Source organism: Phyllopteryx taeniolatus, chromosome 4 (assembly GCF_024500385.1).
Source record: "Phyllopteryx taeniolatus isolate TA_2022b chromosome 4, UOR_Ptae_1.2, whole genome shotgun sequence".
NCBI classification, from domain to species: Eukaryota; Metazoa; Chordata; class Actinopteri; order Syngnathiformes; family Syngnathidae; genus Phyllopteryx; species Phyllopteryx taeniolatus.
Window position 1 is genome coordinate 13,793,770 of NC_084505.1, and position 213,758 is coordinate 14,007,527.

The following is a 213,758-nucleotide window of genomic DNA, read 5'->3' on the forward strand; positions in this document are numbered from 1 at the left end:
AAGTATTGCAACGGCAAGGTTAATTCCTTTGTTTTTGTTGTATACTGAAGCCATTTGAGTTTCAGATGAATAGATGAATATGAGACAAAAGTTCAGAATTCCAGCTTTCATTTCATGGTGTTTACATCTAGATGTGTTAAACAACTCAGGACAGAGCACCTTTTGTTTGAAGTCACCCACTTTTCAAGTGAGCAAAAATACTGAGACAGACATTACTAAATTAAAGTGAATAACATTTAATATTTGGTGGCATAATCCTTACTTGCAATAACTGCATCAAGCCTGCAACCCATTGACTTCACCAGATTGTTGTATTCTTTATTTGAATTGCTTTTCCAGGCCTTAACTGCAGCCTTTTTCAGTTCTACCGTCATGAGTTACTACATCAATAGAGACTAGTGAGCCCGTTCCAGTAGCATCCATGCGAGCCCAAACCTTGACATTACTTCCACCATGCTTTACAGATGATCTTGTGTGTTTTGGATCACAAGCAGATCCTCTCGCTTTCTTCCATACTTTGGCCTTTCCATCATTTTGGTAGAGGTTAATCTTTGTCTCATCAGCCCAGGAAACTTTGTTCCAAATCTTTTGTGGCTCATCGCTGTACTTCTTTGCAAAATCCAATCTGGCCTTCCAATTCTTTTTGCTTATGAGTGGTTTGCATCTTTGGGTATGGCCTGTAACCTCTCTCGAAGTTTTCTTCAAACAGTGGATTGTAATACCTTCACCCCTGCTCTGTGGAGGTTGGCAAACCATTTTGTCTGGCAATTTAAAGAAAAATACATCCAAACTAATCGGGAGAAGCTTCATCCAGCAACAAGACAATGGCCCAAAACACAACAGAGGACTTTATCAGGGGGGAAAGGTGGAAGGTCTTAGACAGGCCAAGTCAATCATTGGACCCTAACCCAATAGAGCATGCATTTCACCTCCTGAAGAGGGGATTGGAGGGAGAAACCCCCATAAACAAACGAACTGCAAGAGGCTGCATTTAAGGCCTGGAAAAGCATTTCAAATGAAGAATGTAACAGTCTGGTGAAGTCAATGGGTCGCAGGCTTGATGCAGTTATTGCAAGTAAGGATTAAGCCACCAAATATTATTCACTAAGTTAATTCAATTAATTGTTCCAATTTTGCTCACTTGAAAAGTGGGTGGCGTTAAACAAAATGTGCTCTGTCCTGAGTTGTTTAACATCTAGATGTAAATACCATGAAAAGAAAGCTGGAATTTTTAACTTTTGTCTCTTATTCATCTTTTGATCTGAAACCCAAATGATGACTACTAAACATATTAGGATGACTGTTGTGTTGGTTCTTTTTCTCAGGTGATGAATACACTTAACTTCCCCACTCACTACAAAATAGCATTATTTGTAACAATTACTGGAGCTCCATGTATGTTTTTCCAGCCCTATCCTCTAAAAGTGTCTATTATACTTGTGGTAAATGACTGCCAGCCACCTGAAGGTTTACAACAGGTGTTATTGGCAACAAGAACAAGTTTAAAAAAAAAAAATCCCTTGACAACACTAACTCACCCATGACTAACAATGGTAGCAGTGTTTCCATTTGTGATCTAGTTACCTAAAACTGGTAGTCAGATTTATTTATGCTTGAAAAGAATTCTGATTATTGTATGTGCAAACAAATCTAACACTTTTGGGTGGAGAAGCGGGGTCAATTTTTGCTTTGTTTGCTCACTCCTAACTGGCCACACTGACATCACACCAACAATTATTGATTGCGATAATAATTGGATTCACAGTTATCCTGGTAATTGCTGATATGAAGCAACTCAGTCCTCTGAATTGTGTACTGTGTTTTAAGGATGAACATTACAACTATAATGCAATCTTTTTGTAAATAACATTTACGTGTTTGAGTGTATTATGAACATTTGCGTAACAGTTTGTTCCCTTCATCTTTATTCTGATAACCATCTGTAGTGCTAGTGAATTCATGTAGTTCCGAATGTTGAAAATGTAACAGATATACAGAACATGACCTTAACTACCTGTACAAATATCTTTAAATAAATTAGATCTTTCAGGAACCTACCAGTAGATTGCATCTTACTGTCAAGTGTCAACATGAACCAACCAAGAAACTAAAGCCATGAAGTGATGCTTAGTGCAGTTTATTAACAGATCTCTATTGGTCCCTTAAATAATGTTTGACAGCAACAAGTTGTGGTGAGGCTTTAGGACTGCAATAGATGGGGAGGATGGAAGCAGTTTTAAATGGCAGTTTTGAATTAAAACTTTTTTTTCTTTTCAGTCTTTGAACACAACTGTTGTACAAATGAAAAATTTAACAGACAAGACAAAGTGAGTTAGTACAAGCAGGCTAAGAATGCATTCATTTCTTCAAAGATATAGTCTGACTCCAAATAATTGCACATTTATATCATGAACCTAAACTATGCAGATGTGCATATTTCAAGAGCTCTTTATAGATGAGACCTGCACAAAGGAAAAGCTAAATAGGCTACTGTGCCCATTTTGAGTTAGACGTCACTGCACAGAGGAAGCTCGGATTTACTCAAAATGTTTAAAATAGATGTTTCTCAGGGGAATTAAAGCTATTGTTGAATTGAAATCCTTAAATAATCGAGCTGCACATTCCTTGATCAAATAGTTTTCAATGGTGTCTGAAAAGGGCAGAGAGACCTACGCAGCAGCAACCATAGTTAAAATAATTTAGGGGAGTGTGCAAGTTGGAGCGTTGGCTTTCAAGGCAAAACTCAAAATCTAGTCATGTCATGACACTGACTGAACAAGTTAACGTAGTGAACGGTCACTGGCCTCTTATCTATTCTCAAAATGTTTTTCCTCAACAAAAACTGCCACTCTTGTGTCATGATAAACTAACCGTAAACCCACAGCGACTGGTAGCAACCAAGCAGCCAGCAGACCCAGAAAACACTTGACTGCAAAAAGGGAGGAAATCAACACATCCGGACGTAAAAACGTTATGGCCGGGGAGGTAGTATGACCATTCCCCTTTGTTACCATGGCAAATACAAGCCATTGTAAAAGCCAGGCAAAATCCAGAGAGCCACAGAGGATTCTCTATGTGGACGTGGCACTCTTGTGGAGGCTTCACAGAGTCCCTGTGCTGCTCCACTAACAAGACCACCGCCTACCACCGTTAATAACATCTTGTCCCAAAAATTCACAACCGTGCAGCTTCTCATTAAATATCAAAAACTATAGAGTGCTCCACTTGAATCATCAACTCAGACAGGAGTCCACCACAAACACTACTAGCAACAAGGTTGAGAGGAAAATAAAAAACAAAAAACCTTGAGTACTACAGTAGCGGCTACAAAGGTGGCCCCGCCTCCAAGAAGCCTAAAACAAGGTGGAAACAAAAAACCTATAGCAAAGAATGTTTTTTTTTACCCTTCTATCATCCATTCCTGTCTGCTGCTGCTGGGCTTACACCATGCATCAACTCATGTATGCACACCGTGCATATGTCAGATGTCACACTGCCTACTGTGGAGAACCATACACAAAATGAGCTAGAACAACACAAAGATGCTGACTCAAAAGCTTGTCCAAATACGCACACCCTGCCTTAGGGCGCGGACCTTCATTTCCAAGCGGATAAACAAATTCCCACAGACTTAATCAGGAACAATGGCCATTAACTTCTTGATGATCTCAAAGAAGTGACCTGTTATGAGGCCTATGAGGCAAAAGCAGCAAACAAAGGACTTTAGCATCTCTGGCACTACCTACAACATTCTAAAAAGACTATCAATTGAAATCCGTTGTCTTAAGATACTGGAGATTTTTTTTGTATGTATGTGAACAACATCCTCTGTCATTTGGTCTGGCTTAGACCTGAGAATAAGTTTGTTTTAACATCCTAAAACACAAGCGTGCTATTCATCTTGAGCATCTCTCCAAATGGTTTGTGTCCTGTCTTGCAGTGGCATCTAACTCGTATCTGGATTTCTGTGTGCACTCGTAACCATAAGTGGGTTTTACATTTGTACATTGCAGAAAATCTGCAAAAGGTAAAAATATCAAAGCTCTATGAGAACCGCTGAATGAAACATTGATTGTGAAAGAAAAGATTAAAAAGATTGTGACAAAGAGAGAAAAGCAGAATATGATAAAGCAATGACAGAAGTAGCAAACCAAAATGCCCTTCAAGAGTGGCTATTCTGCACTGTGATTAATATCGGTAATCAACTCTTCTACTCAGAGTTACACTATGGCTCAACTAGTATGGCTTGCTGCGCATGTTTGTGTTGCTTCAGAGACCTGATTTAAATGAAAAGTTGGCAGCTAGCTTGATTCTACTGCGGGGGCCTCTTCTGCTGGGACTGTCCATGGACAAAAGGGTCTGTGCGTCCATGGGTGGAGTGGGCTCGTCATCTTTGGCAACAGCTACCGCATTCAATTCTTCGCTCTCTGAAAAACATTAGCACAGAGTGAGAAGGCACCTGATGAAAGTAGCAATAAAAAATGTGATGAGCTAATAATTACAATGTGTTTTTGTCCTCTGACAACTAGTGTACTATAAGGCAGCACTTCCCAACCTTTATGGCCCATATGCACGGCAACATATTAAGCATGCCTGCCTGTGCACTTTTCAAATCCAGGCACTAGCGTACTCAAAGCTAAGTTTTTTGTCAGTGAGCCGGTAGCTGCACAGTTACAGAAAGTTGAGCGACAAACTGAATTAGTTCCAATGCCTAATGCCATCGCAACGATGTGGGAACATTTTGGATTCAAGCCAGATGAAGAGCGGCCTTTCCCGTGAACACCAATGAGCTGGGATGTCAAATTTGCATGAAGTCGTAACAAAGACAACAACTTAAAACCTCAAAGTGACAAAATCCATTTTAAACAAACATCCCACCCAATTTCTTTAGCTGGGATTCTGGGAACAAAAAACATTGTGGGACATTTCGTGTTTCCCGTCACCTTGCAATTATGGAACCGTTTGACCAACAATGCAAATACAAATGTGAAAGAGTATATTGTGCAGGTATGCTCACATTATATTCAGTATAGCATTACTCACTATTGTAAGAAATGTAGCCATTGAACATTGACAAATCAGCATTTAAAGGCTGCAGGCTTTTGAGAAAAGTAGTACAAATCTTGAATCAAAACAGGTTGCTTTTTCCTTAACCAACTGGAAACTTGACTGGCAGTATACTGCCTGTTAAGGCATTAATATGTGTAATCTGTTAATCTGTGCCAAATGTTTGTTTGCTCACGTGCAATTTTTGTGGACCGCCGTTTTTTGTTTTTTTTTAACAGTGCCATGAAAAACTATTGGTCCCCTTCTCCAATTCTTATATTTTTCCAGTTTCCTCACTTTAATGTTTAAGATAAACAAATGTAAATTTCAAACAAATATAACCAAAGTGAACTCAAAAAGCTGTTTTTAAAATTTTATTTTGGTGACAAATGACTTGCTGTCCAAAACCGAAGATGCACTTTTGGGCCATATAATCACAAATTATAAAGGTAGTACATCATTCACGATAACTGAGATCCTAGAAGACAGGGAGTATACTTTGAGGAGTTTGATGCTGTCATTGTTATCGCTATGTGTTGGACTGGTGACCGAGAGCGTAAGTGGTGCACGCATGGAGTCCATTGAGCAAAGGCACATACTTGACATTAGAAAAATATCACAGCAGATCAAACAAAAATGTCACAAAAAGTTAATACTGAAAAATGTATCTTGTCATCTCAATGTACTCACAAATATGGTGTGAAATCTGTTCCTGTTTAATAGAATACAAAGCTATTATTGTGTTGTATGAATGGCAACAGGACATCTAGTGGATAAGTATTTCATTGTTCCGTCTATCATTTTATGTCACTGGCACAGATGAACAAAGATATGTTTGTAGTGAATTATTTTTCCACCATTTAGGTGAAATTGGATAATTTCCTGTGGCATAATAAATAAACTCTCTCTCAGGGCACATAAGTGGTTTGGAATCACTGACGTGATTGCAATTGTTCACATGCATGCTGACCTGATGTGTGGGGCACTGGCGGCACTTTCTCCTCAAAATGAATCAGATCTGCCTGCTGCATTAGGACAGGGTCAGGATGGAGCTGAGGTGACGGGAGGCAAGATGGTACCGGGCCACAGAGAAGGTCGACTGGGGACGTCAGACACAGCAGCTCAGACTCTGGTGCCATAGTGGCACCTGGAAGGTAAGGAAGGTGTGGGCTTTATTGCTTATTGAAGGTAAACAAGAAGGAATATGTTTAGTCAAATGCCTTTTGGAGAGTGGAATACAATATTACAGACATGGCAACAGGGTACGCTAACAGTGGCGTGTTTCTATAATCATTTCTGGCCGAGTATTTTAAAATGTTAAATACAGTGGTGTGAAAAAGTGTTTTTCCCCTTCCTGATTTCTTTTTTTTTTGCATGTTTGTGACACTTGAATGTTTCCCACCAACAAAGAAATTTAAATATTAGTCAAAGAAAACACAAAGCACAAAATGGAGTTTTTGACTGTTTTCTATTGTTAAGGGAGATTGATGTCCCCCCCGGTAAAACTTAACTGCGGTTTATCATACCAGAGTTCGATTTCTTTAGCCACACCCAGGCCTGATACTGCCACACCTGTTCTAAAGCAAGTAAATAGGATCTGCCTGACAAAGTCAAGTAGACCAAAAGATCCTCAAAAATGAGAAAGTAATTGAGATCTATCAGTGTGGAAAAGGTTACAAACCCATTTCTAAAGCTTTGGGACTCCAGCGAACCGCAGTGTGAGCCATTATACAGAAATGGCGAAAACAGAACAGTGGAGAACCTTCCCAGGAGTGGCTGGCCGACCAAAATTACCCCAAGAGCGCAGCGATGACTCATCCAAGAGGTTACAAAAGACCCAACAACAACATCCAAAGAACTGCAGGCCTCACAAAAGTTGGAGTTTTTGGAAGGTGTGTGTCCCATTACATTTGGCATAAAAGTAACAGCATTTCAGAAAAAGAACATAATACCAACATTAAAATATGGTGGCGGGGTAGTGTGATGGGCTGGGGCTGTTTTTCTAATTCAGGACCTGGACGACTGTGATAAATGGAACCATGAATTCTGCTGTCTACCAAAAAAATTGTGAAGGAGAATGTGAGGCCATCTGTTCATAACCTCAATCCTATTGAGATGCTGTGGCATGACCTTAAAAAGGTGGTTCATGCTCAAAAACCCTCCAATCTGGCTGAATTAGAACAATTCTGAAAAGATGAGTTGGATAAATTTCCTCTACAGCGCTGTAAAAGACTAATTTGCAAGTTATGGCAAAGGCTTGATTGCAGTTGTTGCTGTTAAAGGTGGCCCAACCAGTTGTTGGGTTTAGGCCTAATCAATTTTTCAAAAAGGGCCATGTAGGTTTTTTTTTTCCCCTCCCTTAATAAACACCATTTAAAAACTGCATTTTGTGTTTACTTCTGTTGTCTTTGACTAATATTTAAATTTGCTTGATGATGGGAAACATTTAAGTGTGACAAACATGCAAAAGAATAAATCATGAAGGGGGCAAACATTTCTTCACACCATTGTATGCTTGACTAAGAAGAGGTGAGTAGTGGTTTAAGTGATCAATATGGTATCGACCCAGCTTAGTTGGAACACTAGCTGACCAGCTACCATTTCCAATACCTGCTTTTGCTATTAACACCTGTCAATAAGAAGTAGAAGATGGCAAAACAAGGCTCAGCAGACATTTTCTTTCTTGAGCAAAGGTATAAAGAGCACTCTTTTACTTGGACTCTGGGCTTCAGAATGTGTTGGGCTGTCTCTGGGGGTCTCCATGTTACCTCCTGACTGAGGGCTGCTGGGGACTGAAGTGCTCCCCCTCTCTGCACAACACCAACACACAAGCCTGTTATCATTTATAGCACACGGAGATCACATTACCACAATGAATGGATGCACTGAAGCTTTTGCCTTTCATATCGTTCTTCAAAACGATAATCCTCTTGTGACTGTGCCCTTTGATCCAGACCACCTGATGACGCCACAAACAACAAAAAATAGATCAGAAAAAAATGGTGCAATTTATAATAAACTAAGAATATAAAACAGAAAAAAATATCCCAAAGTGGTGCACATATAGCAACATAATTTAATTGGTACCTGTGGAATGGCACTAAGCAGCTCATCTGTGCTGGTGTATCCATAGGCGCGCGACTCCAGGCTACAGCCAGTAAACTTCTTATAAGCTCCTTGGAACTCAGACAGGAAGATCTGGTTGTAATGGTAGGTGTGGAGCAGTGCACGTACATTACGGGCAAACTGGTAAAGCCTCGTCAGCCTCACCCACTCGTCACCTGGACTGCTTGTGATGCTGCCGGCTTGAATATCTCTGTCACCCCCTTCACAGTAAAGCTGTGAAAGAGGACAATTAAACGCTGCCTGGCTTAGAGGAATGGATGTGATGTCATCTAATAAAAGGCTTCTTTCACCTCCACAAGATAGGGCAGACTCTTGAGGAGCTCGTTGAGGGAGAGGAATCCATATTCACAAGGTTTGAGCAGGGTTTTGTGGACAGTCTGGTAATGCTGGCTCAGCACATCCACCCTGAGACCCTTGTCAACATGCTTCTCTTGAGACATAAGCAGTGCCAGAAGTTGTGATGTCAGCAAACGCAGAGACTTCCTGTTGATGAGCTGAACTTCATGTCCTTCTGTACCAGCCACCACCTTGAAAAGGAGAGAAAGTGGCTTAATATGTAGATATGAAGGAATAGCTTTAATTGACAAGTGTTTCCCAAACATTATTGCGCCAAGTTCTCAAGGCAGATACAGAGCCGTGAAAAAGTATTGGCCCCCTTCTCAAATTCTTACATTTTTGCATAGCTTCCCCACTTTAAGATAATCAAACAAATGTAAATACCAGACAAACATAACCAAAGTGCTGTTTGTTTCTCTTATAGGTGGTATCATTTATTAAGGAAAAAAAAATGTCAGTTACCTTGCCCTGTGTGAAATAGTAATTACCCACCTTGTTAAATGATGAATTGTGGCTAATCACAATTTTTGGGTAATTTGTACTGATCACACCCAAGCCTGATTTAACTCCAGAACTGCTCAATCAAGAAATCAAACAGAATCTGTCCCGACAAAATCAAGTCGGACAAAAGACCTAAAAAAGCTGCAACAAAATGACAGGAGCCGAAGAAATTCCAGAATAGTCGAGAAATAAAGTCATTAATATCTCTCATCTGGAAAGGTAACTTTGAATAGTTTGTTTTCCTCAATAAATAAAATAACTATTTAAAAACACCATTTCAAGTTCACTTGGGTTATATTTGTCAGATTTACATCTGTTTGATGATCTTAAAGTTGGTAAAGTATGCAAAAATAAGAATTTCAGTAGGGGGCAAATACTTTTTTATGGCAGTGTATTTTACATAGAAAATATTAACAGTGCAACACCAAACAAAAATGGCACAAAGTGTATTTACTGAAAAAATTATGTTTAAATTTACTCACAAATTTACTTAGTGATATCTGGGCCTTTTAATTAAACCCAAAGCTGATATACTTGCAGAAAGCCATGACTTCTGTTCTATCACATTCTGTTGTATGACTGGCAACAGGTGGATACGCAGGTTCTTGAGATGTTGTCCTCCTGAGTTCCTTCGTGACCTCCTGGATGAGTCATCGCTGTGCTCTATGGGTAATCTTTTTAGTCCAGCCATTCCTGACAAAGTTTACCACTGTTCCATGTATTCTCGATTTGTGTATAATGACTCACTCTGGTTCAGTGGAGTCCTACAGCTTTAGAAATTTGTTTGTTACCCTTTCCAGACTGATAGATGTCAATTACTTTTTTTCATCCGTTCTTGAATTTTTTTGGAACGTGGCATTCTGTTGCAGCTTTTTGAGATGTTTTGACAGACTTCATTTTGTCAAACAGGTTGTATTTGAGTGATGTATTGATTAAACAGGCATGGAGGTAATCAAGCTTGAATGTGGTCAGTGAAAATGAACTCTGCTTTCCAAAAATTGGATCAGACACAGTTAATTCATGATTTAACAAAGGGGGCAATTACCTTTGCACACAGAGCCAGGTAGATTGAAATATTTTTTTTCTTAATAAAGAAAATAATTTAAAAACTGCATTCTATGTTTATGTCTTGGGTTATCTTTGTCTGATATATTTACATTTGTTTTACATGTAAACAAAGTGGGGAAACGCAAAAATGCAAAAGAGGAATTTGAGAAAGGGACAAATAATTGTCCATGGCACTGTAGATAAAGATACCTTTATTTGAGGTAAATCACTTTTGGACCAATTAAGTGAAATTGGATAATTTCCAACAGCACGCATAATGATCTCTCACGGCAGACTAAAGTACCGGGGCACATTGTATTTTTGAGTTGTACTTGACAGGAAAGCCCATGAAATTAACAACTCTTTACCTTAACAACATGGCAGAGCTTGCTTAGCAACGCAGGCAGGGAACTGGTGTCGTAGTCCTGCAGTCGTAGACCATAACCAAAAGTCTTGCTGTACTCTGTGAGCAGCTGGTTCACAGGAAGGCTGGAGGTTTTTTGAGCTCGAAGAAGCTTGACCAATTGAGCTGCCAGAGCCTTGATGCGCTCCACCTCTGTTAGGGTTAGCACCTTCTCCTCCCCACACTCTAACACCTGGCAAGGCCGTGGGGTGGGTTATAGTAGAAAAGTTGACGAAGTGCACATAATCACATAGTTACTAGTGTCAATCAGTAGTCTACTCACCATTAGTACTTCAGGGATGGCCTCAAAGAGCTCCATGAGCTTGGTGAAGCCGTAGTAGCTGAGTTTACACTGACGTCCGAAGTGGTGGTGGTAGGTTGGGATGAACTTGCTAAAAGGCATTCGGCAGTGAGGTTGGTGACGGAGGAGGTCGACCACCTCCTTTCCAAACTGCTTAGTGCGCTCCATTTCATCCCCAGTACGTTCTGTGGTTAAACAGGCAATTTAGTTGCTAATCTACTCAGGGTTTTCTGACAGGTCATCATCTGCTTACTACCGAGTGATCATCAATTTATTCTGATGGCTGCAGCGCTGGGGGTTCCAAAAATGTATTGCCACCCACCTGAGAGCTTCCCACAATAAATACATTCCTTGAAGTCTCGGCGCCCTTTGCACAATGGTCATTGCACCGGACTATTGCTATATTAGTTATTCAAACTCTAAGTGCTAGAGGACTCTGCATCTTTTTGCACAATTGTCCAAAAAATATAAAGAAAAATTATACCGGCATTACCAGATAACTAGCAACCCTTTATTGCTCAGTGACTGCTTTGGTCAATGTCTTTATGTCTCAAAAGTGTTCTCTGTCAATTGACTGTCCGTTATCGTACTAGAGCGGCTCCAACTACCAGAGACAAATTCCTTGTGTGTTTTTTGGACATCCTTGGCAAATAAAGATGATTCTGATGTATTTCCCCCCCCCTACTGGTTAGCTGAAGGATCGAGGGAAATGGCGTTTTTGCAAAACTATAGTGCCAAGTGAACAGATGTCTGAGGCTAATCATACAATGAACTAAGAATCAATACAAATTGTTCCTTTAACAATTTGTCACGGTGTACGTGCAGTCTTACTTAGGTGAGCTCAGAGTGCAGCACTGGTCTAACCTGCAAATTCACACCAGTGAGTAAGAAACTGCGTGTTAAAAAAATAGGCTGTGAAGGTAGCAGTACCTCTCTTGGGAACAGAGATGACCGTGTCAGTGTCGTGATGTGTGGTGGTAATGGTGGTATCAGGGATCTCGGACAGCAAGTCAATGAGGTTGCATGTGCCATAGTCTGCTACATTCCAGTCTCTGGAAAAGCACCTGATGAATGAGGCATAGAATACATTAAAATCCTGAAGTGCTCTGCAGCCCTAAACACAAAATTATGAACAATTGATATGCTAGTATGTTGACAGACCAGTGGTATGCTTGCATGAAGTCCTTGATAGAAACCTGCTTGCTGGCTTGAAATTTGAGCAGTTTTAACAAGTCTTGAGTGAAACGCTTCACTTGGGCTCGATGAGTAAGGGTCAGCAGTCGTTTTGAACCCATGCCCAAGATCTGTAAAGTAAAACTCATTTATATACTTGAGCTACCTCGAATGATCAACAACAAGGATAAAAATGTAAATTATTAATGACAAAATAGTCACAGAGAAATAAATCATTTGCTGTAAAATGAGCATAATCTTTGGAGCTGATCTCCCAGTTTAGAAAGATGAGGAAGGTGAAGGTACAGAACTGACACATCTACTTACACTAGACTATATACCGATCTGATCAGCCTGATCGGTATCGGCCGATAATTAGCATAAAATGCTAATTATCGGCCGATACCGATTATTTTTTATTTTATTTTTCGGCTTTAAGGTCATAAATCGCCGATCCGATCAATGGCTCGCCAAAAGACATTTACGCCACGTCGCCATCGTGTATAGTATATTTGAATCCAAAATCTAGTTTATTTTTAGCCACCATTCAACCTGACAGAACTGGAGAGGATCTGCAAGGAGGAACGGCAGAGGGTCCCCAAATCCAGGTGTGAAAAACTTGTTGCATCATTCCCAAAAAGACTCATGGCTGTATTAGCTCAAAAGGGTGCTTCTACTAAATACTGAGCAAAGCGTCTGAATACTTATGGCTGTGTGATATTTCAGTTTCTCTTTTTGAATAAATCTGCAAAAATTTAAACAATTAAATGTTTTTCTGTTAATATGGGGTGCTGTGTATACATTAATGAGGAAAAAAAAAATTATTTTAGCAAATGGCTGCAATATAACAAAGTGAAAAATTTAAAGGGGGCCTTAATACTTTCTGTACCCACTGTATTTGTTCTGTCTGTCACTCTGCCATAAATAGAAGAACAAAGATACATTAGTTCTTGTAAATGAATCATTATTTTGAGCAGTTAAGTAAAATTTGATCATTTCCCACAGCACACCTGAAGATGTTGGCCGCACCTTAACAACAGCTTTTTAAAGTCTGTAGAAGCCAGATGTAAGCCATTGTTGCACCAAATTAGGTCCGTTTTTAAAATAGTACCCTCGGTACTTGGACACAGTCGTGCTCATAAACCATTTTGGTCCTTATTGCCTGTAATTAGGATCAGAGGATCTGATCCACAGCACTGAGGTTTTAGAATGATCCTATAGGTTTCACAGTTGTTTGAGAAATGTCAAAACCAGCGCTTTACTTACAGTTAGATGAAAACAATGAATGACTTTACCAAACTGCATAATAATCAGATAACACGCATCAATTCGTCAAAAATGTTCAAGTACTCATGTACAGTACCTGCAGGACATGTGGCACTGCTTCCAGCAGCTCCATCAGCTTTGAGTAGCCATAATCAGAGACGCGGCACTGCTTAGCAAAATGATGATGGTAAGAGGGTATAAATTTGCTGATAGGCATGATGCAAGATGGTTGACTCTTTAAGAGGTCAATAACCTCTCTGCTGAACTGAATGAGTTGAGGGTTGCCAACTGGACTCTTGCATCGGTGGAGCCACGGCTCTGAAGGCAAACGAGGGTAATAATCACAAGAGGGGATAGTCACTTTTTTCCCAAATAATTAGGAGCATGGAAAATATTATTATTATTATTTTTTTAAATTGTTTTATTTAATGAAGGTTCTCACCAAAGTTGGGTGCAGGTGGTTTGTTGTGAATCCACTTGATGACTTTGAAACCGTTATGAGCTGTGACGATAGTTATACTGGGAACACACGTGATGAGGTGCTCCAAAGGAACACCACACTCCAGAGTCTCATTGCCCAGCTGCAGCGGACTAAACTTGGCTTCATAGCAGTCTGGAAAACTACAAGATAAAAAAAAATAAAAATAAAAAACAGTAATGTACTGAATTTAAACTGCGCGAGAAACATGGATTAACCAACCTAAATATTTTACATGAAATAGAAAGGATCAGCATATGTTGTCACCTGAGGAGAGGAAGGGTTCCTTTGTGTGATTGAAGCAGTGCGTGAACCTCAGAAGCCAAAGTGCTTAGAGACATGACCACAAAGGGAATTGTGTACGAGTCTGGGTCAAAGTCTGCCTCACTATGAAATAGAATGGAAAAGCACCATAATAAATCATCAGACATATCTCAAGCTAAGGATTGTCATAACATGGTTTATTTTAATTACGAGTAGATATACGAATCTAGGGGGAGAAAAACTTTATTGTATGATTATAGATCATACTATTGACAAGGCACAGATTCTATTGTAAATAAGATACAGAACACCCAAACCTTTCAATTACCATGCCATAAAAAAGTATTGGCCCCCTTCTCAAATTCTTATATTTTTGCATTGTTACCCCACTTTAATGTTTAAGAACATCAAACAAATGCAAATAGACAAATACACCCCAAGTGAACTTAAAATGCTGTTTTTAAATGATTTCATTTATTTACGAAAACAAACTATTCAAAGTTACCTGGCCCTGTGTGAAAACGTAATTACCTTCTTTGTTAAATCATGAATTCATTGTGGTTAATCACAACTTTTGGTTAATTTTCACTGATCACACCTAAGCACGATTAACTCCAGACCTGCTCAATCAAGAAATCACTTAAACAGAACCTGTCTGACAAAATCAAGTCAGACAAAAGATTAAAAAAAAAAGCTGAAATCAAATGACACGATCCAAACAAATTTGAGAACGGTCAAAAAATAAAGTTCCGTATTTTCACAGCCATAAGGCGCACCGCATTAAAAGGCGCAGTCTCAGGTACGGGCCTATTTCTGTATTTAACACATACATAAGGCGCACCGTATTATTGGGCGCAGGCATGGTAAAACATACGCTAGCATGCATTCTAGCGTATGTTTTTAAAAAGCAAAACTGAGTTCGGTTGTACTTTATTGAAGAATTTAACAATGTAAAGAAGAGACTGGGCAAAAATGGTGTGGTTTCCAAGGTGAAAACCACTGCTGACCAAAAAGAACATAAAGGGTAGTCTTACTTTTGCAAAAAAACATCAGAATGATTCCCAAGAATTTTGGGGGAATATTATATGGACTGACAAGACGAAAGTTGAGCTTTTTGGAAGGTGTGTGTCTTGTTACATCTGGCATAAATGTAGCACACCATTTTAGAAAAAGAATATCCTACCAACAGTCAAACATGGTGGTGGTAGTGGGATGGTCTTGCGGTACTTTGCTGCTTCTGGACCTGGACACCTTGCTGTGATGGATGGAACCATGAATTATGCTCTTTAACAGAAAATCCTGAAGGAGAATGTTCAGCCATCAGTTTGTGACCTCAAGCTGAAGCGCAGATGGGTTCTGTAGCAGGATAACGATCCAAAACACACCACTAAGTCGGCTTCCGAATGGCTTTAAAAAAAACTAAATGAAGGTTTTGGAGTGGCCGAGTCAAAGTCCGGACTTGAATCAGATTGAAATGCAGTGGCATGACCTTAAAAAGGCCCTTCATGCTCGAAAACGCTCCATTTTTGCTGAATTTAAACAATTCTGCAAGAATCGTGGGCCAAAATATCTCCATAAAGATGAAGTTCTAGATGATGTTTGATTTCAGTTGCTGCTGCTGAGAATGGCCCAACCAGTTTTTAGGTTTAAGCGGCCATTACTTTTTCACACTGGGCCAGGTAGGTTTGGATTCGTTTCCTCCCCCTTAATAATAAAAAAACATTTAAAAAATGCATTTTGTGTTTACTTGTGCTGTCTTTGATCGTTCTTGAACTTGTCTGGATCGTGTCATTTCGTTGCAGCTTTTTTAGATCTTTTGTCCTACTTCATTTAGTCAGACAGGTTCTGTTTAAGTGATTTCTTGATTGAACAGGTCTGGAGGTAATCAGTGAAAATTAACCAAAAGTAGCGATTAGCCACAATTCATGATTTAACAAGTGGGGTAATGACCTTTTCACACAGGACCAGGTAACTTCAAATATTTTTTTTTCCCCCTTAATAAATGGGAAATGGACTGCACTTATATAGCGCTTTATCTACACTATCACAGTGCCCAAAGCGCTTTACAAAGCCTCACATTCACACACACATTCATACACCAATGGGCGACTGCTGCCATGCAAGGCGCTGCCAGGCCCACTGGGAGCAAATTAGGGTTCAGCGTCTTGCCTAAGCACACTTTGACATGTGGACAATCGGAGCCTTTCGGCCACTGGACAACCCGCTCTACCTACTGAGCCGCCCAATAAATGATACTAAATATATAATAAAGGAAATCACCATTTAAAAACAGCATTTCAAGTACACTTGGGTTATATTTGTCTGATATTTACATTTGTTTGATGATCTTAAACATTACAGTGGGGAAACTATGAAAAAAATCTAAGAATTTGAGAAGGGGGCCAATAGTTTTTCACAGCGCTGTGCATACTTAAAACAGGCGTGTGTGTACATGCAATGTGTAATGCATGCCAGATTCTTGCCTGAAGTTCTGCTGTGTATAGTGTTGTTTACAGACAGGTTCATGATACTCCAGTTCTTCAAACACCACAGGGCTGCCGCTGGCTGTGGAGGAGCTGTCCTGTGACAGAGAAGATCCCAATGGACTCTGACGGCTTTGGTTGCTGGACAGAAGGCACACCAGCCTCGAGCCCCCTTGTTCCCGAACAGCTACTACATCTGGCAGCCTGTAGAGGTCGCTCATCAAAAGCTTACGGTGGTATCTGTAGGTGAGGGTGGAAAAGCAGTACACGCAGTTAGGAGCAAAATAAAAAGCAGGGGTCCTACCCATTTGAGATTTCAAAATTCCATACTTTTTCCAGACCCTAATTTCCATACATCCATAGTTCTCTAATAATTTGTGACATTTGAGTATGTAGATGTGTATCAATATCACTGATTATATATATCTATATAGATAGATATCTATCTCTCTATCTATATAGATCTATATCTATATCTATACACACACATCTATAAAAAAAGACATTCATTCACGCACACGCACGCACGCACACGCACACACACACACACACACGTGTTTTTTTTGGGCATGGTTGATTATATTTACATGCTAGAAGATCAAGATACTTACTTCTTTTCATAGATTTCAGTGAACTTGAAGAGAGGAAGGCAATTGGCAGGAGCATCCTGAAGAATGCTGCTGATCTCTGAGCTTTAAGACGATGAAAAGGTCAACTTCAACTCCACACAGATCCTAAGCAATAGCCTATTGTCCTAACATTTGTACCTGAGCATGGCCATGGATTTGTTGTGACCACCTGTGATCAGAGACACCTGGATGCGCTTGCCTCCAATTTTGTAACGGTGCAGTCCGCTCACAGCACTGATAGCCTGCTGTAAGGACAGCATCTGGATTGTAGCTTTAAGCCGATAGTCTGTGTGGGGACTAAGCTCCACTGCTTTCACCTAAAAAAAAAAAAAGTAAAATGAGCCTAATCTTTTGGACACAAGTCAACATAAGAAGCAGTAACACACCCATTAACATGTTTATCATACCAATCCTGCCACTGATGAAGGACATACCCGTCCATATCGGAAGAAGGTGTCACTTAGAGTCTGTTGTAATTCTTTCCGGGACATTCTGTAGTCAAGGTTAGCCACCTGGATTTCAGCTCCATCTGAAAATGGTCCAGGTGGACACTCAGGGCAAGGGCTTTGAGGAGCAGCAAGTATGGGAGAAGAGCGGCTAGAAAGGCAGGGCGATGCAGTCCTTTGGTGAGAAGGGAAAACATTAGGAAACAACATTGTATCAAGTATCATAAAGGTCTGGATACTTTGTATGTTAAATTACAAGCATTACATCTCATGAACATACAGGCTCTCTTCATTATCTGAGTGCACATATGAAATCCAATTACCTGGAAGACCAAGAACCCTGGGATAAGACAAGAGGGCTGAAGTTTCTATGCAAGTTCAGTTTGCTGAAAGCAGAGGGTGTGCTGATCTGAAACTCTACTGAGCGGCTCTCTCCTTCAACAGGAGACTCTGTCCCACTGCGAGGATTGGAACCGTCCCTTCTACATGGATGAGACGAAAACATTGGTAAATGCAAGTCTGAAACAATCGAAGTCCTGGTTGCCTGTATTTCTCAGGCTCCAGAGCTCATTTGTATCTCTTTTGTACAGTCACCAAATAAAACCTTATATTTCACATCAAAATCCTCTTTTGTATTACTTTCCCCCTTGGATGTGCGTACCTTCTTTTGTATAAGGATTCTCCAGGGAAACTAGGTTTGGACAGCTGCTGCAGGGATCCAATTTCACCATTACTATGGGGAGAAGAGGAAGCTGGACGCCCTTTATCATCTAGGTGGTGGAAACCCATCTTAGGTTTGCTCTCTGAATTATCCAACTCCTGCATCAAATAGGAGTGTTTGATGTTAGTGGATACTGAATGGATGTATACATTATACATTGTTGGTGGAGTGTTTAAAAAATAAAAAAAACACTATGAAAGAGTATGGAGTGATTGTTTCAGTCACCAGGTTATGAGGTTTGCTCATTGAGAAGAACTGCAGGCATCTGGTTCAGCCAGAAAGCTAAATACAGTACATGAAGCAGACTGGACGAAACACAAACAGGCCTCACACACAAAGCAGTACCAGTACAAGCTCAAGCTTAGCTGAAGCTGTTAATTGCTCAGTTAGTTGAGATTAACTATTGCATTAGTACAACAATTCGGATGTTGTTGTTTTTTTTAACATGCAGAAAAGGGTGAGACACACAGCTATGACTATTAATACATGCCAGCCATGACAGATGATTGATGTTAAGCAAGCAGCTATAAGCCGTTAGTCAAGCTAGCAATTAAGCGGACACTGGAGGGAAAGAGTGTACTGCACAGCAGCAAATACAGGGAAAGAGGGCAATGGATGTCAACAGGGAGCAGGCACAGACGAGTCTGCTGACCTGATGGGGTTTTGCAGGAGCGCCACCCGGAGGCCCAGAGCACCCTCTCTTGGGGCTGTAGGGCCTTTCAGGCACTGGGCCAGGTGTGTAGCATGGGCGGGTTGATCGCCGTGCCCTCCTGGGCGACCTTGGCTTTTCCAGGGGCAAAAAGGAGGAGGATGAGGCTAGAGGTGTGGTAAACATTGTGTCCTGGCTTTGATAAGGCAGGGGCAATGTCTGAGGAAGGGGAACGTGATGGGGTTGAGACTGAAGCTCACGCTCAAGACTTGCACTGTCTCTGGGCCTCGGGGAGACAGAGAGGCTGATTCGATGGCCAAACACATCCTCATTTTCCATTCGCTTGTGCGCACGTGATGCTGCCTCGGGGCTGCCAAAACGGAGGACAGCTGTGCCCTGGGACATGCCCAGCACCTTACCACCACAGTTGTCTGAGAGGCGGCGGAGCCTGAGCTTAACAGCATTCCACAGGCTCTTGTCACAGTTGACAGGAAGGTTGTGGACATAGAGCAGGTTGTAACTGGGCTGAAGGAGGGGACGAAAAGACAGCGGGCCTGTCTGGGTTTATATGGTTTACACTTAAATGTCCTTTTTTGTAGAAAAAGAAAAACAGACTGTTGAGTGGCGCATATTGGGTAAAAAAAAAAGTAAATACATAAGAGGTTCAGATTTATAAATGAAATGTCCTCCTGCAAGTCTATACCAAGATGAGTCTCCCCAGATTGAGGCCATCACTTACCTTTCTCAAAAGAAAATAGTTAACAGTAAAAAACGGTACATGTTTTTAATGCCTACCTGTGTTTTGACAAACATGCGTGGAGGCAGGTTAGCTGTGATCTCTTGAAAAGCCACATGATGGTGGGCATGCTGCAGCAGGGCTTGAGATGTATGGTTACCATGGACCAGAATTATCTGGAAACCATGGCGATGGCGCAGATCGCTCAACTCACTTGCAAAGTTTACATCAGCTGTTGAAATGAAGACAACAGTTTACACAATTATTTCGTGAAATAAGGCCTTACGAATGATTGCTGAGAATCTGAGCAGCACGCACAAGATACTAGGACAACAGTTGCGGGTGCAGCGTGGGTCTCAGCAAAGCGCCTTAAACTCTGGCGGAGCTTGTCATCAGCAGCATTCTTGGCTGTGGCATTGATGTGTGCCACAGTAACCTGGTGAATAAAGTGTGTTCACATGGCGCGTTTCCTAATCAAGCAGTGTTTTTCCATGAACGTTTAACAGCTTACCTGACAGTTGTTGAGCTCTTGGATAACTGCTTTACACTCCTTACTGATATCACAGACACAAATGAATTCTGCCTCACGGTGGCCCTGGAAAAACCGGCTGCGTATACGCTGCACCACGGCCCCAGCAGATCGTCCACTAGGCACACTGCAATTCTCAATGTCCCAAAACACTCCCACAGGGGGGATGTTCTCTGTACCACCAATTTCTGGTGAGCCTGACCAACAGACAACAAAGGTTTCTCAAAAAATGGTCAATTTTGCAGGAATGCCATGCATTGCTCTTCAGTCAAAATTACAGAGACTTTACAGTGTAAAGTGTTCCAACATTTTAAAATGTTTACGCAACACTGTTTACTAATCCCTGTGCACGGGTATTTTATGCCGTCTTGACACGTTCTGTTTAAACAATCCATGCGATTTGACTTTGACAATAATGTTGCATCATCTCTTTGGAGAGTATACAACTTCTCGAATCTGGATCAAGTGACGCTTCAGGCGTCACTCATTGTTTGACTGTGCTGTAATCCACCAATTTATGTACATGGACATAACATATTGATCATTCACAGCTGTAATTCTGTTGTTCCTTGAGTACGAAGTCATCAAGTCTAGAGGTATTGGTTTCAATGTTAGTGCAAACTCCCTAGTCCACACAATTTAGACTGACAGGAGCTCACGATTTTCTGAGCAGAACAAGTGGGTGGGAGAGAAAAGCCTCGCTAACTATCCATCACAATAATCTGTTTAAACATTGTTGACAGAGACTGCATCTTACAGTTGATGACCAACAACTGTGTGTTGGTTTGTGTCGCTAATGAGTTTTCCAAGCACGAGGAAGCAAGTGTGGTTTAGCAATTTGCCGTGTACTGCAATGTACTGTATGTCGTAAATCATAAACTGCTGACTTTTGTATTCTTAAAAGCAAATGACTGATAAGGATTACAGGAAAAGGACGAGTTAATTTACATAAAAACCTGACAATCAGTCTTCACTTATGATGCATGAACTCAAGTGCACTCACCATACTTTTGGCCAGCTTTGCCTTGGCTGAGCACCAGACTCTCAGACGAGGTGGCACATCCGTTACAAATGGGGATAGAGACTGGAGTTGTTTGGGGAACAGGAATATTGGGCCACACCTTTTCTGACTTGGACGCAAAACCGTTCAGGGGCTGCAAAAAATTTTTTTTTTTAATCATACAGGTGTCAGGAAATAAAGAAAGACTAAGCAATACAAACACACATCTAAGTCACCTTAAGTGATGTTCAAGAAATGAGTAACCAGTGAAGAACTTTACCAACCTTCAACAAGCAATCCTTGCAGCAGTGCGCCCCCTTCACACAAACCATTCTCTCAACATTTAGGTGCATAGGATTAGAGCTGAGATGTGCTGACGTGGATAAGGTGTTGATGGTGGTAGTAGCAGGTTTATCACAGAGTGCTGCACTTGTCTGGGTTCTTCTGACAATGGGACTGCAGTCCATACCATAGATATAACAACCAGAAGAGGCCAGGCAAGAGCCATGCAAGGAAGCCGGAAGAGCAGAAATGGGTGAGAGTGAAGAAGCCAAAAGGGGCTGAGAAGGGAAAGAGACTGGGTTGATTGGAAGAGATTCACCTGGGTAGGTGTTAAGGAGCCCTGGGCAACAAGGGGTGTGGGGCTGTGCTGAGATGGGCTGGCAGGTGGTGACAGAAGAGCGCCTCTCAGGTTTGTAGCCACAACTGGGCAGCGGATCATAAGCATCATCTTTATGTTCACAGCTCAGTCCGTGTTTGTACTGAAGAACAGTTGAGGCTACAGAGAAAGGCCCAGACCTGCTAGTGTTACTGCTGCTGTAGATGGGCTTTGGCAACGAGTCAGGGGCGCCATAGTGTGGGACAACACCAGCTATGCTACTACCAACATCATCTCCACCATCTGATAATCCATAGCCCTTGGTGATGCAGTAATCACAGTGGGCGCATACGCTTACTTTGGGGCTGGGCCCCTCTTGTTGCGGCTGCTGCAGTGGAGGCTGCTGTCGATGGTGATGTTGTGCAGGCTGAGGAGGACGCAAACAAGAAGGAGGCAAAGGGAGAGGGGGCACAGGAAAGAGCTGGGGTGGTTGGAAGGCTGAAGCATTGTGCAGAGGGGGAGGGGGGACATCCTTCAATTCCAGCGCTGTTTTTTTACTGTCCATGTCATTGTCCTAGCAGAGAGAAGAACAGTACATTCATATGTACGCTGTACATTGGCAAAGTGCAGGATTTCTTACTTGAGGGACAACATTCCGTTTCATTATTATGAGATTTATATTTTAAAAAAATATATTAAAAAAAGATTGATAACTTTGCGCACCTCTGAACAGCACATAAGTAGGTTGTGACATACTGTACCTTTTTATCTGTCTTAGGAGCAACAGGTGTGTCATCGGTGGTGAAGCAGTCTTTTAGTTTCCATAGAAGAGTCGAGGATTCTGTTTTAGGATGCCCGATCCATGGGGAGGTTTTCGGGCTGCATACGGATCTCTCCTTTCCCAGTCCTTCCATTGTCCAACCTCGAGAGGTCTCTCACCATACTTTGATCTCCCTCCTCTCTCATTCTTTCCTGCTAGAAGAAACAAAAGAGGAAAGCGGGCGAATACTCGATGACCCAACTAAGTTTATTGAAGAACAGGTGGTGCTGTTGTTGCACAAGTGAATTGATTGCGCACTTGCGACAAAACTTTAGCTCAGTAAGATTATCCGTAGTGTCCGTGCACTGCGGAGTTTTAGTAGATGTAGTCGTAGCAGCCGCCAGTCGAGTTTATCAAGTGATACATTGTTTGCGAGCCCGTTAGCCATGTATACTACACTTGTCCCTGCGTGTTGACTGGCCATTTGACTATTACCTAAACGTAAACGACGAAGCACAGCTAGACGTCACATAGGTTTTAACCTTTACCTGGCGAAGCAATGGTTTCGTTTAAGCTAACAATGGCTAGCTTAGTTATCTGATATACACACTGCTTGGAGCACTTCCTGTTTTATGTTGCATTTATAATCATGACACTGTCATAAAGGCCATTCAGCAAAACGCCGTGTACATGTATATAAAATAATACCTTACAAGGTTTCGTGTGTCACATCTTTCTCAAGTATACTGCTCCACTCCAGCCAGCTCGCACGACGAAAACGCGCACCTTTTTGTAACCAACCTCTGCCGGAAAGTACTCACAACGGTCGCAAATTCATCCATCCATCCATCCATCCATTTTCTTTCGCGCTTATCCTCATCTACGCTCCAAACCATAGATAGAGTCCACTCCAAACTATGGTCCAAACGTCCTATTTTTAGGAAAAGAATTAGATAACAACCAGGACACAAATTTAATATATACAGTGTGATTTATAATTCACTATTTTAATATTCAATCAAATCAATCAGAAGTGTTTGATTAATTGATTGCGTTTCAGTTTAGTTCAGTTTTAGTTCATTAAATTATTAAATAAAGGCAAGCTTGGCTTAAAGCATGATTTGACACAACTACAATATTACACACTTTATGGATAATCATATTACATGTATATTGCAACACTTGACTTTTCACTCTTAAAATGAGTTGGATATTGTCCAGAGAACAATGGATTGTGCATTTATATGTTCACCCTGAAACTTCATTTTATTTTACAGTCACATAGTCTTGGGAGAAAATTATACTGTAAATACAGTATTGACGTATAAAAGAAATGTACAGTGGAGTAGAAAAAATGGTGGCCACTAGCGCTCCCTGGTGCCTGTGGTGTGGGTACAACAATAACGGGACAGCAGGTTCCACCGTCATCCCACCGGTGAATAGAGATGCATGAACAATAGCGGCTCAGAGTTGCATGCTTTCTTTTTCTACTTCGGCTCAATTCATACATTTCATTCAAAATATAACGACTTTCATTCATCTATTTATTATCCTCTCCGTGCGCCATGGCGATTGCCCACGTAGCAACAGAATACGTTTTTTCGGACTTTTTGTTGAAGGATCCCACGGAGGCAAAGTACAAAGGAATACGACTGGAGCTGGCCGTGGACAAGATAGTGACCTTCCTGGCCGTGGGCCTACCTTTGTTTCTCATCTCGCTCGCTTTTGCTCAGGAAGTGTCCGTTGGTAAGCGACGAAGCGCCCTCTGAAAGAAACACGTACGCTTATGTCTTTGGAACATAGATTTCCCGTTTAATTTTAATTACAATATGCGCTTGAATATGCAATGACTATATCGGTAGAAAAAAATTGCATTGCTTGAGGTTTGAAATGAAATGTGGAAATGTGACGTTGGGCTCCACCCTTTTACTTAGATCACGCCCAGACAGACCATTGCAGGACCACATGCACGTCTCGGCTGCAGCATGTGGACTTGTCCAAGTACATGTCGTATAAATCCACCTTCTACACACCCCCATAAACCGTTCAACCATATAATCGTCTTAGGTTAATGCCCACTGCCCATCATGCATTGCCAAAGTGAGCAGTTTAGGGCAACTAGCGTCAAACAATGCGTGGACAAACAATGTGCCACCCCTTCCTAATGCATTTGCCAGTCAAGGGGTATATTATGGCTCATATCATGAATTACCTGTGAATCTTAATTCTTCATTTTACCAAGACGTTTGTGTGGTTCCAAGACATTTTGTATGGTTACCAAGACATTGTATGGGTCCAATTTTGTGGTGCAAGACCTATTTTTGCTGCCATGCTTCACAAAACGAGGTCCATAAAGGCATAGTTGGATGAGTTTGGTATGGGGGGTGAGAACCTTGGCATCAGTTTCACCATACTTGGTTTGTTCTTCTCAATGTTTGGGCACAATTTCCCACAGACACACTCCAACATCATGTATAATTTCCGATAGAAGACTGGAAGATCCAAAGTGAAGACTAACTCCATAATTTTAATGGTCAAGTGACACATTACTTTTGTTTATATTGTATTTTAGAGACTCGGCACACAGGAAGTTATGGCAGTATGACCATGAACAGCAATTACCGTACCACGAGGTCTTCAAATCTACTGAGTCAACATATTTTTCTACCAGAGTCGATGTTCTGACATTTGTGTTCGTACAGATTTGAGAATAGAGTGCAGCTTCATTTTGTGTTGCATAAACCAAGGTCCCAGCAGATAGCTACTTTGATTTATCCATCCATCCATCTTGTATATTGGTTTCCTGTTCAGGGTCGTGGGCAAGCTTGAATCTATACCGGCTGATTGATGACCTGCCAGTCACAGGGCTGACACTGTTTATAAATAGGCAACCTTGCACATTCACATTTACACCAACTGACTATTGAAATGGTTTAATTGAACTAAGGTGCATGTTTTTGGACTGTTCGGCCAGTGTTAACCACTCAGTATCATAATATGACGTTTATACAGTACCATTCATTAGTCTGAAGTAATGTGATCATCTGTAACCAAAATATTAGGCTGCTAGTAGTTTGCTTTTTGGGTCATCTTCGCCCAAAATAATATTTTGTTCTCTGTCCATACTAGAGTTTGGAACCTCAATTACTAAAAAAAACCAAAATACAATACCATCCATCCATCCATCCATTTTCTGAGCCGCTTCTCCTCACTAGGGTCGCGGGCGTGCTGGAGCCTATCCCAGCTGTCATCGGGCAGGAGGCGGGGTACACCCTGAACTGGTTGCCAGCCAATCGCAGGGCACATAGGAACAAACAACCATTTGCACTCACAGTCATGCCTACGGGCAATTTAGAGTCTCCAATTCAGGCATGTTTTTTGGGATGTGGGAGGAAACCGGAGTGCCCGGAGAAAACCCACGCAGGCACGGGGAGAACATGCAAACTCCACACAGGCGGGGCCGGGGATTGAACCCGGGTCCTCAGAACTGTGAGGCTGACGCTCTAACCAGTCGGCCACCGTGCCGCCCAAAATACAATACCGTAACCACTAATGTGAACCAGTACAAGAGTTCTATCAATAACTTACCAAGATAACAATGTTCAGTTGATTGACACTATCAAAGAGGTATTCATTTGACACCATGTCTAATGGTGGGGTTGAAGTTTGTAGTGGTATTGAAGTGCACTGCATTATACTGTGAGCTGTTTCTTAGATTTTGATTATTTGATTATTTAGCTAGTCGAAAGGGGGGAAAAAATGCAGCTTTCAGCATGGTACAGCCCAGTTCAACACTATTGTAAATGTGCACAGTACAACCACAATAAAACTGTACATACAGTATATTTATAAACCTCCGAGTATCAATTGGATGTGTAAAGGGAAAATTGTTGATGTGTGTATCAAACTCCCTAATTAAATGCTCCTTCAGGAACACAAATCAGCTGCTTTGCCCCCACTAACTTCTCCTGGAGACAAGCAGCGTATGTGGATTCCTTTTGCTGGGCAGCAGTACAACAACAAGCTGATGGTTCACCACTCTGGCTTCACAAGGTACTGTAGGCCTCCATCCATCCATCCATCCATTTTCAACACCGCTTATCCTGGTTAGGGTCGCGGAGTGCTGGAGCCTATCCCAGCTGACTTCGGGCGAAAGGCGGACTACACCCTGAACTGGTCGCCAGTCAGTCGCAGGGCACATATGGACACGGACAACCATTCACACTCACATTCACACCGTCACTGAGTGGGAACTGATCCCACGCTGCCAGCACCAAAGTTAGGCGAGTGCACCACTACACCATCAGTGACTCTACTGTAGGCCTACTTTCCATTTACACATTCACTAGTAGGGGGAATCATCACTGCACCTTGATGATATGTAATTGAATGATACAGCCATAACAATCAATCATAGATGCAATAGCAAAAAACTGCTCATGACTACATCGGCGAGAGGACATGCCAAGTCCAGAATTTTTCCACCTTGGACCCTATGAATGAAAAGTGACAATGCATATATCTGTTCTCTCTCTTTTCATGTAGTTCTTTCCATATATCCTGCTCTCACTGGCCATCCTTGTGTATATCCCTGCGCTTTTCTGGCGCTTCACTGCAGCCCCACATCTCTCCTCGGATCTCAACTTCATAATGGAGGAGCTTGACCGCTTTTATAATCGTGCCATTAAACTGGCAAAGAATTTGGCATCCTTGGATACTAAAGATAAGGATGCTTCACAGGACACACAGAGGTAAACAACCGAATATTTCAATCTTCACACTGAAATCTTTGGACAAGAAAAACATGTTTTTGCATGAGAGATTATGCCACCAGTTCACGGTCACCGCTGTCATAATTTCTCTCAGCTGGAGTCAGTATTTTAGAGAGATAAGCACAATGATGTAAATTACCATCCTTGAGACATTTCTGGGAGAGCACTGCTCCTATACTGGCATCAAACGCATCAACTTCTACCACAAACTGCTGTTTGAGATCTGGCAAAGTGAGGATGGGAGCGGAGGTAAAGCTCGATTTTAGTTTCTGAAAAGCTGATTGACAAAGGTCTGTGTGGCGAGCTAAGATCATGCAAAGGCGAGGCTATAGAACTGAATTTTCTAATGAACTTTCAGTAGAAATTAGAGAACCCTAAGAACCTTTGTACATCCTTGCGTGACGTGGGAGTGGGCCAATTAGTCACGACATCAACTTTGCAACGGTGCATTTTGATTTCACCTGGAGCCAGCACCCAGAAAAGAAACGAACACCATGTGGAACTCACATTTCTCAGCCTTGACATAAAGTTCATCCTGCAGTAACCGCTGCAAGACAGAGCAGACATGAATAATGTGAGTCTCCTCATCCGGGGAGAATATCAAAATATCGTCCAAATATACAAAAAACATACACATTCAACATGTCATGCAGGACATCATTGACAAGGTTCTGGAAAACAGCTGGAGCGTTAGTTAGTCCAAAAGACATTACCAAATACTCGTAATGTCCAATTGGTGTGTGGAATGCTGTTTTCCATTCACCCCCTTCTCTTATCTTGACTAGATGATATGCATTTCTTAAGTCTAGTTTGGTGAAAACCTTGGCTCCCTCCAGGAACCCAAAGGCGGTGGAGATGAGAGGAAGAGGGTACCTGTTTTTCACAGTTATGTCGTTGAGACCCCGGTCATCGATACAGGGTCGCAGAGTCTTGTCCTCCTTGTCCACAAAGAAAAATCCGGCTCCCGCAGGGGATGAAGATGGGCAAATAATCCCGGCTGCCAGTGATTCATCCACATACTCCTTCATAGCCTTGTGTTCCGGCCCTGAAAGAGAGAACAACAAGAGGTGTGGTTCCAGGCAGCAAGTCAACTGCACTGTCATAAGGTCTGTGGAGTGGAAGGGATTTGGCCTTGGATTTGGAAAAAAAGTCTTTAATGTCCTGGTAACAGGTGGGAACTTGAGATAAGTCAGGATCCCCTGATGGGGTCTGTGGATTTTCATTTGAAACATATCCCTCATCACAGGGATATGTGAGTGATCTTGCCCATAAAACTGCCATCTGCAGCATAGGTGTTGCGGTGGCTTTTTATTTGAAAGGTTCTAAGGTGCATCCGTCTAACGAGGAGGGAGTTGAGTAAGTTTGCGTCAGAACCAGAGTCAATTAATACAGGTGTATGAATTTCTTGATCAGGAGAGCATAGTGTCACTTTAGGAAGAACCCGGGCAGGGTCTTCCTTAATGAAATTCAGACTCATCTCTCCCGTACCCTTGTTTCTGGCACCGGCAACCTTGACGTGACAGTTGCTCACGGAATGACCCAACTGCCTGCAGTAGAAGCACCGCCTTTCCCTCAGCCGGCGTTGACGTTCCTCAGGGGAGAGATGGAACCTGCCCAGTTGCACGGGTTCTTCCGTGGTGACGTTAGCCAGTGGATTGAGACCGGCAACAGGGGATCTGCCTTGGTTTGGCTGCTCACCGAAGCTCGTCCTCCAAGTGCGCAGTGACGCAGCCCTCCGCCGATTTCCGTCCGGCTCGTGATCCAAAAGCCTTTTGTCGATTTTTACAGTGAGAGTGTCCAAGTCGGTCGGCAGGTCTAGCGGGACCAAACGATCCTTGACGGCGGGGGATAGTCCTTGAAAAAATGCATCAAGTAGTGTTATTCCACTGACTCTCAGCTACTAGAATGCGAAATTCAATTGCGTAATCTGACACCCTGCGCCTCCCTTGTTGTAAGGTGACAAGGGAGCGAGCTGCCTCACGATCTGGTGTGGAATACTGGAAAATTTGCTCCATCGTCTTTATGAAAGAAGCCCAAGAATGACATGCGGGGGAATTGCGGGTCCATTCAGCAGTAGCCCACGCCTCCGCATGACCAGTCAGGTGGGAAATGACAAAAGCGATATTAACCTGCTCGGTGGGGAAGGCAGCTGCCTGCAGCTCAATGTGGAGTTGGCACTGAGTGATGAATGGCTTAATATTCCCAGAATCTCCAGAGAACCTCTCCGGTCGAGAGAGTTGTGGGCAGACATCAGCGGAGGTGGCAGGTGGCTGCATGGTAACTGCTTCACATGGAAACTTTGGTACCGTGGCGGTATCGGGTGTTGTGCCAACTGGTTCCTTCTTCTGAATCATTTTCATAAGAACTTCAAACTGTGAGGCCACCTGTCTCATCATATTGTGCTGGTGGAGGGGAGCAAGCTGCTCATCCTGCTTCGAGAGGCGTTGAGTCTGCTGGGTCCATGTTATGGCCAGTTCATTCTGTCACGAACGGAACAGAGGATAGGACCCAAAAATGCACGACTCCACTACAAATAGACAGTTTCAAAAAGAGAGGTTTAATATACGGGCAGAGGTCAGTACACAGGCAGGCAATCCGAAAAGGAAACAGTATCCAAAAACGTGAGGCAAAAAGGCAAGGTCGATAATCGGAACCGGGTCTAGTCTTACTGTGAGTCGGTGACGTGGAAACAAGGAATGCTGGAACGCGACGACAAGGTACAACGAACTCGCGACTTGAAAGATTGAGACACGAGGTTAAATGCAAGGAGTAATTAGGGTGAACGAGGCACAGGTGGTGAAGATGCTCTCAGGAGCAGGTGTGTACGAGACAGGGGGAAGACAACAACCAGAACACACACCCATGACATAAGTAGGATAGAAAACGGTTGGACAGTTGATAGATAGATAGATAGATAGATAGATAGATAGATAGATAGATAGATAGATAGATAGATAGATAGATAGATAGATAGATAGATAGATAGATAGATAGATAGATAGATAGATAGATAGATAGATAGATAGATAGATAGATAGATAGATAGATAGATAGATAGATAGATAGATAGATAGATAGATAGATAGATAGATAGATTGATAGACCTGACATGTTGGCATGATAATAGACTGTATAGTGCGATTGGCTGGGGACCAGTTCAGGGTGTACCCAGCCTCTCGCCCAGAGTCAGCTGAGACAGGCTCCAGCACGCCCGCGACACTAGTGAGGATAAGCGGTATGGAAAATGGATGGATAGATAGACTGTATATTGGCCAATGAAGGCCATAATAAAAATCCATCCATCCATCCATTTTCTGAGCCGCTTCTTCTCACTCGGGTCACGGGCATGCTGGAGCCTATCCCAGCTATCATCGGGCAGGAGGCAGGGTACACCCTGAACTGATTGCCAGCCTATCGCAGGGCACATACAAACATACAACCATTCGCACTCACATTCACACCTACGGGCAATTTAGAGTCTCCAATTCATGCATGTTTTTGGGATGTGGGAGGAAACCGGAGTGCCCGGAGAAAACCCACGCAGGCACGAGGAGAACATGCAAACTCCACACAGGCGGGGCCGGGGATTAAACCCCAGTCCTCAGAACTGTGAGGCTGACGCTCTAACCAGTCGTCCACCGTGCCCGCCCATAATAAAAATATTCAAGATAAATACTTTACTGAAAACTATTCACTATGCATTTTGATATGCACTAAATCCATCCATTTTCTGTACTGCTTCTCCTCACTAGCGTCGCAGGTGTGCTTGAGCCTATCCCAGCTGCCAAATTTATTTGTTTACGCTGGTATTGTATGGTTTAAAAACATATTTTATGTGTTCTTCTCTGCAGCAGTGCTCTGGAGCTGACTGAGGGTTGCTTCAAATATCCTTTAGTTGAGCAATATCTAAAGACCAAGCGCTTCTCTCACCGCCTCGTGATCATGTACTTGGCATGCCGAGGCTTGACTCTGCTCATCCTGCTGCTTGCCTGCCTCTACCTGGGATACTACATTCGACTGGCCTCCGTTACCGATGAGTTTCCTTGTGACTTGCGTACAGGGGTGCTGACCAATGACAGCAGGGTACCCTCAGCCGTCCAGTGTAAGCTTGTGGCAGTGGGCGTCTTCCGACTGCTCAGCTACATCAACCTTGGGGTGTATGTCCTACTCACTCCACTGGTGGCGTACGCCGCTGTCAGACCTGCACGTCAAAGTTCCAACTTCCTCCGGCCTTATGAGATGCTGCCGGGTTTTGGTGCTTTGGGGATCATCACACCCTTCTACAATGACCTCAGCATCTATCTGCTGTTTCTGCAGGAGAACCTAAGTGAATTAAAATCCTTCAAGTGCCTGCAGGTGAGTCCGTTAGGAACAACAATAACAACTTAGTAAAGAGTTGAACTCATTTCACATGTCTAATTAACAGGTGCTCGAGTTGTTGCAAGAAGCTGGTGAGGAAGGGTTTGACGCCATGTGCCTACTGCGAACTCTGGGCCAGGTGAAAACAGATGTGTTGGATTGTAAGAAGGCATGTCCACGAAACAAAGCTAAGGAAGTGACATCATAATTCCACTGAGGTATGGAGGATATTTAGTCTTGTCAAATAAAATTACAGTGAGTCCACATCCACAAGGTGGAATATATTAACGTATCGCTTAGTACTCCAAGGTAACTGTCTGTACACTCCAGTGACAGAGTTGTTGTACTCCTCAAGTAAAATAGTGTTCTTTGTGTACATGTTTGGTGGTTTGGCTGTTAATATATACATATATATTTTTTTGCATTTTCTTATAGCGCTTTCTACCTCATTAACCAAGTCCTGCTGTGACCAACGTTTGACCTGATTTCGACCGGTGGTTTGGAATGTATCCATCCATCCATTTTCTTCCGCTTATCTGAGGTCGGGTCGCGGGGGCAGTTGCTTTAGTAGGGACGCCCAGTGCCTACTTCGAACCCTGGGCCTTTGGAATGTCCATCCATCCATCCATTTTCTGTACTGCTTACCCTCACTAGGGTCGAGCCTATCCCAGCTATCTTCGGGCGAGAGGTGAGGTACACCCTGAACTGGTTGCCAGCCAATCGCAGGGCACGTAGAAACAAACAACCATTTGCACTCACATTCACACCTACGAGCAATTTAGAGTCTTCAATCAACCTACCATGCATGTTTTTGGGATGTGGGAGGAAACCGGAGTACCCGGAGAAAACCCACGCAGGCACAGGAAGAACATGCAAACTCCACACAGGCAGGGATTTAAAATGGTTACTCATTCAATATGTTTTTATCTCTTAGATGTTACTTGATATGAATCCTGCATTCTCGTGACATTTTTTTTCATTAGTTGCACCAATTCCATTAGAAGCAACCACCAATTACATTTGTAGTAGGATTATAACATTATATATCTCCTGCAGCACGGTAACCTAGTGGTTAGTCTCTGAGGTTCTAGATTCGAATCTTGGCTCTGGCCTTCCTGTCTGGAGTTTGCATGTTCTCCACCTGCTTGTGTTTTTTTTTCCAGGTATTCCGGCTTCCGCCAACATTCCAAAAGCATGTTAGGTTCATCGAATGTGAGTGTGAATGTGAATCATTTGTTTATACCATATGTGCCGTGCTATTGGCTGATGACCAGTCCAGGGTGTACCATGTACGCCTCTCGCCCAAAAACGGCTGGGATATGTTCCAGCTCATCTGTGACCCTAATGAGGACAAGCGGTACAGAAAATGGATGGATGGCTGTTTATCTCCTGTAAGGCACATATAGCAGCCTTGAAATGCTTATCATCATCTGAACATGCTGGATAAATTAGGTCAGTTTTCACAAGTTTCTTAGTCTTTTTTTAAGTCACTGCACACAAGTGTTGTTTACTACAATGACACAACTGTTGTACAACACAAAATCCGTCTTCAAGTGTCTTTTATGTGTTCAGTCTTACTTGTTTGTTCTACATTTGAATAGTGATAAAGTCAATATATAATTGTTTAAAATAAATATAAGGTTTTTAATTCTTTTAATGGCACTCTTTGCTTTTCTTAGGTGTATTGTAAATGCCTTCCTAACATTTGTGAATGTCGGCAATGCTTCTGTAACTATACTCTTTGTATTACTGTGCATATTGTATACGACTTGTGTATTTATTTTGTAGTTAAGAGCCTACTGCAATACAGCACTTGCCTTTTTATGAGTGATGTTTATTTATTTATTTTACAGCTGTAAAATACTGTAGTTTTTTTCACTTTTAGGAGACAAATGGAACATTAATAGTTAATGGGCACATATAGTTTTGATAGGATATTGAAGTGATACCTTTCTTAAAGCATGAAAAATTCCACTAGAAATATGTGCATGTTAAAAATAGCCTGATACAGTAATGGAATTATGGAAATGACATGAATGAAAGTGCCAGCTTGGAATGGACACTCAATTAAACAATTAATTTACTGTAATTAGATTTTCATTACCAAATAAATTAAACAAGGCATTATGATACTGCCTCTCATATTTTTTACTCCATAACCCTTCAAAGATGGTTGCAATCTGTTTATTATTGTTATATAGACTTTCCATTATTTTATTCATCCATTCGAATAATAGCCTCCTTACGATACAAACCCCGCCTACTTGTTGATCTTATTTTTTTTTTAAATCTTATTTTATTATTATTATTTTTGAACTTGTTAATCTCATCAAATATCCTTTTTTCCCCGTTTTGTGACGGTTACGTCAGAAATCCCCGCCCACTACATCGATAAAATGATTGTGTTGATTGGGTAAACGCTTAGCGTCGTCATTCGTTTAGCCCAATAGCGTTTCGGAATTCAAGCTTCGTTTGTAATTGATTGGTGGAAAACCGCAGTGTAGTTTGAGCTGGCGGCCAGAGCTAAACTAAGTTTGTTCGAGCAACGCACATTACTATAAAATGTGTACGAAAGCTCTTAACCCGGAATATAAATATTAACCTAATCTGTTTTACTATTTCCTTTGCATGCAGGTGAGTCTATTTTAAACATCCGTTTAACTTGGCGTGGTGTAACCTTGTTTGCTAAGATTGCTAAGCCATAAAAATGTTACATGTAAATTTAACAGTCGTTTTGTCCTCCAAAAACTAGTCAACATTTCCGCATTTTTTTAAAAGATTATTTTATGTGTAAACACTAGCCTACTGTGGCAAATGGTCTGCAGATTCCTCCATTTATATTAGCGTGTTAGCATCTGCTAACAGCAGTGACGGTGTTGTGAGACAAAAACATTGTTAAGCATGTTGCATGATGCCCCTTTTAAGTTTGGCCCCATAAAGCCGAGCACCCTGAGACATGGGCGAGCCGACAACACGCAACTTTGCGACTCTACAAGAGGAGTTGGGCTTCTGGAAGGAGCAGGCAAATGCACACCAGCAGAGGTAGTATCATTAAATATATAGTAATAATAATAAATATAATCCCAATAAAAACACTGACCTTTTCGATACTATGATTACGGATTCTTATAGCCACACACACACACACACACACACACACACTAAACCACCGTCATTTGTCGTCATCTTGAATGTAACACTCCTGAGGGATGCATGGAGGTTGAACTCATTTGGAATCGTTGTGCTGTCATTAGGGCAGATGAAGCTCAGGAGGAGCTGGAGGAATTTCAGCAGATGAGCCGAGACTATGAAGCAGAGTTGGAAGCCGAGCTGAAGCAGTGTGAAGTTCGGAACAAGGAATTGTTGCAGGACAACAGCAGGCTCTGTATGGAACTGGAAAACATTAAGGTTTGATTGATAAGTGAAACTGAATATGCATGTTTTTTGGGGGAGCCGGATCGAAGAAAAGCTAAGGTTCGTTTTCAGCATGCTATCAGTACAGAGGAACCTTTATAAAATGGATCCTGATATAACGGGATAAAACTGACCGTTAGGACTGAACAATGTGTCCAAAAATAGTTTCCATTTGTCACTTACATTAGCAACAGCACATGCAATCTGTTCAGAGTAGTAATTCCCAACAAATTTGCTGTGAGAGATCATTAGGGGTGCAGTGGAAAATTATCCACTTTCACTTAATTTGTCCAATAATTATTAATTACAAATCTTTGTTCATCTATTCTATGCCAGTGACGTATTGTGACATGCAGAACAATTAAATAATTTTCCACTAGATAGCAGAAGGTACAATAAACGTGTATTCACCTGGTGCCATTCACGCAGCACAGTAAATTATAATTTATGGCTTCCTGCAAATATGTCAGCTTTGATATAATTTAAACAGGCTCAGATACCCACCTGGAGAGTATCTGGTGCATATTAGGATTACAGCTTTTAATAGGGCGGAGGAGGCCTTTCATCGTCCATCCATCCATCCATCCATTTTCTGAGCCGCTTCTCCTCACTAGGGTCGCGGGCGTGCAGGAGCCTATCCCAGCTGTCATCGGGCAGGAGGCGGGGTACACCCTGAACTGGTTGGCCTTTCATCGTAATAGTGCATTTTCTTCATCAGAGTTGTGGGTGAGCTTCAGCCTATCCCAGCTGACTATGGGCAAGAGGCAGGGTACCACACTGGTTGCCAGTCAATTGCAGGGTATACAGTGGGTACGGAAAGTATTCAGACCCCCTTAAATTTTTCAGTCTGTTATATTCCAGCCATTTGCTAAAATCATTTGTTAATTTTCCCCCTCATTAATGTACACACAGCACCCCATATTGACAGAAAAACAATTAATTGTTGAAATTTTTGCAGTAATATAAATATTATTATTATTATTGCAAAATAATATACCGTAATGGCCCTATATGAATAAAATATCACTCAGTAGCTCTAAATTGCCCGTAGGTTTGAATGTGAGTGTGAATGGTTGTTTGTTTGTATGTGCCCTGCGATTGGCTGGTTTTTTAAGCATAGAGTACCGTGAATTCAATTCCACCAACTCCTCGTGGACTTTTTTCTCCTCCCCCCCCCCCCCCCCCCCCCCTTTAGTGAGATGGGCTAACTTGTCAGGAAATATCATATTGTTCTTTTGCTTTTTCTGTAAGGCAGCCTAAATCAGTGATTGCCACGGCCACTAGGAAAATTACTGTGCTTACAAGCACCTGACTGCTATTTTGTTTTTTTTTTCATGGGGAAGTGCATATTTTATGGAAATCATCAATGCAGTCTTGTGCTTAAAGGGCCCATATTTTGGCTATTTAGACCTCCATAGAATGACTCTCTAACATGGATTTAGTATAAAAGTGTAAATTGAATTAAAAAAAAACAACACATTGGTTTTGTCATACGAGTGTCGAGAAAAGGTCCCTCTGATAGCTGCTTCTGTTTGACCCAGTTTTGTATCAGTTTTATCCTTATTTGGCTAAGACCACCCCCTTTCCTCTGATTGGTTGCCTCCCTGTAGAAGACCCACTTGTGAAAGCACACAATTTTATGTTGACAGCGCTGGCTCGGGAGCGGAGAGGTAGGCGGAGATCTTCGCTAGTGACCTAGACGAGCTTGAGAAATTCGAATGACCGAATTTCAGGCCTCTCAGCAGAAACATGTCTGGAACTCAGGAATGCGTGGATGATTTTAATTCATATTTCACGTTTACTGATGCACCCTGCAGCCAGTATAACATCCAAAATAGTAGAAAAAGTTGGTTTGGTAACATACGGGACCTTTAAGCTGTGTTCACACTAGTACAGTTGTTTTGTAGGCATTTTTTTCCATCGGAACAGAGGCTGTTCAGTAAAAAAACATGAATAAAATCACAATCTTATTTATTACATGCCATTTTTAACAGCCGAAATATCATTCTTTTTTGTGTGTCATTTGCAAGCTACACCGTTGAATCTGGGATGTCAGCAATATTTGGCATCTGACTGATTTGTGTGCTGCTTGCAGGAGAAATTTGAGAGCCACCACACTGATACTTTTAAGCACATATCCACCCTGGAGGAAACTCTGGCAGAGACGACAGCAGTCAAAGATCACCTGCAGAAATATATAAGAGAGCTAGAACAGTCCAATGATGACCTTGAGAGGACCAAAAGGTCAGAATCTAAATCTCAATGCAATAGTTTTGCTGTAAAAATAGTTTAAATTTTTCAGGGACACAATCATCATCTCAGTTCCTGTCCAGGGCTACCATCATGTCTCTGGAGGACTTCGAGCAGAGGATGAACCATGTCATTGAGAGGAATGCTTTTCTTGAGAGTGAGCTGGATGAGAAGGAGAACCTGCTTGAATCTGTTCAGAGGCTCAAAGATGAAGCCAGAGGTAAACGCATCTATGCTCAGTGGAGTCGCTGCCGCCGTCGCTGACGTCATAGGCTGTTTTGTACTCCTTGAATGCTGGCAACTCGGTCCATTCCATACATCCACCATCCACACACAGATGTAATTTCTGAATATTACTCCGCGGCGGACTAATATGCCAGCGCGTCGTTCTGAGGTTCTGCCTGTGCGCTCGGGACCTGCTTTGGATAAGTCACAGGAGTTGACGAGACCAGGAAAAAAACCATTTCCGCCACTTCTGCTGTTGAGAACTGTACTTTTACTCTGTTACAATGATCTAAATGTCGCTCGCTACTTTTATTTCAATTTGTTAAAGTCCCCGATAGCTCCATGACACGGTCTGCTCGGTGTATTTGGAAGCTGGGGAGCATTATGGCGCCATCGGGGATGTGTTCACATAGCCATGTCTCCATGAAGCACAGGGCGGCGAAACGTCCAAAGTCTTTACTGGTCTTTGTGAGAAGATGAAGATTGTCCATTTAGTTGGCTAGGTAGCATAGATTTGCGAGGTGGATCGACGGGGTGTTCTCTTTCGGAACGTGAGCCGCACTTGGGCACGCTACCCTCTATGGCCATAGACCGCAGACGATCCGCTGGTGAGTAACTCCTAGAAAACCTGAGCAGATATGTGACAGTTGGTGAAAGAAAGTCCGGAGTAGACTCCCTAATGTTTTGCAAGTCTTCCCTTGTGTAAATAAGTCCAATAATGTCTCCAAAGACGAACGAAAATCACAAAAACATAGACAGTACTAGGGTTACCGAGGCAACCAAACGGTTAGGTGCCATCTAGATACCAAATTCATTAAATGTTACAATGTTGCAAAAAGGAGTACACACCAATGACTAAAGGTGATTCTTATCTAAAATTCGGAAAAATTGTTCTTGTGATCGCTGACAAATGGATAAAAAACATAATCTCGAAATGGGTGTTCTTATTGGTTGAGCAGTAGAACCTGGTTCTAATGTCACCTTGACATTTTTCCTCTTTGCCATCACTAGTCGTCTTCTGTGTTGGCATGACATTACAAGTTAAAGCCAAAGAAAATCCAAAACACAAGTATATATTCTTTCAGACACTCACTCAAATGAAGTCTCTTCATGTGAGATCTCCAAAGTACTGTGCGACTCCAAGAAACGTTTGACAATTTCCGAATTGTACATGTCAGTGAAATTTGACTTTAGCGGTTGCACTTTTTACTCCGTACAACAGTCCTTTGGTTGTCCTGTTTGACGCAGATCTTCGCCAGGAGCTGGCTGTGCGTCAGAAGGAAAGGCGACCATCCAGCAGCATGGGCAAAGACCTGGATCGACCGGACCTGACGTGCCCCTCCGCTAATAACCCCCCGACCCCTGTTACCCCCTCCAAGCCTCCCAGCGCGTTCGCCACACCACCTGCATCCAGCATCCGGCGAGGTGAATAGAGAGACTTGCTTTTCTGTTTTCTTAAATGTTTAATGATGCCAGTAAGTTTTATATTCCCCCTGTTCTTTTGTTCTGTGTCAGGTGATGGTCTAACAGGGACTCCTCTTACAACATCTGCAAGAATATCTGCACTGAACATTGTTGGGGAACTGCTGAGAAAAGTTGGGGTATGAGATGTATTTGTCTCCCTTGTTTTATGTCTCTATCATGATGAAGTTTGTGATCATGTGTAAACTGTCTGTGTTGTTTGTGGCATGGCAGAATCTGGAGTCCAAGCTGGCCTCGTGTCGTGACTTTGTATATGACACATCGAGTACCCGACCAGCGCTGGCAGCTGCCCCTGCTAGTCCTTGTGGGCTAGACGGTGGAGCTGACATCCAAGCTAGCAGCATGAGCCCTCCTCCACAGTATGACAGGTGAGAGGGATTCACATTTAATAAACAGCAACATTGAATACATGTACATTCAAAAGTCTACAGGTCCAATTAAGTTCACCTGTAAAGGTTGTTGTGCATTTTACGTTCATCCAGAATTTTCACCAGAGATGATTATGTAAGTGGCGTACAGTAGACCCCCGCATATTCACGGTTCGGCGTCCGTGAATTCATCTGATCGCAAACTTTTTTTATTTGCGGAACCCCCCCACTTATTCGCAATATTTCTTTCCCAAATCCCAGTGCTTATTCATGTTTTTATTTTACCCATTCCCCTGCTTATTCGTGCTTTTTTTGGGAGGTGGGGGGGTTTCGGGTAAAAAAAAAAAAATAATAATTTTCCCATGGCAATTATAATGAGCGTCAGTTATTAACTGATTTTAACTATTTGCAGTCGGGCCCAGTCGGCTGTATAAATACTTATTTTTTGCGAGGACTTTGGTGTATTCATTTTTAGTGTGAGCTCGTAGTATAGTAAAATGATTATTAGGGGGGGGGGGGGGGGTGATGAAATAAAATATAGTTTTAGTGTGACTGTGGGAGTTTTAATGAGGATGTCTTAAAAGTATTTGTGCTTGTCTTGCAGCTTAGTGAAGCGGCTAGAGTTTGGACCAGCACCTCCACGAGGTGTCTCTCTGGGTGCTCAGTCTCCAAAGGGAGGAGTCAAGATGCTGCTGTGAGAAACCTGCCCCTCCTAACTTCACCTCGCACCAACTCCCCTTCCACCTCCCAATACCATCAGAACTTTGAACATTGAGCTTATTGAACCTGAAACCCACTTTCTTTGCTCCCTTCTCCACATGTGTGGAATTCAGCTGCCTCAGATTCACCTGTATCACACCATATCATGGGATGTGGCACAACGTTTATGCGTAACATCCACCTTCACTCATGTCCATGAGTGAGGAGCTTGAAAACATCACTGTATTGACTTACTGCCTGGCTGTGATGATCACTCCCATGTAACAAATATTCCAGACATGTAAGTGACCCTAATTTCAGGACCATTAAATGATCTAAATTAACAACACTAGGTTGTTGTTTGAGTACAAACCAAAGCTGTGATGAGGGAAATACATTTATATTTTTTCAATAATGCATTTTTTTTTAAATTCTTTGATTAATTAAATGGATTAATCAATTTATTTAATTCAATTAATCAATTAATTTTCATGTATCTGATGTAGGGCTGGGTGATATGGCAGAAAAAAACCTTTTTTTTCATACCTTTCGATCATCACAATTTTATTTTTAAAACTTTTTTTAAAGAGTCCATTTTTAAAGCATCTGTACTCAAAACTAAAGCTAGAGATTAGTTCATTTTATAAACTCCTTTTAACACTCCTCAGTCAATATTTAGAACTGTAACCCCAACATGATATTGGCATACTAAGCAGATAAACAGTTTTCACACAACAGTGCAACGAATGTTGAACAATATAAACAGACTAACAAGCTTTACAAAGATTTACAAACCACCTGAATCATGATCACACGATTGATTGGTTGCTTTGGTCTGGCGACCTCACCGCTAGCAGTGGCTAACTGCTAATGCTACTTGTGCTGGCAGCAGTGATCGGAAGGTATGTATTGAATGCACTTGCGTTTTTAGGCTTTCCGCAGAATCACCTGGGTGGTTTTTGTCCAGTCTCTTCCTTATTGTTGTCATGAACACTGACCTTAACTGTGGTGGTACTTTTTCAAATTAATAAGCAAAGTGTTGCCCGTTTTTGAAGGCATCGACAAAGTGCCGTGAAAACGTATTTGCTTCCTTCTCAAATTCTCATGTTTGCAGTTCCCCCACTTTAAGATCATCAGACAAATATAACCCAAGTGAACTTAAAATACTGTTTTTTTTTTTATTATTTCGTTTATTAAATAACAATTCAGTTACCTGGCCCTGTGTGGAAAAAGTAATTTCCCTCCTTGTTAAATCATGACTTAATTGTGGTTAATTACAATTTCTGGTCAATTTTCACATCTCACACCTAAGCCTGATTCCTTGCAGACCTGTTCAATCAAGAAATCACGTAAACAGAATATCTCCTGACAAAATCAAGTCAGACAAAAGATCTAAAAAAGTTGCAACAAAATTACATGATCCAAACAATTGACATCTATCAATCTAGAAAGGGTTACAAAGCCATTTCTAAAGCTTTAGGGTTCCAGTGAACCATAGGGAGAGGCATTATCCTCACATGGAGAAAACATCGAACAATGGTGAACCTTCACAGCAGTGGCTGGCCTACAAAGATTACCCCAAGAGAACAGCAATGACTCATCCAGGAGGACACAAAGGAACTCAGGACAACTTCTAAAGAACTGCATGTCAGTGTTCATGACACAACAATAAGGAAGAGACTGGACAAAAATGGCATCCAGGGTAGAGTTCCAATGCAAAAACCACTGCGCATCTTTGCAAAAAAACATCTGAATGATTCCCAAGACTTTTGGGAAAATATTAAATGGACTGGCGAGATGAAAGTTGAGCTTTTAGGAAGGTTTTGTTACACCTGGTTTCAGAAAAAGAACATCATACCAACAGTCAAATGTGGTGGTAGTATGATGGTCTTGGGCTGCTTTGCTCCTTAAGGACCTGAACAAATTGCTGTGATTGATGGAGCCATGAATTCTGCTCTTTAACACAAAATCCTTTAGGGGAATGTTCAGCCAAGTTTTTTTCACCTCAAGCTAAAGGACACTTGGGTTCTGCAGCAGGATAATGATCCAAAACACCAGCAGATCAACTTCTGAATGGCTTAAAAAAAACATGGTTTTGGAGTGGCCTAGTCAAAGTACCGACTTGCAGCTGATTGAAATGCAGTGGCATGACCTTAAAAAGGCCATTCATGCTTGAAAACTCTCCATTTTTGCTGACTTCAAACAATTATGCAAGGAAGATTGAGCCAAAATATCTCCACTGAGATGTGAAAAACTCATTGCCAGTTATAGAAAATGCTTGATTTCAGTTGTTGCTGATGAGGATGGCCCAACCAGTTATTAGGTTCAGGGGTCCATTACTTTTTCACACAGGGCCAGGTAACTTTGAATAGTTTTTTTCTTAATAAATGAAATCACCATTTAAAAACAGCATTTTAAGTTCACTTGGGTTATATTTGTCTGATACTTACATTAGTTTTATTTTAAAGTGGAGAAACTATGCAAAACTATAAGAATTTGAGAAGGGGGCCAATACTTTTTCGTGGCACTCTACCTTGCACATCGGCTAGTTAATAACATTGCTCCACTTCGCTTTGGAGACACCGGCACACAACCGATGTTGCAAACTTGCGGAGTGGCCAGGGTGAAGAGTGGACGACGGTTGAGTCGGACCGGTAGTTTCGTTTTCCCGACTGACTGTTGTCACACACATTCCTGCCGTGTTAGATCGAGAAATACGTGCACAGCTGATAATCGAGATCGACAGGAAATTCATCATGATCTTTGATCTCCATCATGTAATTGCCCAGCCCTAATCTGTTGCGTTGGAGCTTCATTTGTGGGTTAATATAGAAAAATGTTGCTGCCAGGGGTTGGTTTTAAACCAATGCTGCCTTCCTCCACATTATTATCTCTTGATTTGGAGCGACTTTAATTTTTATAAGTGCACACACTCTACTGAATGTAACAATTGTTCTGTTAATAACTGTTGACTCATACGTCGGGACTGGGGAGGGAAAGCGAGCAATAATATAGTTGATCCGGTTAATGAGATTCACTGTTTGTAGTTTGACTAGTGTATATTTGATAACCTTTTTCCTGCCTTTATTTTTTTATTTTTTTTTGGGGGGGGGGGGGGGACAATTGTGAAATAGGAATTAGAAGAAATAACTATTTTTAATATGACTGTTTTCCCCCTTTGAAGCTGTTTCAGGTCAAAGATTGTGTATTTTGTTTTGCATTCAATTCCTTGTGGCCTTTTATTAATTTGATGTGTTACACCAAACTCTGACCCCTGTTGAACTGCTTCAGTTTGACTTGTGAAATTACTGATCTCCACTGAAACAAAAGGATATCATGGTCTTTTTTTGTGCATATAGAGCTTTATTTTTGTGTGCAGGTGGTTCAACAATTATTAGAAAGAAATTGTGCAATTGTAAACATCAGTTGATTACATAACTGTATTGAACAGTCGAGAGTGATTAGCAGTTACAAATTTTAGAATACAGACTGAACTGCTGACAGTTGTCAAGAATGCAGCAAATTGTACAAGAGGTGACCCTAAACCTTTGGTAACCTTTTATATGTAAAAGTATGGAACAGTGATCATACAAAATCTCATAGTTGAGTACTATTTAGGGTACAAAAAGCACACTGGGTGTAGACGACATCTACATTTCCAATCTCATACATCAACAGCAGTCACAGGCAAAAAGACAACCGTAGCTGCAGTAGTTCCACATTTACACAAGGGGACATACTATCCAAATGTGACATACAGTATTGGCTCTGCTGGCAGGTTAGCATGGTAATTAGTGGCACCTATTGTATACAGAATGTTGCATTACTAGTCATTCAGTGGAGCACTAAATGGAAACAGTAAATCACACGGGAGTGATGGCACAAAAGAACCCCCTTGGTTGATGTTTAGTTTATCTATTTGATTTGTGTCAAGAAAAAGTGCTCTGAAACAAGAGGATAAGTCAGTTAACTACTGGAAATGGCAGACAAATATATGCTACCTGGCCTCTTGAAATGAAACAAACTGGATTTAACTAAGCGTAAAGTTAAAATTGATTACTGAAATAGTTGATATTTGTCCCTAACTGATGCAATTAATAGCCTCTTTCTTACAACTAAGACATTGTGTGGTTGTGGCTCCAGCAATGCAAAAAATGCCATGTGGTCTATTGAATACAGATTTGACCCTGTTCTAGGGTGATGCGTAGGAATTGGGGATGAAAGTGATTACCACCCTTTATGCTACATGTAGCAGCTTGTGTAGGCAGTGTGACAATCTGGGTTGGTATCAGTTGGTCAGGGTTCCCATTCTGTGCCCATGAATATGCTGAATGAACAGGTTTTAACAATGATGGATTGTTGTTTCTTCTTTGATGGCATGGGTATATTCCAAGATGACAACGTCTCAAAGCCAATGCCATTTGGCTCAAATAGTAAAAGCATTTTCACAAATGATTGATACCTTCACCCCATTGAGGATCTTATGAATGTGCATTACACAGAGGTCTAGCTCTCATTGTCAATACAAGATCTTGGCCAAAAAATACATCTCTTAGTAGTAGAAAATGTGACATTGCATGGGCTTACTTAAATGATGTCAAATGAGTGTGAACTCAAAGATAAGGCAGCCGAATGAAACAGTATGCTACTTTTCTCTGGCCAGGCAGTGCATATTTGGATGTGAGGTTGAACTAGGGAGAAGGAAATAAAGCAAAAGATTGACCTCCATTATCAAGAACAAGTATTGTCAGGAGAAGCTAGTATTTGCTTAGTTGATGTCGTCTCATCTCTCAGTCTGCTGACTTTCCATTGAAGTCACTTTGGGAGTCCGCCTCCTCCTCAGACGCATCCTCAACCACCCTCCGACCTCCGCCCGTACGCCGAGGTGTGCTGCCAAAGGAGGGCTCATTTCCACGCCTAAAAGGTCACAGGTACAAGATGACACAGCGGCCACAGGAGAGGAGTCAGGACCGTTTGCCGAGCTCTTTTCCTCGGCTGTGTCACAAAAAAAATAAGAGAATTGCCATTCTGTTTATGGCAATTCAGCAAAGCTTTCAGTTTGAAAGTGGCTGACGTAATTCTCTGGGTGGGCTCAGTAAGTTGTTAGAAGGAAGAGTGTGAATTGGAAATTAATTGAAGTTGGGGATTTCGTAAGAGATAATGAGGATAGAGTAATTTAGATGTAGCGGTACCTGCTGTATTACTTCTTGAATTAGGGGTTGCTTCTGGAATACAAAAATAAACACATTTGTATTGCCTTAAGAGTTTATTTGATGTACTATATACATTACAAGAAAACATTTTAATCCAATGACAGAGCTATTTGAAAAACATTTGCACTACAAATTGTACAAAATTATATACTGCATGATAGTTCTAAAACTTCTATGTGGCTAAATAACGTAACCATGTTAGAAATCACTCTCAGCAGGATGAAGTGCAGTTCTACAAGAAATAAATTTCTGTCTGTCAAAACAACAATATTAACTTTGTAAGCGTTTTTGTAGATTGTGCAGCTGTACCTAATGAAGAGGTTAGTATGAGTATATTAGGACGACTGAATTAAAATTTTGCTGGTGTTGTGCAAGCTGTGTTGGATGTGATTGTCAGATATAACAAATGTAGTGGCTGATGTTAGGGACAGTGAGTGTATTTGTATGCGCACCTAATTAGCTTAAATTGTATTATTGCGTGCGAAAACAATTTCCCAATGCAGATATTTTAGTCTCCTCATGACATCTATTGCTACGCATCCTTGTCCCACTGCACTGGCAGTTCAAAGAAAAGCAACTATAAATGATTTGTTCAGGTCAGGAAGAAGGTTGACATGGAAAATATTCTTACCGGAGTTTGCTCTTGAGAGAATTGACCTCGCGACTCATGGCATCGTTGGCCTCGGTGGCTTCATCCAGCTCCCTCTGCAGCTTCCTACGGGCAGCTGTGGCTCGCTGAGACTCCTCCTCCGACTCCTCCAGTTGCCGCTTCAGTTGCTTCATGCGTGCGTTTGCCTTCTCCGCCTAGTGTGGAATTGATCAAGGGAGCATTCACGTCTAGGATGCACCACTTCTGCTACCGCCAGCAGCCCTGAAATTGATGGAAAACAAGTGATCCTACCTGGTCTTTGTACTGTTCTGCCTGTTTCCTTTCATCCTCCACCTGCATTATCACATCCTTGAGCTTCTTATCCTTCTGGCGCACACTCTTGGCAGTAGCTTGCTTCTCCCTGAAAAACAAGGGACAATCTCGGTGCGATTCATTTCAAACTGGACAGTAGCTCTGCAAGGACTGCGGGAGTTGCAGGTTTGAGACCTGCTTCTGGTGAAAATAGGGACTTGGGATGGTTACGGAAGAAAGATTCCTTTGCTTTCTCAGTAGGCCTACTGCAGCAACAACATTACATAGCACTGGAAAAAACATCATTGTAGTATACTGTAATGGACATGCTCTCGCCAGATGGCACCATAACCCCCAAATTGGGACTGCAACTCCGTCTCCGCTCCCCTGCCGAGACAGACGGTCACGGGGATGCCTGGTTTATCTCACACGGACGCTAAATGAATTACCAGGCAGTCTGCAAGAGCTCATCAAAAGCAGAGACCGGGAATCCTGACTTCTCACCCGGACTTTAAATCAATTAGCAGCTACCCCAGAAACCTGGACTCCCAGTCATCAGAAGACCCCCTGTGTGCAGGGGTCAAGATACCGACTGAAAAAAGCTTGAAAAATCCACAGGTCCCGCATGCCAAGATAAAAGTTCAGAAAGGACCATTTGTTGTTTGAAATGCAACTGAAGACCTCTGGGACAATAGATGGGACACCAGCGACACCCACAGGCGGTGGAGAGTTACTGCAGACATAGCTTCACTGAATTTGAATGTTGTGTGACATTTTTTATAGAATTTTGCATGAATGCCCCCGAGTGCCTATCACCCCACCAATGTCACTAGTGATTGTATTTCTCCGAATTTGAATGTCTGCTGGTGAAATTTGTTTGCCAACCGAATATGCTTGTGTTTATCTCAAAACGAAAGCAGAAATGTTATACAAACAAACTGCTGAGTGTTATTAGCCACGACATAAGGTTGAAACACTCCCTGCATGGATTAAACAGTGTGTGCGTGACAATGTAAAGCTGGAAACTAGTTTCGTTATCTTAGATCCAATTATTCATATTTTATCCCACTGGTTTTAAACCACAAAATAATCCTAGGATGGAAAAGTAACGGTGGTGGCGGTGTATCTCCCTTTTGGCCCCTGGGGCGGGGGGAGGGGCCACCACACCCCTTACGGCTGGGCATAAAAGCCGGAGCCCCCCCTTTGGCGCTGGCTCAGCCAGGAAGCCCCACCTCTCACCATGAGGTGGCGAGGACACATTAGACCTTTCCCCGCCGCAGGGCATCCTGCCAGCGCCCCGAGCTACCCTTTCGTGTGCCGGGACAGTTTCTTATTTATTCTTATTTATTATTAGTTTATTTATTATTAGTTTATTTATTTAGGTATTGCATTGATTATTGGGTGTTTCCATGTCTCTGACCTGTTCTCCTGATCCAGCTGCTCCTCCAGTTGGGCCACCTTCGCCTCCAAAGCGGTGATGGTGGATTTGAACTTAGACTTGACCTGGTTCTCCATCTCACTGAGCTTGGCCTTCATCTCCTTGTTCTGGCGCTCCATCTGCTGCCGGGCGCTCTCGTTCTTCTGAGAGGCCGAGCGCTCCGTTTGCAGCTCGTTGTTTATCTGATCCACCTGTGGCGATAATACATCCTAGTAGCAGGTACACAGACAATTTAGTGGGCCCGAGATGTGATCTTGTTTCTACGGCAACCTGCTGTGTGCTCTTCCTCAGCCTGTCGTTGAGGATCTCCATGTTGCTCTGCTCTTCCTCGAGGTCCTCTTCCAGCTGGGAGATCTTCGCTTCCAGCCGACGCTTCTCATCTGACAAAGCTGACCTTTACGCAAGAAGCCCAAGTGTGGTCAGATTGGATCAAATGATAACATCAGTCCTTCTACAAATAAAGACAATACATGACTGACTTTCCAGAGGAGTTGCTTGCCAGCTCATCTGACAGCTCGTCCCTTTCAGCTTCTGCTTGCTTCCGGGCCCTCTCAGCAGAGGCCAGTTCCTAAAGAACCATGACATGAAACATGGGTTTGAGCCTTTATTTTGCACCTCTCCTCACAAGCAGGTTGGGGGTTCTTGCCTGGTGGCCACAATGCAGGTTGATGTCTTGGATAGCCAGCTGTTTGAGCAATTATTCAATACCCTATTGCGCTGAGTTGTCCATATACCAGTAGACTTTGTCCTCAATTCAGCGCATTGGTAGAACGACTAGGGCACACTAGTAGTATGTTACTAGAGAGGCAAAATTGTGCACTGCTTCAGCGATTCACAACCAGGGTGATCTGACACCCTGGTGTGACGTGAGATATCATCAGTGGTGCTGTGGAAAAATTATCCAATTTCACTTAATTTGTCAGAAAAATATTATTTATTATTTACAAATATATATTTGTTCATCTATTTATGCCAGTGACATGTACTGACGGGCAGAACTTCAAAATATTTTTCCATGAGAGGACGGACAGAGCAATAAACCACAGTATGTAGCCACCTGTTGACATTCATACAACAGAATAAGTTATGGCTTCCTGTGAGTACGTATATCAGCTTTGTGTTCAATTGGCCCACATTTCACCCGAGGTCAATTTGTGAGTAAATTGAGATGAGAACATTATTATAAATTATTCATACTTTTTGTGATGTATGTGTGTGTGTGTGTGTGTGTGTGTGTATATATATATATATATAATTATATATATAATTTTTTTTTGGTGGGGGTATTGTGCCGTGAAATCTTTTTGATGTAAAAAGGGTGCCTTGGCTCAATGAAGGTTAGGAAACACTTCACTAGTTGACAACTGCATGCTACTAGTACTACTAGTGGCATTATAATATATATTACTAGTTAACATCTAATATATATTAATAGTTAACTGCAAATGTTTACATCACTAGTAACATTTAGTTTTTTTTTTAAATAGTGCACTCTCGTTACTCTTCCAGTATTTAGAAATGTCATACAGTAGTGGAAGGCAGTAGTGGGAAAAAACATCACTAATAAGACATATTTGCTCTACTAGTGCGCTCTAGGCATTCTAGTCATGTGCAATATGTCAAACAGTAATGGATGACAGAAGTGGAAAAAACATCACAAGTGAGACAGTTGTTCTACTAGTGTGCTGAATTGTCTTACTAGTAAGGACAAGATGATTCAGCACATTAGCAGGATACTGAATCAGTGTTCAAACAGCTTTCCTTAGTCTCGTTGTGAAGCAACACTGTTACCTCTTGCAGCTGCATCAACTCAGCCTCCAGGCTCTTGGCTTTCTTCTCACTCTCCTTGGCCGTAGTCAGCACTTCCTCACGGGCAGCACGGGCATCTTCCAGCTCCCTCTGGAAGTCCTTCATTTGGGCCTGGTGGAGGAGGGGAATCAGGATAGCATTTTTTTATTTACATGCATCTACATATGGAAGGAACGGGATAGGACAGCCTTAATTCTTTAGACTGGGATATTATGTTAATTTGGACAATTAAAATATATTTTTTTAAGGTGGACCTGTAGGGCAAAGAAAAAGGAAGACTGTGTACAAAAAGAAAACCTTGCTCGATAGGGAGATCAGGGAGAACATTCAAACTTCACACAGGAAGGCACAAGCCAACACCGATTTGAATCCAGGAGCTTCAGCAAATGTATAAAACCATATAATTGAATGAAACCAGAACTGAATTTTCTTATCTCTCACCTGGATCTTTCGGAGCTGCTTAATGGCCTCATCTCGTCCCTTATTGGCTGTATCAATCTGGCCTTCCAGATCTTTCATATCGGTCTCCAACTTCTTCTTGGCTGCTGCTGCTGAGGCCCTCTGCTTGCGTTCATCCTCCAGCTCTGTTTCCAACTCACGGACCTGCAGTGAGTGTGCTCAAATTGTTAGATCACTGATGAAATTGGAGTAACTTTCTGTAATCGATGCTTCAAGGGAGACAAATGTTTTTCTTCACCTGCTTGACAAGCTGTCTCTTCTTTTCCTCTCCCATCTCGTCGCGTCCTTGGAGATCCCTCTCAAATTGGGCCTTCAGAGCCTGCATGTTGACCTCTAGACGCAGTTTGGCATCCTCAGCAGCCTGTAGCTCGTCCTCCAGCTCCTCCAGCTGAGTCTTCATCTCCTCCACCTGGGCCTCCAGGCCTCGCTTGGACTTCTCCAGCTCATGGACCTGACATCAGCGTAGCATCAAATTAGCAACCTTGTGATGACCCATTAATTGATTCTGTTCAGGATCAAGGGTGAGCTGGAGCCTATCCCAGCTGACTATGGACCAGAAATGCACAGTCAACTGCAGGGCAGTGATGATGCATTCAGTGACGTTTAAAATTAAACATGATTGTAGCTCGTACATTTTTCCCAACGTCATCCTTTGAGCTGATCAGATCCTCCATCTCTGCCCTCAGGGCCTTGTTGGCTCTCTCCAGCTCCTCTCTGGCATCCTGGGCCTCATCCAGAGCCCTCGTCAGGGACAGAGCCTTTGTCTCCTTCTCTCTGGCCTCAGCCTCGGCGTGATCCCTCTCGTCTGCGTATTTACTAGAAATAGACTTCTCCTCTGCCAGCATCTGGAGGCCAAACAACGTCAATTAAATGACGCATGTTGTCAAAGCTTCAAAATCTTGTCATTTAAGCAGTATAATGGCAACAATAAAACTTGGCAAAACCTGGTCAAACTTCTTTTGTTTCTTCTCAAGGTTCGAAACATTCTGCCTCTGGTTGTCAAGATCCATTAGTGTGTCCTCCAGCTCCTGTTGCAGACGATTTTTAGTCTTCTCCAATTTGTCGTGGGCAGAGGCCTTCTCCTCAAACTGGGTGTTGGCTGCCTCCAAATCTCTTTGGAGACGTTTCTTGCCTTCTTCCAGCAGCTCAGTGTTCCCGCACATTTCCTCCAGCTTTTTCTTTGTATCTGACAGCTGTAGAAGGTCCAAGGAAATTAGGAAACTGACCTTAAAATGTTGTTTGTTTATTTTTTTTCCCGATCAAACATCAGGCTAGATATAAACCCATCCTTGACCTGGATGTTGAGGGTGGACACATGTCTCTCAATGTTTCTCTTAGACTCCATCTCCTCCTCGAGCTGCTCCTGTAAGTTGTTCTTGTCATCCTCTGCCTGTCGAAGCTTTGTAGAGAACTGCAACTTCTGACGTGTCTCCTCAGCCAGCAACTCCTGTAAGTGCCGAGCAGGTCAAAGGTCAGATCAAAACCCTGCTGCTTTCAATCAGAATATTGCTTTTCTACTGCAGTAACCTGTGTATCCTGGAGTTGGACGCTAAAGCTGGCAACATCTTTGTTCAGTTTAATGTTCTTGCCCTCAGCTTCATTCAGTAGGTTTGTCACACTCTCCAGTTCAACCTGTGGGAGGATGAACATGTATTTTTATGGATTTTGCGTGTCCTCCTTGCTGAGTGGAGTATACTTTAGAAAGCCAATTACAGTGATCTTAGAGCAGCGTTCTCCCATTTCAGCCTTCTGCTTCTCACTGTCATTTAAGCGGGATTGTAAATCTGTCACTTGACCCTCCAACTTCTTTCTCTTGTGCTCCCCGTCTTGCTTTGCTTGAGTGAGAGAGCGCACCTCCATGGTTAATTCAGATGTATCCTTATCCAAAGCTTGCTTGGCCTTCTCCAAGTTTGCCTTTACCTGGAAGTGGAGAGAAGCTTTATTGTAAACAAGTCATAAATTATACAACTAAAGAAAATCAAATAAGTACTAGTGTGTGAAATAATGGCGTCATTACTCGTTTAGACTGTTCCAGTTGCTCTGTTAGCTCTTCCACAGCCTGCGTGTGTTTCTGTCTCATTTCATGTATCTGGGCTTCATGGGTCCGGTTCTCCTCCTCTATTGCTCTCTTTAGTATGGTCACCTCCTGCTCACGTTTGGCTCTGCAGAACAGATGAATAGTTTACATTAAATCTACTAGAAAAAAGTGACACTTCTGCTTGTTAGCATTTAGAGTTTTTTTTCTTTTTGCTTTCAAATTATTTGTTTTCATTGTGTACAGTATATATTTCTGAAAAAAATGTGTGTGACCTGAGTTCCTGCTGGGTGGCGGTGCTGTCCAGGGTATCCTCTAGCTCCGACTTAAGAGCCTCCAGCTCTTCTCCCAGGTCACGTTTGATCTTCTCTACCTTGTTCCTAGCTGCTCTCTCTGAGTCGAGGTCTTCCTGCAGGTCAGAGATGTGGCCCTCCAGCTCTCGGATTTTCTTCAGAGCATTGCTTTTTTGAGCCGTCTCATCTTCTAATCTATATAAAGGAGGACCTGTGTTTAATACACTGGCAACTGTAGTATGATGCTCATGCTGAGATAATGTTAAGCAACAATATTCAATTGTATTTACCATAAAATAACATCTTCAACAATATTATGATACATAAAAGGTATGCTAATTGGCCTTGTGAATGAAAATCTTGCATCATTCACATATTCTTTGTCCTGTAAATTGTTAGCTGTCCCAGATAATTTCAGTGGACTGTTGGATTCCTGAGTAGAGCTAAACAACATATAGATGAAACCCCAGGTTGAAATACAGGACTGATTAAGAACTCATCATGAGACTTTACCTGGCCAAGGCATTCTGTAGTTCCTCCTCTTTCTTTGCCAGCTGGGCTTTGAGGTCAGCGATCTGGGCCTGCAGGTCCGCTAGTTGCTCCTGGAGATCATTTGACTCAGCCTCTAACTTGCGCTTAACCTTATCCAGCTCTTGCCGAGTCTTTTCCTCCTTCTTCAGACGGACTGGAAGTAGAGCAGAAGGTAAACAACTCAACAAACTATAAGATACAGTTTGTCTGTAAATTGTGATTTCAACATATATGAAAGTTCCTAAAAAGTGATTACCCTCCAGTTCTGAGATCATGGACTCATGTTTATTTTTCAGTTTGGTGAGGTTCTTCGACTTCTCTTCTTCTTCAGCCAGATTAGTACTGTAATCCGCAACCCTCTCCTCCATCAGCTTCCTCTCCTTCAAAATCAAGATGTAATGATGTCTTAATTGCTGAGCCAATAATGCCACATTAACTTCATTCTATTTTCCCTTCATTTACCTTCAGCAGCTTGTTGTTATGATCTTCCATCACCAGGATGTCATCTTCAAGCTTTTTGATCTTTCCTTCACAAGTGACCTTCTCCAGCTGCATCTTTTGGCGTGCATCCTCCTCCTCCTCTAAATGCTCTTCCAATTCCTACAACAATGAGGTGATAACAAGATACTGTGCACGCTTGCTTTTCTCTACTTTCAGAAAGCGTGACGGGAGATAAATGACAGCAACAATGAATACAAAATTAAGGAAGAACCAAATTCACTACCTGCATCTGCTGTTGCATCTTCTTCTTTTCCACCAGCAGCGACTGAGAACGTTCTTCCTCTTCATCGAGTCTTGCCTCCATCTCATGAAGGATTTCCTCCAATTCCTGCTTCTTAGCTGCCAAACGCACCCTCATCTCCTCAGCTTCCGCATACAACTCTGTCTCAGCCTGAAGCTGCTCCTGCAGTGCATTTCTCTCTTCCAAAATCTGAAGCAAATTGACAATAAAGACTGGAGTTAATCACACAGTATGAAATGGAGTAACCCTGTGATTTACTGGCAATCTGTCTTGGGCTGGATAGGCAAAATAAAAAAAATGGATGGTTAGTAAATGGAGAATGGGATGTCAAATCTAGTAGTTGCCCAAAGTAAGTTTGTTCGTATTATTCATCCTTTACCGCTGTATGCTTGAAGGTGATCTCGTTTAATTCTGATTCACACTTTGCAGCATTTTCTTTGTATTTCTGCAGCTCATCCTCCTTTAGGCTCATCTCCTCCTCCTGCCGCGTCACTTGCAGAAGAGGCTTAACCTTTTCGGGAGTGGAGAAAAGTGATGTCAATATAAAATAGTAAATTGTCTATCTATTAAGGAGGAGAAGAACCTAAGCTATGAGGACCTATGGACATGCCGACCTTTGTGAAGAGTCTCCACCACTGCCAGTTTCTAAGTTTGAGGTAGGCGGCACAATTCCTTTGAATAACTTTCATGGCTGTGAGTTGTTGCTGCCTCTTGGCAAATGCCCTTTAAATGATGAACAAAACAAATATATAATGTATGATATAAGACATGCAATATGAAGAGTATACACCTATACCAACACTTATACATAAGCCTAGACCAACACTTAAAAATGTCACATCTGTGCAAAGGCAATAATTGAAAGGATGCATTTTTTAATTAATCCAATATAACAAATCCAATGAGATATCAGAGAGAAAAGCATCTGAAAATGTTGAATGGGATTTTCAATATTAACTTTAAATTGGTGCCAAATGTACCGGCTGGATTAGATCTGACCCTGCATACAAATAGCAGTGCCATTAAAAAGCATTGGCCCCTTCTCAGATTCTTATATTTTTGCTAAATTTCCCCACTTTAATGTTTAAGATCATCAATTAACTGTAAATATCACACAAATATAACCCAAGTCAACTTAAAATGCTGTTTTTAAATGGCGATGTCATTTACAACCCCAATTCCAATGAAGTTGGGATGTTGTGTTAAACATAAATAAAAAACAGAATACAATGATTTGCAAATCATGTTCAACCTACATTTAATTGAATACACTACAAAGACAAGATATTTAATGTTCAAACTGATAAACTTTATTGTTTTTAGCAAATAATTATTAACTTAGAATTTTATGGCTGCAACACATTCCAAAAAAGCTGGGACAGGTGGCAAAAAAGACTGAGAAAGTTGAGGAATGCTCATCAAACAGTTGTTTGGAACATCCGACAGGTGAACAGGCTAATTGGGAACAGGTGGGTGCCATGATTGGGTATAAAAGGAGCTTCCCTGAATTGCTCAGTTATTCACAAGCAAAGATGGGGCGAGGTTCACCTTTTTGTGAACAAGTGTGTGAAAAAATAGTCTAACAGTTTAAGGACAATGTTCCTCAACGTACAATTGCAAGGAATTTAGGGATTTCATAATCTACGGTCCATAATATCATCAAAAGGTTCAGAGAAATCACTGCATCTAAGCGGCAAGGCCGAAAACCAACATTGAATGCCCGTGACCTTTGATCACTCAGGCAGCACTGCATCAAACCCCGACATCAATGTGTAAAGGACATCACCACATGGGCTCAGGAACACTTCAGAAAACCAATGTCAGAACAGTGGTGAACTTTCGCAGGAGTGGCTGGCCTACAAAGATTACCCCAAGAGAACAGATGGCCTCTCTTGCCTCAGTTAAGGTCACTGTTCATGACACACCAATAAGGAAGAGACCGGGCAAAAATAGCACCCATGGCAGAGTTCCAAGGCCAAAACCACTGCTGACCAAAAATAACAAAGGTTCGTCTTAATTTTGCAAAAACAAACAAAAAAAACAACAACAACAAAAACAAACAGCTAAATGGCATAAATGCAGCACAGCATTTCAGAAAAAGGACATCATACCAACAGTCAAACATGGTGGTGGTAGTGTGATGATCTTGGGCTGCTTTGTTCCTTCAGGACCTCGACAACTTGCCGTAATTGATGGAACCATGAATTCTGCTCTCTAACAGAAAATCCTGAAGGAGAATATTCAGCCAACAGTTTGTGACCTCAAGCTGAAGCGCACTTGGGTTCTGGAGCAGGATAACGATCCAAAACACACCAGCAAGTCAACTTCTGAATGGCTTAAAAAGCAAAATGAGGTTTTGGAGTGGCCGAGACATCGTCCAGACGTGAAATGCAGTGGCATTACCTTAAAAAGGCTGTTCATGCTCGAAAACCATCCATTTTTGCTGAATTCAAACAGTTCTGCAACGAAGAGTGGCCAAAATGTCGCCACAGAGATGTGAAAGACTCTTTGCCAGTTATAGAAAACACTTGATTTCAGTTGCTGCTGCTCAGGATGGCTTAACCAGTTATTAGGTTTAGGGAGCCATTACTTTTTCACACAGGGCCAGGTAAGTTTGAATACTTATTTTCCTTAATAAATGAAATCACCATTTAAAAACAGCATTTTAAGTTCACTTGGGTTATTTGTTTTTGATGATCTTACACATTAAAGTGGGGAAACTAAGCAAAAATATAAGAATTTGAGAAGGGGGTCAATACTTTTTCACGGCACTGTAGCTAATTTTGTTCAAATCAAATAAGCTCTGATGAATATTGACTATAATGACATTTTGACATATTTTATGGGGAAATAGTCAAACAATGAACAAATACTGATGCAAACACGTCTGCCATCAGTGGAGGTAAACATGTAAAATGTGTTTACAATTTATTATAACTGTATGCAGTCTTTCCTACACATTAGAGTCATGCAACAAGTCATGGGGGGGGGGGGGGGGGGGGGGGTTATTCATATGCAAGGGGTGGCATGTACGTACTTTCTGGCCAGGAAGCCTCTAGCCTGGGACTGGAAGGCAATGATAATCACAGTTATCTTCAGGTCTCTCTCCTCCTCCAGCTGTGCCAAAACTCCTGTGCGGAAAAATATCTTGCTCTGCCCAATTCTGTACAGATTTGGATCCAAGTCCAGATGTTTGATCTAAACCGAAAAATATTGATAACTCTCACTCTGACCTTGGGCAGAAAAGCTTGTAAATTCAAAGCAGAATTTTTCTGACTGAAAAACATCAGTTTACCATGAGACAGCAAGCTTGTTTTCCATCCATAAAACCTTTGGGAATAGCACTTGCTGCCAAAATCTCATAGCTATGACAGAAAGGTTTATAGAAACAGAATACATATGAATACATAATGCATGTAGTAGCACAGTAGGGGTTAGCAATAGTCCAGTTTGATGTAACTCACCGCTGGCGAAACTCCTGGAAGACAATTCGATTAGGGAATCCTTGTCGGCAGATTCGAATGCCCTCCAACACGCCATTACACCTGAGCTGCTCCAGAACCAGGTTGGCATCCAGCTTTCCTGCCTGAGAAGAGCATTACTTTTAATGGGACTGAAAGAGTTGACATAGAGGGCCAAGTACACATTGGAGATACAAACAAAAGCACCATATTGACAAAGGTACTGTATTGGCAGACTTGTAACATCTGCTACTCTTCTGGGGAGACGATCTGCAAGACTTGGTTATTTATTTATATTCATTCAGACGGTTGTGAGATCAGATGTTAGAGAGGTCACTGAAACTCTTCCCACAAAGTTGGACCCATAATTGTCCAGAAAAAGTATTAAGATTGGGGCCCCCAATAGTCTATCCCAACCCCTAGTTTAGTAATGTCTTTGTAGTAATTAGTGGTGTGTCCCATGGCTTTTGTCTACTATGACCAGTTGATAAAACAAGTTCTTAATAAATGACACATTGTCCTATTCATGGTAAAGGGATCTGGACTAAAGAATGAATTCATAAATAACACTTGATGCAAATAGTTTTCTTTACCCTCTTCTCATGGTTTGGAATGATGCATCTGACAAAGTTGGGCTGAGTGTTGTGCAGTGTGGTCATGAGTTTTGCGAGAGACTCCTTGTAGAGCTGTCCCACTGTGCGGAACATTCCCTTCTTGGTCTTTGATCCACTCGAGCTGTCTGACATCTTGACAATGGTGTCAAGACCCACCACTCTGTCAGCTGAAGCATACAAAAACACTGAATCATACACAACAGACAACACTGCATTTGGTCACTATTAAGGTCGGAATTGCAAATGAGAATCTGTTCTTAATTGCCTTACCTGGACTAATAAAGGTTAAATGAATACATCCATACATCCAACCATTTTCTGAGCCGCTTATCCTCAGTATGGTCGCGGGCGTGCTGGAGCCTATCCCAGCTATCATCGGGCAGGAGGCGGGGTACACCCTGAACTGGTTGCCAGCCAATCGCAGGGCACATACAAACAAATAACCATTCGCACTCACATTCACACCTACGGGCAATTTAGAGTTGTCAATTAACCTACCATGCATGGTTTTGGGATGTGGGAGGAAACCGGAGTGCCCGGAGAAAACCCACGCAGGCACGGGGAGAACATGCAAACTCCACACAGGTGGAGCCGGGGATTGAACCCCGGTCCTCAGAACTGTGAGGCAGACGCTCTAACCAGTCGGCCACCGTGCCGCCTAAATGAATACAAATAATTAAATTATTGATGAAATGATTTGTAAACAAATCAAAACTAAACATCACTATAATGACAATTAATAGAGACTTGCTGAGATATAAATTTGGCTAATGTATCATGTAATGTAATGTATAATGTTGAATGTATGTCAGTAATCTCACAATCTTTCCAGAGGTCTTGCACAAATGAGCTGGAGGAGTTATTAAGCAGCGCTGTAACATTGTCATTCAGAGGGTCCATGTTCTTTGTCAGCCAGGCTGTGGCATTGTAGTCCACCTACAAGCAAAAAATATTGATTTAATTTTATTCAGCAGTCTTGGAACAGCTATTTCAGCCACCCCAAAAAAAAGCAAAAACCTAAATCATATCTCAACCTGAATATTTAAGGTTCCTCCTATCCTCACCTTTCCAGCATAGTGAAGAATAGAAAACTCTGTCTTGTCTTTCAGTTGTTTTGGTTTCGCAAATTTAACATGGTTTCCTTGGGTGTTCATGAGTTTTTCTACAAAGGAGACGTCTGTGGCTTTAGGGAACCAGCACTCTTCATCCAGCAAGGCCAGAATGCCTGGAGGGTTGTTCTGCAACCAATATGTATGTAGAGATTTATATGACACACTCACCACATTATGAGGAAGAAAAGCTAGTTGTTACTTTTTCGAGGCCACTCACCGGTCTCTCAATGAGCTCAATGCAGGGCTGCAGGTCCAAACCAAAATCAATAAAGTTCCACTCGATGCCTTCTCTCTGATATTCCTCCTGCTCCAGGATGAACATGGTGTGGTTAAATAGCTGCTGGAGCTTCTCATTGGTGTAATTGATGCACAGCTGCTCAAAGGAGTTGTCCTGCAACAGCCAAGAAATAGAGCAGAGGATACACATCGTTCATAAAAGGGTTTACCTTGTGACATTGTTGCACAATAGAGGTTCATATGTTCATACCTCAAATATCTCAAAGCCAGCGATGTCAAGGATACCCAGGAAGGAGGCCCCTTGGCGTTTGGTCTTGTCCAGGGCTTTGTTGACTCGGCTTAGGATCCAGCGGAACAGGCGCTCAAACACAGCCTTTGCCAGGGCTTCAATGGCAAAGTCAGCCTATGAAGTGCACACGCACATGCACAGACACACACACACAGACACACACACACACACACACACACACACACAAACTTATAAAATGTCATTTCTTGGATTCCTTCCTTCATTGCAGTGTAATTTGTGCAGTACCTGCTCTTTGGTCTGGGCTTTTTGCACCACCTCTCTGCCAACTTTGATACGAGGTGTGAGAATGGCACGAGTGAAGTCTGTCACGTTGATGCCCTGCAGGTGACACACCTTCTGAGCCGCTACAGAGAGGAGAAATGTTTGTATTAAATCACACCATAGTGTCATGCTATTTCCACTTTTCTTGTGTTATATTCTCACCAGCATTTTTATTTCATGTTCGTACTGTATGCCAATAATTAATTTCTTAAGTGGCCTGTAATGCAAAACCCACACCTGCATATCTCATATCAATATTACAAAAAAGGTACAAAAGACAAAATATCTAACCTGTGTTGTCAGGCATGGTGGCCTGCTCCTGGTTTCTTTCTTTTTTAAACTCAATGTTTCCCAGCTGCATGACCGTTGAACACACCTTCATGATATCTAAAACAGTAACACTAGTGGTAAGATTCATTTTCATCCATTTTCTACAGCACTTGTCCTCATTAGGGTTGCCGGTGAGCTGAAGCATATCCCAGCTGATATACAAACAACAATTCACACCTAAGAAGCGCGTTTTTGAAATGTGGGAGGAAGCCTGAATACCTGCAGAAAACCTACACAAGGGGAGAACATGCTAACTCCATACAGGGAAGGCCTGAGCTAGAAGTTGAATTCAGAAAGCTGCCTTGCAGTAAAAAGGAAGAGAAGTGTTACAAATAATTCAGCAATCTGTGGTTCAATTAGTGAGCAAGCATAAATTCAGTCATGTTTCAAGGATCTGAAGAAGTAGTCGCCTATTAGCAGGTTTACAGTACATGCTCTCTGCCAGTCAGTCTGTACTTGGTTTAGGCTTTAATCACTTTCAAACTGCTTTATCAGATTAACAGACTAAAGGAGTTGTAGCAGATGACACCCAATTAGAGTGCACTATACCTATTCGAATGATTGGGCATTATCCTTCAACATCCCATTTAAAGGAAACTAAGGTTAGATCAGACTTGTGATACCAATTCGCTCCTCGTCCGTAAAGCCCATGATGGTCATGGCCTCCAGTGTCTCCTCGTACATCTCATCATCCTGCTGGGCTGGGATCTGGACATGGCCCGCAACTAGGAAGCGGTAGTTACTGAAGGGCTCCAGAAGAAGCTCCTCTGGAAAGATAATAATAAACAATAAATTGCATTGATCTTTTTTCAGGTTTTATCATTAGATCTTAATGTTAGCACCCTACAAATGTACAGGATTAAATTGATGAACTGAATTATAGCGAAGCAATGATATGCCATATAAAGTCAAGTTTTTGAGTTGGAAATGTCCCTTTCAAAAATATCTTCGACAAATGACAGACTTTAAAAACATGTTACCTCGAACCTTATCCTTGGCACCGGCAATCATATAGTAGAAGATATGGAAGGCTCTTTCTATCTTTGCCTGTCTGATACAACGAGACTTCTCCAGAAGGTCTGAGAACTCATTGATTAAAGAACACAAACAAATTCTCAATTTCATCATCCAACTCTGAAGATGGATTCATTAGTGTTTGTGTGTCACCCACCATGTGAACCCTCCTGTGCTAATTAGCTGGACTGAGCACTTCTATGATCATATTACCAAGTCCTAAACTAAATACAACTTCATTTATGCTCTGTAGATCTAAAACAATTGAGGATACAGGTCTCAATATTAGCCCCAACGATGTAGCCTGTCACATCAAAGTTGATTCGAATGAATTTACCCTATGTGAAACACAACAAAAGAAATTAATGGTTCTTCCAGAATAGACAAGGACAAAAATGTCATGCAACAGTAGATTGATACCATTTTTAAGAGCTATTTTAATTATGACACCTTATCTCAAATAATTCCCTTTGACAAAAGGAAAACTCACAAATCTGGAGGAGTTGTCATTTTTGATGGTCTTGGCATTCCCGAAAGCCTCCAGAATGGGATTGGCCTGTAGGAGCTGCTTCTCTAGCTCTCCCTGGTAACAACAACACATTTACTGCACAATTAATGGCCACAGATGGGGTTGATGGGTGTTGAATTGAAATAATGTGTGTCGATTTAAAAAGCTAAAAAGACTCAGAAAGTATTAGAAAAAAAATGGTTAAACCTATTCTTACTAATGAATCTCCAACTACTTGCATGATGTCAACATCTCAGAATTCCATTAAATTATGTAACCAACATCTGACCTGAAGTTGGGAGGCAAATGAGGGGAAGCTGATATATAAACAGATAAGGAGGTCATGTTGGTTCAGCTGAGAATATTACCAGCACATTGCTTCTGAGGCATCCTTCAAGTGAATACATTTGAATGTGCATGTTGCATGTGTCATCTGCCTCACAGTTCTGGGGATCGGGGTTCAAATCCCGGCCCCGCCTGTGTGGAGTTTGCATGTTCTCCCTGTGCCTTAGTGGGTTATCTCCGGGCACTCCGGTTTCCTCCCACATCGCCAAAAAAAAAAGCGTGGTAAGTTGATTGAGGACTCTAAATTGCCCTTAGGTGTGAATGTGAGTGCGAATGGTTGTTTGTTTATAAGCGCCCTGCAAATGGCTGCCGACCGGTTCAGGGTGTATCCCGCACCCTGCCTGCAGTTAGCTGGGATAGGCTCCAGCAGCCCGCGACCCTAGTGAGGATAAGCGGTAAAGAATGGATGGATGGATGTTGTATGTGTTGGCAAACTGCAGTGATCGTGATCCACTAAAATGAAAGTTTACCGTTTTCTCTCAGTGTTGCATCTCTCTCATTGTCTGTGGCACAGGTGCCATCAGGGATTTGGGGCCATGTGAAAAAAAAAATGAACGCAAATGCCACAATTTGAAAATACTATTTTCTACTGCCCCGTCAGTCCTGGGCTCTTAGAATCGTCATCACCCCTTTTCCCCTTCACGATGCCGCTGGTCTGTAGGCTGGTGGGTGGAACCAGGTGATTGGAAAATTTGGGGGACACCTCCTCAATGTGCATTGAGCTAATCCACCTGCTCAAAGGGGTCTTTGTCAGCTTTGAGGCAAGGTCAGACCCTGTCAACCTCTACCCCATTGACGCTCCTGTTTCAAATTAATATTTATATCTATTCTCTATATAGGCTAAAAACTGTCAGAGAACAAGAGGGGTGGCAATGACTGTAGCCTGATTGAAAATAGTGAAGTGATAAGGATGGAATATGTGCAACATGGTGGTAGATCCTGTAAAGCTGAAAAGACTGACAAGATACAGACCAGCTGATGTACTGAAGATCAGAGCTATCAAAGCAGAAAGGATTTTCTTGCTCATTTAAGCTCCTGGGATAGGACACTGGAGAAGAGAAAATGAGAAATAGAGCACAGAAGAGTAGCAAGAAAAAGAATGGGATCGCTCACAACAAGGATTTTTTTGGTATCAAGGTTTACTGCATACTAAATCTAAGAAGTCAAATTAGAAAAGAGAGCCAAAACAATAGTTTTGTTTAGGCGAGGTTGATGGGAGCACACAGTTAACACAAATAAACCAAAATGAATCACACAGATCCAATACACTAACCGGTAACAACATTAGACCAGTTTTAGAGTATATGCAAATAAATTTCTTAAATGATGGGTAGGTATTTTATTGGTGATGTCAGAAGAAAAGCTTAAGATTTAAAAAAAAATACAAATCTGTATCTTTCATAATACGCTTAAATAGTAATAATTTTTTTTATATGTATGTGAATCAGAAGCTACAATATGAAAGTCTTATCCGGACCTGATACAGGATATCACAGCGATGCATTTCAACTATTCTTCAAGTGTGAAATGCTCAGGTCTTGTTAACGCTCTCTCATTAGATTGTATGAGCACCAATGAAATCATGCGTCAAATGTTGTGACCGCTGAGTGTATATAATATTGCAGGGCAGCTCAGAGAGTTTTATTAAAATTTATATTTTTAAAAAGATGGGCGACAGAGAGTTACAATTGCAAATTACAGGACTAAACTAACTATATTAGGTCAGAACAACCAACTGTCCTGGTAACCAAAGGGCAGGAGGTTAGATGAAGAGGAAGAGACGAGGAAAAGGATGTGTTTGAGACACGAGAAGAGTAGATGGGCATGCTCACACTGTGCACATTGATCGGTGAAAGACCCTTTCACTGCTGGGGAGGGTTAATCACATCCCCACCGGCAGTAAAAGGGCGTTCACTAAAGATGTTTGACACCAAACTCAACATAGTAAACCAGCAACGCTAGTTGGCTCTCATTGGGCATTCTGGAGGTTTCAAATGTGACTACGATGTATACTATGATCATGCAAATCCACTTTCACTGGGTATCACAGGAAAAACTAATGTTAGGGGAAACACGCTCTACCGTAAAGATTTGAACCTTAGTGTTGTAATATACTGTACATGTAAAAAAAAGGGTTTTTTGGTAACTGAGTGACACTATCTTCATGCATATTTAAAACTCAGGAAGAAACAAAACAGCACACAGAAAAACACACTTCAGGCATTCCCCTTTACTCACGTAGGCAAACTGTGATCCTGATTGTTGCTATTTGGAGGAAATGGTGATATTCAGAATTAAACTGTGCAGCATCCTAAATATATTAAGAGTGAGGGAACTGGCTGACAGACCCTTACTTTTCATGACAGCATGATCACTTTGCATGCATACTTACAGCACTGCTGTCCTTCTTGCCTTTGTGTGATGAGGCTACTACAGCCAAATACTGGATGACCTTCTTGGTGTTCTCTGTCTTGCCAGCGCCAGACTCCCCACTGAGGAGGAAAAAAGATGTCAAGTGGATGAAAAAGAAAGCTACCTGACTATAAAAAATGGTATCATCCTGGCTCAGAGAAGCAGTAAAAGCTTAGTTTTAAAACAATGTATTGTATAACTGCGATGCTTTTAAACAGAAGCACAAGCTCATCCCTTTTTCCTCCATAAAATGTGGCCTGTGATCTTGGATCCTGAAGAGAAAGACCGAGTTGAACAATCCCAGAGTCACCAGCCATCAGCGTGCACCCAGACCAAGTCCTGGCTCCATAAAAGGCATGAGAGCCTCTGTGTTAGGGTTTGGAAGCTGGAAGAGGATTCAATCTATTTGATCCTGTTCTCATCTGGCATGGACCCACGACTTCCAGACTCCAACTGTTGGCACTAATAGGACTTTTACCTCCATATAGTCCATCAAACTGAAACCATGTCCTGCTCAGTATGAGAACAAGTTTCATAAAACAGGAGACAGCCAAGCTGGTCACAACAGTAGCTACACCAGAACTGCATCATCTGATTGAAGAGCTGTATCAAAACAATGCCATATAAAGACCACGATGCAACCATTTTGACTGAAACTGTCTGATTGATAATCTTTTTTATTGTTCTCTTTACATTTACAGTACATAAATAAGATACTTAAAATCTGCCAAACACCTCAAGATGGTAGAGTTCTATAGCACTTAACTAAAACCACAATATGCAAAATGAGAATATTTTATTGATCCCTGAGGAAAATAAATACACCTACCTTTCAATAATTTGTGGCTTCACTGTAAGGAAACATCATTGTAAGCGTCTATAAAAATGAGCATTAATTATTAATGCAAAATATTTGATTAAGATCTGGAAAAAATATTACACGTTCCTAATAAGGTGTGCATTGTAAGAATGCCCCTGCAAATTATATGAGCCCAAAATGATGTCATCCCTGTATGTTTTCTCACATGGGCCCCGAGTGGTTCAATATGTACACTTCAACAAAATCTTGCCACTATAAAAGCAATAGCTTTAGTCTATCAATCAGGTTTATTCCCACACACATGAACATTAAACAAAGGAAACTGGTGACCCTACTGTGAATGAAATGTCACCATCTCGAAAATGAATTGAGAAGGCACTTTTTCTAAAAAGTAAAATTAAATTACAGAGGACACTAGGGGGGATTTGAATATAGAACCACTGCTGAAATCCCTAAAATCACAAAATTAGTCCACAGCCAAAACTCTGCAATGTATGTGTGACTTTATACTCTTGTCTTTTTAAAAGGCTTTAAATTTAACCCCACATGAGGGAGCATGTCAAATCTGTCTTAAGGGAATTACATAATTTCAAGAATGACCCAGACGCTGTTATTTGTAAAAGTTTGCTTGCTTGTGTTTGGTCGGATTCATAAAATGTTCAGTTCACAAAGTTTGAATGGGAAGTATCCCGAATTGGATGCACACAGTTTCCCAAGTGACAACACACCATATGAAGCCTTCTGTGATGGCTGCTGTAAAAATAACACTGACACACACACGCACACACACCTACACACACACGCACACAACTGCGCACGTCATACATGACATTCCATGTACTTCACCAGAAACATTTCTGCCATATAAGGAGTTGTAGTTTTAACTGAAATGGTAATCTTGACTGCTGGGACATTACAGGGCAAGTGTTCAGCTCTCTTGTGTCATTCCACGTTATCAGTTTAAAATATTTCAAATCGCACGTCACATGTATTTTTTTACATTCATTTAATCTTGTGTATGACAAGCTGTTCATACTGATTCCCCCCTCAGTGCAAAAGCTGGTTTTCTAACATGCTCCAAACACAGAGTGAGATGTAGACAATTAAACATTTCCAACAAACCATTGGATGGGTGTGCTAGATGAGGAAATGGTCGGATTTCATCAAAATATATTCAGAATCCAGGCATCAGTGCTGTAATTTTGGAGCAGAGGGAGCCTAGAGGGCATCACTGCATGGAGAGAAGAGCTCTTCCCATTGTCTTTGGAATGCTGATACGAGAGCATTAAAAGCTTTGACTTTGGCTCCTTGTGTACAGTTAGGTATTCGGACAATTACTTGACTTTTGGGGGATTTTTCAATTTTATGCAATCACAATTGATTTGATATAAAATAATCAAGAAAGTGTTTGAAGTGTAGCCTTTTAGCTTAGACTTAAGAGGTTTCACTAAAATATGGCATTTACCATTTTGGAATTCCAAGACTTATTTTTCAGAGTGAATTTTTCAGGGGCCGTAAAGTGTTCAGACAAAGTAACGCAATTGCAAATGTAACCATAATTTTGCACATAGCAGACAAAGTCTTAAGTCCATGGAGATGCTTTGCCAGGCCTTCACTGTAACCGCCTTCACTTTCTCCTTGTTTGTGGTACCTTGTCTTTAGCAAGTGAAAAGCATGCTGTATTGGATTGATATCAGGCACCTGACTTAGCCATTGAGGAATATTAGATTGATTTGCTATCAAAAAGTATTGACACATTATGGATATATTTACATTTATGTCATTTTGTCCAAATACATTTGAGCCCCTGAAAATGGTGGTCTGCATAAAATGTCTGTAATCCCTAAATGGCAAATGCCATATTTTTGTGAAACTTACTCTTAAAGCTTAAAGAGCCCAGTTTGCCACCGTTTTATTATTGTATTTAAACGCAAAAGCATAGAAACGCTGCCATTGTCCAATCCATACCCCTGGACCTAACTATGTATCATACTTGTTTAAAAGCAAAAGTTAGATAGTAAAACATAAGCCAAATCTTGGACAGAGGTTCAGCATTTATACACGATACAGTGATTTGCTCAAGTTCAACTGAGATTGTAAAGTATTTAAATAAATAAATAAATGAAATGTGTCACATTCAGTCCAAAGATTGCTAGACAGCTTGTCTCTAGATGGCCAATTCAACTGCCAACAAATAGATTGAAACAAATAAACAACAACATGGGGGCCAAACTTCAGGGAGGGTTATCTGGTTTTCCAATCAGTAAACATCCGGACCAAGGGTCTGAGTGGCGAGCCAGGCCACAGTCATCGGGGAGCACTGCAGTCGCTTTAAAGCATTTCCAGAGCACTGCAGTCGCTTTAAAGCATTTCCAGAAGGACTTTTTGGATACAAATATCATAGTAAAACCCAGTATTTGTTGACAAATCAAACAATGTGTGTCCCTTCTTGAATATTTCAAGCAAATAGATTATAGTTATATTTGAACCCTCTTTCCCCTTTCTCTCTAGGAGGGCATAGAGGAGTCTTACTGTATGTGTTTGGATTTTAATCTACACAAGAATTTTGTGACAGTCCTTAGGCAATGCAAAACACGCACGCATGCACACACGCACTCACACACACACACACACACACACACACACAAACACATCATCTGTTTGACATCATGGAAAAAGGTTCAGGGAAAAAAAATTACAGTACGTGGTAGATTGTCACTTACGTGCATAGAATGGATTGGTCCTCACGATCTGCAGACACAAAGAAATTGGATGAGTTTTAACAAACAGAAAATGGAAAATATTTCATTTTGTCCCTTATGTTTGAGTGAGTTGGATGTACAGCTATAAATGTCCTCACGGCTTGACATTAACTAGTTAGCTCACCAGCCACTGTGGCCACCAGTTTCTCCCTTAGAGATAGTGTGAGAAGCTCGGTCATCCGGGAGGATCTCAGAGTAGAGCCGCTGCTCCTCCACATCGAGAGGAGCCAGATGAGGTGGCTGGGGCATCTGATTCGGATGCCTCACAGACGCCTCCCTGGTGAGGTGTTCTGGGCACGTCCCACCGGGAGGAGACTCCGGGGACGACCCAGGACACGCTGGAGAGACTACATCCTTCGGCTAGCCTGGGAACGCCTCGGGAGCCCCCCGGAAGAGCTGGATGAAGTGGCTGGGGAGAGGGAAGTCTGGGCGTCCCTGCTAAAGCTACTGCCCCCGCGACCCGACCTCGGATAAGCGGTAGAAAATAGATGGATGGATGGACAATGCCAAGCCACATTTTGAACGTATTACAACAGCGTAGCTTCATAGTAAAAGTGTGAATACTAGACCTGTCACCCCTTGAAAATGAACTGTGGAGCAACTAAAGTTGTACATCAAGCAAGAATGGCAAAGACTTCCACCTTCGGAGCTTCAACAATCAGCATCCTCTGTTCCCAAACCCTTAGTGAGCGTTGTTAAAAGGAAAGGTGTTGTAACACAGTGGTAAACATGCCCCTGTCCCATCGTTTTTGGAATGTGTTGCAGGCATCACATTCAAAATAAGTGAATATTTGCCAAAATACTAAAGTTTATCAGGTTGAACATTAAATATCTTGTCTTTTTAGTGTATTCAATTGACTATAGGTTGAAAAGGATTTTCTGTTTTTATTTACATTTTACACTAACTTCATTGGAATTGGGGTTTGTGCATATACACAATTTTAGAGAATCTTAATAACAATGATTCATTACATTTTACTGTGTACTGAAACAACTTCCTGAGGAATTCTTTACATTTATTACCTTAGCATGAAAGGCTGATGAGAAAATGCAGCAGTTGGAAGCCCTGTCACGATTGAAGTGTTTCCATAGCTTAGTTTAAGCTCTGCACCACTTTACTTCTCTCCCATGTAAACTGTTAATAGTTTGGCAGTGGGTGTAAAACATTGTGGCCTGTTAGTCACAGCATGATAAATTCCACTGGTTCATTGAATAGAACAACCTCGAGGCAGCTGTGCCTTAAATGAGGGCTGTTTGAAGACATTGCTGATTTATTACAGATAGCAGAAATGTGGCTCGACAGGAGAAGGAAGAGAAGCTCCCAAAACAAACAAACAAATTAACATTAATTCATTCATCTTCCGTACCGCTTATCATCACTTGGGTCGCGGACGTGGTGTAGCCTATCCCAGCTATCTTTGGGCGAGAGGCGGGGTGCACCCTGAACTGGTCGCCAGCCAATCGCAGGGCACATATGAAAAAACAACCCTTCGCACTCACATTCACACCTACGGGGAATTTAGAGTCTTCAATTAACCTACCATGCATGTTTTTGGGATGTGGGAGGAAACTAGAGTACCAGGAGAAAACCCACGCAGGCAACAGGGAGAACATGCAAACTCCATAGAGGCGAGGCCGTATTTGAACCTGGGACCTCAGAACTGTGAGACAGATGTGCGAACTAGTTGGCTACTGTGCCGCCAACATATAAACAAACAAACAAACAAACAAACAAAAACACCACAATTCATGTTCAAAGGGTGAAATTCGACATCAGGACGACATGATAGAATTGTTAAGGTTCAAAATGAAAAGATTCTGAACTATACTTACACTTATACTACCCTGAACAAAACATCTGCTGTATGTGCTTGCATACCAACTGTGCAACCATTTTTTTCTTTCTTATGTTCATTAGGGTTGCGGGTGAGGTGGAAGCTATAGCTGTAAATGTTTAGTGCACTTTAAAATGGAACTAAAACCATGCACAATCAGGTACAATCACAACAAGGGAACTGGGAAATAAGGTTTCATAGATGAGAATATTTTTGGACTCTTTTTTTCAAAATGTTCTGTGTTAGCGCATGCTTTGACGTTAGCAAAAAAGTAAACCTCATGCAAGTCAGTTGAGAAATGATGAAGTTCTGATTTATTTTCGATGTACTGTACATGCATTGCCTTTGATGGGAACGTTGCCCCCGCCATGTAGCTACAGCTCGGGGGCATATTGCGTTTTCTATTCATATCTGTTGTTATAACGTTACATTAATCACATAACCTGTGTGCTAAGGGTAATGTAATTGTCATCGTTAGCATTAAGCTGATGTTAATGTTTACAGCTTGAAGCAAGTAGTTTCATTAACGGGTTACATACTGTATATACAGTATTAGGAGCTAACAAGCCAAATAGCTGACCAAGATGACTTTCCCTTTCCGTCAGTAATTGAATCCGCCACAATGTGCTTGCTTTTTAGATGCTTGTGTATTACTGTTGTGCTGACATGACATTTTGGTGAAATGTTCAAACTTCTGTAGAAAAAAATCCATCCATCCATCCATTTTCTGAGCCGCTTCTCCTCACTAGGGTCGCGGGCGTGCTGGAGCCTATCCCAGCCGTCATCGGGCAGGAGGCGGGGTACACCCTGAACTGGTTGCCAGCCAATCGCAGGGCACATAGAAACAAACAACCATTCGCACTCACAGTCATGCCTACGGGCAATTTAGAGTCTCCAATTAATGCATGTTTTTGGGATGTGGGAGGAAACTGGAGTGCCCGGAGAAAACCCACGCAGGCACGGGGAGAACATGCAAACTCCACACAGGCGGGGCCAGGGATTGAACCCGGGTCCTCAGAACTGTGAGGCTGACGCTCTAACCAGTCGGCCACCGTGCCGCCAGAAAAAAAATCAAATCTTAAAAAATAAACGATGTCATCAATCAAACATTCATCAAGTGGGAGCAGCAGGGGTGTTGGTACTGAGCAAAGTGGCCAAAGAGGCTAGTGGGAGTGGCTGTGCTACCCACCATGGTGGAAATCGACGCACATTTGGTGGGTTGACAGGCTTTAATGTCAAGCCCTGCAGCTGTTACCTTCCAAATGAATGCATTTGGCTGAAATGTAACCATATTTTTTGAAGTTTCAATTCATTTGAATTTCATTTTTTCATCTGAACTTTAACCAATTTTGCTTTTATTCCACTAACATACATTTTAAGAAAACATGTTTGACCAAAGGAGAAAAAGTAATTTCATATTGTTACACTATTCATTTTTATATGACAAATAGCTAAGATTGAATGAAGAAAAGCCAGGCTGATGGGACAGGAAATACTTAATAGACCCCCACCCATCTCTCAACATAGATGTCAACTCCTCCGAGAGAACATCCTCACGTCAGCAAAAGAGCCAGTGGGCATGACCCGTTGGGCCCACTAGCAACGGACTTCATGGGAAAGCGGCCCTTCTGAAGTGAAACCACGGACGAGCTAGCATAGATTCATTTACTGTAAGCACAGCTCTGCCACCAACACTACTGCCACCTCTACGAAACACTGACTTTCCAACAGGGCAGTATATTGACAGAGCTACTGCCAAGATACATTATGATTAGACTCTCCACAGTGCTCTGTGTGTATTAGGCCTGGTGAGACACTGGAATAAAGACCGTACCTTGCATCATGTTTCTGTAGGCGTTGTCTGTGATGGAGTAGATATGTGGGGGGACTTCATGGCGCTTCTTCCCTTTATACATTTCAACAATCTTCTCGGAGTAAATGGGCAACATCTTGTAGGGGTTCACCACCACACAGAACAGGCCTGAGTACGTCTGCGAGGGGTAGCCACGAAGAAGAATGAGATGTTTGTGCATCTTTATGTTCATACATGTTTGATTTTATTTTCTATGAGAACAGTATCAGATCAGATTAGGATTAGAAAGTCAATCAAGATGTTTTGAATGAATGTATTTTGGCACATACTTACGTAAATAAGGCCCGAGAAGTACCTCTCACGGATATTGTGCAGCACTGAGGCCTCGTTGAGGCAGGTAAGCTCGGCCATGTCTTCCACCTTGCTGAACTTGGGTGGGTTCATCTTCTGGATGTCGTCCTTGTTGACCGTCGCCTTCTTGCCATTGTCGGCCAGCTCCACCAGGACCTCATCCCCGTGCTCCTCCTTGATGCTCGCAGCCTCAAAGCCATGTCTCTCTGAGGGGATCCAAACCAGCTTCTTGGCTGCCCAGTCGGCCTGAGCCATGGGGCTGTTCAGGAAGTCCTTGTCAACAAAGAGGAACTTCTCGTCCTCGTTTGGCCCCTTCTTGGACATCTTTGGATCAGGTTCGGGCGCCAACTGGTGAAGAAAACAAAACAACAAAAAACAAAACAGAAGTTAGGCAAAAAAATTAGAACTGATCTTGAGAAGGAACCGGTTGCGGGAGAGAGTTTGACGCAATATTGAAATAAAATGACTGGAGTGTTTCTCTATATCCGTAACAACCAGTAACAATTACAGACAGAACAGAATTGTCAAAACGCCCAGGCCACCAGCTTTGTTGCTCTTCAAATCTGTCGTTTCTGTACTATAAAACAGATCGTAAGATCAGAAAATCATTAGCTCGAGGTTCCATTCCATAAAGATTTTGGAGGCAGGTTCCTGCAATTGTGTGTGACAAATGTTGCGTGTTGTCTGTATTCTGATAAAAAAAAAAAAATCTGAGAAATAATTAAGGTCATTAAAGCGTTGCTAAAAAAAAAAAAAGAAAAAAAATACATTGATGCAGAAGATGTTTGCACAATAATTTGGGCAAAATAGTAATGGTACTCTCTGATCTTCTTTGCCCTGTCAGTGTTTCAACATATTTCCTTCACTAGTACTCCAGTTTGACAAAACCCCAGTCAATTATCCCTAAAAGTTGCAGATGTGGAATTGACTGTCATTTTTGAAAACTGATTTATCTGTGAAAACCCCAAAAACAGTTCAGCTCCATGACATTTACTAACTCTAAGTCACCATTTAATTGACAATATCCATTTTGCCCTCTCCCTCTCCTCCTCTCTGTCTGTCTGTCTGCTTGGAGGGGGCTGCGGTCTCGTGTTGTGATGACCATATAAGGGCCCCTTCTCTGGCGCAAAGGCTCTTTTCTGCCTTCTTCCTAAACAGCAAGGCAAGCGAACTCCCAAACAAAGCCCATATAGGGAATAGTATGTCTCAAGCTGCCCTTGTCGTTTACTCCAAAATGATAGTAAGGCAGAGAGCTAGAGGGTTGCCTGGGACTTTAATACTCATGCTTTATAATGGCCCCTGGAGGAACCCATTTTTATATGCTACAGTCACTGATTAAATTATAAGGGTCATGCAAACATTATGGGGGAATGTAAAAAGCTTGATACGTGCATACAGTACGTAACCCTCCTCTATTATCACACTGCCTTGGTCCACTGAGCATGTGAGCACTAGCTTTATTGATGTGTCAAATGAGATTGGCCTTTAAACTCTTCAGAAGGCAATTTAGTGATTCTAGGATTATGAGAGTCAGCTGTCCACGGGCTGCTGCTTTGACCTCCCCCCCCCTCCATCTCTCTGTACAAGACTGGCACTCTTTCATAGAGTGGGAACTATGTAGAAAAAGCCCGTAAAGCCTCCTGAGAAAACACAATTAGACCTCAGGGACCTGGCAAAACCAACCAAAATGCTGAATATTAAGAGGAGACAGACAAGCAATGAATGAACATGCTCCTCAGGAACCAATGATGATGCTTTGAGCAGATAAAATCAAACAGACCTTTCCTGTACGAGCAGCCTGCTCCTCACACTCTTGAACTGTCCTCACCACTGTGACTTGAGATAAAGCCACCCTCGCTCTATTATGTCAACATAGCCAGTGTATGCTGAGGACAGATGTCTCAAATAGAGTTGACAGAATTATAACTTGGTATGATTGATGGGCAGACTCAAACCATGCGAGCATTTTTCAACAAGGACCTTAATTCCTCAATATATAATGCATGTTGTGCTTAATGACAAAATCTTTATATTAGACCACCAACCAATGTAACATTTATGGCACAGTTGCCCTAAATTAAGAGCACTGGTAATTATCTTTTTTTTGTGCATTCAGTTTGAAGTTCCTCATTCCTGTTCAAAGTGACATGTTGAGAGTTCACTGAAATTGATTCTGCATTAAAGCACTTTTTTTCTGGTAAGAATGCTCTCTTCTCAATTTTATGAAATTGAGTCCGATAAGTTAGTGAAGCACTGTGTACATTAATGTAATAATTCAGGTAAATGCAGGTCATAGATATGTTCATGTTTCAAATTTAGTAATGGATCAAATTAGGGTAGTTGGACTTTGGTGAATGTTTTATTGCTTTAGTGCAAGTGGTCACTAATGTTTTTGAAACAGAGCTACTTCTTGGGTACTGATAAATGTGTAGGGCTACCAGTTTAATACATCCATCCATCCATTTCAACACCGCTTATCCTGGTTAGGGTCACGGGACGCTGGAGCCTATCCCAGCTGACTTCGGGCGAAAGGCGGACTACACCCTGAACTGGTCGCCAGTCAGTCGCAGGGCACATATGGACACGGACAACCATTCGCACTCACATTCACACCGTCACTGAGTGGGAACTGAACCCACGCTGCCCGCACCAAAGTCAGGCGAGTGTACCACTACACCATCAGTGACTCCAGTTTAATACACTCTTTTGAAAGAACAAATTTGCTCAATTTACCTTTGATATTATTATTATAGATTATTATTAGTAATTATTGATATTCATCTATGTCAAGATACTGATCACGTTAAAGATTTCTTACAAGAATTAAATCAATATGCAACACTTCCGGTGTTTACATTTTCAAATGATCACTTTGATAACATTCTTACAAAATCAAATTTTCCCAACACTAGTGAGCTATTTTTAGAACAGGTCAGCGGGCTAATCATGGGATCCCTGTGGGGCTACCTGGTGCCCGTGGGCACCACGTTGGTGACCCCTGTCCTAATGTTTCTAATAATTCAAATTAATTATTGAATAAAAGTGGAAAACAAATATGACCTATTTCTACTGGTCTCAATTAAAATACTGAAATGAAAGCATAGATGAGAAAAAAAAAGCAACTAACTGTTGTTGAAAGCATTTCTCATTTCTGCCAAAAATAGAGATGTCAACCCAGGATATAAATTGACCTTTGTATTTGTCAGGCCACTGGGTCCTGTGAAGGATTTCACTCATTTCCTCTCTCATCTGAGCAACATTCTTCCTGCTTCTTTTTTTAATAAAACTGAAAACATCTAGATCTAAATATCTTACAGCTCCAATTGACTCATTAGATATTATTAAAACGTCTTGAAATCTGCAATTTGTTGCAATTATGTTAATGTCATAGAATTCTTGTGCAAGATTATCTTTTTACACGTTGGTGCGTCAGTGTTTAATCAGCTCATCAGATTTTGGCAAGCAGTCCTGGTAAGATGATTTTTAATGTCTAAAATTAATGATGTTGCTTCTGACCAAGGTATTACTGTAGCCCACAGTTGCTGACAAAGGCAGGAAATAGTTGACGCTAATTTAGCTTTCATTACAGTTAAGAGTTTAAAAGGAACTACACACTTCATATAGGACACTGCATAATGGCAGCAACAAGCCTCAGAAATACAAGCATGTTTGAACAGCAATTTCCACATACACTGATTTCCACAAATTTGTAGAAATATCATTTGGGAATTTGGGAAACAGCCAATTTTATAGTCTGAGACCATAACAGTCTCGTTTCCTTCAACAGAAATAAGCGCTAATCATTTCCTGAACCACAGCAAAATAGTGTTCAATATTACGACAAACTTTCTGTTCCCCAAACTCCTCTCAATTGGGTAGCTTGACAAGTGTGCCAGAGCATCAGCAGCTGAGCAGCGGCGCCCTAGACTAGACAATATACTCACTTAAAGGGAAGAAAAGCTCTGCTGAGGGCACCGTTGGATGAGGTAAGCGGTCGTTCGGAGTGTCCGGCGCTGACAAGGTACTCCCCACTCGAACAGTCCAAAAGACCCCTGTCAAATTGCGAGCCTTACCATTTAAACTACTCAGCTGCACGCGTGGGTGGGGCTGCACGTGTGTACTGGCCATCCTCCAAGAGCGCTTTCCTCCACCAGAAAGTATCATCTCCCTCAGAAGCAGAGGGCATGCGCAATATGCTCACTCAGGCACACTTGAACGTGATGGTGTGAACCAAATGCTGAATGGAGGAAAGAGTGGAGCAATTATATGCAGAGGTGGCAAAGTAGTACAGATATTTGTGTAAAAAAGACAAAAGAAAATAAGTACTCATTCAACTCCTAAGTAAAAAGACTGATATGTACTCACATTATTCACTGCCAGTCATTTTTAAAGCAGAGTTCCCCTTACTGACAGCTGTATTAGAGAATTTTGAACAATCTTTCAGAAACCAGAAAATTATGTTCTGTAACTTTATAAGCACAGAACCTACCAAAAAAGAAAAAAACAGAAAAATGTTTGTTCCTACCTTTGTCTGTTGTTTAGTAATCTGCAGTAAAACATAGGTTGGTTTCACCAAAAACACTGGTTTCTGACCAACGTGCAGAGAAAACAAGGTCTTTGTGGAAAGAAACAGGTCAAGCAGAACAGTGACATTGATGCTAATATTTTCTTGCTTTTGTGACACCTTCAACTACAAAACAACAAACACACGACTGAGAAAGCACTCTAATGGAAAAATAATAATTTATTTACAAAAATACAACTGAGAAATGCGTCATGAGCGACGCCGACACGCTGCATGGCTCAAGTTAATTGTCAATGGCTTTTGTTACATGGCCTTCCTCGGTACCCTTGCCCCTCCTTGTGACACTGGTTGGGGCACTTTGGTTGGTCTGGGGGACTGCCTTGGGTCCTGGGGAGTGGGTGGGCTGGGTCCCCCACGGGATGGGATCGCTGGCTTGCCCCTTGCGGGCGGAGGGGGCCAAGCCCACCCCTTCTTCGATAGGCAGGCACAGCAACTCTGTACACCAGTTGCATGTGACATGGTGTTTATTCACTAAGTTCTATAGACACACTATAGGCTTGAATTGCTTGTGCTGGGACAACTAACAAAAACAGGTTGTATTACGATATCAACTCACAGGTTGATATCCGTCCTGCAGTTCTACTGTTGGAGCCTGGGTGGCGCTTTGCGCCCTCTCTCTCTCTCTCTCTCTCTCTCTTCTCCACTCTCTTTTTCCAGCACCTTCCTCGGCCGCGCACCTGTCACCAATCAGCTCCCGTTACCACCTGTAACCACCTGAACACGGAGAACCTTGCCAGAGTATTGAAGCTTCTCCTGCAGTACTACGGCTCCCCAGTTACCAAGTAAGCTACGTTATTCCTCGTCATCTTTCTGACCTCCGTGTTTCTCCTTGTCCTCAGTGTTCCCTCCGTGTTCCTCGTCAAGTGGATTCCTGTCATCACGCCGTCGAGCCAGCCGCCTGTCCTCGACACCGCCTGACACACCTTCTCTGCCTCAACCACCCGCCAGCACAGCTCAAGGACCATCCCCGTTCCCCTTTTTTCAATAAACTTGTCATCACAACCTCTCAGCCTCGGCCTGCATTTGGGTCAAGTCTATATCAACTTGTGACAGTTTAGACACTATAAAAGCATCTCACAGCACCACTCACTGTGTAGCACTGCCTTGCTCATTTCCCACATCCTGTCCTACCCTGCCCTTTTCTGTCTTCTCTCATCTTGTCCTATTGGTTAGTTGTTGCATGTCCTCACCGAGTGTCCCCTCTGACCACAAATTACATAATTTGACTTTGTAACATTACTCGTAGTACAATATCTAGACTGTCTATTGTTCTGATGTGGTTCGCACCAATATTCTTTTTGTCCGTTCTGTCCCTCGGTCTATCCCCTAAAACTCTTTTATGTTCGGATGTATTTTAAATAAACATCAGAATGATTACAAAAATAAAAAATGAGCAGAGGAAGTATTTCAAACTCCTATGTTGCACAGCAAAACTGTTCCAGCACAAAAGGCATACAGATCCACCATTCTGCATGGCCATGTAGCTGAACAGGACAGGTTAAAACAAACGAACAAGTAAATAAATATAAAGCTGTATGATTCCAGCGAACCATCGGGAGAGGAGCCAATTGCCTGCAATGGAGAAATTATGGAACAATGGTGATCCTTCCCAGGAGTGGCTGGCCTACAAAGATTACCCAAAGAAAACAGCAGTGACTCATCCAGGAGGCCACAATGAAACTCAGGACAACTTCTAAAGAACTGCAGTCCGGACTTGAAATCGATTGAAACGCAGTGGCATGACCGTAAAACGGGAGTTCATCCTCGAAAACCTTCCATTTTTGCTGAATTAAAACAATTCTGCTAGGAAGAGTGGGCCAATGTGAAAGACTCATTGCCAGTTAAAGAAAACACAGTTGTTGCTGCTTAGCATTGCCCAACCAGTTTTTAGGTTTAGGGGGTCATTACTTTTTCGCACAGGGCTTGGTGACTTAGAATAGTTTTTTTTCCTTAATAAATGAAATCACCGTTTAAAAATCTTAAGTTTGCTTGGGTTATATCTGTCTGATATTTACATTTGTTTGATGATCTTCAACATTGAAGTGGGGAAACTATGCAAAAATATAAGAATTTGAGAAGGGGGCCAATACTTTTTCACGACACTGTATGTTAAGAGAACAGCCCACAACTTAGTCTTTTTTTTGGGGGGGAAGTGGCTTTTTTAATGGCAGCGTGGCTTTATTGTATGATGTTGAATTTTCTCATTAGTGAAGCCGAATGGATGTTACAGTGTGTTTCCACAGTCTACAGATTATGCAATCAACGTCCTCTCCTCATAAGGCAAGTCAGCCGTCCCCTGCACAGGATTCCCCTTTGACTGTAAGTCCAGAAAGACCTCACTAAACAAACTCATAATTCAGATGGTGAGTCTCCCAAAGTGTGTGTGTGTACAGATCTTTCAAATTCCACCACGACAAAGAGTGGGACCCCAGCTCTTCCATCTCACGTTACCTCCCCGCCCTCTTTCCATCGTCTTCCCAATGGAACTTCCTATATAAGGACACCGTACTGTTTGCTCGAATAAATCACGGTGCGGGTTGATAGCCAGAGCCTGTTCTGGCCCAGAGAGTGCAAGTGCCGGTGTGTGTGTGTGTGTATTTGTGTGTGGACCTACGTGGAGGACCTCGGTGCACCCTCTGGCCAACATCAAGGAGGCAGCGGCGATGCGCTCAGATTTGGAAGGTGGGTCGAGCTCCAAGGAACAGGGAGGGATGACGAACAAGACGACAGGGCAGGGCGGCGGAGGTGGAGGCAAATAAAGCAGGAGATCTACTGAACAGGGGTTGCAGTGTGTGCCATATAAGGAGAGAGGTTCTGTTTGGAATATCTTTCTGTGTTACTTTCAAAGTGTAGCACAGACAAACAATAAGAGCCCTAGTGACTAAATATGGTCCAGTAGCAATTGTGTTGCAATGGTACTGGAAATGATCTTAACATCGATGAGGATACTTGTTTTTACTTGGAGTAACTGTAGGTGTGGCAGAACAAAGGGTGTATTCTAGTTTACACTAGGGGAGGTTATCTCCTCCTGGTTCATCTGCATTCACTTAAAAAGTAAAGGGTGTCTCTGTGCAGTGATTCCCAATAAGTGAACCGTGAGAGATCACCAGTTGTGCTGCAGAAGTTATCCCGTTTCCCTTAATTAATCTGAACAATATTCCTTTGCTACAAGTAATGTATCTTTGTTCATCTATGCCAGTGACATATTGTAACACGCAGAACAAATAAATGCTTACATAATTACTTGTGTCTCCACCTTTTGTGACATTTTTGTTTGGTCAAGTGCCATGAGGTTTTTACTCATGTATAATACACTATATTACCAAAAGTATTTGTTCACTTGCCTTGACTCACATATGAACTGAAGTGACATACCATTTCTGACCATTGTTCCAGAAGCACATTTGTGAGGTCACACACTGATGGTGGACGAGAAGGCCTGGATCATTGTCCACTCAAAATCAAGCCAAAGGTGTTCTATCGGGTTGAGGGCAGGACTCTGTGCAGGCCAGTCAAGTTCATCCACACGACACTCTTTCATCCATGTCTTTATGGACCTTGCTTTGTGTACTGGTGCACATCCATGTTAGATATGGAAGAACAATTCCCACAAAATATTTGCTCCTTAGTTTCAGTGAAAGGACAATTCATTGCTCCCAACTTTGTGGGAACAGTTTGGGGAAGGCCCCTTCCTTGTCTAAACTGACTGTGCACCAATGCAAAAAGCAAGGTCCATGAAGACATGGACATTGGTGTGGAATATCTTGACTGGCCTGCACTGACCTCACAAATGCGCTTCTGGAAGAATGCTCAAAAATTCCCTATACGCACTCCTGAACCTTGTGGAAAGCCTTTTCAGAAGCGCTAAAGCTGTTAGAGCTGTATAATGTGGACCGATGTCATATGAAACCCTATTGATAAAGAACAGGATGTCACTTCAGATCATATGTGAATCAAGGCAGGTTCGCGAATAATTTTGGCAATATATTGTATGTGCCTTTGCTCAATAAAGGTTGAGAAACACTGCATTAGTGACTAATTTACTCCAATCACAATGATGTCACTATTAGTTTCAGTCTTCTAATTTCCTCAAAGAATATGCTGCTACTTGTACATAAATTGCAAGATTAGTCATTTGAACTGCTCTAAATGCTAGAGGACTCTGCATCTTTTTGCACAATTGTCAAAAAAATACAAATTAAATTATACCGACATTACCAGATAACTAGCAACCCTTTATTGCTCAGTGACTTTTTTTCACAATTTCTTTATGTCTCAAAAGTGTTCTGTCAATTGACTGTCTGTTGTCGTACTAGAGCGGCTCCAACAACAAATTCCTTGTGTTTTTTGGACATACCTGGCAAATAAAGATGATTCTGATAAAGATCCCTTCACCAGCTCAACTACTAGCAGCAGCAGTCTAATCTAGATGACATTTTATGACAGAAGTGCCAAACTAACAAGACTACAATTCCTATACATGTTCAAGTGCCCAACTTTGATGATCTCTCTGGTCAGATGAAAGTAAAATTGTTTCTTAGTCGTTGTTCCTGTAATTCTTGAATTTATGTTATTTATCCCAAGCAGGTAGAAAAACAGAAACCAACAAACGTGACACTTTTCAGTTGACGTTCGTAATCTTTAAAGCCATTAAGCTACTGGAACCATAAATCAGTGGTCAGCTCATTAGTCATGCATGATAGTGAGGTTTTTGATAAGTTTCCATGACCTACGACTGTCCGTGGTAACCAATTTAAGGTCTACCCTGCCTCTTGTCTAAAGTCAGCTGGGATAGGCTACACCTCACCCCGTGACCCGAAAGAGGACAAGCAGTATCAAAAATGGATGAATGGATTAGTTGTAAGTAATGTTTATTAATAGAAGCTAAAATTGTCACGTACGTGGTTAGGGCAAAGGCGAGTAACGCAAGGCAAGAACATGGTGGACCCAATTGCAGGGAAGCAGGGAGGCAAGGCAGGAGTGCGGGAGTCTCAAAATAATATTTAATCTTCAAAAAGGGAAAACTGAACGAAGTCCCACAACAGATAACAATCAAATCAAAGTAACAAAGAAACACTCGAATATCTAAAACTGGAAACAAACTATGACCTGTGAGTAAGACGTGGAATAGAAAGGGAAAATGACACCTGACAACGACATACCACAATGATAAAGACAACTGGCAACTATGACATGGGAAAGACATGTGACAACGACAATGAACCGACAAGAACTGAAAGAAACCAGGGAACTAAATACAAACAAATTGACGAGACAACGAGGAACACCTGGACAAGACACGAGTGGCTGGAGAGAGCTGATTGGTCGACACAAAGCAGACGAGAACAGGTGGACACAACAACCTAATGAGCACACGACAAACATGGAACACAGAAAAACATGGAACAAAACTAAACACAACCCAAACCAAAACACAGACCATGACAAAAATGACATGAATAGGCACTTGTGGTTTTTAAGTGTTATAGTGTTTTTTTTTTGTATTGTAAAGTAAATGTCACATTTCCATCTATCAATCCATCTTTCCTATTCTATAGAATACCCTGTGTTCAGGATAATGGCAGGTTTGATTGACAGTCAATTAGAGGGCATTTTTTTGAAGTGCACGATGAATGAAAATTGATCCCATGAAAGCTGAATCAGTCAGCTATGTGACTGTCGACAGTTGACACTACCAGTCACTCTGAAAATATTACATTTGATGAGGCACAGTAAGCTCAACATCAAGGTGCAAGTAGCACAGACGTTGCTCCTCGGTTTTTTTTGTTTTGACCTCTTGTACCAATTCAAGTTTGACTTCCACCACTCAATAATTGGACATTGATGGGTAGTTTCATGTCTTGTTATGCATTAGTTAAGCATGTTTCAATGTTTTGTAATTGACAAAAACTGGTAAATAGCTGGCAGCACGGTGGGTTAGTGGGCACGTCTGCTTCACAGTCGATAGGTACTGAGTTCAGAATAGAATTCGGATTTTCTTCCCGTGCTTGTGTGGGTTTTCTATGGGCATACTCTGGCTTCCTCCTACATTGCAAAAAAAAAATGCATGTTCAGTTAATTGAAGACTATAAGGTTAAATCTAATTTCTTGCACAAGTGGTATAGAAAATGGATGGATTGGTAGTAAATAGATGTCTCCTTTCATTTTTCTGTCATCATTATGACCATAAATGGCCATCTACTCAAAATATATTCGACCCCCATGGAATTCATTTGAGTCCAAGGGCAAACATGAACATACTGTTTAATACTCAAAGAACACTACATTTAATATTTACACAACTGTCGCTTACACATAACTGTTTTATAGTGTGGCGGAGCACAACCGTCAATCATACGGCTAACTGCCAACTGACCAACCACTGTTAATCTTCCTCCACATATATAGCCATTTACAAGCGAGCACTCATATCAACTGCCAATAAATTAGGTAACTCTTCCACTGCAAATAAGGTTTGCTCCAAAGCAGCTTGAGTCCAGACTAGATGCTTGCTACACCTCTACAAAGATGTGACCTAGGGGCAGAATATGGATTTGGAGATCATAAGGCCCACAATCCAGTTCATCCCAGAGATCAATGAGGGTGTTGAGGTCTGAGCAGTCAAATTTGTTCACCCAAAGCGCCTCGATTTCCAAACAACTATACATATCACAAATTAGGAAGATGCAGCGATGGCCTGGTTTGAAGGATAGATTCCAAACAGTTTATAGTTGAATTATGTTACTGAGGACAGAAGTATCGTGTCTGTTTACCGTTGATGATCAGGCCCTGAAATAAATGGTCCCCTCAGAATCAGTTCCAGAAGCTGTGTGTGATAAGAATGTCAGGTTCCCTTAAATGGCGAGGGAAGAGGAAATGCAAAAAGTGCTCTGGATATTTGTAATGTGCAGCATCACTCTGTGCAATTCACTGTGGTTGTTTGTTTAATTAACTTATTGTACCCCTAATTTTGCATTGAGGAAGAGCAAACTAGTCAGCGTCTTCCATTCCCATCACAGGAAGGTCAAGCTCATATATATGAGTATTTTAAAATGGGATCTTGAGAGGGAGTCACTTTTGGTTTTGATTCACTCACCTGACCTCCAGTGTGGGTCCAGTGCCCACTCAGTGATGGTGTGAATGTGAGGGTGAATGGTTGTCTGTCTCTACATGTGCCGTATGGTTGACTGGTGACCGGTCCAGGGTGTAGTCTGCAGCCTTTCACCCGATGTTAGCTGGGAGACACTCCAGTTCCCTGCGTCCCTGAACAGGACAAGCATTGCAGAAGTTTGCTATTTCATGATTACGGTGTTTCAACTGTTGAACAGAGGGAACAAACTGAAAGACCAGACACAGAGCATCAAAGTTGTTAAGTGAATGACCCCTAACCCTGGAGGGACGAGAATCAAACATCAAAAGCATATCTGCAAATTGCTGGATCGTTGTTGCCAAGTGTGCACAAACTAATTTCACCTTTTTTAGATTGCAATATCATGAAGCATGTTTTTTGCTCAGGTGTTCAACCTTGCTGTAATGATTGCCTCACTTGCAGTAAAATGGCATAGGTCAAAAGACGAGACGCAGTTCACTTCTGTCGCCCATTGTCAGAGTAAAAAAATCAAGATGGCATATTTTCTTCTCAGATGGGTTCATGTTTTGGTAATACATTAAATCAGTTAAGAGCTGAATTCCTGATCATGAGGTACGCCAACGTTATGGCAATACGTTTGCAAAGTTTGGAAGCCCTGCTTTAGTCTTATCTTGGGTAAGACTGCCATCCTGTGGTGGTACTCAATAAGAAGAGCATAGCTTTCGACAGAGGTGGGTAGAGCAGCCTTGTACTCGGTCGGGTAAGAGTACTGTTACTTTAGAATATGACTCAAGTAAAAGTCAAAAATAGTCCTCCACATAATTACTTGAGTAAGAGTAAGAAAGTTATCAGTGAAAAAAAAAACTACTCAAGTACTAACTGGTAACATCTGATTTATTTAAAAAAATAATAGCATGAGTCAAAATGTAACAAACTAAATAAAAGGTTCAAATTCAAATATTACTGAACACTATCACTTGATCTATAACATAATAAACAATATCTTTATAAAATAAACTATGAATAAAATATTTATAAAATTACACATTAAGGAGAATTCAGTCTGATAACCCCTGTTCAAATGGAGAATCTGTATCCCTTTTATGCCGGAACAGTTTTACTGTGTCACAGTGGAGTTTTTAAGCTGCCGCTGTGATTTCTTAGTATTATAATTCATGTCTATTGAGCATCAGAGTCAGTCAGTCAAACAGAACCAAGTTTCTAGAGTGGAGAGAGAAACTAAGACAAAAGACAAAGCACTAATTTTAAACAGGATTTGAAAAGTAAATCATTACATACTACAACAATGAAACATTAGATATGAGTGTTGTATGGGGCTGTAGTGCTACACTCTGTGAGGGTAGGAGAGGACAAGATAGAACAGGACAAGGACAGGAGAAGAAGCATGCAGGACAAGGGTCGTGAACACGGCTGTTCAACTGCAGTGTGGTGGGATTGACTATGACCATTTCAAATGCCCAAAACGCCACAACACACATAGGGCCTTTACTTTACTTTATTTGCTTTATTCACTGAAATGACTGAATGAAGAAGCTGCTTGTTGACCAGATTTATTGCTAAAGTATAAGCTTTTTAGTGGATATTTTTTTATGGTACTTGCACTACAATCGAAAAAAATAATATTATTTTTTTTACCACGGTGTCAAGGTTAAAAAAACATCTAATTGGTATTTTCCTTCGTGGACTCCATCCAGCCGTATTGTGTATGGTGGGGGTTTCCTTGCTGTGTGGAAGATAGACAGACTGCGTGTGCGTGCGTCCATGTGTGCAAGCCAGACAGATTATAGCACGCCCCCCGAAAGCTCCATGTTTTACAGTTACTTATGACCATAAAATAGGGCTATTGTTGCCATATGCACATCCATCCATCCATCCATCCATTTTCTGAGCCGCTTCTCCTCACTAGGGTCGCAGGCGTGCTGGAGCCTATCCCAGCTGTCATCGGGCAGAAGGCAGGGTACACCCTGAACTGGTTGCCAGCCAATCGCAGGGCACATACAAACAAACAACCATTCGCACTCACAGTCATGCCGACGGGCAATTTAGAGTCTCCAATTAATGCATGTTTTTTGGGATGTGGGAGGAAACCGGAGTGCCCGGAGAAAACCCACACAGGCATGGGGAGAACATGCAAACTCCACACAGGCGGGGCCGGGGATTGAACCCAGGTCCTCAGAACTGACGCTCTAACCAGTCGGCCACGGTGCCGCCGCCATATGCACAAAAGAACAAAAATATCTAAAATGTACAAGGTTGGACAGAACCAAGACTAAAGTGCATGACAAAGCTGTTGTTTTTCGTAGTCTGAAATGTAAACAAGTCACACGAGAGTCACTTTGGCAGGCCTGCGAAGCACAATAGAAGATGTTGCGTGCGGGCATGCGACTGCCTTGTGCTGTTTGATTGGTGAACTGGAGTCAAACGTCACAAGTGGTTCGTTGGATTGGCGCAAATGCAAAAATGCAAAAGTCGAAGATGATGTCTAAACAAATAGATCGTGTACGCATTAATTGATAAATGAGCAATAATTGATCAATTCAAGTAGCAATGGGCATGTAGATTATTGTAATGGAGTAAAGTTTCTTCTGAACATAAATACTGAAGGAAAAGGAAAATGTATGAAGCATTAAAATTACACTGACAAATACAATTCATCTCAAATGTTACTTGAGTAACTGTAACGGAGTAAATATAGTGCATTCTTACTTACCTATGGATTTGAATGGCTTAAGTAAATATTTATTTTAAATACAATAACGAATAAAATGGGAAAAAATGAAGGAAGCAGCCGAACAAATGCAAAAATAATCAAAACAATATAAAACAAATTTTTTTTTATTTGGAATTGCACAACGCACATCAGCACAATTTATGAACTCTATGCTCATAAATCATAAAAAAATGATGATGATTGATGGGGTGAGTCCCACCATATGCCATTGGCACATTTTTGGTCCACTGTGCTTTGCTTCATGTGTTAGCCGTCAGCTACGTGTCCTGTGTTGCTCGCAGTGGGGCCTCCGGGGAGAGAAGTGCCCCTTAGGAACACCGTCCTTCCATCATCACCGCTATTCAGGAAGTGCGACACCAAACCATACAAAAGAGGCCTAGAAAAATATATATATATATATGTTTGTTTATGCTAAGGAAAAAGAAGTTACTAAGGTTCAGTGATAAATCAAATGGTCAGTAAAGTACTTCAAAATCTGTCAAAAAAAAAAAGTAATATGGCAGTGACACTATCCCTTTGTTAAGCCTGGATCTAAAACAAAATGTGGTTATATAATCTCTCTGTGTGCAAATATAATGAGGGTGTAGATTCATAGATCTTTCCAACAAATGATCAAAGCTCCAAAAGATGCGTACTGGCAGTTTTTGTGTCCTGGCAAATTTACTTACACCGACTTGGAGCTCATATCCTCAGCAACTCTCAGCTCGCTCGCCAGAAACTGTCTGTCCAGGGGAACTTGGGGCTGGCCCGACTCTGGGATAACAAACAGAGTTTAGAAATACTCCCTAACGCCTCTCAACAATAGAGATTGGTCATGTTTCAAAAAAACACAGCTGCAATCTGAAGTAAAAGCCCTCTCAAGTTTTGTTCCACTCCGTTTCCGACCTGGCTTTGCATGTTGACCACAGTGCAATGAATCCAGTAGATTTCAAAACAAACCTCTTGAGCAAAACAAGTCAATTTTGACACATAAGATCAGTCAGGTTGAGGCAGGGTTGCCAGGTTTGTGTTCCTGGAAAAGGGTGTGATCTTATCTCACTGATGATCTGGCAACCTCAATATGCACTAATGTTGTTGTCGTAATCTTTATTAGCAGACTATGTATTGGTAATAAAGCTGAAAACGGACGATCAAAACAGCAGTCAGATGGTTGCAGTATTATCAATTAGAATTTCATTTTGCAAAAGTTTTATTGATAGTATTACATGTGAATTACGGCTGCACAATATTGGGGGAAAAAAATGACAGATTTTTTTTTTTTTTTTAAAACATGCAATATATTTTGCGATGTGAAATAATACAGGATCAGTGCTGGGAAAGTTCATTTTCTACAAAAACTAGTTCAAAGTTCAGTTCATAGTTCTTAATTAAAATTTTTGAACGAAGTTTGCCAGTCCAAAAATGAACAGGAATTTTTTTCCCCCCCGAATATGTTGCTGACGGGCGATTTACCCTCAAAATACTGGCATTTCATGTTCCCATTGTTGCCACCCATTCAGTCCACACTGGTAGCCAGCTGCAGCTCTCACCAGACAATCTCAAAAACACACAGCACAGTATGACTGGCACGATGGTGAAAGGACATGGATAACTTTGCATTCCTAGCAGCTTCAGATGACTATATTAACAAAATATTGTATCTACTCTTATCTTACAAACCAAATTAAATTCCTTATTATCACAACATCATCATACAGTGTTTTAACTAAAACATTCCGATCGAAATAATTTTCCAAGTTATTCATTTTTACAATTATGTGCTGTATTACAAAAGATGCTCTCAGGAGCAGGTGTGTACGAGACAGGGGGAAGACAACAACCAGAACACACACCCATGACAGTCCTAGTTTCATTCTTAAGAGTGAAATAGGAAATGCAGCAGCTATACATTGTTTCCCATGTCCTCATTCATAGTTATTATACAAAAAGATAAGTATACAACACTCTGGGCGGCTCCGTGTGTTGTTTGAAGCGTTATATTTACTCTGACTTTGGTGCTATTCTTATTACAGAGATGAAAACACTGTCAGGTTCAAGACACCTAAAACACTTGTAAAAAATCAAGACAGACACAGAGGTAGTTCAGTTTTCAGACTTGCAAGGAGAAAACGGCCAAGAGTGTACTTAGTTACAGTCTCCAACCATTTTCTGAGTTCACTCTGCTGGATTCTCTCTTTTTATTACTTTAGGGCAGTTCCCTTGTTACATATGAGTTACAACATCAAAAAGGTGGGAGCATACATGCTTGTTGCAACTCATGTGATCAGCACATAACACTCTTTGTTGTGGTTGAGACAGTAGAAGAATTATATACTTCTTATCAAGACAGAGGAAACTCCTCGGCTCAAATTTGTCCTTGCACCTGCAAGGAAGAAAAAAAAAAAACATTGTAGGGGAGCTCCCCCGGGCTCCCGCGGATAACATTTTTGATTTTAACATTTATTAAGGAATCTGGAAGACTCTGAAGAGTACAATAAGGCAAAAATAAATAAATAAATAAATAACTCTTCACACAGAAAAACCAATTTACACCGCTCAAGTACATGTTGATGAACAAATTTAAGATTAAAAGTAAAAAGTAGTACTCCCCCCAAAAAATCTTGAGTAAATAGTACAAAGTGAAATAATTACTCAAGTACTGAGTAAATAGCACAAACAATCATTCAAAATAAAAAAATACATTTGCAATTTACTGCACAGTGTTTTCTCAAGTTATAAGTGAGCTGAAATATCCACATTTCGGCACACAGTGCCAGACAAATACTACAATACATGAAAGCTGTTGTTTTTGTTTGTCTTAAGAGTTGCAGTATTAATTATTATCTTATATTATATTATTATTATTATTGATTATCGAGTAGCGCGCCTTGCCTTCATGGTAACGACGACCTTCCCAAAATGGTGATCATTTAGGCACGACGATCAGCCTGGCTGGCTTATGTTGTGTTAATACCTATGCCCGGGAAGCCCCATGGAAGACGTTGTGTGAGGTCATGTGACTTTATTTTGTCGTTTGATTGGTGAACTAGACTTAAATGTCACTAGCGCTTAAATTGGATTGACGCAAACAGCGTCCAATGCGGAAGTTGAAGTCGTAGTCTTGCGCACGAAATAGTTGATAAATAAGCAATAATTGACAAATAAAAGTAGGCAGCGACATTTAGATCATTGTAACTAGCTGCCAGCATTCAAAGAGTACAAAACAGCCTATGACGTCAGCGACGGCCAAGCCCCTCTCACAGGAAAAACTCAGCGGATCTATACGATTCACGTAAATGGCCTATTTTGAGTTCAAAACGACTGATTTGCAGGTATGTTATTAGCATGTCCAAACAGGTCCTTCTGCTGCTCAATTTTTAACAGTACAGTTGATTCACTGTATATTAATACACTACACCAACTTCGCAGCGGACCCTGCAACGTGACTATTGCGCAGAGATGGGAAGTTACTAGTTAGTTTTACTAAGGTAGATTTTTGGGGTATCTGAACTTTACCTGAGTATTTATTTGTTGTAGGGAGTTTTTACATTTACTCCTTTCTTTTTAAAAACAAATATCTGTAATTTCTACTTCATTTTAAAAATGAACTTGTTACTTTACTAGTAAGTAAGTCAAGCACACTGTTCAAAGAGATCGTAGTTACTTTGTGCCGCATGCCTACAGCGAGGCTAAGCTATTGGGGGTAAAGTGTCGGCGCATTCCATGTTTGTGGACGGCACAGTAGGAAACCAAAATAAGGATGTTTGCACATTGTGCTGCATATGGTTGAACACACGTCGTACAATCACAACAAGGGAATTCCGAACTGGGAATAACCTTCAAAGGTAAGAATATATTTTGGCTCTTTTTCATAAGTGCTGCAATGGGTGAACCACGTTAGTTTTTTTAGAAAGCTAGCCTGGTGAAGTCTAGCGCTCTGGCAGTAAATTATGTCACGTTTGAGCCTTAACATATAATATTTCCAACATATTTATTTTCCCCCATCCCAAACTGAAAATAGCCATAATTTGCTCATTTTTGACTAGTTTCAGTCAGCCCCCTCGCATTCGGCAGTGGGTAAATAAATGTGTTTCAAAAAAATCTAGCTGTTAAATTTTTATGTTGCAATATAACTTTATTTTAATAGTACAAATAAATGCTTGTCTTTTAATTTAGGCCAACCTGTATTTATTTGTGTTTGTTTTGTCGGCAATTGAGTCAAGTTGGCGTTCAAAACTTCCCTGCCTTATCTGAAAAGTATTAAGTTAGGATCAGTATCTAATTTAACTTTTTTTAAATTGCTTGTACGTCTGCAAAACTATGGGAATACACGTTTGTTTGTTTTTGTTTCTTAGGTGTGTCCAGTGATCTACTCTTCTCAGTACAAAGCACTATGGATGTTAGTAAAAGAGGGAAACTATTTTGTGTGCGGACCAGATAAGGTTTTAGTTATTGTTGTGCCAGATTATTAAAAAACCGGGTATTGTCTATAATTGACAGACTAAATCAATTTGTACTTTTTGGACATAGTCTTTACTTTTTTAAATTTTATTATCGTATCTGTACTTCCACTTAAGAACTGCGTGTGAGTACTTTTGGCATCGCGGTGTATAATGTAAAGGTGTGAAAGGGCTGAGGCTCACCTGCTGTCAGAACCGATGCCGTGTGTCGGTACTTGTTGAACACCAAGTACTCCCGGATGAGCTCGTTGATGAGCAGATTTTCGTGGGACAGTGGTGGGCGCTGTTCGCGTTGGTCATCGAGGGCATCGAACACTTCTGCCCGGATGCGAGCCTTCAGTTGGCCCAGCACTCCGCGGGACTCCAGCGTTTCTCTCACGGCTAAATTGTGTGGATTATAACGCAATCTCGGAACGTCGCCAAACACCAAAACGGGACGTATACATACATTTATAACTGAATCTCTCCATTTATTCTCTTCAACTTTTGGTTCGGCATAGGTTAGTGCAAGCTAACGTGGCTAACAGCCACAAACACCTTTCGGTAATAGAGACACGTGTATTTCTTCTATTTCTGAAAACTAAAGCACAATAGCGAGGAGCCTGTCTGTGGCTGGCATACTCGTTATTATTTACGCCGTGTAAATACGCAAATCAGATAACAGTAAACTACGTTATTAGCAGCTGCTCCGCGTAAAGCACACCGACTAATAGCTTTATTTATTTACTATTACTAATAGTACTTGACTAGACTAAACGCTATCAAAAAACAATTAGGTGCACATACCGCATTTCAATTCAGTGATGGTCGTCATTGCAACAAGTATAAACAAAGCAGCAAGTTTTCTTCGCGCAGCTACAATGGAAACGACTCGGCATCTTCTGCCATCTAGCGACTATTCTAGTCTAGTGATACAAATACACGTGGACTAAATTGTTAGTACGTACTCTCTCTGTTAAATGAAAGAAAACCCCACAGTGAATCAGAATCTGACAAAATTAATAATAAATGAATACAAATATTGAATGAAAATTAACCAATGAAAATCAGACATTGCTTTTGAAATGTGGTTGAACAGAATTATATATAAAAAAAAAACTCATTAAAAAGGCCTGGACAAAAATGATGGCACCCCTAGAAAAGATTGAAAATAATTTGACTAGAGGGACATATTCAAACACGCTGTGTCCTTGAAGTAGCATCACAGGTATCTTCAAACTTGTAATCAGTCAGCCAATTTAAAGGGTGACAAGTAATCACTTGTGCTGTTTGTTTGGTGACATGGTGTGTACCACACTAAACATGGACCAGAGGAAGAAAAGGAGAGAGTTGTCTCAGGAGATTTGAAACAAAATTATAGACAAGCACATCAATGGTAAAGGCTATAAAACCACTGCCAAGCAGCTTGATGTTCCTGTGACTACAGTTGCACATATTATTCAGAAATTAAGATCATTGGACTGCAGCCGACCTCCCTGGACGTGGAAGCAGGAGGAAAATAGATGACAAATTGAAGAGACGGGTAATATGAATGGTAACGAAAGATCCCAGAACAATTTCCTAAGAAAATAAAGGTGAACTCCAACATCACATCAGTGTCAGATTGCACCATCCATCATTGACTGAGCAAATGTGGACATCATGGTAGAGGACCAACGACCACTGTTGACAATAAATCATAAAAAAAGTGAGACTGGAATTAGACAAGCTGGATGATGACAATTCACAAAGCTTCTGGGAGCATGTCCAAGGACAGACAAGACAAAATTGGAATTTTTTGGCAAGGCACATCAGCTCTATGTTCACAGATGCAAAAATGAAGCAGACCAAGAAAAGAACTCTATCCCTACACGGAGGAGGCTCTGTTGTGTTCTGGGGCTGCTTTGTTGCATCTGGCACAGGACTTCTTGAATCTGTGCAGGGTCCAAGGAAATCTCAAGACTATCAAAGTACTCTAGAAAGAAATGTGCTGCCCAGTGTTAGAAAGCTTGGTCTCAGTTGCAGTTCATGGGTCTTGCAAGAGGATAATGAACCAAAAAACACAGTTAAAACACCCAAGAATGTCTAAAAGGAAAACACGGTACTATTCTGAGGTGGCCTTCTATGAACCCTGATCTAAATCCTACGGAACATCTGTGGAACATGCCGTCCGGAGAAAGCACCCTTCAAACCTGAGAGCAGTTTGCTCATGGCCAAAATACCTGCTGAGAGGTGCAGAAGTCTCATTGAAAGTAACAAAAACTTTTTGTTTGCAGTGATTGACTCAAAACTTTCTTTGTTCATGGTCGCTCCAAATATACTGTTGCTGCTAAACTCACTAATACAATGTCCTGTGTCACAACTTGGTTGCAGGAGTGCTGTCTACAGCTAAACGTTTCTAAAACTGTAGGCATGTATTTCACTAAAACAAATAGAGTATCACCTGACCCCGACATACTTGTTAATGGAGAAAAAATGCAAATTGTCAGCCAATACAAATATCTTGGGTTAATAATAGATTCACAGCTTTCCTTTAAAGCCCATATTGACAAATTGTGTAAAAATATCAAATTAAACCTCGCAAATTTTCGTGCAATTCGGAATGAAATGTCAACTGAAGGTGCAAAAATTTACCTGCATTCAATGATTCTTAGTCACTTTAACTATTGCATAACCAGTTGGTCCAAGGCTGGTCAGAATGCAAAAAAAACATTGGAAGTTTTGTACAAACAAGTAATTAAAGTGATGGATAAAAAACCAAGGCACTATCATCACTGTGCAATTTATAAAAAATACAGTCTTTTAAACTGGGACAGTCTTCACATATTTGCAGATTTAAATTTGATTTATAAAGTACTGCATGATTTGGCCCCAGCTCCTCTGGCTGAGTTCATCAGCCAAAGAAACAGCTCTGAGCGTGTCACTCGAGGCTCTGTCAGAGGCGACTGTCTCATTCCTCTGCGCAGGAGCACTTTCAGTAAGTCAGCCTGGTCAGTGAGGAGCGCTGGTGAGTGGAACTCAGTACCTGAGGAGGTTAAACTGCTTACAACATACAAGGCCTTCACAAAAAAAACTGAAAATGTGGCTAGTTAACACCTATAGCTGCCAACACTAAAAGACAAGTATGTTATGTTGTTTTTTTGTTATGATCAAAAAAATTATGGTTTTATTCTAGTATAGTTTGATTATGTATCCTGTTTTATATTGTCTTGTAGATGTATTTTACTGCTTTTTTACATCATGGCCAGGGGACTACAGATGAAAACTAGCCTTCTGGCTAATTCTGGCTTTTTTAACCATGTGTACTTCATGTGTTTTATGAAATTGCATTGTCCCCTTTCAAAAATAAACTGATAAACAATAAAAAGGTTGGTTGTGCAAAAAAATATTGAGGGTAGGATCATTTTTCTTCAGGCCCGTTTTTAAAAAAAGTTTTTTTTTAAATAAAAAGTTTTAATAATTAGGCTCCAGCACGCCCGCGACCCTAGTGAGGAGAAGCGGCTCAGAAAATGGATGGATGGATGGGGAAGTTTTAATAATAATAATAATAAAGAGTTTTATTAATCCATTGGGATTAAGGTTCCAGCAGCATCACACCACCGACAATAGAGCTAAGTAAATAACAGTATAAGTAAGAAGGAACAAAAAGATAAAAGTAGATAAAAAAGAAATGTGATTTCAAATGTAGAAAGTTAAGGTAAGAATCTGAGAGACAAATATTCAAGTACAGATACTCAAAAAATCCACTTTTGGACAGCAAGTAACAAAGCGTTTGTACGTCATACTTTGTGACTAAATATTATATAATATATATGTTAAAATTAAATAAATTTGCATTATTGATTTCAAGAGTAATGCTTAAAAACCTCAGGCAGTGATATTTTATTTTTAATATTTTATATTTCCTTTCATTTTTCATTTTTTATTTATTTTAGTTATTGATAGACCTTAAGCGATATGCAACACACCCATGTTGTTAAATCAAATATGTTTATTATTCAGCACATCACATACAGCAATACAATAATAGTAATTAGTCAGTGAAAAAAATGAAAAATAGGTTGTTATAAAAAGTATAAATATAATACAATCCTCAGTATTTTAAAGGCATGTTTTGAAATACCACTTAAATAAACTATATGGTTTCTCTTTGAAAAGATTGTCTAAACCAGTAAGACAAAAACAGCATAATTACTTTTCTCTACGAAAAGCTCATATAATTATTTGAATCAAGGATCAAGGTCATTGAGGACTAGCTACACTTTGTAAAATCAGCAAAAATATAGAACAATAGTGAATTCTTTCTCTACACATATACAGAATATGTATATTTATATATATGTATGGCCTGAGTTGTGTGGTGGTGGAGAGAAAATCACTCACCAAGATTTATTATTACCATTGTTGAGAAGAGACATTCTCTTCATTCAATGTGGTTTTTCACATATAGGCATCAGGTTAAATCTGACCAACAGGATTGTTTTGGACTTTATGTGTTTACTTTGACAGAAATAAACAAGTGCCTGCCAATGTCTTGGCTGAAACAATTGTTTTCCTCCTATTCCCTGTCATATAAATAATCTAAATTGGCTGCTTCAAACTCATTTCTGAAGGCTCTGAAAACCTCACATCCCTCACATTCGCCAGGTTGAACCCTCCAGAGGGTCAGTATGTCAGAGTAATTTTTGTCCTCGTTCTTGGAAAACAAAGCAGTATATAAATGCAGATGACCTCTTTCTGGCATTCAAGGCTTAAAAAACTGTATCAGTAAACATCAACATCAAAGCCTGAGAAAACATTAAATATATGTCATGCGCTTTATGACATGTAAATAATACTGCTCCCATTCAAAACAGGGAAAACAATCCATATAATTTGTGGTTCTTTTTCCTTCCTTGCCTTAATCCTTAAATGGAATGAACGAATTCCACAACTCTATGTACACATTAATAATTGTTTGCACACTCCCAGCAATCCACTGAAGCTTCATTTACATGTTGATAGTCTTGAGGATTTTTTTCCTGATTCAGGACAGCATGTTCTTTGTGTGTAAGAAACCTAGGACTATATAGGCTGTATTAGTAGAATCTCTGGGCCCTCAATGACAATGTCCTCGGTTGAGCTGCCACAAAGCTTGGAAGGGCAAATTCAACTTTTGTTGAAAAGCCATGGGAAAAAGGTGCCAAAGGTGCATCGAAGCACTATGGTCCTAGACCAGCCCAGCTTCCCGGCACATTCGGAAGAACTGTCCCTGCTGTGCAATGAGGTTGGTTGGAGAGTCCATCTCAGAGATGTGGCCTCGGTCCATAACAATCACTCTGTAGAGCAGCAAGAAGGGGAAAGATGCTGATGTTAATAATAATAATAATATTAATAAATATATATATTATAGACACAGCCTAGTAATAAAGCAAAAGGTCAAGGATTTTTCAGAATTTTGGGGGCTTGTGGCCCTTTTTGGCACTATAATAGATCTGCCCCTGTCTATACTGGACAGCAGTAGAATCACAACTCAACATTCAGAAGCAAAAAAGCACAATCGGTACCAACCTTACCTTAATGCAGAGCACAACTTAAAAGAAACAATGGTGATTCACGCTATTTGCTACTGTAATTGAATAATCTTTATTGATCAGTTGTAATGAATAGAAATGTAGTTACTATTTGAGTGATATAGTATTGATGAAAAACACGGAAGTGAGAGATGAGAGCTACTGTAATTTCTTCTTCTTCTCTTCTCCTTCCTTGCCAGCCAGTGTAAAAAAGTAGTCCAATGCAGGCAAGACAGAGGCCGTGTCAATTGTAAATTTTATTATATTTTGCAATCCTCTCAAAATTGATGTAGTTTGGCTGTAGTTTGGTCACCCCTAATCGAAAAGGTGTTGTCAAAATGTGTACTTTATTTGTATTGTCCATAAAACTTATAGTATAACCTTGTGTAATCCATGATGGTGTTAAGGCGGTGAGCGATGGTAAGGACTGTGCAGTCTTCAAACTGGGTGCGGATTGTGGACTGGATCAGTGTGTCAGTCTCCAGGTCCACAGCAGCTGTTGCCTCATCCAAAACCAAGATTTTGGTTTTCCTCAGCAAGGCTCTCGCAAGGCACACCAGTTGACGCTGACCCAAGCTACACAGATGATAACGATTTGTAGAAGGTAAGAAAAAAAAGTAGCTGGATTGTGCATTAGTACAACTTTGTGCATAATGTACGTTGATGTACTAAGTTGGTTGGCGGTTAACTAACACTGCAACATGTAATATTCATGTGTACCTGAGGTTTTCTCCTCCTTCTGAGCATTCATGGTTGAGTTTGTCAGGCAGGTTACACACAAAGTTCTTGAGATGAGCAAGCTCTAATGAATTCCAAACATCTTCATCGGTGTAAGTGTCAAACGGGTCAAGGTTCATCCGGAGGGAGCCCGAGAACAAGACAGGGTCCTGAAAAAAAGGATTCACAGATCATTTTGGCCACTGATTTAATCAAGTTGTTATTATACCTTAATATATTGTCACCAGATTTGAGGTAATGTCAAGAGTTTATGTGAGGAAAGTCAGAGCTCACTTTCTGTTGTTAATAATTTACCTGTGGAATGATTGTAATGCGTGATCGAAGATCATGGAGTCCGATGTCGGCAATATTGACTCCATCAATAAAGATCTTTCCCTTTGCTGCCTCTAAGATTCTAAATATTCCCAGGGCAAGAGAGGATTTCCCAGCTCCTGTCCTTCCCACAATCCCCACCTGGAACACATTAGAGAGGTCTAATGTATCACAAAGTCCTGTGCAACTCTCATCAAGTAAAAATCACATTGTTTAAAATTACTCACCTTCTCTCTTTCATGAATCTGCAAGGTAATTCCTTTCAAAGCCAACTCCAGGCCTTTGCGGTACTGCAACCCATAGTCCTGGAACTCTATAGTGCCTGTCTGGGGCCAAGCCAGAGGCAAAGAACTGCCTTCTATAGTCCAGCTGGCCTGTATGATGTGAAGAGAATGCAATAAGGCACATTGTATTGGGTGAAATTTTATATTACCAAAAAAGATGAACAAAACCCATTTTGTAGAAAGTGTGTGTGTAATGGAAACACTGACCTCTTTTGCAGTGTCAGCATACTCATTTACTCTTTCCACAGAAACAATGTTGTTTTCGACATCAGTCCATGATCTAACAATCCAACTTAGGATTCCAGTCACCTGCAGAACCCAGCAAAATTTGATTATATTATTATCATTGTGAGGAACAAGCATGCACTGACTCAGAAAATCAACATATTTATAAATACCACCATGGACAGCAAATTCTTTTAATGATGTTATTTTGACATAAACGGTAATTAGTACGGCACTTACAGCTAACAGGATTATGCAAAACCCCTGCACAATAATAATAACAATTTGATTGTAGCATTACAAATTTAATTTCAGTTGAAGGGCAGCTGTGGCATAAACCTTACACTGGGAGGTGATCTAGCACATTTGGTAAGCATTGTACTGTATGTTTATCATCCTTCACAAACTAGGAAGTAGCCCAACAAACTAACAGATGAACAAATAAACACAAACATGACACAGTTGTTACCTAGGTAGAAGTGTGCATTCTGCTGAGTGACATACTAGTTATACAACCCAAATTCCAATGAAGTTGGGAAGTTGTGTTAAACATAAATAAAACCAGAATACAATGATTTGGAGCCTATCTCAGCTGACTTCGGGCGAAAGGCGGACTACAACCTGAACTGGTCGCCAGTCAGTCGCATGGCACATATAGACACGGACAACCATTCGCACTCACATTCACACCGTCACTGAATCCATGCTGCCTGCACCAAAGTCAGGCGAGTGTACCACTACACCATCAGTGACTTAGGTTGAACATGATTTGCAAATCCTTGTCCATCCATCCATTTTCTGAGCCGCTTCTCCTCACTAGGGTCGCGGGCGTGCTGGAGCCTATCCCAGCTGTCATCGGGCAGGAGGCAAGGTACACCCTGAACTGGTTGCCAGCCAATCGCAGGGCACATACAAACAAACAACCATTCACACTCACAGTCACACCTACGGGCAATTTAGAGTCTCCAATTAATGCATGTTTTTGGGATGTGGGAGAAAAACCACGCAGGCAGGGGGAGAACATGCAAACTCCACACAGGCGGGGCCAGGGATTGAACCCGGGTCCTCAGAACTGTGAGGCTGACGCTCTAACCAGTGGGTCACCGTGCCGCGCAAATCCTTGTATTCTGTTTTTATTTATATTTAATGGTCCCAACTTCATTGGAACTGGGGTTGTACAAGTATGCATTGCTGCAACAAAATATATTAGTGGACTAAGCCTTTTACTTTTACAGTTAGGGTATTTTATCCATAATTACTCTGAGGTGAAAATAGGGGTATTTTATACAGTGGCTGGGTAGTGCAAATCAATATAACACATTTTAAAACACTTGCATTTCAGAAAAAAATTAACAAAAGTCAAAACATTGATTCATTTTCCGTACCGCTTATCCTCACTAGGGTCACGGGTATGCTGGAGCTTATCCCAGCTCTCTGCGGGCAAGAGGCGGGGTACACCCTGAACTGGTCGCCAGCCAATCACAGGGCACATATAAACAAACAACCATTTGTGCTCACATTCACATCTACGGGAAATTTAGAGTCTTCAATGAATCTACTATGCATGTTTTTGGGATGTGGGAGGAAACCAGAGTACCTGGAAAAAAAACACAGGCAAGGGGAGAACATGCAAACTCCAAACAGGCGAGAATGGGTTTAAACTCGGCCCTCAGAACTGTGAGGCAGATATGCTAACCAGTCGGCCAACAAATTTACATTTCAGAAAACAAATGAACAAAAGTTTTTGTTCATTTGTTTGCTGAAATGTATATTTGTTTCAACTTTTGTTCATTTGTTTTCTGAAATGTAAATTTGTTTCAACTTTTGTTCATTTGTTTTCTGATATCCAAAATTATCCCACAATTTGTTATATTGTTTTGCACTTCCCAGCCACCGTAGTATTTAGACACCAGTAGAGCACAAGCATGGCCTCTTACCTGGAGAGAGTGGGACACAGCCAACCCCACTATGCCTGGACTCAGGGTGTTCTTTCCCATTACGGACAGAATGGCAGCTGCTAACACCACTCCATTACCAACAAACTCCAGATTGACTGCCAGCCATCTGTGGTTGAAACACTAACTTAATAGTCCTTAATGACAAAGCGAATACTCATTTGTTTAAAAAAATAAAATAATAAATAAATAAATTTTCACTGAGAAAGCACATTATATTCAATACTGATATCTCACCGAGTGGCCACAAATCGGGGGAAGTAGGAGGTCTGGTTGAAATCTACCCTGTCATTGGCCTGCAGAATGAACCTAGACTGATCGCCAAAGGCCCGGATGACACTGGCACCCTGCACCGTCTCATTGAAGTGGGTGTAGATGGGGGAGCGGCTCACAGCTTCCAGCCTCCGCAGCTGACAGGATGTAGCAACGTAGAAGCTCTGTAGCCCAAAGTGGCAAAATGAAACACATTAAAAACGGAAATCAAGAAGGGGTGATTGGCGGTTACCCAAATTCACAGTTAAATCGTGTAATGTTGATGTCAGCGGGGTAAATCTGCCATCAGTGTTCCTAGAATGTGGCAAAACTGCTATACCCTGTGAAAAATCTGAATCATGAGTTGTGAGTTGAAATTTGGGATGGGAGGAGGTTACCTGCACAAAGGCGTAGAGGAATGCGAGAGGCAGGATGATCACAGCAGCAAAGGGTGTTGCCATGAGCACAATGATGCACACTTCCATCAGTTTAAAGACGTAGCTCAGCATCATCTTTAGGCCCTCGGGCACCATGCAGTCAATGGCGTCAATCTCTTTGGCAAAGCGGTTGAGCAAGTTGCCGCTGGGCGTGCATTCAAAGAAAGACATTGGCGAATGCAACACATTGACCAGCAGGTCCATATGCAAGTGGCGAGAGGCAATGATGCCACAGATGGAAATAGCTACGGTGGTACCAAAGATTGAAATGCCTGAGGAGACAGAAAGGATGCTTGTTTATGTTTATTACGGAACTGTGCAAAAAATAAAATAAAATAAATAAAAATGCATTTTTTCAGTCAAACAATGGAGCCTAACCTTGAACAAAGCCCAGTGCTCCAAAGACAGACAGTTTCAGGTCAGCATCAATCTGGGTACCGTTAACAATTGGGTCATCGGCCCACATGCTCAGCCAGTAGTTGTAGGCCAGCGAGGCTCCTTGCTGAAAGGCGTACAAGAAGACAATGGGAATGATGATGGCCAGGCCTATGGTCTTAAAGTACTTTTGGTACATCTCCAGCCTCACCTGCAGTGGGGGAAAAATAAAATAGACACCAGTCAACTGATAGGTTCTTTTTTAATGGAATCCTTGAATTATACACCATAGTAAGTCGTACTCGTCCAGTGTGGGCCTTGTCAACCTCTGTGAGCTTGCCAAGGTCCTCAGGAACCTGTTCCTGTTCTTTTTCAGACACAGGCTCCATATTCTGCAAGTTTGTATTTGTTGTGTCACCCCTAGGAAGAAAACGGAGAGACAAGAAAGAAGTCAGTTTCATCAAACTGAATAAGAAGCTTGCTTTGACACAATTCCGGTAGTTTATTGTGGCTCAGGTTTACCTACCCAATAAGCTGCTCCTGAGACAAGTCTCTGGAGAATGGCATGAAATCAACCATGCTGAGACGAGCATTGGACCTCCTTGAGCCAGCTACAAGAAAGTCATCTTTTGTATTATTATGGATTCATGCTATTATTACTATTATACTCTGACCAGTCAAAACATTAAGACCACATGCACAATCTGAGATTCAAGAGCTACATTGAAAAATGCCAATACAAAGATGATAATGTTCAGTTTTGATCGAAACTGCCATTGATGTATTAATATAAAAATAGTTCATTATTGTGGTTGTGGTGTCGAACTGGACTTCGTCATACTGAGAGCTAATATCTTAACTCTCTCATGTAGCTAAATTACTGTAGGTAAGCAAAATATTAGAAACAGATATGGAAACAGTCTAATCCAAGTGCATGTTGTACAAGTCAAATAGTACAGAAATAGTTTTTTAGGCTTTGCAGATGAAAAGCATCGGCAATTTAAATAACCATTCAATACATGGCTAGACTCCTCACCTCTTTGTATAGCGCTCTCTTTTCGTTCAGTGCTGGCAAAGGTGTGGATGAAATCCGCAAAGGCGCCACGGCGGCTGAGGAGTTCTTGGTAGGAGCCGCTCTCTGTGATTTCACCGTTTACAAGGACAAGGATGAGGTCAGCTTGCGGCAGGAAGCTCATCCCATGTGTCACCAGGATACGGGTCTGCAGAGCCACACAAATGAGAGAAATTGGATGTATACACAAGCCAACACCAAATTGTGGCTGTCTGAAGACAAGAAATGTCGCCAAAGTGGCGGTTTTTGTGTTGTTAGAACAACAATGGAGGCCGCATTCTTGTAAGTGGTTGAGGTGTCGTGAAACCGCCATTTCTCTATGGGAACTCATTTGCACTCTACCTTGTCTCTAAGCACTCCCTTGGGTCCGATGACTTTGTCGAAGATGTGTTGGCCAACATGTGCGTCAACAGCAGACAGTGGGTCATCCAGCAGGTACACATCTGCCTTCCGATAGACAGCTCTGGCCAAGCTCACTCTCTGCTTCTGTCCGCCTGAGAGGTTTAGCCCCTGTAAGGGAAGATTGTGAGGCAATGCTCACGGAATTTAAAATAAAACATCTTTACCTTCTCGCCAATTTCTGTTGCATCTCCAGCAGGTAGGATGTTAAGGTCAGGCAGAAGGGCACAGGCTTCTAACACACGGTGGTACCACGTCTTCAGCTTTTCCCGCCCAAACATGACATTGTCTTGGACTGTGGCATTTTGGATCCAAGCCTGCTGGGGCACATATGCTGTAGAACCCTTCAAAGAGACATATCAGAGAGAAGGCTCAGAATATTAATTATTTAATGAGGCAAACATGAGTAGGGCTTGCATGTGGAGAATACCGTGCTGTACCTTCACAGTGACATGACCACTTCTCTTTTCTGTTTCTCCAAGCATGGCAGACAATAAAGACGACTTTCCGCTGCCCACGTGTCCGACCACAGCTACAAGCGAACCCCGTGGCACACGGATGGAGATTCTGTGAATAAATAGCAACAGCAAATCTTCTGTATGTCAGTCCTGATTCTCTAATGGATTTAGTTTTTTTTTAAATTACTCTTGTTGATAGCATATACCTTTTAAGACATGGAGGGCCCTCCGCAGACCAGCTGAAAGTTCCATTTTCTATCAGCACATCTTCCCCGTCTAAGCAAGAGAAAAGCAAATGAGCAATAAAAAGCTACGTAGGTGTCACGGTCTTTAATCCAAAGTAACAAATAACCCTTTAAAAAAATGCCCCTTCAAGAGATTCATCAGAGTGCTGTCAGGCTGTAATTACAAGCAGATTTACTTCATCATACGAATTACAGAGCTGTTGCTTTTTACAGACTGTCTGAACAGGTGTGACACAGAAAACCGGAGCATGTTTGCCGAATTTCTCTCATCATAAATCAAAACTTTGAATTCTTGTGCTGATTTATGTTCAACCACTAAATGGGAGCATCCTGTCATTACTTTGTCTGTCTGTCATCCTGGAGGCCCGGGAAGTGGCTGTTGTGCTCCACAAACACAAACAACTAAATCTGGTGGTATGTGTCCATGTGTTGTGACAGTCTTTATAGGGAAAATAGCAATTCATTCATCAGTGTATTCATTTAACCGTAGGTGGGGTTCTTACCAGAGCTCAATGAAGCCTTTAAGACATTGTCCACTTTGAGTTCCTCTGAGCACAGATATTTCCCCAAACGTTTTAGTGAAACCACAGCCTGGAACAGAAAAAGTAGTTCATCCTCTGACTATCCACCGGCTGGCCACAACATTATGACCTTTTCCACAATCCAGTGAGATCTAATAGAGCTGTATCAAGGCTTTGAATGGCACTGTAAGAGATATTTTATTTAAAGAGTTTGCCAGGGTGTTAGTGCACCACATCATACTAAGCGCTGGTCTAATTTTTTGGTTATTGCTTAATTTAGCAACGTGAGTCAAAGATATTACACACAGCTCCCAGTATGTTAGTTTTGCTGCTCGACAACACGGCAAACTACAGCCACAGTAAAAAGCATATTGTTAAATAATAGCTCACATGGCATTACTTTGTTTATAAAGGTGTATGCATTATATGGGAGTGTATGACCAAACAATATCATGGCAATTTTGAGTATATGCTTACCTGCAAGGTTGTGCTTATTGCAAATGGAAGCTGGCTAAGTGGGGTCTTCAGAATGTTGATCAGCGCCATTGAAACAAAAACCTTCTGAGCATCCAGGATGTTTTTGTCATCAAGCATTATGTAGACTCCAAACATCGCAAAAGCAATCTGGAGGACGGTAACACATGCTATTTTTGAAATGTAGTTATCTCTGTTTCATCATTAGCAACAAATCCCACTAACTGACAATCCATCAAAGATATAGGACAGTGTCCTAAATCTGGAGATAAAACATACATTTGTGTGCATGTGCGGAAAATGAAAGGCAACATGAATGTGTTGGCTTGGCCAAAAATCTGTGCTACACATACTCTGGCAAAGAAGGAACACACTAACTGGACAGTTCATTAGCTACACTGTCACTGATTCTGTCAAACAGTTATTAATTGAACCATCCATCCATCCATCCATCCATTTTCAATACTGCTTATCTTCATTACGGTCTCCGGTGAGATGGAGGGTATCTCAGCTGACTTTGAGCAAAAGATGAGCTGCACCCTGGACTGTTTGTCAGCTAATCCCACATAAAGACAAACAACCATTCAGCCACTTTTACACCTTTGGACAAATTTAGAGACTTAAATGAACCTAACATGCATGTTTTAGGAATGTGGGAGAAAGCTGGCGAAAACCCATGCAAGCACAGGGAAAATGTGCAAGGGAAGGCTGGGCCCAGATTCAAACCCCCAACATCAGAACTATGTGGCAGATGTACTAAACTCTCTTCCATTATGCCGCGTTAATTTACCTATATATTTATTGTTGTAGTACAAGGTTCTGGGCGTCTCTTAAAGACGGTGGATACAACGTCCGCCCCACACTTTGCACGCCCCTGCTCCTCATCCACCGACTGATGTTGCAGCATCAGTAGCAACAGGAGGCTCATTATCTTGCTCAAGGACACTCCGACCAATATTTTATATTAGGCTACAAAAGAAACAGCTCCCAGGATGATGCAGTGCAGTTCTACACAAATGCAAATTATCCAACCTGAACTTAGTATGATATTTTATTCTTTTAAGGAATGATAGATAGATACCTGTTCAACTGTATGTATATTTAATGGTGTTGGGGTTTTGTGATTGTGTGTTGCTTTGTTCACAAAAGGTACAATTGCTTTAATCTAGTGTTCTTACCATGAAAGAAGAGGAATTGAAAGATGCAATAGAGATGGAATAAAGGATCTGGGACTTCTTCAGGGCCTTCAACTCTTTTTCTCTATAACCCAACACCTGCTCCAGGAAGGCCTTCTCCCAGGCATAGAACTTCAGAATCTTTATTCCATTCAAAATCTCGTTCATTAGTCTGATGCGGCCATCCATGAACTTCATTTGAATCTCCTGTTGACCAGAAAAAATAAGTATTTTCATTTTTTTATGCACAGCGAAAAGTAAAGAATATTTGTGAGAATGGATCTGTTCTCTGAGTACAGTGCCACACGTTTTCCTGAACAGAATAGAACTTTTGAATATTGTAACAATTCATGACAAGTCTGGAATTAAGGGTCAGAAATGCGGTCACAATCCAATACTGGGTTTGATTAAATTAGACTGCAAATTCATAAAACCACATGTTGTCTTAGAGAAATGTGAAGTTGTGTATGCCTGCGCTTTCCAGTCATTGTTAGAGTCACACTATAAAGGGTGGACTAAAAGACAAGACACAGTGTACCATACAGGCCCTGAACCCACATGGTTCCTCAGCTATTATCTAAACCAGATGTGACAATCTGGACTGAACATACAACAAGAGAGCTGCTCTGAAAAAAATCGAAGAAGGATTCCTGTATATCATTTTTACCTGCAGCTTGCTTCTTTTCTTTGCTATCAGTCCATTCAGTGGAAAAACGAGGATGACTGTGGCAATACCTGCCAATGCTGACGGTCCAAGGTGCTACCAAAAGGAAGGCAAACATTGGCTATAGAAGTACAACTTGTAGTAGTAGAAGTTTCAATCAGACAAATAACAGACACATAACATTCCCCATTCACGTACTTGCCACAGGAAGAAGAGACAAAGGGCAATTTCTATGGGGGCCAGCCAGACAGCGTTGAAGTACACCACAAAGTCCATGAGCTTCTGAGTATCTGCTGAAACCAGATTTACAATCTCTCCAACAGTGCAGGTCCTCCTGGCAGCGCTATTTATCACCAAAGACTGGATTGACAACAAAAGAGACATTTTATTATTGCATGCACTTTAATGGAATTGTTTTTGTTTGTTTGTTTGTTTTTTAGTGAAGATATACACCCACACTATATGAACAACTGTCTTGGAAAAAAAACTCTTGTCAATTAATGAATCAATCAAAGGTTGGGCTCGACCGCTTGACAAAAAGTTCAACCTCAAACCTTCGCTTCATCTTGGCAAGACATTATGGACAACAGGTACACAGTCCAAATATCATTGTCCTGTGCACTGTCAATTTTTTTTGGCTTAATATGGTAAAATAGATAAGGATAAACAATACCCACCTTCCTGTAAACCAGGCCCATAACAGCTGTCTTAACCCTCATTCCCACTGTGAAGCAAGTGTACATGTACTGATGGTTGAAGAGGGACTGGAGGCAAGAGAGCAGGAACATGAGAGTGGCGTAGAAGTAGCCCTTCCACAATGGCGCATCTTCCTCTCGCATGAAGCCCAGCAGAAGACTAAAGACAAAGAGGCGTATACAACTAGATCGTTCTAAAGCAGAATTAGCACATTTGCTGACATAAATCAAGAAGAGACAAATATGATTTCACTGTCAACATGATTCTAATTCAAACTTTCATGTGTCCAGTGATGGCCACACAAATTCAATGCAATTAAAACAAGGCAGTTTTGTTTGCGCAACATTGCTCAGTTTGTAACCAACCTGCCCTCACACTATGCCAGCAACTGCCTTATTGTGGTCTGTCTGTGTCTGTGCCTCACTGAGGTGAAAGACTGTGGTTTCGTCTACTTCTTGCTTACAAATCCATGACCCTAATTAGCACTTCAAATAATTCAGTGTTTGTGCCTCAAAAACAACATTCCAGTTTGACCACTGTAACAGTACGGTGAGAGGGGGCCTTGACTTACTTTCTTTGTTGCCACGTGACAGAGTTTTGTTTGGTTGTCTTTGACACAAATGGCTACAAAATGACAATAACATTGTTACTGTATCTGGGATAAAATACGTAACATTTATTGATATCTCCATTTAATTTAGCCTGGGATATTTTTGTTTGCTGTATTTTTAAATCACCATAACAAGTGCATCTCTTTCTTTTTAACTGAATTAAATCCAGTTAGGTTCAGTCCAACTTGAGGTTTGGAGCTTTTGGCAGCTCCTTTACGCAGTACATTGAACTCAGTGTCACTTGGTTTGTGTGTGGGACGCAAGCACTGGAAATGTGTCTCAGTAACACACACACGACAGTTTATATTTCTAAATATAATGACTTGCATAACTTCAATATACCGCAAACCTCCTTTTTTTTTTTGTTTTTTTTTTTTAACCAAAACTGCCTCATTTGTTTCACACAGCGCATGTTCATTCACATCTCCATATTGTTGTTTTTTTTTTTTTTTTTAGCTTGGAGGCCACGATATCAATTAGTATTAACCTTGTTAATACGCTTAATACACACTATATGGAATGAAGTGTTTGGACACACTTATGATTAAAATTAATGACTAAATCCATCAAGAATTGGCACACCCTGCCCCTACCTAATTCAATGTTAATTCAGAGTTCCTGTATGTGTAATACAAGGTGCCTCAATACTATACTTTGGGCCATATAGTCAGGGGTGTCAAACTCATTTTTGTGGCCACCTTGTAGTAATGGATTCCCTCAGAGGGCTGTTATGACTGTGGAACTATATAAATGCATAGTCACCTCATCATACATATCATTATATGTACAGTGTAACCTCAGTTTTTGTATGCCCTAGTTTTCGTAAAATTCTGTTTTCGACATTTTCTTCACCATAATCTTGTCCCTGTTTTTGTACATTGCTTGGTTTTCATATGCTTGAAAATGGTCCAAACACTAAACTCATGCACCCACCCGCGTCACTCCTATCCATCCATCCATTCATCCATTTTCTGAGCCGCTTCTCCTCACTAGAGTCGCGGGCGTGCTGGAGCCTATCACAGCTATCATCGGGCAGGAGGCAGGGTACACCCTGAACTGGTTTCCAGCCAATCGCAGGGCACATACAAACAAACAACCATTCGCACTCACAGTCACACCTACGGGCAATTTAGAGTCTCCAATTAATGCATGTTTTTGGGATGTGGGAGGAAACCGGAGTGCCCGGAGAAAACCCACGCAGGCACGGGGAGAACATGCAAACACCACACAGGCGGGGCCGGGGATCGAACCCCGGTCCTCAGAACTATGAGGCTTACTCTATAACCAGTCGTCCACCGTGCCGCCGCGTCACTCCTAACTTTCTTATTTTAAAATGCGTTTTTAAAAGTGAAAATAATTTTAAATTTTGGTCCAGGACAACATGAATTGATGCACACGATTTGCTTACGTGGGCCACATGAAATGAAATGGTGAGCCGGATCTGGCCCCTGGGCCTTGAGTTTGACAACTGTGCTATGGTATAGTGTGTACGTAAGCCAGGGCATAAGAAATATGAAAACAGCTACTCTTAAAAGAGAAACCTGTTCTTTGTCTTACCTCAACACCTGGGGAATGGCGAACATGAAGGCATCATGGAATATGATACACATTGTACCAGTAAGGAAGTATGGCCCAAACTTGCGTGCCAGAGTTCTGAACAGAAAGAAGCCAGAGCTCTGCTCCTTGTGAAGCTTCCTGAGAAGCTGAGCTTGGTCCGGCAACCTGCTCCCCAGTGCCACACCTGATGTCAAGGCCTTTTCCTGCCTGTAATAGGAGTGAAAAACAGTTACACACATGGCATCTGCTGCTAGGGCCCAGTATTGTACAGTAACCTATGTATGCATTTGTAATCTTAGCACAACCGTACTTTGCCTGGACCATTCATTTAAGTTGGGTCATGCATGACATTTGGCTATATTGAAAAATAGAAAGATTCCTTTATTGAGGAACGGAGAAATCATGAGAGCAGTGGAATGGATTACAATACAGGCCACATGAGCACATTGATGAGTACTGTCTACAGTATTGTTATAACCTGCAGCCTGGATACATGCGCAATCAGCAGAATTTATAAATAAATACAGCATGTCTTTATTAATGTAATCGGTGGCTCTTTATTTGCCTTTTGAAGTCGGGAAAAATATGTCAGATTATGTCATTAGAGTTATTATGAAATCATTATATAATCATTGGCACGATAGGACTTGAATATAAAGTGTTACAAACCAGGGAAAAGTTTGAACATGTGAGTTTAGGTGTCTTCATGCAATATGAATGTGTTTTTGTATCTACTCGTGACTACTATTTGGGATGTCTCAATTGCATGAGGAGATCTCACTTTTGAATCTTGGCACATTCCACTGTCCAGTCCTCTTGCAGCACAGAGATAATCTTATGTGACGTGTCTTCCTCTCTCAGCGTCCACAGGTCCTCTGCTGCCAGAGGAGTGCGATATCCCTTCACAACAAGCCTGTGGAGCAAATGTGGAGATGATTCACACACATAATTGTCAACAGAACACACACACATTCACACACTCACTCACACACACGCACACACACACACACACACACACACACGTAAACAAGTACAAATGTTGTGGGGGTGAGTCATATGTGGGTTCAAATAAGGGAGGTTTTGAGGACCCTACCCAGTAAACCACCAGAAGAGAATCTTGGACAAAAAAGAGGCATCTTTAACAGGGCACGGATTCTGCAACAGAATTAAAACCAGAGTTACTATTGTTTTAACAGTAAATGCTAAAAAAAACAGCTTATTGACATCCACACTGAGTATAATAGCAAAGAGTGTATTTATGAAATGCAAATAAAAGGTGGTTCAGAGTAGAGGCCATGAGCTCCCACAAGTCTGCATCTGCAAATAGAGCCCAGTGTAAAAATGTTGTTTTCAGGTCAAAAGCAGCAGACGGATCGGAAATGTGTCATCGCCAACCGTCCTATACATACACACACACACACACACACACAGACACACACACACACACATACACACACACACAGGCATACACACAGAAGGTTTGCCTTCTCAACCATATGTTCCCCTCCATCCTGCCACCCCCTCACGAGGTTATTTGCTCTCTTTATAGCAACACTCTAGCATTTTATTCTTCACTTCCTCTCTGACTGTGAGTAACGCTAACCAGAGGAGGAGAAGGAAGTGGAGGAAAAAGAGGAGGACACACCAAGGAACGAGCAATGGGTGTGTCCACGACGCCAGTCTGTGGCTTCTAGACCGCACCATGGGCCAGAAATCTGCTCGGGACTTTTCCAGCTGTTTTTATGGTTTATCACTAGGGAAATATGACATCACAATTCTGTTTTGATTGATGAGGGTCTCACTTTCACCGTCTTGAGGGAGGAGGTTTGGTGGGCAAAATATCAGGAACAGCTCTCAGTATGATGCCGTGCAGTTCTAAACCATTGCAAACGACAACTACAATAATGAGGATACGGTTTAATTATTATCTCTTTTATATTGAAACAAATAAAATAAAATACAAACAAATAACTATGGCGACATGGAAGCTGTGTTCAATGATAAGTCATAGTTAATAGTGTTCTCGGTTACAGAGTTTCAGGGTCCATTGGACGTTGAAATACATGTGTCATGTTAATGGTATGCAGTAGGACAAGGGGGGGAAAAAAGTGCTTGTTCACACTCTTCTCATGGGAAGCTAAAGCAGTGAGGTGAGAGGGTAAAGAGGTAAACCACATCATTGCCTCCAAAAGGCAGAGTGTCCTGCAAACAAAAGTTTTGAACCACAAGATGCTCAGGTAGAATAATAGTGCTGTATTTTAACCTAAGTGAGATAAATTTTCCTCTCCCTACCTTTTCCAAAATGTTTTTCCCCTCTGGAGGTAGGTCGGAAAAGCAGCACAAGAAGAGCTGGACCAGTTGAATCGTGAAGTAGGAGAAAAAAGCCAAATATCTCACAATATCAGAGGCAATGCCCTGTGGAGTAAGTAAAGATCAACCTTTAGAGAGCATGTCTGCAACACATGAGTCAGTGAGTTTATTTGGTGTAATCTATTACAGGCACGTTTAGTAAGTCTGACATTTTGTCTTTAAAGCCAAGAAGAGAATGAGTGGTTTTGTGGGTGGAAATGTCACAGCAAAACTAACATTATATAACCAACAGTTTTCAGTCGCATCAAATGTTTTTTTGATTGCTTAATCTCCACAAACATATCACACAACATCCTGTCAACTTCATCTATCTTCATTATGGTTTTGGATGCACTTTCAGCAGAGTCACAGCACTGAATGGACTTTCCCATGTTTTTGCTTTCCCCATATGTACACACTTTATAGCAGAGGATATGGGTTATACACCCCTGTGATATAAACTATTCATACTTGTCTGTTATGTAGAATCTTTTGTAAATGTTATCCTTATCATACAGAATCTGTTTATTTTGGCACATTTCTACTCTTGGGTCAGCGCCACAGCCACAGCGAGTTTGTTGTGCAACAGTATGGGTATGTACTGTATGCAATCCAGAACTATGGCAAACACAAACAAATTTCTCTGAACACTGTGGAGCTGTGCCCAGGAAGGGGATATAATGAGACCAAATTCATCTTTCCACATATAGAAAAACACGGTCAAGCTGGTCGGAAGTGTGGGTGAGAAAAATGTAGGTTAAGTAAGAATGGCGAAGGGTCAACAAACATGAACCCTGTCTTCAGTCTACAACACTGTCAGACAAGTTAGACACTTTCTTGTAAATATTTTAAAAATGTCTCAGTAAAATATGTCACAGGGAATTGTGCATGATAATATGTGACAGGTATTTTTGGTTTAAAAAAAAGTGCAGGTAACAGGGACAACAACAACAAAAACCTAGCATAAAGTACTGTACATACTCTCAGCATACAGTATTTTACAGTAAGGATGTGCTACGTGTTACATCAACATCCTCGTGTTTGCGTGGGCTTTCTTCCGGTACGCCGTCTTCCTCCAACATTTCAAAAACATGCATGGTCGATTAACTGACTTCTCTAAATTGCCGATAGGTGCGAATGTAAGTGTGAATGGTGATTTGCCGAAAATGCCAGGGTGGACCTCACCACTTCCCAAAGTTTGCAGAAACTGGCTCTATGTTCACCTGTGACCTTGGAATTATCCTGTTCAGGATCGGTAGAAGATGAATGGACGGCATAAATGTAATTGCAAGTAGGATTCTTCCTGACAGCAATAAGATTGGTTGGAAAATGTAGTTCAGAACAGATGAGGAATGTTGGTTTGAACAAATTAGAAAAACAACATCTGAATGCATGAAGGAAATTTTGGCTGGTAGAAAACTGAAAAATGACTTTTTCTTGCTGCGAATGGCTGGCGACCAGTTCAGGGTGTACCCCACCTCTCGCCCGAATACAGCCTGCGACCCTAGTGAGGATATAAATCGATGGATGGATGGACTTTATCTTGTTTTACCTTTTGTAGGGCTCTTCTCATGATAATAACTAGTAAAATCTACCTGTAGAACTCTGACAAGACACAACAGTTCAGGCCAAATACTGTACTCTGCTTTTTGTGCAGGATGCGGTTATTCTTGAAGCATCTATATGGCATTAATTGAAATAATTTTTGCGACGTTTTTCTTTAATTCTAATGCATCCATCCATCCATTTTCCAAACTGCTTATTCTCATTGAAGTTGCGGGTGAGCTGGAGCCTATCCTAGCTGACTTTAGGCGAGAGGCGGGATGCACCCAGCTGGGCACATATAAACAAACATGTGGGAGGAACCAGGAGTACCCAGAGAAAACCTATGCAAGCACGGGGAGACCATGCAAACTCCACACCTGAAGGCCAAGGCTGAGATTCAAAACCCAAAACTCAGAACTGTGAAGCATACATGTTAACCACTAGATCACTGAGCTGGCAATTATAATTCATAATTCATCTTCTTTATCGGTTATTCTCCTAGGGTCGCGGGCGGCTGGAGCCTAACCCAGCTATCTTTGGGCGGGAGGCGGGGTACACCCTGAACCAGTCGCCAGCCAATCGCAGGGCACCAATTATAATTAAGCATGTTAATTGTAATTGTAATTGATAGTTATAATTGGCAGCTGCCTGCTGCAAGGTCAGCATTGCAAATAGGAATCTGTTCTCAATTGCCTTACCTGGAAAGATGAAGGTTAAGTAAAAATATAAAAGAAATTAATCATAAAGGACTTACAGAGAATGTATATTTGAATAGAATACTAATGCATTTCCTGCTTTGTTAATTAGAGAAAAATGGAAATAAATAAGTAAATGCAAAAAGCTATTATGATCTCATTCATGTGTAACTGTGATGATTAGGTTTAAATGAACCAGGTTGGAATTTAAAGCTAAGGAGGAATCGAATATTGTTCATTATGCCGTAGATACAGTAAATGATGCAAAGAAGACGGATAGTAGTGTCCCTGTGTGTTCAATTACATTGAAATCAAAATGTCGATCGAAAGTGTGAAAGCTTTAAGTATGGATGTATGCGTTTACATCTGTCAGTTTGTTTACAGTGAATAAGCCTATAAACCCAATGATGACGTTCTTCTGGTCTGACCTTGCACTGCCATGGCTCACCAACATTTATCCCAGACCCATCATTACAAACCCCCGAGCAGTGTGGGAATATCACACTGAGGGCGATAAAATGAAAATATGGATACGTGTTTCTTTGCGTGTGTTTTTTTTTTTTTTTTTTTAGAAATGCAAATGAAAAAGCCCCATAGCTTTGCTCATCTAAATATAAACTTACACCCATTCAACAATGATTGCAGTGTCTCACAGCAGGCACAGGAAGAAAAGAAAAGTCTAAACGCACACAGGCTTGACCAGAATTGGCAATGTCATGCTCCTACACTTGGTTAATGTTCAGTTACCTTGGTTTAAAATGGAAGATGAAATAACACTTTGCTGACATAGCATACAGCTCAAGCTGTGCTCCTGGAAACTTGCGTCTAGACTATGGGCAGCAGCACACTTGATTAGATGTGACTGCATGGTATTTGACACTACAGGTTCACTGGGGACAATTCTAACCAACATATGTGCATTTAAGTTAATATAAAACAGACATAATGATAAATTAATGGAATAGATAATTAACAATAACAACATACCTCATCTATGACCAGCTGGATCTTTGCTCTGAGAGGCACCAGGGAACAAACAACAGCCAAGACCCAGAAGAGGAAGAGGAATACAGAAGAGCGACAACCTCGTATTCTTTCCAACTGGATGATGCATAAAGCCAGGATCTGAACAGAAATAGTGAGAGGAAAATGACCTATGAACTTAGAAGAGTAGCTTCTTGCCAGAGCCAGAAAATATAGCGCCAAACTCATGCTTGGAATCCTATTATGATTTCTACCACTTAAAGCAAACAGAAACCCACATTTAATTGTTCTATACTGAAGTATTTATAATACATGAATATCATTTTGATTCACTGGAAGAAAATAAAGCGCTACCTTAAATGTACTCACTGCCAAAGCAAGAGAGCTGAAAAGATTTACAGAGTTGGTCTGGTCTAGTGTGACCAGTATTGGTTCTGACAATTAGGTTTCTGGGATTTTCCCTGGCCTGGTTTATCCCTATATGAGATGATGAACCTACTACTCATGGATAAAGCCGCATGTGCCGCATGTTGTTTACTCCAAAATAATGGGACACACTTGTCCTCAGTGGAGTCAAGTATTGGGTGTTGAGCCACTATACAATCCGAGCGGTTGGCAAAAAGAGACGTTACGCTATCGGGCCAGCTTACCAAGTGGGAAAAAACAAGTTTGGGTTTCCAAAAGAGCACCACATTGGTTAGTCTGGGATCAGCCACAGTACTGATTATTAAAGACTCGTGGTAATTGGATTTTCCAATCAACGACTTGACATGGGAAGATTTCTGTGTGTTGGCCAGGAGGAACATCACAATGTGCCCTCACTGACGTAAACAACATCTCTGGCCTCTTATTTGGTGTTCTAAACTTGTGGATTTATTCTTGCTGTTCTTTTCCAATACAATCTTCATGTCCATGTGGTTGTGAATGTACCTCAGCAGGCACTGGGAGGACAACATGTTTTGCCTTTCTTTGCCAAATGACATGCTCTCTGCCATCGTATAATATCTCTTACTAAAGTAGATTTTTCAGGTAACTGTACTTTATTTGGGAACTTATTTTTCTGGTGACTTTTTACTTTTACTCCTTCCTTTTTAAACACATGTAGCTTAACTTTCTACTCCTTACATTTAAAAAAATGATCTCGTTACTTTTAAAACCTTCTAAAGTGAGCAACGATGCAACATAAAAGCAGAAAAAAAGGAAGTAAGTATAGATACGACACTCTCCCTTTTAGCCGCATTCCAACGGCCATGCTGAGCTAGTGGGGGCAAGGCGTCAGCGCATTTCATGGAGCTAAGGTAGTGTGGGCAAGGTGTTGGTGCATTCAATTGAGAGTGCAGTGCGTGCTCAATTTTCTATGAAGATTTACCAACAAGTGTGTTGGCCATTGGCAGGGATACATCAGTGTGCCTGCCATATTAAATGTGCCAGTTCTGCTTGTAAACATCTCGTCCTGCCTGCTGCACAGTCATGTTATAAATGGAAGAACTGTTCCCACAAAGGAGGGAGCATGGAACTGTCCAAAATATTGGCTCCATAGTTCCAGTGAAAGGAACTCTGGAGGATTCAGCATACCAAGAGCTTTTAGACAATTCATTGCTCCCAACTTTGTGGGAACAGTTTGAGGATGGCCCCTTCCTGTTCCAACATGACTGTGGACCAATGCACAAAGCAAGGTCCAAAAAGACATGGATGAGAGAGTTTGGTCTGATTGAACTTGACTGGCCTGCACAGTCCTGACCTCAACCTGATAGAAAACCTTTGGGATGAATTAGAACGAAGACTGAGAGACAGGCTTTCTCGTCCAACAACACTGTGTGACCTCAAAAATGCTCCTTTGGAAAAATGGTAAAAAAATCCCTCCACACACTCATGAACCTTGTGGAAAGCCTTTAAAGCGAAGAGTTAAAGCTGTTATTGCTGTAAAAGGTGGACCGATGTCATATTAAACCCTATTTATTAAGAAGGGGATGTCGCTTCTGATTATACGTGAGTCAAGGCAGGTGAACGAATACTTTTGGCAATGTGTATGACCCTGGTTTAAGGTACTTTCTGTCCTGAGATGATGAGTTTTAAATTGCATTACTTGAAGTGAGTGAAAATTGTGCTTTGCATTTGAAGGTCCCTTTTTTGACTTGCTATATTATGGTAAGCTATTAAGCATGTTTGCATTTGTGTGTAAGTTTGTGGAACAAAAGCCATCATTAATGCTAAATTGAAACCCCTACCTTATATTGTAATTACACGAGACGTTTAGAAGTACAATGAAGGATCAAGTTTTACAGTACGTCATGGGATGGTCTATTGTAGTTGAGATATTAGTGCCTTTTTCAGTCAAACAACCACACTTTGTATGGACTGACAAAGTGTTCCCATCCAATACATTCAGCTGGCCCAAGCAGTGATCAGTGGCCACAATCACTGGATCACTGGATATGGGCATATTGACATTGTTGTACCTATATATCGATACTCACATTTGGCATCGATTTCCTTAAATATCGATAATAGCTAACAAATTGGGGTCCAAGGATCCGTTTCAGGCGGCACGGTGGACGACTGGTTAGAGCGTCAGCCTCACAGTTCTGAGGACCGGGGTTCAATCCCCGGCCCCGCCTGTGTGGAGTTTGCATGTTCTCCCCGTGCCTGCGTGGGTTTTCTCCGGGCACTCTGGTTTCCTCCCACATCCCAAAAACATGCATTAATTGGAGACTCTAAATTGCCCGTAGGTGTGAATGTGAGTGCGAATGGTTGTTTGTTTGTATGTGCCCGGCGATTGGCTGGCAACCAGTTCAGGGTGTACCCCGCCTCCTGCCCGATGATACCTGGGATAGGTTCCAGCACGCCCGCGACCCTAATGAGGAGAAGCGGTTCAGAAAATGGATGGATGGATGGATGGATGGATCAGTTTCATCTGTTTTACATAGCTTACTTCTATTACAATGTGCTGATACACGCCCGCACATGGTGAAGTATTGCGCTGGTCCATATTATGTGACAAGGAAACTTGAGACATAACATCAAACATGCAACTTGTTTCCGACACAGCCAGCTCCAATGCGAAGCAAGCGAAGCGTTGTGTGGTGTTGTCTTACACCACTCAATAAAGTTACGCGTGTATGACAAAACAGCTTTACATGGCAGCAGCGCTAACAATTTGTTCAAACACCTAAAGGCCACACATACCAAGAACCACAGTGAGCTTGAAAAAAGACAAGTTGAACTAAAAGTCCAGTCTCCTGCAGCACAACCAGCTGTCCAGCAAAAGACCCTCCCAGAAAGTTTGCAAAAAGTTAAGGTATATCCAGATACAGACAGCACTTTTACCTTTGCTAAGCTTGTGACAAACACAATGCTTGTGTTGTGTCTGTTCCTTAATCCTTAAAGATTATGATAACAATCTAATATTTTCTTAAGACAAACTTAATATAGTATGTTTGAATATGCATTTTCTTTCAGATGTCTGAATTCTGATGAAGCCAGGTATAAAATTCTAATTTTGTTGGGTCTATGTGGTCAAGTAAGAAGCAAAAACCTAACACAGAGGATTTAAGTCATCTTGATTTCCACACTACAAAGATGAATTTACTTAAATTGAACATTCCTGGCTCAGAGTATTAAAAAAGACAAGAAAATGAGATCATTTTTCATGTTTGCATGACAGTTTCAGTCATAATCATTTTACATTTTGTTTTATTTGTTATAATATGTAATTTAATCATTTTGGAATAAATGGTCAGCATTTGTTATGTGAATTGCCTGTAGTGTAATATTTTGACTAGAAACAAATTCCAATAAGATATGATCACTATCAAAATCAATATCGATGAAATTGCAAGAAAAAGTATCAGTATCGTATCGAATATATAAAGTGTGGTATCGTCCAACCCTAACAATCACCATCCAGGGGATAGCTCACACGCCATATTTGTTGGCTCTTGATGTGATAAATGATATCCCCGCCAAAATAAATGACCATTTCTGAAATTAACCCCCAATACAAGGGACGTCTTGTATTTTCATCCAAGCACGTGCTTGTGTTTATTCGGGAGTCTGCAAAGACCACAGGTGGGAAAGGTTGTCTGGGTTGGAGAGCGAGAAACCAAAAAATGCCTGCAGAAAGTGGCTGCTTTGTATGTAAAGTTACATACAATTAGCAGTGCCTCGACGGGCATCTGACTGTTGACTGCATTATGATGCCTCCTCCATTAACCTACATTAAGTCTTGTCAAGTACTGTACACAACTGTCACGTTGAGACTGTGAAGCTTGAAAACGTTTACATTTTTCATGAATGTGACCCTGCTTATTGCAGCTGTGTGAATGCATTGTGCACTGAATGCATTGTGCATGTATTGTTGACAATTTACCACCTAACTACCACACATCCAGTGTATTATGCCCTTACTGTATGTACATTATTCTCACATGAAACTGTAATTGATGTAAGTGCACTGTGTCCCCCGATGATTGATGGTCAAATACAAGCATTTTTGCAGGATAATGCAATATTTACATTGACTGCAAGACGATAAATCTATCCTTAGTTATTTTGCTTTTCACCTGTCTTGTCAGTGAATGATACATTCTATATTCTTTCATGTGTTTGCACTTTGCACGTTAACATGTGAGCCACATTCCCAGAACTTTCTTGTTACCCCCGGCAACACAGAAAGAATGACTGATGAGTGATTTGAGGTAGAATCAATAGTTTATATTCACTCAAACTCACCAGAGACATGCTTTGACTTACGGAATCATCATATTGTAGGATGTGCTAATTGTTGTGAATGCATTGATGCAAATGCCATGGATATACAGTAGGTAAAATGATCGAGAAAAAAAATGTGAACTTTCAGAAACAATTGTTTCACATCAAGACGACAAGATTGTCCAACAATTCGCGTTCACGTGGACTTGCCAAAATTATGTAATATGTGTCCCAGGTCAGAATTTGGCAATGTCACTTTGGGAAAAGAACAAAAAAAAGAAAACACTAGACACATACACACTAACTTGTACTCTGGGACATTTCTGAAACTGTCTTTTGTATCCATGCTTTGAATATGATTAAAAATAATTCAAGGAAAGTCATAGTTTTTACCACAGTCATGCTGCGGATGATGGGGCTAAGAAGGAAGACCATGTGCTGCTCGATCTCCTGGCTCCTCTCCAGTAAGATGTAGAAAAACTCCACAAAGCCGAAAGAGGCCAACAGAAACCCGAGCACCTAAATGGTCCAGTGATATTAGGTTCAGGCTTTATTCAAAGAAAAAGTCAAATATATCCTCTCATCATGCAAGAAACAGAGGACCGCACTTGTTTAATGCAAATCTCACCATCTTGGCGATACAAAGGGAGGACACCTGAATGCGTCCATGGTCATGGCAGTAAAGGTGAAGGCAGTAGAGGGGGGCCAGGAGCCACAGATAGACACAGGGCACCCACACTAGAACTGTGTTCTGAAAACACTGGGTCAAGTCTGGGTTGGCTGTGTACCAAGTGCGGTTCCAGTCCTGCAAGAGAGATAACAAAAAAGATTTATTTTTTCCAGAATAACATGTTTTGAAATGATCAATAAAGTAAAGATATAACACTGCAAGTATCAATTATCTGAGAAAGTAAGAAGCCCAGGCCCAAATTCAGAAAATGCAGACTACGTTTTAGCATTCCTAGCAGGACAAAGTAAAACCACAAACAGTCAACAAAAATGTGAGTGAGTCCAGGCTGGATTGTGTGAGGAGGCCTTCTTTCTTTCTCTGAAAAGCTGAGTCAGCCGTCAAATGTCTTTGACCCAATTTAAGTTGGACAAAGCCAGACAAAGAGATCAAAGATTATGCCAGCAACTAAGTTTACAAACACAAAACCAGCATACTATTTTTTGGAATGTTATTTATAGGTTACATGACATTGGCAGAACCAACGACTTTCTCAACAAAATAACACGTGCACACACACACACACGCATGCATGCGCACACACAAAGAGCTAAGTGGCTTGTTGTCGTCGGCTTGCTTTGTATTGTTTATCACCTCAGTGAACTGCAGGGTGTCTGGCTCTGTTAACAAGATGCCAAAGGAAGTGGTTTAAAAGTTCCTCGTATGGCAGAACAGATTGGCATTGCTAGACAAGGGAGAGTGGCTTGAAACTACAATGCCGTTACATAACAACCTAACATGCACAGCTCTGTCATTAAACCCTTGAAGTTGCACTAGTTCAATCAACGTGGATTGGAACATTTAGTCATTCCTAAGGACGTGAAAGAACATAAGGAGTTGGTCTCTCCTTTATACCTTGAGCAACTTACACTCCTCTGGTAAAACTTGTAGAAGATGTTGAAGTGTGTCCGTAAGATTATTTTGTACTCTTCCTCCACAATAACATTTATGCGGTCAAAGAGCACTAATGTTGGACACAGGGGCCTGACTCACAATCTGTCTGTCATCTAGGTCATCCCAAACGTGTTTGATGGGACTGAGGTCAGCGTTCTGTGCAAGTTCTTCCACACCAAACTCTTCCAACCATGCCTGTGTGGACCTTGCTTTATGTACACAATGATGCTGGAAAAGAAATGGGCCTACCCCAAACACCACGTTGGAAGCATTTAGAATTAAATTCTGCGAGGAGTTACAAAAATATCCATCTCAACTCCTGATTACTGAATTGATTTAAAAGTGCGTCTCATTTTTGTTGTTCATAGAGTGTGTAAAAAGATCAAGAGTGTGTAAAAATGTGAAATGGGTGAATGTTCCAGCATGAATAGTGATTAATTCCAGTTTACCATAAGTTGCTACTGTTCAGAGCCTCTGGAGCCAAAAGGGTGAATCATGGTCTGACTAGCAGCTACTTGTTTCACTTTGAATTACAGCTGTATGTTTGCCTAGCTCACCACAGAGTCATATACATATCCCTGCAAAAATTTTCAAAACTAGAAAAACTATATATATATATATATATATATATATATATATATATATATATATATATATATATATATATATAATGTAAATCAAAGGTCAGTGTTATGTAATGAAAGGATTTGCACTCACTGTGCATCTGTGGACTCTGTAAGTGCATTTAGGTTCATTTAAACAGTATTACTGTTGAGAGCCAGTGAGTGGGCGGCAACTTTCACAGACTCCTCTGACTCCTGTGGTCAATGGCAAAGGGATGAACAGAACGCTTTCATGAGGACGCACTCCAAACATTTTCTTGTACATTTCACATCTTTATCCAGTTTCTCACCCTTGGCTGAAATGGTTTCAGCTTGGATGCCACAAGGTGTCTGCTTCATATGGCAAACACGTTGATGTGAAGACAAAACTGCTAAAATACCCTCCGTACACAATATGGATTTAATGGGCTGTGTCCATAAAGCTGCGGTGCAAGTGATCAAGTGTTAATAAAAGGTGGAAATGACCCTATTGAGTATGTATATTGCATGTACATTTCCAGGTTTCCAGCTTGTTTCTTATAGACAGCTGGACTTCGTATGCGTCAGAGAAATTCCCATCACTACCGCAAGGGCAAAGCCGTGACCAAAAAGCCAGCAATGACGTTGTTTCCAAGGTATGTGTAAGGTTAATTACTACTACAGTTAAAAAGGTGAAGGTACTTTGCAGCAAGCAAAAGAGAAATGCCAACACACAAGGAATGCAAAACATGCTCATTGCAATGTTACAGTTCTAAAACAATACATCTTTACTTTGATGTGTCACCAAGTCAGGCTTTAGTTTCCTTTTCCCAACATGTGATACACGTTTGAATGCTTGTAGGAGCAAAAACAGAAAGTGCTGTAATGAGAACCAGAAACATAGCGGGGGCGTGATGAAAGCAGAGTGAAAAGAGGCAAGTTCTGACCATGAACATTCCAGCTGAAGCGCAGACATTGTTTTTGCTGAAATATGGAATATGGAGATTTCCTAATGCCAAGGAAGCAACATCTTTACCTCTTAACTTTACATTCCTGCAAGCCGCAACATGCAGTGCTATTCTCCTGCCACACTTAATGTGGGAAACAGTCTGTTAAATTCCCATGTGGGCTGAAAGAAGTGATACTAATAGACATTTGATATTTTGAGGGCAGAAAGCGGCAGTCTCATATGGCTAGTGTTTTTTTCTTTCTCCAATAACTGCTAACACCCAACATTTAAGATGAGTCACAAAGTTGGAGATTAATCTGCACTATAAACATGACCAATGGCAGAGAGAGGGAGAGAGAGAGAAAGAGAAAAGAGAGAAAGCACAAAAGGTCTGTTGAGACTCACCCAGAGTGGGTCCAGGCCACTGAGTCGGCAGAAGGCATCCATCCACTCGCTTGCTGCTTCCTCTCTGATGCTCTACTTGTTGGGCTGAAACAGTCCAGTTCTGCTCCTCACACTAGGTAGCACACCTTCAGCACACGTGTTTGCCCGAGTCAGGATAAAGAATTCACTGTGTGTCCTTAATGGACCTCGCCTCTCTTTTGGATGCCAATCTTCCTAGGTAGGCCTGTCCTTGCTTATGTGTCTGAATGTCTCAGTGTTTATTAGCGAGTGAGCGTTGGAGTGTGTCTGTCTGTGTGACTTGTCCTCCCCTTTAATAGAACATCAGCTCTCAATGAAAGTTTGCATAGGTTTGAACTGCTGCAGCCCTGAGAGCTTGTTTCATTCTAACTCTCACCCTGTCTGCCTGCCTGTTTATGAGTGTGTCTCCTTGGTAGGTGGGTGGAAATATTTCTCTTTCTCTCGCACTCTCACACCCCTCTCCTCTGTCCCACATCTGCTGGATTTCAATCAAAACACCAAAGCTACTCCCCTCAATGGGATGACGGTCCCCCACCCGGAAAAACTCCTCCTACTTTCGCTCACTGCCTCCTCTCCAAGTCCTTCTCCCAGCCCTTTTGCCCACATCTCCCAACTCCACATCTCACACATCACCTCATCTGATCACACAGTTTGTGCAACTTATACAATTTAAAGTGCGACTAAAGCATCATTCAGCAGCTGTCAAAGTCAGGATATTACAAATTCAGTCGCTGTTGTGTGACATGTCTTCATGTAAAGCTGAACAAACTTGCACATTTGTGCAGAAACCACTTTGTGAGTGCATAGTTGTAGTAGCATACTGGTATTGATAGTTTTTCAGTCCAAACGAAATTATGAGTAAGTTTTTCTGTGGGATTTCTAGTGTTGCATGGATTTCCCAGTATTAGTAAAAACCTGCTGAAAATAAGATGAATTAATAATTATTAATATATTAATAAGTCATCTAAACCAGTTGGGGAAATGTTGTATTGATAGAAGTAGAAAACCTAAATTCATCATGATATGCTGTCGCAAATTATATAAAAGGGAAATACGACTTGAAACATTTCAAACACAGCCAGTCAAGGAAAGCATGTCCACTTTCTGTCCCCTTTTCTAATCGTAATTGTATGTCATCCTCAGTGGACAGCAAGGTCGTAGTAGGACATTTGTTCTTCACTCTTCCACTGTGGCCAAAGACTGCACAGCCATATAGATAAGTGACGGACAGAGAAAATGTTACGATAATTTTGTGACTAGACAGATCACAACGTAAGTAGTTTGAGAAAACTTGTTCGCGATTGTTTTGTCTTTTTGTATCACATTTACTGTAATGTGTATTCAAAGCCTAAACATCTAAATAAATATGCAAGCCATTTCTCCTGTGTGAACGGTGAAAAGAAAGACCCCATACAGTATGTTGAAAAAAAGTGCAAATATCTTTAGTACTCCTGGTGGTCTGCTGAAAAGCGTCATCATATTGCGCAATTTTGGTCACCCTGGTCAGGACACAAGGGAAAAGTACAGCAAAACAGCTGTGCAGGAAAGTATGACAGTCTTTGCTGGGACAAACACAAGCAGCATCATAGCCACAGAGAGAAACATGGAAAGTTTGGCAAGGGGGACAACCACTACCTGATCCTACGTCTGGACATGTGCGAATATGAGATTCTGCTTCTTAAAATGAGTCATCGCTTTATGTTCTCCACCCGACTAGGGAGTTTTTATTCACCAGACCCTGCTATTAATTGCTAAAATGCATGTTGCATTGCATATACCGTATGTTGTTGATGATTGATTGGAAAAAGTTGTTGTATAAAATCAAAAGGTCAGCTATTGTGACAGCTAAGGTGGCCAGAACATGAAAAAAAGTTCAAACCACATTAGCTTACAGTATGTCCCCAAAGTTTATGCTGATGGCTTCGATGTTAATAACTGAAGGATAAAGACAAAACAAATACAGTATATCACAAAGTTTGCTGGAGCTGTCAGACGGACCAAAACAAAAAGAAATTCAATGCTCCACACTAATGTTGTGTTATGTCTCAGTCCGTTAGGTTGTGGTACAGGTGCCCGACTGTTGCCCTAAATGTCTGACTATGCCCCCCCAAATGAGTTGTGCCCTGCCACAAGTCCCTGAAGTGCAGCCTTTTTGTGACAATCCTAATTTAGAATTTAATTAAAAATCTAAATTGATGCATTTCAGCCACTAACAGCGACATAAACATAAGATAATCCAAACAAAATAAAAAGAATAAAAACAGTGTTAAGTATTTTTATATAACACATCACTTCCCGTCCAAGCATGTATCACACGTCTCATCAGTTAGCTGACTGCTTTCAACTAGCCCAGCATTTGGCACCTCCACAGCAGTAACCTATGTGAGAATTCATTCTCCACTGAGAAACGCGTTTTCAGACCTCAGGCGCACAATACTCTATAAAATAAAAGGCCCATGTTGGTTCAGCTGGTGTTTGAGGGATGAGGGACATGACCCAAAAGCGAGTGGAAGGACAGAAGGACACCTTTGCCAGCCCGTCACATATACAACCCCAATTCCAATGAAGTTGGGACGTTGTGTTAAACATAAATAACAAGAGAATACAATGATTTGCAAATCATGTTCAGCCTATATTTAATTGAATACACTACAAAGACAAGATATTTAATGTTAAACTGATAAACTTTATTGTTTTTAACAAATAATCATTGACTTAGAATTTTATGGCTGCAACACGTTCCAAAAAAGCTGGGACAGGTGGCGAAAAAGACTGAGAAAGTTGAGGAATGCTCCTGCAAACACCTGTTTTGAACATCCCACAGTTGAACAGGCTAATTGGGGACAGGTGGGTGCCATGATTGGGTATGAAAGGAGCTTCCCTGAATTGCTCAGTCATTCACAAGCAAAGATGGGGCGAGGTTCAACCCTTTGTGAACAAGTGCGTGAGAAAATAGTCGAACAGTTTAAAGACAATGTTCCTCAACGTACAATTGCAAGGAATTTAGGGATTTCATTATCTACGGTCCATAATGTCATCAAAAGGTTCAGAGACTCTGGAGAAATCATTGCATGTAAGCGGCAAGGCCGAAAACCAACATTGAATGCCCGTGACCTTCGATCCCTCAGGCGGCACTGCATCAAAAACCGACATCAATGTGTAAAGGATATCACCACATGGGCTCAGGAACACTTCAGAAAACCACTGTCAGTAAATACAATTCAGCGCTACATCCGTAAGTGCAACTTGAAACTCTACTATGCAAAGCAAAAGCCATTTATCAACAACACCCAGAAACGCCGCCGGCCATCTTAGATGGACTGATGCAAAGTGGAAAAGTGTTCTGTGGTCTGACGAGTCCACATTTCAAATTGTTTTTGGAAATTGTGGACGTCATGTCCTCCAGGCCAGAGGAGAAGAACCATCCGGACTGTTATGGACGCAAGGTTCAAAAGCCAGCATCTGTGATGGTATGGGGCTGTGTTAGTGCCAATGGCATGGGTAACTTACACATCTGTGAAGGCACCATTAATGCTGAAAGGTACATGCACAGGTACAGGTTTTGGAGAAACATGCTGCCATCCAAGCAACGTCTTTTTCATGGATGCCCCTGCTTATTTCAGCAAGACAATGCCAAACCACATTCTGTACGTCTTACAACAGCGTGGCTTCGTAGTAAAAGAGTGCGGGTACTAGACTGGCCTGCCTGCAGTCCACACCTGTCTCCCATTGAAAATGTGTGACACATTATGAAGCGTAAAATACGACAACGGAGACCCCGGACTGTTGAACAGCTGAAGCTGTACATCAAGCAAGAATGGGAAAGAATTCCACCTACAAAGCTTCAACAATTAGTGTCCTCAGTTCCCAAACGTTTGAATGTTGTTAAAAGAAAATGTGATGCATTTTTGGAATGCGTTACAGCCATAAAATTCTAAGTTAATGATTATTTGCTAAAAACAATAAGGTTTTTCAGTTTGAACATTAAATATCTTGTCTTTGTAGTGTATTCAATTAAATATAGATCGAACATGATTTGCAAATCATCGTATTCTGTTTCTATTTATGTTTAACACAAGGTCCCAACTTCATTGGAATTGGGCTGTAGTAAAATGCCCAGTACACCAACTCAACTCTTCTAAAGCAAAGCCATGTGTTTAATTTACCCAATGCCCGCCATCTAATACTTGTTTTATAACGTTTAATGCTGAGTCTGCGTGACTATGTGTGCACACGAGCATGCGTGTGCGTGACCAACATGGCATGTACGGTACCTGTTTTAATGTTGTGCGTGACTGTGTGCGCGCCACCGTGCCAAACCTAATTTATAAGGCGTACTCATATTTTTTTTTGCGTTACAATGTGCCCCCCCTCACCCTGACCAAATGCCCACCCAAAAGACACGCTCTGGCCAACCCACCCAAGCATGGGGAGAGCATGCAAACTCAGCACAGGAGGGCTTGAGCTGCGAAAAACCCAGAACCTCTTAACTGTGAGGCAGACATGCTAGTCACTAGTATTGCCCAAAAAAAAATATATATATATATATTAGCCCAAATCTATTGATCTTATTTGCTGTGCTTGTGCAAAAGCACATGTTACTTGAGTTATGTAATTTAAAAAAGAATCACAAATGGTTTGTGTTGTCTCTTCTATATATAACATTGTCATTCCGAATGAATGAGTTAATGTGTGCCTGTAGAATAGGCTATAGGCTTTCCTATTTAAAGGGAGCTATACTTCATCTTTCCTGCTGCATCCAGAATAAACCTCACAGCAGCCTCTGACCCAAGGCTTCTCAGCTGATCATTCCCAGAGAAAGTGAGGTTAGATGTGTTGCAGCCCAAAAGTAAAGAAATGTCCCTCAATACCCTGCAAAATAGCATAGAGTTGTGCACAAGTAAGATCGAGAAGCGTGCAAACTGCTGGTACAGGCCCAAGAGGGGACAATGTAAACAAGCTGATGCATGTCAGGTCTGTAAATATAACCAAAAAAAGGTTGGTGTCAGCGGATGGCCCAGCGACAGACTGTTTACGGCAGTAGGGAGCAAAAGAAGGCCCAGTGCGGAGCTAGTGGGAGGCTGGTTAAAGCTGGGCTTTTTGTGGTCATGGCATGTAGTAGTAGTACCATGGGGTTGGCAGACGCCTGATGCGGAGGTTGGCTGCGGGGGTGGCAGTGCCTGGGCCAGCCTGTGGTGATGTGGTGTGGTTAACCAGTCTCGGTCATCTACACTTCCTCTGGCCTCTGTTCCTGGGAGGAAAAACAGTCTAGTCAAAATAATGGTGTCATTTTGGCTTTGTATACATTCTAGCAAGGGAAGACAAATTTAGCAACAGTAAAGCAAAGGGAGGTGCCTAAAAGTGAGGAAGAAAGTGAGCAAAATATTTGTTCTGTTTTTGCTCCCTTTAAACTGTTAAAATAAAGTGTCGTAAATTATGTGCTCATCTTCACTGTCGCTTGTAAATTCAGATCAGCCTTGGCAAGCACTTATAAGCACTTGTCTCTGCTGCTTTTACTCATGGTGTCATCTTAATTTAAAGCCTCATTAATTTTTCGTCTCAAACTGGATTTTGACACAGTAGTTCTGTCGTGTTGGGCAAAGCCACGTCATATACTATTTGTGCACTGTTTGGGTGTACCAGACCTGTTTAATTCCAGTATCTGGACTCCAGACTAGCCTCACATTACTCTGTCAGTGATATGAGACCAAAGGTATTTACCACCTTTCCTGGCTTGGTACCTGCTAAGATGCTCACTCATAAGTAGAAAACATTCTCAGGTAATGTATCAAGAATAGATTGGATACAGTATAAAAGCACATGCTCATTAGAGTTAATATCACTCATGTTGTGGTGGCTTGCTTCATTAAAAACAACAACAGGTGAAAGGGGCCCCTACATAATGCTCCAAACGAGGTAAACTGCATAAATTGTATAATGTTGGTTTTCCCATTAAAGCTCACAGCTGTTAACTTTAGAGAAAACAATAATGCCTTACAGTAGATATACAAAAAAAAAATCTACACGCCGCTGTTCAAATCCCAGGTGTTTGTCAAATAAAAAAATGAGATCAAGATAAATAATCCATAAAAATAAAACAATACAAATTATCCACCATTAATGTGATCTATAACATGTAAAACTCAATTGAACCAAAAAATGAAATTATTTTCTTCTTATCTTTTCATCAATTTTGGAGGGACAGTGTTCAACACCATCATCCCTGAACTCCAAGCTCGTCCAGCTCAAGCAGGACATAGCAAGTGACACACACCATTAGCATTGGGACTGCCTGAGGATGTGTGCTCTTTTCACTGCTTTTTCAGTGCTCGGTGTGCGCCAGCCTTAACCACCATAATCCTAACCTTAACTCATCCTAAACTGCCTTAACTGCAACCCTACTCCTAAACCTAACCATAATAAACTTCTTAGTTTTTTAAATTATATTTGGACTGGACATCTCGTTACATCTGCGTAGCCTACCCTTCCCGCGATGCAGGAGCCAATCATTTTGAAGTGGGGCGGGTCTTGCCGAGAAAGGGCGTGAGATTTCTCAGAAGGTCTCTGAAATGGGATGTTCTCTTTCCAGTGTTTTGGCTTTTGTTAATTTGTTATCTGAAATGTAAATGCGTTTCGGTTTTTTTTTTGTTAATTTGTTTTCTGAAATGTAAAAGTGTTTTGGCTTTTGTTAATTTGTTTTCTGATATGTAAAAGTGTTGCACAATTTGTTATATTGTTTTGCACTTCCAGGTCACCATAGTGTTCACTGTGTTCCATGCTATATTTAATGTCTTGGAAATTCTTTTGTACCCTTTTCCTGACTTTTACCTTTAAACAATGAGAAAGGTTTTAAATGATTTATCTTGGTCTCATTATTTTTTTAATCACAAAAAAATGGCACAAGGGTGTGTAGAGTGTGTAGACTTTTTATACCCACTGTACAGTACTTCCTTTGACAGAGAAAGAAGAGGTACAACTCACATTATTTTATTGTAAGCATAGGTACAGTATGAAGTCACATCACATAAATAGTTGCACATCATAATGAATCTTCAAATTTGTTGCAAAACATTTTATTCATGACACACAATTATTGAGTTAACAGACATTTCTAAAGCAATAGCTGAAGCAGTTTGTCAACAATACAAATTTTACAAATTTGTATTGTAGAGTATAACTGTAACTGGACCCGAGTCAACCTTTTTGAATTACCATGACATGAATGACTGAGAATCTACACAGGCAATTGGAGGAACACTTTTCTTCTTTTCTCCCCTTAACTTGAAGTCAGCAAAGCTTCACACAGTCATGGATTGTGCAGGCATGGATGTGTGTGGGCAGAGGACGTCAAGAGAGGAATAACTGAGTAACACCTGCTTAGACATGAGGGATAATTTAGCAGAATCCAACACAACTTTGGTGAAGGGTTTTGTGTGAAGGTTATGTTTTCATCAGTCTCTTGCTTTTGCGTCATTTTAACATAACATTTGCTGTCGAGTGTGAGAGGAAGGGCTTAACAAGATGCATTAAAATTGGTAACACATTCATCTTTTGCATAACACATTTGTCTTTTGTCAAGCTTCTTTCCATTTCTTTTTGTTGTGTCTAATCTGAGTAAAATATCTCCTAAACCTCTCACACACCATATTGATGCTTTGGTATTGTTTTTAACCTATATGTGTGTGTGTGTGTGCGTGTCTCTGTCCTTGTGAACAATCTGCCAGGTTTGTCTTATTTTTATTTTTTTACATTTTAATTAATGTGAAGTGCTTTTTGTTGCATTTCTTTGTATGAAAGGCACTTACAAATAAAGTTAGAGTGAGTGATTCTTTTTCTCCACTTACAGCAAATGGCCTAAATGAAACTAGGCAGTGATTATCAAACAGAGGAATAGTTTTACACAGAAGGAAAGTCAGGCTACTGTAAGCACTCTCTCTTAAAACTATGGGAATAAATAAATAAATAAATACTGTAAAATCTGTGCCAGTTATGGTTTAAATTTTATAAGACTGTCTAAAAATGTATTCTACGATTAAGTTCAGTTACATAATCTTTAAAACAGCTACTTTCCTTCCTCATTGAATCATTTAGGAAAAGTGTTATATTAGGTAAATGTAATGTGGCAGAATGTAACAAGAATGGAATAATTCCAGAATGTAACCACCCACAGGTCTGTAGACCTGTGGGTGGTTCCCAAAAATAGCATATTTCTTTTGACTCGGTCTTGTTTTGTCCATGTTTTGACCTTGCGTCATGGATAGATTTGTCCAATGTGTTTTTGTCCAAATGTTTCCTTGTTTTTCCCCCCCAGTTATATTTCAAGTCGGTATTATATTAATGGACTGATGTAATGTAATCTAATTACTTAATTCCACTGCCACCTGCTCCCATCCAATCAAATGCAACAACATGGCTATATCCTATCAGAGGAACACAAATGTTCTCATTAAACAGGTGGAAAAAAATTCTAGATTGATAATACGATATATCAAATTTAGGTGGAAGAGACAAAGTTTTATATGACTTGTAAGTGAGTGAGTGAGTGAGTGAGTGAGTCTGGCTTGGATATGCCTCTCACGGAAACATGCAGCCTTGGGAGGTCGGAGCTGGGACTCATTGTTGATCGATACAGTAGATTTGAAAGGAAGATATGGGTAAATAACTTATTGCATACACTGTAGGTAGTAACAATCTAAGACACTAAAAATGGTTCTTTCTGTATCCATCACTAATGTCGTAGAGCATCTGCAGACAATTGAGAGCCTCAGCCTTAAACGCGAGTCTTCGGAGTAAACACTGCAAAATTATTTGAACAATGCTCATCAGCATACTGTGGCTCATCCCTTAACTCGAAACATAAGTACTCCTACCCATGCAAAGAAGTGAGTGGAAATCCATGGGACAGTACTGTCACTATAATGTTGATGATTCTCTCCCTAATAGAAGTTGGAGCCAGACTCCCACTCAATCTGGCTTCCAGTGATGTACAATGACACCAGATGATTATTAGTCACCACTCATGGAGTGGTAAGGGTGGCTTTAAAAAAAGCTTCTTGCCTTTCCTGTTCATGATTGCTGATCAAGCACTTCTAAAAATATCAGCAAGAAAAACTGAGAGGGCCAGGATTGCAGTTATGGTGTTTATAAAGGAATTATCCTCTCCCACGGAGCTGTAAAGCATTGTCGTCTTCAGGGTGAGATACAAATAGCATTAAATCAGATGTGGTAAAATGCTGAAGTGACAAACTGCAGATGTTAATGTTCAAGATGCCACATAAGCAAGCCACAGTTCACTGAGGTCTTTTATTGTAAACATTTGGGACCCTTTCAAGTTAAATGACTGTGAATGCGAGTGAACGGTTGTCTGTCTCCGTGTGCCCTAAGACTGACGAGCGAACAGTCCAGGGTGTAGCCTGCTTTTCCCCAAAAGTCAGTTGAGATAGGCTCCAGCTCCCTACAACCCTGAACAAGAAACACTAAAGGCAGAGGAACCGGGGGACACTTGGGGCTAAGGCCCCCCACATTTTACTGCCATTGATGTGCGCCTTTGCTATTTTTATCACAATTGTTTTTATTTATTACACTGGATGGTGCTTATCTGAACATATGTTGCTTATCTGTATCATAATTAGGAGTAAAATGTACAAGTGAGAATGGTTGCCCCCTGAGCACTGTGCACTCCACTTCACAAGTTGTTCTGCCTTCTCTGGGATATGCGGTATTGAAAATGGATGGGTGGATTTGGTACTTGGTACTTGGCCATGGTATAGAATATACAGTGCCATAGCTAAGTACCACTCCTTTTATAATGATCATAAACTATATTTATAGTAACATGACATTGATAAAACCAACTCAGTAGAAGCCCAATGTATGCTAATTCTAATTCCTGGCAAAACATGATGTTTCTTAAAGGTCCCGTCTTTTACCAAACCAACTTTTTCTAGGATTTGGGATGTTATATTGGCTCTACTGCGATTGGCTGGCGACCAGTTCAGGGTGCACTCTGCCTCTCGCCCAAAGATACAGTAGCTGGGATAAGCTCCAGCACGCCCGCAACCCAATTGCGGTACGGAAAATGAATGGATGGCTATTTACTCTATGGTGCCTCAGTAAACGTGCAATATGAATAGAAATCGTCCACGCATTCCTGAGTTTCAGACGTTTATCTACCAAGAGGCCTGAAATAAGGTCATGAGAATTTCTCAATTTTATCCATGTCATGGTGAAAAAAACAGTCAACATCTGGTGTGACCACCATTTGCCGCACGCAGTGCAACATATCTCCTTCACATAGAGATCAGGTTGTTGATTGTGGCCTGTGGAATGTTGGTCCACTCCTCTTCAATGGCTGTGTTTAGTTGCTGCCAGGAACTGGAACACGCTGTCATATACGCCGATCCAGAGCATCCCAAGCATGCTCAATGGGTGACATGTCCGGGGACTATGCTGGCCATGCAAGAACTGGGATGTTTTCAGCTTCCGGGAATTGTGTACAGATCCTTGCAACATGGGCCCGGGTATTATCATGCTGCAACATGAGGTGATGGTCGTGGATGAATGGCACAACAGTGGGCCTCAGGATCTCGTCACGGTATCTCTGTGTATTCAAAATGCCATCAATAAAATGCACCTGTGTTCGTTGCCCATAACATACGCCTGCCCATACCATAACCCCACCGCCACCATGGGCCACTTGATCCACAACGTTGACATCAGCAAACCGCTCACCCACACGACGCCACACACGCTGTCTGCCATCTGCCCTGAACAGTGAAAACCGGTATTCATCCGTGAAGAGAAAACCTCTCCAACGTGGCAGACGCCATCGAATGTCAGCCTTTGCCAACTCAAGCCGGTTACGACGAAGAACTGCATGCAGGTCGAGACCCCGATGAGGACGACGAGCATGCAGATGAGCTTCCCTGAGACGGTTTCTGACAGTTTGTGCAGAAATTATTTCGTTATGCAAACCAATTGTTGCAGCAGCTTTCCGGGTGACTGGTCTCAGACGATCTTGGAGGTGAAGGTCCTGGGCTGGTGTGGTTACACATGGTCTGCGATTGTGAGGCCGGTTGGATGTACTGCCAAATTGTCTGAAACGCCTTTGGAGACTGCTTATGGTAGAGAAATGAACATTCAATTCACGGGCAACAGCTCTGGTGGACATTCCTGCAGTCAGCATGCCAATTGCACGCTCGCTCAGCGCTTCCGACATCTGTGGCATTGTGTTGTGTGATAAAACTGCACATTTCAGAGTTGCCTTTTTTTGTGGCCAGGCTATGGCACACCTGTGCAATAATCATGCTGTCTAATCAGCATCTTGATATGCCACACCTGTGAGATGGGATGGATTATCTCGACAAAAGGAGAAAGGCTCACTAATACAGATTTAGACAGATTTGTGAAAAATATTTGAGGGAAATGGCCTTTCGTGTACGTAGAAAACGTTTTAGATCTTGGAGTCCAGCTCACAAAAAACAATTGTTGCTTTTATATTTTTTTGTTCAGTGTATTTTCTCATAAATTGCAAACATTTCCCAAATACTGCTGCGGTATGTAAACTTGTGAGCACAACAATATTAAAGGCTTTCAAGCAAGCCAAAAATATGTGAATTGGTTTTGAAACAAACTATTATATCTTTTCCCACTTTCCATCATCTAAATTTAAAGAATGAATAGCACTATATACAGTACACACAATTATACATTTTCCCACGGCAAATCCAAACAGCACACATCACTCAGCACCTCACTACAATGCCATTTGTACCACAGTACAGTATGCACTTGTACACAACTAACCTATAGTTTGCACTCTGTAAATCAGAGAAATGTGAACCACATCCTTGGGCTGACAGGAAATTCTGTTTAAATGACATGTTTGATAAATGAGCATGTCATCACTCATTAAATAGATTGTTTCCCTAAATTTCTCCCTTCCCTTGTAATCTTAACAGGACGATTATTTTATACAAGCATAAACACAATTTATTCTTCTGTTCAACATTCATTTTTACACATTTTAAATGTAAACTGTCCGATTAGCCTGTAGGCTCGTTCAGTCAAGCTTGTTGACATAAGTGTTGCATAGTCGCTCAAGGACTTGCAGGAAATTAACAAAAGCACTACAGAATGTCATGTTTGAACCAAACTTCTACCAAGCCACATGAGCATTTCTGGGATTGCACAAGTTCTGGGTTAAACGCTTTATAGCAGTGTATAACCATTTAGAATAGAAAATGTTTCCAGATGCACAATATATGCAAGTCCCATATATTCTATAATTTCTACATGACAAGCTACAAATGGAAAAGCAATAAAATCATGACTTTCAAAAAGAAACCCCTCCTGATCGCACAGCATAGTGTTGTTGATCACATAAACCCAACATATCAAAATACATTACGCAACGCAAGCACAGCGACAATAAATCATATAGCTTGGTTTAACCATGGATTTGCAAAGATTTTTGTGTGCAAGTGGCATTTCACACGTCTTGAATAAAGCTTATTTCCATGAAAATGACAAAGTACACTTACCAACACCTCAAGCAGGCAATGTTTTGTAAAGCTAGCAAATACTGTATGTGGTCTTCTTCCCTAGTTTGATCATGTGACACCAGCAAAGCACTGCTATTTTGTGCTAAATGCGTTTTGCACATTTTGGGTCAAAATCAATCTTGATTCTGAAAAATAAGCCTGTCCTTAGAAGCCCCAGACTGGAATCAATATTTTGAGTGCTACTTCACGATGTCAGGGGCTGTAACAATGAAATGCAGGAAGTTTGATTATGATATTACATTTTTACTGAACGCCTAATGAATTCTGATAGGGCACTTTTCATCCCCAGGTCACAATAGGTATCTCAATAAACCACTAAAATGGACATTTTCTAAAACTTTGGTGTGAAGAGAAAAAAAAAAACACATAAGGAACTATGCCAGACAGACGTGCCATTTAACTTCGACCAGACGTCACTTCATACACTCCCCAGTGTCCATGAAAGCAGTGGTTTTGACTGTGGCATTCTCTTCAGCACACAAAATTGTGAAGTGTAAACTCTAATAATAAAAGAAAAATCAGTCTTCTGGTTTTATTTGAGTACAATGCAAAAAATATTGGAGGGCTTTTCTGAAAATGAAATCTTTTTGGATACCTTTCCTGAGATCTCAGTTTGTCATAAATTTGGATTGACTGAAAAGAATGGGGCAGCACAGCTGACGACTAGTTAGCACATCTAACGACTGGTTAGCACATCAGCCACACAATTCTGAGGACCAGGGTTCAAATCCCAGCCCCGCCATAGCAGAACTTTGAAATTTATTCTAACTTACAGCATTGACTATCCAGTTAAGTTTTGTGATGACGAAGTTAAACCCTGGAACTATTGTTTCCATGATCACCAATAGTGTTCAACCTCATAGGTCCCACTGTACTTCCCTGTGGCATACAGTACACTGGTATAATGTACACTTGTAAATTTTCTACCTGACTGTGATTTCAGTTTCCAGGGATGATTCACAAAGAAATTTCTAATGAATGTGTACCGGTGCACATGACTGTACATCTATTTACTGTACATCTACTGTAACATCTATTAGAAGCATTTTAGTTTTATGGTTATGGTTGGTATGAGACAGGATAGTTACCCGAAGAAGCTTCTTGAAAGCATTCTTGGTAGAGTATTTCAGCAATGTGTGAGATGCCCTAATGACTACATAAGGCCAACTCTACTAACAACAATAAAGGTTACCAGGTACCTGAAATAAAATATCAGATTAAGGCCCAAAGCAGAGACCAGTCCTGCTCATAATTTGGTAAATGTGCACATATAAACAATATTACATCCAAGAAAACAGATTCTGACGTGCAACACACACTTAGGCGTCCTAGTCAGAGACCAAGTGAGACAAGACCTGTCACGTCTCCTCGCAGTGAGAGCAGACATTGTTGACTCACTGTAGTCTAGGGGCTTTGCCTGCGTCCCACCACAGCTATGCACTTGTCTGACCAGAGCCTCAGAGCAAGGGCAAGGCTGCGCAGACTTGCATTTGTCCACAGAAGCATGCAACCATTACACAAAGAGACATGTTTAAGCACAGACACACTTTCTCCAGGTCTGTGGGATGCTCTTTTATTCACTCATCAGTCAAAACAATCTAAAAGAGCAGGAAAACATGTATTTTGGGGCTTTTATTGCATGATTAAATTTCTAACCTGCTTCTTTCATTGTATTTGGAGAGTGTTGACCGTCTCAGCCTCTCTCCATAAATGTGACCAAAATCCATTTTTAGGGCCTTGTTTTTAGGGTGTGTGTGTAAGGCGCTTTAGGGGCTGCAGGGTCGCAATTTCAAGAATAAAGTGAAAAATGGGAGTGGTTTCTGATTATGTCTCTTCACTTTCAGAGCACTGTCACTGCACCATAGAGCAAGGCATGACTCGAAGACATGAATTTTTTTCATAAAAAAAGCAACACACATATGGACATCATCGCGAACCAAGTAGGCATACTAATCACATTGCTGGTGGTTAATTGTGCTGTATTATGATAATAATAATAACAATAGTAATAATAATAATAAGAATATGTATCATTTAATTGAATTGACTAGTTGTTAGTTGGTTGTTTCACAATTCACAGATACATCTACCTCCTTATTTTGCTCAGGATCATGCCAGGGAACTGAGCCTATCCTTGTGTAGTAAGAGTGAAAGGTGGACTACTCTCCACCCTCGATCTCGCACCGGTCAATCACAGGGCGTTGAATGGGAATTGAATACCATGTCAACTGCACTGAAGTCAGCTTTCTGAACTACAAAATTACCAATGGCTGCATATTAATAAATCTATAAATGCAGTATGTGTCATGAGCTGCCCTGCAGTACTATTGTTGGAGCCTGGGTGGCGCTTTGTGCCCTCTCTCTCCCCTCCCCTCTCTTTCTTTCCAGCGACTTCCTCGGCCGCGCGTGCACCTATCACAAATCAGCCCTCGTTACCACCTGCATTTAAGCCTGCCCGAAGGCCTCTTAATACTCCCGCGGTCGCGCAGCCGACAACGCCTGCATTGCATCACGTGACGGACGAATTGCCCCGCGCAGCACCTCTGCGTAGCTTTCAAAACACCGCGCGTGGGTTGTGCTCGAGTATAAAGGCAAACTATGCGAGGGACAGCCGCAGTGACGTCAGCGCGGTCGCCGTCCGAGCGAGTATAAAGAAGCCTTGATCCTGGAAATCCTCGCCAGAGTATTGTAGCTTCTCCAACGGTACAACGGCTCCCCATTGTCCAAGTAAGCTACGCAATTGATTATCATCGTTCTGACCTCCGTGTTTTACCTTGTCCTCGGTGTTTCCTCCGTGTCCCTCGTCAAGTGGATTTATGCCACCTCTCCGCCACGCCAGCCGCCAGTCCTCGTCACTGCCTGCCACGCAATCTCTGCCTCAACAACCGCCAGCGCATCTAGAGGACCATCCCCATCTCCCTTTTCAATAAACTGTTCATCACAACCTCTCAGCCTCCTCCTGCTCTTGGAGCCAGTCTCAATCTGTTTGTGACAATAGGAACTCAAAGACGAGCCAGATGTTCATTTACCAACATCCACTTTCTAAGAAATGCAGGTATGTTTTCAAATCATGCACTCTCACTTAAACTGTATCAACACAAGCTTATGCAGAAAAGGCTATGGTAACAGCAACAGTCAATTGAGCTACCCAAAACCAGCGTTCAAACGGTTTGTTTGAACGCAAGGCTTTTTGGTTACCTGCTAGTCTAGCACGGCTGATACCTGTTGCACGCACACAAACATTCCTGCACTGAGGACACATCAGGCCACCAACATTACCTATGCATAGCCACACATGCATAGCCAAACCCCACAGTCAGACAGTTTGGGAAACACAAAACAGGTGTCTCACCACAAAGGCACACACAGCATACTCCGCCATTCACCAATCCTGTTTACTCGTGACCATCGCCACTCTGCAGCAGTCGCGCCATCATTCCATAGATTCCTCTGTAATGGCACCATTTTATGTGCTTTGCTACAAGCATTCATCCAGGTATAAGGATGTGTGAATGACAGCTAAATTTTGTGTATAAACAAAGAAAATGGGCAACTTCTACATTAAAAGAGAAAGATGTTTTATATGTGAAAAAGGGCTCAGTACAAAGACGAAAAACAAATCTCCATCAACTAAATGAAGTGTTAATACAGTACCCTACAGTCTTATTGGTGCAACACTGCCATCTGCAGACCATTGACAATTATTCAGTTTGCCGTACAAACCTCTGCAAACCAATTTCAATACCAATGCCATTTTGTCAAGACAATCGTTAACAAAGGATTCACTCTGCATTTGTTTGACCTGGAAGAGAAGAGGGTGCCCTGCCAAGATGTAATTACAGACTTTGTGTATTCGGCTAAATGCGTGGTTTCCTCCCACAGACCAATCCAAAAGCTAGGCCAACAATGTGAAATTTAAAATGTCTACTGTTTGGATTTGTATTATGAGTGTCATGGTCCTGCTTCTCTGCTTGTGTGTTCCGACATTTTGTCTTTGTTGCCACCGTCTCCCAAGTGAAAGTTGATCTGTGGAGCCTCCTGCATCGCACCTGCTGTCAATGACTATCAATCAAGCTGGGTATTTAGGCACAGCAGATGAAAGATGCCAGATTATTGCATTGCTTTTCACCATTTCCACACATGTTCCTTGTCTATTGTTCATCTTCCACCAGCAAGTCTTATTTACGGTCTGTTCTTTCATTCTTTATTTGCAACTTCTGTGATTTTCTGAGATGCTTCAGGAGAAGCAGTACAGAAAATGGACAAAAAGCCGTCTTTAAGCCAAAGCAGTACTCGTTAACGATCAATGGGTGGTGGTAATGCACTACAATATCACAATTTGCAGCCGCAGTTGAACAGGAAGAAGACTAAAAGTATTGCGCAAATAGGCTGACGTCATTACTCGGCGACACGTCGAGCCTCTGGCATTTGTCAATGACAGGTTGCTTTCATTTTCTATGCCTTGTTTGATAACTCGGATGGTTGGAGCAGGAAACAGGCGAGCATGCATAGAGCCGCATACACAGTATTACATGACTGGACAAACAGGGCCGTCCCATTGACTGTACGGCGCAGCTCAAAAAGCAGAGGTAAACAAGCAAGCAGTTTACCGCTAACGGTTAAAATGCTGCGCATGTTAAAAACAAACGTCCTAATATACTCTGGCTCAGTTGTCTATTTTTACCAATAATAATAAGATATTTTCTGCACATGTGTAGCATAGTAGAGTAAGAACGGGTTGTTTCAGAAGTTTTCATCGTTGGGAAAGTGTAGACTAGTAGTAGCAGAGGGGAAAGAACAGCTTCATGGGCGGGGCCATACCTTGGGCTGCGAGAGCCATAAAACTGCCTCAAAATAGCAATGACGCGCCTTCTTTAAGGTGAACCTGTGTGTGTGTGTGTGTGTGTGTGTGTGTGTGTGTGTGTGCGTGTGTGCGTGTGCCTGCGTCTTCATATGCTGCAGCGTTCCTGTGGAGCTCACGTGATTACAGTGTGGTCCCGCCCCCGCGTGACAGGGCAGAGAAGGAGATGATCGACCGCATCCTACGTGTGGACCATGCTGGTGAATATGGTGCCAATCGCATCTATGCCGGCCAGATGGCGGTGTTGGGCAGGTCTCATACTGGAACTCTCATCCAGGTAACAGAAGAAAAAGAGATGTCATAATGCAGTTAGAATTGAATGTGAATAGAGGTCAAACCGTATGAAAATGTTATCACAATTATCACCAAAGTTATCAATATTATCAGTATTGTTGTGATCTTACTAAGACAAATGAAAATCACAGACATGTTCCAAAGACATTGCACATTTATATTTTGAGTGCAAAAAATTTACATTTTGTTTTACATTTAAAATAGTTAACAGCAACACCCAAACTGAATTTTCACACATGCAAGACCCCAAGAAATGTTCTTACAATGATTAGGATGACACTGACATCCAGTCCTGCTCACCATTATTGGCACCCATAACGTTTAAGTACTAAATGCAGAATAGCTCCTGATTCCTGATCTCAATCCAATTGGAAAATCTTTGGAAGGAGCTGAAATCTGCCATTGGGGAGAAGAACTATGCAAATGTTCACTAGCTTGAACAAATTGCAAACGAAAAGTGGGAGAAAATACCACCTGAGAAGTGCAAAAAGCTTAGAGATGGTTACAAGAAACGTTTGGAGGCCGTTATCACTGCCAAAGGGTGTGCAACCAGTATTGCTGTACATGCTGTTTTCAGATTTTGTATTTTTTTCCTTTGAAATTACAATGTCTGAGGGGGGGGGGGGGGGGATTCTCTTTGTTAAATTACTTTGGAACTCCAATTAAAAGATCCTGATGATAAAAGTTTGGTACATTTCCATTTATTTCTGAAGATATACAGGTTATGCAAAAGATGAAGGGGTGCCAATAAAGATGAGCAAGACTGTATTTCATAGTGGTGGGAGTCTATTTAAAGTTTTGTTTATAGAATATGTTTTATATATATATATATGTATGTGTGTGTGTGTGTGGTGAGCACAAATTGGAAAAATGTGATTAGATTGCTTTGATTTAAAACAATCTAAATAATTGGGGTTTTCTTATTAATTCTCATTTTAATCAAATAGAAATATTTGACACAATTAACAATGTTTCACTCTTCAGGCGGATTTTGGTCGATGAATAAACAAATGTAAACGCGTACAACAATCAAAAATTATTTTCTGTCACGCGCCATGCAAAAACAGATTACAGTAGAGCCAATTTTAACAAAGTGAAATTATAGAAATGTGATTTCAAAATGAATTTTGAGCTGACAGTATTCGCAATGAGCCATATTCAAGCTTTGAAATAATTTGCCAACTTAAGCACACACTCATCTGATAGCCGTTTGTACTTGAGGCTCCAAGACTGTCTTGACTTTTGTCTGTCATTTGAGGGCCAAAGTCAGGGATCCCTTCACTTAATGATCACACTGTAGTTTATTAGTAAAAAGGAGAATAATGTCACTGGACATAAAGTTGTTCGTGTCTCTAACTTTCATTTTGTGTAAAGCTGTTTTTTTATTACAGGAAATGTGGGATCAAGAAAAAAAACACCTTGAGAAATTCAATGAAATACTTGCTGAGAGCAGAGTTCGGCCAACAGCACTGTTACCTCTTTGGAATGTTGCTGGCTATTTATTAGGTTAGTACAACTTGTAAAAGTAAATAATTTTAACATTGAACAAAAATGTGATATTCCCTAAGTGTGAAGTGGTATGCTTTTACCTGTATTACATTTCTAATTAAATGTGACATTTTCACCTGTTGCAAGTAATAAAATACCGACATCATGTGTTTCACCACGAATCAAACTTGTTGTTAAAGGTGTCCTATTATGTCGCTCGGCTTAAACAATATTTTATTATTATGTGATGATGCTTTTAGCAAAGTTGTAGTCTCCTTAAGTCGTCAACGGGTTTGTCATGCTGCTACTCTTCTATAGGGGCCTCGACAGCAATGTTGGGCAAGGAGGTTGCCATGGCCTGCACTGTGGCAGTGGAGGAGAGCATCTCTGAACACTATAACAGCCAGATAAGAACTCTGATGGAGAAGGATCCTGACAGATATACTGAACTATTAAAAGTGAGTGCTCTCTTTTTGTGATGATATGCCGCTGTCCGCCACAGATATTTCTTTGTGCAAAGAACACAGGCCACCAGTTTATTTGATTTCCTTTCACATTTACTGTGTTTAACAGTACTAGTGAAGCCTCATTTTATGTACATGGCAATTTTTATTTTCAATCATTCAAATTTGGCAGGGTTGTTAACAGCACTCTTCTCTGATATGTCAAATTTAGAAGACGTTCACGTTACAGGGACTTTAGTTTGTCTTTTTAAACTGTTTCACTTTTAGCCCATTTGAACAGCAGGTGGCAGTACTACTTCTCTACAGCAGTGCAACTTTCTGGATTGAGAAAGCAACATAGACGGACAGATAACACATTTAAAAAATGTTAAAGCATTGTATGAAGTCACAATGGCTCTGTGACAATGGCCAGCTTCAAAGATAACTTAAATTAGTGTGAAACAAATGTCTTTGACACCCAACCCTAATTAAAGTTTTGCTACAGCTCCTAATCTTACTGAGCTGCTTAATTGCTGATTAATTAAAAAAATAATTATGTAATAGTTACGACACCAGTGTAGTGTATATTAGTCGAATAAAAATGTTATTAATTTAGACGAAAAGAATGAGTTGGAAGCGACGCCTGCGTTACTTCTGGTTTAGCGTCATTTTAAATTACAGCATTATAAATCAAGCAATCAAGGAAGGGGGCACCATGTCACTTTTTAGAAGTTTAAAACTTCAGGACAAACTGACGACAACCTTTTTATCAGTCTCGTAATCTGAAGGTTGCTACACTTTCTGAAGTTTTGATAAGCGTTCTAGACGGCCAGAGATTTCTTTCCTCGAACCCAAACACACACAACAATGCAGGTCGTGAATTTTATGGAAAATTTAATGATCTAACATGGGGAAGCTACAGGGAAACAATACAGACAAAACACAAAACAAACAAAATACAGACGAACATTGGGAAAGGAAACTGACTTGTGGAAGTCTTCAATCTCATCGAATGGCAATGACCTATGGGGTCCCTCAAGGGTCAGTTCTTGGACCCCTCCTGTTCAGCCTGTATATCTTACCCTTGGGTCAAATTCTTCAGAACTTTAATTTTGACTATCAGAGCTATGCAGATGATACACAGTTATATCTAGCAGTGTCTCCGGATGACTACAGTTCAATTGAGGTGTTGTGTCACTGTCTAAAACAGATGCATATCTGGATGAGACAAAATTTTCTTCAATTGAACCACAAAAAAAAACTGAGAATTGTTTTTGGCAATAAAGAAAAGAGGATTGCTGTTAGTAAATACTTGGAGTCACTCTCTTTAAAAACCAAAGACCAAGTCCAAAACATTGGTGTTCCGATAGATTCCGACCTGACTTTCAACAGTTATATCAAATCCATCCATTTTCTGAGCCGCTTCTCCTCACTAGGGTCGCGGGCGTGCTGGAGCCTATCCCAGCTATCATCGGGCAGGAGGCGGGGTACACCCTGAACTGGTTGCCAGCCAATCGCATTGCACCATACAAAGAAACAACCAGTTGCACCCACATTCACACCTACGGGCAATTTAGAGTCGTCAATTAACCTACCACGCATGTTTTTGGGACGTGGGAGGAAACCGGAGTGCCCGGAGAAAACCCACGCAGGCACGGGGAGAACATGCAAACTCCAAACAAGTGGGGCCTCTCTGTCAGGGAAGCAGCCCGAGCTGGTGTGTGAGGTCGAGAAGTTCTGACTAGATATAGTCTGACTCGCCTCCACGCACAGCTTGGGCTCTGGTACCAGTCCTCTCGAGAGGGGTTGGACTCTCTTCCACTCTGAAGTTGCCCACGGTGAGAGACGCCGAGCAGGTGTTGGTATACTTTTTGCTCCCCGGCTCGGTGCCTGTACGTTGGGGCTCACCCCGGTGGACGAGAGGGTAGCCTCCCTCCGCCTTCGGGTGGGGGTGACGGGTCCTGATTGTTGTTTGTGCCTATGCACCAAACAGCAGTTCAGAGGACCCACCCTTTTTGGAGTCCTTGGAGGGGGTGCTGTAGAGCGCTCCCGCTGGGGACTCCATTGTTCTGCTGGGGGACTTCAATGCTCACGTGGGCAATGACAGTGAGACCTGGAAGGGCGTGATTGGGAGGAACGGCCCCCCCAATCAGAACCCGAGCGGTGTTCTGTTATTGGACTTCTGTGCTCATCACTGATTGTCCATAACGAACACCATTTTCAAGCATAAGGGTGTCCACACGTGCACTTGGCACCAGGACACCCTAGGTTGCAGTTCAATGATCGACTTTGTGGTCTTGTCATCGGACTTGCGGCCGCATGTCTTGGCCACTCGGGTGAAGAGAGGGGCGGAGCTGTCAACTGATCACCACTTGGTGGTGAGTTGGCTCCAATGGTGGGGGAAGATGGCGATCCGACGTGGCAGGCCCAAACGTATTGTGAGGGTCTGCTGGGAACGTCTGGGGGAATCCCCTGTAAGAAGGAGTTTCAACTCCCACCTTCGACAGAACTTTGCTCATGTTCTGGGAGAGGCGGGGGACATCGAGTCCAAGTGGACCATGTTCCGCGCCTCCATTGCTGAGGTAGCCGACCGAAGCTGTGCCCGTAAGGTGGTCGGTGCCTGTCGTGGCGGCAATCCCCGAACCATCAACGGTGGACACCAACGGTGAGGGATGCCGTCAAGCTAAAGAATGAGTCCTATCGGGCCTTTTTGGTGGGACTCCTGAGGCAGCTGAAGGGTACTGGCTGGCCAAGCGGAATTCAGCTCTGGTGGTCGCTGAAGCAAAAACTTGGGCACGGGAGGAGTTCGGTGAGGCCATGGAGAAAGACTTCTGGATGGCTTTGAGGAAATTCTGGTCCACCATCCGGCGTCTCAGGAGGGGTAAGCAGTGCACCATCAACACTGTCTATAGTGGGGCTGGGGCGCTGCTAACCTCGACTCGGGACGTTGTGAGCCGGTGACGAGAATTCTTCGAAGACCTCCTCAATTCCACCGACACGCCTTCCCATGAGGGAGCAGAGTCTGGGTTCTCTGAGGCGGGCTCTCCTATCTCTGGGGTTGAGGTCACCGAGGTGGTTAAAAAGCTCCTTGGTGGCAAGGCTCCGGGGGTGGATGAGATTCGCCCGGAGTTCCTCAAGGCTCTGGATGTTGTAGGGCTGTCCTGGTTAACACGCCTCTGCAACATCGCATGGACAACGGGGACAGCGCCTCTGGATTGGCAGACTGGGGTGGTGGTCCCCCTTTTTAAGAAGGGGGACCGGCGGGTGTGTTCTAACTACAGGGGGATCACACTCCTCCGCCACCCTGGTAATGTCTATTCAGGGGTGCTGGAGAGGAGGGTCCGTCTGGAAGTTGAATCTCAGATTCAGGAGGAGCAGCGTGGTTTTCGTCCTGGCCGTGGAACAGTGGACCAGCTCTACACCCTTGGCAGGGTCCTCGAGGGTGCATGGGAGTTCGCCCAACCAGTCTACATGTGTTTTGTAGACTTGGAGAAGGCGTTCGACCGGGATCTTGCTCTTTCGGTCACGACCCAAAGCTCGTGACCGAAAGAGCAATATATATGTATATATATTTATTTATATAGCGCATTTCATACAAAAGCACCTTTTGTATGAAATGCGCTATATAAATAAATTTGCTTTGCTAAGTCATTATAAAATTAATCGACTGCTATTTTGATAATCATCGAGACATTGTTAAAATTTGTCCAAACGTTTGGAATTTCAGCCTTTCATTAGTAAGTATTCCCAGATTTCTGTAGTCCTCCATGAAAACAGGCTAACTTAATCATAATCAATTTATGTTTGTGCATTTTTTGCACCATCAATTTGAAATGTTCTTTTTGAATAAAGTGAAGGAAATAAAAAAGTTTTGATATGTGATTCATCCATTAATTAACCAGATAATTGACAGATTAATTGATTATTAAAATAATCATTAGTTGCAGCCCTAAACTTGACACTTTTTAAAATTATAACTGGTTGCAGTTATTGAAATTACTGATTACTGACCTGCTAGTTTGAAGTCAGATTTAATGATTGGCATTAAAGTCATCTAATCTAAGTCGACTGGGTCATTCAACTATTGTGTGTGTGCGTGTGTGTGTGTGTATTTAGGTTTTAAAAGAGTTCCGAGATGACGAGATGGAGCATCACGATATTGGATTGGAACATGATGCTGAATCTGTAAGTATTGGGATCTGTTGGAACAGTAATGTAGCTCAATATCTACAGTGGATTTAAAAAGTATACCCACCCCTGTTTAATTGCCAGGTTTTTATGATGTAAAAAAATGAGACCAAGATAAATAATTTCAAAACTTTAAAAACCAAAAGTGGAGGGAATTATGAACTGGTCCAAATATCAGTCTGTGTTAGCACAAAACATTCAGGTTTCTGCTAGAAGGCTAAAGATGAAGAGGAACTTTTGTTTTCTGCAAGAGTGGGCAAATATTGCCACATCAAGATGTGCCACACTGATCAATTACTACCCAAAAAGACTTGAGTCCTGTAATAAAAGCCAAAAGTACTGCAACAAAGTATTTGCTTGAGGTTGTGCATTATTATGCAACCAAATAATTGTATTTTTTTTAAATATATAATTTTCCCCTTAAAAATTTCCGTTTGTTTTTCAGTGTATAGGTTATATGTGGAAAAGGTGGAAAAGGTTTTGAAATAATTGATCTTGGGGGGGATAAATTACATAAACTGCATTTGAACAGGGCTGTGTAGACTTTTTTATATCCACTGTATTGGACTTTTAAAATGGTAATAAATTAGTTTTTCTTGAGCTAAATTTTGTGCTGTTTTTGTCATTTTGTCACACTCTACACATTGACTAATGTTATTACTTTCCTCTTGATTTAGGTACCTGGATACTGGCTACTTAAAAATGCTATCCAGCTTGGGTGCAAAGCTGCAATTTATGCTTCTCAACATGTGTAACTTTTTATATTAAAAAAAAAAAAAAAAAACTTTGCTTGTTTTAATACTTTGAATGGTTTTGCAGTTCCAATATTATGGCAGACATGATCTTTAAGCTCTCCTGCAAAATGTCTTAAAGTTGGGAATTCATTTTTCCAGTATGATGCCCCCTCCATCATACTTTTCAGTTGGTACGGAAAGTATTCAGACCCCCTTACATTTTTCACTCTTTGTTATATTGTAGCCATCATTCATAAAATGCAGCCATAAAATCATTTGTCCATTTTTCCCTCAATGTACACACAGCACCCCATATTGAGAGGAAAAAAAAAAAAAAACGTTTGTAAAAATGTTTGTAGATTTATTAAAAAAGAAAAACTGAAATATCACACAGCCATAAGTGTTCAGACCCTTTGCTCAGTATTTAGTAGAAGCACCCCTTTGAGCTAATACAGCCATGAGTCTTTTTGGGAATGATGCAACAAGTTTTTCACACCTGGTTTTGGGGATCCTATGCCATTCCTCCTTCCAGGTTCTGTCAGGTTGGATGGTGAACGTTGGTGGTTGGATGGTGAACGTTGGTGGACAGCCATTTTCAGGTCTCTCCAGAGATGCTCAATTGGGTTTAAGTCAGGGCTCTGGCTGGGCCATTGAAAAACAGTCACGGAGTTGTTCTGAAGCCACTTCTTCGTTATTTTAGCTGTGTGCTGAGGCTCATTGTCTGTTTTGAAGGTGTACCTTCAGCCCAGTCTGAGGTTCTGAGCAATCTGGAGAAGGCTTTCATCCAGGATATCCCTGTACTTGGCCGCATTTATCTTTCCTTTGATTGCAACCAGTCGTCCTGTCCCTGCAGCTGAAAAACACCCCCACAGCATGATGCTGCCACCACCATGCTTCACTGTTGGGACTGTATTGGACAGGTGATGAGCAGCGCCTGGTTTTCTCCACACATACCACTTAGAATTAAGGCCAAAAAGTTCTATCTTGGTCTCATCAGACCAAAGAATCTTATTTTCACCAACTTGGAGTCCTTCAGGTGTTTTTTTAGCAAACTCCATGCAGGCTTTCATGTGTCTTGCACCAAGGAGAGCGTTCCGTCGGGCCACTCTGCCATGGAGGGTTGCAGTGATGGTTGACTTTCTAGAACTTTCTCCCATCTCCCGACTGCATCTCAGGAGCTCAGCCACAGTGATCTTTGGGTTCTTCTTTTCCTCTCTCACCAAGGCTCTTCTCCCCCGATTGCTCAGTTTGGCCGGACGGACAGCTCTCGGAAGGGTTCTGACCGTCCCAAACGTCTTCCATTTAAGGATTATGGAGGCCACTGTGCTCTTGGGAACCTTAAGTGCAGCAGAATCTTTTTTTAACCGTGGCCAGATCTGTGCCTTACCACAGTTCTGTCTCTGAGCTCTTCAGGCAGTTCCTTTGACGTCATGATTCTCATTTGTTCTGACATGCACTCTGAGCTGTAAGGTCTTAGACAGGTGTGTGGCTTTCCTAATCAAGTCCAATCAGTATAATCAAACACTGCTGGACTCTAATGAAGGTTTAGAACCATCTCAAGGATGATCAGAAGACATGGACAGCACCCGAATTAAATGAGTGTCACAGCAAAGGGTCTGAATACTTATGGCTGTGTGATGTGTGTCTGTGTTTCATGCGACCAACAAAAAATAATCTTAAACACAGGAACATTGGCCTTCTGAAAAGTGTATTAAAGTAATATGCCATGAGTACTTTGTTGGGCCTCCTTTTGCATTAATTAGAGAATCAAGGCGGCATGGCATGGAGGTGATCAGCCTTTGCCACAATTCCTTACGACCGTCTGCATTTCGGGTTTTCTAATCCCTCATCTTTCTCTTGACAATATCCCATAAATTTTCAATGGTGTTCAAGTCACTAGAGTTTGCTGGCCAATCAAGTATTGTTATTACATAGCTATTAAACCAGGTATTGGTAGTTTTGGCTTTGTAGGCAGGCCCCAAATCCTGCTGGAAAAATTCATTGTCTCCAAAAAGCTCATCGGCAGCTGGAAACGATGATCACACGAATCGACGTCACTTTTCTTTGTATAGTGGGGGAGGTAACTCCCCCACTATACAAGAAGAAGAAAGTATATGCCCCAGCCCGTGACATCATGGGGCTGTTTTAGCCCTGCCCACAAAATCAGGAATATTTAAACGGTGAAAAAGATGCTTAAGCTCTATCACAACAATTCAGCACTATATTTTTTTGTCTTTGCGTACGTTTTCAGCGCTTGTCATCAAGCATATATATTATTTAAAACAAAACACTGATATTTGCTTCGTGCCACTTTAAGCTAAGTTATCACCTACCTATCTCTCTCTCTTAACAAGCTGTCGAACAACCGGCTTCGGTCGTGACTCGTGAACATCTGTGCGGAGGTACAGAAAATGGATGGATGGACGGATGAGTGGAATAAGTATTTGATCCCCTACCAACAATAAAGAATGTTGACTCCCACAGACTATTTTTCTCACTTTAAAAAATCTAATATACACTCGTTAGCTATATGAAAGACAGCTGTCTGAGCTTGTTACCTGTATAAAGACACCTGTCCACAGAATCAATCAATCAATCAATCAGACACCAACCTCTCCATCATGGGGCAAGACCAAAGAATTTTCTAAAAACATCAGGGACAAGATTGTAGACCTGCACAATGCTGGAATGGGCTACAAGACCATTGGCAAGAGGCTGGGTGAGAAGGAGACAACTGTTGGTGCTATAATTAGAAAATGAAATAAACATAAAATGACTGTCCATCTCCCTCGGTCTGGGGCTCCTTGCATAATTTCATTTTGTGGGGTATCAAGTGATCATGAGAATGGTTAAGCATCAGCCCAGAACTACATGGGAGGAGGTTGTTAATGATTTCAAGGCAGCTGGGACCACAGTTACCAAGAAAAACATTGGTAACACACTACGCCGTAATGGATTAAAATCCTGCAGCGCCTGTCAGGTCCCTGCTAAAGAGGGCACATGTGCAGGCATGTCCGATTTTTGCCAAATGCCACCTGAATGATTCAGAGAATTATTGGAAAAATGTGATGTGGTCAAGTGAGACAAAAATCGAGCTATTTGGAATCAATTTGACTCAAGCATGGAGGTAGACACATTATGCTTTGGGGGTGTTTCTCTGCAAAGGGGACAAGTCAATTTACCGCATCAAAGGAGTTATGGATGGAGCCTTGTACCATGCAATCCTAGGTGACAAGCTCCTTCTTTCAGCCAGAAAAGTTAAAATGGGTCGTTGATGGGGCTTTCAGCACAACGATGACCCAAAGCACACAGCCAAGGAAATGAAATATTTACTAAAAAAGAAGAAACACATCACGGTCATGGAGTGGCCTAGCCAATCACCAGACCTAAATCTCATAGAAAATCTGTGGAGGGAGCTGAAGCTTCGAGTTGCCAAGGCACAGCCTCGAAACCTTAAGGATTTGGAGAGGATCTTCAAAGACGAGTGGTACAAAATTCCTCCCAAGATGTGTGGAAACTTGGTGATCATCTACAAGGAACGTCTGACCTCTGTACTGGTCAACAAGGGGTTCTCCACCAAGTACCAAGTCATGTTTTGATAGGGGGTCAAATACTTATTTCCCTCAATAAATTGGAACATAATTTGAATCTTTTGTTTTATGTGATTTTCTAGATGTTCTTTTTGATATTCTGTCTCCCTGTTAAAATACATCTACCGTTAAATGATAGACCGTTCTGTCTTTGTCAGTGGGTAAACATACAAAATTAGTTCATTCATTCATTAATTTTCTGTACCGCTTATCCTCACTCGGTTCGTGGGCGTGCTGGAGCCTATCTCAGCTGACTCTGGGCACCAGCCAATCACAGGGGACATATAAACAAACAACCGTTTGCACACACATTCACACCTACGGGCAATTTAGAGTCTTCAATTAACCTACCATGCATGTTTTTGGGATGTGGGAGGAAACCCACGCAGGCACGGGAGGACATGCAAACGTCACACAGGGGAGGCTGGATTTGATACCGGATCCTCAGAAAACCATAAAAAATTAGTGTGGGATCAAATAATTATTTCCTCCACTCTATACAGCACTGCAGTAGTAGCTTCAGTATTCATATGTACTGGGTGTACTGTTTATACAGTATGTACTGATAGTGGCACTTTGAAAGCTCTTGTGCGACAACACATTTGAGTGTACAAGTGGCCAATCAGCTTATTTTGTAGATCAATCTAACAAGAGCATTTGCCAACTCAAATCCACACATTCTGTCGTCATTACCTTTCCTGGTGTAATGCCACATGGTACAATTTGCTGCAAGCGTTTATTCTTGATTGTTAATAGGTAAAATAGCATGCAGAATTTAGATTGATACCGCTCATATGCACTTGATTTTTTTTAATTTAAATTTTTATTTATTATAATTTTTTTAACAGCACAATTTTTCTCAACAGTCTTTATCTCAGCAGAAATGAGAGTTGTAGCCCAAGTTGGCAGGCTTTGATCGATCTATCTACTTTTGCAGTTATTTTAGCTGAGGTGGATTGCACAGCAGATCTGACCTTAAGGGTCAACGTGTCACATGGTCCCCCATTTCCTAAAAATAACATTCTCTGTCCTTCCTTTCAAATACCCCAAACACTGGCATGCTTGTTGTTATAACATTAGGAGATAATGTAAGGGTACTGACTGATTGAATAACTTAAGATCTGCAGAATAAGTTAAGGCATTTTATCAATTCATCTTTCTGAAGGAGAGGAAGGTCAAGTCCTTAGTGAACTGAATTTTATTCATTGTATTCACTTGTAGCAATATGAAGAATAAGAATGAGCTTTTTCTAATATCTGAAAGCTGTGATTTGTTTAATATGGCTTTGCAAAATTGTTATATAACAAGATGAGGTACCGAACACTTTTAAGATCAGTAAGCATCTCTGGTCATCATTCATAGTGCTCAGTTTTGTGCAGGTTGCACCTGTGAGAAAAAGGGAATTAAGGTACAGTAGATCTGCATTTTTGGAACTGCCCCAAAAAACACTAACTACTGTAATTTGTGAATGGATGGCTTTTGAACTCTCAATACTGTATTACCCAGATCAACATCATTCTGTCTTCATCATGAGTGTGTGAATTGTTAACATTCCTTTCTTTAAATCGCTTGCATTCAAAGGATTTTTCAGAAATGAAGAAATTGGCAACAGGGAATTGAAAAGTCCAATAAAACGTAGCTAAGCTCGGGGAGTCTGGGACAGCCATAAATAATTTTCATTGTAAATCTGTCTCAATATGAGTAAAATTTTTCGGATACAGGTAGTAATGCCCTTTGGCTTCAGGCTCTGCAGACTGCTCAGTGGCCTGTCTGTGGTTTATTATAACTAAGACTCAGCATCGGTTTTGTCTGAAGCACTGATTTATAGTTTACATGTCTGACAACTTTCATTCTTTGTGATTTTTTTTTTTTTTTTTTAACAAGGCTTCATCGCATATGAGCCTTTTAAAAGTGATGGATTGCTTTACTATATTGTACAGTATGATCTTTGTTTCATCTGCATTGAGCACCAGGGCAAATTCCTTGCAAAGTAAAAGCAGATTTTTTTTTTTTTTTTTTTTTTTGGGCTACAATATCAACATCGGAACACGTTACACATAATTGGAGGTGTATTAAAAAGTCTTTTAAAAAAAGTTATAAAGACCTTTCAGTGTGACTACTACAATAACAAACAGTAAAATGAATACTTATACGATAGTATCAATCAAAACTGAGAAATAGTATCTTCATGAAAAATATTTTTATACGGCTCTTGCATTGGAACTCATTAGATTGTGCAGTTGAATCTAATCTTGTGGCCAGATAGAGGAGATAGCACTAAAGGCCCACTCCAAGTAAACTTTGTGTATTCTCTTTAAAAACATACTTTAACAGTATCAAATTTCTCATCGAAATAATGCCATTAGTCAAACTACAGATTGACAGACATACGCTTTATTCATCCTGTGAGGGAAATAGTAATAAAAAACAATAGATCATTTCCAGGTCCTGCCTGCTGCTTAGTAACATAAAAGGTTTTTTTTCAAACGTAAAGTAATCATTAGTTGCCACATTATATATATATATATATATATATATATATAATGGTACATAATCAGGTCAAGTCAATTCAAGTTTATTTGTATTGCCCTTAATCACCAAAGATTGTCATTATGACAATAAAATTAGGTAAGTCCATTTGACATGGATGCTATCAAATTTTATTTGTGTATAGAATCATGTACCTAACTAGAGGCTCCCAGAAGTGAAAAGCAGTTAGTTCGAACAGACTCACTCAATCTTCTCAAACATTCGGTTAACCAGGTCAACTATTCACATTCAGCAGCAGCATGCGCTTACAGGAAACACCCACACTCAGGCAGGCAACTTTATAAATAGTAAACAGTACACATTTTACTGTCCAGTTTGGCATACTTGGAGCCTACGTACCTCTTGCATGATGTCACTGGATGCTTTAGTTGTGGGAATCTAAAGATGATGTAACTGCATTAGTGTAAATACCGCTGTAAAATGTATTTCGGCAAGTTATTGTTTTCTTTCCCATTTATTACTAAAATGTTTTGTGTGTGTGTGTGGCCTAAACTACCTATAACCACATTGTGAGACAAATATTGAATACTATTAATATTGCATTTTATACACACAGCATACTAAATATTGCATTTAGCAGGATTAAACTGTTAGTGCAGGTCCGGTCTGCAATACAGTACTCAAGGAATGTGACAAACTTGCTGATGAGTGTGTTTGTGTGCTCAGCATGGTGTGACATCTTGCTGGTTATACATTAATATATCAATGCAGCGCTGGTGGTCATCTATTCTAGCGTGACGACAAGGCCACTTTGGAGCTCCACGTCGTGTACCCAAAACACACTTAAAAACTGTTAAGCCACAGCAGAGCTCAGGCTGGAATTATAGGCCTCCAGACACCGTGTAAATTGAGGAATTTGTGGAATGAAGTGAACAACATGCCATTTTTCAGCATTTTTGCTACATAAGACTGGCTAATATGTCATTATCATTTACCAAGCTGCACAAAATGATTTTGTCAGGACTAATAAATCAGAGTTTGTCTTAGTCTGTCTCCAGAAGCTCGTTTAAAGTCCAAAGCACATTTCTGTCTGTGATATTTACAAATTTGCAGTGTAGCCACAGTTACCTTGATAAAGTAACTTAGTTACTTTGCTGATTACTTGAGCTTAGAACTAACTTAGTTAATTTACTGATTACTTGATTTCAAAAGTAACTAAATTAGAAAAAAGTAACTTTTTAGTTACTTTCAGCAGCTGTCAAGTGTAGTAATATCACTTATCCACAGTACAAAACAAGCATTAGCTTAACCGATCCCATTACTTGGTAATGTATGCCACACAAGTTACAGAAGGATGTCATCAACATGGAAAAAAAAAACTTAAATATGAGTGTAGTTGAAACCACATTAAATGAGCAACTTAGAGCAGACTTGACATGCCAAATAGCCACCTAAATATATACCATTCTCAGTACACTTCTTTAAAGACTATTAACTGATAGATAGACAGACACAGACTGTAGCAACCCTGCCGACTGTGTGGGGGTCCATGAAGGCAACTGTGTGTGTATGTGTGTGTGTGTGCGTGTGCGCACGCGCATAGTGTACAACGAACCTTACTTAGTATTGTCCTCTTTAGAGAAAATCATTTTTGGAGTAATGCGTTACCGGCACCACTGCAAATTTGCCATTGTGATGTTACACGTGTTTCACGTGGTATGAGTCTTTTGACAATAAATTTGATTTTAAATGTAGAATTTATACCTAATTTTGTTTTGTACAGGGTAATTTAGTTGTAAGAGGTTCAGGAAAAAGTGCTTTATCCTTTTTTCCCCCCCACTAAATTAGTCGCCCCAAACCGTTTCCTAAAAATCTACCCTCGTCATGGGTCGTACATCTATCACAGTTGTAGAGTGTGACCACACAATTCCACTTAAAACCGTTTTTTATATATATTGTTTTATATTATTATTATTTTAGGCGGCACGGGGGACGACTGGTGACCACATCTGCCTCACAGTTCTGAGGACCGGGGTTCAAATCCCGGCCTTGCCTGTGTGGAGTTTGCATGTTCTCCCCGTGCCTACGTGGGTTTTGTCCGGGTCCTCCGGTTTCCTTCCACATCCCAAAACATGCATGGTAGGTTAAATGAATACACTAAATTGCCCGTAGGTGGGCGGCACGGTGGCCGACTGGTTAGAGCGTCAGCCTCACAGTTCTGAGGTGCGGGGTTCAATCCCCGTCCCCGCCTGTGTGGAGTTTGCATGTTCTCCCCGTGCCTGCGTGGGTTTTCTCCGGGTACTCCGGTTTCCTCCCACATCCCAAAAACATGCATGAGTTGGGGACTCTAAATTGCCCGTAGGCATGACTGTGAGTGTGAATGGTTGTTTGTTCCTATGTGCCCTGCGATTGGCTGGCAACCAGTTCAGGGTGTACCCCGCCTCCTGCCCGATGACAGCTGGGATAGGCTCCAGCACGCCCGCGACCCTAGTGAGGAGAAGCGGCTCAGAAAATGGATGGATGGATGCCCGTAGGTGTGAATGTGAGTGCGAATGGTTGTTTGTTTATGTGTGCCCTGCGATTGGCTGGCGACCAGTTCAGGGTGTACCCCGCCTCTCGCCCGAAGATAGCTGGGATAGGCTCCAGCACGCCCGTGACCCTAGTGAGAAGAAGCGGTACAGAAAATTGATGGATGGATTATTATTTTACCCCAAGCCTCCTGAAACTCTGTCATTCTCCCCGATCGAACGGAACCAGCCTGGCAGCGTTACTCATATCCCTTCACTGCAGGCCTTTTTGCTGCAGTTTAAATTATGCCAGTGTTCCTCATGTGAACTACTGTGTATATAGTATGTATCAAAATAGACCGTCACTGCTGATGACACCACAGAATTCATGTGATGTTGGTGCATTGTCAAATTGAACACAAAACAGCAGAGGTGCATAAACCCTTAAGAGTGCACTAATTATAGTTTTGACACATTATTACATTAATAAAAGATATTGTGTGGTTAAGTTAAAAAAAAAAAAGAAAGAAAGAGAGACTAAATAGCAGCAATGCCATCTCTCCATTTGTGATATTCTGGTGAAATGCTGATAGATTTTCAGCAGCCTCTTTCAGTTTTGTTAGCTATTTGAGGGATCTGTTAAACAGATTTTTGCACTGATTTATTAGAAGATGGTCTAGACAACTGAAGGAATGAAGAATTGTTCAGCGTAGGAGCTCAAATTCAGTACAGTGATGTCTTTAGGGTCCAATTTTACTGCATTTAAGTGATATGATCTCACACACATACTGTATTCTAGTCGCTTTGATTTCTTTCTGGCCATACTTTAAAATAGCATGAATGCTTGAAAATAAGTCAAAAATTCATTTTTTCCCTGCCAAAGCAATAATACTTGGTCAACCTTTCTGTCTTGTTTGTATTTTTTTGATAATTATAATGGTTTTGATTATCTAAAAACAGATTGCGCACTGTTTGACTACAATGATAATACTGTACCAATACTGTCATTCTTATCTGTGGAGGCTTGAATCACATTCAAATGTCTTGAATTTTGAATGTGGGAGAATTGTAGACCTTTAGGTGTAGGTTGAATGTTTATTATTGTAACATTTATTCTTAGTTTTTGTGCCTCACTGTCCAAACATCCCCACATTCCCTTCAGCCCCCATACAGCCTTTGTATACTTGGCCTTTCAAGCATCCATGATTTGCTGTGATTGGAATGTTAGGATGGTGTGCATTTCATTGATGAGAATTTCAGAACCCCAATGCTCGTGATCAGCGCTATGTCACCATAGAGTCATCCCATGGGTACAGCAGAGAATCAGTTTCAAACAGTTTGTCTGTCTTCATCAAACACACTCTCCAAGAGTCTGCCGGCTCCAGACCTGGATCGAAACACAGGCACAGGTAAAACCCTTATGAAACTATTCTTAAAATGTCTCAATCAAAAGCAAGGAAAAAAATGTTTAACTCTAACTTTATAGTACACCAGTCTCAGATAAAAGTTGAGTCTCTATTTCAAATTCTACCAGCATAAAAGAGTCAAATGCTAAACACAGACCAGCCACAATGTTAGATACACCTGCAAAATTTAATGAGGACCCAATCAAGAAATTACAAAGATAATAATGCCCAATTTGCATGTTTACAGTCAGAGTTCATACATTATTTATCAGTTAATGATTATTTGAGGCGGTACGGTGGACGACTGGTTAGAGCGTCTGCCTCACAGTTCTGAGGACCGGGGTTCTATCCCGGCCCCCCCTGCGTGGAGTTTGCATGTTCTCCCCGTGCCTGCGTGGGTTTCCTCCGGGCACTCCAGTTTCCACCCACATCCCAAAAACATGCACGGTAGGTTAATTGACAACTCTAAATTGCCCATAGGTGTGAATGTGAGTGCGAATGGTTGTTTGTTTGTATGTGCCCTGCGATTGGCTGGCAACCAGTTCAGGGTGTACCCCACCTCCTGCCTGATGATAGCTCGGATAGGCTCCAGCACGCCCGCGACCCTAGTAAGGCTCAGAAAATGGATGGATGGATTTATATATATAATGTATGTATATATATATATATATACACATACATGTGTGTGTGTGTGTATATATATATATATATATATATATATATATATATATATTTATGTGTGTGTGTGTATATATGCATATATGTATATATATGCATATATGTATAGATATATGTGTGTATATATACAACCCCAATTCCAATGAAGTTGGGACGTTGTGTTAAACATAAATAAAAACAGAATACAATGATTTGAAAATCATGTTCAACCTATATTTAATTGAATACACTACAAAGACAAGATATTTAATGTTCAAACTGATAAACTTTATTGATTTTAGCAAATAATCATTAACTTAGAATGATATATATATATATATATATATATATATATATATATATATATATATATATATACATATACACACATATACACACACAATTCTTATCTTAGTCCTCAGATTTTGCAACTGTACCTAATGCTGCTGCTGGTCACATATTCATCTACAGAAAAATAAATTTAAAGTTGCATAATTTCTGCCTGACTATTACAGAATGAACTCCTGCAAGTAAAACAATGAATTGATGGCTGTTTGCATCCATAACAGCATTAACACAACAATATCCCTTTTTTGAATAAATTTTCAATTAAGAAGAAATATATACAGGTATTTCAATTTCTGTGTTTTTATAATGTTTAGCTGTATTTTTTGTGTTTTGCATATGATGAATTGTAATCTTTTAAAAAGGAGAAATTATGCGCAGCGTAGACTGCAGTGTTGGACAGTGGAGCAATCAGAGGTGGATGAGGGGACATAGGGGGAAGAAAGAAAAGGATGTGGGGGGGCAGGCGGGGAAGCATGTTCTTGAGCTGTGGGCAGATGGAAAAGTGCTTTGCTGTTCAATGTGTGCAAAGAAATGTGTTAAGGAGATCTTTTCTCCTCATCCAGTACCTCCCCTTGATGTGTGTCGTCAGTTGGAGCTCCAGGATAAAATGGGAGGAACTCTGATCCATACGGTGGCACTATAAAGCTCACTGATGATTTGCAGGCTTCATTAAAACATCAAATCTTCATTACTATTCAGGACTGGCATCATCGTCTTACACCTGCTATCAGTGATCTCATCATCAGGCCCACTTCTGGCAAACTTCAGCAGCTGCCTTTGCTTATTTTTAAAATAGGTATGTCCACTTCTCATTTTAACAGTTTACATCAGATTGTATCATTCCATTAATGAATAACAGTGAATTAACTTATTATTGCACTGTATCATCAGCAGACATGAGGATACTTGGCCAGATTACTTTTTTGCTTTTGCTGTGGGAAAGCTGGTGTAGGAATACAAAAGTTCAGACCACCAAGAAATCTACACATGGGAACCAAGCAGCCAACGGCATCCAGGCTTCACCTGAAGCTGTTCTCTTTAGTGGGAGCATTTCAAATAATAGAGGTACTGGAGGTACCAGTGGAAGTGAATCTACCAGGGATGATGCTGATGAAATGAGGCTGCACTTTCTTAAGAACCTGCATGTTACATGTAACGATGGGACACCAGCTGGGTGAGATGGTCATTTTGAAATAGATGTAAACTTTTATTTCATATTTAATTCTTTTAATATACAGCATAGTGTTAATGTAATTTCCTCTGAGGGATTATAACAACGCACGGTGGGGACTGGTTAGCATATCTGCGTCACAGTTCTGGGGACTGGGATTCAAATCCGGGCCCCGTCTGTGTGGAGTTTGCATGTTCTCCCCGTGCCTGCGTGGGTTTTGTCCGGGTCCTCCGGTTTCCTCCCACATCCCAAAAACATGCGTGGTAGGTTGATTGAAGACTCTAAATTGCCCGTAGGTGTGAATGTGAGTGCAAATGGTTGTTTGTTTATGTGTGCCCTGCAATTGGCTGGCGACCGGTTCAGGGTGTACCCTGCTTCCCGCCAGAAGATAGCTGGGATAGGCTCCAGCGGCCCGCAAACCTAGTGAGGATAAGCGGTAAAGAAAATGGATGGATTATAACAACTATAATAAACAGAAATTTAAGATGCTAGATAGCATGCCCACTCATGATGCTTGTCTTGACTCGTTCAGAATTATTTGTGGTTCTACAGGTTTTACCTAAAAGAGGTCAGAGGAAGCCGCAGATGGCTGTTATTTCTAGAAGGTGAGTATTTCAAAAACACTGGTTAATTTGGGCCCCCAGAGGTCAGTTTGTTTTGGCGTTGATGCCCCCTATGGAATTTAGATGGAAATGTCATCTTCTGTTTTTCTCCTTTTCTGGTTGCTGTCTGACTTCAGTCTATTTCAGATGGAAATATTATAGATGTTGCTTCAAGAGCTCTCGTATAATCTACCGTATTTGATAAATTAGCTCTACTGGAATAAATTAAGAATGGCTTTAGAAAATGTGTAACTTTTACATTAGGGCAAAGATTTAAAAAAGCAACAGTCAAGTTCTGAGACAGCATTGATAGCAATATCAAATTAAAGGATACGGGCTTGAGTCAAGGCTGCAGGTGCATTGCCCTCCAACTCCAATTCATCTCTCAGGCGTTAATGATGGAGAAGCATTTGGTTCTCATTCTGTGCCCGGATGTTTAATATTAGTCTTCCCTATTTTTAGGCGGCTGGTGCTGCTACAGCAAAGAGACCTGTGATTCCAGGTACCAAAATATCCCTCGACTAATGAGCTCATCGGGTTGGCCCCTGACAAAAAGTGGTAAGTCAATTTATTGGACAGTATTTAGTCATACACACTCCCATAATCAATATTCCTATTTGAATGCTAAACTCTAGATAAGGAGCTCTGTTTAAGAACTGATTGCTTGGTTTACAGGACATGGCATACTGTCAAATCAAGTAGCAGAGAATCCTTATTGGCACAACACAAACATTGTGTAAGAATTTCTATAATCACATGTTTGAATAACTGTGGGATGGTTTACAGATAGTGATATAATCAGTGAATTTGTCCTTTTCTGTAGAGTCATCCCATACTGCTCCAGTGATGTTTGGAGTGGCACTGGGCCTGCCTCGACTCCTCCTCCAAAACGACGACAAGGGAGGGAGAAAGAGCAGAATAGAAATGCAAATGCAAGTATGTCTTTACAGAGAGAAAACACTAGATTTAGTCAATAATAACCATAGCACGTCTGTACCTTTCCTGCATTCACTGTCTGTATTTTTTATCAGCTGAGTATGCTTTCATGGGATCTCTCATCATCCGAGAGGTCATCAAAGACCTTATTCCCAAAGGAATCAAGCAGGCCAAGGTTGTTTTGTTGTCTGGCGCTAGGTAAGATAATTTCACTGCTCAATCTATGATGCTGACTGCATCTTTTGTACAAAAATCAACTTCTGGCTCATTACCAGGCCACTTTTGACCATCACAATCTTGACAGCCAACTATGAACAGTGACGAAATGTTGCTTAAAGGACGCCCTTGGAGCCTAAATTGGTCCAATACATGTAATCCAATGTTATTTTGAATTCCCATTTGTGAGTTGGCATGTTGCACTAGTGGTAATGTAATGGTTCACATCACTGACTGTGCAGCTCCCAATTCACACTCATGCCCCATTCACAGCCGCCTTGTGATTGACTGTTGATCAGTCCAGGGTGCGGTTTGCCTTTCAAAGGTTTGCAGGGATAGGTTTCAGCCACTGACCCCTGAAAATGTATTGGACAAGTGGTACAAAAATGGATGGAGTTGGTATGTCTATCCATTAGATTTGATACCACGCAAATACTGTAGACTAGTTTTTTTCTCTAAAGGCCACGTAGCGATAATTCAAATCTTCCTGCAGTGCTGGGGGTACAGGAGTCTTGCTGAATATCGAGAGAGTGGCTAATTATCTGGAGCAGCTTGGTGCAGAGGCACAGGTCCGAGGTCTGGTGGACTCTGGCTGGTTTCTCGAAAGTAAACACCAGAGATCACCGAATTGTCCTGAAACAGTTACCTGCTCACCTGAAGATGCTATCAAGGTCGGCCTAAGGTAAAACTATCCAAACCGTCAGCCTGGCTGTATATTTCTCCGCTAAATATTAATGCATGTCATTCAAACTTTACAGAGCTGTTAACATTTATAATATCAACAATTAAGCCCAGTATGTGGTGTGTTGTTTCCCAGGTTGTGGAATGGCGTGGTGCCTGATAGGTGTCGTCGCCTCTATAAGAAAGGGGAGGAGTGGCAGTGCTTCTTTGGCTATAAACTGTATTCTACATTGAGCTGTAAGTGGCCTTTAAAATCAGATTGAATATATTGAATAGCTCAATTTCAATAGCCGATACAGTGCTCTGCTGATTATTTTTATACTTATGCAAGGTTGTCAATACATTCTACCTGTGGGTGGCAAATTACAAATGTGTTATTTTTCTCGAATCCCTAATAGACGAGTTGATCTCATTTTTCATGGTATTTGAGCAACGCAGATTTACCCTCCTTTTATGGTTGCTTTGCTGGATTGTTGATTGCACAATACCTGGTGCTTTATTATCTTTGTGGTGACAGTAAAACATTGCATACCACTGACTGGTTAGAGAAGAAGAATCTAGAATGTTTGATAGAATATGAACATTAATAAAATGAGCCAAAACAATCACAAGCCGAATTTAAGGTATTAGGTTTCTTAGTCCAAACACTTTCAAATACAGTACATTCCACAGAAAGACCAACGGTAAGTTTGTAGACAGAAAATCAAAGATGATAGTTGTCATGCACTGACGTCCAGCCAGATTTCTTGAGAGTCCTCAATTCATTTCAGCACTGTGATAGCATTTCTCAGCATGACTTTTCTGAGTAAATGCCAGTTGCAGTTACATCTTGTTTTCTCTGCAGCCCCTCTATTTGTTGTGCAGTGGCTGTTTGATGAGGAACAGCTGAGGGTGGAGAACATCTACATTGGAGGACAGCATATGAGCAATGAACAGTGGCAGTACATACAGAACCTAGGCAGAGAGTTGAAAAACTCCTTGCGAGATGTCACGTATGTTCGCAATGAAAATTTTAGTGTAACATAATATAATTGAGCACCGACCCTAGAAATGACATGCTATTTTGTGTTTGTGTGATTCTATAGAGCGGTATTTGCTCCTTCCTGCCTCTCTCATACAGTGATTACCAAAAGGTATGATTGGGCTTCTGGCAATGACACATTACACATTTTTATAAGCCTGGTGTAACTAAAGAATATTTATTCCGACTGACTAGAAATGGACATTGATACCTTATAAGTTGTTTCTACTCACTTTTGTCTTTATTTGCCACCATTTATTTACTGTGGTACGTGTTGTTCTATTAGCAACTGGATGACTTTTCAAGTTCGAGGCACTTCTCTGCCGCGGGCCCTGCACTGCTGGGATAGGAGCTTGGAAGCCACTCGTAACAACAGAACTCCAGCTAAAGGCTGTCCATTCCACCTGGTAGATGGTTGCCATTGGCCTCAGTGTAACCCCACCTGCCCCATCTTAGTGGACCAGGCAACCCAACAGGAGCTCACCTTGCTCCAGATGCTGGTAGCCATGGGCCTTGACCTTCGAAAGCTGGGCTTGAATCCTAAAAGTGATGTAGATTTCCTGACAAGCATGGGCAGCAATGGTGGCTAACATTAAAAGTACAAAAGAGAGGCATAGTGAGGTGTTAAATTAGTAAAATAAAAAAAAATAAAAAATAAAAATAAAAAAAACATCTGTCATGTCAGTATGCGCCACGTGTCAAGCTTGAGACCTAATTCTAAGACTCCCCCCCTCATTTTCTCCTTTAAACTTGTACAGGGTAAGTGTTTCAAGTTCTAGCAATAGGTAGACAACACAACAAGCTTTAAATCTTGAACAGAGCATGGTGTGAGTGTCACTTTTATTGAAGACATGACGATCCTGCAAAATGTCAGCATCACGTGAACAACAGTTTGTTTTCTCATGGTTAGCAACTTTTTGTACTTTAATTTTTTTACTATCCTGGCATACAATATATATATATATATATATATATATATATATATATATATATATATAATTTCTACACTGTCATTTCTCAGTTTAGTTGAGGATTCTCCAATCTACCATTTATTTAACTCATTTTGATTTAGCATTGATTAGATTTAACATTTAATGTATGGACATAAAATTGCTACCTGTTCTACTAACTCTAAACATTCCACATGCAGCTGCAACACACTGACTAATTATTTTTTGTGCGACTTATCAATAGCCTACAAGGCTATGCTCACATATTTATACATATATTTTACTGCATGTTAATCTCTTTCCTTCATTTGTTTTCTTTGATGTACATCACAAGGGTATTATGATTCAGTCAAATAATGATTCAAATAAAGATTCCATGAAAAAAAAATCATTGTGTTTTCTTTGACAAAAATGAAAACCAAGTCCGTGTTTTAAAAACAGAATTAAAGTAAGGTCCTTCTTTGGTCACTGCATGCTGTGCTTTGTGTAATATACTGATGTGACATTCTTCTCTTTGCATATGAAACAATCATCCATCCATCCATTTTCTATACCGCTTCCTCAATAGGGTCGTGGGCGAGCTGGAGCCTATTCCAGTTGACTTGGGGTGAAAGGTAAACCGTGCACTGATCGCCAGCCAATTGCAGTGCACGGACAGACAAAAAACCATTCACACTCACATCCACACTGTCAAATAACCTAACATGCATGCGTGGTTTTGGTATGTGGGCTGTACCTGCAGAAAACCCCCAGAATTGAACCCCTAATGTCAGACAGGTGAGGCGGATGTGCTAATTACTCTTCCACCGTGCCGCATAAAACGTTCTTAATAGATTGATCAAATTCTTTATTTCGAACATGTATGAAAGTCATTTAAAAAAGAACAATAAGACAGAAAAGACTGAAGTAAACTAAAAATAAAGTTAAGTTGTAAGTATTCGAAAAGAGAAGGAAGAGGTAAAAACGTATTTACTCATAGCCCTATCTCTACTTCCTTATAATCTTATATAAGTATTATAATATTATAAAAAAAATATATTATAAATATTACTTTATATCAACAGCAATATAGTATGATAGTAATATAATAAAAATAATAAGTTAGAAATAGTAAATACTATGTACTTATTCCTTCGTATGCCAATAATACAAATTATACCAGTGTCAGCAATGTCTGAACTATTAATAAAAAGAGAAAAATCAACAACTCCCAAAAAATTTACCATAAAAAAAACAAACACATACACCTGTATAATATATATATATACATGTCTTCATTTTCCATATAGTAATAATATATATTTATATTGAAACTATTTCTGCCTCATATTTTGTTTGTCTTTGTTTTTAATCTGGTTGATATTTGGACATTGTTTCAGCCACACCCTCAGTCTGTTCCATGGTCTCCAATATTTGATATGCAGAATTTTTGTATTTTTTTTTATTGTAGTTCTGAATTTTATTATTTAGAAGACTGTAGTCTGCATTTTTGAATCCCAAAATTTGTCATATCCCTTAATTTATACCCCCACCCCCTCTTTCTCAAAATCTTTTTCTGTATGTTGCGTGATAATAAATTGTTCCTGGCTTTGTATAGAAGTTATGCTGTTTGGAATGCCACAATAACATTATTTTTATTTTTTATTGTAGACTTTACAAATAATTGGTTGGTGTGTTGAATGTAACCTACCCTTTGGACCACTCTAATGGCTCTTTTTTTCTTTTTTCTTTTTTTTCTTTTTCAGTATGAAGAGTGGATGTAGCTGAACTCCTATACATCTTGCCCCACACATCAGTGCAGTAATTTAAGTAAGGTAAAATCAGGTAACGAGTGTGGAGTGATTTTTTACCCAAAAAGTATCTTGATTTGGCAATTACAGAGATGCTTCTAGATATTTGCATCCACGTGTGTTTTATGAGACTTCCAGAAAGTTGTCTCCCAAGAATTTTCATTTCGTGCACCCTTCCCAAAACAATCCCCTCTATCCGCACCCCTGCTTGATGATTTACGTATATCATGAGGTGCAGTGAAAGGTTCTTGATCTTAATACGTGGAAATTGTGTCAAAATGCGGGAAATTGGGAAATTCTCACCCCCAGGCTCACTCCACCCGCTCCCAAAAAGATCTAGAATATATGTAGTTATTCATCCTCACCACGCGAAGGCGCTAACTTAAATTATTGTAGACACATTTGTATTCCCAGAACTCATGAATAAAATCAATATTTAAAAAATACGAACAAATGCCTAAAAATAAACATAGTATGAAGCTAATGTGGTGATCGAGAACATTCGAAACGGCATTTTGTGAGAGTTGAAAGACAGTTGCACATTTCCCATAATGCATTGCAACAGCTTTCTACTTCCTCTTTCCGCCATATTGCAGAACCGGTGAGATGTCTTTTCATATTATCATGTACAATCTAGTCGTTATCGAGTGCATCTGGTTGTTAATACTTCCAGCTTGATAATAGGATTGAAACGTGTTTATGTGGTAACTTTCTTAAGTGGTTATCGTCATTTTCCATCACTTTACGGCATCATTTGAGCGACTTTTTCCTATGGGCCATCCGTTCTGCTTGGGCCGAGCAGTGCTTACCTTATAGGCGCTCCTGGAAATGGCTAACTGTTTGGAATGGAGACAACATTTCGATTGTAGATAGACGACGCTTTGCAAGTTGTTCTCGAAAATTGTACTCAATAGAGTGTTTTCCAAGGACGCTGCATCAGAGGTACCTCATAGCGAACCACAGCTAGCTTAGAAGTGCGTTTGGGAAAGAGGTCGTGTGATGGACCGTGCTTTGGTGGGCTTTCCAGCTTAATGCATGGAATGCTTACGTTTATAGCGTAGTGGTTTTGTCGTAGAAGTGCAGCTGCAACGTAAATGCCCACTTGTTAACCTTGCTGTCATTGGTTATCTCATAAGCCAGCGGGTCTGTTGTCTTTCTTAATTCATGTCAAGAATGTTTGCGTTTTAATTGATATTGAGTCGTATATACATGGAAAACACTATAAGACCTTTCACTTTCTTCAATTTCTTGTTCATTTTAATGCCTGGTACCAGTAAATGTATATTACCTGAAGAATACAATGAACCTGACTAAAATGCCACTGATTCCATAATACTTCCCATTTGGCAAGCTCAAGTTGATTATTGTAATTGGTTATCAAGAAAACTGTGTGAAATGGTTAGATATCAGCTCTTAAATTAAACTCTTATGAGCTATTGTTGCGGTCATCATTATATTTGTCCACATAAATGTACCTTTAGTCTTACCATGCATTACAACTGATAAACAGAAACAAAGATGTAATTTTTTTTTCCCATGACTGTACGTTTTGTCGTGGGTGTCCAGGCAAACCGTCACCTCCCAGTTATGGACTCAGTGGCTGTAACTCCACACAATATGATGAACATTGTCATAGTAGTGCTGTTTTATTTGTTTGTTATACAGTTGTTTAACAAAGTGTTGGAATGGTCAAGTCTGAAACATTGTATCTACGGCATTAATACAACTGCACAAGGCTGAGCAATTCCTATGAATTTTTTTTAAGTGAATGAAAAATTGGAATCCTTCTATTTTTGTTTCATGTAGCATTTTGTTTTGTGTAGGCATCATGGTGCGCATGAACGTTCTCGCAGATGCTCTGAAGTGCATCAACAATGCTGAGAAGCGTGGGAAACGCCAGGTCCTCATCAGGCCCTGTTCCAAGGTCATTGTGCGCTTCCTAACCGTCATGATGAAGCACGGTAGGTGTTCATTACCTATGTGGTTTCCCATGTTTAAAAATATGACACTTTGTCATATCTGTCACTCAGATGTACTTTGCTGGGATTTTCATATTAACATTGTTCCAGGTTACATTGGTGAGTTTGAGATCATTGATGACCATAGAGCCGGGAAAATAGTCGTCAATCTCACAGGAAGGCTAAACAAGGTAATGTTTTTTGACCCGCTTTTCATTGAGCAACTTCCCAAATGTTCACTCTGAAGTTATTAGCTTAATGACGGTTGCTTTCATACTTTGCTTGGTGTCAACTTGCAGACCAATTATCAAGTCCAATTTATTATTGGACTGCGACTCCAGATAAATGTATTTTATTAATTTGTGATTTTATTTATTCATTTTCTTGCAGTGTGGTGTGATCAGTCCACGTTTTGATCTCCAGCTCAAGGATCTGGAGAAGTGGCAGAACAACCTTTTGCCCTCAAGACAGTTTGGGTGAGAATTGCATCCTTGGCATTGCATTGCACTACTTACTAGGTGTATGTAAAAATGTAAACACAAAATACTATTTGTATAACAGTTGGGTATAACTGTGTGGGTTGATTGCTTGGTCCTGCACCCCACTCTGCATGCATGACCAATTGACATTTGCTTTATCCAGCTAACATTCTCAATGAAACTATAGTAGGTTTTTATTACTCGTGTTGAGCACTCTCCGAATATACCCGAAGCTCAAGGCACCGGGATGTGGTTACTCTATCCACCGCAAGGGATACCAGAAGTGACGTTGCAATTGTCAAACACAGCACGCTAGACTCTATACGCAATGGCGAGCAACGGGTTAGAATATAAGGAGGAGGAGAATTTCAAGGTACAGGAGAACCCGACTGAATTTGGCATCGTCAAACTGTACGTTTGAGCCGATCAGGGGTTCGGAACCTGACAGTGACGATGACAAGCAGCCAAGTAGCAAGTGTACAACAGAAAAAGAGTGGCCACTGGGTCGATTTGACGTCCTGTCATAAGCATGTATTTTTATATAGTCATGGCTAGAAATAATGGCACCTCAGGGGTGCCAATATTTTTTAGCACGACTATGCGTATTATATATTCATATGTTTCAGTGACACGTCGCAAGCTTTTACATAGTATGCAGTATCCCTATATATTGTGTGCCCCTTGCTCGAGTTGCTTTATAACACGCCGCACAGAAAGTCTTTTCCGTGTCTGTTGGCTTGTCATATAGGCAAAAGTACAGACGACAGTACAGAAAAGTACTGCGTGGGTCTTTTTTTTCCTACTGCCAAATGCATAATAACTAGCCTTCACACCGATTTTATCGGCCGATAATTAGCATTTTATGTCATTCGCTGATCCGATCAATGGCGTCATTGCTCGGCTCCGCAAAAGACATTTATTCCGCGTCGCCGCGTGCACAGTATATTTGAATCCAAAAGCTAGTTTATTTTTAGCCTTGTCGTGTGTCTTTTGATGTAGACCTGTAAAATCTGACAGCTAAAAGTTATTTAAAAAATAAAACTCGTCGGCGTGCGGAACAGACAACACGTCTGAGACAGACAACACGTAATGCCCGGATCAGACTACAAGACAAATTTGCTCTTTCACGATTGCACAATGTCAGACTACTGCAATAAAATCTTGTATTCCGATACCACCGCATCCCGTTTTTTACGATCAGTTGGCTTCATCGTGTCAACTCAAATGCGACTGGATAAATTCGTTACCGCGGCGACGACAAGAGTGGCCCGTGCCGACTGTATTATAAAAACAAAATGAGGAAAAACGTGTGTTGGTGGTCAGGAGAGGAGAGGACGTTCGTTTAAGGCTTGCTTGAGGTATGTTCCTGTACTTTTAATACGATAGGGCTCGCAAGGAGCCAACAAAACGTTATGTAGCCTAGCAAGCTACTGCTAGCACGAACGGTTGAACGTAAACATGCTGTCGAATCATGCTCTAACGTTTCGGTGTGGGTGAAGTAATTTAATTACAGTAAGTTAGCACCCATTGTTTCTGTCATGTAATGTTGGTTTGACCTGACTGATTAGAATACACGATCTGACTAGAGCAGTGATTTCCAACCTTGTGGAGCCAAGGAACATATTTTACAATTGAAAAATATCACGGCACACCAACAAACAAAAATGTCACAAAAAGTGGATACATTCATTAATATACAATACATTATTTACTTCCTGCCATCTAATAGAAGACCATTCATTTGTTCTGTCTGTCACTATGCCTCACTGGTATAAATAGAGGAACAACAAAGATACATTATTTATTGTAAATAGAATTTTTTGAGCAATTAGGTACGCAAGTATATACAGTAAATGAACAGGTCATTTAAATAGACACATTCCTCCATCTTGTGATCGGGTCGTTGATCGGTTATCGTTTTTTTAAACTCTGTGATCGGCCCCAAATATCCTGATCGTGTAAAGCCTAATAATAACCATAATAGTCGTTGGTATATACAAGGAAATCCTCACCTCTTGTCTGCGCCGCTTACAAGATTTAGTTCTCTTGCTGGCGGTTGAGGTCCCGTTGGCAAAATAGTTGGCACTGCAGCTGGTTTCAGCCTGCTAAGTCTTTCTCAAAATACGCTGCTATGAAGTGATCGGCACAGTTTGGAATGCTTGTTCGGCACCCATAGCTGACCACGTTTCTTCCCGTCCCTATCTACTGGTCACATATTCCTTTTTCACTTGGAAAGCCAAAGAAACTCTATAATCACTTTGCAATGGCAGATGTGGTTTTTAAAGGGCTTCAAGAATTATCAAGAAAATGTTTAACACCTTTGTTCTGCCTAAAGAAGGAGCGGCGGCCAGCACTCCCTGCAGTGTGAGGCTTTGTCACTCAGTGGAATTATAAGCTTCAGTCATGCCTTGAGAAGCATGTACAGCAAAATTTGGAGCTAGCGCTGCAGAAAGGGATTGTCCGTTCCCTGGACATGTTTTGATTCAAGGAGAAGACGGACAAGAAGCCATATGTTAAGAGTGCAGCAGTTGTTGTTTTTTTTTAACCCAGCAAGGTGACACAGCAAATGTGTTCAGCCATCTGGAAAAAGCAGCAGATAAATATCAAAACACTGGACAAGGAACATGTGAGCCCCTCGCTCAATTATTTCTCCAAAGTAGCATTAAATACAATGTATGAACAATGCGTTCAGTCCAGCCTACAGTCGAAAAGTTAGTCAAGCCAGCTGCCATGATTGTTAATACTATGTATTACGGTAACATGCAGGCAATGCGCCCTGGTGCCAACTTGAACATAAGTCTAAATTGTGAGGCTTTTATTTTGAAGTTGTCTCTCGCAGGATGCTGGCGGAGAGGCAGCGTGTTACCGTAACACATAGCATTTACAATCGTGGCAGCTGTCTTGACTTCAACTGCAGGCAGGCCTGACCACAGTGGGAATACTCCAAGAGTAAATAGAGAGCGAACTCACAACTTTGGAGTTTGCGACAACTGACTTATGGTCAAACAGAACAATGGAGCTCCTTGACAATTCATTAGGTTGATGGGATTTTCAAATTAAAAGTCGGTGCTTGCAGCCTACTGATATTGGATTTTATGCCTAAACTGTATTTGCTTCTATTAAGTTGCAGTTCATGATTGAACTCTGCAGTAGCATATTTATTCAGTTAACAGTTGGTAAATTTGAATTTCTTGGGTACATTTTTTAGCCATTTATTCTTATTTAACAATTCATTTTTCACTGAAGACTGCTTATATATTGTTTGTTGAAAAGTAGTGCAATAAAAGTAGGTTTTCCCTAACGAGGAATAATCGTAATTATTATTTTGACCATAATCGTGCAGTCCTAGGAGTGCTGTGTACTTTGTAAAGGCTGGCTCGCTGCTTGCTAGCATCGTATATACTCACATGAAACAAAGTTACCGTAGTCATCAAAACACTTTGGTCTGGGGTTGGGCATCATTTGAATTTGAGTGATTCGAGTCCCGATTCTGGTTCCTTATTTTGAATTTTTCTCTCATCCATTATTGAGAGTTTAGTCTCTCACTGTTCTTTCTGGGTGTTGCGTCATAGGTCAAGCTGCACATAAACTGAGGGCCTACTGTTACTTGCCTTTGAGTATTGTACATCTGAGCAGTTAATGCTAACTCTACTGTTGTCTACTGCTGTTGAAATCTGCTCTATCTTTTGTCATTTTTTTATGTAAAATGTCAGTTAAGTTAAATGATAGCTTGGAGGCTACAAGTAGATGACATGGTGTTTTTAAAAAAAAGATATATATATATATATATACATAAAATATAATTATTCCTGTGGGTTTATTGCAAAGCTGTAATCTTGAAACTTAACAGTTTGTGAAACTAACAAATATTTGGGAATGTTACAAATTGTTCAGCTTTTAAGTAATTTTTCCTTCCCTTTAGCTGTATTTATTTTCCAGAGGCATTCTTTGATTGACTTACGGTCTTGAAACTTGGCTTTGGGAAAGCTTGATTAATTTGCTCAGTCAAATTATAACAGTGTAAAATGTCATATTCTGGCTTGATTTTAATATTTTGTTAGTCCTGCTAAATGTGACGTCTGAGTTGAATTAACCCTGACTTTAAATCCAAATTTTCTGCCGGTGTCGGAGCATGGAAACTATGTACAATTCCAATGAAGTTGGGACGTTGTTAGACAAAAATAAAAACAGAATAGGTTGAACATGATTTGCAAATCATATTTTATATATACTATATTTAATTGAATACACTACAAAGAAAATATATTTAATGTTCAATCTGATAAACCTTGTTTTTAGCAAATAATTATTAACTTAGAATTTTATGGCTGCAACAGGTGGCAAAAAAGACTGAGAAAGTTGAGGAATGCTCATCAAACACCTGTTTGGAACATCCCACAGGTGAACAGGCTAATTGGGAACAGGTGGGTGCCATGAATGGGTATAAAAGGAGCTTCCCTGAATTGCTCAGTCATTCACAAGCAAAGATGGGGCGAGGTTCACCTCTGTTTGAACAAGTGCGTGAAAAAACAGTTTAAGAGCAATGTTCCTCAACGTATAATTGCAAGGAATTTAGGGATTTCATCAGCTACGGTCCATAATATCATCAAAAGGTTCAGAGAATCTGGAGAAATCACTGCATGTAAGCGGCAAGGCCGAAAACCAATATTGAATGCCCGTGATCTTCGATCCCTCAGGCGGCACTACATCAAAAACTGACATCAACGTGTAAAGGATATCACCACATGGGCCCAGGAACACTTCAGAAAACCAATGTCAGTAAATACTGTTTGCCGCTACATCCGTAAGTGCAACTTGAAACTCTACTATGCAAAGCAAAAGCCATTTATCAACAACACCCAGAAACGCAGCCGGCTTCTCTGGGCCCGAGCTCGTCTAAGATGGACTGATGCAAAGTGGAAAAGTGTTTTGTGGTCCGACGAGTCCACATTTCAAATTGTTTTTGGAAATTGTGGCCGTCGTGTCCTCTGGGCCAAAGAGGAAAAGAACCATCCGCACTGTTATGGGCGCAAAGTTCAAAAGCCAGCATCTGTGATGGTATGGGGCTGTGTCAGTGCCACTGCCATGGGTAACTTACACATCTGTGACGGCACCATCAATGCTGAAAGGTACATACAGGTTTTGGAGAAACATATGCTGCCATCTAAGCAACCTCTTTTTCATGGACGCCCCTGCTTATTTCAGCAAGACAATGCCAAACCACATTCTGCACGTGTTACAACAGCGTGGCTTTGTAGTAAAAGAGCGTGGGTACTAAACTGGCCTGACCTGTCTCTCATTGAAAATGTGTGGCACATTATGAAGCGTAAAATACGACAACGGAGACCCCGGACTGTTGAACAGCTTAAGCTGTACATCAGGCAAGAATGGGAAAAAAATTCCACCTACAAAGCTTCAACAATTGGTGTCCTCGGTTCCCAAACGTTTATTGAATGTTGTTGAAAGAAAAGGTGATGTAACACAGTGGTAAACATGACCCTGTCCCAGCTTTTTTGGAACGTGTTGGAACCATAAAATTCTAAGTTAATGATTATTTGCTAAAAACAGTTTATCAGTTTGAACATGAAATATCTTGTCTTTGTAGTGTATTCTCTTAAATATAGGTTGAACATGATTTGCAAATCATTGTTTTTATTTAACACAATGTCCCAACGTCATTGGAATTGGGGTTGCAGTACAGAAGCATGTAAATTGGGATGCACAAATTCTTTTCACACTTTCTAAAATGCATTTGTATTTTTTGTGTGGAGTGAATTGACACAAATGGTGAATTGTGGCCTTCTTTGTCTGCAGATACATTGTACTGACCACCTCAGCTGGCATCATGGACCACGAAGAGGCCAGACGGAAACATACAGGAGGCAAAATTCTTGGATTCTTTTTCTAAAATGTAAACTGAAAATAAAATCAACCAGGGAAAGGTTTTTGGTCCTCTTGATTTATTTCATTTTGTCTTTGTCCATTTGGAGGGTTGGCTCAGAAAAAGGTGTCACACAGTGTGACTGTCATGAGTGAATATCTACTGTCTTGAGCTGCTCAGAGCATCTGCTCTGCATTTCCTCCGTTAGCCTGTAAGAACCCAGACCCATTTATCCTTAGAGGAAAATTATGTGGGCGGCGCGGTGCATGACTGGGTAGCACATCTGCCTCACAGTTCTGAGGATACCAGTTCAAATCTGGCCTCGCTCATGTGGGGTTTCCATGTTCTCCCCGTGCCTGCATGGGCTTTCTTCTTTTTATGTATGGTAGGTTAAATGAAGACTTAGTGTGAATGGTTGTTTTCTTAATATGCCCTGCAACTGGCTGTTACCCCGCCTCTTGGCCAGAGTTAGCTGGAATAGGCTCCAGCATGCCTGCAACCCAAGTGAGGATAAGTGCTGTGGAAAATGGATGGATGGGAAATTATGTGGCGTGTAACACTAACCAAGTGTACTACAAGGAATGTGCTTTTTGACATTTGTTTTGAAATTGCACCATTTGGTGTCAAAGATCTGTAATGTCACATTTTAAATCTAGTGTTTTCAGTAATTTTTCATTTCAAGGGTCCGACGGTAAGCCTTTTTGAGTGGTGGCCTGATATGAGCCAAGTTGTGGTGACCCTGTCAGAACTTGTACTTCCCCTATGTTTTCATTATGTTAATAGTGATGGTTTCATATTTAGTGTCTTTATACTCTATAATTTAAGCCCCTCTAAGAAGTTATTAGTACAATTGCATTCATGATGACTGTACTTACCTCACTAAAATCAAGACATTGCAACGCACAAATTAATAATGCTTAAAAGAATAAATCAATTAGGAAATTATTAAAATATTTACTTAATGTATTGTTGGAATGTCAGTGTTTATCTTGTCTTGTGCACACTATGTATAGTTAGGGGTGCTCCAATCAGGGTTTTATTCTGCCGATTCCTGTACCGATGATCTGTAATGGAGATCTGCTGATCACTGCCAATACATTCGTATAGATGCCTATATATTTTTCAATTTGTGGTTGGTTCTATTGGCTGTATGACCTGAGCTGTTTGGGTTTGCTTCGCAGCTCTTATGTGCCTGCACAGTGTGACGGGGGCAGGGGATGCTACACTAGGGTTGGGCGATAATGGGGGGGAAATAATCACAATTTTGATTGAGATGGAAATCATGATTAATAAACACAATTATTCATTTTACAGATGCACGTATTGATTTAACTAACAAAACTCAACTTTAAATACAACTTAAAAGAAGATACCGAAAAAAATAGTAAGTAAAATAATGCATGAAAATATAAATTTAAAAACAAAAATACATTCATGGCTAAAAACGTGCCAATGCTTTTAGCCATGACTGTAGTGCCCTGCGATTGGCAGGCGACCAGTTCTGGGTGTACGCACCGCCCCTCTCACCCAGAATCAGCTGGGATAGGGATCAGCACGCCCGCGTCCCTAGTGAAGATAAGCGGTGCAGAGGATGGTTGGATGGATGGAGATGGAAGGAAGGGAATCCTTCCCGTGACCAAATGCTAATATTAGCGAGCCTGTAATGGGGGTTTTCCATTGACTGTTCGCATTAAGATGGCAATTTCTAAAGCAAAGCAAATGTATTTATATAGCACATTTCATACACAAGGTAACTGTGTGCTTTACATTATTAAAAGCGGTTATAAACAAAGAAAAAATGCTTAAACATTTAAAACAGAAAAATAAAAATACAATAAAACAGTACAGTGCAAGAAAGATAATTTAAAAGGGTAAATGCTCAAAGTATGAGAAAATTAGTTTTTAAACATGGACTAAAACATGCACACTCAGGGCTGACATCACTTCTGTTAGCAACTTATCCATTTGTGTGCATCATAGTAGCTAAATGCTGCTTCACCATGTTTGCTTTGGACCCTCTGCTCCACTATTTGACCTATGTCTGTCGATCTCAGAGCCCTACTGGGTTTATATTCCTTTAGCATTTCTATCATGTATTCAGGATCTAAACCATTTTGGGATTTATAGACCAGTAGCAGAACTTTAAAATCTGTTCTAAAGCTGACTGGGAGCCAGTGTAAAGACTTTAGAATTGGAGTAATATGCTCTGACCTCTTTGTTCTGGTCAGAACCCGAGCTGCAGCTTTCTGAATGAGCTGCAGCTGCTTATTGCTCTTTTTGGGGAGTGCAGTCAGAAGACCATTACAATAGTCAAGTCTACTTGAGATAAAAGCATGGATGAGCTTCTCCTGGGGCCTCATGTACAAAAGGTTCGTACGCACAAAAACGTGGCGTACGTTCTTTTTCACGGCAAAGTTCAGATCAAGAGTGACATGACCGTGGAAATGTCCGTTGCCTCACGCCAACTTCATGGCTGGCGTACTTACGTTTCTACAGCTTTTGGTGCTTTGGCGACACTTAGAGGTGATGCTGGGAAACTATTATAATAAATCTGCACATCAGACACACATGAACAATTAGCACTGATAAACAATTCATGGCCGACAGCATTTGATTTCAACAATGTAAAAGATGCAAGGACTCTGAATTCACTTGTTAACCAGCGTATTTAATGAATCACTGATATTTGTGAGGACACCTATTAATTAATTAATTGATCAAGGTGATCATTTATGCCACCTATTGCCCTCACAATTGCTTCTTGTGACTCCAGCACATACACCGAAAGAGTCATTTGAATTTAGTTAATTTGAAGATGTACATCAGTTGCATATGATTAAAATGTGTTAAAAAAAATTTCAGTGTGCGTGTCCACTCCTGTGTATTAAAATAATAAATTGAGTAATCAAAAAGGAGTCAAAGTTTTTGATATCCTCTTTGATATGCTGATGTGCTTCTATTTGAATTCACATTCCAGAAAAAAAACATTCTTCACTACCTTGCTCATTTTACTTTTTTTCTGATCATGCAGAGATCGGGATCTCTGGTGCATGGTTAATTTAAATATGATTTGCATATTTAAATGTAGGCGTAGACAGGGAGGAGTTGGCTACTCCAACATGTGCGCTCATTTTACGTTTATAGGGATGTACGAAGGAAATGTGCTTGGATTCATGCGTACGCACTGATTCATACATCTGGATATTTTTGTGTGTACGACGTTTTCTGGATTTGAGCGTACGCCATGTTTCAGCAGGAAATCCACGCAAGTCTTTGTACATGAGGCCCCTGGTCTGCTTGACACAAGCAAGCCTTCACTCTGGATATGTTCTTCAGATGGTAGAAGGCAATTTTAGTAATTGATTTGATATGACTGTTGAAAGTCAGGTCAGAATCTATCAGTACACCAAGGTTTTGGACTTGGTCTTTGGTTTTTAAAGAGAGTTTTGGCTCATCCAGCTATGTATCTGTTTTAGGCAGTGACTCAACACCTCAATTGAACTGTAGTCATCTCGAGACATTGATATATATAACTGTGTGTCGTCTGCAGAGCTATGATAGTCAACGTTAAGGTTCTGAAGAATTTGACCCAATAAGGGTAGCAAATACAGGCTGAACAGGAAATGACCCTTGAGGGACCCCATAGGTCATTGCCATTCGATGAAATTGAACACTTCCAATGGTTACAAAATAACTCCTTTCCGCTAGGTAGGACCTGGACCATTTAAGGACTGTTCCATTTAGTCATACCCATGTTTCCAACCTGTTTAGTATGTTATGATCTACTGTAATCAAAAGCTGCACTGAGATCCAACAAGACCAGAATCTACACCTTTCACGAGTCAGCATTCAACCTTATATCATTTAGCACTTTGATAAGAGCTGATTCTGTCCTGTGATGAGTTTTTAAACCTGATTGAAATTTGTCAAAAGGCCCTTTAAGTACAAGAAATTGCTGAGTTGATGAAAAAATTCTCGACTACTATTTTTTGACTTTCTCGACAATCTTGGTTATGAAGGGGAGGTTTAAGATGGGTCTATAGCTTGCTATATGGAAGCGTCCAGCGTTCTATTTGGAAGAGGCTTAATGGCAGCTTTACGAAAAGCTCCTGACTGAAGTGAGCAATTGATTATTTGCTCCAAATCAGCTAGCACAGTCTTGGCAGTAGTTTTGACTAAGTGAGATCCTATTAAGCTCGTTGATGGTTGCAGCTGCTGAACATTTTTCTCTAGTTTTTAAATTAAATTCAGACGTTAAGTTTTTTTCTGGGTGGCTTCAGAAGTAGCATAATTTTATTATTTTGCTTTCTAAAACGGCGGCACGTTGGACGACTGGTTAGAGCGTCTGCCTCACAGTTCTGAGGACCGGGGTTCAATCCCCGGCCCCGTCTGTGTGGAGTTTGCATGTTCTCCCCGTGCCTGCGTGGGTTTTCTCGGGGCACTCCGGTTTTCTCCCACATCCCAAAAACATGCACGGTAGGTTAATTGAAGACTCTAAATTGCCCGTAGGTGTGAATGTGAGTGCGAATGGTTGTTTGTTTATATGTGCCCTGCGATTGTCTGGCAACCAGTTCAACCCCGCCTCCTGCCCAATGATAGCTGGCATAGGCTCTAGCACTCCCGCAACCCTTGTGAGGATAAGGGGCTCAGAGAATGGATGGATGGCTTTCTAAAACGATGTGTCTTGTATTTAAGTATAAAATGAGCATAATTATTTTCATTTTGTGCTTAGTTTTACAGTAAACTCCAACTAGGGTGTCAGTAAAAGGCTTAAAGCACACTCAGGGAGGGCAGAATGACATTCTACAGGCTGCAAAGTACAAGCTGCTGTATTAGGCTAGCGGCGTTAGCTTCAGCTATCATCTTGAGGCCAGCTCCAATGTTCCAATGCTCCAATGTAGCTCCAATCCAACGCAATGCTGATCGCGTGACATGCACTTCCCATGATGACCATCGACTCACATAGAGTCACATGACTGCACCAGGATATGTTGTGAATGTCACTTTGGGACTTGGGCCTTTCTAGGATCTTTGAAGACTGTGTGACAGTCCTAATGGGGTTTAAACTACAGTGGTTTGCCATAGTTGTGGACATGTGTTGTAAAAGGAAGTTCAGGTTTTATTGAAACACTAATGAACGTGTACATAACTTGTGCATTTAGTTTATCCTGAATGATCTTGCTAATACTCCAGTTGTGGTTAAGTGTGAATTCTTGTTTTTTGTTGTGCAGCTTGTGCAAAGCCATAAATGCCTACCCATGCAGTCCTTTAACCATTTCCAGGGTCCTCTGTGTATTTGGTCTTTTCTCGAACCGCCTTGTAGTATATGTCTGACCTCATAGTCGAGGAGAGCTAACAGGCTGCTAATGGAACATCGCTGTCCAAAATGCTCCTCGTGGATTTAAAGCACACAGACAGAGTGCCTCCCTCATGGCTTCACAGCACTATACAACTTATGCTGCAGTTGCTGCTTAGGTGGCAGCTTTACTGCCCTATTGGCAGTTTTGCTCCACTCGCGATGTAAAATGATCTTTAACATCTAAATTTGACTGAGTTGGTCGTAAAACTGACCTGATGTTCCTGGTCCTATCAGGACCTCTAAAAGTCTCCAAATGCGCTCACTTCGCCCTCCAGAAAAAAACTATCCCAGAAAGCAATATGCTAGAAATGCTCTGTGTCCAGGAGTAATGTGCTTTGCTGTTCAGCTTTTATATAAATTGATTCCCAGTGAGCTTCAATACAGTACAGTACATTTCACTTCAAATTAGATAAAACTATGAAATTCCTTTAGTCTAACTGAATTAGCATTATCAAGTGTGGCAGCCAAAGCCTTTATCTTAAACCTTCAGGTTTATAGGCCTGTAATATTGGTAAGAAAGTGAAAACGGCTTGACTACTATATCCCATCAAAAGACTGTCCCGTGTCTCTGTTGTGCTTGAGGAAACTGGGTTATCTACATCTGCGGATCAAAGTGCACACCCTGGAAACCTCAAACGCGTTTTTTTCACCATGTCTTGGATGGATCATTTGGGATGTCTCTGTAGGGCTAAAAAAAAAAAAAAATCAGGGATAGTTGAAAAGCTCTCCAAATCAAATACATAAATACTGAAATAAGACAATATGCTTTGCCATCAGTGTTGATAGAATGGCAGAGAGAACCACAATGGGTCTCATAGTCCTATTTTTCTTTTTAAACCCCGTTAAAGGTAGTAGTCTACCCCAACAGTTTTCACTCAGAGGTTATTGTAAGATTGTTTTGACTGAGGAGTTTCCCAAAGTGGCCATACGATGGCAGTAGCAATGCGTCTGATCGCTGGTCCGACTGATGCCGCATGAGGCTGGTCAAGAGCACCAAGACTAATGATTGATTCTGTGATAACTGAATTCAAATTGGACTAGCAATACAGGTCTGAAACGTGGACCTCGTCAAAAGAGTAGTCTTCTGATGGCATAAATAACTAATGAAGGGGAAAGCCGAGGACAAACGGAAACGGAATCCAGGCAACTGAGTAAGAATGCATTAAAATTTACTTTACTTTGGCAAGACCTTTGCAATAGTTATTTCTTGCAATGTGCCTGTAAGCTTCTTCTTTTGTGTGTGTGTGTGTAAGTGAGCATTTAATCACTGTTCATTGTCAGATGACAATGAAGTTGTGGCAATCTTGCTCAGTGCTAACCACAGCAAGAGATGTTACAGTGAGGCAAAGCTGACTCACCCTGTCTAACCCAGACATTGCTTCTTCAAGAAGACCATGTGTTCCTTTTGATAAGGTTGTCAACTGACTACTGTGTAAGGAAAAATACAAAATTAGCTATGATGGTCGCAATTGAAAACAAACAAACAAAACAAAAAAACGTACACCTTAAGTATGTATTTTTTCAGATTAGACCGGGTATTTTTGAATGCCAGAAGGGCCGGCACAAGCAGGGGGGGGGGGGGGGGGGGGTATGTATTCATTTACTCTAAACTTTGAAGAGAGAGTTCAACAGGGCGTGAAACCGTTGCGAGCTAAACGGGTGGGGCCCGCGCAGTCGAAATTGCCCGTAGGTGTGAATGTGAGTGGGAATGGTTGTTTGTTTATATGTGCCCTGGGATTGGCTGGCGCCCAGTTCAGGATGTACCCCGCCTCTCGCCTGAAGATAGCTGGGATATGCTCCCGCACGCCCGCGACCCCAGTGAGGTTATGCAGAACGGAAAATGAATGAATGAACTAAAAACTGTGAATTAGAGAAAATTCTACTATTTCCTGAGCTAGATAAAGTCCTTCAAATCTTTCTTGAGGATTATTATCTAAAAAGTAAATCATCACAATGCTTTTACTGTATTTGATAAGAATATTAATCAATATTTAATTCAGTTTACCATTTTGGCCTCTTTAATACCTTTCATTTAATACATCTTTCTTGATGAAAATCGTCACTCGTTTCACTGTCCGCACATGCTGTATCTGCTGCAGCCTCCTCGACTGACACTGTGATACTACAACTGGCAAGAGCGTCTTGGCTCTTGCTGTCTGTTACGCACATTCTGTGTCAGTGTGAAAAAGGTGGAAATCTTTGGTAGTTTTGGGGGGGGGGGGGGGGGAAAGCAGTTTTCCTCTCCCTTTCTCCGATCCATTGGGATAAATCCACTTCATCACAGTAAGAAGATGATATAGTCCATTGCACGAGAAGGGACGGAGGGCACTCCAAACGATCACGATAGATTGAGTGTTTTGAGTGTGTGAATTAAGACTAAAACAATAAGAAATGCTTTAAATCGAAAAAAACAATATTTTTTTTATGAGACGTTTGGAGTTGCCATGCAATTGCCTAATGAATGGTAAGTTCGCCCCTGGGCACATGACACAACGCGTATGCCACGAATCATTCTTGTAGCTGATCATCAGGTAATTCTCTTAAATAAGGGCAAGAAAGGTAATTTATTGCTTCTCTGTTACGGAATACACTCGGCTATACAGTAATTAACAAAGAAGCCACCATTACTAGTTACTGTATAGCTGATTATATTTTGCATTTTTCATCCATCCATCCATCCATCCATTTTCTGAGCCGCTTCTCCTCACTAGGGTCGCGGGCGTGCTGGAGCCTATCCCAGCTGTCATCGGGCAGGAGGCGGGGTACACCCTGAACTGGTTGCCAGCCAATCGCAGGGCACATACAAACAAACAACCATTCGCACTCACATTCACACCTACGGGCAATTTAGAGTCTTCAATTAATGCATGTTTTTGGGATGTGGGAGGAAACCGGAGTGCCTGGAGAAAACCCACGCAGGCACGGGGAGAACATGCAAACTCCACACAGGCGGGACCGGGGATTGAATCCGGGTCCTCAGAACTGTGAGGCTGACGCTCTAACCAGTCGGCCATACATTGTTCATAAGAGGCACAGTGTGATTTACATAGTGCATTGTTCATAAACTATGTAAATCACACTGTGCCTCTTACATTTGCCGTATTTACGAAGACCATGGGAAAGTATGAACTGATTTGGTCGTAAATGAATATGAGAACGAACACAAGTATGAGATATTGTTGATGTGGAGATTGCTAAGAGCGCTTTTGACTTTGTAGCTTGTCTGTGGGTTGTCCAATTATCCAGAACATTTGTCATTGGTGTTCTTCATCAAACTCATCTAAGCCCTATTTTGTGCGTCCTCACGTTATGCACTGGGGTGCGTGCACACTTATGCTGTAACAGAAAAGGGACCTTGCCCAAATTGTTCCCGCTTAGATGGAACTATAGAAATGTCCACAATGTCTTCCAAAGATGAAGAATTAACAGGGTGGGAATGCCTAGTGTCTCAATACTTTTGTCCATATCCTTTTTTCTTACTAAAGAGCAAAAGGAATAGTACCGTCTCCCAGATATAAATAAACACTGATGTTTCAAGATGAAATAGAGCGATACGCTATGTTATACAGTCACTACGGTATATGCTGATAAATTTATCGTGTTTCACTTGCTTCCCTTTTTCACTTGCACCCTCTGTCTGTATGCCTAATTTAACAGGTAGATCGAGGGTGGTAGGAGATACGTGGGGCGCAATATGATGAATGGGATCGCTAGGAAGCAGTGAATTTACAGCTGCGAATACAGCAATCCATTGTGGTGCTCATCCCATAGCTGTCCTCTCATGCTCCTCCAGAGTCATGCTCCTCCAGAGTCCCATCTTAGGTGACTAACCTGGGGATCCCTCTGCTTCTGCTGTGGAAGCAGCGCAATGTCGCAGCTGTCCTCATTGATTGTTAAGCAATGGTTAATTGGCAGGCAATGAACACAGGCTGTTAATGTACACATAATACAGGGAGGCCAATGGGTGCCACTGAGAGGGTGAGCTTATTAATTAGACTTCTCATTTGTTCGCCATAGATCACCTTGAGCATACAGTGCAGTGTGGCCACCTCTGTGGACGACATAGGCTGTTGAAGTGTAAATCACAGAGTGATTTGGCATAGTATAGTTCATACAGTGGTGCTGAAACTTGGCTGCACAATTCCAGTACTGTATATTGAGTTTAGATATTTTGTCCAATCAGATTTCAGCCTCTGTGCTGCCATGTGAATTACATTTCGAATTTGTCCTCACAAGACACATCATTTTTGTACTCTGATTGGTTGGTCAGAGAAAAATTTGTTCAGCCACCTTCAACTAGCAAAACACATCTTTAGCGATATGCACACATTATAAAATTTATTAATCAGCATTAATACATTTTATTTATTAATTTTATTTACATCTTCTGTTTTAATCATGTTATTAGATACGTTTTAATTTTGCTGGCTCTCTGTATGATACAGTGTAATTCTACACATGCCAATTAAAATTTAACATTCCTCTCCTTGACAAGGCAGAATGTTTGAGACAGCTCTTGTATTGGATCCCATTAAAATGTGCAAGTGGGCAGAAAGTTGTGACTTGTCAGTGTATATAACACACACTGTCTTGCTTTTGCTAACAGAATAACATCCATCCATCCATCCATTTTCTGAACCGCTAATCCTCACTAGGGTCACGGGCATGCTGGAGCCTATCCCAGCTATCTTCGGGCAAGAGGCGGGGTACGCCCTGAACTGGTTGCCAGCCAATCGCAGGGCACATACAAACAAACAACCATTCGCACTCGCATTCACACCTACGCTGATTAACTGATATAACTTTATTCTCAATCAAGATCTGGTGAGGCGAGCTTTGCTCGACCAAATTTATAGGCTGGTGTGGGTTAAAGCTGGCTTACAATGTCTAAATAAAACAGAAACCAACAATTAAGCTAAGTCATGGGCGGGAAGTCCTCAAAACTGCACGGAAAAAGTGTAGAGTGCAGTTAAAATAATGTAATATAAAACTGAGTAGACAAACAGCTCTTATCAAGCTTGTTTGCACATTATTCAGACACATCTGCCAGCTCGGAGGAATACTGTTTACTGCATGCTCAGCTCAACATGGTGGATGCTTCACAAGAGGTCATTCCTACATGTGCTAGTAAAGTATTGTATACTAAAAATAGAGATGTATGTATTGTTGGGGTTGAAGCTTACAATGATGTAGAACTGCATTGCATCATACTGCAATATTTTAGTAATATGAGAGGCAGATGGCCAGTTACTGTATTGCAGTATATACATATATTTACTACTGTAGCAATCGACAACCACAATAATAAACACAAGTGCATTATCAAATGTATACCTCACTGACAGTAACAATCACAAGGCAGAATCAAGGTCATGTGTTGGATCTCATTCGATGGTGAATGTACAGTATAATTTTAAAGTCTCTGGTAGGTGTACAGTGAAATCCCACCGATTTGCCATTCACCATTCGCGAACCCAACTACTTACTAACTAACAACGATTTGCTGAAAAACTCGCCTCGTCGTGATTTCTGTTTCTATTTTTCTCAAGATGGTGCAGAGAAAGTTCCAAATCACTACTACTTGTGGTGGAAGTTAACAGCTTATTAGCTGCTAGCAGCTAGCTGCTCAACATAAGGTACAGTAAGTGCCCAAGTTAAGATCGTCTTTTGTGATATACAATATTTATTTAAAAAAGTGAGTAGCTATGAAAGTCAAAAAATGAGTCTAAAACATAAAAAAATGCCGGAAAGTAGTATTTTTTTAAGTTCTAAAATCATCCAAATCATCTGCAAGCCATTTCTTTTAAAGGTTAATGTTGTAAAATGAGTTTGAAATGATAAAGTATTTTTGTGGTATATTTAGGGTGTAAACTATTAGTATCGGCAATTATAAAAAACTTTGGGGGAGGGGCGTCCATTTACAAATTTTCGCTCTTCTTGAGGGTTAGGGACAAAGCCCCGATGCAAATAGCGGGAGTTCACTTCATGGAGTTTCATTTTGTTATGTCAGGAACGTTCCGAGCCCTATTCAATGTTTGATGGCTACCATCTGCTAATTTCGGGGCCTGCTTATTATTCACAGGTGGCCAATCGCCTTGCTTGTCCTTTTGCATTCACTGTGTAAGTCAAATAAAACATTATGCCCTGTAAACATGAAGATTTCACATTACAAAGACTGCATAACCTTATAAGTAAAGGATTATTTCTAAATATGTTAACGGTCTTCGATAGTCTCTGACATTTTTTGTTGCACTTGTTGCTACTTTGTTTTTGTCTACAATCTGCATGATAATACTATTATTATGTTAATTTGACCTCATTTGGTCACAGGTGAGCCGGAGCCTATTCTAGTTGACTTGGTGAGCAGCGATGAACACCTTGGACTTGTCACCAACCAATCACAGGGCACATGGACAAACAACCTTTCACACTCGCAGTCACACTTGAGAGCCTTAAATTAACGTAACATGCTTGTTGTTGGAATGTGGGAGAACCTCCAGAGTTCCCTGGCTATATGCCCCAATAGCAGAAATCCGTGAGTAATTGACGCACCCCCAAGAAGGTTTACAATTGCCAATTGATTACACCAGATGGGGGCATGAAGCTCCTCAACGTACTTCAACAAACAGTGGGCTGAAAAAGTATTTGCTCCTTTCTCAAATTCTTGTTTTTTTGTATAGTTTCCCCACTTTATTATTTAAGATCATAAAAAAATTTAATATCAGACAATAATCTGATCATTTTTATTATATTAATTCTGTGGTGGTTCGGCACAGCCTCGTCTTATTTTGGTGGGCTCATTTCCTGCACCACACTGCTTGTAGTTTGCCTTATTGTTTCAGGCTGGACTGGGCAGCTTCTGGAGAGACACTCACATCGATGAGCAGGCACTAGATGATTTCCGCTGCCGTAAGTGGTTCTTCGGCCTCCACGCCTGTTTTCGGTATAACCTTTTTGTCTGAAAATTCCTGGTTTTGATTCCCTGTTTTTTCCCCAGCAGTGCTTTTCAAATTTCTTGTCGCCGTGTCCCTCGCCCAGCCTGGCTCCACATTGTCTCAAGTCTCTCTTCTCCTCAACCGACCCAACCTACAGTAAGGTTGCGTTCGCTTTGACTCAACTTGTCTCCACTAAATCCCCTTTCTGCTGGTCTCAGGATGACGACAGGGCTTTCACCATGCTTAAATCCTGCTTCACAAGTGCTCAAATCCTGATGCACCCTGATCCTTCCCTCCAATTTGTGGTGGAGGTGGATGCCTCGGACACCGGCGTAGGAGCCATTTTGTCCCAACGTAACCCCAGAATGCAGAAGTTACATCCCTGTGCCTTTTTCCCCCTCCGACTCAGTCCAGCAGGAAGAAATTACGATGTGGGAAATTGTGAGTTTCTATCAGTGGTGCTGGCCCTTCAGGAATGGAAGCACTGGTTGGAGGGCTCGGAAATCCCATTCCTCATCTGGGCCGATCACGAGAACCTCTCATATCTCCACTCCGCACGAGGTCGCAACCCCCGTCCCGGATCCACTCTTCACCCTCGAGTACAGAGGAGCCGGAAAGGATTCTCCCCCTTGCATGTGTTGTGGGAGCCGTGACCTGGGACATTGAGACTCTGGTCAGAGAGGCCCAGAAAGAGGACCCAGGTCCAGGAAACGGCCCCCCAAACCGATTGTTTGTTCCCCCCCTGCAGCTCGTTCTGATGTCCTCCAATGGGGGCATTCTTCCAAATTAGCTTGTCATTCCAGAGTTCATAGAACCCTAGATTTTCTTCGCCGGCGTTTCTGGTGGTCTGCCATAGCCCAGGATACCAGAGCATTTGTGGTGGCTTGCTCCATCTGTGCCCAAGGAAAAACCTCCCATCAACCCCTTGCTAGTCTGCTGTGTCCCCTTCCCATTCCTAGTCATCCTTGGTCTCATATCGCTGTGGATTTTGTCTCTGGGTTGCCGCCATCTGAAGGAAATACAGTTATTCTCACTAGTTGATCGCTTCTCCAAGTCTGTCCATTATGTGCCCCTTTCCAAGTTACCTTCAGCCCTTTAAACCTCCAATCTTCTCGTTAATCATGTATTCAAGCTTTTATTTGTAGAGAGATCACAGCTGTAGGAATGTGGCAAGCGGCGTTGAGGGGATGTAAGGGTGGTGCGGATTCTTGAAGATGTCTGAGGTCAGAATGTGTTGACAGCTTCCTAAGGCAGATGAGAGACCAAAAGATGCTGTGCCTCACAACACAACACTTTGTGTTTGTCGCTAAAATATCCCTTTTCTATGAGTTTGTATTTTGTAGGAGGGTAGATGTGTTTGATGGAAGATAGAGGGTGTATGTTTATGTGCCCATCTGTAATGAAAAAAGAGTAAAATTTGTAAATATATACATATAGAGCAGCCCGTGCATGTGAATGTATCTTTCAAACAGTACTGTTGAGAGTGATGCTTACCTTTAAATCGAGATGTCCCCATAAGTAAATGACAATGATAAAAGACAACATTTAAATTCAAACTCTCACGTCCCAGGTTGTATCCCTCTTGTAAAGACAATAATTACTTGCCTCCTTTTGGTCATCTATCCACCATCAGCATCACTTGGCCTCATCCTTTATAGCTTGCAGGTGCTAAGGTCAAAGGAGCTGTGATCCAGACGGCTATCCCATGATGTAGGTGCCTCCCTCTTCACTTGGCAGCTTCCATATTGATTTGATTAGTTGCTAATTAAAACTTGGCAGGCTGGGTTGGGTGCAAAAGAGATCGCTCAATTAGCAGGGTGTCAGAGAATCTAATCTCTCACTTTTTCTCCCCTTCTCTTTGCCTTCCTGCTCTATCACACATTTCCATGCTGTTTAATGAGTATAAAAGATGAAAGAAGAGGGAAGGGAGGATAACTCTCAGAGCAAAGACACAGAGCATTCTCCAGGAGCTAAAAGCATCCAGCCCTGTAATCCTTAAACTAATCTTTGCTTAAAGATGTGGTTTGTACATTGTAAAGAAAAACACCAGCTTTCAGCGGACGTTTGTATGGGCACATTGCCTCCAGCAAGCCTTGATACTTGCACCGTTCTCCTCTTCTGGCAGAACAACTGACTAACACATGGGCTGTTGGAGCTTTAGAGGTGTGCCTCTGGCAGCAGCAGTTATGCGCTTTAGCATCCTCTCAAGAAATTGCTTTTATTGTTGTTGTTTTCTTTCCAAAGTAGAAGAGAACAGTGTTTTCTTATGAAGACAGTTTATTCCCATTTCCACTAAGCAGGCGAGCAGAGAAGAGTACATTTCAGTTTCATAATTTGCATTTGTACTGCCAAAGGTTGTGTAGAGTAGTGGTTCTCAATTGCTGTCACCTTGGGACCCACATTTTCCTAGTTTTGTTAGGTTGTTGTTATAGAAGTTAAGAAAAATAAAGCAAATAATTTGTTTAAAGTTAACGTCTGAAAATTCATGAACAATAAATTATATTTTTAAACATTGTTTCAAATGAGTTGGACATACTGTCATGGCACTGTATTAACAGAATAAGCTATTTGCAAGAGCGCGAGGCAGTTACACTTTCGGTTGTCTACCTAATAAATTCCGTATGAGATCTTAAGAATCTTCAGTACTGTATTGGAAACATTTGAATATGAATACAAATTTTTAGGAGCTGTCCTGTCCACAACCCTCCCAAAATTGGTGTGTTACCCACTTTTAGGTCATGACCCACAAGTTGAGAATCACTGGTTTAGAGCAGGTGTGTCAAACTCATTTTAGTTCGTGGGCCACATTCACCCCAATTTGATCTCAAGTGGGACGGACGGACCAGTATATCCCTGGCTTTTTATGCTACAAATGATACAAATGTGTTGTTGTTCCCCCCCCCCACACTTAAAAATTGAAATGTTGGCAGGTGTGTGTGAACTCCCATTGAACATGAGTTTGAATGTGATCTGTTACTTCTGAACACAGCCACATGCCGGATATGTGTAAGGGGGGAGTGCATCCTTGTGCAACCAGATTTATTTTTATTTATTTTATTTAAACTCTATTTAACCAGGTAAAAGGCCAGTTAAAACAGAACATGTCTTTTGCAATGGTGACTTGTCCAAGAGCACAGCAAATTAAATATCAAGTTCAAGTCTTTTTCATTTTTAAAAATATTTTTATTTTATTTTATTATTTTTACCTCCCCTCTCAAAAATACAAAAATAAATCAGTTGAGCTGTACAAATTAAATTTTATTTGACGTTCATACTCTGATTTAAAAAAATTATCAGAGGTTACGCAGTACTTGAGTAGTTTTTCATAGAGAGCTTTCATACTCTTACTCAAGTAATTATTTGGTGGACTACTTTTTACTTTTAGTTGAGTCATTATTTTAAAGTAACAGTACTCTTACTTGAGTACAATATTTGGCTACTCTACCCACCTCTGGCCATGTGTCGTGCAGGCGACCTAGAGGCACTGTGGCTTTGATGATAATATTCTGTACTTCAAAGGGCAACAACATCCCATTACACACTAGACTGCACAAGTCAGCGACAATGTGGCAGGTCATTAATCACAAGGTGAAACTCACTTACGGTGCTTGAATACATAAATCAATAGTTAGTGAACAATAAAAAAATGAACGGGGTGGATGAACACATAATGTCTACTACTACTACTAGGGAATAATTAACATCGAACATCAACGATAAAGTCAATCAATAAGTCAACTATTTGCACAAAGCCGCTTGGCATGCTGGGTATTCCAGCGTCAACTTCCTCATTACTACAATATATTTAATTGTAGTATTCTCAAACGGCATCCGACAGAATAAACCAGGCCTATTTAACTAGTGGCCTGTTTTAAATTTTATTTGATATGGCCCACCAGACTTTACTATTTTAATTTGATGTAATGTGTGTGTGTTTGTAGTGATCAATAAAATCATGGCCATGCAAAAACCCATATGATGAGTTTGTCCAAGTGGAGCCATAAATAGCTGCTCCAATATGTGCACAAAGGATGTACTGGCTCGCACCAAAATACAAACATAAAAAAATGCACCAAACAAGATGAGACCACATCGCTATTTGCTGCAAACTTTGAGAAATAAGACTGAGTTCAAAATGTCACTCTTAAAGCCGAAAAAAACAAATGCAAAGTGGATATTGAAAACCGTCAATTCCAGATGGAATGGACTGAGAAGTATTTATTTTGTCTGCTGAACGCAACAAGTATTAAAACGGTACCTTGGTGATATGGATATAACAGATCTTTTACCAAGTCGGAAACAGTAAACAACTGCACGCCCGCTGTCATTGATTGAGTTGACAACAAAACTAAGCAGCTTGTCACTTAAGCCATTAAAAAGGTGCCTCTCTCAAACACAGCAACTCTTTGCAGAGTGGAACTACTTGCAAAGGATGTTGCAGGAAAGCTTCTGGAAACCTGGGAAAAGCAGAACGTATGTCTATGGCTATGGGCAAATCAACTGATTGCACAGATATGGCCTAGCTGAAGTGTAATGCTAAAATGAATGTCTTTTTCTATCATATTTTAAAATAGACTCACTGAAGTCTGTATAGTGGTTCAGACTCACAAGTCTGATATGTATGGTGGTTCTTGTAGCGTTAAACATTCATGTAGTCATGTTTTGGTTGTGCACAGGGGTCAAATACATTGAAAAGGGTTGTAAAACTAGTTCTTTAATCTAGCTAAAATCATATTAAACATAATTATGCAACATCAAACTAGTGGCTAGTAAAAATTCTGAGTGGCTAGTAACTGGGAAACCAATAGCCACAGTGGCTTGTGAACAAAAAAATTCATGTCAAGCCCTGATGATAAGGAAAATGTTGATTTTCTGCATCTGCGAGACATCTAAAATTTGTATTTTACTTATTTATTTTAATGTCAACTTTTAATATAAATGACAACAGATTGGCTTGTTGACGATTTTGGAATTATATTAATTAATTTTGGAGTATAAAACAACCTAACAGCAGTAAGTAACAACAGTAAGATAGAATACTGTAGTAGTTGCTTTAAAATGGTTGGTGCCCCACATTTTTTTTTTTTACAAAAATACCACTGCTTTTAACAATAGTCTTTGCAGGTTGGTGTCATTTAATACATTTCAGCTATGAGTGTTCTAATTTGTGAACATCAAAGCCTCATGGAGTCAAAGTTAACATGTTGAGCTAAAAGCAAATGTAAATTTAATTTTTGTTCATGCCACTATCAGTTAGCAGCAGGAAGTTTCCACTTTTCAGTTCCCTTCTCGTTTTTTTTTTTTTGTGGCACTGCCCTGTCGTCTTACACAGAACCCCAGCTTTTCAATGAGCTCCCCACCATCTGAACAGGGAAGTCATTGTCAAAACAGATTAGCAACTGTGACTCTAATCTATGCTGACATACACAAACACTCACGGCGAAACAATGTCTTCTATAAGAAGACTTTTCGGATGACTAGAATTCAGAGCGCACCATATCTGGTTTATGTAAGAAGAATTTTGTTACGCTGCAAATAAACAACACCTCCCAAACTCACTTCTACATTTACAAAAATACATAACAGCTCTCAGAAATGTCTTCAGTGCCAAGGCGGGCTGTACCCACCCCACTAACCCTCTGCTTCTGCTAAACCAGACAGGTCCTGCATTCATTAGTTACCATTACACTCTTATATAATATTTAACAGTAGTTAATGGGACTGCAGAGACTAAAGATTGGACCGGCCCCTGGCAGATGGGGAGCTGGCAAAGCTCAAACCTGATTGACTGTGACTTTTATGCAGTCCATTTTGTAGTAGAGCAGCTTGTCTAAAATGTCAGCAACCTGCCAGCTATGGGTGACCTTAAAAGTTACTGGAAGGCCTGTGGATTTTGATATATATTGTGTTAGAAATTCCTCTTTTTGTAGAATAATTGAAGAAGCAATCTTCTCTTTATGATTTTTTTTTAATAACAAAGAGATATTTACATGATATAAACAAAAAGAGACAGAAGGAGAAAGAAGCTTGAGAGAGGGGGAGATCGCCGGCTGTCCTCATGCTCTTTGCAAGCCCCCACACTCTCTCTGAAGCCGAAACTGGAAAAAACAGGTAATAAGGAAGGTCCTTCAGTCAGATTCAGTAAATTTCCAAAATCAGAAGATTCCCACCACCTTCCCAGCCAGCTGTTGTAGCCCGCTTGGGAATGTCCTTGGATAAGACAAACAGTGGCTTTCTGCTTTTAGAAAGGCTAGACAGCTCAGAGTTACACCAGAGTTATGGACCAATACACAACAAAATAATGCATTAAACCTTTAGATTAGTATTTGTCTAATTATATATATATATATATATATATATATATATATATATATATATATATATATATATATATACACACACACAACCCCAATTCCAATGAAGTTGGGATGTTGTGTTAAACATAAATAAAAACAGAATACAGTGATTTGCAAAGCATGTTCAACCTATATTTAATTGAATACACTACAAAGACAAGATATTTTATGTTCAAACTGATCAACTTTATTTTTTTTAGCAAATAATTATTAACTTAGAATTTTATGGCTGCAAAACGTTCCAAAAAAGCTGGGACAAGTGGCAATAAAGACTGAGAAAGTTGAGGAATGCTCATCAAACACCTGTTTGGAACATCCCACAGGTGAACAGGCTAATTGGGAATAGATGATTGCCATGATTGGGTATAAAAGGAGCTTCCTTGAATTGCTCAGCCATTCACAAGCAAAGATTGGGCGAGGTTCACCTCTTTTTTAAGAAGTGCATGAGAAAATAGTCGAACAGTTTAAGGACAATGTTCCTCAATGTACAATTGCAAGGAATTTAGGGATTTCATCAGCTACGGTCCATAATATCATCAAAAGGTTCAGAGAATCTGGAGAAATCACTGAATGTAAGCGCCAAGGCCGAAACCAACATTGAATGCCCGTGACCTTCGATCCCTCAGGCGGCACTGCATCAAAAACCGACATCAATGTGTAGAGGATATCACCACATGAGCTCAGGAACACTTCAGAAAACCAATGTCAGTAAATATAGTTCGGCGCTAAACTCTAGTATGCATACCAAAAGCCATTTATCAACAACACCCAGAAACACCGCCAGCGTTAAGGCACCATTAATGGTGAAAGGTATATACAGGTTTTGGAGAAACATATGCTGCCATCCAAGCAACGTCTTTTTCATGGACGCCCCTGCTTATTTCAGCAAGACAATGCCAAACCACATTCTGAACGTGTTACAACAGCGTGGCTTCGTAGTAAAAGAGTGCGGGTGCTAGACTGGCCTGCCTGCAGTCCAGACCTGTCTCTCATTGAAAATGTATGGCGCATTATGAAGCGTAAAATACGACAACGGAGACCCCGGACTGTTGAACAGCTAAAGCTGTACATCAAGCAAGAATGGGAAAGAATTCCACCTACAAAGCTTCAATAATTAGTGTCCTCAGTTCCCAAACGTTTATTGAATGTTGTTAAAAGAAGTCTTTCTGGTGTTGTTTGATTGGTGAACGATACTTAAATTTCACTAGCGCTTCAATTGGATTGGTGCAAATAGCACCCAATGTCGAAGTCGTAGTCTCGTGAAATAGTTGATAAATAACCAATAATTGATAAATAAAAGTAGCGAGTGACATTTAGATCATTGTAACGGAGTAAAAGTACCATCACTTCTTAACAGCAGATGCGGCGGAAGCGTTTTTTCTGGTCACGTAGACTCTTGTGACTTGTCCAAAGCAGCTCCTTAATGAAGAGCTGGATGAAGTGGCTGGGGAGAGGGAAGTCTGGGCGTCCCTGCTAAAGCTACTGGCCCCACCACCTGACCTCGGATAAGCGGTAGAAAATGGATGGTGAATTTCGATGAAAGGCGACTGATTTGCATGTATGATATACACTACAATGCCATATAAGGGTCACCTAGTGAGAGAAAAAGAAATACCGAAGTCATGATCATCTTGTCTCAATTTACACACAAGAATACTTTGTGTGACTTCTGGGCCTATGTATTTGAATGCAAAGCTATTACTGTAATCTTGTATGAATGGCTAAAGGTGAATACAGGTTAATTGTACCGTCTGTCATCTAGTGGAAGAGCATTTAATTGTTCTACCTGTCACTATGTGTCACTGACATAGATAGATGAACAAATACAAATTTTCGGACCAATTACATTAAATTGTATAATTTAACATTAAAAACATTAGGGTAGGACAAATGCTAATACTGTAAATTAATTTAAATATGGAGATTGATGCAGAATCCTGAATTCTGATGTCATTTTCATTTATCATAAATGTCTTAAGCGGAGCAATTTATTCTTGCATGTGCTCACCATTTTCTGCCTTTCTTTTCTTACAGGATAGATTTGTGTAGATTTTGTCACTTGCACCTGTTACTGCCTTCATCCCAGAGTGATATAAAAAAGTGTCCATTTTAAAGTCATTATTAAAACGGGAATGTCGCTTGTGTATGTGTGTGCGTGCATGTGTGTGTGTGCACGCATTAAGTGACAAAGAAGAATGGGGACATGAGCAGGTCCTGGTAATGAAGGACTGATAAGTCCCAATTTCCTGGACTTGGGTTAATTGTGCCTACAGATAAAGTGTAATAAATTGTCACAGGGTAATGGCAGCAGCCTGGACTTGGCCGTGTACCACATTCATCATGACTGGCGACGCCTGTGAGCTCGAGAGCGGCCAGGACTGGAAGGCTAGGAGAGTCTGGCAGGAGGAGAGGAGGATGGCTCACAAGGTTGGGAAGAGGAGAAGAAGCTCCATTCAGTATGAAAAAAAGGACAAGAGAAAGGGCCATGACCATGCATTTTGGTCTTTGTTTTTTGAGAGAAGGAATTCGGTTTATTTTTTTTTTTATTTTGTCTCTGTGCCTCATCTTTTCAAAAAGACCTGAATAAAATTTGGGTTTATGACACTGCACTACCCTGTCCATTTAAATACACACATAATTACAGACAGTCTCAAAGGAAAACTAACACCACATATTCACAGTCGCTCAGAGACAGAAAAAATATATAGTCTAGGTTTCAAAGACACCATAGCTGGTAAATTTATTTACGGTAACCCCAAACCTTCTGCCTTTATTTTCTTACAGGATAGATTTGTGTAGATTTTGTCACTGTAATCCAACACCAGACAAAGACAAGATTAGTACAGTTGTTGTAGGTTTTATAGCCCAGATATGGAAAAGCCTTAACTTTATTTATAACAGCCCCTAGGGTTCCACCTGCTGACTCAGACAGTGCTTTAATCCCTTCATCAAATGTGAGATGTTCATCTATAAAACCCCCCCCCAAAAAAAACCCAAGATATTTATACGTTTTTGTACAGGACACAATGGTAGTACCGAAACAGAATTCTAAATTTGTCAATGCATGACTTGGTCTCCTGAAAAGTATAACTTAAGTTTTATCACAGTCTATCTTCAATCTCACACCAGGTATGAACAACACCCAACAATTTCTGGAGGTTCAGTTCATTTTCTGCAGACTGTCATCTGCATACAGCAAAATACAGAGTTTCAAGTCTCCCACAATAATGCCTACATCTGCCTCTTTAAGTTGTAAGATGGTGTTTAAATTTTTTTAGCAGTGATATTTACGAGCGAAGGATATCTGCCCTAGTGGATTTTTTTTCACCTTCAACTGCAAGCAGCGGCTTTTAACATCGTGCTGGTGACCGGCATTGAAAGAGCAGCACTCCCACTATTACAACTACTACATTCATATTGGCATGGTGAGTTGTATATTTAATTGGTCTATAATGTTCATCTTGTCTTCTTCTTTTTAATATTTAAAAAATATATTTCTTGTGTTCTTTTGTCTGAACAAAAGAAATTTATATTTGATCATTTGTTTTTATTTTTTTCCATGCCAGTCCTTCAAAATACTGTATGTCTCTGTGAAAGTGGCACTGGTGCAAGAAAGCTGAGGACCGCTGATCTAGAGGACAGGCCCCCCCTCTTCTTTATTGATGCAACTTCAAACATGCACTCATTCATAAGCACAGTATTCTTATTAAATTACCTTGATTTATTCCAGCGGCACGGTGGAAGACTGGTTAGCACATCCGCCTCACAGTTCTGGGGCCATGGTTCAAATCTGAGCTCTGGCTTTCCTGTGTGGAGCTTGCATGTGCCTGCATGGGTTTTCTCTGGGTACTCTGGGTCCTCCCACATTACCAAAACATGCATGGTAGGTTAAATAAAGGTGAAATTGTCTGTAGGTGTGAATGGTTGTTTGTTTATATATGCCCTGGGAGTGGCCGTCTACCAGTTCTCATTCGCGCACATACGGTCCCCTCCAAAGGTTTTGGAACAGCAAGGTCAGTTCATTTGTTTTTGTTGTATACTGAAGACATTTGGGTTTCAGATCAAAAGATGAATATGAGACAAAAGTTCAGAATTCCAGCTTTTGTTTCATGGTATTTACATCTACATGTGTTAAACAACTCGGGACAAGAGCACCTTTTGTTTGAAGCCACCCACTTTTCAATTGAGTACAAGTATTGGAACAGACATTATTAAATCAACTTAAAGTGAATAACATTTAATATTTGGTGGTATTAACCCTTACTTGCAATAACTGCATCAAGCCTATGACCCATTGACTTCAGTCTCCTCTTCAGGAGGTAAAATGCATGCTCTATTGGGTTAAGGTCCACTGATTGAGTTGGCCTTTTTTTAAGACTTTCCACTTTTCCCCCCTGATGAAGTCCTTTGTTGTGTTGGCAGTGTTTTGGGTCATTGTCTTGTTGCATGACGAAGCTTCTCCCGATTAGTTTTATTGCATTTTTCTGTAAATTTCCAGACAAAATGGTTTTGTAGACGTCAGAATTCATTCTGCTGCTACCATCATGAGTTACATCATCAATAAAGATTAGTGAGCCCGTTCCAGAAGAAGCCATCCAAGCCCAAGCCATGACATTACCTCCACCATGCTTTACAGATGAGCTTGTGTGTTTTAGATCATAAGCACATCCTTTCTTTCTCCATACCTTGGCCTTTCCATCACTTTGGTAGAGGTTAATCTTGGTCTCATCAGTCCATAAAACTTTGTTCCAAACCTTTTGTGGCTCATCTCTGTACTTCTTTGCAAAATGGTTTGCTTTTCTCCCATAGACCGCTCTCTGGTCTTCATGTTTGCTTAAGAGCAAATGCACAGGTGAAACCCAAAGCCAAAAATAAGCATCATCTCATGTTTAAGCAATAAATCTAAAAGTCAACACCTGAGCAACTAGAAACACCCATCAGTCAGATGTTCCAATACTTTTGCTCACTTGAAAAGTGGGTGAGTTCAAACAAAAGGTGCTCTCTCATGAGTTGTTTAGCACATCTAGATGTAAGTACCATGAAATTAAAGCTGGATTTCTGAACTTTTGTGTCATATTCATCTTTAGATCTGAAACCCAAATGTCTTCAGTATACAACAAAAACAAAGCAATAGACCTTGCAGTTCCAATACTTTTGGAGGGGACTGTATACGGTATTCTGTCTTACTTCGGCTAATCTTCATTTCTCTCCTCTCTCGTGTGTGCCTCCACCTTTCTAACTGTTCCTTCACCTGCTCCCAGCTTTGACTGCAGCTCACAATGTCATCTGTGTACATTATGGTCTAACCTAATCAATCAGCCTATGCATCAACACTGCAAACAAGAAGGGGCTCAGGGCTGATCCCTGATGCAGTTCCACCTCCACCTTAAACTCCTCTGTCACACCTACAGCACAGCTCATCACTGTTGTGCTGCCCTCATACATGTCCTGTAATATTCTAACATACTTCTCTGCCACTCCAGACTTCCGCATGCAGTACCACAGTTCCTCTCTGGGTACTCTATCATAGGCTTTCTCTAGATCTACAAAGACATAATGGAGCTCTTTCTGACCTTCTCTATACTTATCCATCACCACCCCCAAGGCAAATATAGCATGTGTGGTACTCTTTCTAGGCTTGAAGAGTGACACGTGACCCTAATGAGCTACTGAAAAATGAATGGAAGTTTCTCTTTCTGAATTTTGCTTAGTTTGTGAAGTCATGCAGGAGTGATGCACAGAAGGAATGCAGCTGCAAGGATGGATGAGGGTGCCTATGTGTTCACAATATATGATAAGGATGAGGATGATGATGATGATGTTGACGATGATGATGATGATGAAAAATGTCCTCCTCTCCATTTAGCTATGTTCAGGATTTCTTGTGCAGATTAACTATTCAGTGCTTTTATTAAACTTCACTGGGGATCTGTTAATGCCAAATATGCAACGAGTCAAGTGTGATAAATTTAGCTGTGAGATATAGTTCACTGCATAAAGAAAACAATTTACTGTGCATGTTTAGTGCAGCTCAAGGTCCCGCCTCACCTGTATGACAGCTCGCTTCTTCACACTGAGCGATTGTGCATGTTCGAAGGTGGTGCAGTGGCTGAGGATTGATGCATCCCTGGCATTAAACAGCAGTGCCGCCCCCACTGAGAAGGTTGATGTTGACTCAATGTAATGATGACACTCAGTGCGACGTGACATACAGTATGATATACAGTAAGTGTACAAACGGTAAGCACATAGCTGATGGCTGTTGTTCCTTTTGACTGTTTGATGTGGGTCACGGGTAGGGTATACCATGGTGTGGTGGAGGAGAAAGGACATTCTTCATATAGGAAGGAAAAACGGCGCCCTTGAGATATCACGTCTTGTCTCAGAGGAAATCACCACACAGAGTTATGGGCAGTGTGATGCACAAGGTAAGTGTATGCCTTGCAACCGGAAGGGTCGCATTAGAGATTCGACTTCCTAACAGATCGTCCTCCTCTGCACGCCCGAATAGAAGAGGCGTGTCAACCAGGACAGCCCCACAACATCCAGGCCCTTCAGGAACTCTGGGCATATCTCATCCACCCCAGTTGTCAAGTGCACATATCGACACCCTTAGGTTTCAGAATCAGAATCATCTTTATTTGCCAAGTATGTCCAAAACACACAAGGAATTTGTCTCCGGTAGTTGGAGCCGCTCTAGTACAACAGACAGTCAATTTACAGAACACTTTGGAGACATAAAGACATTGACAAAAAACAATTGTGCAAAAAGATGCAGAGTCCTCGAGCACGTAAAGCAGTTCGAATGACTAATATTGCAATAGTCCGGTGCAATGACCATTGTGACGAGTAGTGCGATAATCTGGGACAATGTTGGTTGTGCAAATGTTACGGATACTCCTCAATCAGTCTGCAAATGGAGCAGATGCTACTCTGGCATGAGTGGCCAGTATATGCAAATAGTGCAGCATGGCGAGACAACTACAGTGAGTGCACGAGTAATACATAATTGGCCCCCACAGAAATGTGACAACGAACGAATGTGTCAAAAAATTGCCAGCTTGTTGTAATGGAATTATAGGTTAGCTGTTTAAGAAGTTGATTGCAAGAGGGAAGAAGCTGTTGGAATGTCTACTAGTTCTAGTTTGCATTGATCGGTAGCGCCTACCTGAGGGAAGGAGCTGGAAGAGCTGGTGACGGGGGTGCGGAGGGTCCGAGAGGATTTTGCATGCCCTTGTCTTAGTTCTGGCAGCGTGCAAGTCCTCAAGGGTGGGTAGGGGGGTACCGACAATCCTTTCAGCAGTTTTTATTGTCCGTTGCAGTCGGAGTTTGTCCTTTTTTGTAGCAGCACCAAACCAGACTGTGATGGAAGAACACAGGACTGATTCGATGACCGCTGTGTAGAACTGTCTCAGCAGCTCCGGTGGCAGGCCGTGCTTTCTCAGAAGCCGCAGGAAGTACATCCTCTGCTGGGCCTTTTTGAGGACGGAGTTGATGTTGGTCGCCCACTTCAGGTTCTGAGAGATTGTAATTCCCAGGAACTTGAAGGTCTCGACGGTTGACACAAGGCAGCTGGACAATGTGAGGGGCAGCTGTGGCGAAGGATGCCTCCTGAAGTCCACGATCATCTCTACAGTCTTGAGCGTGTTCAGCTCCAGGTTGTGTCGGCCGCACCACAGCTCCAGCCGCTCCGCTTCCTGTCGATATGCAGACTCGTCACCGTCCTTGATGAGGCTGATGACAGTGGTGTCATCTGCAAACTTCAGGAGTTTGACAGTCGGGTTCGCTGAGGTGCAGTCGTTAGTGTAGAGAGAGAAGAGCAGCGGAGAGAGGACACAACCTTGGGGCGCACCAGTGCTGATGCTGCGTGTGGATGAGGTGGCCTCCCCCAGCCTGACCTGCTGTGTCCTGCCCGTCAGAAAGCTGTAAATCCACTGGCAGATGGCAGGTGAGACGCTGAGCTGGAGAAGCTTGGGTGAAAGGAGTTCAGGGATGATGGTGTTGAACGCTGAGCTGAAGTCCACGAACAGGATCCTCGTGTAGGTCCCTGCACTGTCGAGGTGTTCTAGGATGAAGTGCAGTCCCATGTTGACTGCATCATCCGCAGATCTGTTCGCTTGGTAGGCAAACTGCAGGGGGTCCAGCAGGGGACCTGTGACACTCTTGAGGTGGTCCAGCACGAGACGTTCAAAGGACTTCATGACCACAGATGTCAAAGCAACAGGCCTGTAGTCATTCAGACCCGAGATTGCAGGTTTCTTGGGGACTGGAATGATGGTGGAGCGTTTGAAACAGGATGGCACTTCGCACATTTCCAGAGATCTATTGAAGATCTGAGTGAAGACTGGAGCGAGCTGGTCCGCGCAGACTTTGAGGCAGGATGGGGACACATGGTCCGGGCCTGCCGCTTTGTTAATCTTTTGTTGTTTGAAGATGCGTCTCACATCCTGTTCATGGATGGTTAACGCAGAGGTCAGAGGTGTGATTGTGGCCGCGGGTGCGGCCGGGTGGGTGTGTGGTGTGAAACTGTCCTTTTCAAATCTGCAGTAGAAGGTATTAAAGTCGTTGGCTAGTGTGCTATTGTTCTCAGCTTGGGGGGATCGTCGCTTGTAATTAGTCAGCGATTGGAATGCATGCCAGACTGATTTAGAGTCGTTTGCGCTAAACTTATTTTCCAACTTTGCTGCATAGATCCTCTTTGCAATGTTAATTTCTTTAGTCAGCTGGTTTCTAGCTCGATTATACAGGGCCCTTGAACATGGTGTTGATTATGGACAATTCATGATGAGTACAGAAGTCCAATAACAGTACACGGCTTGGGTTTTAAACGGGTTCCTCCGGATCACGCCCCTCCAGGTCTCACTGTCATTGCCCATTTGAGCATTGATGTCGCCCAGCAGAACGAAGGAGTCCCCATGCAGGAGCGCTTTCCAGCAAACCCTTCAGGAATCCAAACAGGGTGGGTACTCTGAGCTGCTGTTTGGTGCATAGGGACAAACAACATTCAGTCCCTGTCCTCCCACCCGAAGGCGCAGGGAGGTTACCCTCCTGTCCACTGGGGTAAACCCCAACATACAGGCTCTAAGATGTGGGGCTCTCCACGCCACCAGACTCTCTTGACCCCTCCCACAGGTGGTGGCCCTCTTGGGGCTGTGCCCGACCTGTCCCCATGGGTGCAGCGCAGGCGCTCACCATCGAGCCCCACCTCTAAGCCTGGTCCCAGTGCCCCCTGTCTGGTCAAGGCAAGACAAGGTCCAAATATTGTATTCATTATCTGTTTTTATTTTTAGCCTTACTTTGTCTTGTCCCTTACCTAGGACTTGTTTGCCATGGGTGACCCCGCCAGCTCCTAGGATTATTGGGGCACACAAACCCCCAACCACTATAAGGTGACAGCTCAGGTAAGGGGAACTTTTGTTTCTATGCCACTCCTGGGTTGTTCTTGGCATACAAACAATTTGCATGCCCCGCCTTTCTCCTTAAAACTAACTTAGCGAACCAGGAATGTTTGGGAGTCATTCCACATGGTGGATTTCCATTACATCCTGTGGGAATTTTTTATTTAAATACAAAAATGTGAACAAAACTCACCAGTCAGCTAAACCGTCTCATTCATTATTTGTTCTTTAAAAAATATTATCATTTACTGTGCCCTCTATTACAGTAGTTTTTTTTTTTAGTACTGTAAGTGTACTGTACAGTGTGTCTCACTTTTCACTGTTTCGCTACTCAAATGAATTATAATTATAAAATCCCCTCTCACTTGTAAAATATGTCAGATGATCAATATGAATCTGTTTTTAATTCCACTAGTTTCACAGCTGGACACAAAGATGTCTTCTGATACTTACTTTGTGCCCGGCAGGGTTGTAGGTTGTTTGGCTGCTTTGTGGTGTCACGTCCTCTTCATAGGCATACTATATCTTAAAATGTGATTTTAACTTTGCAAAGGGGAAATTTACACTTGCATCGTGATTGTAAAAATAGACTGCTGGTGTCAAAACTGCACACATTCAACACTCAAATAATTGCCTGTAGGAACGAAGACGAAAAACACGTTGACAGGAGGGGAATAAAATTTAAAAAAAAGACCCTCATCACACCACTGGCTGTGAATATGTACCGTATAGTGAACTCATGTTGGAGAGGGAGTCAAATATGTCACTTAACTTTGACTGTGTTGAACTGGCATTTTAATTAACCCTCCTTTGATGGAATATAAATTGCATCATATAAGAGTTATGGCTTCCCTTGTCAGCTGATACTCAGCAGGGAGATATTTTCACCATATTTATCTTAAGCATGTAATCTTTGGAAAAGCTTATCTCAGTAACACATTTTATTCCTCTATGCCATTTCTGCCAAATGCATGTATAGTACATAACTTTTAAATCATTAAAATAACATATATATATATATATATATATATATAATTAAAATAATGTGCTCATTGTAAGAAGAAATGTGTTTCTGTTGTTGTCGTGGTGATAGTAAAATACCTGATTCAGAGGTCTAGAACAATGATTCTCAAAAGTGTGGTATGGGCACCACTTGTGGTACGCGGGCTCCATCTAGTAGTACATGAAAGACTGAAATAAATGTTCAAACTATGCATAATGTTACAATGTTTTTTTTTTTTTTTAAATCAATGCAGTACATTTTTAAGTGCAGTCCAGTTGTATTTAAATGTTAAGTACAATACATTTCTATTTACATTTACATTTGAAGTATTTGTTTCCGAACATAAATTTTGCTAAAAACTGTTCATTTAATCAGTATTTAAGTTTTTTTTTCTTTTCCTGTGCATAATGTTACAGTGGCTTACAATAATACTAAAAATACATTTTAGGGATAAAACTGCTACCTGTTTTTTGATGAACATTTGAGCATACTACGCTACTGTATTTCAATGTTGTCATTATGGTGGCAGTTGGAGAGCCAAGTATTTTGTGAGCTGGTACTTGGTGTAAAACCATTCGTCTAGAATATTGGTGAACCAGCCGGGAAAACCCTTATGTTACCTTTATTTACAGGAGAGGGGAATAATATACTGTATTGATGAACCAGATTGCTGATGTCCATTGTAATACATCCTCATCCTTGTACAGTTTGGCAGCCGTTGTGACAGTTATTATTATTTTTGCTTTTTGTAAACAAAACTAAAACATTAATATCATTCTTTTTAATTACATTGAAGTTGCATTACAAAACTTTAGGTTTTCCTTTCATCAATCATTTGGAGTTGGTTTTCTATTGATTAGAGCAAATCATGTTTTGTAATTGTTGTAAATATTGTGACAATAGTGTATTGTTAGTTTTTCTGTGATTCCTGCCCCTATTTGAAAACTAGAAAAAAAAACCTGCAAAACAAAATTATTGTCAAATTAATACTTCTCTTGTAGATCAAAATGGAGCAATAATATATACGTAATTTGTAAGCACAGAACCTTCCATAAAACTTGGGTATTGGGTTCCATTAGATTAGTTTTACTCAAGGTATACACCTACATAGGAGAATTGAAACATTTAGAATGGAGAAGACAGTAGATGAGAAGAACATGATAACAGGAGCTAAATGAAAAAAAAATTCATTTGAAAGAAAAATGCAAGCATAAAGATGGAGAACAACAAATGCCCATGCTCCCCTCCTACCTGGATGTATGCACCGGCTTCTCTACTGCACCAGTCAGTGTTCAAGGCTCTAAATCTTAGACTGACATTTTGACCAGTGAGCGCCTCGTACACATGGCAAAATGTCAGCATGAAAGGCAGAAGAGGGTGATAGAAAAAGAGTGAGCATTGAGGCAGTAATGTCACCACACTTTAACACAGCCGCTATCAGTCTTCATGTCATCTATCGCTCCATCCCTCTGGACACAGCTGATGAGGCACACAAGACCTTCTGACTCAGGGGATTTCAGTCATTTAAGATACTAAAAAAGCTACCAGTAATCTGGAGTTTTCCTCAGAAATAAATGGCAGTTTGGGCACATTGTCGAACACTCCCGAGACCCTTTGACCGTCACAACCTTTTTCACCCTCCAATTTCTTGAAGAAAAGAGTGATAAAGCACAGGAGGGATTCAAAAGCGACATTCTTAATCACATATTAAAACCTACTCATTTCCATCATTCTCCTCCTTCTTATTTCTTACAAATTTCTCACTTGTGCAATGGGCACTGGCGGCACAGTGGTCGAATGGTTAGCACATCCGTGTCACAGTTCTGATTACCCGGGTTCAAATTCGGCCTCGCCTGTGTGGAGTTTGCATGTTCTCCTCTGTGCCTGCGTGGGTTTCTCCGATTTCCTCCCACATCCCAAAAACATGCATGGTAGGTTAATTGAAGACTACATTGCCCTTAGGTGTGAATGTGAGTGCAAATGATTGTTTGTTTTTTATGTGGTACGGAAAATGAATGAATGCACAGGCAGTGACTTGATTTCTCCACCATCCATCCATTTTCTGTACCGCTTCTCCTCACAAGGGCCGCGGGCATGCTGGAGCCTATCCCAGCTATCTTCGGGCGACAGGAGGGGTACACCCTGAACTGGTCGCCAGCAAATCGCAGGACTTGATTTCTAAATGAATCAGTTATCAAGGTCTGGTTAACTGCGCTGTACACATCTCCCCAGCCACTTCTCTGATGAACTCCTGTCTTGTCATTCTCTATCATTTCCTTTCTTTTCATTTGTTTTCTTTTGCTCTTCTGCCCTGTGAGCTAGCTGACATTAATTGTTAGAAAATAAAAAAACATTTTCTTGCCCCAACCCCAACAATGTAATTTCTCTCGAATTATGGTAAAATATATTATTATATAATATAAGTTAAAAGCAAAATAGATCATATGTATGTAGAACTCTTGGACATCATGTTGACTGAGTGTGCTGCTCTGAAACTGGCTAATGCCGTAACGTGCGTTGTAGTAGGTCCCCACTTCCTGGGCCCACCAGTCCTGTATGTAGGCTTCAAGGTTACTCTAGCTTGTTTGGAAGGACAGAAGTCAGCAAAGTTTGCATGTGGAACATACAGAACATTGTGTTTGTTTGTGTCAGTTTGCATCACTCTGCCCATAAGGTAAAGGTCTGAGTAGGAACAAATTACCTTGGTCCAAACCTCAGGAAGCACATAGGAGGATATTGCCATGACGACAGGTACCCCACAACTTAAGTACAACTACCAAATTTGAATCATGATCACTAATAGATTTTTTTTTTTTTTTTTAAGAAAACCTTGGCTTAGTCAAATTTTTGCACCTGATGCCCGCACAGGTGCAGAAACACTCATGTTGTTTTAAAATAGTACAGTTTTCAAATGTTTTTCCCCAATATCCTGCCCTCACACAGACGCGGGGGGGATGTTGTTACAGTCTCATTCAAAAGCGCTTAATTTTGTTTGTGCTTAATGGCCTACTAAAGTCTTGTGAAAATGTAGCCCATTTCCTTTCCTTTCCTTTCGTTTCTTTATAGTGCTGATGTGGATCCTAGGCAGCAGGGCTGTTCAGGAGAGAATGGACTGCTCGCGTGGCTGACCAGCCGGCCTCAGTTCATCAACCGTCAACAAGACGCGTTGTTGAGTTACACTTCTGCTGGTAGCTGTCTCCTTGTCTCTGTCTTTTTCTCAGCTGTTTTGTGCGCGCATACACACACACACACACACACCCACACACACAGAATATCCTTCTGGTTAAGATTTTCAATTGTACATCTTAACTCAAAACCTTTGCTGATCGATATTTTATAATCAAACTAAACATCTTGATGCAAGAGAATTGATGACCATTTAATTGAATAATCCAAATATGTTAAGGCAGCACAGAGGTCTTGCGGAAAAGATCCGCCTTGTCTTCAGATATACAGTAAAAGCTGTTCTTAGATAGACCTATATGTCCAACTTATTTCAAACTCAAGTGTCGTTCATCTAAGCAGTTGCTGTTTTGGAGGAATTGCATCCATCCATCCATCCATCCATCCCTCCCTCCATCCATCCAGCAATCAGACTTGATTTGGATAACACTTCATAATTATAAAAAAGTGCTTTACACAGCAAAGAAAGGCTGTTCCACCAGTGTGGAGCTTAATAAAAGGCTGCTTTTTTTCTGTGTGGTTGGTTAAAGGAGCAAGTCAATTCTACCAAACCAGCGACTTTGGAAGAACTTGAAGGGCGAATACGAGAAGTTATGTCTTCCATCCCACAAGAGCTCCTTGTGACATCAATTAATGCGGTTCCCAGGCGGCTTGAGAAACTGGTGGCTAATGCTGGCGCCCATATTGAATTTTAAATAAAACTCCATGCAATACACTTTCTTCTCATGTTCATTTCTTGTAAGAATTATATTTCAAAAATAAATTACAAGTACTTAAAAATAGGGAGTTACTTTTCAATCACCCTGTATATAGTGTATGCCTTTGCTGCTTTAATTGGAAATTTTGCAGTATCACAAGCAGCATGCTAACAAATGGCATTGACTTAGATTTATTTAAAGATAATTCATCAAATATTTTCTGCGATTATTTCCCCCATAGCGCAAGTCAGCTTGATGCCTAGTACTTTGCCAGACTCCTTAACCCTCTTCAAATCCAAAGTCAAGACACACCTATTCCAAACTTCCTAATTTTCCATATCATTTGCCATTATAATGGTTGTTTTGTGTTATATTTATTGTATTGCTTGATTTCTTTTAATTATCTTTATACGGTGACCTTGAGTGGCTTGAAAGGCACCTTTTAAATAAAATGAATTATTATAAATGATTTATTATTCCCATTCTTCCGCTTCAAACATGCATTTATGAATCCTGCATATCAAGAACTGTTTGCGTCCTTATCTGTGGTCATGCTGTCATCCGCCTCTCACTCACTTTGCCAGCAGGTGTTTGTATGGATCAAAATCGAACAGAAAAAGATGAGTTACTCAAATGACCAACATTATTTGCAGTAGACTTCCAGAAAAAGTAAAACTAGGCAAAGTTTTCCGCTGCCCAAAATTGTCTAAATCTTTCTAGCATAAATTTCTTCAAAGTTCTTTGGTGTTGACAAATTGGCAATGTTTAAGTCCTTTGGTTTAAAAAAAAAAAAGAAAAACTGTCGAGAAGCCCTAAAACCTTCCCTTTTTTGTTTTGTTTACGGTATAAACCTTTCATATGCGTGTCCCTTGCATGATGCCTCATTTGCTATATGAACTTTGACGGTTACAACCTTTCTAAACCCACACAAGAACCTTCAGCTCTAATTGTTTCCGCCGACCTGCTGTATGCGTGAGGTTTTTTCTCTCTTAGCTGTGCGGCCTACTAGGGGTCAAACTTACCGGTACCGAGTTTGAGACAAAAACCTGAAATATTACAGCAAGGTTTGGATTAAGATGGGATAAAAATATATATATATATATTTGGAAATGCTTTTTTAAAAAAAAAAAAAAAAAAAAAAGGATTGTACCTCTTAATAGAGTCATAGCTTAATTTCAAATGTTCAAACATTTATGTAAAAGATTCATATAAATGGATTTTTAAAAAAAAGACACCACAGTATCTAACTGGACATTTAACAGCCTCACTCCTAGCTCTTAACATTCTGCTGCTGTTATCCCTCTGACTGCTGATTTTTTCAGATGTTTCCTGGTCTAACTCCCACACCAACCGGTCACCTCTCACTCCTCCCACAGTCTATTGCACTGAGCCCTCTTCCTTCCCGCCATTGCTATTTCCTCACTGTTTGTCAGCTGTTATTGAAATATTTAGCAACTACTCAGGCTCACAAGCACATCCTGCCTTTCTTCTGCCATTCTTCAGCCTGCTAAATAATGACCAAATGGAGAAACAAACAAAACAAGTTGCTCCTCACTTTTTTTGTTTTTGTTTTTTGTTTTTAGCTTTTGTTGACAGTTTGGCTTTTTGGTACTCTCTATACTGAGTGATATTTTCATTGCTTTGTTGTTGTTGGCATGTTCATCAGCAGGATTGCGCATACGCTACTCACTCAGATTTCCACAAAACTTTGTGGAAGGAAAGCCAAGGGAGCGCTCTTAAATTTGGTGTGGATCGAGTATTTTGGGGGGATCTTTTGTTAATGTTGCAAGAGTCCCTCAATGAGGAATGCATGCATTTAAATGATTAAATCCAGGCATATGTGTGAGGCGTGTATCTATAGGTATGGTGCACAATTTGGTGCTGATCCAAAATAAGATTGTTTGGCCTTGGAATAAGTCTTTGACCTGCTGAGTTGCTTTCTGGTGGATTAGGTAAAAACTACTAGCAGATTTCCATGAAACTCCGTGAAGGGGAAGGGGTGAAACATTAAGCACCCATTAAATGTCGATGCAAATCGGGATAAAAAAAATTCAGGTCGAGGAATTTATTTTCCCTTTTCACAATTTGAATCACGATTTCCTCCAAATCAGAATGATAATGGTAGAGTCCAGTCTAGTCCAGCACATAGTGATTTTCTTTCACATTTTATTTATTTTTTTGGAAGCATTCCTCCAACGTCAGAATCCAAAATGTCCCATCCTCTGGTCATGCTCTGTGTACCATTCATCATGATTTGTGTTACTGAGTTAGGCTTGTTCTTTATGTGGACTGATGTTGTGTTTGAATGACAACATTTCATGTTGTTTCATTGTTCTGTTGTGGCTTCCCTATAAAGTGAAATATTTGCCATCTGCTGCTCAATTTTTGTTTTCAGAGCACATGCTGCTGATTACAGTATCTGCCACTCACCAAAATTGACAGCGGTGTATGTGCTATTGTAGTTATCTTTGCAAAGGGAAAAATACAAATAAAGCTCTTGTTTTGGATCGCATTCTACTCAGCGGGTCTAGCTAATGAAGTGCCTGTTAAAAGTAAATTGGCAAACTTGGAACTTGGATCTCAATGTTTAGTTGAAGAAAAAGGGAGGCAGTGTCTTGCCATGGAAGATGACATCATTATTGTATCAGCGCGAACATAGTCAGTCTGCCAGCTGGGGAGGAAAGTGATGGCTTGTTTAAATGTTTACTCATTTAAATATTTTATGCTTTATCTTGCTACAATGCAGCATGAGGCATAGTGCTCATTCACATCATGCTTGGAAGCACCCAGGGCTTGTTATCTTATGCAGCAAGACTATACATATTTTTGTTGTTGTTGTTTTTAGCCACACACATTTTTTTTTGCAGCTTAGAGACCTCACATAACCATAATCACTTTAAAAAAAATCTTACTTACTTAAGCCTACTTTTACACAATGTTATTTATTGATTTTCTTTTTCTTTTTACAATGAATTATTAATTATCCCCATCCAGCCTGGATTTCCATTGTGTTGTCATGAATTTGCAGCCAGGTCTTGACGGGGTCAAACTTTTGCTGTGGAGTTTACACTCTTTGACTTTTGAAAAAAAATTAAACAAATAAATGGTCATTGTCAGTAGTAGGTTAATTGAAAGCCTGAATGTGCGCGTGACTGGTTGTATTTCTACATGTGCCCTCAGCCATACAGGATAATAAGTAGAAAATTGATGGATGTCAAAGTACAATAGTGAAAATGCAAATTTTTAAACTTATCTTTTAAATGCTTGTAAAAATAATAATTAAAAAAAATAATTAATCATTCTGTTTTTTAAGTGCTGTTTGCACTTGTTTGTGTCAGTTTGTGTCCATAACTTTGTAGTGTTTTTTTTTTTCACTTTAACGTGTTGAATCACACAATATCAGATTGTTCAAGATATTTAATGTGTGTTGATGTCTGCCCACCTCCACTTCATCAAGTGTTCAAATATTGAACCTGTCTTGCATGCAGCAATTGCATCTGATATTATTGTGGTTTAGAAGCTGTCCACATTCATCTGCTGTCAGCTTCAATTTAACCTCACAACATTCATTTTGTTTATAGAGATAGCATTATTATGTAGCTTTAGATAGAAAGTGTTTGCCATCTTGTGTTAAGGAATGTGCTTATATTAGTGTCTGAAATCAGAGAGGCTGTCTCCATGGTAAATGACTTCTCAAACAAGGACAAAGTGTCCATCTGTGTACTATACTGCCATGACAACTGCTGCCAGTGGCCAGATGGACACTTTTTCTTTTTTTTTTTCTTTTTTTAAATTTAGCTGACACTTGACTTAGTAGAAAGCTTTAGTGATGGTGTGAACATGAGAGTGAATGGTTGTCTATATGTATACAGTATGTGCCCTGCATCTGCCTGGTGACCAGCCTAAGTCAGCTGCGTTAGGCTCCAGCTCTCCACGGCCCTGAACAGACTAAGCGATATAGAAAATTGATGGATGGATGGACGACAGGAGCCGGCAGCATGGTGGAGTCATGGTAAGCACGTCTACCTCAGAGTTCTCAAAGCTCGCTATCAGCTGCATGTCATGGTTCCTCCAACACAATAAAGCCTTAGAACATACAAATACAAACACCCAATAATAACTAACAATGAGCCCTGATCTAAATCTGATTAAACAACTGTGAAAGGATCTTAAACATCAGAATCAGAATCATCTTTATTGTTCAAGTGTGTTCAAAACACACAAGGAAATTGTCTCCGGTAGTTGGAGCCCGTCTAGTACTACAGCTAACAAGTTACTGTGACAAAAATACATTTAGGACATAGACATAGGTACAGAGAGTCACTGAGCAATGTAAGGCTACCAGTAATATGGTGATGCTGGTACAATGACAATTGTGCAAATTGAAGCAGAGAGTTGTCAAGTAATTTAGTAGTGTGATAATACTGATCAACAACATGTATGCAAATAATGCAGAGTGACAAAGCAGTTAGATTTCGTCAAGGCCAGATTCATTTGCTTTTTGTGTGTGTGTGTGTTTTTTTTAAACAATTATTTGGCCCCGCAAATAAAGCAACGCTTGAATTTCAAACCAAATTTTCAGTAATTTTGAACTTATTACTTTTATTTTTTTTTTTTAACTGAGGGGTACCAAAATATTGTCCGTTTGTACATATATGACAATTCTGTATGCGCGTGTGTGCGTGTAGGTGTGTTAGTAGGCTGGAGTTAAAAGCTGAAAATGATCATGAGTTTGTTTGTTTGCCGTTAATCCGAGTCACTTGCTCCCAGCGTCAGCAGCACAGCTTTTAGTGGCTCACATCACAGTCGAGCAAACAAACGCTGAAGTGAGCGGCGCGAGGCACGCCGCGTGCTCTTTAAGTGTGCCATGTCAATTTAAGTGTGCCATGTCAACCTGCACGCTATGTTTTGACTCACTTCCTTGCTTACTCAGGAGACACGCATGCAGCCTAGAGGACTAATTACCACATGCCCTTTGGGACAGTACATGAGGTGTGTTGACAGTGTACCAGTGCTTTGATCAAGATTTGTCAAACACTCATTGGTGTGAGGGATCTCTGGGGAACACACATATACAGTGAAGAGAGAAAAAAAAATTGGATCGTTCAATCTAGGTCTCATTTTTGTTTTCACTTTCAGGCTGAAAGGAAGTACATTATGGTATGTACTCAAAGTTTCAGTACATACCACAAAATGAGTAACTTTAAAAAAATGAGAGGAACACAACACAGTAAAGAGCGATACTGGAGAACATCAAGTATTGTGTATTCTTGCCACGTGGCTGTTTATTACAAAAATCAGGAAAACTTTAGTTTTGGTTTGATTTGTGATTTGAAGTTTCTCTTCATCAACAACTGCATGCATCCACGCAAAATGGTACCAAAAACCGGACATGATGATTGAAGTACCCTTCAAAGGTGTTACAATGGAAAGAAAATGTGTACCATACAGCGTCGTTCAGCTCCACTGCTTTTGTGCCGTACAAGGGGACAAGGGGGGAAGCACACACTCCCTCACAGTTCTGAGATTTGGGGTTCGAATCTCAGCTCAGTACTTCCTGTCTGGAGTTTGCATGATCTCCCCATGCTCGTGTGGGTTTTCTCTGGGTACTCAAAAATGTCCGTAGGTGTAAATATGGGTGAGAATGGTTGTTTGTCTATATGTGCTCTGTATTTGGCTGGCGAACGGTATACCCCACGCCTTGCCCGAATTCAGCTGGAATAGGCTCCTGCTTACCTAATGAGGATAAACACTGTATATAAAAAAAAGGATGGATGGATGGACTTTGCTTGCCCAGATCTGTTTTAGCATGGATGTTTTTGAAAGTTTGTTTTCCTATTACACACTGAAATCAATTCTTCCCACCAGTCTTGACTTTTGATCAATATCCAACTGAGCGGACCTTCATAGCTAAGTGCCCTACGATTGTCCTCTCGCTCAGTGTCAGCTTGGATGAACTGCAGCTGACCCGCAACCCTAATGAGGACAAACGGTATTGAAAATGCATGGATTGATATGCAATGGCAATTTCTCGGTTTGCCATTTGCAGATCAGGTTTATAATAGTTTTTTAAATTTAGCTAGTTTTAATTAGTTTTTAGAGCAGGTTTTATAGTTTTTATTTGTTCAAAAAATGCTTCGTTTTAGTGTAGTTTTTATTAGTTTCAGTATTAGTTTTAGTTTTTTAAGTCCTGTTGTTGCAGTAGTTCAATCACCTGCTGTGTCAGCGACACAAACTCCTTGTCTGCTTTCCTATCTGCCTTTCGTGGCAGGAAACAGCGGCATTTTGAGACTCTCAGCATTTGTCCATTTCTCTGAGGTTTCCCCAAAAGACGAATAACCGACGTGCAGGTTCCGTGAAGGTATTACTGTATCTGGTCGGTAGCCGTCTTAGCCGTTTCCATTAGCAACACGTAACAACAAAAACAGCTTGGACGTAAAAACTTAGCTTTGCGGCAGAACTTTCGGTTGGTCTGGCGAGCAGTCCATATGACAGCGTTTCCCGATGATGTCACTTCTCACAGTAAGTGAACTACAATTCCCAAATGACTGAACGACCTTCCTTACGTATCTGAAATAAATACATTTAAAAATCAACGCCGAAAGCTCATGTATGCCATTAATTGACAAAGACGAAAACAAAACACCATCACGCCTCGGATATACAACCCCTGAGCTTCCCCCACATAAACCATTTTCATCCACTTCCTCTGCCTCCTTCTGCTTTTCGGTCCAGTCCAATTTTTCGCTATAATTATAGTGAGTTTTGTTCATTTTTCCAAACGTAAAGTCATTTTAGTTAGTTGTTTTATTTTAACCATTCTCGTTTTTATTTAGTTTACGAAAATGTTTTTTCAATTTTAGTTTGTTATTTTGTTCGTTTTCATTTACTGTAATAAGAGTCACCTATTTGCGGATTTTCTGGGGGAACCTATCTCCCATTATTCGCAGAAACCCCTGCTTATTCACGATATTTTCTTCTCAATCCCTCTCCTATTAGTTTTTTTTTTTATTTTTTTTTTAAACGTGATCCCTGCTTTTTTTCCTGGGAAATAAAAAAAACAACAACAACAAAACGTTTTCATGCCAGTTATAATGAACATCAATTATTTACAGTTTCACTGTTCGTGGTCAGGCATCTTCATCCTTGTTGCTTTTTATGATTTTATCTCATCCCAACACTAAGAATGTTTGGTGAAGCA

General features: G+C 41.0%; 9 protein-coding genes across 28 annotated transcripts; 5 read left to right on the forward strand and 4 right to left on the reverse strand.

The window, feature by feature from the left end:
* Window positions 1–2,121: 2,121 nt before the first annotated feature.
* LOC133476387 (meiosis regulator and mRNA stability factor 1) lies at window positions 2,122–28,153 on the reverse strand. Of its 13 annotated transcripts, XM_061769699.1 has the most exons (28): window positions 23,206–23,335; window positions 22,494–22,707; window positions 21,419–22,306; window positions 21,138–21,288; window positions 20,117–20,331; window positions 19,924–20,041; window positions 19,665–19,837; window positions 18,873–19,394; window positions 18,161–18,318; window positions 17,823–17,981; window positions 17,488–17,674; window positions 17,192–17,370; window positions 17,036–17,116; window positions 16,425–16,664; window positions 13,945–14,064; window positions 13,642–13,820; window positions 13,453–13,517; window positions 13,297–13,365; window positions 11,922–12,064; window positions 11,691–11,824; window positions 10,743–10,945; window positions 10,425–10,652; window positions 8,463–8,699; window positions 8,134–8,385; window positions 7,945–8,005; window positions 7,761–7,856; window positions 6,017–6,193; window positions 2,122–4,427 (listed from the first exon to the last, which is right to left on the reverse strand). In XM_061769699.1, exons 2-28 carry the CDS (start codon window positions 22,644–22,646, stop codon window positions 4,270–4,272), a joined length of 5,346 nt encoding a protein of 1,781 aa, XP_061625683.1. In that variant the 5' UTR covers window positions 22,647–22,707; window positions 23,206–23,335; the 3' UTR covers window positions 2,122–4,269. The 13 variants fall into 13 exon arrangements, with proteins under 13 accessions (XP_061625683.1, XP_061625681.1, XP_061625680.1 ...); XM_061769697.1 differs by lacking the exon at window positions 23,206–23,335 and adding an exon at window positions 28,138–28,153 and having other exon boundaries at window positions 13,297–13,517; XM_061769696.1 differs by lacking the exon at window positions 23,206–23,335 and adding an exon at window positions 24,194–24,261 and having other exon boundaries at window positions 13,297–13,517.
* Window positions 23,724–33,445, forward strand: LOC133476390 (pannexin-1-like). 2 transcript variants are annotated; one of them, XM_061769724.1, is made up of 6 exons: window positions 23,724–24,238; window positions 26,424–26,545; window positions 27,038–27,243; window positions 31,116–31,620; window positions 31,691–31,841; window positions 32,059–33,445. In XM_061769724.1, exons 1-5 carry the CDS (start codon window positions 24,058–24,060, stop codon window positions 31,829–31,831), a joined length of 1,155 nt encoding a protein of 384 aa, XP_061625708.1. In that variant the 5' UTR covers window positions 23,724–24,057; the 3' UTR covers window positions 31,832–31,841; window positions 32,059–33,445. The 2 variants fall into 2 exon arrangements, with proteins under 2 accessions (XP_061625708.1, XP_061625709.1); XM_061769725.1 differs by having other exon boundaries at window positions 32,787–33,445.
* A 644-nt stretch (window positions 33,446–34,089) lies between these two features.
* On the forward strand, window positions 34,090–43,986 carry LOC133476397 (nuclear distribution protein nudE homolog 1-like). The gene is made up of 9 exons (XM_061769742.1): window positions 34,090–34,257; window positions 34,549–34,665; window positions 34,878–35,031; window positions 37,133–37,281; window positions 37,371–37,507; window positions 38,761–38,937; window positions 39,028–39,113; window positions 39,208–39,362; window positions 39,967–43,986. The coding sequence occupies exons 2-9, from the start codon at window positions 34,580–34,582 to the stop codon at window positions 40,058–40,060; spliced, it is 1,038 nt and encodes a 345-aa protein (XP_061625726.1). The 5' UTR covers window positions 34,090–34,257; window positions 34,549–34,579; the 3' UTR covers window positions 40,061–43,986.
* myh11a (myosin, heavy chain 11a, smooth muscle) lies at window positions 43,402–75,769 on the reverse strand. Of its 3 annotated transcripts, XM_061769741.1 has the most exons (43): window positions 75,612–75,769; window positions 71,650–72,015; window positions 71,338–71,494; window positions 67,630–67,657; window positions 64,067–64,166; window positions 63,913–63,939; window positions 61,312–61,404; window positions 61,096–61,159; window positions 60,788–60,886; window positions 60,431–60,574; window positions 59,769–59,864; window positions 59,442–59,560; window positions 59,157–59,309; window positions 58,887–59,060; window positions 58,622–58,795; window positions 58,379–58,493; window positions 57,537–57,724; window positions 56,947–57,068; window positions 56,778–56,847; window positions 56,520–56,680; window positions 54,097–54,205; window positions 53,862–53,993; window positions 53,465–53,671; window positions 53,203–53,340; window positions 52,997–53,120; window positions 52,723–52,894; window positions 52,192–52,404; window positions 51,899–52,043; window positions 51,595–51,801; window positions 51,409–51,513; window positions 51,176–51,328; window positions 50,826–51,074; window positions 50,514–50,726; window positions 50,120–50,332; window positions 49,864–50,025; window positions 49,405–49,533; window positions 48,093–48,181; window positions 47,884–48,007; window positions 47,596–47,804; window positions 46,176–46,284; window positions 45,906–46,078; window positions 45,254–45,286; window positions 44,841–44,978 (listed from the first exon to the last, which is right to left on the reverse strand). In XM_061769741.1, the coding sequence occupies exons 2-42, from the start codon at window positions 71,989–71,991 to the stop codon at window positions 45,274–45,276; spliced, it is 5,814 nt and encodes a 1,937-aa protein (XP_061625725.1). In that variant the 5' UTR covers window positions 71,992–72,015; window positions 75,612–75,769; the 3' UTR covers window positions 44,841–44,978; window positions 45,254–45,273. The 3 variants fall into 3 exon arrangements, with proteins under 3 accessions (XP_061625723.1, XP_061625724.1, XP_061625725.1); XM_061769739.1 differs by lacking the exon at window positions 45,254–45,286 and having other exon boundaries at window positions 43,402–44,978; XM_061769740.1 differs by lacking the exons at window positions 45,254–45,286; window positions 63,913–63,939 and having other exon boundaries at window positions 43,402–44,978.
* Window positions 75,770–86,182: 10,413 nt separating this feature from the next.
* cep20 (centrosomal protein 20) lies at window positions 86,183–91,461 on the reverse strand. Its single transcript, XM_061769743.1, has 4 exons — window positions 91,320–91,461; window positions 90,717–90,914; window positions 86,763–86,847; window positions 86,183–86,470 (listed from the first exon to the last, which is right to left on the reverse strand). Exons 1-4 carry the CDS (start codon window positions 91,345–91,347, stop codon window positions 86,341–86,343), a joined length of 441 nt encoding a protein of 146 aa, XP_061625727.1. The 5' UTR covers window positions 91,348–91,461; the 3' UTR covers window positions 86,183–86,340.
* A 3,022-nt stretch (window positions 91,462–94,483) lies between these two features.
* abcc6a (ATP-binding cassette, sub-family C (CFTR/MRP), member 6a) lies at window positions 94,484–122,868 on the reverse strand. Of its 3 annotated transcripts, XM_061769744.1 has the most exons (31): window positions 122,354–122,864; window positions 119,426–119,602; window positions 119,191–119,316; window positions 114,091–114,228; window positions 110,807–110,929; window positions 109,608–109,669; window positions 109,296–109,427; window positions 108,515–108,721; window positions 106,328–106,505; window positions 105,849–106,010; window positions 105,654–105,746; window positions 104,990–105,193; window positions 103,815–103,961; window positions 103,320–103,407; window positions 102,778–102,847; window positions 102,554–102,680; window positions 102,281–102,457; window positions 102,057–102,224; window positions 101,679–101,862; window positions 101,169–101,253; window positions 100,945–101,062; window positions 100,646–100,853; window positions 100,229–100,539; window positions 99,816–100,015; window positions 99,561–99,687; window positions 97,606–97,707; window positions 97,342–97,488; window positions 97,097–97,255; window positions 96,785–96,951; window positions 96,446–96,640; window positions 94,484–95,830 (listed from the first exon to the last, which is right to left on the reverse strand). In XM_061769744.1, the coding sequence occupies exons 1-31, from the start codon at window positions 122,393–122,395 to the stop codon at window positions 95,722–95,724; spliced, it is 4,533 nt and encodes a 1,510-aa protein (XP_061625728.1). In that variant the 5' UTR covers window positions 122,396–122,864; the 3' UTR covers window positions 94,484–95,721. The 3 variants fall into 3 exon arrangements, with proteins under 3 accessions (XP_061625728.1, XP_061625730.1, XP_061625731.1); XM_061769746.1 differs by lacking the exon at window positions 114,091–114,228; XM_061769747.1 differs by lacking the exons at window positions 94,484–95,830; window positions 96,446–96,640; window positions 96,785–96,951; ... (1 more) ...; window positions 97,342–97,488; window positions 99,561–99,687 and having other exon boundaries at window positions 122,354–122,868.
* Window positions 122,869–138,979: 16,111 nt separating this feature from the next.
* coq7 (coenzyme Q7 homolog, ubiquinone (yeast)) lies at window positions 138,980–149,278 on the forward strand. Of its 2 annotated transcripts, none has more exons than XM_061769749.1 (6): window positions 138,980–139,121; window positions 139,897–140,072; window positions 141,481–141,595; window positions 141,896–142,035; window positions 146,137–146,205; window positions 146,886–149,278. In XM_061769749.1, the coding sequence occupies exons 1-6, from the start codon at window positions 139,037–139,039 to the stop codon at window positions 146,961–146,963; spliced, it is 663 nt and encodes a 220-aa protein (XP_061625733.1). In that variant the 5' UTR covers window positions 138,980–139,036; the 3' UTR covers window positions 146,964–149,278. The 2 variants fall into 2 exon arrangements, with proteins under 2 accessions (XP_061625733.1, XP_061625732.1); XM_061769748.1 differs by lacking the exon at window positions 138,980–139,121 and adding an exon at window positions 139,128–139,523.
* Window positions 149,279–158,535: 9,257 nt separating this feature from the next.
* Window positions 158,536–163,591, forward strand: notum2 (notum pectinacetylesterase 2). Its single transcript, XM_061771952.1, has 12 exons — window positions 158,536–158,736; window positions 158,832–159,114; window positions 159,664–159,716; window positions 160,176–160,271; window positions 160,389–160,449; window positions 160,537–160,649; window positions 160,745–160,847; window positions 161,359–161,547; window positions 161,683–161,783; window positions 162,391–162,538; window positions 162,632–162,679; window positions 162,854–163,591. Exons 2-12 carry the CDS (start codon window positions 158,837–158,839, stop codon window positions 163,155–163,157), a joined length of 1,494 nt encoding a protein of 497 aa, XP_061627936.1. The 5' UTR covers window positions 158,536–158,736; window positions 158,832–158,836; the 3' UTR covers window positions 163,158–163,591.
* A 2,204-nt stretch (window positions 163,592–165,795) lies between these two features.
* rps15a (ribosomal protein S15a) lies at window positions 165,796–173,689 on the forward strand. 2 transcript variants are annotated; one of them, XM_061769750.1, is made up of 5 exons: window positions 165,796–165,908; window positions 167,131–167,268; window positions 167,377–167,456; window positions 167,656–167,741; window positions 173,559–173,689. In XM_061769750.1, exons 2-5 carry the CDS (start codon window positions 167,136–167,138, stop codon window positions 173,650–173,652), a joined length of 393 nt encoding a protein of 130 aa, XP_061625734.1. In that variant the 5' UTR covers window positions 165,796–165,908; window positions 167,131–167,135; the 3' UTR covers window positions 173,653–173,689. The 2 variants fall into 2 exon arrangements, with proteins under 2 accessions (XP_061625734.1, XP_061625735.1); XM_061769751.1 differs by lacking the exon at window positions 173,559–173,689 and adding an exon at window positions 172,442–172,478.
* Window positions 173,690–213,758: the final 40,069 nt, after the last annotated feature.

Excerpts from the sequence above, each read along its gene's own strand:
- LOC133476387 (XM_061769697.1), bottom strand. The coding sequence starts at position 22,646 with ATGGAAGGACTGGGAAAGGAGAGATCCGTATGCAGCCCGAAAACCTCC. Across the intron at positions 19,395-19,664 it reads GCATGTTTGTCAAAACACAG|CCCAGTTACAACCTGCTCTA; the intron begins GTAGGCATTAAA and ends CCCCTCCTTCAG. Across the intron at positions 10,946-11,690 it reads CATCTCTGTTCCCAAGAGAG|AACGTACTGGGGATGAAATG; the intron begins GTACTGCTACCT and ends GTTTAACCACAG.
- LOC133476390 (XM_061769724.1), top strand. The coding sequence starts at position 24,058 with ATGGCGATTGCCCACGTAGCAACAGAATACGTTTTTTCGGACTTTTTG. Across the intron at positions 26,546-27,037 it reads CACCACTCTGGCTTCACAAG|TTCTTTCCATATATCCTGCT; the intron begins GTACTGTAGGCC and ends CTTTTCATGTAG. Across the intron at positions 27,244-31,115 it reads GCTTCACAGGACACACAGAG|CAGTGCTCTGGAGCTGACTG; the intron begins GTAAACAACCGA and ends TCTTCTCTGCAG.
- LOC133476397 (XM_061769742.1), top strand. The coding sequence starts at position 34,580 with ATGGGCGAGCCGACAACACGCAACTTTGCGACTCTACAAGAGGAGTTG. Across the intron at positions 35,032-37,132 it reads TGGAACTGGAAAACATTAAG|GAGAAATTTGAGAGCCACCA; the intron begins GTTTGATTGATA and ends TGCTGCTTGCAG. Across the intron at positions 37,508-38,760 it reads GCTCAAAGATGAAGCCAGAG|ATCTTCGCCAGGAGCTGGCT; the intron begins GTAAACGCATCT and ends TGTTTGACGCAG.
- myh11a (XM_061769739.1), bottom strand. The coding sequence starts at position 71,991 with ATGTCCAAGAAGGGGCCAAACGAGGACGAGAAGTTCCTCTTTGTTGAC. Across the intron at positions 53,121-53,202 it reads ATAACAACAAGCTGCTGAAG|GAGAGGAAGCTGATGGAGGA; the intron begins GTAAATGAAGGG and ends TTGATTTTGAAG. Across the intron at positions 51,514-51,594 it reads AACGCTGCTCTAAGATCACT|GTTGAACTGGAGAGTGTGAC; the intron begins GTAATTGGCTTT and ends ATCCTCCCACAG.
- cep20 (XM_061769743.1), bottom strand. The coding sequence starts at position 91,347 with ATGACGACCATCACTGAATTGAAATGCG. Across the intron at positions 90,915-91,319 it reads CATCACTGAATTGAAATGCG|CCGTGAGAGAAACGCTGGAG; the intron begins GTATGTGCACCT and ends CACACAATTTAG. Across the intron at positions 86,471-86,762 it reads GATATGAGCTCCAAGTCGGT|GCCTCTTTTGTATGGTTTGG; the intron begins GTAAGTAAATTT and ends ATATTTTTCTAG.
- abcc6a (XM_061769744.1), bottom strand. The coding sequence starts at position 122,395 with ATGGATGCCTTCTGCCGACTCAGTGGCCTGGACCCACTCTGG. Across the intron at positions 114,229-119,190 it reads TCATCCGCAGCATGACTGTG|ATCCTGGCTTTATGCATCAT; the intron begins GTAAAAACTATG and ends ATTTCTGTTCAG. Across the intron at positions 97,708-99,560 it reads CTGTGTCCCACTCTCTCCAG|GTGACTGGAATCCTAAGTTG; the intron begins GTAAGAGGCCAT and ends TGGGTTCTGCAG.
- coq7 (XM_061769749.1), top strand. The coding sequence starts at position 139,037 with ATGCCAGATTATTGCATTGCTTTTCACCATTTCCACACATGTTCCTTG. Across the intron at positions 141,596-141,895 it reads TGTTGCTGGCTATTTATTAG|GGGCCTCGACAGCAATGTTG; the intron begins GTTAGTACAACT and ends ACTCTTCTATAG. Across the intron at positions 146,206-146,885 it reads TGGAACATGATGCTGAATCT|GTACCTGGATACTGGCTACT; the intron begins GTAAGTATTGGG and ends CTCTTGATTTAG.
- notum2 (XM_061771952.1), top strand. The coding sequence starts at position 158,837 with ATGAGGATACTTGGCCAGATTACTTTTTTGCTTTTGCTGTGGGAAAGC. Across the intron at positions 160,650-160,744 it reads GAATAGAAATGCAAATGCAA|CTGAGTATGCTTTCATGGGA; the intron begins GTATGTCTTTAC and ends ATTTTTTATCAG. Across the intron at positions 160,848-161,358 it reads GTTTTGTTGTCTGGCGCTAG|TGCTGGGGGTACAGGAGTCT; the intron begins GTAAGATAATTT and ends ATCTTCCTGCAG.
- rps15a (XM_061769750.1), top strand. The coding sequence starts at position 167,136 with ATGGTGCGCATGAACGTTCTCGCAGATGCTCTGAAGTGCATCAACAAT. Across the intron at positions 167,269-167,376 it reads AACCGTCATGATGAAGCACG|GTTACATTGGTGAGTTTGAG; the intron begins GTAGGTGTTCAT and ends ACATTGTTCCAG. Across the intron at positions 167,742-173,558 it reads TTGCCCTCAAGACAGTTTGG|ATACATTGTACTGACCACCT; the intron begins GTGAGAATTGCA and ends CTTTGTCTGCAG.